The sequence below is a fragment of the Cavia porcellus genome, unplaced genomic scaffold (assembly GCF_034190915.1).
Source record: "Cavia porcellus strain 051 isolate PalLab524CR breed Dunkin Hartley unplaced genomic scaffold, mCavPor4.1 scaffold_7, whole genome shotgun sequence".
In the NCBI taxonomy this organism is placed as follows: domain Eukaryota; kingdom Metazoa; phylum Chordata; class Mammalia; order Rodentia; family Caviidae; genus Cavia; species Cavia porcellus.
The window spans coordinates 52,526,026-52,782,301 of record NW_026947490.1 but is presented as its reverse complement, the minus strand read 5'-3'; the positions used below and the strand labels follow the sequence as shown (position 1 = coordinate 52,782,301).

Here is a 256,276-nt window from a genome sequence, read left to right as displayed (position 1 = left end):
TACAGCTGAGTGGCACAGTGCCTGCCTGGCAAGGGTTGTAGGTATAGAACCCAAACAGTCACACATGGCAGTCTTGCTTCCCTTCTCCATACCACCAGAAACTAACCCAGATCCTGGCATACAATAAGCATACAGTAATAGGTGTTGTTGAATTGGCTTCCACACAACCAAAAAGAATTTTCTGAGGGCCAGTGGAGATAGCAATCACCTCATTCTCCATCAACAACTTGTCCCCTTAGAAAACCTCAAGTTTTAATCCAATTCAGATGCACTCATCAGTTATCACACAATTGTGGAGAAGCTAAAGTTGCTTTGTCCTTGAGAAAGGTGAGGAGTCTCTAAGCCTCAGACATTGTGTTGACAGCTTTATCACTGCAGAGACAAAATATCTGACACCCACAAGTTACAGAAGAGATTTGCTTGGCTCACAGTTTCAGAGGTTCCAGTCCATGGTCAGATGGACCCAAGATAGAAACATGGTGGTGAAAGGGATTGGTGGGGCAAAGCTGTTCAACTCAAGGCAGCTGGGAGGCAGAGAAGGTTCCCAGGACAGAGCAAGAGAAGAAAGGATTAGGGACTGATTATAGCCCCCAGGATTGAATATCCATGACCCACAGACACACCCAGAAGTGTGCTTTACTATCCCCTAGACATTGCTCAAGTCAATCAGGTTGACATTAAGAATAACCATTATGGACAGGAATCAGTAGGACAGAACTCTTTTATTTCTACTGTTTTTTCCTTTTCCTTTCTGTCAGCACTTGCTGTGACCCATATGGTTGGAGGACATAAGTAGAATTTCACTTTAACCTCCCTGACCTCTTGCCTCTGCCATTGTAAGTCACAGGACACATGCTGCTGCCTTAGGGAATCTCACTGTCTACCACTGCTGGAGAACCAGGGTCCCTTTGTAGTCTTTAATTTCTCCCTTATGGAGCCTTTGCTCTTAGTCACAGTAAATACAGGCCCTTTGGCTTCTGAACCATCATCAGGCTCTGTGTCTTCCAGAGCTATTGATGCAGTGCTTCCCTGAGCTGAAGCCTCTCTTCACAGGCTTTCAGTGACATCCAGGGCCCAAAGACTGCCTCCTTCTTGTTCTGGTCCCCCTCACACTCTTGGCTGTGCACTTGAGAGGATGTTCAGCCACAGGTGTAGCATGTTTCATTCCTCAGTCGTAACAGGCTGCCTGGTCCTTGTCTTTGAAGAGAGACCATTCCTCCCTCACATGTCCCCTGCTTAACTGCACCAGCTCTCAGGAGGATACTGAAGAGTGTCCTGAACATCACAGCAGTACACAGCCTAGTCCTACTTGTTACACAGGTCATAAAGCAGAAGGGTACAGCCTCATGGTCCACAGTGGTCTGGTAGAATGTGGACCTGTGGCTGCAGGGTGAAAATTCTGTGGATATCAGACTCTGACAGCTGAACCTGGACCTCACATCAGCCATGAGAGTCTTTCAGGCTGGTGAAGCTCCTCAACCTGTCTGGTTCTTATTTCTTTTTTTTTTTCTCCTTAAAATCAGATAATAATACTCATACAGATAAATTCAAAAGAGCCATAATCCCAAAGGTGAGAGCTTGTGTTTTGGCATAAGATGGTTTTGTGTTTGAATCTTTCTTGGTCATTTGTGATGGACATAAACCTTAAAGAGCCTCAGTTGCCTAATAATTTTACCTCCTGCATCAAGGATTCCCAGCAGGAATCCCGAGAGGGATTTCCAAGAATAAAGTTCTGAGAATGATGGCTGGAGCTGAATATAGGAAAAAATACATTATTTTATTCTGAAGAATGAGACTATAGTTCAAGTGTAATTTGGGATTTTGGAGATTACTAAGGTATCTTGTTCCATATCCTGGAATGGATCATTCAACAAACTGTACAAGGAATCAAGACATTCTGATTTCTAGTTTGGGTTTAACATTTATTTTCTAATATCTTCAGCAGTTCATAAACTGGGTCAAGAATGTCTCCCAAAGTTCTCATGTTCTCATAGGAGGGTCTTTTGAAAGGTGATTGAATCGCGGTGATGTAGCTGGCTTGCTATTAAGAAGCAGAGTATGGTTAAAGAGGTGAGTCACAGGGGCATGGTCTGGGTATGGTCTGTTTCTGTCTCCCTATCTCTGTCTCACTCTGTCTGTCTCTCTTTCTCTCTCTCTCTGTTTCCTAGCTACCTTGAAGAGACCAACTTTCCCTCTGCCTTTGCCATATAATTTCTGTCTTGGAGTCCACTGACCAATTACTATAACTGTGAACCAAAATAAACTTCTCCTTTAAGATATGGGTGTCAGGTATTTTGTTCCATTGATATAGAAAGTGACTGTGTCAGATATTGGTCATGAGAGTGATGTTGTTGCTGTGAATCTACCTGATCATGTGGTTTAGAAACCTTTTTGAGTGGCTCATGGGAGAAGTTGGAAAAGTTTGGTGATTCCAGCCCAAGAAGCCCTGGAATCCTGTAAACCAAGCTTGATGTAACATTCTGGGTGAAGCTCGGATGATCAGAAAATTTATAAAAGGTTTGGGAGATTCGAGTTGGGAATAATGACTTCATTGCCAGTTGAACTCAAGATCATATCAAACTCTGGAAGAAAGTTTGTCTATATTTTGCCTATGTCTTGAGACCCTGCAAGAGATTGAGATTAGGGTGGTTGACTAATCTATCTAGTGGAAATTTTAAGGCAGCCCAGTGTTGATACTGTAGCATGGTACTGCTGGCAGCATTTAGGCAAATTTACCACAAGCAGCAGAGAAAAAAGCAGAGCAGAAAATATGAAACACTTTTCCGCTGGCCAGAAAAATTAGAGCCTATAAAGTTGGGACTTACAAAGTTTTGTCCAAGTATGCTTAGTTGCTAAAAAGATTAGCACTACAAAGAAGTTAAATGTATCATGCAGTTAGAAAAATAGGAAAGATGCCTTGTAGGCATGTCAGGAATCCACAAGAGTCCATTTCTAAAGGGCTCAAGAGTATAAAGCTGTAAAACTTGCATTTGAGAAGAGGACCTTGGGGTACTGTGGTAAAGAAACACCATACAGGGAATTGATTTACTGGGATTTATTTCACAGTGCTCAACTATCCAGGCACTCAGAAGTTGGTGCAAACATAATCCAAGAGGTCCCTGCAATTGCTTGAGCTGACAGAATCATGCAGATGGCTATGGTTTTATAGGCATGCAGAATGCAAGATTTGTGGGGTCAGCGAGACTTCTACCTAGATTTCATAAGAAGGCCTAGGAGGCAAGGCAGTGTTCCCCTGAGAGAGCAGTGTGTGTAACTGTGACAGTGAAGTTAAAAGTCCAGTAGAGACCTCAGGATGTTTGAAAAACCAAGAATGTGAAACATCTGAGGAAAGTCACAGGCAGTAGGCATGAATGAAGTCACCCCAAGAGAGAACCCACAAGGTCTGTAATTGGCAATGGTGTAGGGCAAAGCTCACCAAGCCTTTTAGAATTCACATCTCACCATAACTCACCCTGGGTGCTGGACAGAAAGCCATAGGGTTTAATGTTTGCCTGCCTGGGTTTCAGTCTTGCTTTAGTGTGATTTCTTTCTATCCTCTATTCCTCTTTTTTTTTTTAAATTTAAACTGGGAAATATTAAACCAACAACTATGTGAACAATCAGTTCTCACAGTTGCTGTAAGAAAAAACAAACATCACATGCAATCAGTGAGGGACCGAAAATAGGGGTGACATCATTCCAGGACTGAGGACTTGTGTGTCCTCAGAAGAAACACACATCCTACTAGTAAGTCATCACATTTAAGAATGAAGTAACTTCATTTTATATTTGTGGGATATATATACTTCTTGTTTGGGCTTAATTACTTAAATAAGAAGGCATTTCTTTTGGCCAAACAATGCCATGTGATGGGACTGACACACTCAGTCTGAAAATTTGGCATCTCTTACAGACAGTTACTGCCTGCTTAGTGACACACTGGGCCTCTCCCTACAGTCCCTGCATTCTGTAGACACTTGGGACTCTCCAAGTTTCCTATCTGGCTGCAAAATTGCCCTGGCGCTCATCACTTACAGGAAAGCAGAGCATTGGGGAACATTCAAACATGCCTTCTGATTAGGATGGAGGGCCATACACGCATGGGGGAAAAAGACAGACAGAGAGACACAGAAAGACAGAGAGTGTGCATCTGGCCAAGTGGTGCCAAGCCCTCTTGAGATCTTCACCTGGTTCCCATAGTGTGTCCCCATAGCTCTGCACACTTCTGTGTGCACATAGTTGACACCCCCCCCCGCTGAGCTGCGGGGCCCTCAGGGAAGTTCTGTGCTCCTTGCACACACCTCTGTCCCACCCCTGAATGGTGTGGGAGGTTGCTGGGTGATCTGTCATTTAGCTCCACCACCACATTGATGCCTGTGTACACTTACTGTGCAGGACTCTGTGCCACATGCTTTACATACATGGTCTCGTATGATTCTCAGAAGCATCCTTGGCCTATCGTTATGTTTCCCAGAGAGAGGAGGAGCTAAGCAGCCAATGCTGTTGTTGAGACATTTCTGCCTGCCACAGACTGAAACTGAGTAAAGGGTAAGAGAACATTTTCTGAAGATGAGTAAATGAACTAAATCTCTCACTAAGCTAAACAATCACTATCAGTTCAATAACTGTCAGCAAGAAATTAACCAATCCAGGAGTCACCGCTGTAGCCATTCTCAAGAAAAACGGTTAATTTCTAAGGTCTTTCGATGCATATCAAACGGTTAACTGCCCCAGAAATGAAGGAGGGCAGGATGGGGAACTTGGCTGGTGTTCTGTCCAGTCCTATCTAGTTTTGTTTCTGACTAGAAACTATAATTTGCTTTTGTAGTGTGACACCATTTACAATAAAAATAAACACAGGCCAGCTGCTGCCCGGCACAGAAGTGAGAATTGAGTAGCCCTGTGTGACCTTTAGCCTGTTAGCCAATCTGTGCTTTGGTTCCCACATGTACAAAACAAGGATAAAATGTGCTATCTAGTATGATCTGACAGAATTAAAGGAATTCCCACCCGCAACTTGCTTAGCTCAGCTGCTGCTGCAGGGAGGTTTCAGTGAGCCAGCTATGGAGAAGCAAGCTGGCGACACTGATGCCAAGCTGTGAGGTCCTGCCAAGCCTGGCGCCTGGGTCATTAGCCACCGTCCACTACTTCTCCATGGTTCATAATTTGTGTATCGCTCACTCCTCAGTCTAACCCCATGGACACTTTTCATCCACTGCTTGGGGGCACGCAGTGAGGCCTGGAGAGGTGTTAGGGTGCGAAGCCCATGTGGCAGTGTCAAGCTGCAGGTGGTACAGCGACCAAGAGGGCTCCAAATTGGGATCCCTGTCATCACCCTCCCTGGCCCTAACACCTATAGTGGATGTCTCTGTCCAGGCCCTGCTATCAGGGCCTGCGGAATTCCACCCTCAGTTCTTGGAACACTCTGTCCCATATTTCCTCCTCCTGTATTCCAAAACCATCAATGGCTCCCTTTGCTTTCTAGGAGAAAGTCCAAATTCCTCAGCCTTGGATCTAAGACCTTGAAGAGTTGACTCTTGCTTATTTCCCAGCTTCTATTATGTTAGCATTCCTCAGACATGCTGATTGTGTGTACTGACACCAACCATGGCTGTTCCTTCTGCTTATCCTTCCCCCTGTTCTGACCTCTCCTTTTGTCCCAGGACAGATCACACTGTTGTTGCTTTACATTGATGGAGATTTCCCTTGGCCCTTCTGAGGTCTATGTGGACCAGGCCAGGCGTCAACTTTTTCTTTGTCCAAGGTAGGGCATGCTGAAAATATTACATAGGTAGGTTGAGAAGGAGAAAAATATTCTGACTTTTAAGGACACCCAACCTATGAAGACATGTGGTCATTTCTTTTCAAATTTGTATGGCTTCTAGTTCCCTTTGAGTGTGGTTATAAGGAGATTTGGGGTTTCTTCTAACTCAGGACCCTTTGAGTTGATGTACAGGGCCCCTGCTCATAGCTGGGGAGAAAATAATGGATCTCAGTACAGGGGAGCTCTGACCTAGAACAGAGTTTGGGATTATCCTGTGCTGCAGGACATCCAGAGTACCAATGATGTGCATTTTCTTGGGAGTCACAGTTCTTGCAGAGTGGAGGAGGGAGGAAGGTGATAGGGTAGATAAGGGGTCTGAGGTCAAACCCAGCCAGCACAGCCTGGGTTGCTGGCTGAGGATAAGGAAAGAGGTCTTGGAGAGCTGCTAACAGTCTGCCAGAGAAGCTGAGGTCAGCACTGGCTTATAAACCTTTAAGTAGATCCATAACAATTTCAGCAGCGGACTTTGCTTAGTAACAGAATAGCTAGATTAAATGGAATTTCTAGTCTTAGCTTGTTGAGGAATTTCCGCGCTGATTTCCTTAGTGGTTATGCGAGTTTATGTTCCCACCAACAACGCAGAAGGGTTCCTTTCCCTCAAAGCCTCACCAGCATTTGTTATTATTTTATTTCTTGTTGTAGGCATTCTTTCTGGAATGATAGAATCAAAGTGTTGTTTTAATTTGCATTTCTCTAATACCAGAGAGGTTGAACGTTTTTTCATATATTTATTGGTATTTATTGTTATTCTTTTGAGAAGTGTTCACTCATTTCTCTTGCTCACTTTTTGGTCCAGTCTTTTATTGTCTAATATTTTTTGAATTGTATATATATCCCCTATCCTAAGTGTTAGTCTTACGTCTGGAGAATTGCTGGCAAAATTTTCCCCATTCTGTAGGCTGTCTTTTCACTCTGCTGGTTGTTCTCTTTGCTGTGCAGAAGTCTTTAATTTGATATAATCCCATTTGCTATTTCTTGATACTATTTCTTATGCCATTAGGGTTCTGTTCAGAAAGTACTTGCCTATGTTTTCAAAAGTTTCACCTATTTTAGCTTAGCATATTAAGTGTTTACATTTTAATATTTAAATCCATTTGATTCATTCTGATTTTAGTTTATTATATAGTAAGATATATGGGTCTACATTCAATTTTCTGCATATGGATAGCCATTTCCCCAGTGCCATTTATTGAAGAGGCTGTCTTTCTTCCAATGAAGGTATTTGATCCCTTTGTCAAAGATAAAGTGGTTGAATGTATGTAGGGTTATTTCTGCTTCCTGTATTTCATTCCAATGACCTATATGTTTTTGTACCAGTACCATGCTGTTTTTAGCACTGTAGCTTTGTAATATAAACTCCAAATCTGGGATTGTGATGTTCCTTACTTTGCTTTTGTTATCCAAAAGTGCTTCAGCTATTTCTATTCTGGGTCTCTTCCAGTTCTACTTGAATTTTAGCATTGCTTTCATTATTTCTGTGAAGAATGCTTTTGTTATTTTGATTGAGATTGCATTAAATCTATATATGTTTTCTAAGTAAGGCTATTTTGACTATATTGGGTTTACCTATCCAGGAATAGGTGATATTTTCCCATTTTCTGATGTCCTCATCCATCTGCTTTTCCCAAGTACTGTACTTTTCATTTTAGAAGCCTTTCACTTCTTCAATTAGGTTAATGCCTAAGTCTTTCTTTTCTTTTCCTTCTTTGATCTTTTTTTGAGACAAGATGTCACTATGCAGCTCAGACTGGCCTTGAGCTCACTTCATAGCCCAGGCTGATTTCGAACTTGCAAAGATCCAGCCTCCCAAGTGCTGAGATTACAAGTGTGCATCACCACACCCTGCTGAATTTTTCTTGATGCTAATATGAATGTTATTGTTTTCCTAATTTCTTTCTCAGTGATGTACAGGAGTGCTATTGATTTTATTGTGGTGATTTTTATATCTTGTGACATTGTGGAATTTGGTTGTTAATTCTGGGAGTCTTTTGATGGAATTTTTTGAGTCTTCTATGTTAGAGGGTCATGTGGTCTGCAGTAATGATAATTTGACTTCTTCCTTCCCTCTACACATCCCCTTGATTCTTTCCCTTGCCTGATTGCTCTGGTTAATATTTTGAGGATTATGCTGGACAGGCTCACAGTTTTAGTCCATGGCTCACAATTTCTGTCCATGATAGGCTCGCTCCAAGAGGGGAACATCATGGAGGAAGGACAAGGCAGAGGGAAGCTGTTCAATCGTGGCAACTTGAAGCCACCGTGGCCACCTCAGCCGATGTCTGTGCATCATCTGTGCACCATCACCATGTTCCCTACAGTCTGCAGGAAGCCGGTGAGGCATTGCATAGCCTACAGTGGAGGGCAGGACTCAGGCTGGCCAGTAAGGTGGCCCAGCTCAACCTGCATCCTCCACATGGCATCACTATCTGTGTGGACCAATTTCCATTCCTCCCTTTTGGAAATGGGAATGTTTATCCTGTGCCATTGGCAGAATTTCCTTTCCTTTTTTTTTTTTTTTTTTAATTTTTATAGTAGCTCCCAGCTAAACTGTTTGCCTTGACTCTCAGAAGATACTTTTCCATTTGAACTTTTCAGCAATGCTGGAGCTCTTAGTAGTTTGGCAACTCTTAGAGATGAACCAAATGCATTTTGCATAAAGTGATGCACATGAGTCTTTTGGGGACCAGAGGTGGAATGTTATAGTTTGAATCAAAACTGACCTCGAAGGGCCTCATGTATTAACAGGTGGGTTTTTGGAAGGTGATTGAATCCTGAGGACACCACAGCTGACTTGCCAGTGGGAGGTGGGGTCTGGTTGGAAGAGGCAGAACACAGGGCATGACCTGAAGGGTTTATCTTCCTTCCCAGCTCCTCCCCTATCTCTCTGCTTCCTGGCTGCCATGACATGAGCAGATTTTCCTCTGCTCTATGCTTCTGCCATATCGTTTCTGCCTTGGAGCCATGGCAGTAACCATGAAACAAAATAAACCTTTCCTCTTTTGAGTAGCTGGTGTCAGTTATTTTGTCCCTGCAACGAGGAAAGTAACTAAGACATCAGTCAAATGGGAATAAACTATTGCAATTCCTCAATAGTGCTGGCAACGGCAAGGCTTCTTCTGATGGTGAGGATGATACATGTGCAGAGTATTCTGGAATTGTATAGCCTGTCTTTGGAACCAAGTCTGGGAGAAATTAGTTTGGGAGGAAGGTATGGTTATGAACAAGGGCTTGGAGTCAGAACTGCTGTCCTTGATAAAAACTATATCTGGTTGCTGAGTGACCCTGGGGTGCATGACTTAACCTCTTAAAACTCAGTTTCCTACTTTGAAAATTGGGAGTAACAATAGCACTTGTTCCCCAGAGCCAGTGGAGAGAAATGAGATGACCTACAAAAGCTAGGAACATGCAGTGCACTCACCAAATTAATGTTAGTACAGTATGTATTATTATGGTTCTAAATAGTTTTTTTAGGGTTCTGCTCTGAAAAGAAAGTTCTGGGTCCCCTGGAGAAGCCCCTTCCCCATGGTTAGATTTTCTTCCCACAGGAACTCTCACACACTAACCACATCTCTCCCAATTACAAACCACCAGAAAAACGTGCCTTCGTCAGATGGCTAGTGTGGAAGTTAGATGATATTGTCTCATGACAACACTTTGTACACTATTGCAGATGATTACAAAGATATTATTTGCACAGTGAACATTTCTTGACCTTGAACTCTCCTTTTCATATCATTCAGGAAAATCAATCAAATGATATTTGGTGAATTAATTAATTTTCGTACCGGGGATTGAACTCAGGGCAATCACACTGAGCTATAGCCCCAGTTCTTTTTTTATTTTGGGACAAGATCTTACTAAGCCCTTAAATTATATAGGCTAGGCTCAAATTTAAGATCCTTCTGCCTCAGCCTCCCAGAGTGCTGGGATAACAGGTATAAGCCAGTCTACCTGGCTATATTTGGTGGTAATTTTGTATTAGTTTCTCTCTCAAAAGTTGTCAGTGATTTCCTTTCGTCTATGAAGCAGTCTTACCAGGGAGCAAGTTTTCTAGACCTTACCCTTAACCTTCCTAGGGGATGTTTGAGCATATCTGAAAACATTTTTGATTTTCTTAATTAAGAGACTATTACTGGGAAAAGGCTAGGGGTACTACTCACCATCTACAGTGTAAAGGACAGGACCCACAACAAACAATGACCTGAACTCAAATATTGACAGTGCTAAGTTTAAGAAACTGCTCTAAAGCACCACTAATAATAAAAAAAATGCCTAGTGAGATTTTTCATACTCTTTTTTTGAAATTTTGACAAAAGTCCCAAAGTGAGGCCAGGAGGAGCTACAAGATGCAGCCACGTGGGACTTACTAACACAGGTGAAGTGGTGATGTGGCTTTTGCCCTTTAATTTTTCTTGAGCCTGTGATCACAGAACCTTGAAATTTCTCAGGAGGTTCCTCAGAGCAAGGAATGTTGGGAAACAGAGCTGAGGCTTTGCCAGGTTCCCCCCAACATTGATGGTGGGGCTAGTATCTGCACCCCAGCAGCAGGAACACACAGATTCACTCACCACCAATGGATGAGATGGAACCTGGGGGTTTTGGAGGGAGCTCGATGCTGCTTCCTGCAGGAGACTTCTCTGGGGTGAGGAGTCATCCATAGGCATTAGGAAAGCACAGAAAGAGCCACAGTGCATCCTCACTCCACTCTATACATGTCTGTCCTGCTGTGGCCTTTTCTGTGGGCCATGGGAATACCCAGGAAGGCAGAGCTACTCAGACTCTCTGGAAGGATGAACCCCAGGAGAGGCCCTCTTGAGATAAGGGATCCCCAGCAGCCAGAGGCTGTGGGGTGAACCACAGTGGGTAGAAACAGAGGGGTCGAGCCAAGACTGCACCAGGGCCAACATGAAGCCACGGAGAGCACAGGTCTTTCCCACACCTGGTGACTGCAGGGTGTGGTTACTTTTCCAGGGGCCTCCTGGTCATTGCCATGTACCTGTAGAAGTCACTGTAGAGCCCTTGCTGCCTGGAAGGTACTGACTGCTACACTGTCTAAGACTCTTCCTTCTCCTCCTCCAGGGCCCTGTTCTCTGACAGACAGAGGGAACAAAGACCCAAAAGGGAAAGGAGGGGAAAGAAGGTAGAGGAAGAATGCTAGAACTGGTATCTGGTTTTGGACTGGATTGGTCTTTTTTAATGACCACAATGAGTTCCTGTGAGCTTTACCTGAAGTACTGTCTAAGGCAAGCAGTGAGAGTCCCATAGAGCTGGCTTGAGGGCTGTGACAGAATCATAGTAGAGCCTGTTCCTGTTCGCATTGTTCAGACTTGGGATGTTTCTCATTACCAATTGCTCCAGGACAAATGGGGGACCCCGGAGTACCCTACCTTGACTTGCCTACTTTGGTCACCAGCTCTTTGGCCTGAGCAGCAGCCACTATTGCCTCTCTAACAGAGCCAAGCACTGTCTGAGCACTCAGCCCAAATATAATATGGTGACTGAACTTTGCCTCTGAGATAGTCTCAGGCTTTCAGCAGGGCAACTGTCTTAGTCACTTTCTCATTGCTGAGACACAATACCCGACACCCACAGCTTTAAGGAGGAAAGTTTATTTCTAGTTTATGCTTCAGAAGTTTCGGTCTCTGCACAACCATCAGCATAGAGTAAGAGTCTAGAGGGAGGAAAGCTGCTCGTATCACGGTGTCCAGGGAGCAGAGCTTGAAGGGAGGGATGGGGGTGGGGAGATACAGCCTTCCAGGGCATAGCTGGGTGACCTGTCTCCACCTGCTGAAGACAAGTCAGTTACAGCACTCATAATCCAATCCTTTCCAAACACGAGGCTTTGGGGGCCATTTTAGATCTAAACATTTAGATCTGACAGCAGCCTGGGGGTGTCAGCAGCTGGCTCTTTCTTAACATATCCCATGGCACGCTCACCTCTAGCCAGTTTAGCTACTTCTCCAAGGAGCTTTTAGCTATATCTTTGCTTAGATTTTCTCCTCTGCCTGGCATGATTCCTTCTCCAGCTGGATCTGACCAAATCCTTTCACCCTTTGAGGCCCACTCTCTATGAAGCTGTTCTGAGCTCTGCGCCTCTGGAGTTTTATCATGATTTTGTGCTTCCATTAGAACACAATGAGCGACAGGTTCTGCGTTAGCCACTAGTTATACACACTACCGATGGGACTCATAAAGTCCTTGAATGTAGAGATTAAGTCCAATTTAGCTGTATGTCTACCACAGCTCTGAGTAGAGCACCCAGCCTGAAGTTGGCATTCAACAAATCCGTAGCATAGCTGATCCCTCTGGTTTAAGTCCTCATTGATGGCAGTCCGCAGTGGCAGAAGTGTGGTCTCATGCAAGACAGGCTCTTACCCCAGAGCCAATGCAGAAAAGCAGACTATTAGCAGAAGATCTGAGGTTTCTCACGGCTGCCGGCTCACTCTCTGGGGGCATGGTGGGCAGTGCCAAGGAAGCTGAAGCATGCGCTTTATCTGCAGGAAATTGGTAGGAGGGGAGGAAAGCAGAAGAGCCCCACTAAGAAAAGATGTGTCTGCAGCACTTCAGTTCACAGATCATGTGAGAGTCTGCGAGCATAACCCGCCTTATAGCAGTGGGCAGGGCGCTGTTCTGATCTTCATTTTCTCCTTTTATGTTTTTGATTCACACACGATATTTACATGCAGGTGTGAGGTACCCATTTTAAAGATGAAAAAAGGAAGACTCCAGTCTTTCAAAGGCTGGTCCAGGACACACAGGGTGGTTGATATAAAGTGTTCAGATGTGGAGCAAATGTCATAGGAGCACAAGATTTTTGGCCTTTTGTGACCAAGAAAGATCTTTAAACTGAAGAGCTGGTATATACAGAGGAACAAATATAGAATAATAAGAAAGATACTTTTTATTAAATGGGCATTTAGCTCAGCAGCATAAGCACCTGCCTAACAAGCGCAAGGTCATGAGTTAGATCCCTGGTCCCCCCCCCCAAAGTTAATAAATGGGGGACTTGGCTAATCAACAGTTAAATCTCCTTCAGAAGTTTTCACAAGTGTATTTTCTTTGGATAGCTCTCTTTTAGATTTTGTCTTTGGAGCTGGTTTAGAGGCCACCTAAGAAAAACGATCTCATAATTCTGTATTAAAAATTCATTAAATAACAACAAGTACGACTCCCACATGACCCAGCTCCACATACCACCCGCGTCTATCTAGACTCTGCTACACACCAGGCCCTGAGGTGGTACTTTGACATTCCAAGCTTTACTACTTACATTATTTAATAGATTTTACGCAGATTGCTACTTGACAGTTTTCAAAAATCAGATCTCCCCTGTATGAGTGATAATTTGCTACCATCTCTATAAATCAAAGGGTGGGTTCAGGTTCTGCAGGATCCTCCCTAAATGGTCTCTTGGTTTCAAAATAAACCAATAACGCCTTCTCTCCGGGAGAAAGAGGGGGCCCCTGTTGTGGGATTCAGTCAGGGTGTTCCTGGAGGGGCTCCAGGGGAGCAGGGGGGAGGGGAAGAGGAGAGGGGAGAACTCAAACCTCCCTTTTGCCCCAGGCAGGCAGGGAAGGGCGAGCCCATCTGGGAAGTCCTCCGCAAGCACGCAGAGAGAGTTGGAGACCCAAACAGTTTTCTGGCCAAGAAACAGCAGCTTCTGCCCTCCTCCCTGGAAAACTCCATGGAAATGTCTCCCGTGACGGCGCTGGGGCACACAGCCATCCCTGACCACAGGCCACAGAACTGGCCCCGGCCAGGCTTCCCACGGGAGGCTGTGGGTTGCGCAGCCTAGGGCGAGGCTTGCAACCCGCCCTGTCTCAGACCAACGCCTGGGAGAAAGCGAGCCGGGCACGCGCGCCCTCTGCTGCCAGCGCAGGGAGTCACAGCCGCCTGCCCGGGAAGCGCTGCTGCCACCTGCCTGGGCTGCTCCTGAAGCAAGCATCGCTCAAGGACGTGTTTGGGACCCTCTGCAAATAGGAGGCTCAGGGGAATCGCCAGGGAGAAAGGACAGAGAATCTCACGGCGAAGGTTCATACACACGGGTGAGGTCGGGAGAGAGCGGCGTCCTCCTAACCTGCCAACGGTGTCTCCAGCTGCAGGGATTCTGTTCTAAGGAATGTTTTGTTCATGCAGAGGCCATGCATGAGCATGCATGAGCAGATTGTAGTGCAGTTGCATGCAAACTGAAGTCAGTGGCCGCGCAATTGGAAGCAGCAGAGCCGGTGGCAGGGCATCCGGGGAAAAGAGCAGAGAAGGGAGAGGCAGAAGTTCCGCTCCCACAGGGCCGGGTACAGGGCTCTGAGCAGGCCTTGGACCTAGCGGGGCTTCCCAGTGCTCTGGGAAAAAACCAGGAGTCTGAGGAAAGGATCTCTGCGGTTTCTCCTCACTCATGGACTCAATGGTGTCTTTTGGAGAATGGGTGAATTTCTACTCGATGGTCTCATGTGGACATAAGGAATCATTTCTTTTTTATTAAAAAAATTGAAAGAAGGAGATTAAGATAAAAGAGGACTTAATAACATAATAATACAGGTCTGAACAGAACAATTTAAGCAACATAGTGTTTCAACCCAAGATAACCTGACATAACAGTAGCTACCATAGTGTCTCTTTCTTTGAAATATCTGAGTATAACTTTGTATATTATAGCATCAAACACAACATGACAGTGTAAAACCATTCAAGAGAATGAAAGTATTACAGGGTATTTAGAACCAGCTAACAGAAAATGAACAATGGTTTCTATATTATCTCCTTGACTATAAAAAATTTTGTTTGTACTATCACATATAATAAGATCCAATAAGATACAGCATGATAAACCGATGGAGACAGAAGAACAAAAGCTTCATGGGACTTCAAAATAAGATGATATTATATCAGCACTAGCTATTATATTGTCTTGTTTTCTTCAAAATAACTGTTCATACCATCACAGACAATAAAATCAAACAACCCAGAATCGAACCATTCCAATTAATGAAAACATTATAAGGCTTCAAAGCAATATAGTGAGGAATCATGTTTACTGCATACTTTTATGTATTCTTACCATTTCTTACACTGGGGAAACTTTTTGGTATTTATACCTGTGAGTTTGATTTATTTTGCTTATGAGTATGGTCTCAAACTGCACCCATTTATTTACAAATATCTCAATGTGATTATTCTTTATAGCTGAGTAGTACTCCATTGTATAAAAATACCACAACTTTTTTTTAATCTATTCCTTAGGTGTTGGACACTTAGGTTGTTTCCAAGATCTGGCTATTACAAGCTATGCTGCTATAAACATGGGTGCACGTATATCACTGTGGTATGATGTTTTCAGTTTTTCTGGGAATATACCTAGAAGTGGAATAGCTGGAACAAATGGGACCTCCAATCCCAGCTTTTTGAGAAATCTCCAGACTGACCTCCACAATGGTTGCACCAGTCTACACTCCCACCAACAGTCCAGGAGAATTCCTTTTTCCCCACAGCCTCTCCAGCATTTGTTGTTAATGGTTTTCTTGATCCTGGCCATTCTTTCAGGAGTGAAATGGAATCTCAATGTGGTTTTAATTTGCATTTCTCTAATGACCAATGATGATGAATATTTTTTTCATGTATTTATTTGCCATTTGTATTTCTTCATCTGAGAAGTGTGTATTCATCTCAGGTGCCCTTAGATTAGATCTTTGAATTTCAGGGTCTGACTTTTTTAAAAACTTCATGTGTTTTAAGAAGTCCTTTGTCTGGGGGGCAGTTCACTAAGATTTTTTTCCCAGTTTGTGGGTTTTCTTTTCACTATGCTGGAGATTTCTTTTGACATGCAGAAACTTTTTAGTAAGAGGCAATCCCAGTTATTGATTCTGGAAAGTATTTCCCGTGCAATTTGAGTCCTGTTCATGAATTCTCTACCTACCCCTATGTCTTCAAGGTTTTTACCCAATTTGTCTTCCAATAGATTTAGTGTTTCTGTTTTAATATTCAGATCTTTGATCCATTTAGATTTTAATTTAGTACATGGTGATAGGCATGGGTCTAGTTTTAGTTTTCGGCATGTGGAGTACCAGGTTTTCCAACACCATTTATTAAAGATGCTGACGTTCTTCCAGTGAACGTGTTTGGCCCCTTTATCAAAAATAAGGTGGTTGAGTGTGTTTGTATTTGTGGTTGTATCTTCTAATCTATTCCATTGATCTTCGGCTCTGTTTTGATTCCAGTACCATGTTGATTTTACTACAGTTGCTTTGTAGTATAACTTCAAGTCAGGGATTGTGATGCCTCCTGCCTTGCCTTTGCTGCTTAGAACAGTCTTTGCTATTCTAGGTCTCTTCTGGTTCCAGATGAATTTGAGCAGTGATTTCTCTAGATCCATAAGGTATGTTGGTGGTATTTTTATTGGGATTACATTGAATTTGTATAGCAGTTTTGGGAGAATGGCCATTTTCACAATATTTATTCTTCCTATCCATGAGTAAGGGATGTCTTTCCACTTTCTGAGATCCTCTTCAATTTCTTTTTTCAGTGTATTATAATTTTCCCTATATAGGTCTTTCACTTCTTTCATGAGAGTAATTCCTAAATATTTCCTTTTTTTTGGTTGCTAGTGTGAAGGGTGTGGCTTCTCTTATTTCTCTCTCTGTGATCTTGTTGTTAGTGTATAGAAATGCTATTGATTTTTGAGTATGATTTTGTATCCAGATACATTGCTGATTTGATTAATTATATCTAGGAGTCTTTCAATGGAGATTTGGGGGTCTTCTATGTAAAGTATCATGTCATCCACAAATAATGATAATTTAACTTGTTCGTAAGGCATCATTTCTAGCTCTGAGCATTGGTTTCAGTGAAAACCATGGTTCTATTTCTTAGAAATCCTAGAATCCAAAGGATAAAACACACAGATGAAGAATTATTAAATTATTAATTGAACACTTGCTGTGGGCTTAGTGGTCTTATGCCTGATGCTTATAATGACAGTGCCTGCCTCCAAGGGACCAGAACCGAGTTTCTCCCTCTTAGTTGGTAGCAATAGACCACTTAGTGTAAATTCCCCCTTCTTTAACTTCATTTTTTTTCCTTTTTACCTGATGTTCTGATTCAAATTTCCCCTAAGGGTACCCGCTTTTTTTCCCAATAGGCCTTTGAAAAATCTACATATGTTTACTTTTAGGTATGATGCCTGTGAGAATTGCACTGTATGATTTGTGTGCTTTTTAAATGTGTATTACTTTGCTGTCAATCCCATTTAATTCATCTTTATTTTTCTCAGTTCTAAGCTTTGAAATGCATGGGCGATGCACTATGTAACTCCAGCCAGTTCTTTTTCTTGTTGTTGCTGTGCATTATTTCAACGAACACATAGATGGCCTAAAATTCTTTGCATTGCTAAGCATTCTTACATGTCTTCTTGTATTCCTGTTTGGGAATTTGCACCCAGGAGTAGGACTTGCCTAATTCTAATATTCACATATTCAATTACACTAATAATTCCATGATGCCCTCACAATATTTGAATACCTATACATAAACATATACATGCATGTATTAATATATATTATATATATAAATTACCACCAATGTGGAGTTCTGTTTCCATACATCCTTCTTAGCATTCAATATAGTTCAAATATCTAATTTTGCCAGTGTACTGCAATTAAAGTGATATCTTTTCCTTATTTGCTTTTCTGTTATTACTAGAAAACTTGAGCTGTCCTCTTGTGTCCTTATTAGCCATTCAGCCTTCTTAATTCTGCTTGGGTAATTATCTCAAAATAATTAAAGTTAAGCCTGAACTAGAATGGAGTACTGTTCTATCATTTGGGCAAGTATCCAGTAGATACTGCAGTGCACTGAATGTTTTTTTCTGCCCTCAGAATTCATATGTTGTATTCCAAACCCTTGAAGTGATGGTTTAGGAAGTAATTAGGGCCTGGAGAGGGCTCTTTCCTCATGGACAGGATTTGTGTCCATATGGAAGAGACTCCAAAGAGATCCCTCAGCTCTCTGGTTCATGAGCACACAGTGAGTTGGTAGTCAGTGAATTCAGAAACAGGTCCTCGTCAGACACCAAACCTGCTAGGACTTTGATCTTGGACTTTCTGATCTTCAAAACTGAGAAATTTCTGTCTGTTTATGAGCTACCTAGGCCATAGTACTCTGTTACAGAAGCCTTGAGTACATCTGTATGAATATTGTCTTAGTGATTGGCAGGAGTTCCTTGAATACTTTATATATTATACCTTTGAAAGCCCTAGACATTACAAGGAGTTAACACCATCTATTAACTTGAGCAGAACCTTTAATTTTGATGTGGTCAAATCCATCCATTTCTCACTTTGTGGTTTGCAATTTTGGAGTCTTACAGGAGAAACCATCTTTGTCCCAACATCCCAGAGTCATTTGCTCATTAACCTAACCGTAGACCCCAAGAGCTGAGTGGGGATGAAAGCATTTGCTTCATGAGAGATGGACTGGCTGAGATCAGGGCTGGCCTGCTCCCCTCTTCCCTGCTGTGGTGCAAATGTCCAGGACCTTTGTGCTGGGCTAACTTGGTCCTCACACACTTACCTAAGTGAGCTGCTGGCGTCTGTGGCCTGAGAGGTCTGGAAGTGCTCGGTTCACTGATCTGCAACCCACGCAGGCCCAGCAGTAGGTCTGGCCTCTACTCACCCACCATCCCTTGGCCAAGTGAGTGACAACTCTGTCTAGTCTCACTGGTCACTCTCTGCCACAGGAAGAACAAGTGACTGAGTGGAGAGAAAGGCACAGGGACTTTCAGTTTCCGTAGAGAAGCCCCTCTTAGGGCTGAAATGGGAACACAAGATTAGAGGAGAGAAGTGGAGCAGTTTTCATTGTATAATCTTTTTTCCAATTTTGAAGGCAATGAAATACAACAGAACAAGACAGAACAAAGCCAACCGAGATGGTGCAGAACTTCACAGAGGATTACCAGGATAACAGTAATAGGTACCACAGTATATCTCATTATCTTCACAAGAGTTGTCCTTTCAATCAGGTATAGCAAAATCAAACCAGATTCAGAACATTATAGAACTTAACAAAATAGTACATTGAATAGACCAATACCATTAATCAGAACAAAGCAAAACAGTGATAACATTATTTGCCTTCAGAGAGATGGTAGAAGGAAATCTCTCTTATTTGCCAAATTGCTATGGTCAGCCTCCCAAGAGGTGCTCAGACCTCTGGCTCCCATTTGCTAACAGGGGCGGGAGGCAGATGGGATGTTTGATTCTCAGCCCGCATGCAGGTAGGCTCATGGCTGCTTACCAGGGAGGTGAGCTGGTTGCTTGTTTTCCCAGTACCCCAAGTTCCAACATGGAATCTATTTTGGGAGACGCTGGGTGGCTGTCCCCTTGGGGCGGCCGCCACTTGCCCAAGCCATGGCTGCTTACCAGGGAGGTGAGCTGGATGCTTGGCTTCACAGTGCCCTAAGTTCCAACATGGCACGGATCTCCCATTGTATAATCTTAGACCTTCTTATTACAGTTGACAAGAAAGAGGCTCAGAGATGTTGAGTCACTTGCCCAAGGTCATATAGCAAATAATGAAACAAGAATTCAAAACAAGTGTTCAAAGCTTTCCAGAATGCGTCTGACTCTAGAGACCAAACTCATAATCATCAGCTTTTGTTTTTTTTGCCTTGTCACTGAAAACTGAAGTACAGACTGTGACCCACTGTTTACGGTCTCCTGGAATGTTGGTGCTTCAGTGACCACTTCTTATTCCTGCCCATTCTAGACCCAGAGAATCAAGGGACTGGTCCAAAGCTACCACCAGAGGAGAGGCAGAGGATAATGTGTCTTCCAAGCGTTCCATGAAGAGTTCCTGCTTCATTGCTGGAACAATTCACTAGCTGTCAGCTTGTGTTCCAAAAGTAGCTATTGTAAGTAGTAGAGAGTGCTTCAAGTTGCTTCAAGTGATTTTACATAACTGACAGCCTGAAGACAGGGCCTGCACCAGAAGCAGCAGGGCCTGGCACTCAGTGATTTCAGGATTCCTGCCATGTTTCCAGGCTGCTTTTCTCTCTGTCAGAGATGTTCCTGGCAAGTGTGACCAAAGATGACCACCCAGAGCTCTGCGCAGATACCCTTCCAGGCCAGAGATCCCAGCCAGCAGAGTCAAGAACTCCTCCCTGCCCGTATTCCAGCCGCAACCCCAGAACAGATATTCACAAGCTCAGAGTGTTGGAACCGGGTCCTGGATACACCTAGAGGGACAGCAGTACCTGAATCACGAGGACAGAGAATAGGGAAGGATGGTTTCCTAGAACAATGATGTACGTGGCTACCAAGACCAATAAGGATAGATCTTAGAAGGCAAACACTAACACATCAACACAATTAACCAATTAAACATATAGCCACTTATGGATATTTCTCTATGCTGCCAGGTGGGCAACACCACACACACACACACACACACACACAGCTGCCAGATACTGTGCCAAGCATCTTGCATATAACCTCTTTTATCCCCAAGATGCTTCTGTAAAGTGGGTACGGCTGTGATGCCCACTCTAATAGCAAAGCAAGTCAAAGCACAGGGAAGTTATTTAGCTTAATTAGTTATCTAAATGTTTGCCACTACGGCTAGTCATGGGCAAAACCCAAACTCAAATTCAGGAATGCCTTAATTTAAATCATATACTCTTTAACTACTGCCATCTATTACAAATAAAGCAGCTAATCGCAGGAAAAGAGGACAACATTTGTCCTGCAGATGGTCTGTGATAAGACCCACTCTGCCCAGCACACCTTATAGGACAGAAAACACAAATCTACGCTATCATTGTTTCTGATGTCTTGCCTGAAACTCTGGATTTCTGCTCTTTTCACAGACATTTCCTCCCTTGAGTAAAGCTGACCACCCACATGAGGGAGCCAACATGATAAAGGGACAATTACTTTGGGATTGTCCACAGCCAGAGATACGTATTATTTGTTTGTTACCCAAAGAAGGATATTCTCCCCCACGCTGCCTGATTCCAAACTGGTGAAACCACTTTTGTTCAAACTTTCCAAGCAATTTCTTCCCTGGGGTGGAAACAGACCATGGAATGATTTGGAGCAAAAGGACAATTTTTGAACAATTATAAGTGAGTGAAAACAGGAGGTTATAATGGAAGTTGTCTTTCAACCCTTAACTTGAGCATTTTGTAACCAAGAATTCTGTCTCTCAGGTTTTGGTGGTGGGAGCGTAATGCTGAGCAGTTGTCTGGAACTACTTCTAGATGTTTAATAATTAGAAACAGCTCCGCTGAGTCAGGAGCCCATCGGCCGGATTGCAGGGCACCACTTTGCAGAAGAGAAAAGGGGAAAAATTCTGGGAAAATGTAAAAGTAAAAACTGTGCAAAATGTCTGATACGTTTTTAACGTGACTTGAGTTTCTCCTTTCAAAATGGCATTGTCACATGTCTAATGTTAATAATTCTTACATGAAGAATGAACTGGGAGAAAAGCTGAAAAATTTTTCCAGTAATGATGAGGCGCTGAATCTCCTATTTGGGGAGGGGGAGGCGCATGCGGTCAATGGACGGAGACAGTGTGGTTTAGCAGTGAGTCAGGTGACACGACTAGGAAGTTAATTTGTCTGCAGAAATGCATTTTGAAATTTGGTCCAGGATGAAGCCCGTCATGTTCCAATTTCCTCGAAGAGATTTAAAAGCTGGAAAACACCCAGCTATTGTCTGGGACTTAGACACAGTCTTCCTGGAGACAGATAAATGCTTTTTGGGTGTCCCTTTCTACTTGGTGATTTCCCAGGGCTTTTGTCTTTGCATCTCACCATGGGTGGGATAGCGTGGGACATACGGAGAGTCCATGCCTATGTATACACACACACACACACACACACACACACACACACACACACACAAGTGGAGTCAGCGAGGCACAGAAACTGCTGCAGGATGGAGCAGAAGAGAGAACAGAGCTGCAATTGGTAGAGACAGGAAAATTTTTCTACTTATCCCCGAGGGTCACTGTCATTGCAGTAGCAGACGTCAGAGCTATCTCTTTCTTCCTGAGTCTGTTCAGGACAGATGAAGCCAGGTGGCAGGTGACACAAAGACTCCTGGACCACTTCTCTTCACTTTTAGAGTGATTCTGGAAGTGAGTGTGGCCGGGACCTGGCACACTGACTGGTGTGTGAGTTTCCTCAGTCATCGTCTGTTGAGGAACTAAAACTTCTTTCCGACCAAGCCCTGGAATACAGTCTGAGGCTGTCCCAAAGTCGTTTGTACAGCGTCTGAGTCCTAACAGGCTATCTGCTACTGCAGCAAGAATGGAATGATGGATTGATGGAGCTAGGAGCAAAAACATGTTTACATTTTGAACTCTCAGTGCCCTGGGGAAGTGCCACCTGACCCTCTGTGTGGCTGGCAGTGTCCTCTTCCCACTTCTTTTTTGCAAGTAAGGAGAGCAGAAAAACACACACCCAGTGAAAGAGGAAGCCAGAGGAACAGCTGCTGACTTTGGCCCTGGCCCTGATGCTTGGCGTTAGGTGGGACTTTTGAGAAATTCAAGGGACTCAACAGTGGTCAAACATCTACAACATGTACGCGAACAGACGTTGACTCTACATGAAATTCTAAGCTGAGTATCAGGGCAATGAATGCATGGCTCTGTTTCTGCAAAACAAATAGCTGCGCAGGGGCCGTATGCAGAACATAGAAATGCACAGGAGAAAGATACAAAAGACGTGCAATATGAGGGATGATTATTTCTGGGGACAGTGGAATTAGACATGGTGCTAAGGTGGGCTCCTACTTTTTATCTTCTTTTTACATTATGTATTCGTGTACTACTTCCTTGTAACAGCTATCATATATATATATATATATATATATATATAGTATTACATAACATATATAGGTAGATATATTATCTAACTAGCTATATAATTATGTATTACTGAACAGAGACATATTCTGAAAAATGCACACTTAGGCAATTCTGTTGTGTGAAGATGATAGATTGTACTCACACAAGCCTGGATGGCATAGGCTACTGCGTACCTAAGCTATGTGCCATATGTGTATAAATAGCAGCCATTCATACATATGTGGTAGCCTGTTGCTCCCTGGGTGCTGATGAATAAAACAATAAAACAAAAACAGGAGACTAAATCAAGCACAAGAGAAAAAGATGCAGTCCAGAGACATAGTAAACTTGAGATACACAAGACCACTGCCAGCATAGTATGCAGATTGACTTATAGCAAATTTTTAAAGTAAGTATATGAAGTACAGACTAGGGCTGGAGATATAGCTCAGTGGCAAAGCGCCTTCCTGGCAAGCATAATGTCATGAGTTTAATCCCCAGTACCTAAAAAAAAAATCTAGATAAAGTACAGACTAAAATAATAATAAATGGTACAGTATAGTAAATGTGTAAACAGGTAATACAGTCATTTATCATCATTATCAAGTAATACATCCTGCACATAATTGTATGTGGGATCCTTTTTTCTTTCTTCTTTGTTTCTGTTTTAGAGACATGATCTCACCATGTGGTCCAGGCTGGCCTTGAACACACTACACAGCCCAGAGTGACCTCAGGTTTGTGATCTTCCTGCTTCAGCATCCTCGAGTGCTGGGATCCACCGGACCAGGCCTATATGCACTGCTTTTATATGTTTGGATGTGAAGTATGTCTTTTATGTCAACATCGCCATGAACACATGAGTGGTGGGGTGCACTACATTACCTGGCTGGGATGTCACGGAGTGATGGGAGTTGTACAGCCCTATTGTAATCTCGGGGGACACCCATCTTGTATATGTGGCCCACTGCAGACTCAAGGCCCCTCTGTGGCTCATTACTGTGTAGCTATGTACTTAGTCTCAGTTTCCTCGTGGGAACCAGGATTGTCTGGAGGATATTAAGTGCTGGGCATCTTCTTTGTTTACCTTTTTATCCCCAAAACCAAGATTGTCTGGCCCAGAGTAAATGCTCAATAACTATTTGTCGATTAAATGAATGAATTATTTATAAAATAAAAACTGGAAAATGTATGTGCTCCAAAATGAGGGCTTAAGTTTCTGGAACAGAGCCTGGATCCTGCTAAGTGCTTAACGTCTGAAGTTAAATGAAGTATTTTAAGGCAGAAGGCTCCATGCCTACTCTTAGAAATTATACAGTCTACATGTCCATGCTTACAGCTGCATTACAAAGCACCTTATGGGAAGTGTTAAAAAGAAGCATAAGCCCATAGTTATGGGGCTTAGAAAAGGGAGCTCCCCATCCCGCTAGAGGCAGTCAGGACAGGCTTAACGGAGAGTGGGACCGAGTAGGACTTTGTTTGCTTGTTGGTTTGTTTTGTCAATTAATCTTTTAGTTTTTAATATACACATCAGTATTTTACAGAAAAAAGAACTCCTTAATGTTAAATTGTAATTAACTAGGTTTGATTTTTTCAATGTTGAAACCTAAATTTTTATACAATTATGATCAGTAAACAGAATTTATATCCTAATTAACATTCTGATTCTAAATATTTTTATATACGGTTTTACACAGTTAAAGGCTATATGACAGTTTACCATAGAAATAGCATCACTCTAAGATTTATCCATTTCTTAATGATGGGCTTTCAAAAACAAAACTTGCTTAAGTAGCTTTTCTTTAAATATTTCCCCAGGTATACCCAAAGTGACTTAGTATGTCAAAATATCAGGCATAGAGCTCACTAGTCTTCATTTGGGGGGGGGGCACTAGGGATTGAACTCACAAACTTATACCCTTACCAGGCAAGCACTTGAACCACTGAGCTGAATCCCCAGCCCCCTCATTTTTTTTAATGACTATGAATATACAATACTTTTGGTATAAAGACACATGCACACTTAAAATTTTTACTCAGTACAGTAGTGTGAACTAGGTCAAAGTTGTTGACTTTTAATAATAGTTTACTTGACTATCATTCCAACACCGAGTAGGACTTTAAAGGATAATGTACCAGTTTCTTGAGCTGCAGTACACAGATCACACAACAGTCAGTGGTATATATTTTTAATTTTATTTATATAATTTTATTTAAAGAAAGACTAAACAAAACAGAAAATAGGTAGAAATAATACATACATTCAGAGAAAAAAATAAACAGTAAGAAATCACTAGTTGATGTTTACATATTGTCGTTTTACAAATAGTTGTTCAAGATACAAAAATGGAACATGTAAAGTGGGAATTCAAACAGTGAGATTGCAAACAGTTCTGTTCAACTATCCAACAAAAACTTAGAAATATGGTTATCAATCCTATACACGTAAACATACATGCAGTTATCTATATCTTCAATATGTTGAGATTGAACAAACCCAAGCAGGCTAACATCACTCTGAACAAAGAATAATACTATTGCTGGGTTTCACATAATGACACTCCTGGATCAGCACTGGGTATTTTAGTGTCTCTTTTTCTTCAAAGTATCTGTTCATTTCATCTTGTGTCACAAGATCAGTTCTCATAAACTGTTTATAGATTCTACACATGCATGAGTCTTAACATGTATTTCTATCCTTTCTATATTAGAGGGAGAAACAAAACAAAGCAAGACAAAACAAAAAATATTCCTAGAAACACATGAAATGAAAAAAACATATAAAACCATTGTACAAAGAGTTCTACCATGGTTCCTGTGTGGTCTCTTGTTATCTCCAATAGAATTGGCTGTATCATCAGACATAGTATAAGTGAATATATCAGTACATAACAGTATTAATAAAAACACAACTTTGTATATAGTGTAGAATTTCAAAAACTGGCAGTTATCAAACCAGAATGTGTATTGTAGAGTCTTGTCATCTTCAGTGTAGTTGCCTATACTCTCAGACTTGATACTATCAATCATATCAGTTTTGAATAAAATCTTCTCTGCTTCATTTCTGTTATGCTCTTTTTTTCTGCCACCAGTTGTCTGCTTATCTTCTTCATTCTGTTTTCTTCTCCATTCATTGAGGCCTCTCTGCCACTGTTCCTGGAATCCTGGTACTTTTCTCTCTCTCTAGAATGCCCTTCAGTATTCTCTATAGAGCTGGATTGGTGGTTGTGAATTTCCCAAGTTCCTCTTTGTCTTGGAAACATCTTGCTTCTCCATTAATTTCTAGAGACGGTTTATCAGGGTATATCAGTCTGAGATGGAGGTTATTTTCTTTCAGGGCTTGGAGTATTCCATTCCAGTTTCTTCTTGACTTGATGGTTTATGTTGAGAAGTCTGCCATTATTCTGATGGGCCTTCCTTTATATCTGTTTCTTGTCTCTAGCAGCTTTTAATATTCTGTTCTTATATTGAATTTCTGGGATCTTGATTATTACATGCCTGGGTGTAGCTCTGTTTTGGTTGTAGGTGACTGGAGTTCTGTATGCCTCATATATCAGAATATCATTTCCTTTTCCTATGTTTGGGAAGTTTTCCTTAATTATTTCTGTGAATAACCTTTGTAGTTTCTTTGTTTGTACCCTTGCTTCTTCATTCACATTCTTTATTCTCAACTTGTAGGTCCTCTTGTCATCTTCTAGCCTTTGTATTGTTACTGCTTGTTTCCTTGTTATTTTTAAAAAGTTTTCCCTTTCATAATCCTACACTGCAAAACTGTGCTCCAGTTTGAATAATCTATCCTTAGTTTCTTTCAAGCTGATTTGCCATCTTTCCATAGATTTTTTAATTTCCTGGTAATCTCTTTGATTCTGCTTCATGTATTCTATATTTTTTTATATTCTTTATCAAATGATTCTCTCCTTTGTTTGGGTCCTCCCTTCTTCCATCTGTGTCTGCTTGAGGGGTGCTTAGTATCTCTTTTATTAATCTTCTTATATCTTGCTTTACTTGGCTAAATAATTCACTTTTGAACTTGTCTATGAGGTCCCAAAGATATCTCTGTATGTCCACTGGTACCATGTCTGATATCGCATGCTTGCTGTTCTCATTCTCCTTTGTATTTACCTGTCCTGGGTCAATGTTCTCAGGGTTGGGGCCTGGGGACTTTTTGTTGCTGCTTCCTCTTCCCATCTTTTTGCTTCTTCCAGGAGGCTCCAGTTTCTTTCTTTGCTGGTTACAGTTCTTCTGAAACATGCTGGCTAGATGACTCTTCCCACTGCCGTGTGCTAGTGAGTTGCAGACAGGGACAGCAGATACTGGCCCCACCCCTCTGGGTCAGTCAAACTTCTGAGGCTTCACTGGGTTAGTGTGGTTAGTGTGTACCATCGCTGTAGGGACTTGATTTCAGATAATCTATTGGGTCTCAGCCAGGTCGCGTGACCCAGGCCTAGCTCACTCCACCAATCCTGTTCAGGAAGGGAACAATGGACTGAAGTCACTGCTGCCCCTTGTACTTGCCAGTCCTGCCTGGCCTCAGAATGTCATCTGCGGGAGTCCCCCTATTTATGGAATGGCTCCATTCCTGTCGTTCACCACAGGTCGATGCAGGCACCTTGCCAACTCAGCTCTCTGTTTGGCTCGCCAACCCCCAAACTTAATGTGACTGCACTCCAGTGAGTCGAAGCAGTGGGACCTTGGATGCTCGGCAAGTCGCAGCAGGACCTCAGCAGGTTGCGGTGAGACCTGGGCAAGTCGCAGCGGGACCTCAGATGGCTCAGCAAGTCACCCACTGCGGCAGGAACACTGAACTTTTAGCTGTTCCAATAATAGCACTAGGACTGTATGTTTGGATGGTTTTTCTCATCTTAGTTTCTTCTTGGGACGAGACAACTCATCTCCCTCTGTTTGGGCTCCCTACTCTGTATTGTGCTGAATTCTAAGTTGACTATCTCAGGGAGCCTCTGAAGCTGGCTGTTATCTATCTGCCATCTTTGCTCCAGTCTTCAGTGAGTGGTATCTTATAACAACAGCAGTACGTTCTTTCAAAGTTCTGGAGGCCAGAAGTCCCAAGGCATTGACAAGGCTGTGCTGTCCATCACAAAGGCCAGTGCAGAATCCATCCCTTGCCTTTTATAGCTTCCAGAGCCTGCTAGCAATCCTTGGTGGGTCTAAGCTGGTGACAGCACCACTCCCCGTCTCTGCTTCCATTTTCAAGTCACTCTCTCCTCTGTGTGTCTGTCTCCTCTCCCTGCACCACACTCTCCTGAGAACATATGTGATGGTGATTAGGGCCTTCCAGGATGATCCAGCATAAGCTCTTGTTCTCAAGACCCTTAGTTCAGTCACATCTTTTGCCGGGGTGGGGAGTAATATCCATAGGTTCTGGTGATTAGGATATAAATATATCATTAGGGGTTTTTTCCCTGCTGAAAAGGATTTTGAGATGTGGTGAAGAGTAGTCTGCTAGGTGGAGGGAACAGTGTATATGGGGCTCTGGGGCAGGGAAATCCATAAAAGTGAATGAAGAGATAAAGCATAGTGTGATCACTACTTGTGATATGTCCACTTGACTCAAGTAAGAACTTCCTAACAGATTAATATAGTTCTGAGTGTGTAGTTGACAAGCAGACAAGAAAAATAAAAGGGAAAGACCCACCCCACCTGTGGAAGCAACAACCAGGCCTATAGCTTGGACAGACACAAGAAGTCTTCCAATGTTTTTTGGAGGTGCCCCAATCACCAGCATTGCTTTTGGACACTGGACTCCAGTTTCTTCAGCCTTCCAGCACAATCACTAGCCTTCCGATATGAATTCTCACTGGTCACTCTATAGCGAGCCTTCAGGCCTGTGTTTAACTGTTTACAGCACCCTCCCTCTCTCCAGGGCACAGGTGATCATTTTGATTTCTTCTGCTTCTGATTCTACAAGACTACCTAATAAAACCCTTTATATATATATATATATATATATATAATATATATATATATATATATATATATATTTGACACTGTTCCTCTAGAGAACTCTAATACAAATTGTATACACATATCATGAATTATTACTCAGCAATAAAAAATAGGGCTGTGATACATAATACAACATAGAAAAATTTTGAAAATATTGTAAGTAAAGAAAACCAGAGACAAAAATATTATTCTATGTGAATGAAATATGTATAGTATAAAATACATGAAGTCAGATTAGAGGTTGCCATGATGGGGTGAGGAGTGAAGTTACTGCTCAGTGATTATAGAGTTTGGGATGCTAAAATTTTTTAGATGATTGAAAGGTGAGTGTGTTGGGAAATGATCAAAATATGGTAAAACATGTGCAAATGAAATCCATTAATCTGTATGCTAATAAACAAGTACTAATAAACAGGTGTCAAATAAAAACAAGGCAAAAGAGTTTTGGACATGTGTAGTGGTGATTGTCGTGCAATACTGTGAACAAATCAATGTTGCTGAATTGTATTTGGTTATAATAGCAGATTTATGTGTTGTAATGAGTATGCGTGTGTGTATCGCTAGATAAAAAGCTAGGGAGCTAGATAGGCTAGATAGACAGATAGAATTACCAAAACAAAACAGAAAGAAAGAACAGAGGGGAATAGGGTCTGTGGTAGAATGGGAGGTGGGCACAAGTGCCAAGCTGTGGAAACTGGATAATGAGGTCCCTTGAGCCCTCCTGAGGGTTGACACAGCTTTCCCCTGCTGCAGGGAATGTCAGCTGCTGTGTATCAGAACTGTGTTCCTGTCTACGGCCATACCACCCTGAACGCGCCCGATCTCGTCTGCCAGCCTGGGCTATATGAACTGTGTTCCTCCTTGGGTATTGCTTTAGGGAGTTCTTTGCCCAAGTTTGCACCCAGTTCCTGGGGAATAGACTGTAGAAGGAAGGACCTGGAAGCAGGATGATGGCAGAGAGAGGGAGGAGAGAGAATAAACAGGTTAGAGACAGACTTGGTGGGAGGAGACAGTCATCTGGGTAGGGGCTGTGGGGAGCCTTTGAAGTTGATGGTGGTGGTTTTGACCCATGTGAGACCTGAAGGGAAGGGCAAGATTTGGATTGGGAGGACAGTGAGTTTGAGAGGACCTCCTGGTCCAGGCACAGAGCCAGGTTGGTGTGAAGAGAGACCACTGTAGTGCTCACTTATGATGCAAACGAAGTCTTCTAGACAAGTAGTCAGTGCAGGGAGCAAGAGTGCATCCAGGGCAGCCCACAGGGGAAGACAAGAAGGAGTGTTAGATGCTGTGGGGGAGAAACAGGAAGTGTGTGTGTTTATGTATAACTAAGCCAATGTGCAATAAATATGTGTCTGTAATGGGAAGTATTCAGTCAGTTATTGACTGTAACCCAAAATACTCTAGCTTCCTACAGAAACAACACCCAAAATGACAATTTACAATTATACTTTCTAGATAGGATCATTTTGGTAAAACTACTTTTGGAAATGCTATTTTATTATTCAGAGATACACAAAGACTATAAAGCTTTTCTCATCCTTGCAGAGCCAGGAAATGACTGTGACTGCTTTTTCCAAGTGAGGTGCCTTCTCCTCTAGACCACAAAGGGCTTTGACATATATTCTATTTTCACTTTTTCTGATGCTATCACAGTGCTCACGGCTGAGTTTTGTACCAGACTGCAGGAACATTTTACCTTTGATTCTTCGTTAAAACTATTTTCTTTTTCCTCACATCCACCCAAGTTTCTTCAGTATGTGGTCCTTAGCCTCCTTCTCCTAAGAGTGTGAGGAGTAATGGTTTCAGTCATTATAAGTTTGTTCAATTACTTGTTTGGGGATGTTGGAAAGAGGTTGAAAGTATGGTGACAAAGGCTGACTTTGGTTCTGTCACAGCACATGATAGCACCATTCTGGAATACAGAGTTCATCAGTGCTTCTCAAGTCACCCTGGAAGGCCACGGCCAAGACATAGGGGTAGCTGTGGGGCCTGGACAGTATGCAAAGCCTGCACTCCTGGCATTATAAATGTGGAGCACACAGGGGTTGCATGAAGCCACCTTGCCATCAAAGGGAGCAAGGCAGCCAATGTACATGCTGAGTATATTCAGGCCACTCTTCCGCTGCCTCTCTGGATGCTCCTTGTACTGTTCAGGATGCATGGAGCCCAGTGAGGGCTTTCCATGATTCTATTGAGCTGATGAGGAAGGCTTTGATTACTTTAATTAGGTGGCTAATTTGTGGCGTATTTCCATTAGATTCCTAAAATCAGATTGTACTCATCAACCAAGCAGCCCCATGCCTGCCCTCTGCTGTAAATCTGGCACTAGGGTCAGGCAAGGCCTCAGCAGCCTACCCATAGCACATCCTTGAAAGGCCACCCTGAGCTCTGCTAGGAGGCCACTGGGAAACAGCCTTTCTGCCACTTTCCTGGCATTGCTGCAGCTCTGACTTGCAACCCAGGTCACGGTCAATGCTACTGATGCCAAGATGACAGACCCAAAGAACAGGGAGGTCCTGGAGCAAAGGTCCATGGAGGGACAAATCTGACAAAACATTGGAGTTAGGCTGATCCAGGAGGGTGGGCCAGGAAAGCATATCCTGGTGGGTGGTAATCAAGAGGGTCAGCAGTGTCCAAGGCAGGCACATGAGGATCCTCTTCCTGATGCAACTTCTCTGACCTAAAATCATTCCTCCCATACTGGCTCTGGGAAAGCTCATGAGTCTTCCCAGCCCCTCTAGCTCCTTCTTGCCAGGGAAGGAGGCCTTATTCACATTATCGGGTGAGATGCGGGCATGGATCCCTGGGAATCCTCTCCCCCGGGAGCCTCTGCCTTGGAGTGATATCTACAGAGGCCTCAGGTGCATTCTTCCAGAGGGCTGAGCTGGACTCTGCAAATGGCTGAGACACCCTTGACAAGAGCAGACCATGGGTGTGCACCCCAGCTGCTGAAATAAAGGAAGGGGTGTCCTAGAATGACACCAAAATCAACCTGTGCACCGGTTCACTTTCAAGACCAGCTGAATCAGATTTCTGAGGGTAGGTAGACATTTGTCTTTTTTAGAGCTCCCAGGTGGTACTAACGTACAGGCAGCCTTGAAATCCAGAATGCTTATTCCACATCTGGGAGGTGGCCCAGAAAGGTGACTCACTAAGGCTTTTTGGGCCAGGCCTGGACGCCAAGTCTTCTGGGAGCTGGTCCAACATTACACTACCCTTGATGACTGTCAGGCTTCCCTGAACAGGGCCATGTCCCCCACCCAGCACCCCTGTGCCCTTCTTGACCTCGATCAGCCCCACATGCCTTACTCTTCCACGTTAGCTGGCTGAGCCAGCGCTCTAGCCTACTTTTTAAGGGGAAAAGATGTTTATCTCTGAGTCCCTTATTAAATCATAAGACTCATAATGTCACTGACAACAAATCAAACTGTAAGCCATAGTTCCCAAACAAGGACTATGAATCCCACAGGGTCAGGAAAAACATAAAAGTTGCACCTCTTCCAGAGTAGAATACAGCATAGCACAGTGGAGAGAGAACTGATTTTGGAATAAGGTAACTGAGCTTTGGAAACAGTTTTTGCCTCTGAGTTTTGACTGCTGGTCTCAATGAGTTTTTACCTTCATTTGTAAAATGAGGCTCCTAGGATTGCTACCAACAGTGACCATATGAATTAATGAAGGGGAAAGCACCTGCTTTATTATTAATAAGTGCAACGTTCTGTGTATGCGATAGTCAGAATGGGCTGGGATTGCTGCTACAAGAAGCAATCCCAAATCACTTATTTCTCCAACACACTGCACGCTCCATTGGGGCAGGAAGAGGAGACTGTGTTGATGGTAGACTCTCTGAGGCTCAAGCTTGACCACCGTGTCAGTATCAGGCTTCAAATTCATAGTGACAGGGAATGAGAATATGAAGAATCACAAATCAGCTCTAAAATGCTCTACTCCAGAAATAACATACACCATTTCATTCACACTCCTTCAGTCAAAGCAGGTCACAAGGACACACATATATCTGAGGACCTTTTGTGGTCCACTGAGAAGTGAGCTGGACTTAGTGGTGCACACCTAAATCCCTGCACTCTGGGATACTGAGGCAGGAGAATGGCATATTCAAGGCCAGCCTGTGTGATTTAGCAATTTAATGAGACTCAGTCACAAAATAAAAAACAAATAGGGTTAGGGATGTAGATCAGTGCAAAGGCTGTGGTTTCAATGCCCAGTACCACAGAAATAATAAGATGAGGAGAAGAGAAGCAGAAATCTTCATGAATATTGGTAATATCCACACTTAGGCAAGAGCTTATTATTCTTCAAGCAACAGAAAGAGACACCATCCCATTAAGACTAGGACCTAGGTTCTCAATTTTTACATCATATCCAACAATGGAGAGTTGTCTACTATATGGACTGTTTTCCCTTATGAATCATTTGACTCTCCTGGATAAACACTAAAAAAAAGTTTTCAATGCATCACAAAAATGTCTCAGCCAAGATGGTGAAATTCCATTGTCAAGCCCCCTAGTGCAAGGCCTGCTCCTTCTTCCAGAGGTCTGACCTCCTGCAATATTTCTAAGTGGCTTACGCTTGTCAGCAATAGTACTTCCTCTGTAAACAATGGAATTTGAGCTATGACTTACAGAAGATAAATCACTCTTCAGCACATGCTTTTGACTTGGGGGCACACGCTCATATTCTGGGTCTCCGTGCAGCCACTTGCCAAGAGTCCCTCTTTCAGGCAACCTCTTCTGGAAGCATCTGCACCCTGGCTTTTGTGGGTGGGACCCACTCCAGGAGCAGCTTCACTGAAACTCTGACTTACTCTAATAAAATCAAAGAGCTCAGTGCGGAGAGGGGAGAAATTGAGAAACTGTAAGTTTCCTAGTTTATGTGCATTCTTCCTTTTGAATAAAAACATGCCTGGATGTCCTTTTAGTGACTGATGACATATACACATACAATATTCGGCTTCCACTCCAAGTCAGGTTTTGTTGTAGGCTTTAGGATGGGCATTGAGTAAAATAAGTCCTGTTCTTCTGGATTTTACATGCTGCAGTAGGAAAACAAAGAAACACAGGGGCACGAATCCTACCATGGGCAGAGTATAAGGGAAGGGATAAAGCTTGGGTTGGGATGGGGATTGTTGTTTTAGGCAGTGTCCAGGAAAGACTTTCCCAAGGAGGAGTCCACTAATCAGAGACATTAATGAGGAACAGAAGTCAGAAGATAAGTGTGTACATTGTGAGTGTACATTTGTGTGTGTGTAGGCAGGGCAAGTTAAAGGCCCATCGTGCTTTGCACAGGTCACTTGGCATGTAGTACCTGGAGTGCTGGGTACGTACTTGAGGTGCTAACTTCAGCATTTCCTACAGGCTGGGATAGCGGCAAGCATAAGCACTGTTTTCTGAAATCCTATTTCACCTCACCTTCCGGCTGAGGCAGGAAGTAGTTTGGCTTCTGGAGCAGCAAGAAGGTAACTATGACTGATGCTTTGGGACCAACCAGAGGTGAGGGGGAAGACGGAGACAAAGCCACATCAAGCCTGGCGGAGGTGGCCATTATAGGGGTAGAGTTCCAGAGGAACCCAACTTAGCAATTCCTCAAAGCTCACTTTGACTCCGTCATCCACACTGCCACTGTGCTGTGCGAAGGGACACAGCTACGAGTGGAGATGCTGGTTTGCACAGGTCTGGGGTTTGCATGGGGGTCAGAGCATCACTTGTAGCTGGCCTGGGAAGAAGATAGTTCTGGCTTCCAACTGTACTCATTTTTACCCTTACTTTCTCATTCATTCTTCTAAATCTGAGGGTTTGTTTCTTTTTTCAGTGGTGCTGGCAACTGAATACAGGACCTCGTACATGCTAGACAAGTGATCTCCCACTGAGCTACACCCCAGCCCAGTAACTGCAAGTGGTCTTGAATTCACTCCTAGGAAGTATCCAAAGCTCTGAGTCTAAGAGTCTGAGGGACTGGAAAAAGAGATCTCCCTTTAGGAATGGGCTGCAGGACACTTTGGTAAGTGGAGGGCTCTGAGAGCCATGCAGAAAAAGGCCAACTGAGATGCCCAGCTCACCCATGTCCACCACCTGCTCCCTGGGTTCCATCACGCTGGTAATTGTTTTTCTTGGCACTCAGGGGGATCAGGTCAAGTGAGATTCTTTTCTTTCAAATATTCTACTGACATCAAAGTGGAAAGGCTGTAAGGTAAAAAGAAATAAGTCGGGGAGGATCCCGCATGTTTTCACAACTGCTTTCATGTCTAGGATGCACAGGAATGCCGGGGTGGGCACAGACTGTTATCTCCCCTGGTTCACGGAAGGGCACCGGGTGGGAGTGTGGTGTCCAACTGCAGGAACGATCTCAGGGCAGCGGGCTGCAGCAAAGCAAGAGTCAGGGCAAGATTTTTCAAGTCGAGATAGTGTGGTGGATAACACATGCTTAGATGGAGTCATAAAACATGCAAGCTGGTGGGAGGCGGCCTGGGGGGAGAAGAGGAAGAAGGGGAGGCAGGAATGAGCCTCCAAGGTTTGCTGTGTGACCCTGGGAAGGCTGTGCTCCCCCCTCCCCAGGTTCAGATTTTCCCACCTACCCAATGGCATCTGTAAGGATGGCTTTTCTGTGTCTGAGATCTTCCTGGATTCTTCTGACTTGGGGACAATTACTCTATTACCCGACGGGAATTGGTTTAGGAACCAAAAGCAACTTCATTTTCATAACTCGGCTTTGGCCCTTGAACCTCAGACATTTACAGTCTGATGTAGAAATGGGTGTGAGCATACAACAGAGGTCCCAAAAGTCTCAGATAACACAATGTGACAACACCGGAAGTGTTCAAAAAAGGGTCACACAGGGAGAGACTCCTTAGAGGAAGTCACAGACTACCCATTTGGGAAGACTCCCTAGAGGAGGAACTTCTAAGAGGGGGAGTTCACCAGCGTGCATGGAAAGACCAGTGAACAGGCAGATTCCAGCAAGTATGTCAAAGATGCCACCTCCCCTGTTTTATCATGTGAGCCTGTAGACATTAGACTTTTAGAAACTCCTACCTGACACCTCATTTAGTTTTTCTTTTTTTTTTCTTCAGTCCTGGAGATTAAATCTCAAGGCTTCACACTGAGCTCTCTCCCCAGTTCTTTTTAAATTTTAAGGTAAGTTCTCCTTAAGTCTCCAAGTTGCCCAGGCTGTGCGCAAACTTGTAGTTCACCTGCCTCAGCTCCCCAGGGTCCTGGGCTTACAGGCATGCACCACCATACTGGGCTGACAGCTCATTCTTTTAAATGAAACTTACACCTTCTATGTGGTACAACTTGGCAGGGTGCTTTAGAAAACTTCTAAATGGCCCAAACGCTCCATAGGAAAGTCCCTCTCAAGATGTATTCTAAGGAAAAAGTCAGGGCTAACATTTACTATTCATTAAGCTCTACCTAGTAGACATCACCAAACAATTTATGTGTTATTTTATTTGGGCACAGACTGTTATCTCGCTTGGTTCACAATAACCCTAGAAGGAAGATATCATCATTATCTTATCTATGCGATTGAGAAAGTTTTTGTAAATTTGCTTTAAATTATATTCAGCAAATGGTACAGCCAGTATTCGAAAGTCTCTTCTCATCCTGTGCAGGTAACGTCCTCTCTAGGGAGATGTATCGTGATTTCTGTGTAAGGCTTGATTAACCCAATAATGGTTCATGCAAGTTGAGATTATGAAGACAAGAGCTTTCATGGATAACATATTATGCTACATAAAGAGAATTATATTGTTTAGAATATGAGCCCAAATTAATGAAAAAATACAATAGCATTTGGGTGCTAATATAAAAAAATGTTGATTTTGCCATATGTTCATATTAGGACTGTGGATACTTTTCTTATCAATGCTTTCTGTGGTTTTAAATTTTCTTCAGAGACATGACATCACAGCTGGGCGTGGAGGTGCACATCTGGGAACCCTGCACTCTGGGAGACTCAGGTAGGAGGATGGAAAGTTCAAGGCCCGTTAGGGCAATTTAGTGTCTTTGTCTCAAGATAAAATAAACAAAAAGACTCGGGATACAGTATCATGGGAAGGCCTTGGATTCAATCCTTAGTACTACCCAAAAAAAGTATTGCTTTTTTTAATCAGGAAAAAGTAAAAAATACCATAAATAGTTTGCATCTTAATCATGGAAATTAATAACAAGACAGATGTTTGGAAACTAACAGAAGTACATAGCTATCTTAGTTCTACTACCTAGCTGCCTGGAGAGGATGAATTTAGTATCTTTCAGTATTTCACCTGTTAGTGATCTGATTATTTATTTTACCTAGTTGTGCTCAGGTTTAAATGTGAACTGTGCTGCTTCAGTGGCAAGAAAGGAACAAGAAACTCACTTCTTGTTTAACTGTCTTCCAGGCAGGACAAGCTGTTCTTCTTTGGAATTGTGTATGCAGTCCAATAGCTCAGGGCCTGGGGCATTATAGATGCTCAATAAATACTCGTTGAATGACTAAGTGATGGGGCCAACGAGGCAGGCTATAAAATTGTGCATCATCTGACTAGAAGGTTTGTGCAGAAGGATGTTGTACAAAAGGCCACTGAGGCCAGGCAGGCAAGATGGGGGGCCACGGGGAGGACCTTGAGCTCATGGTTGAACATTGAGATTTGACATATGAGGCCACGGGGACTTACCCGGGGCTTGCAAGCGGGGATGTTAGAAGATCAAAAGCCTGGAACGGAAACGCGTTTCTGGCAGCTGCGCAGGGGCGCGGCGGGCCTAGGAGGGGAAGGGCTGGAGGCAGGGAGACAGGGGGGCTGCCCTGGAGAGTTTTAGCCCAAGCTTGGAGCAGTAATCCCGGCCTGGGGAGGCTGGGCTTGGATCCGGGCCGCGATTGCGCCCTGAGAAAGAAGAAGAAAAAAAAAAAAAAAAAGAGAGAGAGAGCGACTCGGGGAGCAGCTTCCAGGGAGAGGAAGTCTAAGGAGGGAGCGAGTCAGACGGGGGTGGGAGCCGGGAGCCCCGAGGCTGGGAGCCAGCGGCGGGGTGAGCGCAGCGCCAATGGAAGCGCGCCCCGCCCGGATTGCCGTCTCTTTTGGCTTCTCGGTTGCCTGGGTGTACAGAGGAACAAATTTGTGGTGTGGCCGGGTTCCAGGGCAGTCGTCTGTCATCCCCGAGGAGCGCTCGCCGAGCGCTGCGCGCACACCGGCCTGCCCTCTCCGAGCGCGCGCGCTGGCCGCGCTCCAGGGGCTGCCAGGGCCACTTGCAGGATTCTCGCTTGAACTCTGCTCTGGTCCTTGCCCTCTCCTCCGGGTTGCTTTTATTAAAAAAGCAGCAACAAACAGTTCCCAGCTGCCTGCCTTCTTGGGCCGTCCCTCTCTGTGGTTTGGCAGACCAAGCGCTCGCGGTCCCCAGGAAGATCATCTAACGCCTGGTCCCGATGGGGTAGAGGGGCCGGTGCGCGCCACCCTGCGCGCAGAGCCTCTTCAGGCCTTGCTGGACTCAGCCGAGCCTCAGTTTCCTTATCTGTAAAATGTGTGCGACTCCCCCCACACACACACACACACTGAAGCTCAAACTCCAGCTCAAACACAGGAGCACTTCCTCTAAACCAGTAAGCATTGTCTTTCAAAGTCATTAAACAAGTACTTGCCCTTAATATTATTAATTACTAGGGTTAGTATGAACAAGCACCATCTTTACAGATAACTGGAGAGAGGCAACTGGCAGTTTTCTTATCCATTCTTGCAGTGCTGCACTGGCTCATCCTGAGAACTGGTTTTGAATATTCCCTTCTCTTACGCAACGCTTTTAAGACGATCTTTTCCATTTATTTGTGTTGTAGTATGGGCCAACAAGAATTAATTATTTTATGCCTTGAAAAGTCATAACATACACAGCACAGTACAGAATAAAGACCCCACAGAAGTTAGACATAGTTTCTGAATAGGCTTGTATAGCTCAATTTAGACAAGACAGATGACACAGGGGACCCTTCCAAGGTTTCAAGGATACCTCAGTTGCTTTCTCTGAGGGCCCCACTCTAAGCTGCCTGGGGCCTGCGGGGGAGCACATGGGGTCAGGTGATACCTAGAGACTCTGTTTTGTACCTACCCCATATCTTGTCCCCTGCAATCTTCCACTGCACTGCCTTGAAATCTCTGCTTCCCTTTACCATCCCTTCCCCCTGCTGCAGAACACCAGGGGCTGAGCTAAACCACCTTGCAGCCCCCTGGGCAGAGCCATGCAGGAGGCAGAATTACAGAGTGACCTTTAGATTACTGAACAGCCAACTGAGCATGGCAGGGCAGGATACTGTGGAGCTGGGCAGGGTGGGGGTGGGGGGAGGACATCATGGAGGTCAGCAAGGTTTGGGGAGGTGAGAGGAGAGGGTCCTATGCCTCCATGGTTGGTTTTCCCACCTTCTCCCCATGGCATGGAGGCAAAGCCTTGCAAACATTAGTTCAAACAAAGATGAGGTTTTTGCTAGTGCAGCTGACTCAAGGCAGCAACTTCTAATTGTCATCAGGTTTATCTTGTGATGGATTTGGGTGTTTCATTTTTCAAAGTGAGTCACTTGTGAGAATTTATGAGACTTGCTTTTTTATTTCCCTTCAGTCGTGCTGTTGAAAGTCACCCATGACCGCCCTAAAGGAAGTCTGAGAAGTTCAGCTCATGCTGGTGGCTCATGGGATCAGCTTCAAGGATCAGTCCTTAGTAGTTCATGGGACTGGGAAACCCAGGAGTTTAACTCTCAGCTTTTGGGAAGCCAAAGCTGCATTGTCTGGAGTTTTCACCTCTCTCAGAGTGAGGAAAAATAGGAATTTATAAAATGTCCCAGGAGGAGCTTGGCACAAGGACAAGGCAGGCCTGAGGTCTGTATGGCTGACCCCACAAGTGACTGACAGCCAGCCAGGAAAGGACAAAAGGGTCCTGATCCTCTCTCGAAGGCATCCAGGTCTCAGACAGACGGGCTGAGTTATGGATCCTCAGGGTGTGTCAACCACTTTGATGGATATATCTATCAACTTTTAAATAACATAAATCTAGAATAAACTATTAAAAAATTTAAAAACATCAGGACACAAGGAATCAGTTCCTTTAGAACTCTATATATTTCTTTTTATTAAAGATTTTTCTGATAATTATATGTATATATACATATGTATATATGTGAAAAATTTGTGTTCACAGAAAAGTAAGTGGAAGGGAGCAAATTTAGGCAAGTCCTGCTAGGGAAGGTCTATCCCTTGTTAACTGTGTGATCTACATCTTACGCAGCTGCTAGAAGAAGAAAAAAATCTCATGAATTTGACCTTACCATGGTTTTGCCTTTCGGAAGTTGGACTAAGTATCCACAGGGAAGTCAGCAGACCCCAGGAAAGTGAATAGATTTTCTCTCTGGTCTCCTCTAGGCTCTCTGCAAAGAAAAAGCAGGGTTAAGGACAAAGGTCATCTGTCACAAGAAATGCAATGACATTCCAGGTTCCTAGGGGACTGGCATTTACAAAAGGCACACATGCTTGTAGGAGACATTGGCTCCACACTCAGGTACGTATGGGCGTCAGGAAGTTGCCAAGGCTTTACATAGCTTTGATTACACTGAGCTTCTCCGGGGGAATATGAGGCAGAGGAAGCCAGATTGGAGAGGGGGTGCCCTCCAACTTCCTGGGAAGCTGCCAGGCCAGCTGGGTCGTTCCTGCGGAGGTCTGACCTCCAATATCAAGTGTGAGAGCTTCAGCCTCTGCGTCTGCCTGGGGTTGAAGTGCTGCAGAGACCTGGGGCATATGTGAGAGGACTAGTTATGTGGGGAACTAGTTATTTAGGGGTGCACTGTCAGTTAGAGGAGCAACTGAGACCAATTTATGACTGGGTCTTTACGGAGAGCTGCCTGACAAGTTACTGAATAAACTTGGGTAGAAAAAATCAGGTTTAAGGGCAAATTTTCAGTGTGTCATGGTGGGCCAGATCTAAGGGCTAAGAGGGGCCCTTCCAGGGGTGGACTAGGGCAGTTCCTAGGAGTCACACCCTTTCTGCTCTGGTCTCCTCTAGGCTCCTCTAGGCTACTGTAGGAAGAACCACAGCAACTGGGAGAGGTCACCTGTCTTGCTTAGGCCCCGGCTGCCACTGCTGTGCCCGGAGAAGTGGAGAAAATCACTTTGTGTGTGATTCCTGCTTGCAGACTGCAAAGGATTGTAGATGGCTCAGATCTGAAAGACACACACACAGACACACACAGACACACACAGACACACACAGACACACACAGACACACACACACACACACACTGATGCATTCAGAATTGGGGACAGATGGAAATGTTCCAATTTGAAATCCACTTTCCCCACTGGGAACATAAGAAGAAATACAAGTGAACGGTGAGAACAAAGCTCTGGAAAGATTGCTCTAAGGATGTGAGAATGAGTAACACCCAAGGCATTTGGAAGGTGTTCTCTGGCTAAAATGAATGCGCCTGTTATAACAACTCAAAAACTTAGAGCAGCTCCTGAAATAACTCAGGTTTCAACACACCTAGGCTAGAAATTCTAGGCAGGTGTTACTCTGGAAAACTGATGTGTGAAAATTCAAACAAATGAAGTTTCCAATTGTGATCCCTCTGGAGGGTTGAAAGGGCCAAGCTGACTCTCTGAGATGTCCCCAGCTACACAGGATTAGAAGTTGCTACAGCACGAACTCCTGCATTGAGCTTTCTGTATTTGATTTCTCTTTCCTGTTGGCCACCTCTGTTCTCTATTGTCAGTTCTTTTGATTGACAGCATATTTCTCATCTCCAGTGCCATCAACTATTCCACGGCCATAACTGCCGATCGTTTTGCTTCCTGTTCTCTGTTGTCCTCCCTTCATTGCTATATACTCTGGGCCTCAGTGTCTGCATCTGTAAAATGAAAATACCTGACGTGGTGGTTGTGTCATTCTGGGAGTAGCTTTTGTGAAGCAGTTGGAGTAGGGCCTCCCATGTAGTTGGTACTCAATAAATACGAGTTGATAACGTTGTTGCTGTAATTACCACGATCATATTTGTTCTTTCTTGTCCTGGAAGTCCCATTTGTGTAAGCATCAACAGTCAATAAGAGTGGCTATTTTTTTTTTTTTTCTGGTTAGCAAAATAACTGGATCTCAGCAAATTTCCTGCTTTTGGCAATGTTTTTGCTATTTTCATTGCTGCTGATGCCTGAAGGACTCTTTGATTACTTCTGGGTTTGTGGCTTTCCTTGGCAGTTGCATTGAATTAAATTGAATTGTGATATTGAGTGTCTGGGTGCTGCATAAAAAGAGGAGCCCTGGCAGCAGATTCCATTAGAAATGTTACTAGTCTGGACTTCCCAGTCATTCACTTTTGCCCTCTGTCCTGTTATCCCGGTGACATATTTTGTATGTGTTAGCGACATGTTGCATATGTGTTTTTGTCTGTTTGTATGTGCTGTCCGTCTTTGTTTACATGGTAACGGTGGATAGGCAGACCTCGCCCACAGTCCACTTCTGTGGCCATTGCTGTGCATGATTTTGTTCCTTGTTCTCTGTTGTTCCCTGTTCCTGACTACATGCTCTGCTTCCCAGTGTCCTTGGGACCTGTGAAAGGGAAGGACTGATGGCTCATGCTTTCTGCCACTTGTCTCTGTACCAGGTTACTCCACACAGTGAGCAGAGAGATCCCTTGTACGGTGAGATTGAAACTGCTCCTTTCAGAAGGCTTCATTTGTTTATCACTCATCAAGTGTGAATTTATCGATGAGGCATCCTAGGCATCATGGAAAGAGTGACAAGCATAACAATCCCCTCTCTTCTGGCCCTTGTCTTCTAGAAGGGGAAACACAAACCCAAATCTTAAACAGGCAAGTAACACATCTGGTAGTGACTGATAACTACACAGCATACGCAGCAGACACTAAGGAAGGATGCACAGAGAAGGGCATCAGCGTAGCTAGGGAGGTCCAGAGCACCTTCTCAGATGTGTTAGACAGTTTTCTCATCCCTGGAATAAAATATTCTGTGCCCACAACTTAAAGGAGGAGAGTTTTCAATTGGCTCATAGTTTCAGGAGACTCAGTTCATGGTTAGTGGTTCCAAGGCAGGAACGTTATGGTGGTAAAGTGTGGTGGAAAAAAGCTGCTTAGTTCATGGTAGCCAGCAAGCAGGACAGGGAAACACTGCCAGATAGGAATGAGTCAGAGACGACACAGTCTCCAAGGTCCTGAGTTCATACACCCCAGATACTCTCAAACTGTGTGTTAATAACCTAGGCCTTTTTAAATCTAGTTGTATTGACAATCACAATTCATGGTCATATCTGATGGGACATAAATGAACAGGACCAAAGAAGTAACAGCACAAAGTATTAAGACCTCCAGGGGAAGACAAGAACAAGTTGGAAAAAAGCAAGTGCAAAGGCCCTGCAGTGATGTCATGCTCAAAAGCATGTTGAGGGAAGGAAGATATCCAAACTTTTAAGAAGGAGGTAGTTTGGGGACTTGAGATATTTAGCAGGCTTGGATAAGGTAATTTGGAGTGGATATTTTTGAGAAACAAATATTCTAGATGACCACGAATCCCATATTTATGTTTTGAGACTGCTACCTTTGAAACACTCTGGGACTGACAAGGAAGTTATGTCTTGTTTGTTAAACCTATGGATGTAGAGTGGTTGGTTGGTGTTTACTGTGGAGCAGGAATCTGAGCTGTGCCTCAACTCACTGCTGGGGTGAGGATGGGGAAGAAGGAGGAGGAGGAGCAGAACGAGGAGGAGGACGCTGAGGAAGAAGACAGGCAAGGGCTGGAGTTGGACCTTTAGGCCATGCACCTGTCACCCTGAAGATAGGATGGGGAAGGCGTTTGTCTTACAGCCACACTAGGTCAGCTAATCATGGAATAAGAGGGTGGGACTAGGGGACCCCCAGAGTAAATCCTGTCTCTTCGCCGTGTTGTGCCCCCACCTCGCCTGGTCTCTGCCCCGGGCCCCCCACGGTGTGTGTGATGCCGGCCTGATTGAACAGGGTGCTGGAGAACTAGTTTATCCCTCAACAGTTAAAAGGAACTAAATGAAAGGAAGCATTTGAATTTCTACTGTTTGCTAGGAAATGCAGTGAATGCGAGTCAGCCAAGGGTGGGTGGTGCTTCCCGGGCTCGCACTCAGAGCCACGGCCCATGGCCATGCGGAGACCCGGAAGGCTGAGGGCAGCTGCAGACCGGGCCTGCAGGGGTTCACTGACACTTTCTGTGACCTATCCCCTCGAGTTGGTCCTCTTCTCCAGGCCTTTAACGCCAGGGAGCCTGAAGGTTGTCAAAGAATCCCTCCAGCAAATATAGTCGCTTCAGGAGTTGCCTGGCAGCTGGGGAGCCAGTCTGGGTTAAGAAGGTAGTTTTAAAAAAGCAAGGGGTCCCACAGGCCAAGAGTTGCAGAAAGAGCTGGATGGAAAAATCAGGAATAAATAAGAGATAGAAAAAGATGCTACGGTTCATTTTTGTCCTCAGTGTGAGCTGAGGACAAAAAGACGTGGGCAAAGCCCCCTCCACGTTCAAAGCTGCATCTCAAACTCCTGGAGGTGGGGGGTGGGGGTGGGGGGGTGGGGGCGGGGGAAAGAGGACGCTCATGCCCTTGCGTCCGTTTGCCAGCAGGGTGCGCCCGAGTTCACAGCAATGTCCGCGTGTCGCTGCAAGCCTAGTCAGGGGCATTCTGGAAAAGGAGGAGTACAAGCTTTCTTGAAAGGAGTTCCAGCAAAATAGTTTGGGACGGTGCCTCCCGAGGAGGAAAGCGGGGAAGGTCGTGACTCCGAATACCGGACCAGCATGATTTGCCATCTCGGTGGCACCTGGAGCCGGAGCTTTGGCTGTGCCAGAGCTGCAGGGCTGCAAAAGGTCCCGCTTTGTTCTAAGCACAAAGCTTCCTCCTCTCCTCCTCCCCCAGCCTCTCTGCCCTCTCTTCCCTCCTCTTCACCTGGCTCTGCCTGTCAGGTGGAGCTGTCAGGAGATAAGGCCCGGACCTGCCTGCCTTGGCAGTCTGGTGTTATCTTTCTCTGTCCAGTTACGGTACTGCCTAGAAGGAATCATGTTGGAGAACGAGGTCTGCAGACCACAAGCGATTTCAAAAAAATGTCTGAGAGCCTGACTGTGTCCCAACAGGAGACAAGCCCTGGTGTAGGTCTGGACCGACGTGTTGGTGTGTCTGGTGAGAGGGGGCAGGAGTCCCATGCTAGAGGGGGCGGTGGCCACCTGACTCGGCATTCTTCACCACTCCAAACACATGCAATCTTGAAGCTGGATAAGGTCAGAGGTCCGGGTGAAAGGGTCAAGAGTAGGAGGCCTGAAGTGATCAGGGGTCTCTTGGTCAGCCCCAAGCCTGGTTCCTCTCAGTGGGGATGTACAGTGGGGTGGGTAAGGTGAATACTTCAGATGAGCTGTGCAGGATCTGGGATCTAATAATCTATTGGTCAGAATTAGGAAACAAGCCTTCCCTGGAGAATTTAATACCGAGAGGTTAGTGAATCATAACACCATGAAATAGGCTGCTGAAAAGGCAGAAGAAAGCATTAGTGCTATGGTTTGGTCTGGACTGTCCCCCAGAGATGGATGTGTCTGATCCCTGATCCTTAGCTTGGTACTGTTGGGAGGTGGGGAACTTTTGAGCGGTGAGGCTTAGCACTAAGTCTTTGGATGATTGTAGTTATGACCTGGAAGGGGATTGGGGGACACCAGTTCCTTTCTCTTTTGGTCTTTCCTGGCCATGAGGTGAATAGTTTTGTTTACCATCGCTTTTATCATCATGTGCTGCCCCCAACTCCCACACTCAGAGGCTGGAAGACACAGGGCCCATTGATCATGGGCTGAAGCCTACAACATCAGCCTTTCTCTGTGAGCTATCTCAGATGCGTATTGCAGTAACGTGGAGCTAATGTAATTAGCTTCTCATCAGTGTAGCCACTGCAGAAGGCCCTAGCGCTACAGGGCTGGGAAGCAAAGCTAGGAAGTTGGAATGATGACGATTAGAAGGTGAGGACCCAGGAGCCAGGTTTCTGGGGATGGGACAGCCAGCCAGCAAGATGTCTTCGAGGGTGCAGTTTAGATACTTCTGCCAGTGCACACGGCTGGGTTAGGGAGCAGTGCTGGGTGTTGCTCAGAGCATCGTGTAGACAGAAAGAGGCCCAAGAGGCAAATGTCCAGGAAGAAGGAAATCCCTTCCTCCTCCACGCTAGCCTAGCAGAGCCCATCGTGGAGCCAGCTGGCAAAGCAGAACTGGGGTTTGTGGAATCCCAGCCGAGCATCCTCAGGCAGAGGGTGGAACCTTAAAAACTGCACTGTGTGTTTGACTGGAACAGCAGAAGGGGCTTCAGGAGACAGAAAGAAATGAGAGGGACTCGACCAGTTTCCTTTCCTCCTTCCTGCCTGCTTCTGTTCTCTCTTTTTCTCTCTGTCTCTCTGTCTCTGTCTCTGTCTCTCTCTCTCTCTCTCTCTCTCTCTCTCTCTCTCTCTCTCTCTCTCAGGATAACAGATTTATCTGGATGTGGAGGTGCATGCCTGTAATTCCAGCACTCTGGGAGTCTGAGGCAGAAACACTGCAAGTTTGAAAACAAACTGGATAATTTAGTGATTTAGCAAGACCCTGTCTCAAAATAAAGAAATAATAAAGGGGCTAGAGATGTAGCTCAGTGCTGAAACCCTGGGTTCAATCTCAAGGGCAACAGAACAAAGATCAGGTGATCAATAAGCAAGATGTCGGGCTGGCTGCTCTGGACCAATGGCTTATGTAGATTAGGTGGGGTAAGACACTCTCATTCTTCACCATTAAACTGGAGACGCCTGCAGAAGCAGCCAAGCTCATGGGTTCCAAAACTTGGGAAGGCCACTGCAAACAGGAGAGCGGCTGCCCTCTGGTGGACACCTGTGGCCCTGCAGGAGGTGCTGTTCGGTCCTCTTCACCTGCCTAACCTGAGCTTCAGGAAGGGCCAGCTGAGGAAGGGCTGTCTGATCCTCTAAGGCAGATGAAGTTGTTCCCTGCCTTGGCTTATGGACCAAAAATGCCTCGAACCTTTCTTCAAAAGGAATAATAATATCATCACTGAAATTCCATTCGGCCAGTTACAGCCTGTTTCTTTGTCTCAGAGTATTCTTTAGATCAGGGGTGGGAATTTTTTTTCCTGTAAAGTCGATTTTAGGCTTTGACTGTATAATTCTACCTGCTTCTTTTGCAACTGCAGACAGTAACAAGATGAAAGCATGATTGTCTGCCAATACAAATCTATTGTGGGTGCCGAAGTTTAAATTTCACATAATTTTTGCACATAAAAAAGTATTCTTTTTTTGATGTTTAAAAATCATTTTTGAACATGGGAACCATTCTTAGCTTTGGTGCATGGCCTTAGGAGATGGAGCCCGGGTTCAGACTTGTGTAGTCCTTAGGTTGTGTCAGAGCTAGAGACTCACAGGAAGCCATGCAAATATCTACTCCATCGATCCCAAAGGGGGCTCAGCTGATTCCCTACTTTTTGGCTTGACAGGGTTTCTGTGAGAGAAGCTCTGTTTCTCAAGGTTACCCTTTTCCTCATGGCACAGAGAACCTTGCTATCACTTACATTTGTGTTGCTGGGTGCAAAAAAAGTGTCCAGAAATGAGAACCTCATCAATAGTTTGAGGAGGAACCCAATACACTATCCTTCATTAATAAGAAGAATCACTACCAGGGAGAAGGAACCATAAGGAGGGATTGTGGGGGATGGATGCAATCAAGGTTTGTTATGTGCACGTATGAAGATGCCATTATGAAACCATATATAGAGAACCACTGCTGGGTATCTTGAAAAACATGCCCCTTGATGCATTAAAAATACGGTTTTTATGTATTTTCTCAGGACCTTAATCATTTTTCAGAGCAAGCTGCACCTATCTGATTTCGATCAAATGCCTAGCTTTATCTGTTTCATGGATAAACTAAACTGGAGATTTCAATGGAGAGAGTGTTGATGTGAAGAACTGTAAAAGTTTAGATGGACTTACTTAGGGTAGCGCTATCTTTTGGATAACAAAGGGGAAAGTAAAAGACCAGTATTTGTGTTTTCTTGCATGTGCATAAAGCAAGTGGAAGGGTTCCCAACAGCCTCATACCCGGGATATCCTGAACTGGGGAGAGCTGGAGGGAGGTTTGTTGTAACCTTTTTATTTCGGAGTTTAAACTCCATTGCTGTCTGCCTTTCCCTTCCTCCTCTCCAATCTGATGCCAGGACCTGATTCTGGAGGTTTTGAGGGCGAAGCTGCCTAAGATGCAGATTTTCATGTTGTCAGGGAAGGAGGCAGGGACCTAAAGGAAAATCAGAGAGAGCCTGTGATAAATGCTAAGCAGCCTGTGAAGGGAATACAGAGCAAGTACAGGGATCTATCTGTCTGAGAGCAGAAGAGATAGGTTTTTAACAGGACTAAGGGGGGGGGGGAAGGAAATTCTCAGTTGAGGACATGATCTATATCCCTATATAGGTAAGCTGGGAATGTCACTGCTGGGGTACAGTGCTGAGTGCCTGGGACTGAGTGGGAGGGGAGGAGAGGCGAAGGGGAGTAGGATTGGAATTGATGTGTGCTAAGAAATTTGGACCTGCCTTGGCACATGGAGATCTACCAGAGGGCTCAGCCAGCGTGTCAGTGCAGGCTGAGCACCTCTTCTGTGGAGGGAGAGGTGGGACAAGCTGCTCATTGGGGGTCTGTCTGTGGCTGGTTTTTCATGAGTAAGTCAGGGTCCCTTTGTGCAATCACCGTGCAATGGCGGCTCAGCTAGGCCCATGCCAAGACCTGTCTCTGCTCCCTGATGCCCCAAGGAGGTGAGGGCTGTCATCTGCCCATTACTCAGGAAAGCTGATACAGCCTGGGTGAAACCATCGCTGATGCCTGGGAGTGAGTCAGAGGTGAAACCAGAGCCCACTACCCAGTGGGAAGAAAGATGAGACACTGAAGAAACTCCCCCACCCTGCCCAGATGTTCCCTGAGACTCTGGCTGAACTCTGGGCCACGCCCATCCCCGTTCCTGGCAGGCCTGGCAGGTCAGCCAGTTTGCACTGCCCAAGGCTTCAGCCACAGTGAGCACAGAGCCAGGAGGGGGTGGCTGAACCTGGCCAGGGCTTGGGCTGCCCAGCGTGGGCAAGAACCTGCAGCCAGTGCCTGGGTGCTGCAGGGAAGATCCAGGCAAAGGTTTGGTTGCTGCAGCTTGGCTGCTCTCCACAGGGCTGAGAAACTTGCAGCTGACTCTCAGGGTGGGTCCCACTCTCCTTGCAGATGAGATCAATGGATGTGCAAACATTTGGAACCAGGCTTCGCTGTGATTCCCACTCTGCTGCTCTTCCTCCCGCACTTTCTACTTCCGCCAGCATCCCAGTGCCCCGCACTTCCTACTTCCGCCAGTATCCCAGTGCCCCGCACTTCCTACTTCCGCCAGCATCCCAGTGTCCCCACACTTGTTTGCCATTCCCCCTCTTCTCGCCTTGTCACTGAACCCAGGAACTCAATTTCCAGCCCCTTTTATTTCCTTTTCTCTGGGGCCCTGGATTTGTCACTTATACTAGAGTAGCAAAGCCTACCTGTTCTCTCTTCTTTCTTCTTCTTATACCATCTTACACTGCGCTTCTGATTCTTTTGCCCTTCCAGTGCGGAACCTCCAAAGGCTTTCCATCGCCCACAGAGCATGGAGCAAGCCCTGAAGTCTGGTGTGCAAACCTCCTGGCTTGACAGCCTGCATTTTCCCTCACCTTTGCCACTTCTGCACAGTGCTTTCCCACTTTGAACTTCGCGACTCAAAAGAGCTGGGGGTAAATTATTGATGGGATAAGAAAGGAGGAACTACAACTATATTTTAGATGCAGCAAGGAATCTTTCACGATGTTATTAATATTCATGCTGCAAATACATATTTTTTACAGGAAAGTTCACCAGCTGATCTAGAGGCACAGTGATCTAGAGCTATGAGGACCAGGATACCTTTTCTTTTCTGTTTGCTCAAACAAATTCACAGTCCCATCTGTAATTCTGGTGCAAATATATCTATAGACTGAATATTGCTTTTCTTGCCCTGCCTCCTGGGAAGCTCAGAGGCAAATTGGGCTCACTCACAGTGTTTGTTTAATCATTCAAATGCTCATGTACAACAAGTGTCACGGTCTCAGAGCTGTGTTGGACAGAAGCTCATCACTCTGGTTCCTGTCCTCAGAGACATAGTTTGTGAGTCTTAGAATATCTGCATTTTCTGTTTTCCTTATTCTTGATTTCATCATTCCATCCCACTACTTTCCTTTGCATATCATTAGTTTGATGTTTATTAAAACTCTGCAGAAGTGAGATCGAGCCAATGTATCAAAGTGCAACTGTCCCAACACTGAGGATGAGAGAGCAGATCTGATCTGCATTACTGAGTCATACATGTGGTTCTTTTAGGCTGTCTCCTAAAGCCCGCTAGGTGACTATATAGAACTGAGACCCAGTTTGATGCAATCATAACAGTTTTGTGGGGCTAACTAATATTTTTTTCACTCTATGAGCACCAAATGACACTTATTATCCTTTGGTAATTCCAGTGTTAGCTCCACTTTATTGTTTTGAAAGGGATTTGCTTTTCTGTTCTCTGTAGGTCATTTTAATTAGAAAAAAGTTTTGATATTGATAGTATTTGCATATCATTTTAGATCCTGTTATGAAATAAGTTGAGTGATCTCATATAAATCAATTACCGATTGGGCAGATGGGGCATCCCCATCAGAAGAGTATAAGAGGGTAACCATTTGGGTGTGGGGGTGTCCACAGCATGCTCCTGATCACCACAATGGTTTAATGTTCTTGGTGAGTGGAGACGGTGTGGAGGTCCCTTCCTTCCTTCCTGAAAATAGCTGCTTGTGGGAAGCTGGAGTCTTGATATTGGCTTGATGTCTGTGACTTCTGTACCATGGAGCTCTTGGGTGTTGCCTATCTCCAAGGTTTCTGTGTCCAACAGCTTCTGCTCACTATAAACGAGATCTAAGATTATTAACTTGCACAAGCAAAAGATTTATTTTGGCTCATGGTTCTAAAGGTTCAGTCCATAATCAGTTAGCCTGCTGATTTCAGGTTTGTGATGGGCCAGTGAGTCGTGGTGGGAGTAAGTAGCTGAGCAAAGCCTTACTTCCTGGTAGAGGAATGAAGGAGAGGAAGAGGCAAGGGCTAGGGGTCCTGCTGTCACCTTGTAGAGCATGTCTCTAGTGACCTGAAAACCTCCCATGAATCTCTATCCAAGATTCTCCCATCTCACAATAGCAGCACAAGAGCCTTTATTGCAAACCTTTAGTGCACAGGCCTTTGAGGACCCTTCCAGGTGTAAACTAAAAAGCTCCTGTACCCCATCACTGCACACTCGAGTGCGGCAGAAGCTACTCTCTGGTGGGCCTTGTGTCTGGGAACCTCTGTCCATGTTCACAGCACAGTGACTGAGGAGAGGTGGGCGTGGAAATTTAGCTCTGCAGCTAGCAGAGCCAGATCTCCCATTTTGGGGTGTGCGGTTCACTCTTCGTGCCCCACCCTCTCCCGCCAGTTTCCCAGGTGTCTGGCATGGGATGCAGAGTAGTACACGTAGAGGTCAAAGACAGGAGATGCTGGAGCCCAGGAGGAAAAGATTCATCCAGGAAGCCTGCAATACAGGGTCTTACAATGGATCACATGAGATTTTCTTTTGAATAGCATCTTTGGTTGTGTGTGGAACCAAAAGCCCGACTCCAAATGAAGCTCCCTTGGTACCAGTGACCGTTTTGAATTCAGTTGAGTTTAATTTAAGTTACAATCTCTGGGTGCCTGCACTAAAATGGTGGGCACCAAAGCCACAGCATTAAATAAAACATGGCCCTAGAGGAGCTCATCCAGCCCAATGATAAAACTCATTAGACTCCTACCATGTCCCTTCCACCGTGCACAAAGGTACCAGTCATCTCCTTGGTTATCCAATGGGGAAGCTGAGGCTTGGAAAGACTAAGGAAATTGCTTCAGGCCATCATGAGTGACAGAGTTAAGGATCCATTTAAGATCAGCTGGACTCCAGGGCCCATCTCTAATTGTAACCATCTCTACCCCAGAGCACAACCTACCGAGGCACAGGGACAACTGTCATCATGAGACGTAGAGTTGCTCTCTGAATGCTAGTTCTTGTTTGTGCATGAGAACAGGGTAGAGCAAGGTTCCTTCAAAGTCGACATCCACTTGTTCATGGGAAGGTTAGAGGGAGACAGAGAAGGCATTTGAACATGAAGGTGAGCAGGCAGATCACTAGAAGGTTCATGTCTGTCACCTCTGTGAACAGTCATAGTTTCTCTTTTCCTCTCCTTGTGCCGTAAGGAATTTAAAACATGGAGAGATTAACTGCAGTAAGAAGGAATCTCAGATGGGGTTTGAACTCAGGCCTTTCTCTGTTTCCAAAGCCCACTCACTCTCTTCCAAGTGTACCCAGACATGCCATGGCATAGACCAGAACTTCCAGGCACATTCTGTTTAGGCACAAAAGCTCCTGGGGCCTCTGCACTGATGCTGAGTAATGAGGAGTCACAGGTGGCTCTGACATGGGTGCTTTTCTTAAGGAGCGCACAGACCAACAGAGAGGTTTTAGTATGCAGATAGATACTACCAGGTCCAAGGAGCTGGTGCTTTAAATGGTACCATAGTGAGTCGGGATGAATCTCCTTTTTGCCTGGTGCTGTCCTGGCTGCAGTGGAAGGAGAACATTGCTTATATTTAGGGGGCAACCCGCATGCATTTGCACTCTGACTTCTCTCCTGTTCCAGTGGCTAGTTCAGGACAGACCCCTTCACCCCAGAAAGTGCTAAGACACCTGGTTGTCCAGCTCTGTTCAGAGATCTAAATGTCAGCACAAGACTGGGGGTTACACAGCAAAAGAATGCAGAGGTCAGGGGAGCTTGTTCAAGTGTGTCCTCCGCCTCCCCAGCCTCAGGCCGCCGGCTCAGCGTGCTGTGTCTGAGCAGTAATGCCTCTGCTTCTTTTCCTCTTGCTGGAAATGCACTTTGACATTTTTTAACAAATAACACAATTTTCCCTTTGTGTTTCCCTTAATAAAACACAGAAATGAGAGCAAGAAAAGGAAAGTAAAAAAACATGTTCCTGTCATCTCCACTCTGTAGCAGGACATCCAGCGCCCCCTCCCTGTCCTCTTCCCCCCCACCAAGCATGGCTCTCCGACGCCTTCATCTTTACTCTTCTCTCCAAATCTTGCCCTCCAAGATCCATGAGTCTGGTATGTTTGCTCCTTATTCTCTGCCATAGAAGGGCTAGCTCCACACCTGGTCTATACCTCTCAGCCTTGTGCTGTTTGGCTGAGGACAGATGTTGCAGAAGGACCAGGAGGGATTCAGAGAAGCCTCCAATGAAGCACCCCAAGGTTACAAGGGCTGGAACCCAGCTTGTTTTTCTCACGTGAGAGCAGTTTTCAGATCAGCCTGGCAAGGGACCCATGCTTCTCTCATAAAGCAAAGCAGTAGGCTAAGATTTGTTTCCTGGACCTCTTGGGATCTGTTTTAAGGTGTCAGGTCCTTGATGTCCAAACCACTGCCTATCTCTTAGCCAGGATAACTGCACATTTCCATGCTTAGGTCCCAACACCAGTTGTATAAATGTAATGTGACAGACACACAACCCACAGCAGGCCACACAGGAGTGGACTGAGGAGGGTTTCATAACTCCTATCCTCTGTGGCTCAACACCAGCTGTTCAAAATGCTGACACACAGAAAGCCACATTAATGGGGGTTGCATTTCCCCCAAACTGAGGCCCTGAATGCACCACCTCTGACTGCAGACACACACAGAGCCAGGGGTGATATTCAGAGCAAAGCAGGTCAGACGGTAAGAGCTGCTCTGGAAGCTGGAACTGACTCTGGAAGATGGGCCCCAGGGCTGGGTGACTAGAACATGGCAGCTCCAGGGAAATGGATTTGACTCATTACCAGACAATTGCAGTCTCGAGCCTAAAGTTCATTTCCTACTCTAAAACTAATTTCTGGAGTTCTTTCTGAAGTCTTTTTACTTCCCTCCCACAAATGCCGAGAAGAAATTTCTCTCAAAGAGGGAGAAGATGGTATTCTGGTAATGGGGCATGGATTTCTTCGAAAGGGCTCCTGGCCAGAGGCTGTGTGGCATCTTTATCCATCAAGTAGATAAAACAAGCCAGGCATGGTGGCACATATTCCTGTAGTTCTAGCACTGTGGGAGGCTGAGGCAGGAGAATATCAAATTACAGCCTAATGGGGTAATTTAACAAGATTCTGTGTCAAAATAAAACATTGTCTAGGTGTGGTACTATGCTCCTGTAATCTCAGGACCATGAAGCTGAGGCAGGAGGATTGCAAATTGAAACCCAGCCTGCTGAAACTTAGTAACCCTGTCTCAAAAATTTTAAATATATATGTATATATATATTTTAAAGACTTGGAGATTCAATCCCCAGTACTGTACTGACAAAAAAAAAAAAGTAAAATAACTGCATTTGCATTAAAAATGGAAAGGCAGGCGGCATGTGCACCAGTCATGTATCAACCCTCCTTGTGTCAGCAAGGTGAATTCATACTGAGTAGGAATGAGGCTCATGATTCCCAGTGCTCTGGGAAAGGTGAAATACATCACAATGGAGGAAATGCTTAATAAAGGGATTGGCTCTTTCCTAATCTAGACATGTCAGCCTCGAAGGGATTACATAACATGCTCCAGAGTTTCCTGTGCTACACCACTCTGTGGGGGGCCAAAACCAGGTCCACCTCACAGATCTTAAGCTGGGAGGACCTTGCAGGCTGTGTGGAATGGAGCTTCCATTCCAGAGAGGCCAGGTTAATGTCAGAGACAAAAAGTGGTGGCCAGGACTCAGTGGCAGAGCAGGGAATGGGACTGAGGCCCTTTGATTCCTCTGCAGTGCTTCCTGTTATAGGGAGGAGTCCACTCATTCCTTGTCCAGCATATGACACTTTCTAATCATGTTTGTGTGTCTGAGTCTGTTTTAAGAACAGCAGGGTTATAATGTGGATGAGACACAATCCTGTCCCAAGTGCCTAACCCAGGGGGAAAAAATATTCTGCCCACAAACTTGTATAATCTTATACTCATCAGGCTTCAAGAACCATTGGAAAGACGTGGGTCTTATAGCCAATGCAAATCTATTCCCTTTCAGGATATTTGAAAAAAAAAAGTCAGTTCTTATCACTCATTAAACATATGTCACAAATTCAAGATCTTTAGTGAAATCAAAACTCTCATTGAGCATTCAAAAAAATTTCTTATGGTGATATTGGCTCTACCAATACTTGTAAGAATTACTTACAATTTATATCTAGTTTTTCACACCCTGCCGTCCTTGTAGTAGCAGAAAGGACAAAGGTCAGGTGGTAGGAGACCTGCCATTGGCCATCTGGGCCACATCAGAACACCTCCAGGATGCTAAGCCTCAAAGATTCATCTGAAACAATGGATAAAACTATTTGTTCTGCCTACCTCCCAGGTTTGTTGTAAAGATCAAGCCAGATCGTGTCTATGGAAGTGCCTTGAAAAGTATGAAAGCAGCATTCAAATATAAGGTATTACACTCTTTGCCCTTTTCCTTTGTTTCTGTGAAGTCATATGCAGTGTTTGGTTTGTGCTGTTGAGGAAAGAACACTTAATGGGAAGTGTGGGGCGGGGTGGGAGGTGGGGAATCGGTGCTCCTAAGCACCTGGGAGCCAATGTCTGCCAGGACTTTTTCTTTAGCGCTGGGAAGTGGCACTGCTCTTAGAGAAGGTCACAGAAAGCCCTGGTTCTGTGTTCTCTCCTCTGCTCGGGTTCACCTGGCCAAAGTGCCTGTCATTCAAACTCAGCTCAGGTTAGGAACTGAGGGTGTCCGTCCCAGAGGATTCCATGATGTTGGACCTTCCTGTGGTATTCTGGTGATGGGGCATGGATTTCACAGGTGCTGTGCATGATCTCCTTCATCTGTAATATCGCAATACTGGAATAGTCTTCAACTCCTAGGGCCCCTGTCAAGACTGAATAAGTTGACTATGTCAGCAAGCCTGATACAAAATGAACGTTGGACACACCTTAGCCAGTGCTATGGTTTGTTTATTGAACCTCTTGGGGGCAGGTACTTCCAGGAATAAAGAAAGGATAACAAGACCTTTTTCTGGCCCCTTGAGAGGCAGAAGTGTTGTTTTCTTTTGTTAAAGTTAAGAGTTGAGGGAACTGCCTCCCCCCATTTGTTCCCTAAGAATGTCCTTTCAGCTGACTTCCTGCCATCCCAAATTCGCTTTCTGGGATCAGATCCCACCCAGGCCCTCCCAGGAGCAGGATTCAAGGTTTGGCTGCGGGTCTCAGGGTGTCTGCACACAGCAAATGGGGTTTCAGCCCTAAGGAAGTTGGTAACTTGCAAGAGCCCCTGGGGGAAGGAGGAAGGTCTGAGGAGCCCGGTGTTCACAGTCTGTCGGCTCACAGAGCTAGGCACTTCCGTGCTGGTGAGGACAGGACTGCCGGGTAGACCTCACTCCCTGAACTGGCTGCAGAGCCACAGGTAACCAGCCCGGGCGCGCGCGCTGTCAGTTGGACGCGAAGGCCCAGTTGCAGCTCCGCAAGGTAACAGTTCCACGTGGAGGCAAGGAAACTTTGCGCGCCCTGGAGGAGGTCCCAGCAGCAGAGGGGCGCACCCCGCTGTGGCCACGAGGTGGGCCGCGCAGCCAAGCCGGGAAACCCAGCACCACGGCCCCGCCACGGGACGAACTCCCAGCTCCCCCGCCCTGCGCACCCCACCCCTTCCCTCCACCGCGCGCGCAGCGCCACGGCGGCTGTCAGAAGCCGCGGGATCCGCCCCAGAGAAGCACGGCCAACTTGCACCCAGGACCCGGGCCTCCGCCTTTCTTCCTAGCCTCGGGGAAGCATCCGGCCTTCCCTGGCCTCTGAACAGCGACGCGGGCTGGCGGGACGTCCCGAGAAGGCCGGCTGCTCGTGGCCACGTCCCGGCCCGGCCCGGGCGCGCCGAGGAGCGGAGCCAGAGGCAAGCGTTCGCTCCCGCTCTCTCCCGGGCGCGCCGGGGAGGGGGGCAGCTGCTCGGGCTGCAGCCTAGGGGGCGTAGCCGGCCTCGGCCGAAGCTTTCCGAGGCGCCCCGCAACTTCACTGCGCTCCAGACCCGGGGAGTGAGCTCGCCCATCAGGTAAGGAAGGCATCGGGCTCTCCGGCTACCGCTCGGGCGGGCGTGTTTGTGAAAGTTAATTTGAAATGCATCCAAGAGTGAGTCGGGCCAGCCGCGGCTCCTCCCCGAGGCGACTCCTTTGCTCCTGCAGACATTCCCGGCCCTGGCCGACCGGCGGGAGGACCTCCCCGCGCGCCCCGCACGCCCACTCCCGTGCGCCCCGCTGCAGAGCTCAGCGCCAGGAGTACGGAAGCAGGCGGGACCTCTCCGAGTTCCTCCCTCTGCCAGTCTGCGACCCCAGGCAGGTGAGGGCCGAAAGCGGGGGACCGGGGCGTGGGCTGTAGCCGTGGTCTTTCCGCGCGTCTGGGCCCGGTCGAGTGACAGAGAGCACCTCTTCTTTTTATCTCCATCATTCTCTAGTAGCTGAGTTCCTAGTAGCAGAGAAGTCCCTAGGGCCCACATTTGTATAAGCTGGGGCGGAGTCGGTCTCGGGATGGGAAACCTGGAGGCAAGGGTGGGGGTGGAGGGGCAGGAGAAGAAGAAACACAGTTGGGGGGCGGAGGCCTAAGTACATAACGCGTTGACTTCAAGTGAAATCAGATCAGTCGGAGCAGTTCGCTGTGACCGTCTCTCTCCTCCCACCCCGCATTTCTTTTGGCTGGACTCTACCCTCCTGGCTCATTCTGGTCGCCCTGGACACTCCCTCCGTCCCAGGCGCACAGCAGCTTTTTGATTCCCAGGGGCACCAACCAGACGCATCTTTTCCTCTCCTCTACAGGTCTTCTGGGCCCGGCCCGAACATGCTGGACGGCCTGAAGATGGAGGAGAACTTCCAGAGCGCGATCGAGACTTCGGCCTCCTTCTCCTCGCTGCTGGGTGAGTATGAGGGCCGTGCGCTATGGGCGCACCCGCTGTCGCCATGCCAGAGCTCTGGATCCCAACTTCTTGATCAGCGACGGGGGTACTAGAGCCCCTCTTCACGCACACAGTGGAACCCACTCCGTCTGTCCGAGTCTGCATCTGTCAGTCCTTTTGAGCTGTCCCCACTCAATAACACCAACAGGTCTCCGAGGGGCTCACGCGCGGGGCTTCGAATTCCCCAAAGCCACGAGGGGCGGGAGAGTTTGTTCGCAGGCGTTTGAATGGCAAGTGATTAAAATTACCCAGGGCTGGAGTTTTTTTTAATCACGGAGCTGATCGACGGCTGATAAATGCCTCTGGTTTCTCGGGGGCCTGGGGCAAGCGGACGGGCAGAGGCCAGGAGCACCCAAGTTCGAGGCGGCTTCTTGCCTTGCCAACAACTCCAGCCTCAGTTGTCTTGGGCATGGCCGAGAGGCTTTTCCGGGCCGGTGGGCAGCGAGGCGCGGGGATTAGCCCTCGCGGCAGGGCCCTCGTCTCGGCTTTAATTAACTGAAGTTGGATCTCAGGTCCGCGGGTTCCCCCGCCCCACCCCCAGCCCTTTCGCAGCTACAGCAAAGCAGCAGTGAGTCCTGGACTCAAAAGGGCGACACGCGCGTCGTCCCTCCGGAGCGCAGGCCGGGATTCTTGCTATCCGTGTCTCTTATGCCTCTCGGGCCTTTTCAAGTTTGGAGAAAGGATAATTTACTTACTTATGTATTTATTATCAATTTTTTTTAACCAAGAAGGATTTTTCCTTCTGTCGTTTAAACCTTTTTCCTCACCCCTCTGTCGACACCGCTAAAGCGAGATGCAGGCGGAAAACGAGGTATTTCGGCTGGTGAGACCATACCCAGAAAGAAATTCCACCCCGCTCGCAAACACTAACCTGGAAACTAAATCACGCACCGTGCACTCTCCTCTTTTAGCCTCCCTTCTGGGGAAATGGGCCCTTCGTCCAGTATCCAAAGAGGGCACTGGCCCCGCGATACCCAGCGCGCCCTGAGTTTTGCCTGGTGCCTTCCACAAGGCTTGCAACAGCTACCAATGCCGGGGTCGCGACCCAGGGCTACTGAGACCAGGCAGAAAGAAAAGATAATTTAAAAACTGAAACTCATCTGGTCTTTCCCCCTAGAATCTGTCCCCTTTCCCCAAAGCGACCGACACCTCTTACAAGCCGGGGCCCAGTTCCCAAGGGGGCGGGGGACAAAAAACAAACAAACAAAAACCATAAGCACAGCAGGAAAATGCCGGAAGGTCGGACCTTTAGGATACCTGGAGCTGGTGTCCTGGCAGGACAGGGCTTCTTCAGGTATTTGTAAAAAACGTCCCAACCAGAGCGGCGCGGGCGTTGTCTCCCAGGGGAAAATAAAGCACTCCCTCGCTGCAGACTAAAGGAATAAAATGGGCCAACGTGGGGGCTTTAGTTCGGAGATTCCCCGGAAGCGTTGGGTGGGGCTGGGGGGGTTTCACTTCACCAAGGCTGCTGGAAGCTCCTGACCTGCGCCATCCCGGCGCGGACCCTTCTTAGCGTCTCCGCGCTCCCCGCCCATTTTTCCTGTCGTCTATTTTGACATTTCTTAATTATGAAAAACCCATGTACAATCTGCATGCCAGTCAAGACTCAGCAGTTTGGGGTTCATTGGTTTGAACAATACGGGGTTTGTCCGAGACAAGCCGGTAATTTTTTTTTTTTCTGTACCCATGGGATGTTTTAGGAAGACATGAGAATTTTGCTTTCCTTTAAAAACAAACCAAAATCACCACCACAACAAAAAAGAATACCATGACGTTTGAACAAAAGAAAAAGCAAACAACTTGTTTTTGCTTACTCTGCTTCAAAAATAGTTAATAGATTAAAGCCGTAGTGAGTGATTTAATAATCACAACGTGGTAAATCTGGATGCACAAATTTATTCTGGATGCACTTCACAGGACGCGCACATTCTTGCGCGCGCCTAAGTGGGTGTGCTCGGAAATTAAAGGCTGCTTATTGATTGTCACACATCCCCTAGAATTTAAATCTTTCCACATATTCCGTTTTTTAGAAAACGCCACTTGGTTTGGCTTTTCCAGGTTTGGCTTGGCGGGTGCTGGGGACTTTCCGGGTTGGAGGGCAGGGGTGCGGAGCGGTCGCGAGCCGTCCGGCTGCGTCTGGCTGGGCGTGTGGGGGCCGAGCCGCTCACCCGCGAACGTCTGTTGCGGCTGCAGGCAGAGCGGTGAGTCCCAAGTCTGTCTGCGAGGGCTGTCAGCGGGTCATCTCGGACAGGTTTCTGCTGCGGCTCAACGACAGCTTCTGGCACGAGCAGTGCGTGCAGTGCGCCTCCTGCAAAGAGCCCCTGGAGACCACCTGCTTCTACCGGGACAAGAAGCTTTACTGCAAGTACGACTATGAGAAGTAAGTGCCGCGTCACCGCGGGGCACCCAGCGGGCTGGGAACTCGGGCCTCCCTCGTCCTCATCCTCTTCTGGAAGGTGGAAGAGGCACCCAGTCGCACGCCCAGACTCGTAGATCCCCCTTCACCGTCCTGTGCACCCCGTGGGGCCGCAGGGAACTGCGCCAGCGCGCACTATCTCAGCTGGAGGAGCCCGGCAGAACCGCGAGTGATGGCTCGGTTTCTGGTCTGTTCGCATAGATTTTAGTCGTCCTGACTCACCATTGCCAGAGGCCACTATCTGCGAGCCTCTGACCCCTTAAGCCACACCCGCCCCTTCTCCTTACTGGGTTGCCCCTTGCCTGTCGGCTGCGGTTACGGAATCACTGGTCCCACTGCATCTTTCCCAGGTGTCTGCACCGCCCTTGCACTAATGCTGGGCGCTGAGGCTGAAGCGCTCCCACGATCTCCAGGGTTTCTGCCCCTTGTGCTCGTTTTCGGCTTGCATTTGTTCCTCCCGCGTCTCTCTAGTCTTCGAGAGGAAGAGTCCTTAGGTCAGAAGTAGGGGCTGACCTGACGCCCATTCCTCCCTGATACTTCTCCCAAGTTCCTGTCCAACCATGCTTTCCACCACGCAGCGTGTCCAGTTTCCTCCTGTCCTCAAGAACGTTCTGGCGTGTTTTGAGGAGAACTGGGAGGCAGGTATTTAAGAAAGTGGGATACAAGGAAGCTAGAGCTCCATAATGTCTGAGAGAGGGAGCTCGAAGAATTTCCTTCTTCTCCCCCGGCATGGAGAAGCTAGCTTAGCGGAGGAAAAAGAGGGAACCACTTGTTCTTGCAAAAATTGATCATACATAGAGACATCTGCTTCGCAGGCCTTTGGAGGATTTGGAGGAAAGAAAAGTGGCTGAAACGGGGGTCTCTGGCTTTGTACATTCGGTCTGGAATCCGTTGGTTGTATGGGTGCGCGCGTGCGCGCGCAGGAGAATGCAGCATTTGTCACTCGTGAGTGAAAGGGACAGCACTTTATGAGGATAATCAAAGGAGGGTTAGCGTGCATGAGAAACAGTTCCCCTAATGTTATTAAGAACACACAATGAAAGGGGATGTACTGGAGAGGGCTCTGTAAGGAAAAGCATTGGGAAAGCGCAGAAAAATCTTCCTTCCCTTCTCCTTTGGACAGTGAGGCTTACTAAAAATCGACCAAGTGATTAGACCCAGTCACTACACAAAAAATGCTGCTACTCACTTGACTTTTGTTACAAAACTCTTGAATTTTATCCTCATGTGGAAGGAACACTGGGCATTTTTTGTTGCTGTTTTGAAAAAATAATAACTTTACATTTATACATATATATTCAATTTTGGATGAGCTGGATAATGAAGAAATATCCTGAAACAAAACCTCTTCATGACCACAGAGTGATCATTATGGTCACTATTTTTGAAAGAAGGGATGCCTGTCTCTGTTCTTGGTTGTTTAGGGCCACACTGTCTGAGTGAAAAGTGTGATTTCTTAGGTGATTAAGCAGATGTTGCCCGTACAGCTTCAAGGATCATCTTCTGATAAAGGTTGATTGCTCGCTTTTTGTCTCTTTTGCCTTTCATCTAAAGGTTTCAGTATTTTACGGACCCTCTCTTTATCTTTCTGCTTATAGACTCCTGAAATGTCTACATCTTTCAAGAAGTATTGGAGCTTAGGGAAGGATTTGGGTTGTGAATTTCTATTCTGTTTGTTAAAAAAAATTACGAATCAAAGAAGGCTTAAGGGTCAACACAGCTGTCTGGCCAGCCAAATCTTCTCTAAGGAAGTCAGGCTGTGTCAAGAGGGGAAGAAACAGTTGTTGTAAAGTACTTAACACAACAATGTCCCTCCCATGGCAGCCCTCTAGGTTTGGAGCGTTTGGTTTGGGCTTATTAGCCCAGGAGGGTCAGTTCTACCCTCACAGGGCTATTTCTGCAGAGAGAAAATTACTGGGATCAACTTGCCAGCTGTTGGCCTGAACCAAGAAGATTTTATAGAGGGGTGTGAGCTATGTTGTTCAGAGAGGTGTTGGTGGTACAATGGCGCTTTTTAATTTTGATTTTAAAATGTTTACTGAAATGTGAATGTCCAAAATTGACCTGCTTTTGCTCTTTAGCTCCTGGCACACTGTCGTTAGTAATCTGTGATCAGCTTATCAATTGCTTTTTACATTCAATTATTCCTTTCCTAAATTCTTTTTTTTACAACAATCCCCTATCCCAAACCCATTCTGCTTCCAACAAAACAGATTTTTAATCTACTTTATAGCCCTAGTGGTATTAGTCTGCATGGTTATTGGCTGTAGGAGAGAATGAAGAGATGATTTTTTTAAAATTAGGGTTAGGGCAAATTCCTTTATTCAAAAGCTTTCATCAAGCTACTACTGTATGTAAGGCACTAGGCTAGATTAGGAAAGAATAGTCAGAAAAAAAATCTCATAGTTTACCATCAGGAGGCCTGTAAGCTCAGTACTTTTTCCACGTATGTCTTGCTAACCATCAATGTTTCTTGAAAACCTCCTCCTCTTAAATTGTAGGCGTGGGTGTTGACCAGAATCCACTGGAAATGACCACATATTTATCTTCTGGAGGGATGTAACTCAATTTTAGAGATAGTCATGAAACAATTGCAGAGAGCATTTTTTTCCCCCTTCAATACATTAGTAAAAATAGGTTTGCCTTTTTGGATGGGTCTCTTAACATGTAGAAGCCAGAAAAGGTAAATGGAAAGGAAAATAGATGGGAGTTAAGTGACTGGACAATAATGATTATGGAATGCTTAATAAAAGGTGGAATAGCTGGGCAGCATTCTTGTCTAAAATTCATGAGATTTAACTGCTATTTCTGCACATTCAAAAGAAAAAATGTGTAACTGATGTGTCATGATATTAACAAAGTGGGTTTATTGCATTCTCACTTGTGTGTGCATTTCTGGCTGTGGAGCAATTTCCCATTTGAGTTATTAGCTGGATAACCATGGTGTCAGGCAGCCACTTAGAAAATAAAATTCCACGCTATCAACTAGCTGTAACACCTTCAGGACATCAGACACTTACATTTTTCTAATTAAAAAAAATTGAACTGACAGTGGCAGCTTGGACACACACAGCTCTTCAGTTGAAACTTTTGTGTGTCTTACTGTTTGTCTCACATATTTTGACACACTTAGGGATATCTTATCTTCTGATCTCAAAACAAATAAACATTTAAGGCCAATGCTTAGAATATTGATTTATGAACATCCAGAAATTCAGAAGTGGTGGACAACTTTTAGTGCTTATGATATAACAGAAGAAAAATAAACTCACCGGGTAGGTAAATTTAGGGCATGGATGGAGCTGTAGTCCATGACGTAACACATGCAGATGCTGTGGGTGTGGGTGTTTAGAAACTGGGTTTAATTACCTTCAGTGTTGCTGAAAGTTAGCAGACAGCCTGAATGTTTTCAAGCCCAGAAGACTTCTCTTTATGTGACTGTTGCTCCCTACTTAACGGGGTCCTCTGTGATCTGGGTAGTTTGGAGTTTTCTATGAATTTGGCCCAAGCAAATGCTGTAGTTGGACTTGAGTCTGAGACAGAGGAAACCACCGAATAACGGGGAATGTGGTAATACAATAGATAGCTAAAACTTCTGGAAGGGATCCCATATTTAAATCGAGTTTAAATTATTGTTTCATGTGTCTAGCAGCTTGGTGGGCCAGGCAGGGCCCTCTTCCCTCACATATGAAGTTTATCTTTATCCCTGGATTGTTCTGGGCATCTTAGGGGCAGCGTGGGACCATATTACTGTCATCAGGGCTGTTCTCACAACATCATAACTCCTCGTATGTCGGTGGATCTTGGGCCTTGGGTCATCTTTCCTCATAGGCCAGTGGATGTTTTCTTCCCTTTCATTTGGAGGAGACCAGTTTTCCAAAGAATTGGTCTGAAATAGAAGGAAGTGGGTATCACCCTTAGAGCTATCTTTGTGTCTTTCTTTGGACTCGTTGATTCGCAGCTCTGAGGCAAAAGCGATTTAGGTAATGTGCTCTATTAGGATCAGTAATGAACCAATTCTGCATTTTATCAAGGTCGTGTAGGAGGTGTGTGTGTATGTGTGTGTGTAAGGAGTCAGTTCAGTTTTATTGCTGTAACATTACTTGGAGATCAAAATTGGGCACGCAGTTACTCATAAAAGGAGCCCACAGATGAAATTAACAGAGGCGATTGTTAGAATTTTGCTCTACTTTATCTTTTGTTGGCCCTACTCCTGGCACAATAAAACTTAAGAAATACTAAAATCCAAATGCAGCAAGGTAATAAATTTATGTCTGCACTAAATTGCAGGGGCTTAGTTGAGAATGAGTGCAGTGCTCGGGCTGTGGCTGTTTAGGCAGGCAGACTTATCTTTTTTTTGGTTTGTTTTTCAAGTTTTAATTTTAGAGGTTGATTGGAAGCATTCACTGCTCAGAGGTGTTTTCTCTTTTTGTATGTTGGTCTCTGGGTAAGTCTTTTGCAGAACCTAAATCTTAAAAAATATGAAATAAAATTAGATAACAGAAATAGGTAACAATAGTAATCTGGGAATTAAAATGTGAGATATGAACTTCGCTTGTTAGAGAAGGCTTATGGGGTTCTTTTGATCCTTACATAAATGGAATATGTTACAGAGTTATTCATTTTTGCATAGTTCAGAATACTGGGACTTTTGTTATCTACCTGGCTAGAATGTAACTTGGGATATTTCTATTTCACTGCCAAGAACTATTTTGATATTTCATTATTTGTCTTTTTAGTTTCATTTTTACTTATATAGTTTGTATTCATCAAAAGACTAATTTCAGGGAGGTTTTTTTATTGTTGCTTTTTAAATTCTGAAATTTTGGTGATTATGAGTAAATACTGCTTCTCTACTGATCTGATTACTAAATCATCAGTGACGTATTTTTATAGCCAAAAAAATTATTTGGGCTGTAGTATTTAGAAGTGAGAAGACAGACCACACTTTAAAAGAGTCCTTATATTACTTACAATAAAGCTTCTTGGAGTAAATGTATATTGCAAAATGTGATCATTGGAGTTTATAAACTCAAAATAACCAATATTGAGTCGTGTCAACTTGGTTATTGAGTACAGTTGTACAGTGACAGAAAATGGATTATAGGAGCAAAAAGAGTTTCATCTCATCCACAGGAGAAGGATTTAAAAATAATTTCTGCCCTAACTATGAATCTTAGTTCCATTCCAATATTTCCTTCCTTCTTTCTTTCTTAAACTCGTGTGGACATGGAGTTTTAAAAAATTTTCTCTCACTTCTTCAGAGAGGGGTGATTAGAGGAGTCACTCTGGGGTGACATGAGGAGGGTTGGGGGACTGTGTGGGAAGGGCAGTGTCTCTCCAGCACTTTGCCCAGAAGCAGAAAGGTCCCCACACCACAGGAGAGGCTCAGGAGGACTGAGACCCATCCTCAACATGCTTGAGACCACCTCAGGAGCACGCTGTGCATTTTTTCCAGAGTATCTTATGGACAGTAGAACAGAACTGTTGCTAGTCGCCTTTCCAAACTTGGCTGGGGAAGTTGGTAATCTTAGGAACAAACTATAGCAGAGGTTCTGAAACAAATATCAGAGAGCACATAGAAAAGACACCCTTTGCTCCCTTGTGCCTTTTAGGACGGCCTGTTTTCTAGGATAGAGAAAGTGCTCCTCAGGATTTATGTTTTCCCTTAGTCTCTTTGCCGAGCATGCTATGGGGCATTTTCATCGACTTACCACAATTAGTATTAGTTATGTTGTCATTGACCAGTGTTGACTGCGGCTTTGTGTCTCTTTGTCATATCTTAAGTGAAACCTAGCTCACCATCTTGATGAAATAAAACAAACGTCTTCTAAATGTCAAATTGTTATTTTAGTAAAGCACCATGATTTGCTTGTATATTTTTAACTAAGATGAAATTAATAAAATCGCCACGGCCCTGGCATTAATTAGCAGGAGGATTAGAGCTATAGTGGCTAAAAAGGAGGCGTAAACACTGTAATCTAGCTACATGTTTGTTTTCACACTACTGAAAACAAATAAAATGAGACTTAGGCTAGGGATTAAGTTTCTCTTGGCACTAGCAGATGCAACTGGAATGCAGCAGAAACACTGAAGTATGAGAGAAGGTGGTGTGTAAAGAATAAAACAAAACCTATATCTGTTTCTTACCCTGTGGATGTATTTGGTCCTGTCACAAATAATTCATTTGTGTAGTTAAAAAAGGATTTTGAAAAACTACTTCTATATTTTCTTTCCTTCAATGGAGAAGAAGGCTACTGAGCCATCCACAAGGCTAGTCGTCTTGCTAGAATCTAATGTTAACTCCTGTGGTTCCCATTTATGACACTGTAATATCACGACAACTGAAAATACGAACTAGACCATGCTTTTCGTAGTCCGTACTGAAGTCATGTGAAAGAATCTGGTCCCTTCCAGCTTTTCAAGATTCCAGTTTGCAGATCCTATTTTTGGATAGCAGCAAATATGTCTGGCTTTCTGACTCAATAGGCCTCTGTGTTGTTATATTTGTGCTTTATCATTACTGTCAGATAACAGGTGAACCCTCAGAGCTATCTGGCCACTGTGGACTGGACTGTCCTCTCTGATCTTCCCAAGAAAGTCTGTCCATGTAAAAAATGCCATGTGCACTCAGCCTTGCTGGAAATGGGCCACATGCTGTATTTAGACCTCACATCCGGCCATGTCCCCTTCTGCCTCACCCTCTCTCACTATGCCCTGTGGAACTCTGTTAACTTGACCTTGTAAGCATGAAATGTTACTTCAACTCCATCTCATCTGTGGCCTTGCCTTTCCCCCTCAGCTGTCCTTTTGGACTATTTGGCCTCTCAGTTTTCTCACTTGGGGGAAACTAGTAAACTTTTAGATGTACAAAATAGCAGTCCTGACCCATGATATTCCAGTTACAGAGCGAGGTTCACCTAAATGATTGGTGAAGGTGTTATTCTCAGGTTTGCATGGTTCTGTGATCTTTACATTTTTTGGGTGACTGTTTCAAGGTCCCTGCAGACCTTTCTGGGTATGCTGGCACCTTAATGGCTCCTGGCTTATGTCCTGCCACTACAAAGTGGTAGGTTTGGGTGGGTCTTGTTGTTGGAGCTCTCAACAATAAATAAGGAGAAAAAGCCATTTCTGAGAAGCCTGGTTAGTGTTCTGATAGGGTGTAAATATACCATTCACTTTCACTCCTGTGTTGCTTCTCTGGATGTGGCATTTCCTCACTCTACGAGGACCCATCCTACGTCACTTGAGCACCTGATTCTGCTGCTACCTAAGAAGGCTTCCTGTCCTCTTTCAGTCTTTCAGTCTGCTTCCTGTCCTCATTTTGTCCCCGTTCCTTCAGTTTCAGCTGCCCTTCCTACACTCACAATTGGGTTGCCTCCTCTCTATCAAGCTTCAGGAGCTTTTAAAAGGATTTTTCAAAACAAAACAAAACAAAACAAAACACCCCCTCCTGAACTCCAGATTAGCTTCTTAAGCTCATTAAAGTTCCTTTAAATACCAAAATGTTGGACTCCTGGGGACTATTCCCCCAAACCATATTTTCATTCTTAACATTGTTGTCATTCACTGTGCAGCAGATTAAGGCCAGCTCCCTCTGGGCCTAGAAACAGTCCCCTCTCTCTCTGCAGGAGGGTCAGAATATGTCTTTGTTTGAGCACCAGGACAGCCTGAGCCTAGGTGGGAGTTGATGCCAGTTTGGCCTGGGGCCACCAGCTTCAGGGAGGAGACGAAGTTGATGTTTCTCCCCAGGAGGAGGCCCAGAGAAAGGAGCTGGTGGTTGTATGGGTATTTTGCAGTGGTCATTAGGTCCTATCCTAGTCACTGGAGAGAACTAGGAATGGACAAGTACTCTGATGCTCGGATTAAAGAGCTGTCCTTGTCCTAGAGAATCAGGATGGCTTTGGGAGCCCCTGAAACAGGACTCACATCAACTGTAGCGCCCCGTTTCATTGTATCCTGTGAGCATTCCTGGTCCATCGGAGTTTAGAGGTGGATTTTTGTAGTCACACCTGCCTTTGGCCTGCTTCTCCTTCATTTGTTCCAGCCAGCTTTCCAGAGCCTCCTTAATAGCCTCCCACCTCCTCTCTGCCTTTCAGGCTTCCTTCCCTGAAGTTGGCTCTAGGGGAGAGTTTTCTGGTTTTGACACTGGAACAAATCCTTTTTAACATAACCATCTAGAGTTTCCTCCCCTGCTGCTGGCTTCCCCTTCCCCTTTCTCCTCTTGCCCCTTCTCACATTGTGACGGGGATTCCTTTTGTGCATGTGTCCCCTGGTAGTGACAGCCACCATCTTCCCAGGACACATGCACAGCTCTTCAATGCCCTGAGGTACACTGAAGATTTGGAGGGGAAGAATATTCTTGGAGATTCTGTTTTGCCGCTTTTGGGCTGGAATTTGCTTGCTTCCTGCTAGGACTTTTTGTTTTTTTCTCGCTAGGACTCTGTGCACCCCAAATCCCTAAATTAAACTACCACACTATGGGATTTTCTAGCCCCAATTTTAGGATCTTAGTTCAGCTTTGCCTTCTTGCTTGTCTTGTGCTATAAACCCATCTTGTGACCTTTTATATTTCAAATTACTCTGTGCAGGCTGGAGCCTACTCTTAGCTAGCTGTCAACTAGACGATGTGATAACATAATTTGCATGTGATAATGTGCTATTTTTACTATTGGAAGAGTGTTCAGTCTAGAGAAGGGGTGTATTTTGGTAAAATTTTACAACCTGGAATGGACCAACAGTCAAGATGATTTTGGGCTGAATGCAAATAACATTTTATTTCCTGTTTCAGTGTCAGGCAGGCCATGATTATGGTGCATCATCTTCTGGGTTTTGTTTTCTTTGTGCTTTATTATTAGTTAGGACCTTCCATTTCAAAAGTCTACATCTATAGATGGAAGGGGTTGCATAGCTGAGCATGAATAGCTTGGGTACCATACCACTCTCTCCATTATTAAAAAAATAGTTCATATCACATGTGTCATTGTCAAAAGATGTTCAAACCACAATTTCCTCATCAGTATACAAGAGCAGAATATTAATGATCTCATAGGGTTATTGGATGAATTCAAGATGATGAACCCAAAAATTCTTTCAAAAAAATATGGAGTGCTTTATGGGATTAAACGCTATTGTTATTTTATGTACCTGAAATCTTGAATGTGTTCTTAGGAACTGTGTGCAGCAACTTGACATCATGTGTCAAGAGCGCAGACTCCGGCTGGTGGGTTTGGGATCAAATTCTTATGTGTAGCCCATCTACTGTATTCCTTTGGGTAAGGGTTTCACCAGCTTTGGGCCTGTTCCCTTTCTCTAAAATGTGAATGATAATAATGGTTTCAACCTCCTTGGGTCATTTTGGGTTCATCTTTGCAAAGCTTGCAGACCAATGCTTGGCTTATAGGAAATGTTATAGGAAGAGTTTTTTGTTAAGATATTTATTCTTTTCAATTTTCAAGGAAACTTCATGTATATTAGATAGAGATGAATTGTCACAACAGTTTTTGGAAGTTACCTGGTGAGACGTTTTACATTTATAGTTAAGGAAACTGAGGCATGGGGAGTTTAATAACTTGCCCAGTGTCATGTTATGGGTTAAGAGAGAAGCTGGGATTCTGTTCCCAACTGCTGACCACTGGTCCAGTGACCCTTCCACTAAGCCACACAGTCGGCTGCCTAAATTCTGGTGTTCATACCCCAGTGAGATCACAAGTCTCAGTTTGACCTGTTGAACCAGCTCTTAGAAAACAAGTCCCTACCTGCCAGATTCTTGAGCTTTCAGGTAACCTCCTAATGGGCAGCTGTTTATAGCATTCTGTGGTTTTTAAGGGAAGTTTTTAGGATTTGGGAATTGCCCAAGTGTTTGTGTGTGAAAGCTGAGGTGCATGCTTATCACTCATGTTTTTCAAACTTCTTACAAGTGCATCCCATCCTCTCCTCTCCTAAGGCATGTTGTCTGCATCGGTCTCTGTTGTTCATCTTACATAATCATTCTTCCCCAATAGAAGAAGGACAGATAGGCAGACAGCATCCTGTTTCCTTCTGTCCACCTCCTGGGGTTTCCTCTTAGTAACTGTTTTTCTGAGAGCCTGTCTGAACATTTGGCAAAAGAACTGTTAATATTAGGTCCAGAGCCTTCCAGGCATGGCTTCCGCTGGGACCAACAAGCAGCTGTCCATCTCCTCCTTCGATAACCTCTTTCCAAGTTTTATTCTCGAGTGGGTTGTGTTTCAAACAAGTCTAGGTCTCAGCTAGGAAAGATCTTGCTATGTCCACGTGAGGCTGATTTCCAGAACTGTTGACATCCCTCTTGTTTGTGGGTTGACGTTGGCCTGGCTGGATTGAAAAGCTAGTGTTCTTATATTGCATTATTTCTGCCACCTCAGAAGCTATTTGTTCTCTTATAATTGGTTCCAGTCAATTTTAGAGAGATAAAATGAACGTCTGAATTTAATCTTGGTAAACGAGAATTTAATGAAACTAAAGATTTCAGGCAAAACACTAGCAATGTACTTTTCCTAGTTTTATGTGGATTTCTCAAATTTAAGATAAAATGACTCATAAACAATTGTCTCATTAATTAAGTCATCTAGTCACTTAATTATTAATTAGACTATTAGATTCATATATGTGTCAGGTATTTAGAAATGAATGAAAGAAAACACTGACACATTAATGATCTAGCAGAGATTATTCTGTGATATAAACTAAACAGATGCCTTAAAAAAGCATAAACTTGTTTTAAGAGCACTATGGTCAGAGAGCAGAAAATCAGTTTATCTGATCCCTTGGTTCTATATTACTATGTGCTATTCATCATCTCCATAGTTCTTGTCACAATTTGAAATATCTCTACATAGGCATTTATAGATAAAGTTTTCTTCTTTGTGTTACTAGATTATAGGCCCTGTGAGGGAAGGCACTCTCAGGTGTGGTTTTGATTTTAGCACCTTATGTTCAGTGTCTTGCATAGTGCTTAAAAGATAAGAGGCATTTGACAAAGCATGGATTAGTTAACCAGCAAGTTTCTGGGAATTGTTGAAGAAGTGACATATTAACTAGCTCTTGGAGAATGCATGGGATTGTAGAAAAGGGGAGAAGATAGAGAATTCTAAGTAGAGAATGAAGCATGCCTAAATGGAAGGAGTCCTGAAAAGGAAGCCTGTTGGTCCCTGTGGTCACTAAGCTGTGCAAATGGAGGTGGCCAGTGTGTCTGGTGCATTAGGTGTAGAACTATCTGTGGACAGGGAAATAGTGCCAAATAGTGAGGAGCACATGTACCAAGTGAAGGACTGTCCACGTCATCCTGTGGTTAGCAGGCACCCAGTAGTGATTTCTCAGCAGCGGGATGGAGTGGCCATTATTTTCCAGAAAAGTGATTCTGGTGTCCAAGCTGGGGTACTAGTAGGAACCTGCGTAGAGGCTGGGTGAACCAGTTGGACAGTTGTTGCTATAAATCGTAAGAGAGAATATGGATGTGAATAAAGGTGGAGGCATTGGGAGTAGACAGAATAAACATGATCTAGAAGACATTCCTGATGCAGGATGAAGTGAACTTCATGGTTATTAACTGAGGAAAGAGATGATAGAGGGGAAAGGTCTGATGATGAGCCAGAAAGAATGAGGTGACCATTTCACCTGATGCGGGGAACTGAGGGAGTAGAACAGGAGTTTGTGACAGACAGAGCTGGGTAATGATAACAACTGTGAACTTGCTAAGTTACTGGTGAGATGTTCTGGTGGAGATGACCAGTGCGGAGCTGTGAAACCAGCCTAGACACAAATATTTGGAACACATTATCATATAAGTATAGGAAGAGGAGAATTCCTAAGGGGATACCATGTAGATTAAGCAGATGGAGATTTGGGAAGTCCTAGCTGTCAGGGAGACATTGGGGAATCTGCAATAGACTGGCAGAAGTGGGAAGCAGCACGAAGGGAGTCAGGTAGTGGAAAATGGGACCATGATGGGGAATGACCAATGATGGAGAACTAGGACTGTCTCTTTGCCCTTGAAATTGGCAGTTAGCTATTACAAAGACAAGTTTTCCTGGAGTCATGGGATGGAGGACAGACCAGCATTTTGTAGATTGCATAGTAAAAAGTTCAGTAGGTATAAGGAGTGAGGCCAACACTTAAGATAATAGAGAAAGGTGGATGGGAGAACAAAAGATAGTACTTAGGGAAGAGACGGAACAAAGGGAAGATGTTTAAGTATAGGGTAGTATGAGTCTATCTAATGGTTGTCTTAGTCTTTTTTGTATCACTTTTTCTCATTAGACATAATTCCTGACACTCATGACTTAAAGGAAGAGAGATGTATTTTGGCTCACAGTTGCACAGTCAGCTGGCATCAAGGCAGAACAGTATGGCAGAGAAGCATAGTGAGCAAAAGCTGCTCGTGTGATGGTAGCCAGAAAGCAGGGAGCTGAACACAGTCTGAGAAGTGGGCTAAGCCCTTCTAGATTACATCTCTAGTGCCTCACCTCTTTTGACCAGACCCACCTCCCAGTAGCAAGTCAGCTATATGGCCCCCTTGATTCATTCATCTTTTAAAATTCCCACTGAACAGTACATGAGACTTTGGGGCACACTCTTGATCCAAATCATAATGATGGCTAAGGTGAATTTATTTGGGGAAGAGAGAGACTGAAGATCTACCAGAGACACAGACATCCTTCTGATAGGGGAGATTCCTGGAAAAGGGTCATGGACACATCAGGGCACGGGTTCTGCTCCTGTTGTGTTCTTTCTCAACCATTCAACCCCTCTATTCTTTTGTGTATTTCCCTGTACCTTAGCTGGAACCAGTCATTACTGGACAGAACTGGCAGAGGTGGATTTGCTTTCCTTCAGATCATCTTCTAAGGTTGCCAGAGACATTTTCCACAGATGTCCATGGACGTGGGGATAGCGGAGTGAGGAACAGCCCATTGCCTCCTTTTCCAACAGAAGTCTTAGTGTAGACCTCACTGGTCTCCTTCTTGTTTCTGCTCATAATCCATGTAGAGCTTATTTGGCCACAGTGTGGTCCAGCAGGTACTACCTTGCTCCCAGTTATGAAGGAAAAGTCTTACAGGCTAGTTGTGCTTGGCAAAGAAACATCCAATGCTTCTCAGTTGAAGAGCTCTTGCTTTCTGTGATCCTTAGGAGAACTCTCACCCAAAGGGAGTTCAGGGTGTGGACAACATTCTCCTTGTTGCACACACCTTGGTACCTTGTTCAGTTTTGCACTGTTGTCTACTTGGAGTCTTAGTTTGTTTCAATAACACCTGAGACTGGGAACTTTTTATAAAGAAAGATTTTTTTAGCTTACAGAGTTTTGGAAGCTGGAAGATGGAGATCAAGTGGCCCCATCTGTGCAAGCTCTGTGGAAGTCCTCATGGTGGTTGATATCGCAATGGTGGGACATATGCAGAAGAGGTCACATAGTGGGACAAGAAGCTAGAAAGAGTCCTCCTAAGGGCAGCGCCCCCAGGGCCTTAATTATTTCCACTAGGTGTTGCCTCCTAAAGGTTCCACCATTTCTCAGCATCATTACACTGAAGATCAGGCTTCTAGCACATAATCCTTTGGGGGATACCCCAAAACCATAGCAATTGGTTCCTGTGCTCACTCCCTAAGATTGGAGGCAAAAGTGACCAAGTTGAAAACATTACGTTTTCAGAATCCTTGACATTTAATCCTGTTTTTTCATCTTTGCTTTGGCTAGGTGGGCTGGAGCAAATCACTTAATCTCTTTGAGATGATCCCATTTACCACAGTGCTTTTACCTTGAGCTCTCAGAGGTGTGGGATCTGGTCCTGAAATCTCTACTGTGGGAAGTGGTGGAATTTTTTCGTTTTGATAGGTTCTGGGAGCATGATACACAATTGGGTGGGAATCCTTCTTCAGATCTAGGGCTGTCAAATCATGACCCCAATAAAGTGAAGGAGTGCAGGTCATAAGGGCTAGGTCTCTTAGCTGAGGAGAGAATTACACTGAACTTCACATTGCCCAGGAAGCTGAGTATGCTTCAATGGTTGTGCCTCTATGGCCAGTAAATTCAGTGGAAAATATATTAGTGATGGGTTATTTGATATCAGAGACATCCAGCTGATTCGTGGAATGAATTTTTCTACTTGTCAACTGGTTGTTAGGGCTTACTTTAGACTGAGCTCAGTAGTGCTAGAAGGGAGACTTAGGCAGAGAACTGTAATACAAATTGCAATGCTTAATGATGTATTATTTTTCAATTTCCCTGTTGACAGTTAAAGAGCAAGGGCCAAATGGAATGCACTCTTTTAAATGGCGGCATGGACACAGTGGGATTGTTGGAAAGCCATTAGTAGCCAAACCTAGTTAATATCAGCTCAGGTAAATGCCCTTCATCACTGGTCTGTTTCCCCAACTCAATTATTAAAGGATTAAAGGACTTTCCCAATGAGCTCCCTTAAAAATTTAATGATGTGCAGCATTGCAGAAGTCGTACTATTATGGTGAAGTGATTTTAGCTTTGCCTTGACATTGCTAGTTAATCAGGGAGGAAAGAAAGTTCCAAAGCTCACATTACCTGTAATACAGGAAGACTCACCATCAATAAAGTCACATACTGGGAATCCAGGGAGCTCATGTTCCTGACTTTACTAGATTGTGCTAATTTCTGGGGACAAGATGGAGAGAGAGAGAGAGTATGTCCTGCTTATGGTCTTCCAGTCAGTGTGGCATCCATTCCAATAGCACCTATTTATTCTTAGAAATGAATAGAGATTTTAGGAGAAGCTTATGAAAAGAAGTATGTACCGTCTTGGTTTGATGTTGTCATGGTGCCTAAAACAGCCGGTTAATCCTCATAGTCATTTGCAGCCTTCTTGACATGCAGCATGTGCTTGGAGCCATCCTTTGATTGCATGCATGAACATGCACGCACACACACACACACACACACACACACACACACACACAGCACCTGCTCTCTCCCGGTGTATGTGAACTTACTCATGTGTGGGATGAGTGGATAAAGTCTGCAGTACCACCTGGGACTAGGGAAGTACGCCGACTCCCTTCGTTTCTGTGAGGACCCAACCTGCATCTTTAGACTCACCAACACCAACGAACAAGTAACTGGGATGGTCAGTCACAAGCAAGCTTAAAACTCAAGGACGTGAGTACACAGAGTGCCTATGAAAGGCATGTCTGTGGTAGCAGTCCAGCAAAGGGTGAGGATTCCAGGGTACAGTGGCTGTCCCTTTCCAGACTGGTGGCATCTATCATATCATGGTTCTGTGGTAAGAGATGGTATACCTCACTGACTGCCTTGGTGTAAATCTTAGGTTTCAAGCATAATTTCTAGTTTTAAAACTCTCTTTGGTACAGGACAGCAATGGTGAACCTTTTAGAGACCAATGCCAAACTATAACCCAAGAGCCTCTGCCTGTGGAAGGGTGATTGCTGGAGGGAACAGGGGGCAGCAAGGTTTTTTCTTTTAAAATGTAGGGAAGGTTGTATTCTTATCAGCTGGCATTTGATTCCTTAAACACTTCCTCAGCAGCCAAAGAGGGAGGAGAAACTATGAGGACTCAAGTGAAAAGTCCAGCAGCGCTGATATTTGGGGCTTGTCTGGAAAAGAAATTTTTAAACTTGAGTTTTGCTTTATGATGGCCATTAATAATCTATAAAATTATTGAGAGAGAGACACATACACACACAGAGACAGAGACAGACGGAGAAACAGAGGAGAGAGAGAGACAGAGACAGAGAAAGAGAGAGAGGGAGGGAGAGATACAGAGACAGACAGAGATAGAGAGGGAGAGAGAGGCAGAGACAGAGACAGAGAGAGACAGAGAGGAGAGAGAGAGACAGAGAAAGAGGGAAAGAAGTAGAGACAGAGACAGACAGAGATAAAGAGGGGAGAGAAAGACAGGGGAGAGAGAGAGAGACAGAAACAGAGATAGAGACAGAGAGGGGAGAGAGAGACAGACAGACAGAGACAGACAGAGAAGGGAGACAGACAGACAGAGAGAGTTTCTAGGGCAGAGGGTTCATAGATTTTATCAGATCCTGGAGTTGCTTGTGATCTTCCAGTGATTAAGAGTTAGTGATCTGGATACAGGGAATATATTAAATATTAAGGACATTTTCCCCATGGAGATAATATTATATGAATGGAAGGTGAGAAGACACACAGACAGGCTCTCCTCTTCTCTAAGATATGGGTTCAAATCCCATCCCTGATAACGTCTGAGAACTGTCTTCTTTTTCTGTTCTAAAAGGTGGGATGGATTTCTTTCCATGTTGTAGAGATTGATTGTAGAGGGTCTGTGGTTATAAAACATCCACTAAAGATACTCAATAGATGGGAGCTAATTGTGCTAATAATTTACTCCCTGGTTTAGCAATGCCAGCCAATTGTGGAGTGTGCCCATATGAGTAATTTCTGTCTCCTCCCACTAGTTTGTTTCTTTCATTACCTTTAAATGCCAACATTACTTTTATAAGGACTCTCAGTGGATACACCTAATATTTTGAAAGGATATAGAAGCAGATACATTGCCTTGCAAGTAAAAACACACAATTGTATTCCAGAAAAGAAAAAAAAAAAAAAAACAGCAAAAAGTAAAGAGTAAGAAATGCATGATGTGAGAAACAGGAATTTTAAAACAGGTGAAATCTACTTAATGTTGTTGTATAAACTGACTGGTAAACTGCAACTGTGCATATCCAGTGTTTATCTGTTGCTTTAATCCAAAAATGAAAGATAATTAGCAACTTTTTAAAGTGGGATTTGTTTACCCTTCTTTGATAATTGTGATCCCTTGTTGGTAAGACAAGGCCTGAGTTCTGCAGACTTCATTACAGACATCAGGGAGAAATAATGCTCTTGAAGCACCCAGACACATATGAACTTTCTAGATTTTATCATTAATGGAATAGGGTTCGTGGTTGATGGAATGTTGGAATGTATAGTTAATGACCAGACTTACTAACTTGCTGATTATGCTTCACAAACAAAACCACTGAGGAGTCTTAACCTTCATCTGTTTGCTAAAATAACTAATTTAGAGACTGGACCTATGCACCAATTTTTAAATGTTACTATAACATTCATTAATTTCTGCATAGATTGTATGAATATTTATGCTTGCATAAGAGAGCTCAACTCTTTATATTTGTATTTCTGAAATCACCTGCAGTTTCTCTCAATGCTTCTAAGGCTCGCTTTGAAGGCACCTTTTGCAATTGTGAGCAATCAGCATTGAAAACCCAAAAGGGGGAAAGACTGTATTTTTAAGCAATTGATGTAAATCATTCCTAATTTACCGCCCATTTTCTGCCTTCCTATTTTAGAACCTAAACTAAGTTACATTTAGAAGATTTTCCTCCAACTTGGAACTTACAGTAAAACTTCTACTAATAAAAAGAGTGCTGTATCACTGACAAAGTAAAACAAAATTCATGACTGTGGGAAGAAATGCCTACCCAGGTATACCCCAGAATGGGAATTAGCTTTTTGGCCAGCCTAGGAGGGAGACTCTGGACCTCCTGGGGCTGTCGAATGTGCCTGTGCTCCTCAGCAGTCCAAGAGGGTAGCCCAGGGCTTCTGGGGGGAGACTTGGATCCCAAGCTGCAGCATAACTGAGACTTTCTGGGTACAAAGAAGAGCACACTTCTTTTCTGCTCCTCTCATGGCTAAGACTGGCACTTAACTTAAGTGCCACACACAGTATTTAGCTATCTGTGCAGTATGAAAAGGACTTAAGTACCATGCACAGTGCTTAGCTATCTCCATAATGAGTCATGTGACTAGGTCTGTTCAGTCTTGAAATAATGGTAGGGTGCTTGGTAGTCAGACCTGGGTTCGAATACCAGACTTCTTAATTAGTTACATGACCTGTGACGGGTTGTGTGATGTCTCTGTGCTTCAGTTCACATTTACCAAATAAACACAACCATAGAGTTAGGAAAATGTATTATCAAACTCATAGGAATGTTGTAAGTTTTTTTTTTTTTGAACCAGGGATCGAACTCATGACCTTGCACTCACCAGGTGGGTGCTTGTGCCACTGAGCTAAATCCCCAACCCTAATGTTGTGAGTTTCAAATAAGATAATGAATATAAATGACATAGAACAGTAAATGTTAACTCTCCTCCTTATTATTTTCATTATTATAGAGTTTAAGATAATTGTGATGGTAGTAATTGGAGTTTTCTTCATTGTTCATTTTTCTTGGGCTTTTTCAATTTAACTATGACTTGGTAAGTCAGCTTATTAGCAGTCCATTGTTTGTTTTGTCCTGTGGCTTATGTTTCAGTCTTGTAAATGATTCAGGTTCATTCATGCTGGATTTGGTTATGGTATCATTTTGTGCATCTGGGCTTTGTGTGAGTCTGTCGTTGATCAACTGTTACTTTACTCTTCCCTGTATTTTAGCTGATCATTGTGCTTAAATTTACTTACCTTGAATTTATTCACCTCTATAAGGGAGACACTAATGACTTTCTGTCATGGGTATCTGTCAAATGATACATTCTGTATAAAGGTCATTCTAAAACCATAAAAAGCCATACATTTATGTGGTCTTAGAAGTGTGGAGAAAAAACTTAGTGTAATTGCTTCCCTCAGGAACAAGACTATTGAGTCCAAAAACATCATCGCTCTTAGTAGGATTGGTGTTTTCATCATGTGTGTGCAAGTGTGCACATGGGTGTACATTTGAACAATAGTCCCTGGGTTCAAGAGCTATGAGATTTTTGTTGCAGGGTGAATGTATATAAAAATGAAATGAGCAGGGAAGAAATTACTATATTATTTAAAAGAAGAACTATATAGAATATCTAGCAAGTGCCATGGGAAATTTTAAATTTTTGAATTAAAATATTTTAAGGAAAATTTAAATTTTAAATTAAAATAAGTTTAAAAGGAAGAAATTAACTAGGCATGGTGGTGCACGCCTGTTATTGGACAAGGGGTCACATGTTCAAGCTCAGCTTGGGCAACTCTGCAACTTAGTGAGATCTTATCTCAAAAAAAAAAAAAAATCAAAAAAAGGACTGAAGATGTAGCTCAGTATGAAGTCCCTGGGTTCAGTGACCAGTTCTGAAAAAAGAGTTAAAAACAGCATAAGAGATTAATATACCTGGAATTTGAAGGAGCATCATCAAGAGAAAGGTGGACCTGAGCAGAGGCTTAACGAATCAGGATTAAATATAGAAAACAGGGGCGGGATGCAGTCCAGGCACTGAGGACAAGACTAGAGGGTCTAAGAAACAGACCCTTTATGATGTAAGCATCACCACCATTTCATTGGAGATGAGAGAAGTGAGTCTCAAGGAGGCTAAGTGACAGTCGTGTCTCCTGGTTTCTGAGTGGCGAGTGCAAAGTCGGGCCAGGCTTTCTAACGGCAAGGCAAGTGCTCTTTGAAAAAGAATCATGGTTGTGGTATCTGTGAGGCAAAGCCCCAGAGATGCTGTCTGCTCTAATCGCTAGGCTGTGTGGAAGGGTCATGCCGATCCCTTCCAGAAATGTTTTTAAAGTCAAGCAGTTCTGAGAGAGTAGTGTTTCTGATAGGTAGGTTTAAGTCATTCTTAAGAATAAGCGAAGTGATTTTTTCTTCTGGACATAATTACTCCCAGTACTTCATCTGATTTTTTGACAGAGCGAATGCTTGTTGAGAAATGAAACAAGCAATGATGGTTGTGTGTTTGGTAAATTATCCTTTTCACCTTTTCTCATGAGTTTAGGCACATATAAATTTGACCATTAATTACTGTATTCTGATATAAAATATTTAAATCCAAGATATATTCATGCATATACTCATATAATGTGAAATCATTGTATTTTAGAGATGGTTGGTACTTTGTAGATTTTGTATAGTATAGTAATTAAAATGGGAAGAGACTACTTACTTGTAATATTTAGTTTTTAAAGTTTATCTCCTATAGACAGTATGTAGCTGAATCTGACTTTTTAAATCTATTGCAAAAACCTCTATGTTTTAATTCAAGTGTCTGCTCCATTAACATTTAATGTAATTGTTGGTATAGCTGTATTTAAGTCTACCATTTTGCTATTTGTTTTCTATTTTGCATTCTGTTTGTTCTGTATTTCTCCTTTTGGGTTGTCTTTTGATTGATGGATTTTTGAAAAGAATTTCATTTTAAGTTAGTTATTATCTTTTTCACTATTTTTTTTTACTTAAGATTAACAAGACACAGAAAAGAAAAACAAAAAAGCAATACAGACAAACAACAATAAACCACGTACAATAACAGTATAGGTTTATAAAACAAGATGATAGGAATTTGACAATGGTTGTAATATTGCATATTATTATCTTCAAGAGGGTTGCTTAGATTAACAGATATAGACATACGAAATTGACCTAAACATATGAATATTAACTGTTCTTTTCCAATAACTAATACAATTAGTGGTATAGTCAGTTTAGCTATCATATATGTATATATATACACACACACAGAAATTTATGTCTTTTTCCTTTTCTTGTGCTGCTTTTCTTCTTTCCTTTATTTCAATTACTTTTCCTTTTTGAACAGTTTCTTACCCTTACACAGTATTCACTGTAGAGTTTGTAACATATATTATTTTTCAGTTTCTTATACTAGGCAGACAATATGGTATTTACACATGTGAATTTGATTTATTTCACTTATGAGTATGGTCTCAAGGCATGTTCATTTACTTATGAAAGTCTTAATGCAATCTTTCTTTATAGCTGAGTAGTACTCCATTGTATAAAAATATCACATCTTTTTTATCCATTCTTTGATTGATGGGTACTTGGGCTGTTTCCAAGATCTGTTTATTACAAATTGTGCTGCTATAACCATGGGTGCACATATATCACTGTGGGATGATGTTTTTAGTTCTTCTGGGAAAATGCCCAGAAGTGGGATAACTGGGTCAGAGAGAATCTCTAATCCTAGTTTTTTAAGGAACCTCCACACTGATTTCCACAGTGGTTGCTCCAGTATCTTTTTGACTATTCTTGTTACTGTTATTAAATTATTTTTAGTAGTTGTTCCCAGGATACAATATAAAATATATAATACAATATATAATCTACAATATATAATCTTACAATATATAATCTTACCCATAATATGAAAGACTTCAGAACTATATGCAACGAATTACTCTTTGCCTCAGTTCTTTTTGCTATTTTTTCCATATTTTCCTTGCTGTGTTCTTCAGAATGGATTGTTTGCACTGATGTATCTGTGAGTTCATCATCACTTTTGCTGTCTCTGGTGTACTGTGAAGTTAATATGGTAGATTTTTTATTCCTGATACTGTATTTTTTTTGTTCAAGAGTTGTGCTGCTTAATAAAGTAGCCACAAGCAACATTTGGCCATTTATATCTAAATTAATTAAAATTGAATAAAATGAAATGTCCAAATTCTTGATTGAGCCAGCACACTGCAAATACTCAGTGATCACATCTAACTATTGGCATTGAAATGCAGGAAAGGTACAAAAGCAAAAGTATAAAAGGAATTTCATTGCAGAATGTTTTATTGGGAATTAGGGGTGCACCTAGCAATCTGAGGCCCTGGGTTCAATCTTTAGCATTTCAAATAGCAGAAACAAAACAACCAAAAAATTGTATTGGATAGTGCCATTACAGAATTTATACTTGATTCTTTTTTATGGTTTGTATTTCTCTGATGGCATTTTCTGTTTTTTCCCTTCTATTAAATGTATTTTTTAAATGTCCTTGAGCAGGGTTATAATAGGTGCCTTAAAATCCTTGTCAGCTAATCCCAACAACTAGGTCATTTTGAAGTTGACCTCTGTTGATTGTCTTCTCTTGAGTATGGCTTATGTTAATGCTTTTAGGTTGTATCCTGGACACGGTACATTATAGATAACCTGAATTCTTATTCTGCGGCAGTGAGTGCTTGAATCTTTCTTTTAAAGATTTCCAGTAGTCAGTCAACTTGACTGACCTCAAACTGCATGCTCTCCCTCCCCTGGGGGGGCATAGCCAGACTCTCAGTTCTGTTCTTTGGCCCTTAATCAGGTTGCCTACAGTCCACTCAGCATGTGTGCCATTCAGGGTATCAGGAGATTTGGGCAAAGTTTATGTATGGAGTGTGGGGCTCCTCTCTGGGTCTTTCCAGGTTTCTTCTCTCACGTTGTGGCTGCTGTGTGATTATCCCACATTCTGCTCTCTGCTTCTTGTAGTCAGTAAGCCTAGATTTTTCCATCTAAATAGTCACAATGTATGACTAAAAGTCGTAAAGATGGAAAATCACCACGTTCCAGTCTCTCCTTCCACATGGTGACTGGCCTCAATATCTGCTTGTCTTTGGTCCAATATCTTCACACAGTTGTTTTCCATATTTTATCCAGAGTTTGTAGTCAATATGGTGGAAAATTGGTCTTTTGGGAGCTACCCAGCCATTGCCAGAAGAACTATGTTTTTGACTTTGGCTCAGCAACTTACTATGTGGCTGATGTCTTATACTTAGTTTCTTTGCCTATAAAATGGGAAAAATGCCTAGCTTATTAGGTTGTTGGGAGGATGAAACAAGTGCATTTATGTAAACAACTTAAAGCTGTTTCTGGCATAATGTAATTCCTCCATTTTAGCTGCTGTTAATGTTACCATAAGTTCAGTCTTCTCAATTTGCATATATGGAAGTTATCAGAATCCTGGTCCCAACTGGGCCACATAGTCACTCCATACATACATGCAAGAAACATGTCAGTGTTAGAGATAGGCCCACCAAAGACATTGTGGTTTTATGTATTATTAACCTACAAGTTATTTTATATTTCCATGGGTTTTAAATTTCGTTTTGAAGACAGACTGATAGATATTACTGTAACAATGGCCTTTTTTTTTTTTGGTCTTTTTCGTTTTTACCGGTACCGGGGATCGAACTCATGACTGCTTGCTTGCAAGGCAGGCACTTATGCCGCTGAGCTAATTCCCCAGCCCCAACAATTGCCTTTTTGTCAGGCTCCACCAAATCTTTGTTTTCATTCATCAGCCTCATTAAAGGCTTCTTTTAGAGGATGACTGTTAAAAACACTTGTCTTGTATATGGTCATTTCTTCCCTCAGCCACATTGTTCTGTTGTCTTTTCCATTTCCAGTTTAGTGAGGATTTGGGACTTGCTCCTTTTTAGTCTCTGTGGGAACTGGCCATCCCAGGCCCAGTCATGCTGTTGCTGGTTGCTGAAGGGCCTTTTGGGTTGCTGATGTGTATTAGGTGTAGAGAGACTCAGTCTTGGTTGGTGATTGCACTAGTCATAACAACTTGGTAAGGAAAGGAGCTTGCTCTAGCTTGCTGAAGGTTCTAGACCATGATACCAGCTTCTGCATAGCTCTGATGAGGACCTTGAGGTAGAGGGCGTCATCATGGCAGAAGCGTGTGGGAGAGTGAGGGATCATGTGCTAAGACAGGAAGCCAGTGGGATTCAGGAGTATGATTGGCTCTTTTTATTGTAGGAACTAAGACAGGTCCCAGGAGAACTACACTGAAGCCTTCCCAGGGCTGCACGCCCAGTGACCTAATTGCCTTCACTAAGCTCCATCTCTCAAAGATTCCACCATTTTGACCATTGGTTCCGCCATCTTGAAATCCTTCCACACTGGGAACTAAGCTTCTAGAACATGAACCCTTGGAGTAAAAATCATGTCCAGACTGTAGCAAAGCTCAAAACAATATTTCAGTTCTTTGCACAACTCTTCTGCATGGGAGACCCTGGTGATCCTCAAGGATGGGCTGGCTCTCTCCCACCATGAGGTAGTGTTCCTTGATGCAAATTGGTGCACTCATGAACATCTTTTTGTATTTTGAGGTTTATGCCCCAAAGAGAAAATAGCTTCTTTCCTGATAGTTGCTCCATGAGCCGGAAGCTATATTGTTACATGTGAAATAACATCTTGGAATAACATGGAGACCCAAAACATTGAAGGCATGGACCATGCATTTCCCTTTTGTTGTTCAGGAGGAAACCTAGAGCTCACTGGGGAATCAAGAGTTGCCTCCTATTTTACTCTATTGTTTCTTTATGAATATGACTTAAACTAGATGTGTGGTTGCTTTTTCCTTGCACCTCATTCACACTTGCTCTTTTGCCAGCAGGCCTCAGTGCTCCTGGGCACTGGTGCACAAGCTGCAAAGGCAGCTGCACTGGGGGAATCACCTGTCTCCATCTTTGCCAGGTCTCTGGTCCAGTACCAGGACAGACTTACCAGAAGATAGGAGCGCTACAAATGCATAATGGGACCTTGCTTCCCAGACCTGTGGGGCTTAATCCAGCCACATTGGGGACCTGCTTGTTAACTTTTCCTGCTGGGACACAGTCCTCATGCCCAGGGACAAAATGAGAAGCGCTGACATCTCTCTGTGTCTGGCCTCTGTCACAGCCTGACAGGTTGTTGATGTGACAGGAGCTGGATGAGCGAACACTCCATCTCCAGCACTGATCACAGAGCAGGCACCTGGCCTGTGAGCCACTGATCAGAATATAGAGGCTCCTGTGGGAAGCAATGAAAGAGACAGCTACTGTAGGGCACTGCTTGGTGTTTTGTGAGTTTTTCTTTTCCCCAGTGTGGGTCTTATGCTTTCCTCTTTTATTTTCATCACTCTTCCCTATTTCCCTAATCTCAAGCAAAGAGAAAGAATCAAGCATATAATCTCCTGGTTTCTATATGAGGTGGAAATATTTTTCCATTAATTCTTGTTGGAGGCTTGTAAGTAGAAGCTGAGGCAGGGGCAGCTTTGGCCTCCCCCTACCTCTGAGAATTCCCTGGTAAAGGGCTCTTGGTGAGAAGGATTTACAGCCGAGACAATGCAGCTTTCACAGTGTTTAATTACACTTGACTCCTGAAGCCTCCTGCTGACAGTAGTACCTTGTTGAAAAGGGACTGGATTTGGGCTGAGAGAAGGTGGGAGGTGCTCTCTTCCCAGCTGGGTGCTATGTCCAGATCCCAGTGGCTCCTGCAGTCCAGCCACAGTTTCTCTTCCAAGCGATGAGGCTGTTAAAAGGGAGCCTGTCAGTGTGGAAGCTGATTCCTGAACCTGTGTGTCCAGAGTGACAGAGAAGTGGTTGTCCTTTTCTGGTGGGCCCTGGGTTCAATTTCAGGACTCAGCAGCAACCTCACCCTGGCCTTGTGGTGGTTCTGCATACCCAGTGGACCAACAGTGTACTTCAGTGACTCTTTGTCAAGATCAGGATGACCAAAGCTTATTCTGGGGCAGTAGTTCCTTGTTTTGGGACTATGCTTGCTTCTGGACAATGTGCAAAAGTACAAAGAAAATATTAGCACATTTCTTCTGTTCTTGGAGTAGTACTTCTTTTTCTGCCGTGTGGTCTTTTCCCACAGTCCTCTCCTTACCTCTCTTTTGCCCAACTTCTCCCAACCAGTGAGCTCCTGCACTTTCAGTTTCAGCTGGCAGTCCTAGGAGAGTCACCTCTAGACCAAGCCTATCTCTAGCCTGGTCTCTAGATTCCTGTTTTTAGTTGTCTGTTGAGACATGAAGGTCATTGATTTGATGAGCTGTCATAGGTATAGCAGAGTTCCTCTACCTCAGCACTTGTCATTTGGACCTGGCTAATTCTTTGTCATGGGTGCTGCCTTGTGCAGTATAGGACTGTTAGTAGCATCCCTGGCCTCTAACCACTGGATGCCAGCAGCAACCTCAGTCAGGGCAATCAAACACCTCTCTAGACATTTCCAAGTCTCCCCTAGTTACCTAACTAGGTAAAGTGATACTAGGTAAAGTGACACTAATGCTGAAATAGGAACCTCATGAAAACTGAGTCTGGATGGAAGAGACCAGTTTGACTGTACGGTTTTGACACCAAGCATATTGACCAGAAATAGAATAAGGAGGGTGTTGGCAGGGCTGGGAAAGAAAGAGATGCAGCCATTTGTGTGAAGTTGTATAAATAATGGAGGTTCTGGGCTAGGACTCCTCTTAGCTAACTGACCCAGCCACTTAACTTTGTTGGGTCTTAGTTTCTCCATGTTAAAAGAAGTTAGCATAGATAGCATGCCAAACCACATGGCCCTGAGACTCCTCCTTTCTTGTTTAATCCCATTGATAAATCCAAAATATGACATCTCCACAAGTGGAGAAAGCAAGTGAGGCAGGAGCATATTTGTTAGGAGTCTGGATAACAGTTATGGCTAATAGTACCCCAATTTGCAGATATTCCTAGATGATCTTGAGAGGACCATATCCTTGCTTATGAGGTACAGAGACATACTGAGCTCCGGAAGCCATCCTATGGAAAGAGGATGCACTAACAGCTCAGGCATGACCAAAACCCAACGTCTTCCCTCCCATTTCATCTACCTGCTTCCCCTCCTCCCTCCCTCCAGCTCCTTTAATCATCATTTCCAGCCAGCCTCCTCCAGCCTATTGGAAAGATCTGGGAGGCTGGTGATGGATTTGACTGAACAGTGTGTAATATAAAAGGGCAGAGCTGAGCCTGAAGGGACCGGGGGCTGCATGAGCTCCAATATTGCTTCTTCCAACAGGGCAGTGCTGGGGAGCCCCCCCTGGGATTACTCACACAATATTGCTGCCACCGCTGGGGGTGGGGGAGGGCGCTGGGTAGGCATGGGGAGGGTTTCAGGGAAAGAGCAGATGAGGCCGGGAATAACAACAACAATAATAATGGCAATCTTTTAATAATAGTAAAAATAGCAATAATTGTGTTTTCCAGGTTTATTAACTGTGGGAAGTCTGGTTTATTAACTCTCTTGGCTTATTAACTTTGAGAAGTCTTTGCTGGTCATAGCATATGCCTGAGGCTCGCGGGTGTGTTTGAGTTCATAAGCCTCAGACTCTCAAAGAGAAAAAGGGACACAGGAGAGAGGGGAGGAGGGAGGCACAGTGATATTTGAAGTAATTAGGAGACTTTATTGAAATCAAATGCAGAGGCAAGAAATGGTAATTAACTGAGAGAAGAGGATGCACTGTTCTCTCATCCAAGGTCTATGGGGCTGTCACAGATAATCCTCATCCTGGGGGCACTGGATAGCTTGTGGGAAGTCCGTGCTAGAAAGGATATGCACATGGTTTAAGTATAGATCTAAACTGAACAATGCAGGAAGGGCAGCCTATCTCTCTGCATCTGGTTATCATTGCTACAAAATATAAAAGGGGGTGGGTAAAAATAAAGAGAATGTTTTAATTAGAAATTCCAGTTCTGTCCCTGAAGTTACTTACTAGTACAGATAATCCAGGACTAAATAAGGGAGAAAACTGATTATGCAGGACTGTGGCAGTCAGGTAGGGAAGTTCTGATGAGAATTATGGTAAGGAACAGGCGCTTGGGTGCAGTTGCATTAATTTTTGAGACCCATATCCTGGCACAGGGATTAGAGAACCTGGTGCAGTGATGTTCTTCTGGTTCCTTATGGGGGTTGCTGTAGAGTGGTCTTTAGAGAGTTTTAGAGATGAAGATGTGATGGTCATTTGGGCTAAGCAGTGTGTAGTGGCTCCACAAAGAGACATGTAGCTCACGTAAGGAAGACTTTGCAACATGCTTTCACCTTAGAAGAAATGAGTCCTTTATTATGACCCTGGTGTGGAAGGCATTTGAGAATACTTACATGCCACATTTGTGTACTACCCACTGTATTTTAGTACAAAGAAAAAACTGGTTTAACTAGATGATGCTAAAGTCGAATGAGCACTGGATTTCATGTCGGAAAGCCCAGAGTTTAATGAACCCTTTAAAGTTCATTTCTTCCTTTGTGAAAAAGAGGCAAATTATGTCTCTGAGAGGGTTGATCTTAGTATGGGATCATGAAATTTGGGTAGAAGTTTGTAGACTCTAAAGAGCTGCATGCCTTTGGGTTAAAAGCAGTTATTGCTATTATTAATTTTTATTGTTAGTTCATGACTCCGAGGCTCTACAGTTCTGTAGCCTTGAGCATCTCCCTCCCACATCTCCAGTTGTTCTGCATTTCCTCAGCTCTCTCTGAGCTAAATGGGAAAGAGCCGCTCTGTTAACATTGACACAGGGATTGCTGTATGCCCGGATGCATCCAATCAGTAATGTTACTTGCAGTTTCTTTTGTTGGTGCTTTGAGACTCATGCCAAAATGCACTGTGCACATGGAAAGGCACTTCTGTATCATGGGGATCTACGTCAAATTAGGAGACTGAGCCCCTCCCCAGGGCAAGCTGCTCTCGGGCTGGTGGAAGGATGCTTTGGCCAGATCTCTGGGCTGAGCTGTGTGATCTGAACTGTGATAGAGCTCAGATACTCCAGATGTCCCCAGGTACCTCCCATGGTGCCTAGTCTATGTTTATCACCTTCTGCAGGTGGACTCCTTGAGAAGGCAGGACCTGTAAGTAGTTTCCTCACTTATTCAGTACCCACCGCACGAAACCTATGGAAGGCCTGCTGTGTGCTAGCTACCGGTCTTAACATGCAATCATTCCCACCAATTTTATGTGGTCAAAGATAGACTAGAAAATGGTGTAGGTTAAATTTGCTCAATCTTTAGGAATATGATGATAACTACAAGCCTCTGTGTTTGTGTTTGTATTTGTGTGTGTACACACACATGTGGCGCTGTGTGTTGAATCCAGAGTTTCACACTAATCTACATCCTCAGACCTTTTTATTTTGAGACAAGATTTCACTAAGTAACTAGGTTGCCCAAACTGAACCTGAAGTTAGGATCCTCCTAACTCAGTCTTTCAGAGTGCTGGAATTCTAAGAGTATACTGCCACATCCAACCTATAACTATTAGCATTTCATAGGTAGGTGCTTCCATTCAGACTTCTGTGTGACAGCAAATACTTATATTCTGCAGTTGGGCCTTAGAGGGGGATAAAAGAAGTAAGACAAGGTGTTTTACACTTTGTAAATGCGAGAGTTGAGATCACAGATGTGAAAGTATTTGGAACAAAGGCACTGACATGTGACGTGTTGCTGTGGGGCCCAAAACCACAGGGATTGGCAGGAAGGAGCAGAGGAATCTACAGTGGGCAGAGGAGTAGATCAGGGAAGGTTTTCCGGAGCAGCTGAGCCGTGTGAGTAAAACGAGTGAGCTGACTATGAATACTGAGTTACAGTTACACAGGTAGTGAGACGCCAGGCACACACTGCGTTGTGAAAATCGTCAGGCTTAGGAGCCCTGGCGTAGATGATATTGCCCTTTTATGTGGGCTTCGTGCTTCACAGTGCATGAACATCTTCGTGTATTTTGTGCATTTTGTTATCAAAACTGCCCCTTAGGGTGGACTAGCAAGTATTTTTACAGTGGCACAAACTAGAATATGTATATTGAATTGAATTGTGATTGTTCGCTTTGACATTGCTTGGAGAAGTTGCCTTACCCAAGGTGAGAGAGCTATTAAACAGTGGCCTGGCCTGGGACTGGCACTGAGTTTCTTGATTCTGAGACAGTTGTTCCATAGTAGAGGAGGAGGGGGAGGTATTCCAGGTGAGGGGAAGAGCATTTGAAAAGATCAAGCTTGGAATTAATAAACTGTGTTTGGGTCTAAAGGATAGAGCAAGAGTGTATTTAATTGGGACAGGATTTAAAATCAGGAAACATAAGGGTAGAAACAAGAATTTTCAAAATCTAGATGCTTAAGAACCATGGTGGATTTTTTATTAATATAAAAGTAATGTAATCCATAATTCACCATTTGAAACATTTTAAAGTGTACAATTCAGTGGCTTTTGCATTGTTCTTTCCCACAATGACCAACACTATCCAATTCCAGAATCTTTCAGTCATACCCATTAAGGTGTGACTCTACCCTCAGCCTCTCCCCTCAGCCCTTTTACTCTGCTTTGTGTTTCTATGAATTTATCTACTCTGGATATGTTAAATAAATTGAATCATAAAGTCTTTGAAATTTGGGTTTTTACTTGGCCTCCTGTTTTCAAGGTTCCTCCATGCTATAGCATGTATCAGTGCTTTATTTCTTTTTTAAAGTCAAATAATATTGTGTGTGTACCATGTTGTTATTTATCAGTTGATGCAAATTTGCATTGTTCCCGTCTTATGGCTACAGTGAATAACACTGCTATGAACATTCATGTATGAATTTTGTCTTAGCATCAGTTTTCAGTTCTCTTGAGCGGGATTGCTTGTTCACATGATGATTCCTTGTTTAACTTTTGGAGGAACCATCAAACTCTTTTTCTGTAGCAGCTGCACACTTTTTCTTCCCACTAGTAATGTAAAAGGACTCCAGTTTGCTTACTGACCACCACTTATTTTCTTTTTTTTTTCCTTGGATTATTGCCAACATAGTGTGTGTGAAGTGGTATTTCATTGTGGGGTTTGATTTGCATTTCTCTAATGACTAATGATGTTGAACATCTTTTCATATGCTTATTAGCCATTTAGATGCTATCTATGAAGACATATCCATTCAAGCCCTTGACCATTTGTTAATTGTGTGTGTGTGTGTGTGTGTGTGTGTGTGTGTGTTTTGGTCCTTTTTTGTTGGTTGAATTACAGGTACTCTTTATAATTAGATTCTTGTCAGTTACATGATTTGCAAATATTTTCTTCCACTTTCTGCATTAACTTTATACTTTCCTGATAGTACTTTTGTATGAACAATACAACTTTTTTGTTTTGTGATGAAATAAATTTACCTATTTTTCTTTTCCTGAGTATTTGCTGTCACATCGAATGATCTATTATGGAGGGCATGAAGACTCTATTCCTATATTTTTTGTAAGGGTTGTATTGATTTCAGATTTTACAACTGGGCCTTTGATTCTTTTTGAGTGAGTTTTTGTGAAGGATGTGATTTTAAGGCATTGTGGTACTTGACCAGAGAAGTTGCCTGATGGCAATATTAGGTGCATTATTCTAGTAGTTATTTTTAGAGTGAAATAGAAAGACTGTGAGAAAAACAAATATGCCTTGTAGAGGAGAAAAGAATAAAATAGTTTACTTTTCATCAATTTTCTTGAGATGTAGTTTGTATACCATAAGATCTCTCTTTTGAAGTATGTAAGTTGAGTGGACTTTAGTATATCCAGTTTCTATTTGTCATTTTAGAACAACACTGTCACCTCTAAAAGAAATTCTGTACCTATTAGCCATCACTACCTGTCGACACAAAGCCTCATACACAGTCAGTATCTTTCTTTCTATCAGTCTTTCCAGTCCCCTAGGGAATATCCTCCAAGAGTCCCATTCTGAGACTGATAGTCAGGGAAGCAAATAAGGTAGAGAGCTGTATGGGAGGGTAATGGGGGAATGGATAGGATCAGAGTATGTTAAATGCTTGTATGAAAAGACCACATTGAAACCAAATGTTTTAGAAAGTTAATATGCACAAAGATACATACATTTAAGAAGATTTTCAAGTTGACCTTTGATTTTTGGAGGAAAAACAAGTTGCAGTACCAGTGCTTATCTTGGCTGACAGTGACACTGGGTTGTGTTGAAGACCTCAGATATCACCATGGTAACTCATCAGCTATGTGGGTTGTGGAGGTGATACACTGTGCCTGTATTGGTTATGATGTGTGGGCAGTCCTCCCTGTATTTGGTGTCATTTGAGATGAATAGTCCAAGTTTTGAGATATCTGTTACTGCCTTTTAACTTAAAAAAAATTGAAGGGAAGGTAGAGATTGGACTTTTGTAGGATCTATTACAGAAAAGTATAACCTTCCAAATGCTGGAATATATAGGGTTGAATATTACATAAATTTAATGGTTGGAGACACTAAATACTGAGGAATACTTGGAAAATATTAAAAATACAGTATCAAGAAAATGAAAATCATTTTTATGCTTATCCTTCACAGATTGTCCTCTTAGAATTTTGGTGTCTTTCTTTCCAGTCTTTTTTTCTCCTTTTTATTCATGTGTGTCTTCTTGCCAACCTGCCTTTTACCTATTCATATTGTATGCATAATCTTATAACACTGTGTTGTGAACCTGTATTATTAGTTTTGAAAGTATGATTTTAATAATTATGAAACTTAGTTCTAACAATTCATTTAACCATTTATGTTATTATAACCAACACTTAGGTGACCTTCAAGGTGTTTCATAAACTCTGTGTTTTGTGTGGGCAAGTTTTCACTTCCTTTGGATAAATACCAAGGAGTGTGGTAAGAATGTATTTAGTTTTGTAAGAAACCGCCAAACTGTCTTCCCAAGTGGCTCTACCATTTTGCAGACTTGCAATACAGATCTCATACATATTTAAAATAAATATTTTATTGTATCTTTGGTTATATCCTTAGATGGCTAGAGGGAAAAGATCATGGCATGAAACATATTAACATTTTAAAAATTTTTGCTAGCTGTTACTAATTTACTTGGCAGTGTCTTCCAGCTTGCACTCCAGCAGCAGTGTAGGAAGGTGCTATGCTTTTTACCTGAGCCTCACCCACCATTATTGTTCAGAACAGATTTAGATCCCAGGAAATTGGGCTGATGCTGCACAGATTACCCCTGCTCTTACACATGTGTGGCCTACCCAATTACTAACTCTTCCCACCAGAGGGGAACATACATTACAGCTCATGAAATCTACATTGTCACATTGTAATCACTCCAAATCCATATTGGACAGGAGGGTTCCTGTGGCTGTTGTGCACTCTGTGGCTTTAGACAAATATCTAATGACAGGGATCCATTGTTACAGTGTTACACGAGTATGTAGTTTCTTTCACAACTCCCAGAATCCTCTGTGTGCTACCTCTTCATCCTTCCCTTCCCTCCAACCCTTGGCAATCACTGGTCTTTCATGGTTTCCGTGTTTTTGCTTTTCCCAGAAGGTTGTTCAGGTGGAGGTGTACAGTATCAGAACTTCTCAGATTGACTTTGTTATTGAGTAATATACATTATGTTTCGTTCCTCCATGTGTTCTCATGCTTGATAGTTCATTTCTTTTATTGCTGAATAGTACTCATCAGCTACATATAGCACAGTTTATCCACTTGTCTACTGAAGGACATGTTGGTTGCTTCCAGGTTTAGACAGTTATGAATAAAGGTGCTAAAACATGCATGTAAGGATTTTTTGTGTGGACATAAGCTTTCAGTTCCTTTGGGTAGACACCAAGGAACACGATTACTTGATCATATGGGAAGAGTGTGTTTACTCTTAGCAGAAACTGACTTCTAAGTGGTGGTGCCATTTTACGTTCCCACCAGCAAAGAATGAATCTCTGCTGCTTCACATCCTCATCTGCATTTAGTGTTGTCAGTGTTTTATGGTTTGGCCAACCTATGAGGTGGGTGGTGGGCATTCCCATGTTGTTTTCTATCTACCATTTTATTTATAATTGCTTCTGGTTTGATAGTGTTAAATTCCATCTTTTTCATTGGATATACGTTTGAATAATTTTTCAAATATTTCCTGACCATTTGTACTTTTCTGATTTGTGTTTTTCCTTTTCTTTTTTCTTTATTTATTATTTTTTTTGTCTTGTTCCTTTTTATTGGTACCGGGAATCGAACTCACGACTGCCTGCTAGCAAGGCAGGTGCTTATGCCGCTGAGCTAAATCCCCAGCCCCTGTGTTTTTCCTTTTCTGATAGCATACTTTTTCATTTTCTTCCATCAGTGTATATGAATTAACCACTTACCACATTTACTGGTTATGTTTTTCTCAGATTTTCTACTGCTTTATAATGGTTATCATATATATTTATTTTTTCTACAATACTAGATTTTCTACAATACTTGTAGTATTCTACAATACTAGATTTCACTGTGGCATTTTCATGCATACATGTAGCATACTTTGAGTATATCCATCCAACTTATTAACAGCCTTTATATACCTAGACATTTGATTTTATAGTTAAGTGTTACTTTTCTTTTCTTTCATGACTTGTATGTCAGTTCGACAGTAAACAGATATTTTCTAATGCCATACTTCATTCGAGGAAGTGTGCCAAATATGTGAGAAATAAGAGTGAGAGACAGATGTGTTCCCTGTTTTCCTGGAACTTGGGCTTCCTGAGATGTTCTGTTTACTCTTATTTCCCAAATTTCATTTTTTTTATGTTTGACTCCTCCGTTCATCTAGAATTATGATTCTATACTGCCTAGTGAAGAAAGAATTTTACTTTTTTTCAATATACAATTTTCCTACCTTTCTGGATTAGTTCTCCATTTATTTCTAATTGTTCTCATATGCTGATATTCTTGGACTCCAGGGAAGTTTCCAGGCTGCTCAAACTGTTCACTGATGAGCCTGCCTGTTCCAGGTCTGCCAGGCCCATGCAGTTATAACTCTGACTGCTTTGTAATATATGTTATAATATCACAATAGAGTAAGACCTCATACCTCATACCGTTTTTTTAAATGAAGTTTTTTTTCTTTCTGCAATTCTTTCTTTATATTGTACTTTTCTTTTTTTCCATCTTGGTAAGTTAGAGGAAAAAATATGATTGGAATTTTGACTGGATTTATCTGATTGCCTTCTAAGAGAATCTTCTCTTCAGGAATATATCTTTCTACTCATTTAAATCTCCATGTATATCTCCCAGGGATGTTTCATCATAAAGAGCCCACATATTCGTTTTAAAGGTTAGTCTCTGATATTGTAAATTTTGTTGCCTTGTAAATGAAATCTCTTTCTCTCTACTATAAATTTTATTACTAGCAGCTTAAAAATCATTGTTTTACATATTGTGTTTCTATGTTTTACCGCAACTATTAATTTCAAGTCCTTCAAGGATTCCGTCGGTTTTATTCATTTGCCAAAAATGAGTGCTCTATATCAGTCTTATTTTAAGATGGAACTTCTAAAGTATTTAAATAGTAGAGGTTACAGAACACATTCTTATCTCTCTCCATTTTACAGGGAAAAATGTCTTTTGATGTTTTAAGTATGATGTTGGCTCTGGGGTTAAGGCTGACATTCTTTATCATGTTAAGGCATATCTGTGTTTCCTACTGAGGGGTTGATGGATGTTGGCGTATGTGTACGTGTAAGAAGGGGAGTGTGAGGGAGGAAAGAAGAGGCGAGGGCCTCCACTGAAATACTTTCAACTTCAAGTCACAGATAACCCAGTTAACCAAAGGTTAAACAAAGGAGAAGTTTGCACATTTTTTCACTGTGAGAAGTGTAGCGATGGGCAGAACCGGGTTGGTATGGGGTTCATAGATGTCATCAACAATCTAGGCTCCGTCTGAGGGTCTCCTCTCCACCTTAGCATATAGATCTTTCTCCTCTCAGCTATAGGAAGCCTGCAGCGCTGGCCTCTCTGTCACCTTCCAGGCAGAAAGAAGAGGGTAGGGCCAAGAGGTTAAAGGATAAATGACCCAAAGTTATACCAGCTCAGTGCTGTTTCCTTTAGAAAGCCCTCTTGAAAGGCACCGGGGACTTCCATTTCGATCTCACTGGTTCAATCTCGCAGCTCCCATGGGTGGGCATGGTGTGGAAGAAAGGAGTTGAGGATGTGGGCTGGGTGAAACCAACAGAGCATCTGCCTCAGCTTGCAGACACATGGCCTGAAACCTCACAGAAGAGAAGGATTATAATGTCCTTGCAATGCTCTAACCTGGAGCTGGCTGACTTTGTTTGAATTCTTTCTCCTCTTTGACCTGTGTCATCCTGAGCAAGCTGCTGTGCTCACAGGGTTATATCTGTCTTGTCTACCTGGCAGGGTGCTTGTGAAGTGTGAGGAAATGAAATCCTGAAGGTAACCCTATTTTTATTTCTTTTTTTTTTTTTTTTTTTTTGCATTGGGGTAATTTGCTCTTGGTTAATGAGTAAACTGCTCTTTCCTCCTGATTTTTATGGTGTTATTATTAAATTACTTTTGCCTGAACAGAACCACAAGGTGAACAGGATGTCAAAAAAGGTAGCATGGACAGCTGTTAGCGATAGGGATGATCCCTTTGAAAAGAAGAGAAAAAAGCCAGAAAGCCATCCCCACTTTTCACTGACCAGGGAAAGAGGAAGTGAGAACACATTTCAAAGTGGCTTAGCACTTCTCCCCAGTCTGTTTTTATTCCTTTTCTGCCTTTGATTCACTTCTCTGGGGGAAGACAAGTTCCTTGCTTCAAAGTTTTATTGGGAAAACACCCTGAATCATGTTGCTTTTGTGGCAACTATTAATTGCTTCCTGAATTTATACAGCATAAATAAAATAGGTTGCTAGGGAGTGAATTACCCAGTGGATAAATGGTGGGTCATTAATGTAGCCTTGACCTTGAACCCAGAGGATGACGTGCGATCCGAGAGAGCACTCGAGAAATTTACCAGAACCCATTTCAGCTGGAGGTGATGTGTTTTAAATCCCTCTGTAATGCAATGAAGGGAATCAAATTAGATAATAGTTTGCAGAAATCTTCTGGGCCTCGAGCCCCGTCAGAAGGATTTTATTCTCTTATATTGTCATGCTTCCTACTTGGGGACTGTATCTGTGTCATAGTATGCAGCATGGTACCCAGAATGGCTTTATTTTTTCCTCACATGGTGGAAGCTGGAGCTGGCACATCTGAAATGCCCCAGTGTGCAGGCATACTCTGGTTTTTAAATAATTGGGGTTTTTTTTTGTCTTTTTCCTTTTTATCGGTACCAGGGATCGAACTCACGACTGCCTGCTTGCAAGGCAGGTGCTTATGCCACTGAGCTAAATCCCCAGCCCCCTAAATAATTGTTTTGTATTAATCAGGAAACTCCAATTCCGTCTTACTTTGATGCTCGAGTTTGACAACGGGAGAGATAAATTCAGAGGGCAAACTGTTCTTCCTGCTGCTTCCTCTGTCACTTTCTCTCCGGAAAATATTCCGGTGTCATTGCCCATGTGCATCGTTAGGATAATCGGAGTGGTATTAGTTTTGTTTGTGGGTAGTTACATTGCTATAGGCTTAAAAAACTAGAACTAGAACTAAGGAGAGTTTCATATCTCTGTTCTCTTCACTCTGACTGGGTTCCCTAAATTCAGAGCATCCATCAGATAGATAAGCAGAGCTATTGATACAGGTAGCAGGCTCCCTGCGTCTGGTGCATGAGCTGGGTATTGTGGTGGAGGGTCGGTGCAGAAAGATAGAAACATAGAAAGCAGACATTGCCTTATTCTGAGTCATTTACATCAGCATTAAATGATACTCAGCCACAGCACGCGCTGCATTTTTGATCACGCTTCTTGAAGACACTCATAAAAGAGGACTTCCAGAATTGTATCAGAAAGCAGCAAGAATGCTGGGATAAGTAGGTTTGAAGTGAGGGTATCTGGAGGAAGATTAGTGGCAGTGTGTCTTGTACTGTAATAAGTTTTGAATACTTAAACATTCACCACATACCTCTTGTACAAAAGACAGAAAGTCACCAACTGCGCCATGTCATCAGAAAATGAACTGGGGAGGGGGGGAGATGTCCACGATTCTGGTACTGAACAGCTGAGACACTAAAGGGCCTCATCTGGACAGTACTTGTCTGCTTCCCTTGACAGTGTCAGGAATTCTACTCCAGAGAACAAGGCTTTTGGACCTCTAAGACTTCCATTTTTAGGACCTTTGGTTTAAAACCCCTGCTGTGGAGAGGGTGACATCTACTCTGAGCAGCTGGAATTAAGGTTGTAGAAGGAGGGGCAGAGATATTTGGTGGGTCATTTGTGAATGGACCTGTGGGCCTTCCCAGAGCCTCCTGAATGGGTTTGAAGTATTCGCTGCTGCCAAGGAGGGGCCAATGGATCTCAAGGTCACACCAGCAGAAGCTCTGTGCTATAGACTCACAAGGAGTCAGGGTGACAAGGATTTACTTTTACAGTGTTGGATTTAGAGCCAAGTACAACATGACTTGGATAATTTTCACTTTGCTGGCTCCTTAGCTACAAGTAATTTATTCTAACCTTCTTCCATAATGCCAATTACAGCTGTTAGCACATACTTCAAAGCCAGTATTCAAAGTACAAAGTTATGGTTAGGATTTCTGAAGTTCCTGTGCTGCTGTCCCAGGGGCTTTCAGCCAAGGTTGGAGTGGGTGGAGATGAAAGGCTTTCTCCTTCCCTTCTTTACTGGGGTAGGGAGGGGGGCCGGGTTGCTAAGGGCATTGGGTGGGGCCAGCCCAGAGAAGAGCACGTGGAAGCTGTGGGGTGGTCTGGGATGCCATCCCTTTTATGAACATGAGCTGTGACTTATGAGGCTGGCTTTCACTAGGCAGAGCAGAGTGAAAGGGAAAGATAAAGAAAGGGAGTGAAATTCATTGATAAAATCCATTTTGCTGGGCATGTCCAGAGACAGAAGTGGTATTTTAGCCCTTCCCTCCATCCTTCCGTCCTTCCTTCCATCTAGTTTCTCTCTCTCCATTCCCCATTGCTCTCTTCCTTTATTCTTTTCTTCGTTTCCCCTTCTGCTTCCACCTTCTGTCTTTTATTTTATTTTCCCATACTGGGTATTGAAACCAAAGCCTTTGTAATGAGCTTTATTCCCCAGACCATTTTTATTTTTGAGTCAGCATCTCTGTAAGTATCCAAGTTGTCCAGGCTGGGCTCTTACTTGTGGTCCTCCTGCATTAGCCCTCCAGAATATTGGGAGTACAGGTGTTGTCAATGTGCCTGAGTATGACTGTCTTTTCTTGTATATCCAACCCAATCAGCCACCTAAACCAGGGGTGAGAGCAGCAGAGAAAGGACCATGTAGCTGTGAGAGCACAGCGGTTAGGCACCAATCCATGGCTCTGGCCTGACACAAGGTGTGACTTCTTGTGTTACTGTGTCCCTACCTCTTGAAAACTAGATGCTGCCAACCGTTATCTGCTACCTGTGCTCTTAGTCCATTCATTCTAATAATTAAGAGGAAGGTCCCTGAGGGAAGTGCTGCTATAACCCTGGAGGGACCCTGCATCACGAATGTGAGCTCCAAAGTCAAGTGCTGAAGCCCACACTAAAACATTCTGGGAAAGCTGCATTCCTAGGAGCTAGTCCCAGGAACACTGCTGTGTTCTTTTTGTCACCTACACTCAGTGCTCATGTGTTGCCTGTCTCCCAGCCTCTGCAGGGCACTCCCCACACAAGTGCTGGAAGGCAGTTATTTCCCAAGGAGGTGGCAGCTTGTGGAGATGTTTGCTGCCCATTTGGGAGCTGGCTTGGTGGCCTCTTTCTATTTACTGCTAGCAACTCCTTTGCACAACTAGGGGATGAGGGTGGGCCCAATCACCCCTAGTTTAACCCCTTCAGTCTTGGGTTATCTCTGCTACCCAGCTTGGCTCTGATTTCTGAGGGCAGTCAAGGGGTGATAAGGTTGAATTTTATCTTCAAGGACTGAGGAGGAGAAGCTGTGAGGAGTCTCTCCTGAGGGCTTTTCCAGCTTGCTTAAGAATGGCTTGATATTTATATACAGTGGATTTCCACTCTGCTATGAAGAAGGATAAATTTGAGTCATTTGTAAGAAAATGGATGCACTCTGAGACTGTAATGTTAAGTGAAAGAAAGCAGATACAAAGCTGAAATATCATGGTTTCTCTTATATGAGAAACTCACAGTATGAATACATCAAAGAGTGAAATTAAAGATAGATCATAGGAAACAGAGCTAGACCTTTTGTAAATAGGAAGGGAACCTAGAGATGGAGAGGGAGCAAGTGGGGGAGAGAAAGGGATGAAAAAGAATTAAGGTGTTGTGTAGGTGCACCAGCTCCCGTGGTGAATGTAGTCATTATGTGCTGCAAACGTATTAATAGTAATAAAAATTAGAACAAAGGAAATAACATAGCTCGGAGGGATGTGCCTGTGAGACCAACTTGTGGGTCCTCCTCGGAGCTCATCTGTCCTTTGGTTCTCTGGTCTGGGCCATTAGAGGCGCAGATGGGGAGCTGAGAGGAAGGAGAATGAGTTCGAATATTTATTTCCCTGGCCCTTTCCTTGTGTGGTCTCTATGTGTTGGTTTTGTCCTTGAGCCAGAAGCCACAGCTGCTGTCCTGTTCTTCTGCCTGCACACCCTCTCTGGTTATGTGACATCTTTCCCTCAGGCCCAAGGCAAAAGCAGCTTCCTGAAATTTCCAGTCCTGAGGTGCCATATTTGTTTTTTCGCTGTTTTTCCTAAACTGTGCTCATGTTTTCAAAAAGTTTTTCTTTATTCCTCAACCCCAACAACAACCAAAACTACTACCAAAAAGAAAGAAAAAAGAGAAAGGTGTGTGTGTATGTATGACTAAGCTTCAGTTGTTAAAAAATAAAAGCTTCAGTTGGTCGTTCGTGTCTGACACTAGCTTCTGACACTATTTGTTCTAAATGAAAATATCAGAATGGGCTAGGGTAAGAGCAGAGGCTGTGAAGTTCTATTTTGCATGTGTGGACCTGGGTTTTGAAGCAGTAGACCATGAAACAAAGACTTAGGACTTCTCTGCTGTCCCATCTTCAAGTTGTCTTCTCTTCTCTTTTCTTTTCTTTCAGATTGAACCCAGGGCCTCTTGCATGCTAGGCAAATGCCTACATGTGAGCTACATCTCCAGCCTTTTTAATGCCACTTTTTGACATAGGGTCTCATTAAGTTCCAAAGGCCAGCCTTAAGTTTATGATTTTCCTGCCTCATCCTTACAAGTTGGTGTTGAAATACTCATTGGTTTTATATAACTATAAAATTATAATTCTTAGGGCTGGGGATTTAGCTCAGCAGTATAAGTGCTTGCCTGGCAAGCACAAGGTCATAAGTTCAATCCAGTTGTAATTCTTAATTTTTGCCTTGGTTCCTGGGTGCTACCTTTGCAACTTTTTGTTGTTTTTGCTGAGACAAACTGGCCTGCAGTTTCTATATTGTTTATAATTGGCTAATGCTAAGCATGATGAAACCCCTCTGTCCGTGATGGGGATATGAGGGCAGACAATGATATTCTTTCAGGGGACTTTTTTGTTTGCTTCCTGGTTTTCAACCTGTTTGTGTGAGATAGAGATATTGTTATTTATTTTCACATAGCAAACCAACCAAGAAATTAGTGGCTTGGAGCAACCCCAGCCATTTATCTTGCCAATGAACCTATGTATAAGTTTCTCTACATGGAGATTGCTTGGGCTTTCTAAGAGCATGCTGACTAGATTCTAAGTATTCAGGATCTAGCAGACAGGTCTGGGAAACTGGCTGAGTGTGAGTTCTCCTTTCATTTTCACTGTGACAGAGCCCATTCAGACACCTGGTGAGGGGACATACTCATAACTTTTAACAGGAAGAGAGTCCAAGGATTTATGACCAGATTACCTTTTATCTGCCACAATAAGCATTTCTGTTTTATATATGAATAATTAAAATAATAAGGCAAAAAACCTTCCTCAGAGCAGCAGAAAATATGATGTAGATAAGGGATTCAGTGGGAATCAGTGCTCATAAGCTCCTGATTTTCCAGACTACCCTGTCTAGTAGACCATACGTCTGCTTTGCTGATCTAATAAACAATAATAATTCATTTCTGTCTGGATGCCCCCAGTTTCCAACCTCCAAGTGCATCAGAATAGTAATAAGGGGGATATTATGGAGCTTTTAAAAATTTGCTGAAATAGAGTGTAGGCATTTAAAAACCAAGAGAAAACATCCATACCTATACACGCAGAAAGAATTCCCATCTGTCAGAGTTGGTTAGGAGATATAAGGATACCACAGTCTGTGGTAGCTTTCTACCATCCTAGAGGCATAGTGGGTGGCTCAGGACCACCTGCTGGAACAGTCATCTGAAGCTGTGAGTTAAGAGTGAAGACTTTTGAGGCGATCCCATACATGAGGACAGACACTTAACACACCAGTGCCATCGAGAAACTCTAGGAAGGTTTGTGTCTTGCAGTAAGAGTTGCTCTTATTCTTCTCCAAACAACTTTGTTCCAGGGGCCTGGAGAGTTCACTGTCCCAGCTCTGGGGCAGGAACATCCTTCTCTTTCTCCCTCCATGCAGGCACTGCGGATTAAAACTTGTCTCACCCAGGGTGTCAGCTCTTAAACTTTTATGATGGTCTGGGAAAGAGGTGAATGAGCTTGAAAGTTTGTAGTGGTGACCGTTAGAAATTCTCTTTTATCTTATGTGGCAGGGACCTGAGGCTGACAGCCAGCCTGTGCCTAGGTTTGGGAGTTTCATTACCTGAATCTGAGAGGCAGAGTCGTCTCATCATAGTGTCTTGTATCTGATGGCTTCAGACTCCAGTTGAAAAAGTTTTCCTTTTATTCTGTCACGTAAACTCACATGGAGGTGGGGATATGACCAAGGGTAACTGGCTCCAGAGTCTTTTGGCACATAGCAAATTACTTTTCATGTAATTATGAACCTCTGATAAAGTTTTATCATTGCAAGTCTTGGTGTCCATTATTTTGAAAAACTCATGAAAAGGTGTGGTTTGGTCTGATAACTCTGAACCCACTCAGCCAGCATTCCTGGGGCAAAGTAAGGAGCCCCAGGAGTAAGGGAAAAGGGAGAAATAAAGTGAATTGTTGATGAAATGTTTAGTTTTTGGGTGGCTTTTACATCTGTGGGTAAGATTCCAGGTATATCGTAAACTCCTTGAATGTCAGAGCTAAAAGAGGTATGAAAGTCAGAAATAGAAAAGATCCCCAGATTTGGGGAGCATTATGGCAAGTATTTCCGTCATGGCAGCTTCTGTATAAAAAGTTCTTTCACTGTCCTGTCAGTGATCACAGCTACCCAAGATGTTCTAAGGGACAAAATCAATTACAGCACACTTTTTCAAGGCCATGTCCACAGTGATCCCCTCTGTGTGGCAAGCTAAGCTCTCTGCATTCTTGGTTCTGCATCTGGCTTAATGATTTTCCTGTGGGCCTCAATGACACACACTTTACATACTCAAGGGGCTTGGGACACAAGTACCAAATCATATGGATAGCTCCCAAAATCATATGCATAGCTCCCAAATCATTTACTAAGTTAAAACAAGATGGGGAAGAGGAAAGGGAAATCAAGGTATATGCATGGGATACAGGGCCCTTCTGTTACTCACTCACTGTGCCCATGGAGACCATGCTGCACTCTTGCAACCTTTGTCTGGGGTTGTGATGATGACTCCTTTTTACTGACTGTTTCATCTTGGATATCCTGTGGGTGTTATTTGAGGTGGGATAGAATTTGCTAGAAACATGGAGGAAGAGGCAAAGGGGGTACTTCTAATACTTCACTCTGTTTATTTATTTTATAATCCAATGTCAAATTATCCCATCCAGTAAGAGAACCTGAAGGGAAAGTACAAAAAGATAAGAAGGTAGAAAGAGACCCATCTCTGCATCCAAGAGGAAGTATCATTGTCACCATAACTAATATAAATTCAAATTTATATTGTGTAGAGCAGCTGGGGGATGTGAAGTGTTCCTGTCTTTAAGCAACCAACAGGACATGATAGGGAGCAAGAATTCATGGAGGCCACAAGTCTTGTGAAACGAAGCAGCGGGAAGCTATGAGACCTGGATCCTAATTGTGACTGCCACTTTTCAGCAGTACAGCTTCAGGAAATGTTTTGTATTTCTGAAGGCTTTGTTCACTGGTAAAGTGGGGAGAATAATTGTGCGGTGAGATGGCTAGCTTTGAAGAGATGGGGTGGAAAGCATCTTGCTCATGTGTTTTTTTCTCATGGAGGCCATGTCTGGGACATGTGTTCTCTCTCAGACCTTATGGCTCAGTGGTTTTCATGAAGTTGCTGTCCTAAGACTTGACTTGCCAAGACCAGCTTACCAATGAGCCTCTAACTCTAGGCATAAGAAGGTGATGGTTTCCTTGGGTCATGGGGAACATGCATGGTTCACTTGATTGTCCAGTAATATCAGGTCCTGGTGGTTTTTGCATTCATGCCTAGAGAAGCTGTTGAGAACCAGGTTACCCCCAGAATTGCCATACAAGCTGGTCCTGCAATAAGAATTAGGTGGAGCTCATTTGGAGACAGTGGAGTGAAGGGGAAGGAACCATTTTACAGACCGTTGCTGCTGCTGTTGAATCACAGGCAGAAGGCTTGGGGGAAGTCATCCAGTCAACCTCTCTGGGTAGGAGGTAACAAATGAGCCTATAGTCATACCCCCGGCCCCCTCAACTCCTTGGTTTTGCCACTGGGGGGCTCTTTCTAGGCAAAGGTACCTTCCTTGCCAGGTTTTTGTTATTAAAGCTGATCCCATGTATCAGAAAGTGGAAGGCAAGCCTTGGAAATCAGCATCCTAGTGGGATTCCCAGCTCACTCTGTAGTAGTGTGCGCCAAGGGCTGGGGGTGGGGAGTGGCCTGCAACTCTTCGCTCAGCATCCAGGAGCTAGCCCTCGGCATCATTCACTCTGTCAGGGCATCTCGGTGGTGGTAATCACTTCCAAATGGTGGGGCGGTGGGGTGGGGAGGGGGCTCCCCTCCAATCACCCAAGGAATGTCTTGACTTGGGCAGAAAGGGAGGTTTTCCATAAGCATCTCCCCTTTCCATAGGGGACTGACAATAGAATATGAGACACCCCTGAGCCTCTCTCAGCATCATCTATAATAATATCCATGTCAACAAAACTGGGGAGTGGGAACAGCAACCCAGAGTGGTGTCAGGTCCTTCTGCTGTCTGACCAAGGAGGTACTTTAGCATGAGCGACGCACCCTCCAAATGACACGTGACCTCCTCAGAATCTTCTGAGGAATGAGGAGAGAGTGTGTACTCAGGCACAGGGTCTGTCTCTAAATTGATAGATAAGCACAGTTAAAGTTAATCCTTACACATGCGTGTGTGCTCATACATGCACACACACACACACACACACACACACACACACATGCAGGCTGTGGGACATGGTGCATGGGAATAAAAACTCACAAGTGTGAGGGACCAATCTCCCTTTGCTGCTTACTAGCTATGGAACTTAAATCCAATCATTTAATCTTTTGAGCCTCTACTGCTTTCCTGTAAGATAGGGATTATAATGTATATGCTGTGGAATTGTTATGAGCGCTGAATGATACAAACCTGAACTAAGTGTGAGACACCGAGTAGGTGTTGAGTAGAGTCATTAAGAAGTGCTGAATATGTGGGTGTGATCCTCTACCTGTAACTGGAAAGCTGAAGCAGGAGGATTACAAATTCAAGCCCAGCCTGGGTAATTTAGTGACCTAGCACAACCCTAAAGAAAAAACAAAGAAAAGTTAAGAGCAGGGCCTACAGCTCAGCACAAAGTCCTAGGTTCAATTCCTGTTACTGGAAAAAAAAAGTATTAATGCAGTTGTGTCTTTCTTGTCATTTAACTGTGGTGCCCTTGATTTCCTCAGCTCTTATGAGAGCCTTTGCCGAGTTACACACAGTGTACTTAATATTTATAGAGAGCTTTATTGAATTCACCCATCCAGTTCTTGTGGCTCTTATTGCTTCTATATGTAACTGAGGAACCTGAGTCTGTGAGCTGGGTGTCCTTGGTCATGGGAGTTTAGCGTAAGGTATCATGATCTCCCCTTGCAGAATGTCCTCCCTCTCCACCCTGGTATCTAGTCTCAGTGCTGATTCTGAAGTCCTGTGTGTGTGTGTGTGTGTGTGTGTGTGTGTGTGTGTGTGCAGTGTTGTGCTGTGGACAGGCCTCCTGATCATGCATGCATTAAATATGATAGTATCATTGTGTCTGTATTAGACTTGGAGTAATAATTTCCTTTGAAACTTTTGACTTTTGCCTCAAAACTATTCCTTCAATGTGTTTTTCTTTCCATCTTTTTTGCTCTCACCCTGGCAAGTAGGATCTAGAACCCTTTCTTTGGTCACTTGACGTCCCTGACATGGTTCTGTGACTCTTGAACCATAATAGAACCAAAGGCAGAGAGAGTAGTATTGGTAGTCATGGTTGGTGGACTTCACTGACTTTTGGTTAAAAGTTAAAACGAAAATATGTTGTTCCTTAGGATCAATTTCCATTTAGATCCTGAGCCCAAATGCCAGGTGGTCAGATGAGGATGGGGCTAACTTCCTGTCCCTCTCCACCTTCCACCTGTGGGCCAGCCTCCTGCAGGTGGGAGGGGTGTGCAGACTGCTGGAACCAGCCAATCTGGGTTAAGGTGGCCATCTAATTGCAAATTCAGATGGGTCTGTTGTAAGAGTGCTGAGGCCTGCAGTTACAGGTAGATCAGCTGACATCTCAAGAACAGGTATGTGCACATCACATGCTAGAATTGCTTCTGGGGACGACGTGGCCTTGGGGAAGGGTCCCGATGTTGTTTACTGGTCTGTAGCACAAACCTGTTTCTAGCAAATAACTCAGGTTGTACGATGGCCTTGCAGTTGTTTCAATCAGCTCATTCCCCACTATCTGGCATCCTGGGGGCAGGGGGGGGGATGTCAGCCAACTTTCCAGCAGATCTTTATAAGATTTAAGCCTTTTCAGTACTGGATTTGGTAAGGTTTGGATGGGCAGGTTATGAGGGGGGCCAGTGGACTTTCACAGCGTTCCCCTTTCACTTTCTTTTTCTCTGGCTCCCTGTTGTCTTTTCTCTCACTTTCTTCCCACTTCCAGAACTGTGCCCTGGCAATTCTTCCAGGGTTGGTCAGCAGAATGAATTTCCTGCCATTTGTTTCACTGTCATTTCTGGAACAGGAAGGGATTTTTGGCCTGCTTTGCCTACCTTGCCCGATTCCCTTGCATGAAGCCGCAGGGAGTTCTCATTACCCCTGTCCATATGCACAGACATAGCAGCTGCCTTCTTCTGAGGGGACATTGAGGGGGTTGCTGCCAGCAGTCAGGGCTGAGCCCCATCTCCTGCTGACCACTTCACTCTGTTGCTGTCCCGGCAGCCAGAGGAAAGGGATGAAGGTATTGTGGTATACACAGCTTCCTCCAAGGACTGGAATAGAAACCCTGCTGATGGTGGGAAGTCAGACAGAGGCAGCTGAATCTCTGGGAAGGATATGTGTTGGTGTTGGAGGCACCACCAGGCTGTGGATGAGATTCAGAGACCAAAATGTGTTGACTGCATTTGGAAAGGAGCCACTGTCACGCAATACAGATAAATGGAGAAAGAACAAGCTGGATAATCAGTTTCACTTTGACAAGTGTGTACTGGTTAGTGTTTGTTGCAGGAATGCTGCATAACAAAGCATCTTGAGTCTCAGAACCTTAAAAAACGAAGCATTTATTTTGTCATTCATAGGTCTCTGGGTTGGCAGAGGCAACTCAGTTTCAGGGTTACTTGGATATGGTTCCACATTTCAGCAGGGTTCAAGTCTACTTGACATTCTCTGTGAATCAGCAGCCACTTAGGCATGTTCTCATGCAAGATGACAGAAGCCAAACACCACACATATTTACTCACATTCTGTTGTTCAAACAGGTCACATGGTGAAGCCCAGTGTCAAAGGGAAGGGGAGGGAAGGGAGTGAACGTTTACTGTGTAATCATGTAAAGTGCTACACTTGGTCATACAGCTGCAAGTTTCATTAGCCCATACTCTGAAGATCGAATAAACAGGTGAAAGATGGAGTTTGAAAGAGTGAAAGATGTCTGATAAAGTGGGGTATGGGAGCCTAGCCAGGGCTGGGGGTAGGGCAGTCAGGCAGCAGCTGAACTGTGAGAAAGCTGGCTTGTACATCTGGGCAAGAGGGCAGGCCTGGTGTCCCTTGCATGGTTCTTGGATGCTCTGTCTTGGCCTATATCTTCTCATTTAGGCTCCAATTCTAGAGTCTTGATATCCCGGCTGTGGTTTTCAAAGGTCTGTGAGTGTGGGCTCTCTGCCTGCCAGTGAGATCACTGTAAAGAAAAAGTGAAGCCAGGCTCAAGGCAAATGCTAGCAGTGCTTGGGTCCCTGGTTTGTACCTTTGTGTTTCTTTGGAGCAACTGATACCCAGTTTGACTTGCCGCTGTGGAATTGTTAGCTGGCCAACCTCTACCAGGAGCTGTCGGCAGGACAGGCTGTAGGGACTTCCTGCTTCCCAGCATTTACACAGCCCCTGTGCTTTAAAAAAATTGGTATGTGTTTGCTATATGTGATATTTACATTTGTTTTGGGAATATTATATTATTATTATATAAGTTATAATTTACCTTGCTCATTTTCCATTCCCTTTCCTCTCTCTGTCCCATCCCCCTACTTCTTCCTGATTCCCTTTCTGTACTCCCAAAAGTCTGCATTCATAATACCCTTTAATTTCTTTATAATTGGATTTCTCATGTAAGAGAAACCATGTAATATTTAACTTTCTGTATCTGACTCATTTCACTTATGATCTTAAAATCCATCCATTTTCCTACAAATGATTCAGATCTATTCTTCTGTGTGGCTGAATAAAATTCCATTGTGTATAGATGCTACATTTTCTTTCTTCATTCGTCTGTTGACAGGTATTTAGGCAGTTTCCAGAGCTTAGCTATTCTGAATTGCGCCGATAAAACATAGATATGCAGATATTACTATAGAATGGTGTCTTAAACTCTTTCAACAGCTCCTGTTCTTATCTCAGCCCTGAATGGAGAGGTTTAAATGAGGTATTTGGCTTAATGAGTCCTTTCAGATTTAAGTATCAAGGTTTCCTTCTTGATGTTGTTTTTTTCTCATGTTAGTTTTCTAGAACATTCTGGGACAGATAATGTCTTATGGCAGAACTCCCCTCTCCCCATTTTTCTCTCTCCCTAGTCCCTTTCTTCTTTGTTTCCTTCCTTCTGTCCCTGCCTCCCTCCCTCCCTTCTACCACTGAGCTACATCCCCAGCACTTTTTATGTTATTTTTTTATTTTGAGACTGTCTTGTGATAAATTGTCTTGGCAGGACCTAAGCTTGCTAACCTTCTTCTGTAGCCTCTCTCAGTGCTGGGATTACAGGCATCTGGCATTATAAGTCATGAATTTCTAATGGAGGAGCCTTTTCTGTTGGACCGTGTCACTGCTGGATGACTGTGTCCATGAAGTGATTAGACCTCATTACAAAGTGCTGTCCACCTATATCACTTCTTTCTATAGACCAGCTTTACATTCCTCTTACTTTCATTCTTGTTTTTCCTTCCATGTATACCTACTGTGTACTGGCCATTTGGCACATGCACATATACACAAACACATGAAAGAAAGGGCACATTTTGGTTCTCAGAACATCTTCATTCTGAAGGGCCTGAGACACAAGGAAAAGGTCACCTAACATGAGATGGTAAGTGTAGTGATACAGTGACATACACATGGCAGCTGGAGCAGGACACAGGTGCACCCCAACTTGCTGGCAGGTGGGCAAGGGGAGGTGCATGGGTAGAGTCCAGAAGGTGGTGATGGTAGAGCAGAATGGCAGGAAGAGGGGAAGCTTTCCCAGCTGGTGGACAGTACATGGAAAAGCATCAGGTAAAGAGAAATGAGTGCAGGAGGGATAAAGAAGCAATTTATCATAACCAGATTATGGAGATGAAGACAGGGACTGGTGGGTGACAAGGTGAGAAAGGTCAGCTTGGTCCCGTCATGGAGATGCTTGGATCTCACGTAAGGATCTTGGATTTAGAGTCTTTGACAGACCTAAAACAGGGGAGGAACATGGTAGGATTTGCATTATATTTATGTAAGGGCATAAAGATACAATTATTTCTTAATTACCTGGGTTAAGGCAGGAGAAATAAGGCACAGATCAGCTAAATATAATTCCAAACCAATCTTGTGTGCCCTGATGACCAAGTTTAATAAAGGGTTGATCATAGGTGAAATGGTTCCCAAACAGGAAATGTATTGTTTCTGAAAATAATCAAAGAGAAAGTTGAACTAACTCTCATGACTACTGAGTCTGTCTTTCTGAAACTGGACCATAGTCTGGACAGACAAAACTTTTTTGCGGGGAGGAAGAGGCTAAAGCTTATACAACATTTGCAATGAGCCCTTTATATCCTATGTATCTCCTGACCTCATGAAGTGGGCTCTCTTATCATTCTTATTTTATGGATAAGGGAATTGAGGTGTGGAAAGGTTAAGTAAGGTTTCCCAGGGTGGCTCCCTAGCAAAGAGTGGAACCTTGCTTCACAATGACAGTTCTGACCCCCTCCAGAATTTGGCTTTAAAAATAGTGTGTAGTGCAGTGACCACATAAGACCTCTCCTTCTTTCAGGCCTGGTATCTGTGCATCTTGGGTGGAAAGTGTGATAGCCTCTGGTCTGGAACAATATCATCCATATACAGGCTGTAACACCCCTGCTAGGAGACAAACAAAGCTTTATGGTTTGTTGCTACTGCCTTAAAGTTTATCCCAGACTCCATCACTTGGACCAAGTTCAAAAGGTAATTCTTAGAACAGAGGCATCTTAAAATCCTGCAGGGGACTGAATATGTGGAAAGTGGCTTATTTCTTGGTCCTACCATGTCCATTTCCATCTACTACCTGCCTACTTCCCATCATGCTTTGCTTCCACCAGACCCAGAGGGCTGGTGGTCTGAGTGAAGAATGGCTGCCTGCAGTCATAGACAGTGTCTGGAGGAGCAAGTCCTGGGGTTGCTGAAGCCAAGTCCGTGACCAATATGGTCCCAGGAGGGCAGGCAGTTTGTGGTTTCTTGGCCACTCTTCCAGCTGAGGAATGTGTTTCCCCCTTCTCATCTGTCTTGCACTTTTGTAAGTCTTGACGAGGCTTCATGAACAACCCAAAGCACCAGGGTGGGTACAAGGTCAGCCAGCCACAGAGCATTCCCAGCTCCCAGCACATTTGGAAAATGTCAGTTGCCACTCATGAGCCATAAAGGAGTTGAGCACTTTTGTGGATAAGTGCAGCAGAATGTGGGCTATGAAAAGCTGTGGGTGCTGGGTGTGGGTCCCAGATTTACCTTCATCTTTGGGAGCATCTTGAAGTTCTCTACTTTGTGTTTTGATCTTGGCACAAAAGGAGCCTTCTCACTAGATCAACATTCCTGGTTTGGAACCAAGATGCATGAAAATTATATATTATCTTCCTTCTCAGAGCTTGAAAAGTCTTGAGAGTTTCATTATGGTTATTTATACTATAACTTCCCAAAGAAGATTTGAGGCAATTTATAATAAGAATACAATACAATACAATTAAATAATTGAAACAAGAATAAAAGAATAAGAGCGAAGGAGGTGGGATGTTGCAAGAAATGTTCCAAGAAACAGTGTAAAGGTTTCATTTCAATTGAGCACTGAGTTTAGAGCTTCCTAGAAGCCAGGGGGAAACCATGCTGATTTATAAGAGGGCTCAGTGTCTAGCTTCGTGCTCTGAGAGAGGGAAACTTTTCCCTAGTACTTTTCATTGAGGAGGAGGAAGAAGAAGAGGAGAAAGAGGAGGAGAAATTACAGTGATGGTTCTCCTAGGGTAATTTCCTAGGGTAATTGAGCTACTTAGTAGACAGAGATCTTGTAAAGATGACCTTGCCAAAAACTGTGATGCTGCTATGTCATTCATCTTCATGATGCCCAGCTGAAGTAAAAAATGAGTGATCGGGCACATGTTTTGGGGAACTGAAGAGGACACTGAGGACAAGAACATAGAAGGTCATTTTCAAGGACAGGAGGTGGGCAAGGAGGGTATATTTGCAGAGCTGTGACAGCAGCCCCACCAATAACATCTTGGAACATTTCCTTCTTTTATAACCCAGATGGAGGGAAGCTGGAAAGGAGGAATGGAGGCAGGGTGGGGGATGGATTTGTATTTTCTTCACCATTCCAGTATCTGTGTGACCTTGGGAAAGTCACTTAATTGTGCTTGAGCAAAATTCAGGCCTCGCAGTTTACTCCTGGGTAAGTAACAAGCTGATGATGTCTTGAAGGCCCCATTTGTACTCTAGCACTGTGTGATAAGATATTTTCCCCCTTAACAGAGAGCCATAAACTTAAGTGGAACCAAGTAAAGTACTGTAAGTAATCTTGGAAAGAAATGCTTCACCTTGAGAAAGTAAGCAGCTTTTCCAGGGATAAGTGACTTGGCAGTAATTGAAAACAAAGAAAAAAGAAAAAAAAAATGAAGCAGCAGTTGTGCCTGTGTGTTCTGGGGTCCTCTCTGTGTCTGCCATCCCATGGCTTTGGCTCTGATTTTGTTTTCTTTTTAAAGTACATCTTGGAACCTGGCTGTCATTTCTGACACCAAAAGAACACATTTAGCGAAGTGCTCTGACTGTTTTTAAAACGCCACATTCCCTCAGGCTGGAAGCTGCTGTCTGTGTGAACAGGGAGGGGGACACCTCTTAGAATCCATGTGGAGTAAGCAGGAGCTGTAGACTTGAAATGAAGAAGCACATTTTCTACCCCTTTACATCCTGTGTGTGTGTGTGTGTGTTTGTATGTGTGTGTGCGTGTGTGTGTGTGTGTGTATGTGTGTATTTTAAGTTACTTTAGTTCTTATAGAAATTTAGTGTGGTATAGGAAGCATGATTAAAAAATATAGTGCATGTTTGAATTAAAGCAAAAATTCTTATAGTAGAAGACACATTTCATGAATGCCCCGAGGATATTCCCTTCACTGGAAGACACTGATCCTGTGATCTTTGCTGCTTTTTGAAGCAGCTCTGGAAGTTGGTTTTGGAAATATCTTTAGTTGCACTGTTGTGCTGCCTTGAAGTCCTGAATTACTACTTTTCATGGCCATTTTCACTTTGGGAAAGAATGAGAAGTCACACGGGGCCAGAGCCCATGAATAAGGTGGACAAGGACACACCGTGATGCATTTATGACCCTGTCTTTCTGTGAGGTGGCACTCAGCAGTAGGATTCATTGTATTTGTGGTCACACTTGGTAAAGGCATGAAAGGGGACTCCCCAAAGTGCTTCAGAAAGTGACACGCATGATGGGATAGGTGTGTTTGAAGTGAAAGGGGCATTTCGAGGGAGTCAGTGACAATGTGTCTTTTACAGAAATAAGAACTTTTAAATTTACACACTTCCTGTACAGTTGAATCACTCCTTGTAGTATCATTGCTGGCAGAAAAGTGTGTTTGTAGGAAGGTGTTATTTTGGACTCAGACTCAATTTGGTGTGAGCCAAAATGCTTTGTAGGGTTGGGGAGCTGGTTGTTGAACCATACATGTGCCAGGTGGGATGACAGGCAGGTGGGTGTCACACCCAACAGAACCAGAGCAGCAGAAATTTCCTTTGTTAAAGGGGAAAGGATATTAAAATGGCCCATCAGGGATGGCACACAGGGATTCCACAGATGGCATGATGCAGCTACCCTGTGGCTTCTCACCAGGTTGGAACTGTGTTAAGCTGGTCCTGAGAGTTGGTGATTTTGAGTCAACATTGTGTATATTTGCACAGTGGGCAGGGAGGGGAATTTTATTAGGATTTCATGCAAAAGAAAACAGGCATGGGCTTTCTTTCATTAGAGATCAAACCTGCTGTACTCAGACTGCCCCTCAGGTTCTCTAGCCCTTTGGCACTGCAAGGCACTGTCCAGTTTTGCTCTTCAGGGTGCTGCATCCCTCTGCTGCGTACCTGGCTCCACAAGCATCTTGAGAATCCTGGATGGGGAGAAGCAGGTGGGGTGAGGTGGGGAGAGAGAGTTCTGGGCATTTCTACAATATTATGTGCAAGTGCTCTGCAAATAAAATGTAAATTAAAACAGAGCTCTAGCACTGAGCAAAGGTGATGCAAATTTGCTTTTAATTTCTTTTCTGTGCGGTTGCAAGCACTGTCAAGGTGTCTAGGGAGCTGTTACGGGGAGTGAAAAAATGAGAAGGCTTTGTGGTCAATTACGGAGCTGACCACTGGGTCTTCCCACTTGTTGTGTGTATAAAGTGCTGCTTTTGGAGAGCAGCAGATGAGAACTATTTGGACTCTGGTTTTTCTCTGCATTTAGGAATGGGCTGGGGGTGGGGCTTAGAAGAAAGGAAAAGAATGCTTACCCTGGATTAGCCAAGGTTTTGATGGAAGGAAAGATGAGTCAGACCCTTGACTCTTGCTCAGTCCATGTGAACATTAGCATGGAGAAAGCTCTTCCCAGCAGGCCCGGGGAAGGTGCAGTAGACAGGTCACACTAAAGATCTAAGTGCTGAGCACATTTGAATTGATGACAAGCTCTGGCAACTTGGTGGGAGCTTAGAGTAGGAGTGGTCAGGGTGCTGGCCTGGAGTCACCTGTTTGCATCTTACTTAGGCTTCGGCTGAGGTCCAAATCTTTCCATGACTGGCTCTTCCCACAAGGTTAGGAGGACTCGCCTGACCTGGTGTATTACAGAGGTTCTTTGGTGGCCAGTCCTAAAATGTTTGAACTGGCAACCTAATAGTCCTTCTGAGTCAAGGCTTAGTGTTTCTCTCCCTGGAGGAAAGGTCAGGGGGGAAAGAAAGGATTTGAAAGATGAAGTCAGGGGTCAGGAAGAGCCAGCTGCCATCTCTTAGAAGTTGCTAATAGTATAGTTCCTAAAAGAATACTTTTTTTCTTTTTTTTGAGTATGTTTCTTCGTTGCCTGTTATCAGCTATATATGCAGGATCTCCAAGATAGAAATATGTTTTAACATCCCGAAAGTAAATTATTAAATGGGGATTAACTTGGTGTTGACTTTTCTTCATGGTTGATTTGCAGTATAAACTGGGTTTAAGGCATCTTTTAGTAAACCTTCTGGATTTTAGTAGATCGCATTGGATGAGCCATTCATTAAAGATTTCATGCTGATGTTATTTGTTTAGGCTTTGATGCCCTTTTCTTGTTTTCCCTCCCCTTTTATTCAATAATGATATCTTTCAGGCAGAAAATACCTTCCGACCTATGGTATTAAGGGCTTTCCATGATAGAGTGCGTGGCCTCATGGCTGGTGTCTAGGCTGGAAATAAGAGAATTGTGGTCTCACCCTCACTATCTCCAAATAGCCACAGGAATGGGATTGGCTGAAGAGTGGAGTGGGTATTGCATTCTGTGTTTTCGCAGTGTTTTCTTGAGTCACTTGTTGTTTCAGTTCCATTATCAGGTGAATTTGCCTTTTCATTTTATTCTCAAATACCCAGAGAGAAGCAACGGCTGAAATTCACGCTGATGTATAAACATTCACTGCATCCTGGTCAAAGGACAGGGATTGAAGGGAGAGGAAAGATGGGGGCTGTTCTGGGGCTAAGATATAGCTGAAAGTCATTGGCTTTATTTAAGTCGTGAGTCTGAAACACACCAGTCTTAGAAATGCTATTTAGCATCTTTGAGTTTTATTTTTCTTCTTCTATAAAATGGGAAAACTAAAAATACCTCTTGGCCTTGTTTCTAGAATGAAATAAAATTACTGTTGTAAAGAACTCAGCATAAAATAGACACTCCATATTTGTTTTCTTCCTGCATGCTGTCACAGTGTAGGAGTTGGTCCTGTTTTAATTTGTTAATCTTATAAAATACGCACCTTTCTGGATTTGGTGCTCTCTCCTCTCATTATTACTGGATGCCCAATTTTATGACGGTAATTTGCCGAATTTACAATCGTTGGTTACTTTGGTTGTTTTCAGCAACTACAGTCCATTCTTTGGGGTTGGAAGGAGGGATTTTGGTTCAAGGGAAATTAGACCTTGTATGAACTCAACAAAAAAGTGTTGCCTTGATTAATTTTGGCACACTGGATGAGAAATGACCTCAGATGGCAGGGCAGCATTTCACGTGGGCCAGCTGCCAATATCCAGGATGGTTTACAACCTCATTCCTAGCCCTTGGGTCTTGTCTAATTGTATATTTGTGCACTTACACCTCCAAACTCTTATGTGGCTGAGTCTTGGTTTCAGCCATGTAGACATCTTGCTTCCTAGTGCAGTTGAGACCCTACTCAGTTGCTCCTGTGACCTTGCAGGTGGTTGTTGTAGCTTGAGCCTGCACTTCCTCCCTGACTTAGCCATGGCCTTTTAGCTGAAGGTCATACTGGAGCTCCCAGAGTCATTTCAGCCTGCAAGGGAGATATTCCTACTGGCAGTAAACCAGCTCTGACCTCCCAACTGACTATATAAGAAAACTAGTCCTGCCCAAGATGAGTATGTCTGTGTTTTTGAAAGACCACATGGGCTTTGAAAGCAAGCACTGCTTAAGCAGGTGCCTCTTGGGATCATTTTGCACTCCAGCTCTTATCTCAAGTTTAACTCTACTTTGAGAGTAACTTGCCTTGTTGCTATGCACCTGCTTTCCTGACTTGGAAAACAAGCATATCCAATGAGGTCAGTGTTTGACTTGCTTTGTCACAGTGTAGCCTTTGCATAGCTCATGCAGTGGGCTGGGTTTTGCTCTTTCCATCTTATTGATGAGGGAGCAGGGTATGAAATTGAATGAGTTGCCTGAGTGCCTACATCTGGGAAACACTGATGTTGATCTGGGGCTCAATTCTGTGACTCCATGTCTTGGAGGTGGCAGAGCAGAGGGAACCTTTTCCCTCGCTTAATGGGGTGTCCTGGAGACCGGTTTGGGATAGTGCCACTCGCCCAGCCTGATGCCTACGGTCTGCATCTGGAATGGAGAGACCCTGAGACCTTTGCCCAGTCGTCTTGCTTTTCAAAGTGTTCTGCTCCTGAAGTACAAACTGGGGAAATCCAAAGACTTAATCTCAGACCATTTTGATCTCATTGGAAATCCAGACATCAAGTGTTGCTTTTATCCTCATTTGCCTGCAGAGATGAAGGGTACAATATTCCCTCCTTTGGAGACTTAACTCATGCCAGACCCTACTCGTGTCAGTTACATTAGAATCCCTAGGGGTATAACTTAAACATCTTTTTTTTTTTTTTTTTTTTTTTTTTTTTTTTAAGACAGAGTCTTGCTTTCCTTGAACTCATGATGGAGCCCAGGCTGGCCTTTACTTCATGGCAATCTTCCTGTCTCAGCCTCCCCAGTGCTGGGATGATAGGCATAGACCACCATGCCAGATTAACATCTTTTTTTTTTTTTTAACTTCCTTGGAATATCGGTAGAGAAACTTTATTTTAGTTTCTGAAGCAAAGAGATTTCCAGCACTTGGGTGGACACAAAGGGAGAAATAGGAAGTGTCTGAGAAAACAGGGAGAGACAGGGAGTTGGACAAGTTCCCTCCTTTAAGACCCTTGTACTGGGGTGCATTTGGGAATCTAAAGGCATCCAAAGCACCGCTTCACAGTGTGATGCAGGAGGCAGACACAGCTGAACTCCGAACAGGATTTGCAAACCTCTGTATGAGGTGCCATCATAACATATGGTGAATGTTGACTAAAAAATCATTACAGTAAAAGACAAATTGCCATGAATCCCTCTCAAAATACTCCCCCTGGCTTTGAGCACACTTACCTCATGGCTCTTCTCACTTTCTGAAGCAGCTCTGGAAGTCGTCTTTTGTGAGAGTCTCTTTGAAGCATGATTTAAAAAAATGCTGATTGCTGCTGCCTCGTGCCATCCAATGGGAAGGCAGCTGGTAGAAATGTTACGGAATCTCTTTACCTTATTCACCGGATCTAGCACTGTGCAACTTGCGGTTCTTCCTCAAAGTCAAAATGACCATGAAAGTAAATGTTTTTAATCAATTTAGGGCTTCAAGGAGGTCACAACAGTAGAACTAAAGATACTCATAAAGAGGTCTTCCAAGAACTGCTTCAGAAAGTGGTAAGAATGACGAGATACGTGTGTTCAAGTGACAGAGAGTGTTTTGTTTTGGAGGATGATGACAGTGTAGACAGTGTTATAGTAACCAATTAAAAAACTTTAAATATTCACCACAGTTTTCAATTACACCTTCTACATATAAGGTACACCTAAAACATACAGGAGCTTTTTACAAATGTAGATTTTGTAACTTTTCATAATATGAACCTGCCCTCCTGCTACATCAAGCAAAATTGTAACCCGTAGTCTTCTTTATAACCTACACAATAATGGAAAGGAAGTGGATAGTCCTTGAGATAAAAACATAAAGAACACACTCCTTGCCAAACCAGCCAGTTGAGGAAGCTGTTTTTTAAAATGTCTACTCATTCACATGGGAAAGAGCATAGGTGAGAGGGTCAAGCAGCAGCAGCCTAGGCTGCATGGTCAGGTCATCAAGACCTGACTTGATAATCCTTGTGTGGGGCCAGATGCTGATCATTTATTACACTGGAACTATAGAGTATCTTAAGGAGTGTGGGGAAAAAGAAGTGAATTCTTTTTAATTTTTCTGGTAATGAAGATTGAAACCAGGACCTTCATACTGAATTATAGCTCCCAGCCCTTTCTTATTTTGAGACAAGGTCTCACTGGTGGCTAAGTGTATCACCGTGGTTGGCAGGAGGCAGTTAGCTCAGCATGAGGACAATGGTAGCAGCTTCATAGCTGAGATGATCTTCGGAGCTGGCTTTCTAAGTCAGCTTAGACTTAGTCAGCGACCCCACTGAGTCACACACACACAACTTCCTGTGTCCTTTGAGGTGGTAAACTCTAGCGTGTCCCGGGGGCCCTCTGCCTCGCTTGCCATTCCCCACCTGGCTCTTCAGGCGAGCATGTGCTCCTGTGTCTTGTGTCCACTCTTCCTCTGACCACCAAACTCTTTCTACTTTTCCTCCCTAGATTATCCAGACTACAGTTGGCCCCTTCTTCACAGAAAGACTGCTATAGCTGAGGCTTTTACTTAGAGCAACGTCTCCTATAAATACGGTGTGTTCGTTCACCTTGTCATTTGAAGACAGCAGGGCTTAAGGATGAATAGAATTTGGAGTGGGCGGGGGGCGGGGGTGAGAAACCCAGCAGCCTGGGTTTCCCGGTGACTGTCCAGGACAGCTAAAGTGTTTCACCAGTTCTCGAAGGATCCAGCTGTTTCTGGCAAACCTCTTCTGGTTAAAGGGACATTAAGAGTGAAAGAAGAATAAATGTGCCATATCTTTCCCCTGTTGTTCAGAATGGTGCCCTGGACTTGCCTGGTACACAGATTCTGGACTCATCTGTAAGATTTGCTCCTAGCAGCAAGATGAACTTTATGTTTAATCTCAGTTCTCCTGGATACCCCAGAAAGGGAGTTTCCCCCAGGCATTTGCAGAAATCTGACACTTAGTGGATCCTCTCCTCACCTGGCAGGGCGGGGACACTTTCCCCTTCTGTTTGCAGATTTGGTACCCAGGGTTTCACTTTTTCTTTTGTGAGGGTAAAGATGTTTCCACTTTTTCACACAGGTAATGGAACTCACTAATTGCATTGACTGTGCGCTTTGAATTTGGTTAGGTTGCTTTGGCGCAGATGCCCTTTTCCTTGGGAAGACTAGGAATTGTGGGGGAAAATTGAAACTTCAAGCTGGTTGAGGCAATGTAATAGGTTATTTCTATTCAAAAATAGCTGTATCTGATTATTAAATGGCACTTATTTATTATAGCAAATTTAGAACGTGAAAAATCATAAAGAAGAAACAGGAATCCCCTGTCATCCCATATTCAGAAATAATCACTAGTAATATCTTGATACCCAGCTGCCCACCACTTTTTCTCTTTTCCTTTTTTCGCCATATATTTTTATAGCAATTGTACTGTACAGGTAGCTTAGTGTACAATTTGTTCTGTGTTTAACAATGTGTTGTGAATACTTTCCCCTGTTATTGAAAGTTCTTTCATGGCTTCCAACATCTTTATTTTTAATATTTAATTGATTGTGTTTTGTAGTGCTGAGAATGAACACAGGGCTTTTTCATTGAGCTACATCCCCAGCCCTTTTTATTTTTTAATTTCAGACAAACTCTTATTCAGTAGCCCAGCCTGACCTTGAACTTGCTAGTCTCCTGGCTCAGTCTCTCTAACGTAAGTTTTAATGGCTGCATGAGATGAAATTGAATTGATGAGTTATGTTATCCAGGTGTTAGACATTAACACTCCTATTCTTTGGGGATTTACTTCTAAAGCTCGAAGATGGGCTTCAGGTTGACACCATGCATCCTCTGTTATTGCATGTAAATGTTCAGATGTGGTGGATTTTTATGGGGATAAGGACCAAAGCAGATATCTAAAGGTTTAGCTGCTGATGGGTCAAAACAGGTAAGAAATTGTCTTAATTTAAATTCCAAGGAGAGGAATTGCTGGGTTTAAACGATCTGGTCATTTTTCAGGTTTTGATAATATTGCCAGATTGTCCTCCTGGCATCTGCGGCAGTTTACATTATCACTGGCAGTAATTAAGGGTGCTGCCTTCCCTGCCTCCTGGCCGACTTGGTCCAACCATGTCCTACTCTGGACTTTTCATCTTTTAAAATTTATCAACAGTATTAAGCATTGCCATTGTTTTGAATTTCGGAAGCAGTTCTTGGAGCTGTATCACCTCACAACATGTTAGATAAATTCCAACCAAGAGTCACAGATGATTAGACAGTGTCCAGTTCTCTTGCTTCACTTTCTAGTTGAAGCGCCTGAACTCCAAAGAAATAAAGCAAAGCAGTCAAATGTGGCCAGCAGGTACAAATATGGAAAAAAGTAGGCCTGTACCTTTAACACTTCTCCTCATTTCTAAGCCGTGGACAGGTGTCTGCTGATTGTTTTCCCTTGCATTTGATGCTTCCTCCTTATGGTCACATCCATGAAGCCAGCACTTGTGTGCCTTATCCCATTGCATCACTTCTGGTGCCCAGGACAATGCAATGGACCAAATGCTGGCCCTTAGTCATTAGCTGCTCAGTTACTTCAGCACAGGGTTGGAGACTGGTGGTGATGCCTGGTGTTTGTGGGAAACTGATCATAACCATTTTCAATTTTTTCAGTAATTTTAAGTCTTTTCTAACTACTTTAATGTAAGCAGAGGAATGTACAAGTGTATAAATTAGCGGTATCTAACCAGAAGCTGTATATAAATTTAGCGGAGATATTAGGAGATAGAACTCCAGGATATAAGCACCCCATTACCTCTTTTTTGGTGATTCTCAAAATCAACGTGTATCAGAAACCACTTGTTTTCTTAAAACAGAGTGATGGTGGGCCCCACCAGTAAGTTTCTGATTCAGAAAGAGTTGGGAGAAAGCACTTACATTCCAGAATTTACATCACATTGTCAGGTGATGTTGATGGCTTAGGGGACATACTTTGAGAATCACAGCTATAATGTCTGTCCAACTCTGAGAGGATATGATTCTTAATCCTCCTTTGGAGTAGAGTAGGGTCTTGTGAGCTGTATTCTTAGCAATTAGCACACTGTCTCACCTACAGTAGAGTGAATGTCCCCCAAAGATACCAGCTTCTAATTCCTACAAGCTGAGGATGTTATCATATTTGGAAAAAAAGTCATTGCAGCAAGTGATTAAGTTAAGGGAGTTGAGGTGATACAATCTTAGGTTATCTGGGTGGTCCTTACATGCCATCACAAGATGCAGACAGAGGCACAGTGTGCAGACAAACACAGAGTGGAATGATGTGGCCACAAGCCAAGGAATGTTGGCTTTGGCAGGAACAGAAGAGATATGGTATGGGTTTTTCTTTGGAGCCTCTAGAGGGAGCATGGCCCTGCTGATTCTTTCATTTCAGCATCTTGAAATGGATTTTGCATTTGTGTCCTGAAGAACGGTGAGAGAGTATTTCTGTTGTTTTAAGCTGGAGTCTGTGGTTTGTTACAGTTGCCATAGAAATGAACGTGGTAGAGATGCAGTAGGCATCAGTGAAGTCAGTAGGAGAGCAGCTAAAGCAGCTATTGTGATCTACACTTAACTGATACATAAAGTGGGAGCTTCAAATATCTGGTCCCAATGTGTCAAATGTGCTGATTGATGGGGACTCAGGTCTGTGCCCCTCCATAGTTTTCTCTCCACTTACCCCTTGGTTTCCACCCCACACTGTACTTTAAAACAGTGAAACTGGAATCCTTGCTTCCTTGTTGTTTAAGAAGATCCTTGACCAGGTTGAAAGCTGTCTGACCAAGCAGCTTCTTAAAAACTGTCTGTTCCTCTGGGTAACTGAGTATACTGTCATGCACATGAAAAGACTTTGTTTACCAAGTATTGCTCTCAAATTTCACCTCCATGCGGGCAGGTGGACAGGGTGGGTGCCCGCCACCCTCATTTTCTCAATGCATAAGGAGTCCTAGCAAGACTTACGACTTGGAGCAGCCTGCCCTTGACCTAGCCCCAGCCCTCTGACTCCATATCCAGGGCTCCCTGTATCGCATCCATCAGCTGCTACCCTGGGTAATTATTTCTGAGAGTGGTTGTATACTAACATTGCATAGATTCATTGGCACACCTCAGATTTTAGATACTGGAAGAAAGATGAATATTTGGCACATTAAAATTTAGAACTGGTGATGGGAGAAAAGGTAGGTAAGACTTGAAGCTGGGGAGTCTTGGTAGCATGTCTTCAGAGGGAGAGTGTCACATTTAACCCCAACCAGTTCTGCATAGGCTTGGGTGACTGGTGTCCCCAGGATGTGTTAGAGTGCTGTTGTCAGCAAACAAAAGATTTTCCTTTTGGAGAGAACCAGATCTGTGGTGCCAGTTTGCTTGTATGAGTAGCAGGGCGAGACTTTCTCATTCTTCATCAATGATCAGAGAGAGAAGTTGAGCACACGTTTCAGTGACTAGGGTACCTGGATCCTAAGGTGGATCAACAGCACCTTTCCACTTCCCAACTCTGGACGGACAAAGGACCCTAACTTCCTAAATATGACTGCAAAAGATTTGATGAAGGTGCAAGGCAGGGAGAGCTGACTCTCTGATGTCTGCTGTGGGTGTTTTATAATACAATAACCCCCCCCAATCCCATAGCAGGGCCCCAAGTCTGTTTGCTCTGTGTGCTTGGAGCAGCTGCTAGCTGTAATGATTCGCTCTGCCAATTGGATATTACCTAGTGATTTTTATGGAGTTAAGTCTAAAGGAAATTTGAGGAGGAGATCACTTCCTCTATTTTAATTAGAGTTCTAAGGCTGTTTGCCTTAACTGCAACTGCAACTACACCTTTGCACATCTGTAGCACACTGGCGGGCGGAGTGGCAGTATGGCACTCTGAATTTTAAATACCTGAAAAGGGTTATTTGAAGAACTGGGTCAGATAGCCACTGCTGGCTGAGTGGCAGTGGTTTACACACACACACACACACACACACAAACTCACGCTGTGCTTCATACAGATGTTTGAACAGTCCCTGGGGAACACACATTTTCTGTTGTATTAAAGGAAAACACAGTCCTCAGCTGTAACCTAGGAGACACGGGATCCCACTAGAATTGGAATCTTTAACCGCATCTTGGTGGCTTGCAGGACCAGCCCAGGAGGAGTTTTCTAGTGCTGGCTTCATGGCTTCACATTGTCGTGTAGCTCCTGGTGGCCACTGCACAGAGGAGACAGCTGCCTGCTGTTGGCTCACACATAAATCCCTGGGGAGAAATAAGAGCTAAGTGGTTGTTACCCAAGGCTGATGGGTCTGACTCCCATGGCCAATCACGGCAATGTGCCTGGCTTTTCTAGACCACACTTTCTCAGTTGGAGACACCTTCCTCCCTATAATCTCTGGGCATGCTTTGGAATTGCAGGGAGCAAAGTGGACTCAGGTAGTGGGGCTGGTGAGGGGGAGGCTTCCTGCCTGGTTTCCCACTGCTTGTCAATTCTTCATCCAACTGGCCCTGCCCAGGGGAGCGGTTCATCCTAGTGACCCCCTAGGAAGGGCATAAATATTGTTATCTCCATTTAATAATGTGGTGCTGGAGCAAGGAGAACATGTTTGTTCTGGGGGAAATGACAGCGGTTTTGAGCCTAGTGACTTGGAGGTGATTTAAACCTCCTCATCTGGACTTGTTTAACACACTTCAATTTTATTATTCAGTTTTCATACAAGGAGTTAATGAATAACTCAATCTGGCTCTGCAGCCCTAGGGCCAAACAAGATACCCTGGCAGGCAGTCTCACCCTCAGGACAGGAGTACCTCAATTTATACAACAGTGACATTCCTGGGAGATGGTCTGTAAACCAGATTTTTGAAATAAAAGAGTTTAGAGGAATACAGGAGTCTGTTGTGTTATTGTTTTGTTTGTTGGTAAAGCCAAGATGCATTTTGGGACATGACTAATTCTGCCCCTAATGATGTTTTTAGGGATTTGTTGGGATAGAGATGCTTCATCCAGACTCTGTTTTAAGCCTGTAGATGGCTCAGAGGACAGGTATGGCCTTTGTAGGATGAGTTTCCTGAGAGTTGAGTGGAGCAATACTGCTGGATGTGAAAATGTTTGGAAAGGGAGCCCTGGGCACAGAGATCCACTCTTGCCCTTCCTAGCTGAGTAACTGGAAACTGGTATATTACAAGACGGTTGTCTTGCACCCTGTGGGCACAATTCCAACCAAGTCCTGCCGTTACCTCCCTTCAGCAACTTACTGTGAATCTTTGCCTCTTTATTTAAGGAAAGGTGAGTATTCCAAATTCCAGCTTCCATTCCAGGAGAGTGAAGGAGGTCAGTGCTGTGATTCCCTTAGAAAAAAGGGGGCTATCTCAGGTACGAAGAGGATTTCTAAAGTTGTGGGTCATAATCTGTCCCCAGAACTGTCTTTAGGATTTGATGAATGGATTTTGTGGAAGGAAGTCTAGCTGGCCCTAGCCTAGGCAGCCAGCTGGCCAGTCATTGGGGTAGAAGGTGATTCAGACAAGTATCACTTTGCTGTTTTCAAGTTCCTGGACCTCCTATTACCACGACAAACAAGAGAGGACCACCTTGAATGTGCTTTCCATTAACACAATTTTAATATTAATTCCCATTGTATTTATCTCCTGGATTTTAACATATTTAAGTGATAAGAACGGACAGAGAGATGCAAAATTTAAATTAAATTACTTTGAACTCTGTGACTTTCAAGAATCATTGGTTCCCTTCCAGCACTGAGTGTCCTTCCTGGTGTGATAGTGTCATTGAACTGTTCTCTAATTATTTACAGACATAGCCTCACAAATGCTTGGAACACCTCTGCAAGGTGTTTAAACATAGGGAAGGGACTTGTCTTAGCAATTTGAATCCTGGTGTCAAATGTGATCTGCATAGTCTCCAATAATTTCTTTCTGAATTTCAATTTTATCTTTCCATAAAATGTCTCAATATTGCAAAGTTCATGTGATAATAAAGTACGTGAAGGATTATGGAAAATGCTAAGCATTGTTCCTGGTACAGGGCGTGCATGTCCCATTCTACATTGGATATTTTTGCTTTATCTTTATGAATCAGAGGAAATTAAGTCACAGAGCATGAAAGTCATTTTCCCAAGGCCAAGTCAAATGTGAAAAGCTTAAATTCTAATTTTGGGACTTCTTACATTGTTGGGGATGCAGATTTGGGAGGTAGTTTAGGCCAGCAGAGGTGATCTATTTTTGTTTTTGTTTTTATTTTCTTGAGATAGGATCTCCCTATGCAGTTCAGACTGGCCTTGAACTCATTATGTAGCCCAGGCTGGCCTTGAACACACAGGAATCCTCCTACCTTGGCCTCTTGAGTATTGGAAGGTTTTCTTGGCTCTTCCTGGTGGAAATCTAGAGGAGGTTTCCAGGAGAGATTTCAGCAGTTCATCAGGGCCCTCTCCAAACAGACGCAGGGCTACCAGGAAGTGAAGAAGGAAATTGACATTTGCTGAGTGTCCACATAACAGGTGCTTCTGTGTAAGTTATCTCATCTGATACCAGAAGCCTCCCACGTAGGAGTTACTGTCTACTTTATGATGAGGAAATTAAAGTTGAGGGCTTATAAGTAGTTTGTCTATGCAGAGAATGATAGGTGTAGAGGTCAGCCCAGCTTTCTGGACTTCAGATAGAGGCTTTACGCCCTTCTGTTTCTCCTGGACATGACTACTCCAGGGTCTTGCCCCGCCTGAATTCAGCTTTTGAGTATGGATGTCTTAGACTGTATTCTTTACCGATGAACTATTGTTTTCTTAGTTAATCAGTCTATACTCTGACCAAGTCCAGGAAGAAGTGTCATATGATTGGCAAGGATAGGATATCTCACCACTCTCACCTTTCCTGTTTATATCCCTGCCATCAACTGAGCCATCCCAGGCTGACTGTCTATCCAGCATGCAGAGAAAGGCATTTGGAAAAGGTGCTTAAACACTTCTCTTAGTAACCTGTTGCTGTGTTTAACAGCCCATCCTGGCCGGGAATGTGTCCCTGTATTTAGACTAAGCCCTGTCCATTAGGCTGAGCTCTTCCATTTCCTCTGATCTTTAGTGGAACTGGCGATGAGCTGGCCCTTGTGGTTCTGTAGTAATCCTTCCTGTGGGAGCCCATACACATGTGTTTACCATGGAGATGCAAACCTTGTCTGGTCCTCTGTGTGTACCCTCAAGGGCCCTGAGACATAGAGCAGCTCTTGGACCAGCCAAGGCCATCAGCATCTCCAAGCTGTCCCTCATTTCTTTGCAGAATAGTCCTGAACATGTGGGTATTAGGGGAAAGGAGAAGAATGATACGATCATAGCATCCAGTGCTGAAAGGATGGTGCCACTTTGTGAGTGAAGCTGGTCCTCCAGGCACAGGCTGAGCTAGCATGGGTGGATAAGTGGGTCACAAAGAAGTATCTCCACCTAGGATGTGCTTCCAGGGGTGTGATGTGTTACAGAGGTGAGAATTATTTTATTTTCTTCACTGGATTATCCCAGACTGGATGCCATAATCCAGTGCCTGTTCCTTCTGCCTGTTCCAGGTTTGGTCCTTCCCTTCCCTCCCCTCCCCTTCCTTCCCCTTCTCTCTCTCTCTCTCTCTCTCTCTCTCTCTCTCTCTCTCTCTCTCTCTCTCTCTGGTGATACTGGGGATCAAACCAAGGCCTTACACTGAGTTATATCCCCAACACTTTAAAAAATCTGTTTTTATATAAGTCCCTAAGTTGGCCAGGTGGGGCTCTAACTCGTGATCCTTTTGCCTCAGTCTCCTAGAGTGTAGCAAAATATGTTTACTCTTCTCTTTCTTGTCCCCTTCTTTTTCCTCCTCCTTCTTATTCTTGTTTCTTTAGTCAGCTCTTGTACATGCTAGGCATGTTACATCCCCAGCCTCTGACTTACGATTGCTCAAGTTAGCCTGTGACTTATGATCCTCCTGCTTCAGCTTCCCCTCATTGCTGATATTACAGATGTGTGCAATTGTTCCTGACACATTTATTCTTTTTAAGAATAGCACTGTGGATGTGTGACTAAAGAATAAATGACATTGTTCCAAACACCAAGCACTTCCTTTCTCTCTGAGCCTGGTGAGGGGAACCCATTTCACAAATGAAAAAACTGAGGCTCTCTAGCTCTTCCAAAGGCAACAACAGCCCTGTGTATTTTCCTCTGGCTGTGTCTGGTGGCTCGTGGCTGTTTTAGGATGGGCAGAGCTCTGAAAGCCTCCTGCTATCTCTCCTCTGGGAAAGGACACCTGCGTCGAGGATGCTTTTCTTTGCACAAGGCTGCTTAGGCTGGTGCTTCTCCACCGAGGCTCCATAAATGAGAGGACTTCCGTGTTGGTGAACTTGCGTGTGCTCAGCAGACGTGCCTATAAATCTTGCTGAAAACAAATGCTTTAACTAGAGGAGGAAAGTTTAAAAGGCCCTGTGGGCATATTCTAATCACTGCTCACTAATATCTGCCAGCTCCGATTTAGAATGCGGCTGTTCCCATGGGAGGGGACCTGGGTAGGCACCATGTACAGCGCCGCTGGCTATAATTAACTCTGACCTCTACCGCCTGCCTGCTCACACGCTCTGAATATTAGCTTTGACTCCCAGAATGAGCCGTTGCTGTTTGTTGTTAGGATGTGGGCTTCAAAATGCTTCTTGAGCAACGCTTCTTCATCTCCTGTTTCAATCCCATACAGTCACCGTGCCAAGGTAATCAGATGGCACTGAGTGAAATCAGTAACCCAGTAGCCTCTTGCAGTCAGTGGAAGTGTACATGTCTCTGTAATGCTGATGATCCTTAGCGTTTCCACCCTTTACCATGCAAAATGCAAATGCACAAAGTGTTTCCTTATACTCATTTGTCGCCCCCTAGGACCCCATCTCATAGCCAGGGCTGATGTTACATTCCTCAAACCAATGGGAAGTGCAGGAGAACGTATGCTTATTTGGCAGCCCCTGTGTAATAAACGGCTGAGCCTCAGATTCAAATTTAGGTGTTTTTCATCTCAACATTGCTCCTTAAGTTTTGGTGTCTATGCCACAGATGTGGATTGTAAATAATGAAGAATGAGTAAAGAAAGTGAGTTTGTATCTTTTCTTTATTGCTTCCTGATTGAGATGATGGTTATTCAGCAATTTCTTTTTTCTGCCTCCTTTTGACACAAAGGTTTAAAAAGTGAAGGAACCATTGATTTGTGCCACAGTGCATATTGTGGGGAACAAGAATTAGGTCAGGCTCACTGAATGGGTTAAAAACTGTGTTCATGACTATGAGTGTGTGTTTTTATGGTTTAACAATTTTTTTATTTTAAAAAAAAATTTTTTTATTGTACTGGGGATTGCTGAGGTACATTGCTAGCCCTTTTAGGTTTGTTTTTTGTTGTTGTTGTTTGTTTGTTTGTTTGTTTTTGGAGACAGTGTCTCACTCCGTTGCTAAGCTGCCCAGCTGGGCTCAAACTTGGGGTTCTTTTGCCTCAGCCTTCCAAAGGGGTGGAATTACAGGTTGCAGATTTTACTGATTATAACAGAAGAGCCATGCATTTGAAAATCATTTTGCAAACCTGCCCTATGCCAGGCTCTGTTCTAATCACTCAGGTGTGGTTTCTCCCACACAGAGCTACATGGAGTTGAAAGAAACAACCTAGCAATTGACAAGCAGATAAGAAAGAGCAATGCAGGGCTGGCTCTGCAGGGTATGTGGCAAAGGGAACAGGTGGGTTCTTCAAGCTGAAGGATCAGGAAACCTATTTGAGCTAAGAGCTGAATGCCAGAAGCTATTCCTGTAAAGAAGAGGAGAGTAACGAGGAAGAAGAGGACTAGGAAGGGAAAGGGTGTTTTTCCAGGAAGGAAATACAGCCAGTGTAAAGCCCTGTATTGGAAACAAGGTTGCCATATTGAAGCACAGAAAGCAGTCAGTGTGCTGGGGCTTGGTGAGTAAGGAAACAGTCACCTGTCTTGGGGTTGGAGCTAGCAAGGAGCAAGTTGGAGTTTTTGTAAATTAGGAATTCTGGCTTCCATAATAAATCCACCGGGAACCCCTTAGAGGGCTTTCCACTGGGGTGTGATGTCGGATTTACCTCTTTGAAAGATCAGTGGCTGCTGAGTGTCTGTTTAGGAAGATGCAGGATGGAGACAGTAGTGGAGCCTGAGAAATGGGAAAACTGTGGATGATTTGGAGGCCATGCAGGACCGGTTGAGGACTTGGGGTAGAAGTGGAGAGTAGGTAAGAACTCAAGATGACTGCTAGACAGACAGAGATGCCATGGACTGGTTGGTTTGTGACAACTTGAAGAATGAATGGAAGGCATGTAAAGGGCAGTGGCTGCTGTGAAGATTGACATGTGTGTTATGGTGATGGCTCTGGGCATTTGGTCTTGAGTTTGGTGTTGCAGTGACTGGACACAAGGGTTGGGACTGTGCATGATTGGAGCACCATGAGACTGAATGGATTCTCTGGGCAGTGTTTAGAAGGGGCCATGCCTACCTTTCCCTGGAAGCAATGTAGGGACTGTAGTCTGGAGCTGGAATGCACCTGTGTGTGTCTTTCTGTCCACTTCCTTCGGGGCCTGGGCTTCTAGCTCAGGACAGTCATATCGCACCTGGGCCTGGTCATCACTGGAGTCCAAGTGAAAGGCTGATTTATCAGTGAAATCCATTGTAATATCCGAGGAAAAAATAAATACCCTTAAATCACATGGACCATCTAAAAGTCAGCAGAAGTGCCGACCAGTCCACAGGTAAGTTGCTGAATTTTCACTGTTGATCAGGCAATATACTAAGCAGTAGCTTCATTTTTAATGGACAGTGTATTGTGGCTACACACACACACACACACACACACACACACACACACACACACACACAACTCACATACACATGTGTACTCGGAGCTGAGAGCGGCATCCTTAGCAAACAACCGCTGTTTACACATAAATGCCCGCATTGATTTCCCATGGACAGTTGCAGCCATCACATATAAAGCCTGCTTTTTTTCTTGGTCGGCGGTCAGCCCAACATCTTTCTTTTCATGCCAGTACCCTCACTTCACTTCCAGCAGTCAGGGAATCTCTTTTGTCTCCTGAGGACACGGTGGACGCTTGTCAAGCTCCATGACATGTTATCTGGCCTCGGTGTTTGCAGTGTCACCATTTAAATCTACCAGAGCTGACTTGGTGAGCATGGAGATACAGGTCCACACAGACCTCAGCTCTGCTGGAGCCTGATCGGGCTTTGGGTTTCGGTGTACCTTCTCAGCTGACCTTTTCAGCTTAGACAAGGATTCAGAGTGACCACATGTGAGGATCTGCAGGGAGCCTGAGATTTTTCGGAGAGTTTAATATGTTGCATTTCTATGTCTTCTTTCTCAGAAGCTATAAAAATACTTTCTACTCCTTTTCCCATTCATTCCTGAGTGAGAGTTCAGTGAGGGGTAGAATTTATTTTTTCTCGTTTCAAGGGGGCGAAGGTCTCCAGCAGAAAACCCTGCCTGAAGTCGGTTAACCAGGGGTACTGGCGGGACTTGAGTCGCCATGACTAATTCTCCACGTTTAGGAGAGGAGTTTTCTGCTGTGGGAAAAGAGTTGATCTCATTATATTTTTAGATGGAGTATATGGAAGGACTGCCATCTAATCTTTAAGCCTTGAGATCTCCGTGCCCTCCAATAATGGTTATAAAGGTACCATCATGGCATAGGTCTTGGGGACTTTGGGTAAAACATCAGTACGATGCCATAGAAAGTTTACAAAGTTTTCCGATGGACCGTGATTCTGATTGTGTTGGGTCCTTGATGTAAAAGCCTGCCTCCACATCTCTTGCCATTTCTTCTAGCTCTAAAAATTCTACAACAGAAGAATCAGACCACACCAGAAAAGCGTGCCTTGCAGTTTATCAAGCTGCCTTTCTGGTAAGGTCCACACATGCTAATATGTGTGATAATCATGGTTTTAAGAGTAACAGTGGCAATGGTAAGGCAAACAAAACAAAACAGAACAAATAAGCCCCTCAAGTTGAACTTTCAAATGGCAATAAACACCCTAATGTGGCCTTGAATAAATCTGAAGCAAGTGTACAGAGGAATCTCCAACCTCCACACTGGCTTCTTCCTCTGGAAGAAGTCAGCCCTCACCCCCTTGAGAAGTGGCCACAGATGATGGCTTGCTAGGGTGAGGTGCTCTGGAGTTGGGGTTGTTTTTTAAGGGTGAGGCTCAAATTGAAAAGCACCACCATTTACCTTGGTTGCTAAGTCCCCCTGAGCCCGAGGTGAGGAATTCTGATTGGCAGAATCTGTAGGAATTCAGACAAGGGGAGCGGCACGGAAAAACGGGATCTTAGGATGGGGACCCTGGCTGCAAAGCAACTCAGTGCTTCAATAAGCTCGAATCTGCTGAGAATACATTTTACGAACATGCAGCTAAGTTGGCTGCTTTTGTTTGGGGGTTTGTTAAGCATTATCTAAAGAATGCCATGGTTCAGCCTGCTCGGTGTGAAGCCTAATTCTTCCCCTTTCTGGAGCCACGGCCTGGTGTGTTCAATTTTTCTCTCTCCATAGGGCTGCAGGCTCTCTGCTACTCCAGCCAAAAAAACACTCATATTTTAACAAGCTTAGTCCCAGTCTGGTTGCCAGGCAGTAAAACGAGCACTTGCCTGCCCCAGGGAGAGGAGGACCACGAGATGGAAAAGGGTCGCGTAAACCACTCTCTCCAGCCCTCCCCCAAAATCTCCTCCTGAAGATCTTTGGAGCAGTTGATATGTTTATTGGTGTCGAGAGATGCTGTCACAGAAGCCCAAACTGTGGCCATTTGTCAGAACTAATAATACAAATTATTTTTTATTCTTACAAACATACTACTAATAAAATAAGTTTGCCTCATGCTGTTTCTGCAGGGTGTCAGATAAGTATTCACGTGAGCATCCTTGTTCAAAAAGACAATATTGGACCCTTTAACTAAAGGGGAGACTGAGACACAAAAGGGCTGAGCTCCATGCACTGAGAGACAAGATGAGCCCAGAATCAACACCATCTTTTCTCTGAAAGAAAAAGTCTGAAAGTCTTTTTTCTGAAAGAAAACGTCTTCTCAGACTTTCTCTCAAGTCCTGTGTTAGAAAAGGCTGTAAAAGGGAACAAATATACAGCTTGGCCCTGATTAAATGTTTAACTGTGACTGTTATTATGAAGAGGAGACTGAGGTGGGCATTTGGCTTCTTCCAAGGCTCAGCTGGAACAGGAAACAAATCCAGGGCCAGGGCTTGCTGGCTGCAGTGGTTGTTTCTGGGGACCAGGCCACTTCCCACCCCCTGTCATCTCCACCCACTCATTTCATACAAATCACAGAGTGCCTGTCAGCAGAGAACAGATTTCAGCCTCCATTGGACATGACGGGTAAGTTTGTAACCTACTGTTAAAAGATGCCTAATTCTGTTCTAGAACTTGGAGACCAAGGGAAAAATGTGTTGAATGCCCACCAGCCATAGAGCTGGTTGTGGAAGTTTAACTTCTGGGCCCTCGCAAACAGAGGAGCAAAGCTTCTTCCACACCAGGTGGCTCCTGCCTGGTGTGACTCACTCAGCCCTCTGTCCCAGCTGCCATACTTCCTCCTGGTCCTCAGGGGCCTAGGCACCAGGTGCGGGGTTAATGCTCTAATGCTACTCTCTGGGCCCTTGGTGCGGCTGCCGGGCAGTAAGCCATCTGTCTCTGGTGAGAACCAGCCTTCCCTCCTGCCTGCTCCAGGAGCTGCTGTCCCTCGGCGGCCCACAGGCAGAAGCAGAGGGTGTGTGGAGTTCCACCAGCCCCACGGCCTCGGTCCAACTGCCGCTCTAACCAGGAGGTCCTACGAGAGCAGGTGCTGCGGGCTGGTGCTGGGGTACGGAGTGAGAGACATTTGCAAAGACTGCAGGTGAAGTGGGAGGATGGAGACAAGTGAAAGCAGAGAGGTGAGCCAATGCTGCCGCAGGCAGAGAAACAAATCCCATGGAAGCAAAAGCCCAGTGTTTGGTTCAGGACTTGGCACCGTGTGCCAGAACAAAGTGAGCAAATGTGAGAAAGAGGCATTCTGAAAGAAGGAAGGAAGCTGCCGGAGGAGAATGAGGGTCCTCCCACGTGCCAGGCACAGTTATAGCGCCTCAGTGGACAAAATGCAGAAGGCCAGGTCCATACTTTCCAAAGAGTGACAGTTCCTAAGGCTGAGGACCTCTCTGGGATCAGAATGAACTGGGCCAGGGAGGTAGTTTTCAGGGGCAGGGACTCTGGAGTCAGGTAGTCTGGATTTGGATTCCTGTTCCCCTGTTTATTAGCTCTGTGCTTGGGCAAGGTTTTAACCTTTGGTAGCTCTGTCTCCTTAAGTAGAGGTCAAAAACAGTTTGCATCTCCCAGGTAAGTGGTAAATGTGCTGATATGCATTAAACCCTTGGACAATGTAGTTGACGATAAATTGGCTATTGTAGTGATTCCCAGAAATTCATATAAACACTACACCCAAAGCCACATAATTTAAGAGGTTCACAACCCAACCACAGGGTCCCTGAATGCCCAGTCATAGGCTCCTGCTTCTATGGAATACTATTTTATTTCATTTATGTCATCAAGCACAATGTGTGGGGCTAGATGCTTACCTTAAAAGATACCAGCTCCCCCCCCCCCCGGCCTACAATCTAGGGAGCATTTTAGGGGCTGTGTGTGCTGTGGGACTCGAGGGTGGGTATGCTCAACAGGCATGGATGACTCCTGCCATGGCCTTGATGAGTGGTGCAGGAGATCCAGGAATCTGAAGCCTAGAGAAAGCTGGGGAAGCAAATGAGGATGTGGGTTTTACCCACACTCCCGTGCTTTGGGAGATTTGCATGGAGCAGGATCCATCTTGGATCCTGACCTACATTTTGTGATGCTGAGAGGGTGGGAGAAGAGGAAAGCCCCAAGGACTGGCATCCCCTTGACCCCAGAACAGTCTCTCAGACATCTACACAGCCCTGGAATGCCTCTTTCCTGGGGAACGATTTGGCAGAGATGCCTTCTCAAAGCTGGCATTCCTGATAGTAAGCCCTGGCAGGTGGGGGGCGGCACACAGATGCCAAGACAACTTCATCGAGTGGACATGCCACCCACAGAGCCTTCCTGATCCGCCTCCTGTCATCAACATCTTCCCTCTCTGGCTTGCCATGCCTCTGCAATGCCATCAACCCCAGCAAACATGCCAGGCCCCCCCACTGGTACCTCTCACCAGAGCCCATGCAGTCGCTGTCTCTGGGCACTTGGTTATGTACGTGTCTCCAGATCTGTTGCCCTACTGCAGCTGGCACATAGCTTGGGACGCTCATTTAGATTCTCTCTATAAGTAACTAAGCATGATTTGCACTTGGCTGTTTGCACATTTTAGAGCCCAGATCTTGGACTCTGTTGAGTCCCTCCTTTACTTTGCTATTTCTCTTTGCTTTTCAAAGCTCTGTTTCTTCTCCTCGAAGTTGGAGTTGTCAACAGTAACAATCATGGTATCCAGTTACATGCATGGAGTTCCTGTATACTTTATAAAGCATGTTCTCATGGATTATCTTATGAAGATTATCCTTAACTTAATAAGTGGCTACTTTTTTCCAACTCTTAAGAGTTGAGTTTATTTACACCAAGGCAGATTCCTATAAGTCACACTTTAAAAATTTCCTTTCTGCTTTTCTTTACAAATACTGTACAATGTGGCATAACATTGAGATGATTTTAGCCAATTCAGGACTAGGTGATCATCACAAGGTTTGGGTCCTGTTTTTATCCTGATTAGTGAGTAAGGTTGTGGCACCTTTGTGGTTCATCCTCATGTGATGAAGGAATGGAAATTGCTGTCAGTTATTGGGATCACAGTGCTGATCCTTCTTGGATCCCATAGCTGCGTGCTTGGGTGTGGGCCTTGCTCAAGGAAGGAAGGGCAAGGTAGAGGGCAGCAGCCTCTTGGACAGAGATGTCTGGTTGGGACCATTTTATGTTGAACGAGCTCTTAACTTTAAAGGTCTGTTTTAAACACCTCAGTAGATTCTTGGAATTAGGAAAAGAGGAGCTTGTTGAGGGACTCTTGGTTGATTGAATGACTGAAAGATTGGCAGAAAAAGGCAGAAAACTCTTCCAAAGTAGGCTATGACCTAGAAGTCTGGTTTTTGCAAAGAGAATCAGAAAAATGCATCTCGGACCATGGTGGGGATGACTCATTCAGAAGGAGTGTCTTTTAGCGTCTTCCCCCTTCCTGCATGCCCGTCTCTCAGGCCCCCTCCCAGCGCCCTCCATCTTCCTCCTCCAGCCTCTCTGGTGTGCACATCCTGAAACCTCAGCAGGGTTTCCAAAGGCAGTTGTGGTTGCCTCCTTGCTCAGCCCAAGTCTGCTTTCATTCTGAGTTGGCTGGTGTTCAAATTCACAGGAAGGAACACACACACACACACACACACACACACACACCATTACCACAAACGTCCCCAAACTAGAGGCTTGGGAGGATACTCTGCTGGCCGCTGCATTTTTTCATTTCTCCATTCTCTCTGGCTTCCCATCTCCTCCTTCCCTGTATGCACCCTTCCCCTCTCATGAGCATTTGCTTAGCTGCCCCAGTAGCTCTTTCTTCCCTGGAGAAGGATTACTTGGTGTTTGATTTCTGGATTTGTTATATAAAAGAAAGAAGGAGGATTTGCCGAAGAGCTGGACGTGATGGGGTGTGATGCGGAGTATGAAGCAGGGGACTCATCCTTTCTGAGTGTTTGGGAAGGAAGGCATTGTGAGGTGACTAGAAGTTACCTTAAAGGGGAAAAACCTCCGTCACCGCAGGCAGATTTAGTGTGACATCATTTGGCATTTTTATTGGGGTGTTTTTAACAAATGAGCAGGCACACTGGACACTCCAGCAAACCCAGACTGCTACTTATTGGGGGTCTGATTCACAGTTGCTAATGAGTAACTGTAATTTGTGTCTTAACCACGCAAGTCACAGAAGTGACTGCAGGGACCCAGGAGTAAATCCCAGGAGAGGTCCAGCTGGGGACTCAGAGCTACTTCGGGATTGAGGGCTGTAGCTCTGTGGTGGTAGTTTCAGATGTTGGTCTGGCTGTATGTTATAAATGGGAAGCCTAATTGATTGGAAACCATACAGTCCTTCCATCATTAACCTTGGAGTTTCTACAGATCCTGCATTTAAACTAAAAGCCAAAACAAAACCGCCCAAACCTCATCACAGTAAAATGAAGTCATGCTAGAACTCTCATCCCCCCAAATAGGTAAGAAAATGGAAATTGATTTCAACCATTGATTCATTTATTTAGGGCCTACTGTGTGTTAGCCAATGTGCTGATATTGTATTTAATCCTCTTAACTGCCTTATGAGTGTTGTTATCTCTATTTTTCAGAAGAGAAATTGAGGCTTAAAGAGGTTAAGTAAGTTACGGTTGCCTGTGACTGGGTTCCAGCCTGGTGTTTCACCTCTAGGGAAGTTTCATTTTTGCTTAAATCTGTGACCACCATGGCAACGATGCCATAAAGTTCCAAGGGACCCAGCAGCCCTGAGGCTGTGGCTGGAGACTGCATCCCACAGCTCTTTATGAGGGTGGTGGCCATCCATCAGTCCCGCTGCCACTTCTGATTTCTGCAGTAAAAACTCACCCCTGGAGTCCAGCACTGAGAAGGTAGATTAGCTAAGGGCAGTTTGGTCATTCCTCATTTCTTAGAAAGAATTGGCAATAAGCCTAGCTTCTCTGCCCACAACTCTAAGCCCTGTATTAGTTCAGTTTGATTTAATTCAACCTGACCAATGTTTATGAAGTATTTGCTTTATACTAGGTATGCTGCCATGTTCCAGAGACATGAGAATGGTAATTTTTATTTTATTTTTTTTAGTGACAGCAAAACAGTAAGGGTGACAAATAAAACCAATATTTATAAATACCATGGCATCACTAACATAGATGTGTAAAATATTTCCAGAACACAAAGATGAATGTTTTAATACATATGTATGCAAAAGGATTGGAGGTGGGACTCACAATTGAATCCAAAAAGTAGAGAAGAGAGAAAGTCATTGCAGGGACCCAGGCAGAGGCATACTGCCCAGGACTCAGGGAAGATGCATTGCAGGGAAGGCAGGAGGGACTGTGTGGCCATTTACCTCTGTGTACCCAGGTTCCTACGGTGAGCTGGAAGTAATTGTGTCTGATGCATAGGATTGTTATGAGGAATAAGTGATTTAATCTAGTCCTTTCAGGAGCATCTTGGATATGCGAGGGATTAGTGAGTATGACAATCACCAGTGCTTATCGTCTCTTATCCTGCTTGGTGCTCTTGGTGACCATGCATCCCTGCCAAGTGGACACTCCACTGTGTACTGTCATTTTAAACTCTTGCTTAAGTCTTATCACTTAGTTTTTTTTTTTTTTCACAGAAATGCTCTGAACCTTCTGCGAGATGTTAGGTTCCTCTAGGTAAGAGACAATATGTCTCTTGGTGACATGTATGGCATGATGAGGCTTAATACAGTGAGTGCTTCATGAGTATTTATGTGAGTAACAAAGTGCTGGAATATGTTTGTTAGCAGATAACAGTCATGTCAAGAGTCAAAGCAAGAGAACTGGGTAGGTTAATGAGTGCTGAGTGTGCAAGAGGCCAGATAGAAATGTGAAGTCAGCCTCTGTGGATGGGTAGCCAACCCTGGCTGGTTGACTGATCTTTCTTTGAGTTAGTTACTCATGTTGTTCAAGTCGACTGTTTGAATCAATAGAGTGAATGGACTTTGTATGGATGCAGACTTGCTTGCTCTTAGAAGGTGCCCACTGGGTGGCATTGCATTCTTCACGAAGCCCAGTGAGTGAGTTCTCTGTACGTTGCTCCTACTGCTCACCCATTGGGAAGGCCTGGGAATGAGCCACTAGGTGTTTCAGGTCAGTTAGTGACTGTGTTGGCTTCATGTGTCACTTCTCTTGGAGCTCTTTCAACCAATGATACCTTTGCACTCACCTAAACGGCACAAGGAGGACTGCTCAGGGATGTTCCTTCCTGAGCTGGGGCACAGAGTGCAGGGACTCCTCCTCACTCCTGTCTCCAGCTGGCCTGGTGCAAATCCAAACCACAGAATGCTTCTCTTGGGGTGGGTGGGAATGTGGGTGCAGTGCATAGGCTGGGCTGTGGAAAGGCCTATTTCCTCTTCAGGCTGCCAGGGATGTGCTTAATTAATGCCTCTCCAACCCAGGAATGTTCCCAGGAGATCTAAGTCCTGCCTTTTTTTCTGCTGTCCACATGGTTTGGGGACTTCCCTGGGCTGCATTCTAAGCTGAGGGCCTTGTCAACCACAGATTTACCCTCACCGGTCTCTTCTTAAACCACATCATCAATAACTATCAATTGCAGACCCCATGCAGACCTCTAGCAAGCTAGCCTGACTGCTCTGGTTCCCTTGGAGCCGCTGACTTTCCCTGGACCTCTTATTTCAGGCCTCACAGAACAGTGGAACACAGCCAGCTGAATCCCCAGTCCACCCTCATCCTTCACCCTCTCCTGCCATCATCTTTGGCTGCCCACTGGCCCATCCTCCCGACTTCCCCATAGCGGTCCCTCTGCTTGTGTTAGGGGAGGCCTTGCACCTGGACTGTGCACTTGATTGAGTCCAGCAGGAGTAGAGACAGACTGGAGGGCATAGGTGGGTAAGGAGCAATGAAGGAGTGCAATTTGGTTGCCACCCTCGTGTTGGCCCTGCTGGTTTCAATGAGTGAATGAGGGTGGTTGATGCTTCAGCCACCGGTGTAACCAGATCTCTGCGGGCTCTTGAAAAATGGAGCTCTCTTCAGCAACAACTGTTTGCAATTAACTTTAACATATGGTGGAATTTGTTTTTGTGTCCATAAAGCATGATAGGCAGTGAGGATCTGGCAGGGAATGCACCCTGCTTGTCACGCCCTGCGCCTAGCTGGTGGGAGGAATCTTTCCACTCTGGAGCACTGAGGCTCTTGGTGAGCTGAATGGTTGTGGATGACTCAGATGGGGCTCTGAGCCCTCCTGCTGGCCCGGCACAACCTCTTCCCATCAGATGCTTTTACCTGCCTAGCAGCAAGAGAGCAGAGATTTTAATAGCAGAGATTGGCTGCTTCTGGTTTTAGTGACTATTCCTCCTCAGTTTTGGCCATTGTCTAGCTCCTATGCTCTTGATAAAACTGCACCTTCTACTGAGGGTGCTGGACAGGATCATCTGCCTTGATGGACCATATCAGCAGGAATCACAGGTCAGAACTGGGACCAAATCCCCAGTGACCTGGCTGACAACAGAAGTAATGAACACAGAAGAGCTGTCCTTATGAAGGTCCAGAGTGTGGGACTCTGTGTGAAGTCCGGAAGCATGTGGATCTCTGCTGGTTTGGCAATACAGCCGAATCATCAGTCATCCCGCTTCCCTTCCAATTCTCACCTCCTAGCCCCAAGTGTGATTTCATCACCTGGCCTGTCCCCGGGGGGCTTCCTCTCCTCATACACAGGGCTCAAAATGGGAAGGGCAAGAGTTGCAGCTTTCTTCCTTGTTCACTGCTTACTCAAAGAGGAAAGTATGTCTAAATCCTCACCTGCAATCTTTCCCTTATATCCTTATAGCTGTAATGGGGCCATGCGCCTCCCACAAAGCTAGCCACTCACGAAGAGATAGGCCTGACTGGCTCAGATAAATCAGGATTCATCCGCGAGATGGGACCACATTGCTGCCGACGAAGTCAGAGTCCTGAGTAGGGTGGAAATGGTGGCTAGCGATGTCTGTTCTGGTGCTGCTTTCTTGTCAGGGATTGTGCTCAGGCGCTGAAAGCTGCAGAAGGGGAAAAGTCATGCCTGGAAAGTGTAAGGTGGTGGGATGTGAGATCACAGGATGCAGAGTTTTTCAGCCTCCCTTCACGTCTGACCCCTGCGCTGGCCCTCATGGCATTCTTTCAATACTTCTCTTTCCTCACGTTAACTCTCTGCTCAAAAAGGTGTCAAGACTCTGCATTTCCTGTATAATAAAGGTTAAAGTCAGCTTCTTGCTCAGAACAGTCTCACATCTGGCAGGAAGCGAGATTTCCTGTTTTATCTCCTGGCACTCCACTGTGTGAAGCAGGTATCAGTCCACCTGGCTTATCTCCTTGGAGAGCATTTCTTTGATTGTCCCAACAGGAAGTTTCTCCAGTATCCTTTGAGTTTCTGTAGCCCTGGTTATTTGGAGATCTGGATGGGTACAGGTGGTCTTGTAGGAGTTATGAGGCTTGAGCTGATTCTTGAGGGCTGGGGAGAGTTTAGATTGGTGGAGAGGACAGAGCAATGCCAGGTAGCTGTGGCAACTTGATACTGTCTATAAGCCTGCTTTTGAGTCTTGACGCTCCTAGTTCTTCTGCTTTGAGCATCTCAGCGCTCTTTCTCCAGGCGTGTGAATACTTGGCTTGGGGCTATCATGTTGAATAGCACCCATTGAGGACATGTCCTTCACTGCAGCAAAGTTTGTTGGACAGCAGTGATTTAGTGGGTCACCAGAGAGATGTTGCAGTAACTCCTCTGGTGCAGGGACAGTTCCTACAGATATGTTATTAGTTTACTGGACTCTGACCTGTAGGAAGATGGTTCTCAGCAGGACTCTCTGAATAGTACTGTCCTTAGCACTGGGGCAAATATCACCCTTGGAAAGCAATCTCCAAATAGAAGGTCTAGATTCATTCATTACCTCACTCCCTTTTGCCTCAGAGCCTGCAAGGAACTGAAGTGTGCTGGCAAGATGGAAGTAAGTCACAGAGCAGCAAATCTACCTCTGGGTAGCTCTGGGCCAGTCTTTGGGGTTTTCCCAAGGATGGGCTCATGAATCTAGACTCTTTTTGGTTGTTTTCTTTTTCATTTCTGGGGATTGAACTCTGGGCCTTCACACTTAGTGATAGTCACAGTCCTAATTTTAGATAGGGTCTTCCTAAGTTGCTCAGGCTGGGCTCCAATTTATAATCTGCCTGCCTCAGCCTCCCAGAGTGCTTGGATTACAAGTTCAATTCTAGACCCTTATACAGGCCACATGCTTGACTGCTGGGAGGTTTCTCTATATCCTTTTCCTTAGCTTTTGCTACATAGAAAGTATAACTCTACTCTTGGGATTCTCATGTAACCTTTCCTGAGGTCTCTGCAGTAACTCAAAATTTTTCATAATGTGAAGCACATCTGGATGCTAAAATCTGATTATCTAAGTAGCTATGAACTCTTTTGCCAACTGTCTTTCATTTTAGTTCCTCACTTGCTGCTGATAACTGGTGGTATGGGTGTCACTAATCCTATTTTACTGTTGAAGAGATTCAGACTTAGAGAGGTTAACTAACATGACTTCCGACAGACAGCTGACGTGGTAGAGTAGGAGCTCAAACCAGAACCTCTTGGTGCTCTTTCTATAATACCAGCATTGCCCCATGAGTAAATGTCTTATAAAAAGACATGTTAGCATACTTTCCCCTTAGTTGCTGTTTGCACACACTAGGTAGATGTGGGAATATGTGTTAGCAGTCCCACCAGGGTAGCATCATCTCTCAGCAGCATTCCCGAGGGCTCGGTACCTGTGGATTGTCCAGAGCACAGGCTTAGTTTACCCAGTCACTCTGCTCACTCCTGAGCCATCTGTTTCCTGATTCATGATTGTGAATTAACCTTAGTCCAAGATCAGTGTGAGTAGCATGTGGAGGAAACCTGGGGTGCAGCCACATTATCTGGTATATTACACAGTCAGGTAATAAATAGTACTTCGATTTGTGCGATATTTTGACACAAGTTTGTTTCCCTTTGTTACTAGACCAAAGAACCCAAAGTGGTTCAGACTCTGCTCCTGCCAAGCTGAGTTCCCAAGAATTTCACTCACTACAGAGGGCAGGTTTGATCTGCTCAAAGGAAGGCTGGCATTCTCTCTGTGTTCTCTCCCTGCCCTTTATGGGTTACTGGTATCTGTCACTTCATTGTTACTGTCCAACTCTCTTTTCCATCCTGAACATTTCTCTTAAACTGACTCATTTCTATGACATCAGCAAACATTCTAAAATTTCTCCAGTCCTTGGACCTTAGATTCTCTTCCTGTCTCACCTCACTTCTGTCTTTGGCCGAGCTGTGTACTTCTGCACATCCTCCCACCCCATGAGGTCCTTTCCCAGCCGAGACACCATGCTGGCCTCTCTGTTGCTGAGTCCAGGTCTCAGTCCTCTGTCCTCACTTTCCTTGATTGATTGGCAACAAGTGATGCCATGTGTTCATTTCTCCTGTTTCCCTAGTCTCGTAGTCTCTGTCACCTTTTACCTGGAATGGTTCAATAACCTCCTAACTGGCTTTCTTTCTTTCTCCTTGTCCTTTCCACAGATTTTTCAAAATGGCGATAGTAATGGGGGCATTAAAATTTAATACTATAATACTTAATACTTGTGAACAGGTACTCAGATAAGTACATACAAACATGTTCATTGCACTATTCACAGCAACAAAATGAGAGGAATAGCCCAAGTGTTCTTCAATGGGTTAACAAAATATGACATATCATACAATGGAATATTATTCATTCATAAAAAGCTTGGAATACTGATGCATGAGACTGAATGTATGCACCTAGATACATTCTAATGAGTGCAGAGAAGCCAGAAGACATTCTACTTAAAGGAACTAGATGTAAGCTGTGCCTGGTGGAGCACATTTGTAATGCCTGCACTCTAGAAGGCTGAGGCAGGAGGACTGCAAGTTCAAGCTCATCTTAGGGATCCTTGTCTCAAAATAAAGAAAAGACAGAAAAGCACTGTGCATGTGTCAGTGTTAAGGCCCTGAATTTAATTCTCAGTGCTGTAAGAAGAAAAAGAAAAAGCTACACACAAAAGGACATATATTACATGATTATAATTGTATGACATGTACATAACATGTGTAAATGGAATACAGATTGATGGCTGTTCATGTTAGATGACAACAGAAGCAAGGGGAAAAGGGCCTGGGCACAGAGTTTCATTTTGGAGTGATGGGAATATTTTTAAATTAGACACAGGCTGTAGTTAGACAACATTGTAAGCACACTAAACACTACTGAATTTTCCCCTTTGAAATAATGGTATGTGACTTTGACCTCACTCAATTAGAAAGAAAAAAATACTTTGTCTAACTTGTCATTCCTCTGCAAATTGCTGCCACCAGCTTTTGGAGGAAAAGCCAGAGTTCTCACTGCTCTCTACGAGGTCTTCACTGGCTGCCCAGTCTTTCCCTCAGGGCTTGTCTGACCTCACCTCTCTCCCCTGCTCCCCCTTCTGGTCCTCGCAGCCACACTGGACTTGGTGGCTTTCCCATGACACGCTGCTTGTGTCCAGGCTTGGTGATTTGTACCTGCTGCTGTGCTTTGCCCAGGGTGCTCCGCTGACAGAGGTGATGAGATGCAGTCCTCACCAGCTCCTGAGGTCTTTGCCCAGGTATCAGCTCTTCAAGTGGAACTCGGAAGTCTCCACTCCTGGCCCTTCCCATCTTCATTATCCCTTCCAAGACCACAGCACTCATCTGGCATTTTATTTGGTACCTGTTTGTTTTCAACCAGCCAAATAGAAATTGCAAAGGCAGCGATTTTTGCCTGGTTTGTTCACTCTTCCATTCCTAGAAGCCGATATATTGCCTTGATTATCACAGCCAGAATCTTTGGCACCCACTAATATTTGTTATAAGTTTGAATAAAACCCTTCCCTTAAGTGACCTGTACTTTGAGTTTCCCACTTTCTTCGTCAGTAATTCACTCAGTTACCAGGATGCTGGCGTCACTTTGCTAAAGATGCTACAAAAGTCCTAATTTCCCCCTTGATGTGTCATTCATTCACTAGTCATGCCTTCTAGATGGCAAAGACACATTATGGTATTTGTCCACCTTTTTCTCTTTCTGTACTGTAACTACCATCTGGGAAAGAATATTTTTCTTCATGGAGGTAAGGTACTTACCTCTCTGAAGGCCTCAGTTGTGGCAGATATTTCAGTGACGATAACCAGGGCCAGCTTTTTTCCAGTGCTCACGTTGGCAGAGTCGGGATGGAGGTGGGCACAGTGTGCATGGCTTGTTTTGCACAGTGATGGAGGCCAGGTCTGCAGGTCTTCAAGAAGCAGCTGCATGATGGCCCCTCTGCCTCTTTGCCAAAAGGGAGCAGGCTCTGCTTCTGTGCCTGGTTGTAGATAGTCTGCCAAACACTGAGGAAAGACAGCAGTTGTTCTTCCTGGCATCTGGCCTCTGCCTTTCACTTTGACTTAGAAAGCAGGCCTTCAACTTCCTATTGTACTTCAAATTGTAGCGAGAATCTGAAGGTCTTTGAGAAGCAGAGGAAGGGTAGACTCCTGGGGCTCCCTTTCCTTTCTCAGCTCCCTCTCTCTGGTCACATCTTTTAGACTTTAGGGGGTTCATAGACCTAAGCAGAGTATAGACATCCTTGAATGCTCCTGCTTTCTTCAAGACTTCCTGTGATTTGGGACACCCCAGTCAGTGATGGTGAACCTTTTAGAGTTTTCGGTTGTACTGCCCTAGATTGTCATTGTTTATTTCCATGGTTAGGAGAGGTTGTTATAAAAATTTTCTGCCAAACTTTTTGTTGATGGACATTCCTAAAACAACTGCTCCCCCATCTGTGTGTGTGTGTGTGTGTGTTACGTTTGCATACACATGAACAAGTGAGCATGCACAGATCTGTACTCCTGTCTGTAACCATAATTTGTCACTGTGTTTCATAGAGATTTTTGTGGCTCCTCATGTCTGTCCCTGTTCTCTGGTCCTCCAGGTGGAGCCAAGGTGACAGCAGAGTCATGCACAAGGCACCCAAGATGAAAATTATATTGCAGACTGGCACATGAGAATAGTGGTTTGGTGACAGTGGTGTACTGGCTGGCACTAGGCTGCTTGGTTTTCCCATTTTTGATCAGTCCCCATTTGCTTGTTTCAGCCTGAGTACTAAGCCTGGTGCTGTCCTGAACCATTGATCTCAGTCTGTAGATTGTTTTGAGGAGTAGAGAACAATTATTCACCTCTCCTTCCTGGCTAAAATATTTCAATATAGTTGATAACCTCACTAATTCAGCTCTACCTTTCCAGGCCTTGGCTCGCTAATGGTGATAGTATTCCATTGTGACACAGAGGCTTTCAATTTACAAAGGACTGTTCTACCATGTGGCTAGGGCTGAACCTTTAGAGCTGAACTAGAGAGTGAAATAATGGCAGACTTCATGGACCCTCCCGCTGAGGAAAGTTGAGAAAATTACTTAAAACTTCATCACATCTTTATTTTCTCATCTGTGAAATGGAAATGAGTTTTGGGCAGGTAATATGCTTTGGTTTAGTTCTTAGAATATCTCCTTGGCTACTGTGTGGAAAATCAACATAGCTGGTGACAAGAGGGGGCAGGTGGACCACTGAGGAGGCTGTTGGGGTAACCCAGGGGAGGTGTGGTGGAGGCATGGCCTGCAGTGGGAGCAGAGGGATAGCAAGGAAGGGCAGATGCTGTTCTGCTCTGAAGGTGGAGCAGAAATGGTTTGAGAACCATTTGGATACAAGATGTATGGGAGAGAGGAGTCAAGAGCGATCTGAGATGTTTGTCTTGAGCAATAGGAGAGACACGGGTGCCCGCTACTGACAGAACAGGAGACTGTGGTTGGAACAGGTTTAAGCCAAGGTAGATGATGGCGGGGTGTAGGGGTGGGGCAGAATCAGGTATTTTAGCTTTAGTTTTATTAAGTTTGAGATTATGAAGTATCACACAGTACCTATAAATGTGTGCAATTTTATTTCTTTAAATGTTTAAGATGTTGCAAATTCTGACTACCCTGATTGATCATTATATTCTATAGATATATCAAATAATTATTCTGTACCCTATAAAGAGGTACAATTAACAATAATTACAACAAAAGAAATCCAAGTGAAAATATTGGATAGCTGGATATACAAGTTAGATGTAGGAGAATGAGCTGGGGTAGAGTTAGGATTGTGAAAGTAATACAGAATATATGAGATACATAAAGTAATGATATTGGATAAGGTTACCAAGGAAATGAGTTTGGCTAGAGACCAGAAGTAAATATTTTAAGGTCATACAGATGAGGAGGAACTAGAAAAGATGAGCCAGAGAAAGTGATCAATTAGATAGGAGGAAAACCAAGAATAAGGGGGCCCTGGGGGATAAGGGTGGGTGATGTCACTTCCTGGTGATCGACTCAGCATGAGAAGTACTGAGCTACATGGAGGTCGTGGTGTCTATCATGGTACAGCTTTGCTACAGAGGCTGGGACAAGGGCTTGGTTGGTTGACCTTGAAAGAGAGGAACTGGAGGTAGCAAATAAAAGTAATTTCTCAAGAAAGTTTTTGTATAAAGGCTGTCAGATAAATGAGGAAGTCAGTAGTAAAGGAAACAGCTCAGGAGAAGCAGTATTACTTGTCTAAAATGGGACATATAAAAATATATGAAAAACATGCAAAGAGGAAGGATATATGATAATTTCTAAGTAGGCATAAAGTAATAAAAGCTAGTGCCCCTGTGGAAGAGTTGGCCCCAGATAAGCCTGCAGGACACACTAGACAGATATTGGAACGGGTAGCCAGCCAGGGTCCTGGCCATCGTCACTTTATTCTGACTGCAGTGGGATAATCAGAGACAGTTTTATTTTTCGGATTAAAAGGGAGTCAAGAAATAGGAAGTTTAAGGTGGTGGGACTGTTCAAGGAAGTTTTTAGACTCAGGCTTCTCTTTTTTTGCTCTGCATCCTTAACAGCTTGCTTTCAACTTCTTAGTGCCAATATGGCTGTGCTTCCTCTGGGCAGAGAACAGAGAATCGGTGAATATATGTGTCAACTGAGGATGTCTACTTCTATCACGAGAGGACAAGTTTCCCCAAATCTCCCTCTCCCTCCACCACACCCAGCATGATAGCTGCAAGAGAGGCTGGGCAGGTGGGGGTTTCTCCTGAAAGTAGAGTATAAATATAGATCATTGTGCATCAATGATTTTGAGAATCTAACTTTTACTTGTTTTTAAATTATAGCAGGATACATGTAAAATTTACTATTTGCATCATTATTAAGTGCACAACTCATGGAGTACATTCCCAGGCTACAATCATCCCCATTTACTCCAGTTTTTATGTTGCAAAACTAAGACAGCAGATGATAAAAACTGCACATTAACACTGTGTTCCCATCTTCTAGGCCCAGTGACAGCTATTCTACTTTTATGAATTTGACTTCTCTAGGTACCATATGTAAGTGAAATCATACAGTGTTTGCCTGTCAGGACTGGCTTATGTCATTCAGCACAGTAGCCTTGTCATACTGCAGCCTGAGTCAGAACTTTTTTCTTTTTTTTCTCTCCCCTCCCCTCCCCTCCCCTCCCCTTTTCTCCCCTCCTCTCTTCTCCTCCCCTCTCTCTTTATTTTTTTCAGTAATAGGAGTTTGAACTCAGGGCACTCTACCTCTGAACTACATCCCCAGCCATTTAAACAGTTTTAAAGGTTTTGAAACAGTGTCTTGCTAAGTTGACTATGTGGAACTAAGACTTGTGATCCTCCTGCTTCAGCCTCCTTGAGTGCAGGAATTTCAGGTGTGCATTACCACACCCAGTGTCATGTTTTAAGGTAGAATACTATCCCATTGCACATACATACCACATTTCCTTTATCTGTCTATGATGGACTTTGATCTGTGTTCATCTTTTTGGCTCTTATGACTAATGTTGCTCTGAACATGAATGTGCAATCATCTCTCTGAGTCCTTGCTGCCAGTTCTGTTGGGTATATGTCCAAAAGTCAATTGCAGGATTATATGATAGTTCTATGTTTGTTTTCTTGAGGACCCTTCATACAGTATTCCACATTCCCACTGACCATGCTCAGGGGTGCTAATTTCTTCACATCCTTTTGAACATTTGAGAGTTTTCATCTTCCTGATCATGGCCAGTTTTTATCAGGAAAGGAGAGAGCTAAAATGAATGGGTGTGGAGAGAATTGAAGAAGAAAAAGTTTTTAAAAATAGGAATAAAATTTAAAACATCAAAAACAAGGACTGTGTCACTCGTGCTGGGTCAGGCTTGGCTGAAACCCTTGTGGGGCTCCCAAGGCAGTGGAAGTGTAACTGGGAAGGAGCACACCACCCTCTCAGGGGAAGGAAGCTTACAGGAGGTGTAGGACTCTGAATTCTGTGTAGTAGTCACAGCTGGGGTAGTCACTGCTGGATTTCGGGTGGGAGATGGGGCACCCTGCTGTGGCATCAAGTTTATCACTGAAGGATGAGGATACAGGATCAGCAAACAGAATCTCACCCCTTTCTCCCTTTCTTCAGAGCTGAGATATTGTATGATGTTGCTTTGAGACTCTTGAACTTTTGAAGGCATTTTGCACGTTCAGATAACCCCAGAGATGGTCCCTCACACAAGAAAGGGAGGCTCCTCAGCAACTCCCTGCTGCTTCTATATCACAGTGAGAGATTTTTTTACTCCTTTGTCACTGGATATTTTTCTTATTTTATTTCTCCTAAGAGACTAGATCCTTTAGAATAGAAACCATGTGAGGAAAAGGGAGACAGTAGCTGCTATTGAGATTTTGCATATCATTATGTACTAGAGAGTGCTACAGATGACTTAGCAACGAACTCATGTATCTAGTTCCAAATGTAGTGCTGCTGGTATGGTTGGTATCAGCTGATTCCATGCGGAGTTACTGAGTTGTGACAGTTTGACTTTCTCCTTTGATGTACAGCACAGTAGTAATCATGAATGAAAAGTGATGTGACCAAATCAAATAGATTCATGGAGAGCTTATTGTTGCCCCCTGCTGGGATCTCAGAATCTTTCCCATCAAAAAATCATCAATAATACCCCTGTCCTTCCTATTACACACACACACACACACACACACACACACACACACACACACACACACGGCCCAGGAACACACATTCTTTGTAAAGATATACATTGTATTGGCCACATGCCATGTATTCGAGCCAAAAATTGTGGAACAATAGGAATCTCTGCCCAGAATATCAGCTAAAAATACCTCATTCCCTCTGTTCTGTTGTTTCCTGGGTATGTTTAAGAGCATCCCAGGAGGCTAATGAGAATAAAGGAAAGGAAAATGCATTTTTTCAAAGAAAACCAAAACTTTAGCTCCCTAAAGAGAAAACATATATTTTCCATGTGTCTGTTTTGTTTCTTGCTATTGTTGCGTGTCTTTAAGACAATACGGAAACTTTCTAAGTCGTGCCACCTTGACTTGTGTTATTGGAATCCACACACAGTTTTGTTCCCTGCACCCTGATTCATAGAGTGCTTTCTAGGTTTTGGCAAAGAAGGAGGATGGGAGGGAGAAGCAAGCCTCCAAGAAGGAAAGACTTACTGTCCTGCTCATCAAATAGTATTCACTCATTTAAGAACCTGAAGTGCTATATTTCTGTCCCTTTCTGGGTCTTGTGGTAGCCTCTTTGCTTCCTTATCACTGACTCAGCCTCTGATCCTTTCAGTAATCTTATCTGTCTTTGGAACCAATGCCTCTCTTCTTCCTGGGCCTTGGTTCCTTCCATTTGTAAGAGGAGGGAAGAGTTTGACTGATCTCTTGGGGGTCTGATAGCTGGGGGATAAAGGCAGGAACCTGTGTCTTGGGCAGATCCACACGGTGGTAGCAGCCTTGGTGAGAAGCAGTCACCCGACGACTCGAATGATATGGGGAAAGGGTCTGTTCTGAATATTTGCCAGATAACATCAGCATTAACTAAATAGCAACTGTTGACTTGTTGGCCAGTTATGGAGCTGCCGACTTCCTGAACATATGCTGAGAGGTAGGCAATGCATGTGGGTGTTGCTAAACAATGAATAGCTAATATCAATATTTGCCATGGGTTAGGAGAGACCATAGCCATAGTTGCCTCAATGAAGTGTACCCTCCATTTCCTCTCAAGGATTTGCCTTTCATGTTTGTTTGTCGGTCTCTTCTCTAATAGCATAAGGGATGCTTATTGAAGCATAATATGTTGTAATAATGAACAAAGCCTTGAGATCTATGAGAAGTTGTTTTTGGCTCAGTTGGCTGTCTTAAAATAAATGATCTTATACAAATATTTATATGGGCAGATATCTTAAATTGATTTCAATGAAGAGTTAATAACTTCTACTTATGGAGAGCAGCTAGTGTGTGTCATATGCTCCAAATGTGTTATCTCATTGAATCTCTGAAGTATCTCATAAGATGTTTATGATCTCATTTTATATATAAAGAAGCTGAACATTTAAGAATGTTTGTAACGTGCTTAAATTCTGAAAAGTAGAACTGGGATTTGAATCCAGGTTTTAGGGACTTCAAAGGCTTAACAAGAAAAGTTCTTAGGCTACCATTTCAAGGTAAACCGCTCACAGCCAGCAACTTTTGTGAAAGGTGAAGGGCTGTGCATGTTACTTTGCACTTCTTGGTGAGGCTGCCTCCCAGACACCGCAGTTAGCAGCTCTCTCCAGCTCCTTCATCCATTGTGCAGTCCTCCCCAGGCACCGCAGGGACACGAAGATTCCCATTGGCTCCGCCAGCTACTTATTGTTTTCCATTTTCTCACCACGGCAGAGGCTCTGAGACTGTCTCCTGTAGAAGATCCTGCCGCTTCTATTGTCCCTGCAGACTTTCCCACCGCCCCAGGACCATGAGCTCAGTGGTTTATTGTGGTGGTGTTGGCTCAGCCTCAAGGACAGAGACCTTGAGCCAGCTGACAAGGTTGTGTGTGTCACTTCTTCTAAGGCTACAAGCCATGCTTTTGGTTCCCGATACTTTTGAATAGTCTTCTCTCACCATCTCTCCTCCAGTTTAGCCACATGGTCTCCCAGACTCACAGCAGTAGATTTTCCAGCAGACAGTTTTGGCTTATGGCCAATCCCTGTCTCTGCCTGGATGACCTCAGTTACCAAGTCAACATGGCACCTAATCAGTGCTGCTATGCTGCCCCCTGCTGGAGAGGGTGGAAACTCAGCACAGATTCCTGCCTTCTTGTTAAGGAGCTTCCAAGACCCTCTCCTATTTCCTGAACCAAAGGTCGCATGCACCTCTGTGGTAGTCTACTATCCAAGACTAAAGATGGCTTTAACTTGTTATCTTGGTGGGCAAAACAGTATACCACAGTAGGCTCAAACTGGAATGAGAATCTCATGTATCTTTATTTCAGTGTTCAATCTTCTAGTTATTTGTGCTGTGGAGGCTTTGAGAAGATTCTTTTAAGGTCTTCAGGGCTCTGGCTCAGGGCAAATGAAGATATTGGTCTTTGCAAGCATACCACTGGGTCAGGAGCTGTCTGGAGTATCATCATGGGGCTCCCTTTTTCTTCCTGCTCAATGCTTATAGCTATTGAAGCCTTGATGCCGTAGCCCTGAGTTTGCCCAAGGCCACTGTAATTTGTTCCGGCCCGTGTGTGGGAAGCGTGTCATCATGCTGGGTCAGGGAAGGTGGGAGTTTCAGGGTATGTAGTGTCTGGTGTGTCCAGTAGATGATGGGCCGGGTGATGGGGACATCAGTTCATGGGTGAAAAGTCAGGTACATTGATACTGAGAAGAAAGCAAAGTCTCCATTCCTGTCCTGGTTTTTCCACTTTGATACACAGACAGGAAAGCATTTCAGGAGACTGTGCCAGAGCTGTTAGTTGAGTACATGAATCAGTGTTACCCAGAGAAACAGAACGAATAGAATAAATTTACATATTTGATAGAGGATTTTTAGTAGAGTTGTCTCATGTAACATGAAGGCTGGGCAGTTCGGTGACATGCTCTCTTTGAGCGGGACAGCCAGGACAGCTGACAGTGTAACTCTTAATGTGAGGCTGGAGGCCTGAGGTCCTGGAGGCCACAGGTGTTAGTTCCAGAGTCTGCAGGCTGAGGAGCTGATTGGGCGGTGTTCACCTGCATTGGATGAGGGTCCTTCTTTTTTCTCTTACCACTGATAGACAGTCTCATCCAGAAACACCCTCCAGACATATCCAGGAAATTTGCATTGCCAGCTGTATGGCTATCCCTCAGCCCAGTGAAGGTGATACCTAAACTTAACTATCACAGGTGAATCCTGTTGAGGTGCTGTGTGACAATCCTCAGCGGAGCCCACACAGCAGGCAGGATCTCAGGCCTGGCAGGTGCTCTGGGTTCTCTGATGCTGTCAGACCTGCCTCCAACACTGCACCAAAAGGTTGCCTCTAACATGCCTGCGTCACCAACTCCAATCCTTTTTTTTCTTGTGTTGCCTTCCCCTAATCATTCTCTTACCCTTTGTCATTATAAGCTATCATCTTTAAAAAAAAAAACCCTGATTCATCTTTCATATTTCATAGTCTTTTTTTCTCTACATCATCATCATCATCATTACCATTGCAATAATTATCATTTTATTGAGGATTTATCATGTACCAAGAACTATGCTAGGCAGCCTTAATTCATTAGTTCTGTTAATTCTTATAGGGATGCTATGAGGTAGAGTCTTTTATCCCCATTTTATAGATGAGCAAACTAAGGCTGTCATAACCCAATCAAGATCTCAGAGGCAGTGAGTGGTGGCTTAGAAACTTGGACTTGAGTTAATCTACCACATGGCCCCCTGCATTCCTGTTAGTTTCTATGACTCAGTCTCTCTCTGTGGATGGGCTGCCTCAGTTTTTTCTCAGCAGACATCTGTACACCTCTCTGTATACAGTAAGCCCCTGACTTACAATATTTGAGTTGTGAACTCTCAAAGGTGTACTATGTAAGATTCCCTTTGTTGGCTTATGAATAAATCTGACTTACAATCAACTCCCTAGAATAGAACTTGTTCGTGAGCTTGTACTTTATGTGCTTTGAAAACAGTGACCTACCAGGTCAACTAGCATTTGAATTTCCAGCAATAATCATCTCCTTTGCCAGTCTTTTGGGAGTCAGAGTAGACTCTTGCATGACAGTGTTGGGTCATGGAGGGTCTTCCCACACTCTGTTTCTGCCCTAATTGCTAGCTAGAAGAGACCTCTTCCTGGAATTCTTTCTATGGGGTTCTTGAAATTAAAGAGAGCAACTTTCTTTTAAACTTCTGTCTTTCACATACCTATGAGGTATGATCAAAATATACAGTAAAGGTTCAATTTTTAAAAAAGATATATGGCCACTAATATCCCTTAATATACTTCTGCTTGCTTTCAACATACTGGTTCCATCATTCTTGCCACTTTCTGAATCAGTTCTGGAGGTCCTCTTTCATGAGTGTTTTTAGGAGGTGTGGTCAAAACAGGTGAATGCTGCTGCCACGTCCTCCCCAGTGGAAAGGCAGGCAGGCTGGGAAAAACATTGCAATGTCATCATCCACTTTATTCACCAGATCTGGTACCCTGTGACTTCCGGCTCTTCCCTAAAATGAAGATAAATGGTTTGAATCAGTTCAGGACATTGAGGCAGCCATGACAGCACAACCAAAGACACTTACAAAAGAAGACTTCTGGAGCTGCTCCAAAAAGTGGCAAGAATGATACGTGGGGAATGTTTTGATGGGGATTAATGGCTACGTGTCTTTTACAATGATAGATTTAAAGATTTATGCTGGTCCATGCCTATCATTCCAGCACTGGGGAGGCTGAAACAGGAGGATTGCTACAAGTTTAAGGTCAGTCTGGAGTATATAGTGAGTCCAAGGCTAGTGTGAATTACACAGCAAGACCCTGTCCCCCAAATTTTTATTTTTAATTACTAATGGTATATTTTAATCATACTATGTGTGTGTGGGCAGTGGAGTCTCAGGACCCCTATAAAAGGATCCACTGGTCCCGCCCATGAACAGAGATTGTCAGCTCAGTACTTGATCTTTCCACTTGTCTATCCCATAAGGACAGTGCTGAAGAGGAAGTGGGGAAGAGATGGAAAGGGATCCAGAGTCCCTGTCCTGGGGAAGGGCAGCACCCTGAGCCATGCTGAGCTGACGTGTGCTGAGACTTTGTTTGAGTTCATCAAACAGGTCTCTTTACATTTAGTGAAATATGGAAGAAAACACATACTACCATTCTCCACAAATTCTCATCCTCTACAAGCATCTTTTCCTTTGTAGTCATACAACGTGGGGACAATGAGGATGCCAATGTTCATAACGGCGGAGGGATTTTCCTAGGGTCACACAGCAAGCACCGCCATCTGGGTGCCACCTACTGCCTTAGCACACTACCACCTCACTGCTGCTGGCGGGGCAGTGCAGGCTGCCCTGTTGCTGTTGAGGTCTTGTGCTTCTTTATTGACTGCCTTAGAATTGTTCCCTAGTAGTTTCTCAGGATCAAGCCTTTATAGTTACCTTTTTATTTTTTGCAGTCTATGGGTTGAACCCAGGGCTTCACACATGTTAAGCAAGTGCTGTGTCATTCAGCTATGCCCCTAGCCTCTAAAAAGATTTTATTTTGAAGTAAAGACTCACTGTGTTGCCCAGGCTGGTCTTGGGCTTGTAATCCGCCTGTCTCAGCCTCCCCTGGTAGCTCGCACCACAGGTGTATGCAGCTGTGCTCAGCTTTATCTATTTTTTGAGATAGTCTTGTCTTCTTACAGGATTTCCCAAGCCTGTAATAAAAGCACAGAGTGTAAGGATGAGCATGAGTTAAGAAATTATGCAGTAGACTTTGTGGAAATGGGAAGGAGATCTGGAGCTAGAGGAGATAGGAGCGGGAAGGGAGAGAGAAGTAAAGGTAACTAAGATTTCATATGTATATGTACCAGTTCTCTAGGATGAATGTAATTCTATGTATCACAAACATATACTGATAAAAGATTTCCAGTGTAGAGGATTTCAAAGATGCCTTAGGAGCAAAACGCTGTCTTCCAAAAGGCATTTAAAAAATCTGTGTATCTATATATGTGCATACATAAAATATATGCATATATAATATATAAAATTATATAGTCTATATAATTATTATATAAACTATACATATAATTAGTTGTGTCTATGATGTATGTGTGAGAGTCTGCCTTTCTATCTGTGTGTACCATTTCTCTTAACCTTAACTGTTTTACATATATCTATGCGTGAATGATACTGAGCTGAACTTGAGAAGATTTTGTTTGGAGAATTACCCTACAAGGCCACACCCTTCTGCAGCACTGGAGATTTGACTGAGGTGTGAGCAGCATGGGCTTCTCTGGTTGAAAGGCATGAGGTGCGGAAACCAAAAGGAATGGAGACTTGGTCCTCTTTGTCCTCTAAGTTCCTGGCCTGAGCCTGGCTGCAGGCAGTGCTTTTTATTAAGAAACAGGAGATCAGAAACAGGAGGCTCCTGGGTAGGTGGTGGTCTTTCTGAGGGCCCTTGGTAAAAACAGCCTTTGCGTAAATGTCTTCCTGCTCCAGTCTTTGGGTTGCTTTCCTGGACGACTTCTTAGCTTTTTCCTTTTTGGTTTCCCCCGGAGCCCCTCATGCAGGCAGGGTGGTGAGGTCTGCTTTGCTGGATGATGTCAGCCCAGGTGGGGAGAATGTGAGGCCATGGCTTGGTCTAAGCAGCATGCTCGGCCTGGCACCTGGAGTCTGGTGTCCCCTGGGTCCATCCCCTGGGACAGCTCTCTGCTCTGGAAATGAAGTTGTGCCCTGTCAAAGCCAAGAGTGGTCACCTTGCTGAGGAGGAAGGGTTCTTTTAGCATGGAGCTTGGGAAACCCTTGAGATGAGAAACACATTTGGGGCAAAAAAGAGAAAGTCCATGTCATAAAAACAGAGGCAGCGCCAACAAAATGCCTGACAGTTGGGCTGTGCCATGTAAGTCATGCAGTCGCTTACAAGCTAAGTGCATGGGTCTCTTCTTTGTGCCTTTTCTCAGCTCCTTACATCTCCTGAGTATATCCAACCGAGATCACTCATTTAGAGCCTGCTGGCTCCCGGAGAATGAGTCCTCTAAGGACAAGAGTGGCCTGTTCCTGAAGGACAATGTCTCCAGGGCCTTCCTGAGATTGGCAATCAGTAGAGGAAAGATAGTGCTGAAGGATTAGTCTCTGAAACAGGTAGTGTACCCAGTGATTTTCGAAGGGGAAGATGTGACTTCAGTTTTACAGGTGAGGGAATGAGATGCGAAGAGGAGTTAAGGGGTCATTCAAGGAGCTCTGGGAGACAGGAGAATTTCTGATGTTGAGAACACTTAGGAACCTGATGATTTGGGAAGCCTTGCCCAGCTTCCCAGGGCTCTGCCGGCTGCCAGGCTCTGAACCCAGAGGAGGTCTCATTAGCATTCAGAGGGGGAAGTAACCATGGGGGACACATTCAGAGCGTTAGGAGAAGACAGGCTGTGTTTTAATTATGACCTGGACTTTTGAACAAATCCTTTTCTCTGCTTGTCTGAGCCTTAGAGAAAACAACTTGTGGGAGGTGTGCAGTCGGCAGCTGGGTCCACAGTGGTACCAGTACAGCTGTGTACACATCTGGCACCCAGGTGGTGGGCTGCATGTGCATTTTCTCCTTGAATTGCTCTGAGTTTAGACAGGGTTACAGAGGAGAGGGTGACCTGGTTTGGCCCCAGATTGGGAGAGCAGATAGAGAGGATGGAGAGGGGCAGGATTGTCCCTCCTTGAGCCTCTGATCCCCAGGGATCATGGCCACTTCAGGATCTGAGGCCAAACAACTTCTGCCACTTCCTCCAGCCACTCCTGAGTCAACATGGTAGGCTTTCATTGTAGATTCACTCCAAACCTCCCTTTCCAATCTGGGGAAATTTTTGGAGTAGGGAATGAAATGAAAAGGGGAAGAGAAAGAGGAGATTAAGGGGGTAGAAGTCAGACAAGCACAGATGCTACCACCTGCTGCTGCAGATTCTCAAGTGCTTGTTGACTTCCTGGGAGTTTGCCTTGAGTCTGTTTAACAGTCCATTTCTGGGGAAGGGGAGGAGAAGCAGGGCTGGGGACAAAGGGCCTTTGACTGGCTCCTGGAAAAGTGGTCATTCGTTTGCTCAGGTTGTCAAACAGTGACTGGGAACTTGGGGTCCGGAGATGAGCTGGGTTGTGTATGGTGTTCAGCAAGGGAGAAGGGAGTAGAGAGTAGAGACAAATATTTTGGGCACTGGTGTGAGGTTTCAAGGTGGACTGAAAAACTCCACTGGGCAGCTGCAGGAAGGGAGAGAACAAAAGGGCTTTAGCACCTGGAGTTTTGGTTTAGGGTTCTAGCATACTTTGTTAGTGGAGAAAGAGCCATACCAGCTCTTTGGACTATTCTCAACTTTAGCCCCCTTTCTGAGGGTGAGAGGCAGGTCTCCCAACATAGGTGTTTCTGGTGTGCTCCCCATGGCCAAGGGCAGGAAAGATGGGTGTCGCGGCTCAAGGCTTGTTTTAAAAGTAAGACAGTGCATGAACTTCCTATCCTGCAGCTTGACCCCAGTCCCAGGAGACTGTTTCCGAGGGCCTCGCGCAGGTGACCTTATTCCCTTCTCCAAGCATTGGCTTCCATTGCTCAAAATGTTTGAATGACTTCCCTTTTTCTTGTGCCAATCTGAGTGTCATGCTTCCTTGAGAATTTCTCCTTTGCTTTCTTCTTATTCCACCCCAATAACTCTTCCCTTCTTCCAGGAAACTTCCAAGATAATCATGCTGCGTGCAAATATTGGCTTAAAGCCATAAACTGGTTCAATTTTTATGGTTGGGAAATCATTGAATATTATAATTTCTTATACATGCCATAGCTTTATGTCATTTTATTTTGTATTCATGAGACAGTGCTTTGTATCCTTCTTACATTTTACTTCCTAAAGACAGACCCCTAAGGCTAGATATTATTTAGCTATCCATTTATTTATTTTTTGGTTTACTCTTTCTTCCAATAGATGCCTGAGCTCCATGGGTGGAGGTTTGTCTTGCATCTGCCTAAGCCTACAGTAATGCCTGCCACACAACAGACATTGTGTATGCACTTGTCTGAGTAGTGAGTGCTGTTGGGGTACTGTTTTCTTTTCCTCCCTTCCCTATTAAAACACATAGTTTAAGGTATGCTGCAGGGTGCATGGCAGATACTTATGAGAAAATGAAAGAATGAAAAAGCAGAAGAAGAAATGACTGAGTGAATGTGTGAATAAGCTTTTGAGATGTGACGGGCATGAAGCATGGGCATGGGCCTCTCTGAAGGAAAATACTTTCCAACTGTTCATCTTTCCTGAATTCCTCCTGAGGTGGATGGAGCTTATTAGCAGAGCAAGCTGGTATCAGCTCCCGTAGATACTTTGAGTCAGCTCCTGTCTGTCTTTGTGAAGAAGGGAGTGGTGTGGACTTTTCTGTGCTCACTCTGGACATTCTGTCCCTCCTTGCCATTCTCTCTGACACCATCTGGTCTTTCCAATCTATCACCTCGTATGTGGGGACAAACAGAATGTTTTCAGTAGAGTCTCTGTTTCCCCATTGTGCCACTACTTTAGAAACCAAAACAACTATTTTGGTAGTGATAAAATGAATGCTATGAATGAATGCCAGAGACATTTTTAGGATACATTACTTTAGCACTGATGCTGCATGCAGTTTGGTATCATCAGAGAAGAAAACAAAGACTTAAAAAAAAACCTTCAGGTCTCCCTTAGGCCATTCTGGATTGTTGTTGATCTGGAGTGACCAGGCGAATGTGAATTGCCTGAGTGTCAAGTATATTCCAGTCCAAGCTTCCTTGAACCAGGTCTTTGAAATCCTTTTACTGCTGACCCCAGGGGAGACCTGGGTACAAGCCAGACCTTCCTCACAGTGTCTGTCCTCCCTCTCTCTCTCTCTCTTTCTTCTGCTGCCAGGCTGTTTGCTGTCAAATGTGGGGGCTGCTTTGAGGCCATCGCACCCAATGAGTTTGTTATGCGGGCCCAGAAGAGCGTGTACCACCTGAGCTGCTTCTGCTGTTGTGTCTGTGAGCGGCAGCTTCAGAAGGGTGACGAGTTTGTCCTGAAGGAGGGGCAGCTGCTCTGCAAAGGGGACTATGAGAAGGAGCGGGAGCTGCTTAGCCTGGTGAGCCCAGCAGCCTCAGACTCAGGTGAGTGTCCTGCAGTGGGCAGGGGCAGCAGGGGGATGATAGCACAGAGTGAGCTGGCCATCTATATTGCCTCCTTCCTAGAGAACCAGCTGTCTGGGCAATCTATCTCCGTGGCAAGGTAGTTCTGTGTATTTCAGTAACTTTCTTTCTAACCTCTGAGTTATCTTCTATCAATCAGCTTATTGCCATGATGATGCTGTGTAACAAATTTCCCCTAAATTCAATGGCATAAACCATAAACACTTATCACACATAGATTGTCTCCAGGTTAAGTGGAATGACTGCTCCAGGCTGAAGTTCTTCAAGTTAGCTAGGATCTGCTGAACTCAGGCTTAGACAAGTTCAATTCTGCTCTGTGTGATTTATTCTGTGGTCCAGGTTTGAAGAGCAGCACCTACTGAGCACGCTGTCTTGGGGGTGCTCAAAGTGCAAGAAGGCATGTGCAACCACACAAGCACCTTTCAAGCCTCTGCTCTCATTCTGTCTGCTTGTATCCCAGCAGCCAAAGCAGATTACAAGGTCAAACTTGAAGTCATGTGATGGAGAAACATATTGTGTGCAGCACAAAGTCTTGCTGGGATCACATACGTTACTATGCGTAATGTGCAGTATGTGATAGTATTAAAGGGAATGATGAATTGGAAGCAAGCTTTTAGTGACAATCACTCAACTTTTCTCAGTCTTTATTTCCTCATCTGTCAAGTGAGCCAGCTAGACTTTAAGGCTTGATGAGTCACATAAGGTAAGGAACCACCATATATATACTTCCTCTTCCTTACATACCCGTTCCCCACCTACACTGCCTACAGGGGAGCAGAGAGAGAGAGAGAGAGGGAGAGCGAGAGAGAATATAAAAAGTTGAATGGTTTTATAGAGCAGGTGTCATAGGACCAGAGAATTGAAACTGAAAATTTTCAGGTGAAATTGAAACTGTCTGTATTATGCACAAATGACTTTTCAGGATGTTTGTCCTCTTGGGGTAGTGTTCTCTTCCTTTAAGAACCTGTGAGGGGCTGGAGATTTAGCTCAGCGGCATAAACGCCTGCCTTGCAAGCAGGCAGTCGTGAGTTCGATCCCCGGTACCGATAAAAAAAACAAACAAACAAAAAAACAAAACAACAACAACAACAACAACAACAAAACAAGAACCTGTGAGTTTTAGCTGGTTATGATGATGCAGACTGTAATCCCAGCACTCTGGGAGGCTGAGTCCTGAGGATTGTAAATTGAAACCCAGCCTGTTCCACTCAACAATTTAGCAAGACCCTGTCTTAAAATGAAACTGTAAAAGACTGGGAGGTAGCTCAAAGGAAATGTCCTTGGTTCAAGTCTCAGTACCGGGGGGGGGGGGGAGAAGAACCCATGAGGTGATACAATACGTTAGTTCTTGCCATTCCAAGAGCAAGAGGGCAAGAGGCTTTGGTGCCACGGTGATCAGAATATCAGTGTGACCTTAGATTTGCACACCTGGAGGGACCTACATTATTCCCCCTCATGTGAAAATAAGCACAGTGGTCTCTGTGTTCTTCAGATGCAACTGTCTGGGGGCTTGATCCCTGTACTATCCACCTGATCATGCTTTTAAGGTTTATGAGATTTTATTTGAACTCAGACTGAGGCATTGCATTGTTGCTGCCACTTTCCTCGAATGACGAAAACCAGAAGCTGGATCTAAGCAAGCATCATAGTAGTATTATGATATTCAGAGCAAAGGCAGAGCAGCAGGTCTTGTCTGACCACATTGTCAGCAATATTTCAGCAGTTCAGTTCTGAGCGTCTCCTTTTTTGATATGGATGAATCACAGCTCTAGAGGCCATTCACTTTTGTATCATTCGGTAATCATATCTTGAGTGACTTTGTTATATGACGATTGCTTAAAGGTGGGGTGATCTCAAAACCATGTCTCATGGAGGAATTGTAGACGAATAGCCTAAAAAATTAAAGATTAAATGAAGGCAACATTGTAGCCTTCAAATGGTCCAATGAGCCCAATTTTCCTTTTTGATTTTAGAGAAACAATGAGAGTTTATTCATTAAATTATTTAATGAAATCATTTACTGTTTGCATTAAACAGATACAAGGAAGCAATTCTCAACTAGGCACAGGGAATATCAGCAGGCATATTGGAATATCACTCTAATGATTGAATCCAACAGAGGATAAATTACCAAGAAACATACCTTCCAAACATGTTGATATTGATGAGGGATGAGGGAAGGTGGTCCAAGGAGAACCCTATCTCTAGAAATGTATATTTGTCTTTGGAGTTTTCAAGTGATATTGTCAACCATTGATTTTATAATTGTTGCCTATCATAAAATGTTTTGTGTATCCAAGCTTGTCTCACTAATGAGGGGATAGACTTTTAGAAAACACAGCTGTAGCTTTCAATTCCTTTCTTTCTTTAACAAGATTTAGCATGATACAGGAGAGGATTAAGTGATCAGTAAATATCTCATGTGTTGAGTGAAATCTTCAAAAGAGACATCCACCCATATAAGGGCTTCGTAGGAAGCAGTTTTAGAATTTGTTCTGGAACAAATACAATTCTTCCTCTAGGTTTTGTCTTGAATGCCTTACATATTGTGGCTGCTTGATAAATATTTGTTGAGTGAATGACTGCCTGTCTTGTCATTTTTAACATTTTTATCAATAACTTGGATGAAGATACAATTCACAGATGACTCAAACCTGGCAGGGAATGCTGGTGTGACAGCTGATACTCTCAACATTCAGAATGATTTTGACAGGCTAACAGAAGAGCACAAAGTTGGTGAGATGAACTCTTCTCCTCTGGTCCTAAAATACCATTAAAATTGTATAAAATGTAGACTATTTTGATAGAATTCTATGTGAAATTATACTTGATGATAAAGCCAATAGGAGCTAAAAAGACTTAAGATGCATAAGTAGAATGATATTGTCCCTAACATAATTATAGTTTTTTTGCATTGGTCAGAGCACACTTAGAATATAGGCACTAATTTCAAATGATGTCTTTTAGGAGATCAGTGACTAGGAAGAGTTTTGTAGAGAGTAATTAACTAGCTTGTTAAATAAATGATAAATAGCTGGAGAAATGTTATATTTAACTTTGTAAAAGTAAATCTAATGAGAGTCATCCCCAAGGTGGCAGACCTGGTACTGAGTGTGAAATGACAGATTTAGGTTCATTATATAGTGGAACCATGTCTGACATTGATGTCCGCTGAGCTGGCTTTATGGGAAGGGAACTTGTCTGTCCTTCAACATTTTAGTTACGGTTGGTGGAAAATTCCATTAATGACCACTAGACCTTCTGCAGTGTAGGATACTAAAATCTCCAATTTTATGGTGCCAGCTGATCTAGGCATGTGACAGGCTCACAGCTACACAGGACACTAAAGTCAGGATGTCTTCAGCTGGTGGATGATCTTTATCCATGGGGCCCGTCTCTTCTGTCCTGGTTTTTGTCTTGCCAGTGGCCTTGAAGTAGCCTCCCAAGCAAATGATAGGATCTGTAGCCAGAGACAGACAATTTTCTTTGTTTTATTGAGAATTTTGATTGCCCAGGGTCTCTAGAAGAGATATCATGACATTCAGACCTGAGATTTCTTTCACCAGAGAGCTGAAGATTCTCACAGTGGATAAGTGATTGCAAAGTGACCCACTTCAGACTTCAGCAGATGTTCTCCAGCCTCTGCTTGAGCATCTCAGTCATTGGGGATTCCAAGGAGACAAAAGAGGACAAAGCTATGCACTTTTTCTTCTCTCTACCTTCTACTGAATGCTGACTCCAAATGTGGTGGATTTTCCACATATGCCAAGCAATTCTCCATCAGACATCAAATGGGCCATTAACTCAGTTCTATCCTGACCTGTCTACCTAGAGATAATGTCAGATCACACAGGTTGAGGGCTCACATGTCACAAGACTGCCCCTCCCATGTGTAGATGCCAGCCTCAAATTAAAGGTTGTCACCTACATTCCTGGTCAGCTGGCTATAAATTGTGGGTTTCACGCTCTCCTACTCAGGTCAATTAATTTGTTAGATCAGTTCACAGAACTCAGAAAAATGTTTTACTTATGTTACCCACTTATTACAAAGATATTTTGAAGGATATAGATGAACAACCCAATGAAGAAATGCACAGGGCAGGGTATGTGGGGAGTATCTGTGCCCACTCTAGGATTTCACCTCCTGGAAGCCTTCCTGTGTTCAGCTGTCTGGAATCTACCTAACCTTGTCCTTCTGGATGCTTCTTTACAGTGATTATGTCATTGGCCATTAGCACTTGACTCAACCTTTATCCCTTCTCCCTTCCCAAGGCTTCCCACTTGTATCCTGCACTGGGCTTTCCAGTGAGCAGTGCTGGTCTTCAGCTGGATAGTGGCCCCCTGCCACCAATCCTCTCTTTAGAGTACAAAAGATACTGTTATCCTTCCGGAGACTCAAACATTTTAGGAGCTACTTGTCAGGAAACGGGACAAAGGCCACCTCTATTTTTAATAATATCACAGGAGTGCTTGACTCCACATTCTGCAGTCTTGATCCATGTGTCACCTTTGACCTTGGCCTCAGCTTCTCTATTTTCAGAATCTCAAAAAGTAAGCCACAGTCTGCTCCCCTCCATGTGGCAGCCCTTCATGCTGAAGATAGAGCTCCTCCCTGATACCTGTGAGATTCTTTAAAGTCTTGCTTTCTAGTTTTGCCTATTCTTCCAGCGAGCCCTTATAAGAGGCTTATTGCTCTATTTGTGAGAATACTGCCAATAAAATGTATCACTGAGAAGAGCCTACACTCTTCCTTATGACATCTGACTAGTACAGTGTCATTGCTGCTGCTTTCTATGGTTGTTATGAATCCATGATTTCATTAGCTTTTTTGAAGTTGGAGTGAGGCCAGGACCTGGTGGTTATGGACAGTCATGGCTCCTGGCTGTCCATGCTGCTTTTTATCTACCCTTCTTGTCTTCGTGTTTTCTCTTAAAATTAGAAGTCACCTGACATTGTCTTGTACAGCAATTTTTAAAATCTGTCTTTAAATAGTAAGTTTCTGTTTTGAAACAAGATAATAGTGAATCAACATTGGCTATTACCTTCAGAAGGAGATCCCCTATAGTTGCCATACTGCATATTATTATCCTCTAAATAGATGCTTAGACTACTGGCTTTAGGCCTGCAAAGTCAATCAGACAATACAGGCATTATGCTGTTTTTTTTACGTCAGTGGCTATCATCTCAGCCTGTGTTTCTCCAAATCAGCTGATTGCCTATGGCAGTTGGGGGGCATGGGAAGTGGTTCAGCACTTCTTTACTCTCAGCCAATGCACTGATTGGCTCACAGAAAGGAGTTGGCCTAGCCCAGAACTGCCATTGGCTTAAAGCAAGATGTTGACTTCTTGTTTCTTTTCCTGGGATGCGTGGCCACCCCTGGCTCACAGGAAGGGGTAGGCCTGGCCCACCCAGAAACATTTCATTCAATCTACCTTGTTCTCCAATAAATTAGACTAGAGAGGCAGTGATTATCTCAAGGGTCTGGAAAATTCTTGCCTTGGGGGATTTTTCTTGTTAGTTCACAGTCTTGAATTTAACAATGCAAGATATAAAAAGTCGATAGGAGGTATGAGGAAGTGACATTCTCCATATCATAGCCAAAGTCTTGGGCCTTAAAGTCAGGCAGGTCTGAGTGGGAGTCCTCATAAACACTACAAACTTGGGCAAGTTATACCTCATCTCCAGGACTCAGTTTCCTAATCAGTAAAAAGGTGCCATCATTCCTCCTGTATAGGCTGCTATGTAAATAAAAAGATCCAGTGCCAATCAAGTTGGGTTGGTGCCCAGTCAATGGCAGTCACCATTACTGTGTCCTGGTGCAGGGGCTAGTGTGCTTCTGAGTAGCTCATAGCTCAGAAGTTTATTTCACTAAGAACCCACCATTTTATAAGCTTCTCTCGTTTCTCTTTCAGATGCCTCTCAATAGCTGACTTGAGCCATCTTAGGGTGGGTGCAAACAGGGACTTTGTTATTTTGAGTGGCGAGGGTACACCAAGTAGACATGGGCTCACTCATACATGGCCCTGCACATCTCAGAGGCACTCCAGTTTCTGATCATTTTAGCCAGCATTACATCTTGCAAACTTAATGCTGAAGACCAGGAAGAAACAGTCTTGCGCTCATTTCTGGGACTTAACTGGAATTCCAAGCAAGAATGGGAAAGGTTTATCAAACTTTTCTGCTATTCTTTTATGGATTAGGAAACTGAGTCTTACAATGATTATGATTAGAGATATTATGAGAGCCCGTGTGCCACCTTATGGCATTTCCTGGCATGTTACCTTGGGGTGGAGCTCTGTGAGTCTTGGTCTGATATACTAGTATGTCTTGTATCATTGTCCAGCAAGGACATTGCACTTGACAGCTACTTGTTTGTGAATACATTGTTCATCTGAGGCCAAAATCATTTTTTCTATCCTTCAATAGGCCTGTTATTGCTGATGTACACAGTATAACCTATGTGTGTCTCCTAGGCAGCCACCTTACCAACCCTCCAATTCCAGCATGTATTTCTTATAGGCACCTTATACTATGTTGCTCTATGTGCCAAAATCTGACTTTTAGTTGCAAAAATCTGAAAAATAAAATTCAAGGAGATAGTGAATCTTACAACTGAGAAAAACATCTCAAAACTGACATCATAATGCCAGTAGAATAGGATCCAACCTTGTGATACAACAACACTGAGAGATGGAAGGGATATAGCTTGGCGATAAATCTTACCATTATTTCCTTCCTTCCTTCCTTCCTTCCTTCCTTCCTTCCTTCCTTCCTTCCTTCCTTCCTTCCTTCTTTCCTTCCTTCCTTTTTTTTAGTACCAGAAATCAAACTCAGGACTCCATGCTTTCCAGGTAGACCCTGTGCCACTGAGCTAAATTTCTGGACCCACTGTTTTCTTTAATAAGCAAAGTTCACTTAAAAACCTTTGGGTGGGTATTTCAAGTGCTTTGATAAACATATTGGTGAAGAAATGTATTTAAGCCACATTACATGTTTTATCTAATGTTGGACAGGCTCTCCTCTATAGCAGAAGTTTTCAGAAAACTTTAACGGCAGCTTGATAGAAATTACATTTTTTTTTTGTCATGACCTAATATACATAGTCACCTGTGTGTGTATAAAATAAAGTCTGATACTTACATGACTCATTGGTTGCCCTACCTGATGACATCTATTTATTTTTAATTCTAATCTTAACCTATACTAATTTCATAAGATACTGGTGGGTTATAGTTTAAAATTTGAGAAATATTGCTTCAAATTTTAACCATTTACAAACCTATCCCTAGGTTTTGGAATTAGTATATACTTCTGAATTTTTGGGCCAGTAATATATTTTAATTATACAGACTATGTCAGTTAGAGAGTAAAACAAAAGATATCATGTCTGTTCCAGAAGACTTGGTTACACAGCAAACATGTGATAGGTGTTTTCTCTCTTTACTGTTGTTATTATTATCAAGAAGATCAGAAGAACACACATATTTATATCGTTACTAGCACAAAAGTCTGCAGGGACACTTTCTGATTTATTAATCTGGCATCCCGGGTTGTAGGCATGAGACAGTTATAATTGCTGAACCTTTCAGGTTGTTTTAAAAAACAACAGTTTTGTCTCTTGTTAGTATCACAGCTATAAAATTCACTCCCAGAATTATTTGTTTCCCTCTGTTGGAAGCTCAGCCCCTGCCCCCTTTTACTGAACTTTTGTCTTCTCGTGTATTTGTTTTGTCTTTGTAGTATGGAGGGAGAAATAGAGACACAAGACACTCGAGTCAGGGATAAGCTGGAATAAGAACTTAATTCTACCAATTACTGAGTCAGGACACTCGATACTGAAACAGAGGGGCTTAGCCCTGGCTATAATTGTGTGAGTTGGGTAGAGTTTATTTTCAGTGCTTAAAAAGTTACAGTCTACAGATTTAGACAATATATTATCTCCTTTCCATTGATGGCAATGTAATTTTGGACCTGTGTTCATACTTACTAATTATATTTAATAGGAACAATTAAAATGATAATTTAAAATTAGGTCAGTTGCTTAGTAGTGTGTTTCCCTGCAACAGTGTGCTGCCTTTGGAAGTTCATTTCTTACTCATAACCTCTGTAAGAAAAAGTTGACCAGGTGGGCAGTCTCCACTGTGATTTTTGTGTAAGGATGATGAGAATGGTGTTCACAGTGATTAGAATCTTGCTCTTGTCAGAGCATTGCTTTAAGCTCTATACATGCATTAACACGTTCGATTTTCCCTTCGAGCTGATGAAGCAAAGCAATGTTGTCGACTATTCACATTCTACAGGTAAAGAGGAACATGGGAAAATGAGCAGTGTGTGGAAGGCACTGCAGCTCCTAATTGCAAGAGTCAGAATTTAAATCATAGCAGTCTAGCTCCCAAAGGGGATCCCAAGTGTGGTATCTTGTCACTGAATTGCTAGAAATGCATCTGAATATCAGGGTAGACCTCACATTTTGTTCCCACTGTGTCTCTATCTGCCCATCTTTACACTGGACCTTCTTGGGGTGTGACAGCACGCCTTTGAAGAATGACTGGCAATGCAGCCTGGAAGGTAGTCAGCTTATGAATTAGATCTTTCCTTGCCTGCCCTAAATGGCCACAGACTCACTTACTATATTGTAGTAAGAGCCAAGACAGTCGTTCTGAGAAGATGCCTTCCCCACTCCATATTTAGCCAAATCCATCATTTTTTAAGATTTCTACCAAACAACGTCAAAATGGATATGAAAATGCTTCAGATCAACCACTGAGCAAGTGGAAGAATCACTTCTAATACTTCCCTGTGTCTTGGTATCTGTGACCAAGGGAAAAACCTCAAAGTCCTGTTTAGTAGGAACTGATGGCAAACCAGGTTGTGAGTTCTTTGGAATGCTCTGTTTGGTACTTTGTGCTATAAAAAGCATATGGGTCACAGGGTAATTTAAGGACCATCTGTGTTCTTAGTGGTCGAAGTCCAGGTTTGGGTATTTAGGCTTCCTGGTGATTGTGACTGGGGATGTGTGGACCCAGTGGCATCAGTGGATCCAGATGGCATAAAAGGTAAGATGTTCAAATATTCCTTCTTAGGAATCTCAGAGGGCAATGCCTGAACCTGCTCAGAATTTTTTCCAGCCAGGAATTTGCTAGACCCTCACTTTGGGCTAGGACTGGGTATAGAGTGTGAAGACATGGAGGTATATGTTGTGTGACTGTTAAACACATATTTTTTGGGCACAGATTGTGTAACAGGCCTGTTGCAGATCTCAAAGCTTATATACATGGAACCAAATAAATAAAATAAGATTGTGGATTACCCTTCAAAGCAGTCTCTTAAGATTCTTATTGTACTTATATGTTTCACAAATGTTGACTACCTTAGGAATTTAGTCAATCTGGAACCCAAGTGGGCTTTTATAAGTCCTCTAAGTGGTTTTTAGGTGTGGCTAGTGGTTTAGAACCAGTGCCCCAGGAGGTCATGGGGTTCAGTGGTTGGTGGGGTTGGGGTTTTATTCCTAGTTTAATTCCCAGTTGAAGAGGTTTGGTGCTGAGCTAGGATGGTTTCAAAGCCGAGACAGAAGGCAGTGTTCTCCCTAAAGTGAGCAGATGTAGTGGGCTGTGAGGTGTAATCAACACAAATCCAAGGTGCACGGTTATCAAAATTATTGTTTATGAGAAATCTGAATTTAACTGTGTGTCCCATACTTTACAGGACAGCTTTAGGTATAATAAGAATCTGACTAGGGATGAAGGAAAGGTAAACCTAAAGAGGTGGTGACTGAGGCTGGAGCCTGCCGGACGGTATGCCTAATGTTTGATGGACAGACCGACTGATGACAGGGAGGGAGAAGTGAATTCTGTCCCAGGATACCTGTGCTGCCCTGTCTCTTGTACAACCGAGGTTTGGCCCCAACCAAGCCCTAGGCGGTTTCCCTCTCCTGGGTTTAAAGAGGGAATCTCCTGTTACCTTGGCAACTCCCTCCTGCTGGTTTCTTACAACAGTTTGAATTACACCCCCACCAGGCAGTGGCCAGCCCGCTTTTTCTTCTTGCTCCCCCCCCCCCCCCCGCCAGCCCTTAGGATGGTGGGGTGTCGGTTGGGGTCCAGGACTCATGCACTAGAGCTCATGAACCTCGCTTTCCCCGCGTGCATTCGGCCTGCTCTTCAAAGACCATTCAGAAATGGAAGAGGCCACGGTGTCCACGCAGACACAGACACAGACGCGCGCGCGCACACACACACATACACACACACACACATACACACACGCGCACACACACACGCACACACCGACGGCAGTTTTATGAGAAAATGCAGATAAAGGGCCCGCGGTAGGGCCATATGTTCCCCATAATCTCCAAAGCCGTCACTTCAATTAGAGCCTCCCCTGAGTTCGGATGCCCGAGCCTGGGTAAACAAGCCACTGTGAAAGAAGACCTCGGTTTCCAATTAAAAGTGTACTAACATTTCTCCTTCCCTTAATTCCCGCCGAGCAAAGCCCCGCGCGGGCGGAGGCGCGGCCGCAGGGTCGCCGCGAGGTCGCCGTCGCCCGGCCCCACCAGCGCGCGTTCCCAGGTGACGTCAGGCGGCCCGGGATTAGGGCCACCCTGCGCTCCCGCCGCGCCGCACAGTTAATTAAAAGTAATGCCACGGTAAATCCGCCAGCTCTCGGGCCAGCCTGAGAGAGGGGCTTTCCAAAACAGGTGCTGCGGATTTGTGTGTGTGTGTGTGTGTGTGTGTGTGTGTGTGTGTGCGCGCGCGCGCGCGCGTCCCTGTGTTGTGTGCGGGTGTGCTTCAGATTCCATATAATAGGGAGGGCTATACAGAATTTTTCAGAATCGGACATTATCATAGTTTCCCTGGCTCTCAACAATGCTCTTCCCTCTAGTCCTCCAGCCACTTCCCTGGCTCAGAAAGAGACAGAGGCGCAGACGCACGTGCCATCTGACCCCTGCCTTCCTTTGGGTTCCCAGGGCCCTGAGTCCTGGTTTGGATTCAATGCCCTCGTCTCCTGTGTACTATACCCCAAGTATCATTTTTCTGCACAGCTACTGCCCGCTGTTCTTTCTCTCTTTTGTGCCCCAACCTTGACAACCCTTGGGGTATAAATAAATGGGGGCCAGATGTGAGGTTATTTAAATATCAGGGAAGCAATTTAACACCTCCTGGCATTCTGTAGGAGCTCTTTGGAGTGCTGAATCTCAACATCATGGACGCTCCAGCCTCGGAGTCTCAGTGAAAAAACTTGGTTTCTGCGTATGTTTTCTGCTGGGTAGACCTGGTGGAAAGCTGCCTGGTTTCAGATGGGAAAATGATTGATAGGTTAACTTTCTGGCCTACTCTCTTCACTATGAAAGAATCAAAGAATTGAAGCTATTATCTGAAAAATTCCAGAAACATCAATAAGCAGAAAATCCTCACTAGATCATTCAAATGCAAATGGTTCCCATCCTTTCATGAAACATCTACCCAAGTAATTACTTCAGTTTTTAGTTTGGCCTTGGAGGTGAAGACTTCAGAGAATTAGTCTCACTAAGTCCACCACTGTTTGTTTATCCCTTACTCTCTGATTGATGCTAACTAAATTAAATTGAGGCCAGTTCAGCAAACATTTTGAGAGCTTGTGTGTCAGACAGTGGGATAGATATTAGTGATTGCAAGAGGAAGGGAAACCATCAGGTTCTCAGGTCCCTTAGTGATTTAGAAACTCCTGCAACAAAAAAATTATCATAAAATACACTTGACTGTATATCCACAACAGGGATACATCATGCCATGGGAGTCTAATAATAGGAGCCATAATTCCCCTTGGGATGCATATATGTATACTAAGGAGCAGAAGACACAGGGAGCAGATAAAAATGTTTCACAGTGGATATGGGATTTGGGAGAATTTGTTCATTGGCGTATTCATTCATTACATACTAAACCCCTACTATGTGCCAGACATCATTCTAAGAACTGGGATACAGTGGTGGACATAGTAGGCCAAAGTGTTCATCATCTAGCATTTTAAATTCCCCAACTTCCATGACTATTAAATGTAGGAAGAGAGGGGGGCTGGGGATTTAGCTCAGCAGCATAAGCGCCTGCCTTGCAAGCACGTGGTCGTGAGTTCAATCCCTGGTGAGGGTTTTTAAAAAATGTAGGAAGAGAGGTTAAGTTGAGGATGATTTGAGGTTTCTAAATTATATTAATAATGATGTCACAAAGACACAAACATCAGTCATAAAAGAGAGATGTAGGTAATGAATCCAGGTGGAATGTGCTGAGTTAGGTTGCTGTGAACCAGGTGGGCATGGAGTCTGTTAGGCTTCTGAGCACATGGATTTAGGGTTCAAGGTAGAGGTCAGATGTGGATTTGGGAATCACAGAAAATCACAGAGGTTTTAAAAGCAAGTGGTTTTTTTTTGTTGTTGTTGTTTTTAAACCAGTGTCTCCACTGATGCTATTGTCTGAGTCTGCGTGACTGCAGGAAACAGCACTGAAGAGCAATAGCAACAAATACCAATAGAGCGGCGGTTTACCAAGTATCAACAGGGCGCTTCTTAGAAATCAAATTTATATTACTCATTCTAGACTCACTGTGTTAGACACTCTGGATTGCAGCCAGAAATCTGTGATTCTGCAGCCTGGAAAGTTTGAGAAGCATAGAATTAGAGCAACCTACCATACACCAGCCATCAAGACTGCAGTCCAAGTATGGGCAGTGGGCACTGGCACTTCTTAGTGACTACTGCCAACAGAAAACTCATCTTGCTACATCTCTTCCTCAGGCAGCTGTGGCTCCACTAAGTCTCTCCCTCCTTCCCTCTCATTCTCTCTCATTCCCTTCCCTCTCTATCCTTCTCGGCTTCCTTCCCTCCTTCCCAGATTCTGTCCTTACTACGGCCATCTCCAGGGTCACTCATTCAGGCCACACTTGAATCCTTCCTCTGTGACCAGTTGTTTGCCTGCTAGTGAACATGAAGTATGTAAAAGTTTCCCTGCAGTCCAGATAGACTTTGACACATGACACCATCAGTGAATACAAATTATGAATGGACTGGCAACAATTTGATGTGTGTTTAAATAACTTAGGAGTTGATGAAGATGGGAGTAGTCGGTGATTTAGATAAAATATCATTCTAAAGCAAAGGCTTTGGGATTATAGTTACCTGGATTTAATTTCCTGCTCTTCCACCTGGTGATCTTGGGTAGGCAGTTTGAGCCTCCCTTTCCTCATCTGTGAAGTGGGTTCTGTGGGCCTTGTGCAGTATGTGATGGTATATATGAGATACCAGTTCCTGGTGCCAAGTAAGTGCTTGGTGAAAGGGATTCATTATTGTACTTGTGTGCTAGGCACTGCTGCTGGTCCTTGTAACATCCAACTCATACAGTGGCAAAGGAAAGAGAGGGGAAATCCTAGAAGTGGCAGCACTCCAAGACCTTCCTGACTCACTAAAAATGCCCTTTTCCTGTGGTTGAGAAGCCACACGCTAGGCTGTTTGACAGTGACACAAGAAGCCACAGCTGGCATTACCTAATCTAACAGCTAAGGTGTGACCAGAGGGATTTGGGGGTGTTGAAGGAGGGACAGAGGACACCAGACAGTCTCTGCAAAATGGAACATGCCAAAGAGGGTATGACACTGCTTCTAGCACTTTCTCCAGGAACTGTTTTGGGTCTCTGTGTACAGATCACGTATTTTGAATTATATTTATTTTCTTAAACAACCAACTATATGCTGAGAAGTCCTTGTTTTTGAAGAAATATGTACCTCCCTAAAAGCAAACCAGGCAGTGATGCTCAGATCCTTTTTCCATGAAGAAGCATGGAAAGTATTCTGCCTCCAGCATTCCTCTCTCTTTTGGTGTCTCACGGCTCTTCAGATCCTGTAAGCCTAATTCATATTACATGGAAGGAAGAGCCACTGAGAACCGATCTACCCCTGAAGAGACAGGTAGAACGAGGCATGCACTGGCATTTTCTGTTTTTTCCAAAGTTGAAGAAACAAAGAGAAAATCTTTCCCTTTCTTTGTGGAACCCTAGGTCTCTGAGCCTCACCATGGGATCTCCCAGCTGCAGAGGCTTGTGATGGGACTGCATATCTCCAAAGTGGCGAGGCTCCCCTGAGTCTCTCCACACGCTCATCTGGGGACCTTTGCTACCCTAGCACTGGGCTGTGCGTGTCTCTGGCCTTCCCAACTCCATGGTCTTGGTTTCACAGAACTCATTTCCCAGCTCCAAGATCATTTTCTTCTTCCCTGAATGTACTCAAAGATCTATGGAGCAGCAGAAAAAAGATACTTCCTTTTCTTGTCTGAGAGAGCCTTCCTGAGAATGCTTCATCAAGTGCATGAGACATACTTTAAATCAGTGTGATGCCCTTGAAGCGTTTGTGTAGTTTGTGTAGGCAAAGTTTCAGAAACCACAGATTTGTAATATAACAGTCAACTTTAGTTTTGTCAACTTGATTGACTTAAGGATCTTCCCAGAGATTAGTGGGCCACATTTTTTGGTTGTGTCTGGGTGGGTCATGGAGGCATGACCTTGGAGATATGGGGGTCTTTAGTCACTCACTTCTTCCTCTCTGACACTGTTCAATGCCCTGCTTCCCAGCTGCTCTGAACCAAGCAGCTTCCCTCATGAGGTTCCTGCCTGTGAGCCAGCTATTTATGAACTGAATTCCCTGAAACTGTAAGCCAAATTAAGCTTTCCTTCCTTTAAAATGTGGATGTTGGGTATTGTGTCCCAGCCATGGCACATCTAATAATACAGTAGTCATTAAGATTCCAGAAAGTTAGAAGAAGCTTGTCACAGAGTATCTCATAAACTTTAGAGTTTAAAAATTTTGGAAGAGGTAAAAGTATCTATGATATCATTTAAAATATGTCAGAAAGGATTATTAAAATATAGTAATAATTAACTTTGCACTAAATGAGGCTGATGGGAACCCAACTGTTAAGTAGAACATTTTACCTGAAAGCCCCCTATTGTATAAACAAAAAATTAACCAGAAAATAAATTAATATCAAATATTTATTTTAAACAACAATCTCAAGGAAGCACTTTCCATAGGAAATACCCACTTAGCCCAGCTTCCTATGTTTTTACCATGTGCAGCTGTGTATACTAATTGCTTATGTTTAAGGGAATGCTGAAAGTTCAAGATGAAAGCTCAAGCACTATATTTTTAAAAGCCCAGACTATTTATATAGTGAATAAAGAAACTAGAATAATTTCCTTTAAAAATCTTTTTTCCCATAAATGTTGATGCTTTTGTCACAAAGCCCTTTGGATTGCATGCAGTTACTGAGAAAAGCCCATCCCCTGATAGGTGTCTACCAGCTGCTCTGCAAAAGCCTGAGTCTGAGCTGCCAAAGGCTTTCTCTCCTCCTACTTCCTGTGGCAGACCATGGTGAGGAGCTAAGGCACTGGAACCCAGGCCAGAAACTCTGAGCCAAAATGTGGAGCTACTGTGCATGCCAAGAGTCTTGAACAAGTTCCTTTGCCTACCTGGGGTTCTTTTTCCTCACCTAAGGAAATACAAATGAATGTGAAGCAGGTTTAGATGGGCTCCAGGTTTCTTTGTTTTCTGATGTTGGCCTGTTTCCTAGCATGTTCCACTCAGGGACAGCTAAGAGCAAGTTACAACTCTCCATGCATCACAGGATTTGTGAGCAAGGTGACAGGGCAGTGGAAAATCTGTTGGTTCCACTTTCTTGGTTCATGTGGGGGAATTATTGCCTTATATGTGGGGCTGTTCCTTCCACTAGCAAAAACACAACTTGGAAAGTTTGTGGGAGAATATTAAGACTCAGGTTGCTAGGCACCCAAAGGAGAGATTTGTTTAAGTATTGCCTAAGTGATAGCTCCTACAGCTACCCACATTAAGTCATCATAATAAACTAGAAATGAAATCACTGTAGGCACAAGAGTATGAGCTCAGAGATTTTTGTTCACTGTCACAAACACCTTCATAGAAGATTCTTCATTCAGGTTGCTATAGCAAAGTACTGTGGACTATGAGGCTTATAAACAGAAATTACTTTCCATAGTACTAGAGACTGGAAGTCCAAGATCAGGGTGCCAGTGTAATATTGTTCATGGCTCTCTAAAGTTTCACACTACTGACTTCTCATGTAGCCTCACACAATGGGAAAAAGAGCATAAGAATTCTTTGAGGTCCTTTTATAAAGGAATTAATCTCATTCTTGACAGCTCTACTCTAATGATGTCATTACCTTCCAAAAGACCGATGCCCAGTATCATTACACTGAAGCTTAGGATTTTAATGCAGGAATTTTAGGAGGACACATTCAGTGCACAATAGTCTGAGTCAGCATTTCTTGACAGGAAGACCATTGACATTTTTTTTTTGGTGGCCCCCTATCCACTAACAACTAGAAGAACCTTCCTAGATTTGCAGTTGGCTCCAGGGTGCAGAACATTTTTGACTAAAACACACTGGTTAATTCTGTTGTCATAACTGGAAGGCAGATTTGTTAATCTTTCTACTTTCATTTACAAACATAGACAAGTGAGTTGAAAGGACTGTAAGACCTCAGCTATGAGTTTCCCCATTTCACAGTTGAGGGAATTGAGATTAAGCATCTTTCCCAGGCTCACATTGTGGAAACACTTGTAGCACCAGGCTTCCATCCACCACAGGGCTTTGTGCACCTTCCTTTGATGCCACATAACATGGTGAAGAAGATGTTTGGGACCAAGTGGGTCAATTATGACTACTCACAGAGCCTATCTATAACTGCTATTAGTGGATGCCCTCCCCAAGATTTTGAGCCTTGGGTTATCTTACAATGATCAGTAATCCAAATGGCTTATTTATTTTAAGGGGACAGTTACCCAAAGCAGGAATGATGACACATTTCATATTCTAAGACACTTTTCTTCAGGTTACATTTTGACGTATACAAAACTGGGATGTGACACAGTTGGTGTCACAACAAAGCATATCAAAGTTTAATTGATCACAATTTCTTTATTTCTTGGTGGTCTTTGACATGACATATTTTAAAATTTAAGGCAACTTACATAGGGAGAAGTGTGACAGCCCATTTCCAGGACAGGTGGCAGAGGTCACTTGCATTTTAGCTCTCTCTAGAGGTGATGCAGACTACGACAAAGCATGTGTTTGTTGCTGTTTGAACTGTATGTGACACAGCAGCACAGATGCTGGACAAATGGGAGAGAAGTTTTACCATCAAAAATGATAAGTTGTTTACTTGCCCTGTCCAGTCTCTGGAATAAGCTTCCTTTCAAATTCTCGCTGGCCTCCAGTTTTTGTCTTGGGCCCCTAGGATCTGGCCATGGTGCTGACTGCTTATAGAATTCTAATGCCAACTTTCGAGGCGTTTTGGCTGTAAAATCTAAATCCTAGGGTAAATATTCACCATGCTTCATTATGCAGTTGCTTCTCATGCATAATCCCTAAAATATTAGTCCAAGAAAGATAAAAAGGGGATAAGAAGATGATTTAACTTGGTTTCCAGGATGGCTAATGAAACAGAGTGACTAGATGTACTTAGCAGGCAAATGAAGGAACAGTTGCTAAACTTGTGAAATCACTTGCCACTCTTAAGATTACTGAATTGGCCAGAGATGAAGCTGAAAGGGAGAAACAATCATCAACATTTAAATCAGAGAGAGTTTAATTCACAGAATTGATTATGCTTCCGATGAGATTATTGAGATGCAAACAGATCAGGATGATGAGACAGTCTACAAATTAGTACGGAAGGGAAGCTGCTCCACTTCTCAGTTAAGGAACAGAGAGAGGAGGTGATCCAGCTTCTGGGCGCATGAGGCACAGGCTGAAGCTTCTGCAGCCTGTCAGGGCTGACACTGTGAAGGAAGATGCAGGACACACCACCCAAGGTAGAGGCAGGTCAAGGTAACCTCTCAGTCTCTCCCTTTCTCTGACTTTCTTGTAAATATTTCTCATCAATTAAAGCTAGGTAGTGTCTTGTAAGAGACAATCCTTGGCAGATACACAAGGGACAAAGGGAAGAGAAGAAATAAATCAAATGTTAAAGAATAGTGTTTAACTTATGAAACCTATAAAACAGACAAGGAGCAACTTCCAGAATAGTGGGAAGAAAACTTAAAACTCAGTATTTGTTCACTGAGGCTTTCTTGGGCCTCCCAGAGTGAATGGGACAGCAAGAAAGTATAGATGACAGCCTTGAACTAGGTAAGGAACAGCGGATTGGATTCTATTGCTACCTCTTCCAGTTTCTAGCTTAGAACTTAGATTAAACTTAGCTGTCATGGACCCTGTCATGGCCTCTGCTCTGTGCGCGTAGCTCCAACCTCATCATCCAGCCTTTTCTTATTGACTGGGATGCGGATGTAGTAGCTGAGCACAAGGAGCCTGGACCACTGCCTCCTCCTCTGCCTGAACTCACCGCTTGGCTTGCTCTTGCTTATCTCCTTCAAATGTCACTTGCTCTGCAGCATCTCAACCTCTGAGGCTGCAGACATTCTTCACCACTTATTTCTCCCACACAGTCATCTTGTTTTCAGTACCTATTTACCACTGTTTAAATTTGACTAAGATTCTGTAAGGATTTGGTTCATTATTTATAATGCATGTCTTCTCCAAGGAAAGGTAAATTCTGCTGGAATAACAGCATGTATCAGTTTACTCTGAACTGCGCTATACTTTCAGAGCCTATAACAGCAATGGTATCAACATTATGTGAGGTCAGTAAATATTTGCTGTGGATGCGGCTCGGAGCTTTCCATTAAAAGATACTGCAATTATCTTTTTATCTGTCTCCCGACCTGTGACTCAATTTTCACTGCCTCTTTCCTTTTCTTACTTTTAAAAAATGTTGACCAAAAGCTCTTTAACATTTTGCATTATAAGAAGACCTTCTTGCATAGTATATTTGATATCACTTCATCTATTCTGTAGTTACAACTAAGAATATTAGTGTTTGGAGTTTCTTAAATTCTTGCTGTGTGCCCACTATGGGAATCTGAGATTTGCAGAAATTAAATAATTTGTTCTCAGAAGAATCAGCATTTAACCTGCATCTGTTTGACTCTATAGCCACCAGCCTGTCCTAACAGCTTCACTTTTTTGGCTCTGACACCTTTCTGGTCAGCCACCCCTTACCTCCTTCACTGCCCAAGTCCGTCTCTACTTAGTTGTGCTAAAGTATTCTTATTTCCTTTTATTTTAGATTTATTTTTATTGATCTTACATTACACTTTGTACACCTCTGGTGGAAGCCTTTTTTGATCTTCTGTGGCCACGTTAGATGCTCCACCATTTTATTCCCCAGAACCTTGGGCTTTACCAAAACACTTTTTATCCTGTTTTGAAAATACTTGTTGACTTCTCATTCCTTTCACTGGACTGTAAATTCTTCAAGGCAAGGATTCTGTCTTCTTCATTGGAATGTGTGTTAAGCCTGTTGCAAAACAAATGTTTTTAGATGCATACATAAAGGATAGAAGTATTGGAGATCTTCTATGTAGTGAAAAATATTTATTCATGCTTGATGGTAACAAAGAACTTCATTGTGAAATAAAATTTAGATCAATGGAAGTTTGGTTTCTGCACCATTTCTCAGGTGCACACCCATTGTACAGAGTATGGCATATGCTATAGAATAAGCTGCATTAACTTAGAATCCGATGGCAGGGCTAAGCTGCAGCTGCCATGATAGCCCAGCCGTGGTCTGCATTTCCCTGAATCTCAGGTGTACCCACAAAGTCAAGTTTTTTCTCCTGGGCCAAGCTTCTCAGTAAATTCTTGCTCCACCTCTCACTGGCATCAGTGGAGAGGAAACAGCTGACCCTGAGGGAAGCTTCATTTAAAGTCTTGATCCAGGAGACTAACCTGAGTGGGTACATTTGATGACATTCCTGCTTTGTGAGAGATGCATAGCTTGGAAGTCTTCTAGGTCCCACAAACTGAAGGGCTGCTCGCCTCTTTGTTCCAGTCCTGGAGGAGGAGATAATGCAGTGAGGTGGAAGAGAGCGATTGAGGCATAAGGGGAATGGATGCAGAGGCCTGTGTTCTCTTAGCAGCGTGCACATCTCTGGCCTGGAAGTTAACAGCCATTGCCTTGACCAACAGGAGGGAGAAGTGGCCCTGTGCTTGCTGGTGTACCAGGGCCAGTCCTGTTTATGTCTGTGTTGAACCTAGGTCACCATATGTGTCCCCAGGTTTCTCTCCAGCCATACTATTATATGTAAAGGGGAACACAGGGTTTTAAACATAGTTCTCTCTCTCTCTCTCTCTCTCTCTCTCTCTCTCTCTCTCTCCCCTCTCCCCCTACTGTAGGGGCTGAACTGTAGGTATTCTCGCAGAGCTACATTCCCAGTGTCTTTATCTTTTATTTTGAGAGAGGGTCTCCCTAAGTTTCCAGGGCTAGGCTTCAACTTGTGATCCTTCTGCCTAAGTTTACAGTATTACAAGCACATACTACCCATGCCTGGCTGGTTTGATCCTTCTCTAATTGTGAAACTGGCAGGAATCATTGAAGACTTGGTCAAATATTTGAAAAGGGGTAAAACTCTATGTTGACAAGTACAAAGGCGCTAAGATCATTCCCATCTCTTTAGAAGCTCTCACCCAGAGTCTGCATGTGTTGGTTACTTTCCTTGTCCCGGAGACAAATGACCCAACACCCACCATTTAAATGAGAAGTTTGTTTTTCTCAAGTTTTCATTCAGTAGGTGACTCCAGGACAGGGAGGTCATGCTGAAAAGGTCTAGGTCAGTGCTGGTGAACCTATGGCACATGCATTATTTGTTCTCTTTTAAGACAAAAGATGTTAATGTATGAGTGTTTTTTTCTTCTAAACTAAAACCTCAATATTCAGGTTCAATCGCAGCATTGTCACTTTGTGAAATGGGTGGGTTTGGATTGCAGTTTGGACACTTGTCTCTAAAAGGTTTGCCATCACTTGTCTGGGTGGAGGAAAGCTGTGGAAGTCAGGCAGGAGGCAGAGAGAAAAGGAAGGAGGTATGCATTTCCCGGTCCCGCCCCCTGCAACCCTGCTTTCCCAACCAGACCCATATCCTCGTATAGGAAGTCAGCCATCAGCCCTCACGACTCACTTACCTTCCCAAAGCCCCACTTATGATTACATAAGGTTAGTGAGGCATTCTTGATCTGGACCCTGATGCCCCAATATGCCTGCAGGAATTGGGTGGCGGAAATGGGAGAGGATGATTCTGGATCAGCCATTCTCAAAGTGTGGTTTCCAGGCCAGTAGCATCCATATCTCCTGGGAAATGGTTAGAACTGAAAAGCAGACCCCATCCTAGACTTACTGATGAGAAACTGGGGTTAGAGGGCAGCAACGTGTGTTTCACCCAGCCCTGCAGGTGCTTCTGAAACACATTCATGACAGAGGTTCTGGTTTTAGGTTTAGAATAGAGTGTTTTTCCACTAAGCTCTAATTCAACAGTAAACTTGCCAAAGTATATTTATATATAAGAACAGAATTGGGAAGGAGAGGGTTTACTGGTAGAATCTCAAGTTTCACTGAAGACCCGGGTTGTGTGATGATCCTGACAGCAGTGATTTCATCAAATCAGCATTATATGGCAACCACAAATTTCACTTAAGGGTAATAACCATGAATATTTTCCAAGTAGTTGCCATGATGTTCAATTTATATTAATTCAGGGAAGACCCTCACTGCAAAAAAAAAAAATTAATGCTCTCATCACCTTGTATTTCATTCTCACCTATGAAGAATGATCGCTACAGGAGTGTGTTGAAATCTCTCAGTTATGAAAGTAGCCCAGCTGGCCAGGGCTGAGGGTCTCCTGCCCACTTCTTCCTGCCCTTCTCTAAAGCTGTCCTTGTATATTAATATTCCAGTCCAACAAGCTGGATCACAAATCACACCATGGTACCTGTTATACAGCACTTCCTTCTCCACTCATTTCTATTTTCTTTCCTTTAGTCTTCCTCTTTCCTCTCTCTGTCACTAATTATTTTGAATTTTTCTTTTTCATGTCTTTCCCTCCACACCTCCTTATTGAAACATACATGGGTGGGTACTAATGAACCAGTGAACAGTCAGTGGATTCAGTATCAACATGAAAGTGAAGTTTATATTGGATCTCAACTGAAATATACCTCATCTGAGCTTGGCCATGGAGGTAGCTAATAATTCCCTATTCTTTTTAGATGGCCATCTGTGATTTGTGGGATGTATTGCAGTCTGAAGGCACAGAGCAAGTTTGACACTGACCTCTATCCACCTTTCCAAACAAGCAGAGGGCTGATCAGTACCAGGGTATCTCACCAAGGCCTCAAGCAGTCTGGTTGGTCGTGGTTGTTGGGCTTCCTCTTCCTGTGATTAAGTCTGCAGTAAGCTTGGCCAGCTCACCCCAACTGCCAGCCACCTCAAAAATTATCTCTGTCTTTTATTTTTTTAAAGTTGGAGACATAATTAACCCTCTGTCTTCTAAGGCTACCTAGAAACATTTTAATACTTTCAGATAATTTATCCTCCTGAAGACCAACAATTAATAGAGTAAAATTGTACTACTCCAAAGAGAGATGGTATTTAATCTACTTAAGTTACTAAACTGGAGCAAACATATTCAGATCTTATTACTATAAACCTAATATAATGTCGTGCCCTGTGCCTAATGAGCAATCAGGTAACTGGACTAATAAGCTTTTATTTGGACCAACCTTGGAGCCCTAAGCATCCAGATCAACACATTATGAGCTTCATAGCTGACCAAACCAAAACACAGTAAGCTATGGTTCACACTTAATATATTTATGTTTAATTTGAGTACAGTGATGTTGATGTAGAGGACTCTTCTGATATTCTGATCGCCAGTTTTTCTATGCAAAGGCATGTTCAGCATTTACTCTACTTGGATTGTACATAATTACATTTTTGTTGGTTTGGAAAGAGAAAGATGGAAAAATTAAGAGAGGGAAAGATGTACTCTGTGTGTGTGTGTGTGTGTGTGTGTGTGTGTGTGTGTGTGTGTGTGTCTGTGTGTTTAGAGCCAGGGTTGGTGTTAGCGTAAGACCTCTTCAAATGTGAAAAGGTCTGAAACTTAGGGAAATTAGTAAGGCCACCGTTCAGTACCAATGCTGTCCTGTTTTCCTGTATACCTGCTAAGCACAAGGTCTCCCTTCACCACACCAGCCTGCTGAGAAAGGTAAACAAGAAGCATCCAGGCTGGGGCAATGCCAACCCTCCTTGAGTAGGGACACAGCTCCCTGGGGACTGGCCTGGATGCCAGCCCAGGATGCCCTGGCTCTGACCCACCTGGCCCCTTCCCTGCCTGGTGCAGACCCCTCCCCCCCCGTGCGGTGGGCACTCCTGAACAAAGATGTCTTTCTTGGAACACTACCTGTGGCTTCACCCAGGAGCACAGCCTGGCTTTTATCTGCTCTGTACTTGAAGTGCTTGATGCTCTGTGATTGTAAAATCTCCCAGAGCTTGCCCTCTTAGGGATGCCAGGGAGTGCCCTGCAGGCATCCCGGGGAGAGCCAGAATGGCAGGGCTCGGAGCAGGGCAGAGGGTGATGGGGATTTCAATAAATTCTGTCCCTTTTGAACTCTAAAGAATGGCTTTTCCAGCAGGAGCTCAGGGTGACTGTTCTGTCCCCAGGAAGCCTTCCCTTCAGTGGAACCTTTTCTTTCCTCACTCTTTAATAACAGCAACACCACCGGCTCACAGTCACATAGCACCTGACATCCACAAATGTGGGTACGTTGAAGAATCATGTTGCAGTAACCTAGGAAATTCAGGCAAGCAGGAAGAAGCAACAGTGCTCCAGATGTGCACTCTGCACCTTCCCTTCCTGAGACTCAGTTTACTCACCTGTTATGGGTGGTGGGGGAAGGGTGCTTTTCCTTCCTCATAGAATTGTAATAGAAACAATAAAGTAGGTTATCATAAACAAGTTTTTATATGAGGCAAATAATCCATTAGGAAAGCAGAAATAATTTTCAAATCATTTTGTAGATGAAGGAATTGAGTCTCAAAATGTGAAGAAGTATTGCTGTGTTTTTTTATTTTTATTTTTTGAATTTTGTATTTTGGTGGTAGCACTGGAAATCTCTACTCCTGAGCTGCATCCCCAGCCCTATTTTTAAAAAATTGCTTTGCGGACAGAGTCTTGCTCAATTGCTCACATCAGATTCAGACTTCAGATTCTCCTGCCTCAGCTTCCCTCGGTGCTAGGAATATATGGGTGCACTGCTATGGCCCGCTTTAAAATGTGAGAAGTTTTAAACAAGGGTAAACAGTCAAGGAGAAAAATCGGGATTAGAACTCAGCCTCCTTTTTTTTACTGTCAGAGGTGCTTTCCTCCATGCCACTGCTTTTCTGACTCACAGAATAAATTTTCACTGCTGGTGGGAGACAAAGTACTCTAATTCTGCACTCCTAGCCCAGGGCATGCACACATGGTTGTCATTTGCTGATGCCTGCTTTGCTGTTTAAAAGCTCAGTTCCTTCCTCCCTACAGGGGCATCTCTGGGCATGGGATTGGAACTAGACAAGATTTTCAGGAAACCTAGTCCTGCCACTCAATACCTGTTTGTGTGGTGACTGGTTCCTGAACCTCGCTGAGGCTGTGCTGGCTCCTTAGCTGAGAGGAGTCAGATTATGATAAGACCCTTTCTGCTGAGCTGCAATGCTGAGATGATGTCCGTACTCTGAATCAGGATGTAGGCATTTTCTCATTTTTCTCAGAGTCTTTGTCTAGGGTCAGGACCGCAGAGATACCCTTATCCCAGTTACACAGAGAATGCCTGGGCTGATGTTGTTACCCACACGGGAGCACAGCAACTCAGAAACCAAGGCTGTGCTTTTCCTGTTCCCATGCCCTGTGCCCTGGGATTATGCTTCCTCAAGCAGGTCCAACCACAGATGCCCCTCCCTCAATACTCCAGCCTCAGTTTCTGGTGACGTCTCCCCCTCTGCACCCCAGGGGATCTCTCTCCCCTGAACCCCTCCACCCCAGTTGTGTACTATATGCCTTAGGACTAGGGCCCCCTACTCCTCTCCACATCTTTGCCACCCTCTCTCTGGCCTGGCAGGCTGAGCGCTCCCTTTAGAGCACCCCTTTCTCCCCATGTGCTTCCCCATTCCACTTCCTCTTTCCCTGTGAGCCACCTTCATTTCCTGGCTTCTCTGGCTCACTGATACTCCTTTTTTCTAAATGCTCCTGTTTTTAGTTTCAGTTTAGCATGCCTGCACACTGTTACTTGTCTCCTGCACTTCCACCTCTCCCAACCTGGCTGCCTGTTCTTTAGGAGCCAGGGGTTACTGTCTTCCTCGTTGTTTATCACACCACGCTGCACAGAACAGGACTAAGTGTGCAAGGAGAGCTTTTGAGATTGGTGTGGTGCCTCCACACTTGTGAACAATCTGTTCTCTTGGGATCGCCCTCCCCTCCCTGTTCTCTACCTGGCAACCTCTCTTCCTCTTTAGGGCCAATTATTTCGGGCCCCAGTGAGGCCTGTGCCACTGGCCATCCCAGTCCCCTCCTCTCACTCCTTATGTTGGTGTCAAGTGTCTCTTTTTCACAATAGCAGTAGAGGCTGATTCTTCCTCACCTCTGTGTCTGGTTTTTGTGTATTGCCTCACACATGAGCCTTCAATAAATGCTCATTAAGTGCATGATTAAATGAACAAGTTCCCCATCCCATCTCTTCTGAAACTGGTTTCTGGTCTGCACTGAGACCTAGAAAATCTCTGTATAAGGCAGTTTCAAAACAGTAGCTGCAGGAACTTGGCTTTTCTGAAGCCACCACCTCCTGCATTTTACCTGCTGCAGTGAACTCAGCTCATACCGAGGACTGCTCTCAGGAGGAACAGGATTCCAGCCTGAAGCACAGGGCAATGACAGAAATAGCTTCCTTTATATCCTGTCTTCATAAATTCCTCCTTTCTTTCTTTCTCTCTCTCCTCCTTACAACAAATCCCAGGCCCTTCCTCTCCTCCCCCAGCCTGAAAGACATTTATGAGGCTGGTCCCTGGGGGAGCACGAGAGGCCCATTCCTACCTCTCCTTTCCTAGCAGGAGGGTCTCTTATCCCCTCCCTCACCTACACCTCCTGGGCCAAACTCAGATATCTCCTCCCCTGTTTATGGGCTGCTGGGAATTTTCCAACAACCTGAAATGAATCTACAGGGCCTCACAGGTAGTGCAGCTCTGTCTTCCAGCCATAAAGCATGGCTGGGGCTTTCATCTGCTATTGCTTATGTCATAAACGAGTGGGTGGAACTGCAACAGCCCTGAACTCTTCCAGGTTTTTTTTTTTTTCCTCTTTACAAGAAAGGGGAAAGAAAGACACTGAGAAACATGCTCGAACTGTGTGCCAAGCCAGTTCAGTTCACTCTGGTAGGCTGTGTGTGGAGACTTAATCTCTGGGCTTCCCCACTAGGAGTCAGATTTATGCTGTGCTTGTGTCTAAAAGGCCTCCAGGGATGCTGACATTTGTTGTCAGGGAGCAGCCAGTGGTGTTCCTTTCATCTCCACTGAGGGGTGTCAGCTTAAATGATGAGGGATCTCTCTGCCTGCATCTGGGTGTGGGAGGCTCTGGCATGGACAAACCGAAAGAGGCCGCCGTTCCCTCCAACGCACTTCTCTGCTGTTTGAAAGTTTTTCTTTATCTTCTGCTTTCCAGTATTCCTGCTGGCTCTGGATGAAATCTCCTGGCTCTTTTCGAATTTTCTTCTGTTGGACAAATTGATAAGTGTGTATTGAATATGTTCATGGGGCAGATGAATCCCAAGGGTGTGGAAGGTCTGCTTTGCCAACAGGGAAGGAGGCGGGATCCTCAGTAAATATCCAAGAACAGTTTGGAAATTTCCCAAGATAGTCAGGGGAAGGCATTGAGCCCCCTGCCCACCTTACACATAGTATCAGGAGCTGGGGATGGTCAGCTTCTGTTGGCAGCTGGGGTGTGATATCTGTTCATACTTTGCGAGAGTCCAAAATCCCCCTCCATCTCTCAGTCTTCAGCATTCTGTCCCTGACACCCACCGGGACACCTGAACATCCACACTGGTGACTGTTCGGGTACAAGCATTTCCTGCTCAGTCCACATAAGTTACTGACTGGAAAGAACACACCGGACCATGCTACCTACCATTGACTCCACAGGGCGGCTCAGCACAGATGAGCAGTGCTCCCTGCTTCAGAGCCAGAGCCCAAAACATTGGGACAAAGAATGAGCAAGGTTTGATGGAGAACAGGAGTCAGGAGGGGTCCAGGGCAGGGCTCAGCCTGGTGGCTGTGTGTAAAAGGCAGTCTACTGGTACCCAGGCGTGCCTGTCCACGTTGCTCATGGCTCCCTTGTGCTGCAGGTGCTACCATGGCTGAGCTGTGTAGGTTTGACAGAGACCATAAGGTCTGCAAAGGCTGTAAGATTCGCTCTCTGGAATGGTACAGTAGAGTTTGGAGACTTCTATTCTAGAACACAGAGTGCTTCTTGAAAGGAAAATGGAGGACCTGAAGAGCGAGCAGAAATGAGACACTGAATGGTGGAAGGAAGAGGAGTCAAGAGGAGGAAAATACACCACACAAATAATAAAACCTCTCCAGTGACAAACCACAGCTGCTCCTTCTTCTTTTCCTCCTTGTTGTTCCCTACCCATTCTGTTTCTCCGCCTGGACACAACCATGTTTTCCTCTCTGCCTTCTTACAGGACTGTCGGCATCCTCCACAGCCAGGCACTGAGAGGGAGCCTCCCTGAAGCCTGCTTCTCCATTCCCCCGCTGTTAGCAGCTCTTTGGAAATGTGCTCTTGCCCTAGGTCGGGCTATGACAGTGCAGCTGTAGGAGAACAGGGAAGTCCTCCCTCCCTCCCTCTGAATAGACTTCAGAAGTTGCACTTTGCTTCTGGAACCAGCTCCAGCTCCCTCTCCCTCTTTTATTCTGTGCCTTGTCACAAGCACCTACCTGTTTGCATTGCACAAAACCAGATCTTTCTGTTGGCGAGGATCAGTGAACACTACCAGTGTAAAATCTCAGATCAAACCTCCTATTAATAAGAGGTTGTTGCTAAGAACATGTGTCTGAGTCCAAGAATATACCCTTTATATTGCAATAATAATAATAATTATTACTACTTAATGAGCACCTATCACATTCTAGACAGGGATAAAACCTTCACCTAGAGCATCTCATTTGATTCCAACACATGGTTACTTTCTCTTTGAGAAAACTGAATCTTTGGAATGTGTTCAAAGTCACACATGATCAGCAGAGCTGGAATTGAAAGCAGAGATCTAAGACCCATGCTTGTGGACATCTTGTCACATTGCTAATGTCTATGTACTATTTAAAATTTTCAAATGGTTGTTTAAATTTTTAAATAATTGTTATTGTTTAAAATATTATGTTTTCAGATAACATTACTCAAGTTACTGATACCCATTTACTTCAGTCTATATGAGGAATGATTATAAAAGAATCAGAATGACTTTAAGACATTTGAAAGTATCATTTTACTGACCAAACTAGTGTAAAGCTGGTTTCCAAAGATAGTACAGTATCATTTTTAAATGTGCCCTGTCCTCAGAATTTCTCAGTCCTTCTCAGGGTTGACCAATTTAAGTTATCCTGACTTGGAAGAGATCAGGTGACCCTTGGAGTGGGAAATCAGCCCTCTTCCCTCAGAAATGTTCCTGAAAGATCACTAATGCTCTAGGAGCAGCCTCTTCATCCCATCAGGGAGGTTAATTTGCTGCATCAAACACTCAAGCTGGGGAGTCTCCAAGCAGCCAGATGAGGGGCCCTTCAGGGGTGAATTTGTGTGGGCTGAGGATTTCTTTCTTCTACCTTTTATCCTCTTGGGATGTCTTATTTCCCTCAGGCTTTAGTTTTTCTGGGTTTGTTTTCTCCTTGGTATTATGCAAATCTCCTAGGAAGACCTTTACACCCTTCACCCAGGTGTGACTGGTCCCAGTGCCCCTCAGTCCAGGATGGGATGAGCCTACGATGAGCCTCAGAGCCTACGATGCCAGGAGCCTCATGTGAGGACTCTGGCAGTGATGCAGATGAAATTTTCAGGGTCTTTTGTGTGTACTCTTGAGAGGGATGAGATAGAGGGAAAAGATAACTTTTTCCACAACATCTATTATACCACATGTGTATTTTGTACTGTTTCCCTGTCTGGGTGTCATTGTCATAATGTATAGATGCAGAAGGTGGCTGGGGACATATTGTAACTGACATAGGGCCCTACATAGAGCCAGGAGAGGGAGCAGCTGCCTGTATCAGTCTCTTTCCAGTTCAAGGTTTTCAGGAGAGTGTTTCCTGTCTGTCCAAGTTATTTGTCTCAATTTCCATAGAAAGAAGAAGCTACTGCTCTTTTGGGTGGAATAAATCTTCTGGCCGTGGTAGAGCCAAAAAATTAGCAATCAGCTGATGTGGAACCAAAGCTGCATTGCAAAGGGGCACCCTGAGCAGAGGTGGCAGGAGTAGGAAAGGAGGCAGGCAGCACACATGTGTGTGGGCTGGGCTTTCCTGATGTGGACAGAAGGCCCGGGGCAAAGGAAGCCCTTTGGGCCAAGGTTTTCACTGGCAGGGAGGAAGACATGGAGTTTCGGTGAGGTGAGAGATGGGGGGAATTCTTGGGATAATGAGGATACAGCTGCCTTTGGCTTTTTGTGCCCCACATAGAAAAAGTCTGTGTCCCAGGGGTGTTTCCAGACCCAGGAGATAGTCAGGGGTAAAATGTGACTTTCCCTGAAGGTTTTATTCCATTTACAATTTCCCCATGTTTCTCTCTGCTTATGGAGTTGAAGGAGTGCTTGGGTTTTATAGCTATTTTAGCAGGGAGTTATGTATTTTATAGACAAGCACTATTGATGAGTTGTTGGTATTTTCTGGTCATTCTTCAGTGAGCTGTGCCCATAGGTAAAGTTTGATGCTGGTCATTAATGGTATTTTATATGGTCCTATTTCCTACCTTCTGGTAGTGGCTAGAATTTTAGACACAGTGTCTAGAGAGTTATGCATAAATCCTTCAGGTCTTGTCCCAAAAATGATGTCTAGAAAATCATATGAATAGCCCACATTTACTGAGCCCTTCTTATGTGCCAAGCTACACTTGAAGGATCTTACTGATTATAGCTCATGTGACCCTCGCAGCAATCCCAATGCAGTGGATTCTCTTATATCACAATCTGCAGATGAAGTAATTGGGTTATAAAGGATGAGTTAACAAGGTTATATATAAGGTGTGATTGAAAAATGCAGTGAATGTTTAAATTTTTAAAAGCTTATTACAGTAAAAGACACATTGCCATAGATTCTCCTCAAAATACTCCCCCTTATTCTAATCATTGTCCTATCATTCTTGCTACTATGTAAAGCAGTTCTTCTTAGTGAGTGTTTGCAGTTGTGCTGTTGTGGCCACTTCTTAGAACTGAATTGATCCAAAACATTTACTTTTCATGGTAGTTTTCACTTTAGGGAAGAGCTGGAAGCTGCATGGTGGTAGATTTGGTGACGAAGGTAGAGTAAGTCACACTATAATGTGCCTTTCGCTTTGATGGCACTCAGCAGCTGCATTCACCATAGTTTTGATCACAACTTATAAAGCCACTAAAGGAAGAGGGCTTCCAGAACTGCTTCAGAAAGTGGCAAAAACCATGAGATAAGTGTGTCCACAGCAAGGAGGAGAATTCTGAGGGGGAAGAGTGGCACTATGTCTTTATTGTAATAAACTTAAAAAAATAATTTACCTGTTTGCCATATATTTGGATCACCTTTGGTAGCTGGTGAAAATGGAGCCAGGGCATCACAGTGAGGCACAAAAGGCCTTTCTGTTTCCTGTGATTTTCTTAGCCTCTTTCTGGAAGCTTGCACATCAGTAGCACTCGGGTCGTTGCACTCACACATGGAGGCATCTGGGAGCACAGCACCCGAGTGTCTTGTTACGAAACAGCATACAGCTCTAGAACATGCCTTCTGGGGTACATGACATGGTTTTCTCCTTTTCTAGGCAAGAGTGATGATGAAGAAAGTCTTTGCAAGTCATCCCAGGGAGCAGGGAAAGGAACCCCTGAGGATGGCAAGGACCATAAGCGTCCCAAGCGTCCCAGAACCATCTTGACGACCCAGCAGAGGAGAGCATTCAAGGCCTCATTTGAAGTGTCCTCCAAGCCCTGCAGAAAGGTCAGCAGGGGAGAGGGGAGAAAGTGGAACAGGGCCCACTCTTCTGGGATGGCAGAGGCTTCTAGGAGTCTGAGAGGTTGGGAAAGCAGATGAGACAGAGCTTGTGCAGGTGGAAATCCCTGATGGAGTCTCCAGGAACTTCCAAGGTATGGCCAGGGAAGGAACAGAATCTTTTCCCCATGGCTTCATGTGTGGTTATCTCCTCCAAAGAGCTCTGGCTTATACCTCTCATTTTCTGGAGAGCAATGGGAATAATAGTAGTGATAATAATAATAATAATAATAATAAGTATTAGTTGTGATATAGACCAAGGTGCTGCAATGACGAATATAAAAATATGGCGACTTGCAAGATGTACTGATTTTGGCGGTGATGGTGAGGACTTGGCTTTTTGTTTTTTTGACATACTAACTGGGGATTCACTCATACTGTAGTTTGTCTCTCTTTGTGTTGGATGTTGTTCCACTCTCTGGATATTCCATGTTTTTTTCCCAATTGTCCATCGATAGGGGTTTGGGTTGTATCCAACTTGGGCTGTTAAAAAGAGGGCTACTTTGAACATCTGTAGAAAAACGGCAGTGGCCTAATGAGATGGGAGTTTATTTTTCTTTCATGTAACCATCCAACAGAGAGCAAGCCAAAAGCGATAGGCCAGCTCTGTTATTCATCATGTGAGTCCAAGGGGGGGTCACCAGTTGTTTCCATTTTTCCAGCTGCTGGGTGGGGTGGGGGAGAGGAAGAGGAAGGCAGCTACCTTTCTGAGGACATACCCAGGGTTTGCTCACACCAATTCTACCCACATAAGTACACTGGCCAGAATTGACTCCAGCAGTCATGTTTCCTGCAAGAAAAGCAAGAGAATGAATCTAGCTGGTCGCCTTGTGCCTTGTTAAAATTTAAATATTCAGGTATTGGCAGGAGAGAGAAGATGGATCCTGGGGACAGTTTGTAGTCCCTGCCACAAATGACTGTGTCCTTTCACTGAGCACTCATGATTTATTGCACTGCCTTCTATATACCATATACTATCATTTACACGTTAAAAGAAACAAACGCATTCTATTTTTAAATTTATAAAATAAATAGTTTTTAAAAATTAGCACTGTATTTTTCCTGGGACCCTATCTGTATTAGTCAACTTTCCCTGAGATGAAGAAACAACCCAAAATCCTAGTGGTTCCTAATAAAAATGTATTTCCTGGTTTCTGTGCTGGCCATGGGTTGGGGCCTTGCTGGGCTCAGGTTTAGGCCCATGCCTCCAGTAACTCATTTGAGGGTCCTGGCTGAGGAGCAGCAGATCCAACCCATTTCTTGGTTGGTCTCATGAGGATGGGATAAAGCAAGAGGCCACGTCAGAGCAGGAAGCCCAGGGATATCCATGTATGGATATCACACTGATCACATCCACTTGGGTCCCACTGTCCTAAAAAAGTCATGGGGCTTAGACCAACATGGGTGTGATGCTGAAGCACCCCCTAGCCCTACCCGCGTACATACAGAACAGGGTGGGGATGTTTTAGATAATTGCTGAACAATGTATGACAAAAGTCACAGCTTTGACTTTTTAAGACTTAGCTGTAGAGTTCTCCTTTCCTTCCTCTTGCCACTCTCTCCATTCCCAGATGGTACTTATAGAGAGTGAAGGGTAAAATCCGAATTGTCCTGCTAACCCTTCTCTTCTGTGCACTCCTACCCTCTCGATGGCCTTGTGCCAGGTACCTGTCCCCAGGCAGTTTACAGCCACCTGCTTAGAGGTGAAGCACACTATAATGCCAGGAAGAGCACTGGTGACATCCAGGAGGCAGGGGAGCTGCAGGAAGGGAAAGGTCACTGTGTCTGCAGACTCTGCAGGGCTTTGTGGAGCAGGTGGCTTCTGAGCTGGGCCTCTGAGCATGGATAAGGTGTCAGCAGGTGCAAGGGGGCCTGTGCATACCCTGTTGTAGGTGGCTTAGCAGGAGGATGTGCCTTAAAATCTGGCCTAATCATCACACTTCAAAGTTTCAGCCCAAAAGGGGCGAGAAAAGAACTCGAGGCCTGCAGTAGCTCTGCTGAAGTGCATATTCAGTAGCCTCTTTCAGTCCCTTCTCTGGGATCCATCGGGAAGGGTCACAGTCTCTCAGGCCCACTCTGTGCTTGCCTCTCACTGTCCCGCCGGCCCCTCACCATGTGCCTGGATGGCTGGCAGATGTTTCAGCTCATCTCTTTATTACCTGGATCCCTACTGTCTTCAGTTCCGTGAAGCCCCAGTGCAGGTGCCACATCAGAACTGTCCACCTGGCTCTGCCAGCTTCCAGATGGCTCTCTGGAAAGGGCTTACTCAGGACAACACCAAATATAGATAATTGTAAAACACCCAAAGTCACCTAGAGCTGGAGGGACAAAACCAAAAATCTAGGTGAATTTGGACAAGAGAAGAAAGCAATAGAGAACCATTTTGCAAAATGATCCTTAACCCCCACTCTCCTTAGGTAGGCTAATGAGTACATATGGTCTTTCAATAAAGCATAGTAGTCTTCAATAATATCTAAGACCCACTTGAAGACCTGGTTTCAGAATAAAGAAAACCAGAAATAGTTTGAGGAATTATACATTTAGATGAATGGGTGTCACTTTTTTTGTTACTTTCTGAAGGTCCCCTCTTGACCTGAAGGGAGACCTGTTCTTGTGTTTGAGTTTATGATGATGAGTCTCTAGCTAGCCCTAACCCGCAGGCCTGTTAGATACTGGACCGAACAGCAGGAAGTGAATGGAAGGTGAGCATCATCTATATTTACAACCATTCCCCCTGGGTCACATGGCCACATGACTTCTACATTCTGTCAGCTCATCAGATTCTCTCAGCAGTGTGAGCCCTGCTGTAAAAGGCACATGTAAAGGAGCTAGGTTGTGTGTGCCTTTGAATCACCCCCAAACCATGCCCCGTCCTGGCCTATGGAAAAACATGTCTTCCACGAAACTGGTCCTTGGTACAAAAAAAGTTTCCAGACAACTGTTGTGCATAGGATGTTCTGCCTCCTACCCCGGGCACTAGTGTTTCTCCTCTGATAATGTTTGCTTTCTTCAAGGTGAGGGAGACTCTGGCTGCAGAGACTGGGCTGAGTGTCCGTGTGGTTCAGGTGTGGTTCCAGAACCAGAGAGCTAAGGTAATCCTGCTGCTGCTTCTTTTGAGTTTCTGGGTTGCTTGTTTTCTGAACAGTAACAGTAGGATTTTAGACTTGCTGCCAGGATTTTTAACCTGAACGCATTAGACAGAGAAGCCCTCTTGATGAAAAAAATCCCGTCATCCACAATTATTTCAGCCACAGAAGCCCTGTGGCAATTGCTTTAGTGCAATGACTTTTATTTTTCTACTGGCCCTGCACAGGAATTTGGCCAGCTATCTACATAAATAAATGTCTTTATATAAAGACATAAATAAAGATCTTTAATTTACATTTGTTTTTAACTTGTATATATTTAATCTGGATACGAAAGTTATTTGAAAGTTTCAAAGAGAAGCCCCAAAGGCACACATATGACCGGTCTGAGATGACGTGTTGGCATGGTGGACAAAAGTCCTCACCCCGGGACTGCCCCTTATGGGCATAGCCCCACACCATCATACCGTCCTCCAAATCCCACCAGCGCCTGTGTTTCCCCAGCACTGTCTTTGTTTTGAACTTGGCTCATTTATCTTCCTACTTCTAAATACACACATGCCCTGGCCTGTTCCTCTACTATCTCGGCCTTCAGTGGGTGACTGTGGTGTCCTTATTTGATCATGATTGGTTAAGGTAGCATTTTCCCTAACCAAATTCTTCAGAACAGGGCTTTTGATGTATTGTTCCATTAGGAAGAGACTCTCTGGGCTGGCAGGTCTGAGAGGCCCTAAATACTATGTTGTCATAAAGCAGAGGAACACATTTAAATTTGGGAAAAATGTTGCAATAAAGAAAAACATTTAAATCTGGTTTTTCTTGCTCTCTCTCTTCCCTCTCCTTTCCTCATCCCTTCTCTTTCCCCACTCTGTATCTCTCACACACACAAAGTCTAAAAGCATATATGTTAACATTTCATGGAACCCTAATATCCCACTGAACACAATTGGAGAAACATTGGGTTAAAATGTGCTTTCCCGCCTAGAGACACGAAATCCTCCTCGGGAGGTGTAACAAACACAAGCCCAGCAGACGGGAGGGAGGGAGAAGTCTCTTGGCCCATCTTATACTTTGTCAGCAGCCCTGAATCCACATCTATCTTGGCTGGGACATCCACATTTATGTGTACAATTATTACCTCGCGTGAAGCTGTCCAAGTGTAAGCAGCAAGTTGTATTTGCTGAGAGGTAATCCCTGTTTCTGAGCAGACAAAATTCATCACTGCCAGCGGTGTTTCCACTGCAAAGTATAAGAGGCCTCAGTTGTGATGAGGTGCTGCTCCTCGGTGGAGAAAAAGCTTGGGAAACACTTCCCGAGTTTACAAATCACTCTCTCACTAGGGGGGAAGGCTTCACTCTCCTGCCCCCACCCTGTGGAGGGTGTGAGCCTTTGCTTCCTTGACTCCTAACCCTGTGGTCCTCCTCCCCTGTCAGATGAAGAAGCTGGCCAGGAGGCAGCAGCAACAGCAGCAAGACCAGCAGAACACACAGAGGCTCAGTTCTGGTAAGCTGGTGGCTCAGTGCCTGGAGGGACCATCTGTTCTCAGATACCAGTGTGAGAGATAAGACCTTTCCGTGGGGCCTGAGCCAGGAGAAACTTGCAAGTGTTGAGGGCGTGTGAGCCACAGTCTAGGCCAGCTGACTGGAGGTGGCTCAGCGTTATCCAAGCTCCCTACCCTGATCTCATCTGGACCAGGAACACAAAAGAGTCAAGGCATGTCCTGTGCCTTATCTTGCCCTGTCCTCCTTCCAGGATAATCAGTTTAACAGAATATACCACTGATGTAAAATCCTTGTGTTACCTGTTCAACACTGTGGCAAAATATCTGATATAATCAATGGAAAGAAGGAAAGGTATATTTTGGCTCATGGTTTCAGAGGTTTCAGTCAGTGATCACTTGACCCTGTTATCTTTTGGGTCTGTGGTGGGCAGAATGTTATGGTCAAAGTATGTGGAAGGAAAATGCTAATGCTTGGTGGACAGGAAGCAAAAAGAGTGAAGAAGGGGCTGAAATTTCCTTTTCATGGGGACATGCCCACTGGTCCACATTATTCCCATGAGGCCCCAGCTCCTGAAGATGGCAACACCTCCCAATCGCACATAGGCTGGTGACCAAGATTTTAGTAATGTGTCTTCCGAGGACATTTGAGATCCTGATCATAGCACCTCTTTCCAAAATAATGCAAATAAGGATAACAGAATATTCATCAACTCCTTTCCTGAAGTTTTGTTGTTCACAAAGTATTCTCACACCTATCGGCTAGAACTCACAGCTACCACTACCTGAAGTGAGCAGAAAAGTTATTATTATTCTCATTTCACAGATGACCAAATAAAGACTTTCAAGTCAGGACAGGGTCCTAGGTCAGTAAGGAAAGGAGCTGGGATTAGAACTCATCTTTCTGATTCTGTGTTCCGCTAAAATATGCTGCCTAACTTATCCCTACTAATTTTTTTAAAAAATAGGGGTCATGGTGAGAAGACTGGGGAGACAATGAAGAGGGAGAGGTTGTGGGACTCTTCAAGGGGGCGCAAAGGACAAAAAATTATCAAAATCACTGTGTTAGAACAATGTCTTTCCTAAGGAAATGTGCTCTCTCACACAAACTCAGTCATCATGAGAATTCCTTGTAGAGTCTCTACTTTGGAGTGGGACTTCTTACATTTTTAATGTGTACATAGATCACCTTTAGTGTTGAAGTAGTTCCAGCTCACAAGAAGGGCCTAGGGTGCAAGATTCTGAGTTTTTTTAATCAAGCTTCTACATGGTCTGTGGACACCCTTGTGAAAGCTGCACAGTGAGAAGTTGGTTCTCAGGGTCCTCTGCAGAGTCCCTTATCCTTATGCTTGACACCTGACCTAGGCTCAGTCTGGATCTGGACTCCTGTAGCAAGAGTTCCTTTGATTTCTTATCCTCTAAACAATGGTATTTTAACAAGGGAGATACTAAAAGAGAGAACTGATACATGGGATGGATGCTGGGGAGGAAGGATAAACAGTGGGCTGGTCAGGAGACTTAAATTCTGCTTTCTGCTCTGCCCACAATGCTGTTTGATTTTTTCCATATCTTTCATGCCTCAGTCTGTGCATTCTTAGGATGGGCGAGTATCTGCTAGCTCTATATCATTAGGATGCTGTAATGTTCAAAGAGAGTCACAGATATGTGTGAGACCCATGTAAATTGATCCCATATAGGCCAACAAGTTCAAAGAGAGAACACACAGAGTTTTAGTGCTTAGGGTTTTGTTTAAAGAATTATCAGGAAAGCTCTTAGTGTAGACTAAAGAATGCAAATGATGAGAGAAAGAGAGACTGTGGGAGTTAATAGAACCATGTTCATAACAAGAATGTGGAGACAGGAACCCATAACGTTTCTCATAAGCTACACAAGTGCAACAAGGAGTGGTTCTTCTTGTCAGCCCTGGGCAGGGAGAGGGTGATCAGCTGGTCCAGGATCATGATTCCCATTTGACTAATGGGCTCATAGTGGTTATTGCTGCAAGGATTTTTAGATTCATTCACTCCATAAGCTGCCAAACTTAAGTAGAGTAACCAATCTCTTCAGTTCAATGATGGAGTTCAGAGATGCTCTCAAATCTCAATTGCTCAGCTTCCACTCTATCCCTGACCTCTGAGGTGATGGTGCCTTCCTAAGGCCCAGCCTGGGAACCACTGTTGTCACTGTACCCCCTTCTGTTTTGTAAATGAAGCAAGTAGGGCCCAGGAAAATAAGATGATCTAGCTGCAGTCACACAGCTTACTCAGTCACCAGCTGCCACATGGTCACCATGCATCTCACCGCAGAAGCTGTTTGTGCCTTTTTGTAATCACCAATACTGAATAGGTCCGCACCAAAGCATGACTTCCAAGGCTGGGTCATAAAAGGCATGATGTATGCTGCTTTGAGCACTCTTAGATCACTGCTCTGTCATGCCATAAGGAGCAGCCTGGAGGAGCGGTAACAGTGGGGACCTGGGAGTGACGAATGTGACATCTGTGTGGAGTGCTGGGCTGCAAATTGACGATTACCTGCCTTCTTCTTTTCCCACAGCTCAGACAAATGGTGGTGGGAGTGCTGCCATGGAAGGGATCATGAACCCTTACACAGCTCTACCCACCCCACAGCAGCTCTTGGCCATCGAGCAGAGTGTCTACACCTCCGATCCCTTCCGGCAGGGTCTCACCCCACCCCAGATGCCTGGAGATCACATGCACCCTTATGGTAAGAGAGACCCACGCCCCAAGGGGCCCTCTCTATCTTTTCTGTGCAGGGTTCTTCTTCCTTCCCAGTCACATCTATGCATTTCCCAGATGTTCACAGTGGTTCCCTTGCAGAATGAGTGTTCCACAAAATACAGCTGGAGTCATTTAACCAGGAGAAAGATGCACATGCAGGTTCATCAGTGATGTTTCTATTGATTCTTATTTTCAAGGCTTCTTAGCTGAGCTTCCCATAAGAGTCCAGATTTCTACTTAGATCAACATTTAGCTAGTGAGGCTTTGAGACAGAGTAGAGTGAGCTTTGGAGTGGAAGGTGGAAGTTCAACTTCAGATTTTGTTCTGTTTTGTTTTTTTCAAATTCTTACATTTTCAGAATCTCAGGGGTCTTGTTACAGAAAAGATCCCTGTAATGAACCCTACAGTGGAATGAGTAATTAAAGCCCATGACAAGTTTTACAAACTCCAGTTTGAAGCTGTCCTACTTATTGCTGGTGGGACACATGGCCCCTTCGGGGTTTGGTTGCAGGGGTTCGTCTACTGCTCCCTAAGTTGCGTCATGGGCTCCTCCACTGTGGTGCACACTAGCTGAGGACAGGCACCAAATTTTCATTTCCTGTGTGGCACAAAGGGAGACAAAAGGGACTCAGTAAAAGGGATGGTTGAAAATTTTAAGAAAATTTACTACAACAAAAGACATATTTCATGCGTTCCCCTTGAAATACTCTATCAAGTTCAAAATACAGTACTCTGAATGCACTTATGCCACCGTTCCTGCACCTTCTGAAACAGTTCTAGGACCCCTACTCTGTCTCTCTAACCTCTGGTATTGGCTTTCTCCCACCCCTTCCTCACCATCCAACACTGGTTTAAGATGTGCTCAGTTGAACTCTGTGTCACATCCCAGGTTATATTGTGCTGACTTATTCCCATGTGGACATGAGTCCCCTAGACAGACTATATCTTATGACTCTCCTCATTTTGTGTTTAGTTCCCTTCATGCCCACTCATTCCCTGGCACCCAGTAGAAAGTGTCCCCTGAGGCCACCCATGTTGAATCCAGCTGCACTTCCTAGTACTGAACTGAGTAACTCCTTCCAGACTCTCATGTCAGTGTTTCATCTCCATTTCAGGTGCTGAGCCCCTTTTCCATGACCTGGATAGTGACGACACTTCCCTCAGTAACCTGGGTGACTGTTTCCTAGCAACCTCAGAAGCCGGGCCCCTGCAGTCCAGAGTGGGAAACCCCATTGATCACCTGTACTCCATGCAGAATTCTTACTTCACCTCTTGAGTCTTCCCTTCACCTCTGTGGCTAGGCTCCCATATGGAACAACCATGTTGTATGAGGGGTCACTGGCTTTAGGATGGGGAGGCCAGGGAAGAGGTGGGTGGGGAGGGAGTTGTGTTGGGAATGCTGTTGTATAATGATTTGGTGTAGTTTGGCATTTCCAAAGACTGAATACATTATGGATTGCATAGTTTAATGTTTCTAATAAGAGTCTTAGCATTAGATATGAAGATGTGTTTATCATTGAGGACAGGGACTTTTAATATAGACATTTTCATGCAAACTAGATACCTAAGGACTCCCAACAACTTCCCACCATTTTGGGGAAGCTCCTGTCAAGAGGTGCATATGTTTCTCCATCTACACACCCATAGACAGACAGACAGAAAGACAGACAGATAGGTAGATGTGTGTGTATAACCTTTCCTACTTTATCATCAAAGTTTATTCCTAATTATAACAGACACCAACTGTACAGCAAAAGTAACTTTATTTTCAGTGTGAACTATATTTAAGGAAATGCTTGATGCACTTAAGTTATAAAATGAGATAATTTACTTTTATAAACTTTATTTTTAGTTTGAAGAGACTTGTCAGCAGGGCAGAGAGGGCTGCTCCATCTGGCCCTGTAGCTGTGAGTGCTTGAGTTCGTTCTGTTTTCAGAGTGTCATTGAGGTCTGGAAAGCAACTCAGTGTGGCTGGTGGTGTTTCATTGGATTCTTCCTCTCTCTGCTGTTGGATTGGTGAGCTTGAGTGGAGAGGATTGGAGAGCAATCCTTGAATGTGTGCTCACAAAATACAAAGCCTAGACTTTTGGGCTTTCTTTCTAATTCTGACACAAGGTTTTGGGGCAGCTTTAGGAGGGTCGGTTCTGCACTTGAGCCACAGCCTCTGCAAGAGTGGGACAAGGCTGACAGCATGTACCTACCTCCCTGGGAGCCACTGAAGCTTCACCCCGGATGCATGAGCAAGGCTAAGACTAAGATCTGATATTGGTTTGAAATATAAGCAGACCCCCCAGACAGGGAAGGAGGACACTTGGCACTGCAGGGCAGGCAGACTCCTATGACTGGTGCCCAAAGGCACCTCTGCATACTGAAGTCATCTGCATAGTTGATGCTGGCAGTGACAGCAGCTCAGTGGGATGCTAGAGTCCTTCGTGGGAAAGAGGCTCAGGCTAAGGGATGGAGGAGAGGAGGGTGGTGTACTAGAGCAGGAATGACAGAGTATGATTGCAGACCTGCTTTTTTATTCAAAGACCAGATGGCAGGTGTGGTCATCCTGAAATATTTACTGTCTGTCTTATCTAACACTTCACGGAAGGATGTCAGTAGCCCCTGTTGTAGAGGGCTGGTCTCTAGACAGCCTCTTGGGACTTACAGAGGTGGAATGACTAGGTAGAACACCAGACTCTTCCTTCTGACTTCTTTCACTGGCCCTGAACACAGAAGACCCAGCAGCCGTCGTACACAGGGGCAGGTCCACACCCTGGTCCCCAAACATGGTGCTAGGATGGGATCTTTCTGTGTGAGAAGCCTCTTGGGAAACTAGTGCCAGTCAGGAATCAGAGGGAAGGTTAGGACCCATCCAAGAGGGGCTGTGACAGGCTTGGCCTCACTCCTAGGAACATCATCAGGGTCTTGAATTCAGCCACATTTCCCCTTCGCTCTCTGCATGGCCAGAGAGAACATGACCCCTTATGGTAGCATCTATGTTGTGTGATTTTTGTGCTCTTGTTTATATTTATGCAAACCACCAAGAAACCCAAATAAGTCTAAAGAGTGAAAATTATGCAGATGTTGAGTGGCTCAGCAGGTTTCTGTGGTGTAGATCAGTTGGAGAATGTAGCAGACATTATATGAGTGAAAGCCAATAGAGATCCTTTATTCCGCTCCCTAATGACATACCGAGATGAAATTAAAAACCTCTTACAAAAGAGCTGTTGTTTATTCTGGGTTGGGAGGGTGAACAGAGAACCAGGGGAACTTGGGAGTTTGGTCTACAGGGCCCTGGGGATAAGCTTCTGGTAAAGCTTCAAGTGAATGCAAAGAATGAATACAACAAAACATAAGGAGAAGACGGTCTTCAACCTCCAGCCAAGATGGATCAAGACCCCAGTCTTTGCAGGACACCCAAGAAGAAGGTGCTGGAAACATTGCATCATCACCATAAAGTTCCTTTGTACAGAATTTGGGTTAATGTTTGCTTGGAAATCAAGATGAAGTAATGGGTCAGGAGGAAGTTTTCCCAAGCAGAGTTTAGGGTCAATGCTTCTCCAGGATGAGAGAGCAGAGCAGCAGTCTGACTTCCTTGTAGAGGTCTCAGTAATTCCAAATGGGATAGATGACTGGGCATTGATTATGACTATAGAGGAATGAAGTAGTGAAATGGTATGGAAAGAAGACCAGAGGGCATATTCAAAGGATAGCCTCATTGTTTGTGACTGTTTTGTCACTGTCTGCAATTGTTCAGACCCCATTACTCCCACCTTGGGTTCACTCATCCCATGCTGTGCCTTTTGCTGATGGCTTACAAGGAAATATGTGAGTTACAGTGCCCCTGAAGGAGGGTTTGTATCTCATATTGGCCTCTTGAGGCTGGCCATAGGCTGGCCTAGCTCCAGCTTCCAAAGGGAGCCCAGGAATGTGAACTTTAGTCCTGTGGTTGTTCAGTTGACAGGACTTCATCCTTTGCAGTCAGAGCATCCGGCCTTCTCAAGCACTCTGCACAGCTGGCTCGAGTGCCTGTCTGGGAGAACTGGGCTAACACTACCTGCTGCAATGAACAGGTGCCTAATTCTATAAGAGATCAAGCACAATGTAAATTTAGGTTCTAATCTCATAAAAGATTCAGGAGGGACTTTGGGTTGGAGGATGACTCCCTTCCATGTATACTGAAGGCTTGGCTCATAGCACCCAAGCCTTCACTGGATGTCACCTCTATTTGTCCCCTTCCAGCTCTGAGAAGACACATCTAGATGTAAATCCCAGCTTCTCCTCTTTCATGCAGTGTGGCTGTGGGCCATCTGCTTCACTTGCTGAGCTGATACCCTGTGTGACGTATGGAGATCACACTTGTCACTTCCTCAGAGGGGTTATGACACAGGGCACATGAGACACACAAAGCACTTAGTCCTGCACTGGGCACTGCTAAAGGACAGATGTGTTTCCCTGATCGGCCTGTGGGCCTACTCTCAGGGTTTGGTCATTGAAGAATGGCTTATGGAGGACTCTGACCACGGGTGACAGAAATGGAGAAGACACTGGTTTTCCTGGCCTGAAGTGCCTCCTCCTAGGTCTCACCCCAGGATTGTTAAATCTCTATGTGGGCCTCACCCAACCTGAGCTATATATGTGGGAAAATGTCTTGTACTGTGTTTTCCTGGCATGCAGATACAATTCCAGTTATGAAGACACTTTATCAACTGTGTCTTACAAGAACAGTGGTCAGGTCATAGGTGATTCTCCAGCCATCTTCTTACACCTGCTGTTTGAAACTTGTAGGGGGGTGGGTTACAATTTATGAAGGTTGGAGAACCTGGAGACAAAGGCTAAGTATTTACTGTCTGGGAGAGAAAGGAGTTGACCTAGCACAGGTCAAAAATGGGAAGAAGATGGAATTACCTTGCCATTTCCAACCAAGACCAAATAAAATTTTAACCATACTGCAAGTAAAATCAGTGTTGATGTTTCCCTCTCTTTTTCTGTTTCTTTGAAATCAACTCAAACTGTGTCTTGGTTACTTTTAACTTGTCACTGAAACAAAATACCTGATGCCCAAAGTTGGGAAAGGAAATTTGTAAGTTACAGTTTTTGGAGGTTTCAGTCCATACTCAGTTGACTCAAAGGCAGGGTGGCATGGTGGGACTGCAAATGGCAGCTGCAAACAGCAAGGTGGAAACCACCAAGAGAGAGTGACACATCTTCTTCCTGCCATTACCTTGTATGCTGGCTCCACCCCTAGGTGGCTGCAGCACTGACACCATCAATCCATGCGCTAGACAATGAACCAATCACAAATGCACAATGCAAATGCTTGAGGCCTGGGGGCCACGACATAAATCATGACAAACTGGATGAAAACTGCCCACACCAGTTAGTAGGTAATAGTAACTACAAGGGAATGATATGACCACAACAAAACTGCACCACCAAAAGTCCTAATGGAATCAGAACTGAATTAATACATTGCTTTCCTGAGTCCCTTTGTTTACCATGGTATAACATGCTAGATGTCAAGAAGGGAAAGCTATCATCAGGGCTTAAAAGAGGCCTTGAGGGTTTTTTTAAATGCTCAAAATGTAGTCTGTCTACATGTGATGTAGAGATTATGCAGTCTCAAAGTCTGGATCATGTATGAAGTTCCCTAGATATGTAACTGTAAGCAAGTCTCTCCATTTTCCTGCACCTGCAAATGGAGCCAAGGACACTTGGCCTTTGCACAAATCATCATGAACACCAAAGAAATAAGTAGGAAAGAACTTTGCAGATTTGGATGTTATGCAAATTGAAGGGCTTCGCAGCATACTCTTAGTAAGAGCCCCTAAGGAAACTGTTCCCAGGGGAAAGTGCTCCTATTGGCAGATGCCCATGGTGACAGAGGGATACCCTAGAATAGAGAACGGAGGACTGGTTTCTTCTCCTTGAAGCTGTGGGTTGCTGTTGTCATGGCTTTCTGAGTCTTCTGTACCTCGTCAAAGAGTCTCAGGTGTTCTAGCTCCAGTGAATGGAGTATCAGGTAATTTTAACCTCCCTCCTGCTGCCCCCACACTTAGGAAGGGAAGACTACCACTAACCTGTCACCACTGGTAGCAAGGACCTCCCCAGATGGTGGTGGAGCTGACTAATTTATCTGGTCCTTGAAGCACCTTATTGAATCATTTATTCCTTCATTTATTTAGCATTTATTAAGCACCTGGAATACACTAGGTTCTGGGGTAGGTGAGAACTATAGAGAGGTGAGCAGAAAGAGACATTGATCCTCACATCTTATGAGGGAAATAGCCATTAATTAAAAACTTCATGAAACTTGACTTTCCACTGTATTAAAAGCCACAAAGGACACTTGGCTTTGTATAAAGTTTTCTTCTAACCTCCATGATCAGAAATAGTCTCATAAGTTGATGTTCTCCAAAGGAGTTCACATATCAGGTCTAAAGAAGTAGCTTACAGTTACAATCTTACAATGCAAAGTGTCTTTGTCATCAAAGCAAAGGCCCATTGTGACTTAATCAGCACATGTCTATGAAACACTGTAGTGGGTGTTTGATGTATTCATTCTGATAACATCTCCCTGAGTTTTCTTGAGGACTTGGCCTTCCTCTACTGGGTGCAGTCTTTGTAGGACTATAAATGAAGGTGGCCCTGGGGCTGCTGGGCCATCTAATTGAAGCTCGGCCAATCACTCTCCAGACTTTGATGGTATGGTCCAGAGCTGGGAACTTGTTTAGAGCTAGTTTGTTTCCAGAGGTGCAGCTGATGGATGGCCAAATACTCCTGCTGCCTGGATCCTGAAGCTGCCCTGCACCCCATGTTTCCAGGAGTGGGCTCCAGATGCCCTTGACTGTGTGAGCAACCTGCCCTTCTAGTCCAGAAACACCTTTAGCCAGAGTTGTTGGTTGCTTTGACTTGAAGTAAAAAAACTTAACAGAAGATATACAGCTACAATTTTAGCATTATACAAAATGTGTGTGTGTGTTTGTGTGTTGCATGTGTGTGCATCTTGTTCCTTATTACAGCCCGCTGGATTCACTTAGGCAAGTACATCCTCATCTGAGATGAGAAACTTGAAGCTCAGAGAAGATAAGGTCTTGCCCCAGGGTACAGACTAGTTAAGGTCAGAGCTGGGTTTCTTTCTGATTCATTTCTCGTGGCTCTTGGTTTTATGTTTGTTTCTCCAACTCTAACATCTAAGTGACAGGCACAACAGGAGTCATAGGACTACACATACACCTAGGTGTATGAGAGGTATAAGAGAGGAGTCTTGGTATCTGTTGGGCACACAGGAACTTACATTCTCATTGAAGGTAAAAGGCATTCATGTGGATGTAACATATATGTCTATACATGCCAATGGTCAGATTGCTGTATAGGTAATGTGTGCTATCGGAGTCTGGAAAGGAGGTTGCTCGGATGTTGAAAGAGAAAAAGGGTTTTCTCTCAAAAGGTGGGGCTTGCACTCAGCCTTTAAGGGTTGGTAGAATTTAGATAGACTGAGAGAAGGGAAAGCATTCTAAGTAAAAGGACTAGTGTGGGCCAGTGGTGAGAAAGAGCTCTGGCTGGGCTGGTGGAATTTAAGAAACTGAAGAAGGCTGATGATCAGTATGTTGGTGTCAAGAGTGTTTTTGTCACTAACTCAGATGCCAAATTCCAAGGTGTGACTAACCTGTTATCCTCTACAATAATACCCTAAATTCTTAGATGGTGCAGTCCTACTTGCAGTAAGGCCTACATTTTTCAGTCTCCATTGCAGCTATGTTTTGACCAGTGAGATACACAGAAGAGTCATATGACATGTTTTAACTACCTTCCTTAAGAGACAACTGGCACCTGTCCTTTTCCTCTTCTTCTGTGTCACTCCATTCTTCACGGATGGGATGCAGATCTGATGGCTAGAGACAGAGCAACAATATGAGACCATGAGATGAACTTGTGAATGGAGGCTACACGTAGGGAAACAAGGTAGAAGGAACCTGGATTCCCAAGGACCCCTGAGAGCTCAGCTGTTGCTGTGGCCCTGGACTAAGTCTTGACTTCTATAAATATGAGAAATAAACTCTTTTTCTTTAACTTTCTGGTTTTTGGTGTGTGTGTATGTGTGTGCTTCTTTGACTCACAGCCAAATCTAATCCTAACTGACACACAAGGCCCAAGGCAGTTAGGGAGGAATAGAACACCTGTTTGCTAAGATAAAGCAAGAAAGCCCAGACTTCATTCTCCGGCAATGGGCACCCACCAAGGCAAGGTGGCTAGAAGAGGGGTGATTGCCTTTGACTCTGGAGTGCTGAGACAATCTGGAAAGTATAGATTTGGAGCTAGGTCCTCTGTCCCTTAAAGAAAGAGAGGCCATTTCTCTACAGACGTCTCTAAATTCCCCTATGCATGTCTGGGCAACTACAGTAAACGTGGGATTTCATCAGATAGCTTAGGAGGAGGATGAATGGGCAGTCCTGTACACTATTTCCTACCCATCTCACCCGTTCTAGCCACCAGTACAGCTGTACAAATCAAATTCCATACACACATTGATTTTACATGTGTACACATCAGCATACACATAAGTGGGCAGAAAAGCACATGTACTTACAAGGGGTTCAGCCAAAAGTCACACTCCCATGGCAGGCCAGTTATCTACCCTGGATCCCAGGTCTAAGATACAATGTGGACAAAGCCTGAGAATGATGTGTGTGTGTGTGTGTGTGTGTGTGTGTGTGTGTGTGTGTGAGGGATCTAGGAGAGATGAGAATTATAAGAGTCCAGGACTTGGCTTAAGTCCTATAATATGAAGAACGTTTCTTGCAAATATCTGCTATGAGTCTGAATTATTACTCTGAAGACTTAAAGAAGCCTTAGTAAAGGACCAGATGAGTGGTTTTAGGGGAGGTTGAAGGCATGTGGGAAAGCAGGTAGCATTGGAATCATCACAAATGCTGCATGGTAGCAGTAACCAGCTACCTGCTGATTTTAGAGAGAAGCTCGTATTCCTTTGCTCTCAAGTTCCTGTGAGGACTATGAGAGAAATCTCCTCCCAACTGTTCTTCTGGATACTAATTCACTTTTCTTCCTGGAAAGAAGACACAGTATTTGACATTTGTGAAGGAGTCAGGTGTGCTTGGCTTGGCCCTGCTGCATCTGTGTGTCATTGATGTCTCTGTGGCCTGGACTCAGCACATAGGTATTTTAAGTTCATTCTTATAAAAAGGCAACAGACAAACAGAGTCAAGGATGGGGGAGAGGGTGGGGACTCCATTCAAGAGGGTTGCACTAGGGTTGCCTACAGATTTAAGTTTCACCCTTTAGATTTACCAGTTGGATTTTTAAAATCTCAGTGTGACCATTCCCTTGTACTATTTGTCACTTAGTTACCAGGTCAGGAAGCAAAGACAGTGATGCTATGTTTCCTGAAATTCAACAATCGAATGCTCTTTAGGTGTAACCCAAAAAGTTCAGCAACCTTGAGTTGTTTATTCATTCACCCTCTGATGCTGAAGCCAAACTTTGTAAGACTGTCTCTCTAGATCAGGGTACTACTATGGATTCCAGTTGGAAACTCAGCAACTCACCTTCTTGAGGAATCTATCCCTGTTTTGTATAGCAACATGGTATCTAGTTCAGTCCTTTTCCCATGAGACTGTGTTTTTCTCTCCAGCCCCACATTCACTTTATTGTCTGGGTCCGGGTCAGGGTCTAGGTGACAAAGGAGTTAGAGGAAGTGCCTCATGTGGCATTGGTCCTCTGCCATCACTCTGGGGCACCCGTCATCATTGCCAGTGCCAATGACATCTTTATATATAGTTTTCACAACCTATTGACAACTTATGCACTTTTCACCTTGATGCAATTTCTCTTACATGTTTGATTGCCTTACCTGGAAGCTATTATAGCTGCCCATCCTTTCTCCTTCTCCTAATCAGGCCAAGATCCGAGAAAAGCTTTTTATTTTATTTATTTTTGATCAAAACATTGTTTGTATCTTAAATTCTTTTTTATTTTGTACCAGGGATCGAATTCAAGACCTTGTGCTTGCCAGGCAGGCACTTGTGCCACTGAGCAGACCCCTAGTCTCCTATATCTTAAATTCTTAATCTTTTGTCTTTGATCAATTCTTTGATAAAATAATATCTCAGAAGTATGTGCTTCCCTGCCATACCAAGTTGTGGAAAAGAATCAGTCATAGAGAGTATAATTTTATCTGGTAAGCAAAGATTTGCAAGCAGATCCTATTAGGATAAGGCTTGGCTTGCAACAAAGATATACGCAGAACTCCAAAGAAGCTCAGTGGAGATGGAGGGTTAGAAATGAAATCAGGAGATGGTGACACATAATAGGCTGAAGAGATGAGGAGAATGCAATAACACAGGTGTGGAAAGACAATTCAGAGAGTGGAAGAAATTATAACATGAGTGGCAAAGCATACTGTTTACAGGAGGCAGAGTCATTGTAGCTAAAACATTTGGAGGGCTGAGAAATTACGGTTGAGAAATGGCAGGCAGAAAGTTGAAATTGGCACCCATATTTGTTAGTTAGGCTCCCTCTTCCCAAGCTAGGTTTTACCAACAAGGCATAAAACTTTATTCAAACCTACTTACCTGTTCTGTGCATCTTCTAGAAAAAGGTCTAATCATAAGGCAGTAAAGCTCTTATCTTTATAACACTGGAAGGATGATATGCAGATTAGGCATACTATTAAATATTTATTGCATCGTTATGTAACAACATATATAAAACTATTTACTAAATCACCAGTGACCTCTCCTTTCTCCAAGAGGGCTTAGATGAGGTTTCAAGATCAAAGATGACCCCTCCCTTTACCCAGAAAGCTCTGATGGGCCAAAGAGATCTTGGGTGACTCCTCCCTCCATCTAGAGCTCCTAGGCAGGATGGCAAGATTGCCAGTGACACAGTAGGGCCCTGACTGGGGAGCATATGGTGGGACTGTTGGCCTGGAAAAATCAAAGATAGCAGTAACAATATAAGCCAATAGTTGGTAATTAATGTGAACCAGCAAAGTGCTTAGGCACAAAGACACTCAGAATCACCCCCCCCCCCCGCTTTTTTTTTCTCCAAAGGACTGGCAAGAACTCCAGCCATAGAAGAATAATCCCATCTCTCAAATTCAGAGGCCAAAACCAGACTCATAGCCAGCACAAATCCACCTGCAAAGTTGGCTAGAGTACATCTTTCTGGGATCTGACTTGAACCTAGCAGAGAACTGTAGGTACTAAAGGAATTTCACTGCTTTCACCTTTCTCTGTCTGACTGGTTTTCTTCTTTGTATCCAGTTGGTTTGGGTTTTTTGTTGTTATTTTCCCTGTTCTATTTTGTCCTGTTTTGCTTTTCTTTCTATGTGTTTGTTTATTTGTTCATTTTTTTTTCTTTGCATGTGGTTATTTTTGCTTTCTGGGGATTTTTTTCTTTTCCTCTTTTTTCTTTCACAACTTAGATTGCTAACTTTTATTTTAGGTTATTTCTACTTGTCCTCTTCCTCCATTTTATCAATTAACTATCTTGATTTTATGATATTTTCATATAAGTAAACATTGTCTCTTATTCTCTTAAGGTTCACATCAGTACCCCTAGGCTTTCTCTTCCAACCCTTCACTCTTATCTCCTACAATTATCCAAAAAATAGGTGATCACCTTTACACTCCTTGCTTATACTGTATTTAATCTCATTCATCTTTCCATACAATACCCTTTCCCTCTTAACACTCCCTACCCAAACAGGGTAAAATCACTCCACTAAGAGGAAATCACCACATATAAGTTCCTGGTATATATTGGATTCTGTTATATAACTAGAATTTGCTCCTATGGTTAAAAGTATCAGGTTAATAGTTATCACAGTTTGTCAGTAGCCTGGCTGTGCTAAAGTCTAATGTTATTGTTAACTGTACTACTTTAACTGGGATGTCATACTTATTATAATCAGTTTTTCTCCCCTGTATGACAATGCTGTGATTATAATGAGTCATAACCATCACTATAGTCCAGCACCAAATGAATGGACACTGAGTCAAATAGACAGCAAGGTCACACTCTTAATATATAGAGAAGGTAGGTTCTTGAGATAGACATAAAGACCAAGAGCCACCTATATCAAAAAAATGTCCTGAGGAACAGACATTTCCTAGAGAAACTTTGATACCAAGGATGAAGCTTCTCTAATATAAGAAATCTACAAGCATCAACACAGAAAACAAAATAAAATAAAAAATAGGAAAAAATGATAAGACAAAGAATTAGAATGCAACCCGAAATGCCTAGCCCACACAGGACAAGTCCAGAGCTCAAAGAGATAGAAGAAATGGGAAGCTGAAACTTTCTGAAATGATAGCAGCATAAGTGAAAAGACAAATGGAAGAGGTTATAAGAAAAAAATCTCTAAGGTGCAAATAAAGAAATAGTGATCAAAATGAACAACATTAAAGTAGACACAGATAAGAAATAGAGGAGCTCAGAAAAATGAAAATCATGAATGTCCAACATAAAAAAGAAATGGAATCAGTGAAACAGATCCAAACAAAAATCGAGGAGATTAAAACTTCATTGAAAGTATACACAACAGATTGAATGAAAGCAAGGATAGCATATCTGATCTAGAAGACAGGATTGGGACTAGTGACCAGAAAAAGACAGATACCTTAAAGATGGCAAGAGATCATGAAAAATAAATCCAACAGCTACAAAATGAAGCAGAGAAGAACAACATAAGATTGACTGGAGTCAGTGAAAAAACTAGACAACACAAAAGCTATTAAAAAATCTCTTCAGAGAAATAATGGTAGAAAACTTCCCAAACATGGATAAAGAATTCGACATACAGATTAATGAATCACATACAACCCCAAATACCCATGACCAAAATAAATCTACACCAAGGCCTATAATAATCAAGAGTTCAGAAATTCAGCATAAGAACAAAATATTAAAACCAGCTAGAGAGAAAAAACAAACCACCTATACAAGAAATCCCATGAGAGTCACAGCAGACTTAACACAAACTGTCAAATTAAGGACAGTTTGAAGGGAAGTGTTTTAAGCCCTAAAATCAAGCAATCTTCAACCCAGATTGATATATCCCGCAAAACTATCCTTCAAAATCAATGGAGAAATAAGGTACATGGCAAAGAACAACTGAAGAAATGCATGACCACCAAACCAGCTATTCAGAATGCTCCGAAGGATGTATTGGAAGGATAAAATGAAGACCACAACTACAAGAACAACAATAGAAAGAAGTCACCAGACTGGGTAAGCAATTAAACAGAGGAGAAAGACAGGGAAGGAACAACAGAAAAATAACATAAAAAAACAGTAAACCAATACATATCAGTTATAAAATAACACAAAAAATATAAATCAATACATAACAGTTATAAGCATCAATGTAAATGGTCTCAATTCACCTGTAAAAAGCAACAGACTGACAGAATGGGTCAAGAAAGAAGATCCAACAATGTACTGAGTTCAAGAAACACATTTAACCCAAAAATAAATTCATAGACTAAAAGTCAAAGGGTGGACAATACTCCATGTCAAAAGAACCCAGGAGTAGATATTCTACTTTCAGACAATGTAAACTTTAAGCCAAAACTGATCAAAAGAGATAAAGAACATCACTACATACTTGTTAAGGGAAAACTCCAAGAGGAAGAGATAACAGTTATAAATATATATGCACCAAATACCGGTGCACCAAACAATACAAAACAAATGTTAACAGATATGAAAAAATAAAATAGGCACAAACACAGCCGTAGTGGGGGGCCTTAACTCTCCATTATCACAAACAGATAGATCAACTAGACAAAAAATCAACAAAGAAATATCAGAATAAAACCAAGCCTGTGAAACAAACGGACTTGATAGATGTCCACATATAGTTTCACCCCAAACTAATCAGAATACATATTCTTCTCAGCTTTACATGGATTGTTCTCCAAAATACACCATATATTAGCTGACAAAACATGTTTAAGTAAATGTAGATGAACTGAAATCATCCCATCATATTATCTGACCATAGCACAATGAAGCTGGAAATCAAAGACAAAGGGAGTCATAAAAATTACATGAACACATGGAAATTAAAGACAAAATTAAGCAGCGTTTACAATTAAGTGATAACACCTTTCTGTGACCAATGAGTCACACAGGAAATTCAAGACAAAATTAAACAGTATCTACAATTAAATGATAATGCCAGTACAACATACCAGAACTTATGGGATGCAATGAAAGCAGTTCTGCAAAGTAAATGTATAGTGATGAACTCTCACATCAGGAAAATACAACAAGCTCAAATGAACAACTTAATGTTGAACCTCAAACTTCTAGAAAAAGAAAAAGAAATCAATCTCGAATCACACACGGGAGGAAATTGTAAAGATAAGAGCAGAAATTAATGTAATTTAGACTAAAACACAATACAAAGAATCAATGAATCAAAAAGGTGGCTTTTTGAAAGAATAAATGAAATTAAGAAACCATTAGCCAACCCCATAAAAAGGAAAGAAAAAACAAATTCAGGCTGTTAGGAATGAAAGAGGGAAGTCACAATGGATCCTGCAGAAATCCAGAGTATCAATATCTACTTCAAAAACCTGTACTCTAATAAGATAGAGGACACAGAACAAATGGACAGATTCCTAGACACAATCAAACTGCCAAAACTAAATCAGGAAGATATAAAAAAATCTAAGTAACCCAATATCAGCCAGTGAAGTTGAAACTGTAATTAGAAACCTACCAACAAAGGAAGGCACAGGTCCTGACAGATTCACTGTTGAATTCTACAAGAAACTTAGAGAAGAACTAATGTCACAAATTCTGAAAATGTATAAGAAAATTGAAAGGGGAGCAACATTTTCAAAATCATTCCTAGAAGCAAGTATCATCCTGATACCAAAAACCAGAGAATTCAACCAAGAAAGAAAGTTACAGGCCAATCTTCCTAATGGACATAGATGCAAAAATCCTCAATAAGATACTGGCAAACAGAATGCAGCAAATCATTGAGAACACTATATACACCATGGCCAAGTAGAATTCCTCCCAGGGATGGTTCAACATATTCAAATTTAATAAATATAACAACACCATTTTAACTGAACCAAAGACAAAAATCTCTTGATCATCTTAATAGATGCAGAAAAAGAATTTGACAAAGTCAACACCCATTCATGATAAAAACTCTGCAGAAAATTGAAATAGATAGCCTTTACCTCAATATGACAAAATCCATCTGAGACAAACCAACAGCTAACATCATACTAAATGTTCAAAAATTGAAAGGTTTCCCTCTAAAACCAAGAGCAAGACAAGGATGTCCACTATCACCACTCCTACTCCATATAGTGCTGGAAACATTAGCCAGAGCAATGAAACAAGAGAAAGAAATACAAGGAATAAGGATAGCAAAGGATAAAGTTAAATTAGCATTATTTGTAGATGATATGATATTTTACATAGAAGATCCCAAAAACTCCATCAAAAAATTTCTAGATTTAAAAACCAAATTCATCAGTGTAGCTGGATACAAATTCAACACTAACAAATCAATAGCATTTCTGTACACAAGCAACACATTCACAGAAAAGAAATTGAGGAAACCACAACCTTTATAACTTTCCAAAAAATGAAATACATAGGAATCATTTTAACAAAGTAAATATAAGAGCTATACATTAAAAATTACAATACTCTGGGGCTGGGGATTTAGCTCAGTGGCATAAACACTTGCCATGTAAGTTTGCAGTCGTGAGTTCGATCCCTGGTACCGATAAAAACAAAAAAGACCAAAAAAAAATTACAGCACTCTGAAAAAAGAGATCAAAATGGACATTAGAAAGTAGAAAGATATCCCTTGCTCATGAGTAGGAAGAACCAGCCTAGTGAAATTGGCCATACTCCCAAAATTGTTATACAGATTTAGGGCAATCCCAATCAAAATATCATCAGCATACTTCACAGAACTAGAGAAAATACTCCTAAGATCCATTTGAAAACAAGAGACCTGGAATAGTAAAAGCAGTTTTAGGCAACAAAGGCAAGTCAAGGTTATCACAATCTCTGACTTGAAATCAGCATGGTATTAGCAAAAAACAAAAAACAAAAAACCAGACCTGAGGATCAATGAAACAGAACAAAAGGTGCAGACCCAACTCCAAATACACTCAGCCACCTTATCTTTGATAAAGGGGCCAAACATGTCCACTGGAAGAAAGATAGCTTCTTTAATAAATGGTGCTGGGAAAACTGACTTTCTGCATGCTAAAGCCTAAAACTACACCCATGTCTATTGCCGTGAACTAAACTAAAGTCAAAATGAATCAAGTCTCTAAATATTAAAACAGAAACACTAAATCTTCTAGAAGAAAAAACAGCTAGAAATCCTGAAGACATGGTGTAGGCAGAGAGCAAAACCCAGACTACAAAGAATCAATAAATTGGATCTCATTTTACTAAAAAGCTTTTGAACAACAAAAGAAATCACCAATTGAATGAAAAGAGAACCCACAGATTGGAAAAATTTATACCCAGTTGTTTCTCAGACAAAGGACTTATATCTAGAACATATAAAGAAATGGAAAATATCAGCCTGCCCCAATTTGAAAATGACCATATAAGATGAATACACACTTCTCAGATGAAGAAATACACATAGCAAATAAATATATGTGAAAATGTTCACCATCACTGGTCATCCAAGAAATGCAGATTAAAACAACACTGAGATTTCATCTCACCCCAGAAAGAATGGCTATCACCAAGCAGTTAACTGAAAACAAATGCTTGAGAGGCTGTGGGGTAAAAGGAGCCCTTTTCCACCTCTAGAGGGAGTGTAGACTGGTGCAACCACTGTGGAAATCAGTGTGGAGGTTCCTCACTAAACTTCAATTAAAGGTCCCATTTCATCCACCGTCTGAGTACCTTTGTGGAAGAATTAAAAACACAGTGATATATGTGCACCCATGTTTATAGCAGCACAATTTGTAATAGCTAATTCTTAGAAACAACCCACATGCCCATCAACTGAGGAATGGATAAAAATGCTGTGTTTTTTATACAATGGAATACTACTCAGATGTAAAGAAAGTTGAACTTGAGACTTTTATAGGTAAACAGGCACAACTTGAGACCATACTCTTAAGTGAAATAAAGCAGACCCACATGTGTATGCACTGTGTCATCTCTGTAGTAGCGAGATAAGGTGAGTGAGAAAATAAGATCCAGAATGTACAATAGATATTGTGAATTGGGAAGGAGCTTTTCAAAGAAAAGAGGAACTGTGCTGGGAGAAAGGGGAAAGCAAGGAAAGGAAAAGGAAAACAAACAAACAAATATATATATATATATATATATATATATATGATAGTTAAGATCATTGTACAGCTAATTTCTTTTAGTTCATTGAAAAGAAAGGTTTATGCTAATATTGTTTGGATATCTCATGCCTATATTTTGCACTCTGAGTAACTACTATGAATATAACAATATGTGATGTATTAATTATTGTAATTCTGTTTTATTTATTTTTCTTTGAAAAAAACTAATGAACTATACAAGAAAAAAAATATCACAAAATAGGGTCCATGGTATGGTAAAGACCCAAGGAAAATAAATCCTAAGTCAGGACTCTCTCGTCAGCAAACCTCAACCACACCCCAACAGTCAGATGTTTGAAATAACCTACACTATGGGTTCAGTGTTTTGCTTTTCATTCAGACATTGACAAGCAACATTGACATTTAGATAGAAATGACTTTGGCTATTTCTGTTCTCCTTACACCAAGATAGGGAAGTTAGCATGAGAAGATCACAAGCTTTGAAGTCAGACATATTCGAGTTATAATTCTACCCCTTCGTGCCACACATTCTTTCCATCCTGAGATCTCTACTTACTTATTAGTAAATGAAGATACAGATGCCTGTTGCCAGATTGGTCTGAAAATAGAAATGCAAAATCAGTAGCTGCCTGGAATGTACCAGCAATGATTGTAGTTGCTCTATTTGCAAAGCAGTGACTGCCTGACTAGGACAATGGGAATGAGGAGGAAATGTACTAATTCTAGGTAGTGTCATTTGTCAAAAGTCACTGGATTTGATCACTGATCAGACAAAGAAAAAGAGAGGGAGGAGTCTGAGAAACAGAATACGGAGGGGCTTTAAGTATAAGGAACACCGTATAAATCCTGTCATATCTTTCTGCTTTGTCTAGAAAGGTCATCTTTGATAAATACAAACCCACAATATGGAAATGGACTTTGACCAGGCTTTGTAAGACATCAGGCACATGTAGGGAATTCAGGCTGGTCAAGTCAGCTCCTCAGAGGAAGTTTCCTGGGGAGGCTACTAGAATCCACAGGTGGTTGACAATTCATTTTCCTGGACAGCACAGATCTAGACATTCAGGTTAGCAGAGGCCCTGGCTCAGGTCATCCCTCTGCCCCAGCTGCCCATTCACTTGATTAGAAATTTCTGCATGTGTTCCATGTGAAACTCTCTACAAAATACAGCTGGGAGCAGAAGGTCACCGGCAGCCAGGCCTCTTCTGCTGACATCATGTGGTGCTTCCAGCGTGCCTGCCAGAAGAGCTGACCAGAATGCTGGAGCAGTGGGAAGCTGGGGCAGCCTTAAGGAGGGAGAGACCTGCACAGGCAGGGAGGAATGTAAGTCTCTTCAGGTTCAGGAGGGTGAAGGAGAAAGGAAGGACTGGATTTGACCTTTTTGTAGGGATCAGAACACTCCATCAACAATCGCTCTTTGTCCTCCGATCTTGCCTGACAACCAGCCTGAGGTTTGCGGGAGACTGCCTTGCAGGTGGGGAGCGCCATCTGATTTTATCAGAACAGGGAAAGGGGTTGGCCGTGAGTGAGTGACCTTCTGTACATTATTGCAACTAGGCCAGAGGGGTGGCCCGAGCCAGGCCCTCTGCCAACCTGAATGTCAGAAGCTGAACGGAGGCTGACTCTAGTCTGTCTGGTAAAAACGACATTTAAACTATGTTTAAAAGAAAGGTTAAAAAAAATAAGTTATTCTGGCTAATATATTTTATGGAGCTAGCTATGCCAAATCATATTTTCCAACATGTTTCACTAGTTATATTTCAAGGTCCACCAGCCAACCGTGCACAGTGGTTACCAAATCACATAATATACTTTTAGGCAGTTTGGAACAAAAAGAGAATTTCAAACACTGGATCAGTGGATCAGAAGTCATAGTATTAGCTTGAAATTTGTAAATAAGAGACTCTATTACAATTTAAATTTATCAGCATTTGCTTGTCTTTTACTAAGTCATCAGACCTTAGAGTTCTATAACTGTCATTTTCCTGCATCCTCTCCTCATCTATTCTTTCTGTTTCTTTTTACCCTGATGCCTGCCCGGAAGGAGGTGTTTAAAGAAGGAGAAAACAATGGCTCAGTCAAGTACAGGCATCATCATTGAAGAGGAGTCATGGCAAATTGTTGTTGAATCCGGGTAAATGGTACCACCAGCAGATAAAATATTTCCTACTTTTCATTACTTAGACTGACTATATTTTTTTGTGTCACTAGATACTTACTTGATTTGGAGCTTATGTCCAAGGATTTGAGCTAAATCTGAATGCAGTTCCATATGAATGGACCCTTGGTGCCCTTGACCATCTGGGCAAATGAGGGGCCACTGATCAACCTGGCACTTCAAGTAGGTTTTTAAATCCATGCTTATTTGCCAACATCATTCACTGTTCTTTTTGAAAAGTATCATTTATTGAGCTAAACAGATCTTACCAAAGTCAACACATTTCATCATTAAAAAAATTTTTTAAATTGTATTAATATCATTAGTGTTCACATCAGAGCAGTCTCTGAATAGTGAAATGCTGTCAAGGCCAGAAGCAAATACAAAATTTCCAACAGTTTCCCAAAATCCTAATTTTTTTGAATACATGAGTTTTATCACTGGCAACAAAAGTTTTTTCCCTCAAAAGGACAAGCTCACTCTGTTCCTTTTTGATATGTCTACTAAATACATATGCCTGCTTCACAGTTTGTCAGTCACTTTTTAAAGTGAAAAACATGTTCCATGAGAACAACAACAACCTGACCCATTACTCAAGTGTTTCAAAGATCATCATCTTACTTCACCACTTTGTGCCTTCGGTCCGTATCATTGCCGTGAATTTTAAAAAGTGTACTCATAGGCAGAGATTTAAAACAAATAGGTTTTACTTCTTACTATATTCTTAAGTGAAAAATAGGTTTGTGTGTGTGTGTGTGTGTGTGTGTGTGTGTCTATAGGTCTGTGGCACCAGGGATTGAACCCAGGCCCTTCCCACTGAGCTACATCCCCAGCCTGTCTGTGTGTCTGTCTATCTATCTATCTATCTATCTATCTATCTATCTATCTATCTGTGTTTATTTATTTGATTATCTATTTATTTATACTTTCAGATCTGATGTCACTAAGACAGTAGGTTGCCTAGGCTGGTCTCAAACTTTTAATCCTTTTGCTTCAGCCTCCCAGAGTACCAGGATTACAGGCATGTGCCACCACACACAGATGCATTTAAAAAAAAAAAAAAAAGGAGAGAGAAGAATACAAGAAGTCCCCTCAGGCCTAGTGTTGCTACTTTGACTCACACTCAAGGTTCCAGGGGGTTTTTGCTAACCATCACTTTCAAGAAAACTAAACAGAACAAAGACAGGCTCAGATATGCTTTAACCAGGTCCTTCCAGCAGCAGTGGGCTGTCTGGAGGAGCAATTGGACAGGTAGTGACAGGAGAAGGGTGAATGGCTGTTGGAACTCCCAAGAGGAACAGTGAACACCAACAACTGGCAGACATTCACAGTGGCCTGCTGTGGGATTGCGCTTGGCCAGGCTGAACTTGCCAGCCCGGGGTGGTGGTCCCATATGCTGCTCTGCTGAGGGGCACACAGGTCAACTCAAGGCCTGTTCCATTCTTCCCGGGTTGCACACTTTTACAGCACCAGAGACGAGCGAGTGCAGTGGCCAGAGGACCTTGCTTTGAAGCCCCACTCTTGCATCCATCACAGCAGTTGACCTCTCCCACTGTCCACTGCAGAGCAGGGAAAGCTGCTCTTTCTCCACGTGGCCCTGATATCAGTGGGAACTTCTGGAAAGTAAATTTGGTAACAGCCCTACTATTTCCCTACTTCCCCTTATGCTGTGTTCCAGTCCCCAGACTTTTGCTTCCTCCAGCCTGTCACACTTCTCCCCTGCATCTAGCTTTTGCACAAGCTACTTGTTTTACACTCAACCCCATGCGCGCACGCACACACACACACACACACACACACACACAGGACTGATTAACCAGTCCTTTTTTTCTCAGATTAGACACTGCTTCCTGCAGGAAGTCTGCTGCCCTCTCCTCCTGCGTCTGGACCTCTGCCCTTTTTAGGGGGCCTTTCAGAGTCCTCGCTGTGTCCTGGGCTATGGGAGGTGAGGCTGTGTCCCCTTGTCCAGGTTTCTGTGCCAAGATCCCAGGCAGTGCCAAGCACTCCCAAGCGCTGGTATCTGTCAGCACGAGTGGGTGTGGCCTGGCTCTGCTGGCACTGCCTGGCTCATGGCTTCCTAATAGCTCAGGACCTGCACCCTGCAACCTGAGGTCAGAACCCACCACACAGCGGTTTGTTATTTATCCGTGGGCAGAAGTGCAGGGGCTAGGACAGTGGGATGGAGAGTCAGATCTCTGCCCCGTGTTCCTAAACCAAGCTCTGTGTGCAGTCCTTATTTGGCATGACCAGTTCCACTGTGCTGAACTCGGTGCCTTCCCAGAATGGGATGACCCTAGCGCCTACTCCTAAGGCAGTTGTGGAAGAACAGAAAACACTCATGCACAGTGATCTGAGAAAATGCGGCACATGTTATGTTACTCTTGTCACTTTCATCTCTTGCTGCTGACCCCCTTTGACCGTTCATTATGTCCAGTGTTGACCCCACCTCTAGAAAACCCACATCTAATATTCCTGGGGGCCTTGCACTATAAGTTTTGTTACTGGTCCCACTGAGCCTTGCAGTCTGAGTCCTGCGAATGAAATGGGTGCAAATCATTGGTTCCGATGTGGGCCAGGCTGCAGATGTGCTGGGACTGGCATCCTTGACAGTGACTCTGTCCAGGAGCTGGTGTCAAGCAGATCCCTGGGAGACCTGTGAGCTTCTCTGCAGGTGCAGGATGATGAAAGTTGCCCAAATTCTTTTCATACATGGCTTGAGCTATGCAACAGTACTTCTGTCCCTGCATCTTGGAGGCTGCCTGCCTGGAGGCCCAGCTAGGCACAGGCTGGATGACATTCCTAAACCTTCTTTCAGACTAGAGAGTTGGGAGAGGGGTGGTGGAGGGGGACTGAGTCAGCCGGGGGCACAGGTGGAGCCTTTCTCCTCAGGTGAAGAATGTGGCTGGATTCCCGAAGCCCCCAGGGCCCTCTCAATTTCTTGACCCAAGCAGCTCCTGACCTGGCTGTGCCCCCTGAGGTGAGCAGGTAATCCTCACCCCTTCACAGCCTTCATTCACACCCATTCAGCAGCCCAGGACCTGCGACTACTGCCCAGGGGCCAGGTGAAGCTTATTGTCAACACCCTTTCTATGCCCTTATCTCTGATTGCAAGCAAAAGACTTTTGCCATTCAGGTCTCTTTTTTTCCTCTAGGCAGCAGCCAGTAGGAGGGGGATGGGATTTTAGTCCCAAGGGCCTCTAGAGGCCATTGGTCCAGAAACTCTAAGACTTGGGACCAAAACGTCAATGAAACAACTAATACTTACATAAAGCTTTTAATAGGCAACCAACCACCTTCCAAGCATTGCTGTACTTTGTCCTCACCACCTGAAAAGGAGACAAGACTAATTCCAGTGCGAGCTCAAATGCCAAAAGTTAGGAAGCTCAGTGACTTGACTCTGTCTCAGCAGCATCCACTCCACAGAACACAGAGCAGAAATGTGAAGGCCGCAGGTATGCAAGCTGCTGGCTGGCTTCCTCCCTCTCTCCCTCCCTTCTCCCTTTCACTCTCCCTTCCTTCCCTCTTCCTTACTTCCTTCTAATTTTTAATGCGTATAGAAGGTCCCAATTTCAATGCTTCAAGATTTTTCAACTTTACAGTGGTGAAAGAACATTTTCAGGTAGACCCTGTACTTTGAAATTTGCCAGTGATGTGCAGTATGATCCTCTCGTGCTGCTGGGCAGCCCGGGGTGTAGCTCACAGTCAGTCACTGCATGCTGAGGACAGCCCACACCCCAGGGCATGGTGCTACTAAGCCTGGGGGCTTGGTGTACTGGAAGTAGCCAGTGTATTTTTGACTTACCATGTTTCAGCTTGCAGAGGACTTGTTGGGGCAAACCCCTCTCATGAGTTGGGGAACATCTATATGTGCTGAACACTCAGCATCACAGTTACTGAGGTCACCATGGGAAGGAAGAAACCATCCTTCTCATGGTGTTTGCTGTGCAGAAATTCTCCATTTTGAAGGGAATTGCCAGAGAGCTCCCTTGGGGGAATTTTAGTCCTTCCTGTATCTGCAACTTGAAACACTGAAATTTATCCACTTAGTCACCACAGGTCATGTTCTGACAGTTATAATTTTTACTTTAGAATAATTCTGCAGCCCAACTTAGTGGTGCATGCATATAATCTCAGTACTCAGGAGGCTGAGGCAGGAGGATCACTGTGAGTTTGAGGCCAGTCTGGACTACAAAGTGAGTTTGAGGCCGGTCTAAACTGCATGGTAAAACTCTGTCTCAAAAAGGCAAGAGGAAAATAAATAGATAAATAAAACAATTCTGTATAGACAGTGTAATTATGTATGTATTCCCTATTTTCTGCTAAGACTTTCACTTAACACTGACGCTCCGGAGATTCATCACACAAAGCTGTAACCCATCAATTCTCTGGTGGAAGAACAGTACAGTATAAAACTAGAACACAAGACTGTGATCCATTCTACTGGCAGACCTTTAGCTTGTTTCCAATTTGAGCCTCGCATAAAGCTGCACTGCCATGAATGTTTTCATGCATCTTTTAAAAAATTTTATTTAAAAAAAGAATAAACAAAACAGAAAAAGGGTAGAAATAATACATAATTTCAAAGAAAAAATAAACAGTAAGAAATCACTAGTTGGTGATTACATATTGTCCTGTTACAAAGTTGTTCAAGTTACAAAAGTGAAGTGTACAAAGTGGGGATTCAAACAGCGAGACTGCAAACAGTTCTGTTCAACTATCCAACAAAAGCTTAATAGTATGCTTAACAATCCTATACACATAAACATACATGCAGTTATCCATATCTTCATGTATGTTAAGATTAAACAAACTAAAGAAGGTTAAAATCACTCTGAACAAGGAATAATAGGATTGTTGGATTTCACATCATGACACTCTGTGATCAGCACTGGGCACTGTAGTGTCTCTTTTTCTTCAAAGTAGTTGTTCATTTCATCATGCTTTATAACATCAGTTCTCATAAACTCTTTATAGGTTCTGCGCATGCATGAGTCTCTACATGTATTTCTATCCTTTCTATATTAGAGGGAGAAACAAAACAAAGCAAGACAAAACAAAACATATTCCTATAAAAATATGAAACGAAAAAGTCATATAAAACCACAGTACAAGGTGTTCTATAGTGGTTACTGTGTTGTCTCTTGTTATCTTCAGTAGAATTGTCTATATCATCAGGCATAGTATAATTGAATATAGAAGTACATAACAATATTAATAAATACAAAACATTGTAGATAATGTAAAACTTCAAAAGCAGGTAACAATCAAACCAGAATGAGTATCATAGTGAATCTTGTCATCTTCAGTGTTAGTTGCGTATACTCTCAGACTTGATACTATCAATCATGACAGTTTTGAATAAAATCTGTTGATACCAAACAGCAATCTAACAAACAAATTCAACTAAGATCAGTCATGGTAAAACAGTATAAGTTATACAGGGCTTCAGATTAAGTTAATAGGAAATTAAGGATGATTACCATACTATATCCTGCTATTTTTGGGATAGCTGTCTGTGCCCTCAGGTCTAGTATAAGTAGACAAACTGGGACAGAATATAATCTATCTAAACAGTGTGAGTAATGTGGGTTTTAAATCGTGAAATACTACTAACAATATCCTCTGCCTTCTTTTTTTAGATTATTCCTCCCCTTTCACTCTCACAAAAGTGCACTGTGCATTTTTGGGTCCCACCAACTCCCTCAGTTTCTAGATTGGTAGGGAGCAATCCTGTTATTTACCTAAGTGGTTCCAAATCTTCTCCCTCCTGGACTTGATCTCAAGTTGTATTCCTTTACCTACAAAACCTGTCTTTCCAACCTATCTGCAGGTGCTGGTCGAGTTGCCCTTGTTACTCTCTGGTTCCCTGTCACATAGAGCATTGTTTTCTCAAATTTGACTTTTGGTCTGTAAACCCTTTTTCAGGTTAATTATATTTCCTATATAGAGCATCTCGGTGGACTCTGCCTCCTGATTTACTCTGTCTGTGTTTCTTTTTTTTTCTTTCTTTTTTTTTTTTTTTTTTTTTTTTTTAGTGTACCAAGGCCATCTATATTAGAGATTATAGTCAACCTTCTTTGCCTCATTTCTGTTGTGCTCTTTTTCTGCCCTAAGTTGTCTGCTTTTCTCCTTCATTCCTCTTTCTGCTCCTTTCATTGAGGCCTCTCTGCCATTGTTCCTGAAATCCTGGTACTTTTTTCTCTCTCTAGAATGTCCTTCAGTATTCTCTGTAGGTTGGATTGGTGGTTGTGAATTCCCCAACTTCCTCTTTGTCTTGGAAGCGTCTTGTTTCTTCACTGATTTCTAGAGACAGTTTTTTAGGGTACATCAATCTGGGCTGGAGGTTATTTTCTTTCAGGGCTTAGAATGCTTCGCTCCAAGCTCTTCTTGATTTGATGGTCTCCCGTGATTTTGATGGGCTTTCCTTTATAGGTGATCTGCTTCTTTTCTCTGACAGCTTTTAATATTGTGTTCTGATATTGAATTTCTGGGATCTTGATTATTATATGCCTGGGTGTAGCTCTGTTTTGGTTGTAGGTGTTTGGAGTTCTGTATGCCTCATACATTTGAATATCGTTTCCTTTTCACATGCTTGGGAAATTTTCCTTAATTATTTCTGTGAATAGTCTTTGTATTTCCTTTGTTTTTACTCCTGCTTCTTCATTCGCATTCTTTTTTCTTAAGTTATAGGTCCTCTTGTCATCTTCTAGTCTTTTTATTGTTACTGCCTGTTTCCTTGTTATTTTTAAGAGATCTTTTCTTTCATGATCACACATTGCAAACCTATCTTCAAGTTTTGATAGTCTATTCTTAGTTTCTTTCGAGCAGTTTTGCCAGCTTTCAATAGAGTTTTTTATTTCCTGGTAATCTTTTTGAACTTGTTTCATGTATTCTAGGTTTTCTTTATATTTTTCATCGAACATGTCTCTCCTTTTTTTGTGTTCCTCTATTCTTCCCTCTGTGATTTCTTGAGAAGTACTTAGCATTTCTTTTATTAATCTACTTATATCTTGCTTTATTTGATTAAATGTTTCACTTTTGAGGTTGTCTATGAGGTCCCAAAGATATCTCTTTATGTGCACTGATGCCATGTCTGATATTGCGTGTTTGTTGGCCTCAGTCTCTTTTGTATTTATCTCTCCTGGATCAATGTTCTCAAGACTGGGGACTAGGGGCTTTTTCTTGATTCTTTCTCTTGTCATGTTTTTGGTTTCTTCCAAACAGGTATATAGAGGAGGTCCCAACCCCTTTCCTTGTTGGTTATGATTCTTCTGAAGCACTCTGGCTAAGGTTTTCTGCTCTCTCCAGTTTGCTATTAGTCACTGAGCTGCAAGCAGGGGCGGCATATGCTGGCCCCTCCCCTCTGGGTCAGTCAACCTGTGGGGGCCTTCACTGCATTAGTGTGCACCATGTGTATGGAATTGGTTTGGGGCAACTTATTGGATCCCAGCCTGAGGAGTGACCCAGGGCATATCCCACCAATATGATCTGGGAAGAGAACAGTTGACTGAAGTCACTGCTGTTTCTTGTTCCTGCCTGTTCTGCCTGATTCCTGCATGTCATCTAGTTGTGTGCCCCTTTCCTGTGGGAGGGTCTTATTCCCAGCACTCACTAAAGGTGATGCAGATCCCTTGCCGGCTCCATTGGGTTCGCCGACCTCCAACTTCAGCATGGCCGTGGTGCCAGCAAGTCACAGCAGCAGGAGTTCAGGCAGTTTGGTCCAAGCTGTGGGAGTTTGGGTGGCTCATCAAGTCATGGCAGCATGAGTTTGGGCACTGTGGCGAGGGCACCATGCCTGTAATCTTAGCTACTCCAATGGTAGCCCCAGGACTACAGGTTTGATCAGTTCTTTTCCCTTTAGTTTCTTCCTGAGTCAACAGGCTCCATCTCCCTCTGTCCAGACTTCCCCATGATGTTTTATTCTGGCATCTGAGTTGTCTGTCTCAGGGAGCCTCTGTATTCTGCTGCTTATCTAGCCACCATCTTTAGCTTCTCCCAAGAAAAAGTTTTTTCTGTTTTCATGCATCCTGATGCATGTTTTATAAACTGTGGATGGTGATTCAGTGTTTAAACATAATAGGAAAAGTTTTATTCTTTCATATTTATATCTATAATCTATTTCAGTTTTACTTTTAGGAGGTTTTATTTAAATTTTTTAATCTGTTCTTTGGTTTTCAGCTTTTTATTCCTTAAGCCATATTATTCATTCTTTATTTTTTCATATGATAACTTGACATGTGTTTCAATCCTCGGTCCTGCTATCTGCTATTGGAGAACTTTCCTGTGGTGCATACTTCTGTGTTGATTTTATTTTTATTTATTTGGCTTAATAATTTTAAATAAAAGTTAATTCTCAGACATTTAATGTTGAACAATTGATCCCTGGAATAGAGACAGTTTTCTTCAGAGTGGATTTACATTTATTTTGTCAGGATGCTACAGTTTTAGATTCTAGGATTGAGGTGTTTTGAACATCCAGGTGGTAGGCGAACATGCCTGAGTTTAGGTGTACTGTGGGGATAATTCTCTATATCTCTGTTTAAAATCCAGAGTGTGATACAATTGGTTTTATTTCATGTTGAGAATGTGCCACTCTGGGATCCTGCCTCTGTACAGAAATCTGATATTTGGCTTCTTAACCTGAAATTTTTGCTCAATTCCTGGAAAAGGTATTCAGTGCTCTAGAAGCTAGTCCTTTGATCCTTAGTCCCAAAGGATATGCACTTAATTTAGTGGATAATGAATATGCACTGTGTGGCAGATTCCATGCTCAGCGCTGGCAGTGTACAAGGACAATCAAATTCTCATCTCAAAGTAGAATTGGGAAGTTGAGCACAAAGTTTCTCTACTGAATAAACTTAAATAAGTACTATAATATGCAAATAAAATATGCAAATAAATCTCTGTAATATGTCATGGAAGGGGAATTAATTTCAACTGGGAGGATGATGTTTCCATTGGGTTTTAAATGATATATTTCAACAAGCAAAGGTTAAAGAAGTACATTCTAGGCTGAAGGAGCAAACAGCTTGGGCAGCTGCAAGAAGAGCTACAGATCTGAGGAATGAGAATTGTTGTGGTCTGGGATGCAGTGGGAGAAACCAGAACTCTGGAGCCAGACTGGTGTGATTTGGCAGGGTGCAGCTCTTCTCTTGTGAGGTGGAAGTAACAACATTCATAGCATTTTTATGGGTATTTATTTAGCAAGTACTTCAAAAGTACACCTTCTACAGTGTAACACCTACATTTAAGAGAAGAGGAAACTAAGGCCAGAAATGTGGCTTATCTAAAGCCACACTATCAGGCACAAGATTTTTTCCACTATATTTTATTTTTAATGTTAATTTAAGACACACTCACACTGATTCCTTTTAACCAAAGGTTGCACCTCCTTTTATTGACCTGCCACACCCACACATTAACTGCTCAAACACCAGGCTGATAGATGCATAACTGGTTGATTGTTTGGCTCAGGTGACTAAATTACAGACATCTTATCTCAACTGCCTTCTCTTTTTACCAAGTGTATTAGCCACCTTTCTTGTTGCTGGAACAAAATATGCACTACTTAGCAGAAGAGAGATTCATTTTGGTTTAGTTCCTATGGTTTAGTTCACAGTCGGCTTCAAGGCAAAAGCAGCATGGTGGAGGAAACCTAGTCACTGCAGGGTGGCCTCAAAATGCTCTGGAGACCAGAGAGACAAGGAAGAACATGGGAACAAGAATATATCCTTCCAGATCACACTCTCAGAGATCTACCTTCTGATCAAGCCCCATCTCCTAACAGCAAATAATCCATTGGTAATCATTGTGATCCAAAAATCCAATCACCACCCAAAACCTAACCTCTGAATGCATGACACTTTTGGAGGACATATTAGATCTAAAGCATAACATTGGGGGTTTATTCTTTTCTACTGAGAGAATTTGGACTGGATTCTTTCAAGCACTATTAGTGGTAAGTGAAATAATGCTATTCTCTAGCAAAACCACACGGTATTCAAAAAGAAGGTTGGTTTTGCAGCACGATATGAAAGCTGCACAAACTACAGGAAGGACATGAGAGCAGATTGTCTCATTTTAGTAGGCAGAATGACAACTGATATTAGGAGGTGAGATCATGAACACTCTGTGTTAGTTTCCTCTTAGTGCTGAAACAAATAGCCACAAACTTCATGATTTAAAATAATACAGGTTTGTTCTCTTACAGTTCTGGAAGATAGAAGTCTAGAAGGAGTCTCATAGGGCTAACATTAGGTTGTCACCTATGATGCTTCCCCTTGGGGCTCTGGTGAGTATTTGTTTCTTATATACGTCTCCCTTCTGGAGCTCACCAGCCCCTTGCTTCTGATGTCACACCTCCTACTTCTGTAGTTAAATCTTTCTTTGTTCACTCTTAGATGGATTTTATAATCATAATTAGGTCCCATTAAGATAACCCAGTATAATCTATCCATTTCAAAGTTATTAATTTAATCAAAATTTCTTTTACCATATTCAGTAACATTCACAGGTTCTAGATATTAGGACATGGATGTCCTTGGGAGCCACTGCTCAGTCTTTCACCTCAGTGTGTTGGTTTTCTGCTGACCATGAGAGGATATCATAATCCTTTCTCTTATAAGATTCTCATATAGGATCTCATCCCATTACCTGAATGACCCTATGTCATTTTGTGGAAGAGATGACACTTAAAGAGAGGTGAGGTGATTTGTCCAGGATAGTGTAATGAAGTCTGGAATTTTGAAGCTAAGTCTCCAAGACCACTCCCTTGTGTATACTGTTTTAAGCAAATAGGATTACAGTCATAAACCCATTACCCAATTAGAGCCATGATAGGACAGGACCAGTGCGCAGATAAGTGCTCAAATGGCACTGATTCTCAGAATTGAGAAAAAGTAGCAGGTTCTAGGGGCTCATTTGGGAAGATTAATAAAAAGAGATTATAAGACGCTTAGTTCTCCTACTTTTACAAACAGGAGAGAGACTGATTTTTCTATGTAGATTTCAAGTGTGATCTCTTGCCTTTCCACACACACAGTCCTACCTGGTTGAAATGTAGTTGAAGAAGTAAAGTATAATTTTCATAGCAAGCTAACTTTCTAAGCACTTTTTCTCAAAGAAGAAACAAAAATTAATTTCCAAAAGTAAGCTAAGTGAGATTAGTGCTATTTAGGCATAAAATGCTGACTGATGGACTCTTCCTCAATTCTGTGTAGATTATGCCAATAAGTAATCATTGTAGAGCAGTTTTAGACAGCACAGTGATACAAATAATATATGGTTATTGGTTGGCACTTTCATCATGATCAAGACAAATAGTTGGTTAAAATGCCAAAGAGATGACTAGGAACATTTACACATAACTCACCAGATCAAATTAGTGTGTTTTTAGACTGGATTCATTGGTATTGATATGGCCTCAGATAACTCAATCAATAAACAAAAGAAGTCAAGCCAGTTGACATGAACTCAACAATAGAAAGCTCATCAAATATCTGAATATCAAACAATGAGCCTCTTTGACTTCCTTCCTCACTGGCAATCATTCATTAGGGGTCATGTCTACCCAACTCTGTTTACTAGTGTTTTACTACGTTCCCAATTCACCAAGCACTTGCACAGTCTTTCACTGTTTTATCTGAACATGACAAGGCATCAAGGTGCAAGGCAATGTGTTGGTTGGATTAAGGGTACAGAGTTCAGAGACTAAGTTCCAGCTCTCTCTTTAGGTTACCATGCAATGAAACCTTCAGGAAGTTTCTTTACATCACAGGACTCAGATTTTTTTATATGGGAAATGAGTAATAATAACAGTACTATATCCAACTTACTATTTGTGAATATTAAAGTGACAATTCATATAAAGCTTATCGAATATGGTAGAAAACATAAAAAGCACCCTGCAAGATAGTTATATGTGAGGCATGGTGCACATGGCTGTAATCCCAGAACTCAAGAGGTTGAGACAGAAGGATCACTGTGAGCTCAAGGCCAGCCTGGGCTACAAAGTAAGTTCAAGGCCAGCCTGAACTGCATATAGCAAAGAGCTGTGTCAAAAAGACAAAAAAAAAAAAAAAAAAAAAAAAAAAAAAAAGTAAAAGAGAGTGCTAGTTATTAAAATGCAAATGTATATGCTTTGGAAGTAATGAGAATAACAGGTTACCCACAGAACACAATCCAAAATATACAGGTAATTCTTAGATAATCTAAGGCCCATGATATCAGATGTTTCTAGTGCTTATTAATGGTAAATACCTCTTTCCAGTGGCATTAGTGCCTCACCTGTGAGTATATGGTTGCCTGTGTACTCAAAACAAGGTAGTTCTTGTACTGCTAAAACTGTAGGTACATCCAACTTAATTAAATCAATGAAGATTTGAGAGTGTATCCCTTCCAAGCTTTGGCAAGTGTTTCCATGTTATTATTATCTAAACATCAAACAGGGCTGGGTTAGGGACATGGGAAACCTGTGGCTAAAAATCCCAACTGCTGCATTGAGCTTTTCACTTGGAGAGTTGTCTAAGACTTGCTTATCAGCAAACTCTGCTCCTGGCAGGTACTTGGTCATTAAGACTCTTGTCTTCTTTAATGTCTGCGAAACTATTAATATCCAATTAGCATGTGTCTCATTGTCGGTTCCCCAGAAAACAGAACACTACACTGTATGTTCTGATGGAGAAGTAAGGTGATAGGGACCAGGACAGAGTCATGAGTGCAGTATGGCTTAGAAGGTAGAAACTGGCCACCAACGTAAGAGACTGACTTTTTGATTCCGCCAAACATTTTGAGAGCCTCCATGAAATTCACTTCAAGATTGTTCACTGGGATGTGAGGGGGAAGCATGAACACACTGGCTTCTGTCTGCAGTTGTCAGAGTTTGGCCCCTGGGGATTAACTTTGTACCCAGGGTCAGGTCCGTAGTTATCACAGAGAAGCCTGGGGGTCGGGGTGAGTGGCAAAGGTCTGTGATGAGGGACGGTCAGTCACGCCTACGTGAAGTTCATCATAGCAGGGAAGCCAAGGTAGGGCTATAGAAAGGCAAACGACAGAGAATATTAAAAACACACCAGGGGATGGGTTACAGCACCCGGTACCCAGTAAACCTAGCTGAAAAGCTAACTGTGTGCCTTTTAGCCAGATGTTTTGTCACTGAATAGCAGGCCTCTGAGAAATAGCAAGCAGCCAGATGTTGATAAATTTGCATATTTTTCCCACTAGTGGACATAAAACTAAAGCTAAACCAAACTCCTTGAGGCAGTTCCTGCCTCATTGTGCAGTTAAAGCATCTGTTACGTTAAGTAGCTGTACCCAGCCCAGTACCAGCTGATGTGAGTTTGGTTTCCAACTGAGTTCATATTAGCATTCTCCTTTTTTGATGGGCCCTGGATCACCACCTTCCCATTCCAGTATACTGTGCCCTGGGCCTCTGGGCCTCACTTGATGGACAGTTGTGAGTGGTCCCGTGCCCCTGTCCCATCTGGTATGTTGCTGGGCCCCATCCAAATCCCTCCCACGCAGAACTCACTCTGCTCTCATGACACGATGTGCTGCCAGCATCTCATGATGGAGAATGATGTGCCCAGCACGACCTTCTGCTCAGGTGCTCACATGTGTGACATTCCTCCCCACCTCTGTGCCTTCCTACATATGTGCTACCCTATTTCAAATGCCTTTCCAGTCTCTCATATTCCATGATCCAGTTACATACTTGTGGTTTTCAAGATGCTGCTCTGCACTGGTCCCATCAAACAGCAGATCTTGCTTTCCTCGGAATCGTAGCATCACTGGATCTATATCCAGCCTCCACTTACACTGTATCTGAAGAATCATTCATCACTTTGGGGTGCTGGTCAACTAGATCCCTCACATAAAAACAGTCAAGCAACAAACAAAAAAACCAATTTGCAGCATTTACCAATTTCCATGAGGTCAATATAATTTCAAGCTGCCAATAGTTAAACAACCGGTTTGCAAGATTCCCAAACATGTAACGTGGGCTCTCTGCAGAGAATATCAGTGACTTATTTCTCTGATAAATGTGATCACTACTATTATTTTAACCACTTGCTATAGTTGTACTTATTACTATGAGTATTTGATTGGTGGGCTTGATAAGAGCTTAGTCTCTTCTTCTTAAAATGAACTGATTAGGGACCTTGATTGAGTCTGAAAATCACTTCTGCCATACAACATAACATAATCACAGCAGTAACATCTCATCAGATTCCCAGGTCTCCCCCCGCCACATTCAGCAGAAGGACATTAAACACAATGTGAATCATCGGTAGTCACCCTAGAATTCTGCCTTCCATAGCAGGCTAATAATAGTATTTACCTCAAAGGGTTATGAATTATATGTGAAATTGCATTCAAACTAGTTTTTGATGCATAGTAAATGCTCAGTAAATGTTAGCCAAAGGCATTACTAAATGAGAGTTTCTTTTTTTCCAGAGAAGGTTCTTGGATTATTTATCTTGGCTCCAGAGTCAGGTACCACTGGGAACTCATGAGATGTTTGTTAAGTGAATGAATAAATCTCATACAAATATAAGTATATAGTATAATGTTCCTCCAGTGCAAGCAACTTTTGATATCATCTTGTCCAATGTCTGCATTTTAAGTGTAACAAAGTCAAGATCCTGTTAGTGACAGTAAAAGGTTATTGATCAAAAGCAAAACATGGATGAGATGACAAATCTCAGATTCTCTGTCTAATATGTTCACTGCATTCCCTGTGTACCACATATGTCAACCTTGAATTGTCTTCTCATGCATTTTATCTAGCAAGACCCTCAGCACTAAGGGCAAAGGGAACCATCCACATATTAGTGTATCTCCTTGTAGCACCTGGCTAGAACCTGGCAAACAAGGGTGAATGGACTGGGCGATACAAGTTGGGGATATTCTGAGAGTTATTTGAATACATAGTCAATTAGGGCATCAAAGACAAATTCTGCTTCTCTCCATTACTGTAAGATTCCTCATGTGATCATCCATAGGGAAGCAATGACTTTAGGATCAGACAGGCCTTTAGGCACATTTTAGTACAGGGTTTCCTGGGCCATATTTTTGCATACAATCAGCTCCAAGGATATTAATAAGAATTATTCTTAGAGAATATTGCTTATTTGCACCTCCCTGTTCTAGCCCAATACTCTTTCATGATTCATTACGTTCTATAACCCATAAATATTTGAATAGCTTCTTCTCCTATGGTATAGCTTTTCCACTAAGACAAAAGCTCCCTGTGAAAAGAGGTTGCTATTTGTTTTGTTCCTGCTGTTCGAGCTCCTGGAACACTGCCTGGTTCAATGTAGGTGCTCAGTAAATACTTCTTGAATCAGAGTATGAGATGGCCTTAGGTAAAATTGTACTGAGAGAAGTTATACTGAATTATTCCCTCCTGCATATTTCAGACTTTGCATTGTGAGATGTGGTATACTATAGCTTTTCCTATGAGTGAGCAACAACATACCAAAGAATGTTTTTATGCATTTTGGGGACGTACTGAGATTTTTATTTTCTCAGTGGTGAAACAGAGCCCCAAGGAGCACAAGCAGCTAACTGAGGGTCCTGGAGTTCCTGCTTTGGGCTGGAACCTCAAATCTGTTGACATTTAGACCACCACTCTTTCAACTACACTATGTCTGAGACATCATTAAATTCATTTCTCTGTCAGATAATGTTTTAAGAGGTTACCATAGTCCAAAAATCTTTTATCAGGAGGGAGCATGAAACTTGATAGAATGGTTCCCAACTCTAAAGGAAGCACAGAAGATAGCTAAATGGATATATAGATCAAATCTCAGTATTAAAACAATAATGCCATTAGCCACCCAGATTCCTTCCCTGGGATGGAATTTAATTATGATTACACACACCTAAAGTTGCATTTTTTCAGAAATTTAAAGAGAAAATACCAGGCATATAACCTTTATGATGAATTTTAAAATAAGAGAAAAATGTAATGAACACAACAAGGAGAAAGATCTCCGTCTCCTGTGTGTGTTTTTCTTACATACACAGGTGTACACTTATTTTATCTGTCTTCAGATTCTGGCACATTTGTGTATCCTTTTTTAATGGTGGTAACTCTTTGGAGGGACAGAGTGAGGGAAGGTGGAGGGCAGAATATGGAAGCATCACACTCCGGTTCTTCTGGTCCTCACTGAGATGCAGCAGAGGATCACCAGTTTGTTTCCTTGGGTCTTGATGACCTGTGGGGAAAAGCTCATTTCATTGCTATGAATGGTCAGTAGAGCTGCTGAATGTTTTTCCTGTCCTGTGTTGTAATAGCCTGGTTAGATCTAAGCTTAACCTGTAGGGAAGCAAACATCAAACTTCAGATCACATCAGAATCACCAGGAGTCCTGGACAGATGTTCAGATTCCAGGCTACATTCTTATAGATACCTGTAGCAGAGCCCCAGAACAGGATCCCAGAGTCTGACTATTGGTATGCAGATCTAGAGATTCTGATGCATCTCAACTGAACACCATGTTTTTGGAGAACCACTGTTCCCAAATTGCAGGATCTTCATTTAAGTTTGGCCAAAAATATAAAAGATCATGATTTAAAGACCAGGCCATCAGTGTGCAACCTGATTTTAATGTAATTGAGAACCGTTCTGGAGGTGGGGAGAAAAAAGTAAGATTGGCCCTTGAGAAGAGTGAACCACTTAAATTCACATACCCAAGCCATGGCCATGGACTCATGAGTGCTTTGAGAACCTGGTAGAGACAGAGAGGTGAGGATAAAGGATTTCATGTATTCCAAACCAACTGGTGGAACCACAACTTAATTTTGGGTTGGTATCATTTATTCTTCATTTTCCAAAGGGGGAAAATAAAGATAATGACATATTTAATGACACATAGCTACTTAGTAACAGAATGCAGAGTTGAAACCAGGTCTTGATTATCATATACCACACTTTGTATTCAGGAGTTACCATGAGCATACACAGGGATGTTCCTGCAGAGTTAGAGTTGATGCAGTAGGAAGAAAAACAAGAAACTGAAGGAAAAAAGAGGACTAATGAGGAAGACAAGTAGCAGGTATAGAGAACTAAAAGAAACATTCATGATGAAGTGGTACATAAGATCACTAATACTCAACACAGGTGTTGTTTGAGGCAATGGCAAAAACATTTAAAAAGATTGCAAAGGTGGTGATATGGGTTTTGGGGTTTCAAATTCTCTTCAGAGGACTCACAACTCCTCTGACCCAGATACAAATCCTGAGACTGAGATTGTGTTATATCAACTGACATAAAGTGTAAATGGCCAATACGGTTCAAAGCTCATGCCATTCCAAAGTTTGTGTTCTAATAGGGAGAATATATGAGCCAGAAGGATGCATATATAAAGGTAGAATTTCACACTACAATAGACAATTATGAGTGGATAAAGTAGCATCTCCATTACATCTTAAGGAAAAACACAACCTTATGATCTAAGATTCTTCATGCTCTGCTTTTGCCTGTTGCAGAGTAGAGGAAAACATCACCCAAACACAAGTTGGACACTTTTCCAGGGACAGGTTGAGTGTTGAGCTACATCCTAAACCTTAGAGATGTATTCTAAGGTTGAAAGCAAGCTGACCTCAGGCCATATCTTCTGATTAATGACCCATCTCTTTTCCCATTCTTTTTTATGTGCTCCCACAGTGGGCAGAGTCCCTCTTCCTGTTCAGGGTAGCCTCAGGGCTGGCCACTAAGTGAACACAACACCTCTTCCAGCCACCTGCAGCTCTTTTATGTGGTTGGTCATCCTGGCGTTCAGGATGTGTTATCAGGAAAGCATCCCTGACCTGTACAGGTTTTCCTCATTCAGTCCAACAACCTCTGCAAGCCCTTTGAGGTCTAGGGTCAATGCCTTCAACAAATGTGTCCATGCTCCTTGAAAGGTGCCCTCAGGGAGTGAGCCTTTCACCCTGCTGTCATCTGATAGGAGAAAGTTTGTTTGCTTCCCAGGTAACCCACTGCCTGAAGGAGGAATCCTTCAGAGGCGTCCACCCTTACACAGCCTCTTCCAGGTACTAAGGAACTCAGAGTTGGCTCTTTCTCCTATTTTCATGTATGCATTCTTTGGCAAATAGTTTATTCAACACTAGTGTTTTTCAATTACTATGCTAAGTACTATGAGACTTCAAGAGCCCACATGCTACTGGGAGAAAGAGAGTGTAGACAGGCAATTACACTGCAGTGTGTTACAGGCAGAGAAATGAAAGACAGGATGCTATGGAGAAACATGGCAGTGTGTGTGTGTGTGTGTGTGTGTGTGTGTGTGTGTGTGTGGCTTTATCTAGAAGAGGATGTCAGAGGCAATTTCCTGAAAAAAGTCTCAGCTAAGCAGCGTCCAGCAGGACTACAGCAGGTAGCTAAATAAAGGGAGAAAGTGTGGAGATGAGACTCTTCCTGATAGGGAAACCAGCATAGGTTAAGTCCAGGGTGTGGGTTGCATGATGGAGAATTCCCTAGAGGCTTAACAGGAAGAACGGATGGAGGGAAGGAAGGTGTGGGATAATAGAATAAAGAGACAAGGGCCTCACAAGCTTTGTTAAAAAGTTGATTATTATCTTGAAGGCAATGCAAGGTCAATTCAAGTGCTTACTTTATTCTTTACTCCTGTGTTATAACCAATGAGTAAATATGAAATATGACTCCTTCTCCAAACCCACCCTGGACAAGGGGACCATGTACAGGCTTCTGACAACCTCAATTACATCATTCTCCCAGGAACTCCAGGAAAAGATAAGGAATGCTCTATTTTCCCACCAATTTTATAGATTTTTTTCTTTGTACAAGATTTATTAAACATCTTTACGGAGCAGCCTCTGTTTCCAGATACTGCTGCTAAGGACACCCTGTGATGCTGTGGGGACCGGCTGGGGCGTAACATGCGGCTCTGGTTTTCTGACCTTCTGTTCCAAGATGGACGTTGTGGGCAGGATCTCATCTTTGGGCTCCACAGTGCTCACATGGTCAGGCAGAGGCTTCTTGGAGCCAGTCTTCCCACTTGGATCCCAGGGCAGCATGATCTTTAGTTTGACACCCAGCACAGCCTGTCTAAGCAGCACATGGTGCATGGCAGTGTCAATGTAGTAGCTGACAGGTCCCCACTGTGGACCATCAGGCCATCCACAAACTTCATGGACTTCACCCTCTGTCCTCGGAACTTCCCAGACACCATGACTTTACAGTCCTTGGCTCCACTTTCCATGAGGAAGCACAGCACACCATCGCAGGCCCTCCACACAGCAAGCCCTCCTAGGAGTTTGTAATGCAGAAACTGCCTGGGCAGTGACACAGAGACCTCTCATTGTCACCTTTTTGGTGTAAAGCTCTACACTGCGCTCAGGGAAGCCAAACCTCTTCTGAACTACAGCAGTCAATTCCCAGATCCATCAGCCCTTCTCACCAAGAACACTTTGTGTCCTGGTGGCTAAAATAATGATTTCAGTCCTGGTTGGTGTAACCTGGACTTCAACTGCAAAGCAGCCATCTTCAGTCAGCTCCTGAGTAAAACATCCATTCAGTTCAGCTTTGAAGATGCCATCAGCAGCAAACTTCCTCTTCTTAGAAATCTTGCTACCATGGGCCATCAAAAAGAGAGGCCAGTTTTATAGATTGTCAAGCCAAAATTCAGCAAGATTCATCAAAACTTGGCTTAGATTATGTGAGTAATGAGTGGTAAGGACAAGACGTAAGTGTGGAATAGTGATAAATAACAATGAAATAGGGAAATCAGCAAAGATTTACTAATTTTCCATGAAGCTAATGAAATTTAACATTTAAGGCTCCTAATTTAAGCCTCTGTCCTTCAAAGACCTTTATAGAGGCCCCAGCAAAGCGTTTAAGAGGTTTTTGTAGAGTTTGCACCAGCAATGTATTTAAAGGCCTCCAGTTCAGAGCTTCTCTTTCTGCATTCACTTCCTCTTCATCACATTTCCAGTGGGGTTGAATAGTGTTGGTAAGACCTGTGAGGGATTCTAAGATTTGGTTAAGGAATAGTTGAACTGGGATTACGCCTACCTTGGTACAATTAGTGTTTTCCACTAATTTCTGCCTAGTCCAACTGATAGAGCAATGGCCTCCAGAAACACTCCGACTGTTAAATTCCAGTTCACTGCTGAAACAGAGATGTGGATCAGAGGTTAGAACTTGATTGGGACCCAAAAGTATGCAGGGCATGAAAAAGGCAAAAGACCTGGAATATACAAAGGGAAAAGTTTCTTTGCAAACATTGAATTGTAAGTAGAGGAGCCTGACTCTTTCCTGTGACTAATCAAAGTGTTTCCCAGGTTAGGAAAATACTTAATGAAGGCGTTATAAATGCCCATACACACAGAGTCATATGCAGACTCTGTGTGTGTGTGTGTGTGTGTGTGTGTGTGTGTGTGTGTGTGTAAAGGAAACTACATGACACAGGATTCATCAGAGTTCCCAATTTCTGTGGACAGAGACACACCCATCTCTGTGGTACAAATATAAAGCAAATCTGTGTATTTACAACCCAACTTTCAATAGGAACAAACAAATTTTAACTTATGAAGCTAAAAGAAAGACCAAATTATCATTTTACTCCCTTTTGTAGAAAGTGATACCTCAATACATGCACAGTGCAAAACAGTATATAGCTGAAAATGTAGGGAAAATATTAAAATGGATGAGAAGTTAATTTATTAAAATGTTTTTTCTAGATTTTTTTCACATGAACACACACATACTGGATTATGATGTTTATTGTACTTGCCTTCTTTTATAATTTTATAATTATTTTTTCATTCTAAGTAAATATTCACTTTCTTATTAAGATTAAAATTACAACTTTGTGATTTTTTTCTTTTAAAAAAGCCCTTCTCCTCCAGATTTTCTAAATCAAATAAACTTGATCTCATGAAACTTGTATCTGCTCTGGTCAGGAGTTTTATACGGTCACCTGGTTGTGCAGGTTTGGTGGGATTGAAGGAGGACTGGTGCTTGGTTTCAGGAAAAGCAAAATTCCCTTTAAACGTCCTAGTTGGAGATGTATCAGCAACTTTTAGCCATAAGAAAATTTTGTAGAGTAAGAAGTGGACCCTACATAGCAAGAAAGATATCCAGACTGACATAAAGATCTGGCTCTGCCCCAGGACAAAGGGAGGGGGCCTTTCACAAGAAGTAATGTCAAGGAGGGACTTGGGGGGCTTTCCTCAGAAAGAATGGGGAGCAGTCTGCTCATTTGTCAGTGGAAGGTTCTGATCCACTTCACACAGGAAGGATGACCTACAACTCATCTGGAATTAAACCAAGCCCAGACCACACTTGGGCTTACCTTCTCTGACCCAAGGCCCAGTAACGCAATCCCGTCCTTTGCAGTCCATACCTCCTCCTTGCTCCCCACACGTAGTTTCTTCTCTAAGCAACTTTTGCTACACTCTTTGTGTCTTTTTTTTATTTAAAGAGAGGAAAAAGCAAAACAAAACAAAGCAGGAAAAGGGTACAAATAATACAGAATTTCAAGAAAAAAATAAACAGTAAGAAATCACTAGTTAATATGTTACATATTGTCATCTTAGAAACAGTTGTCCAAATTACAAAATTAAAGCATACGATATGGTGGATTACATTTATTGATTTACGTATGTTGAACCATCCCTGCATGCCTGGGATGAATCCCACTTGGTCATGGTGTATGATCTTCTTGATGATTTGCTGCATCCTATTTGCCAATATTTTATTGAGGATTGTTGCATCTGTGTTCATTAGGGATATTGGTCTGTAGTTCCCTTTTTCAGTTGGGTCCTTCTCAGGTTTTGGTACTAGAGTAATATTTAATTCTAGGAATGATTTAGGAAGGATTGCTTCCCTTTCAATTTCACTGAAGAGTTTGCCGTGCGGTTTAAAAACTTGCTGGTTCTAGATATTAGGTAGTAGATGGTTGTTTCCCTTGCTGTGCAGAAGTTTTTATCGTGCTAAGTGAAATAAATCAGGCACAGAAGGTTAAATATGGTATTTAAAATATAAATAACTTGAAAGCAAAACAAAAGAAAAATGGTAGGAAACAAGAAATTAGATTTTGTAGAGATGGGAGAGAGATCTGCAGAGTTGGAATCGAGAATAAAAATGAGAAGGATACAGCATGTATAAGTACCAATTTCCCTAGATGAGTGCAATTATTATGTGTCATAAACATGTGATTGGTGGTAGGAAGGAATCAGAAAGAAGCAAGGAGGGAGAGAGGAAGAGAAGGAATAGAAATTGCCTGGATTCATAGCTGTTCATGTCATAATACTAAAATATAGAAAACACCTGCAGTGAGTACAATAAAGAAAGCTAAACATATCATGTTTTTTGAAACAAATGACAATGGTTACAAAGCTTATGGATAATATAGAGACAATTAAGATATGTTCTTACTATATGATGAGGTAGAATGCAGCAGTATCTCCCTTAGAATTTGACTGTAAAATGATATAGAATGTAGAGTAAGATGTAAAAGAACTTACAAAAATAGTCATCAATGATCTTCATTCTCCTCCTTTTCACTGTTTCTTGCTGTTTCATTTCTTCAAGGATAGGAAAAGTTAAGATAGAAGGGTCAGTGATTTTCTAGGATGCCCTAGTACCCTCTCCCAGGGCACAGAGCATGACCGTCTCACCCAGCCTTGGCAAAGCAAGTCTGCCCCTGGTATTGGTAGGGGGACCATGTTCCTTAGAATGTGCCCTGCAGGACAGTAGGAAGGCCAGAGCTCATAAAGAAGTTCCATACACCTTGAGAAGAGATTCTGCATCCTGGATGTGCACATTACTCTGTCCTAGTCACTTCCTCAGTGCTGAGACACAATACCTAACACCCAGAAGTTGAAGGAGGAAGGGTTTATTTCATCTCAGTTTGTAGAGGCTCCTTAGTCAGCTGGCTCCTTTCAGGTCATGCCTAGTGGCCTACCTCTTCTGACCAGGCCACTTATCTTAATAGTAAGTGAGATAAAATCACATATAATCCAATCGCCTTCCAAAGGGCTTGTCTATGATTCCATCAGGGGAACATCTACATATAAGCCGTAGCATCCTGTGAAATTTTACTACTTGGTGGATTTTTTAGCTGGTCTCCTTTTCCTTTCCCAAAGGTACTGAAAGTTGATTACGGGAGTACTCTGGCTTTCTCCCTACCTAGCACAAGAGATGCTCAGATCACTGGACCCAAACAATACAATCAACCAAACAATACAAGTATTTAGTTGCTTTATGTACCTTAGTTGCTATCAACTCAACTTGTCCTCTGAACCAGCAGGTTGCTTATGGGCTGGGGTTGGGGGTGTTGATTCTCTGTGCCAGTAGACTCATGGGAGTTGCTATTTGACTTTTCTCTTCCTGGAAGCCATGCGGCTTACCAGAAAGGCTGGTTGGTTGGCTTCTTGTTGGATCCTCTGAGTCCCAGCATGGTAAATTCTCAGGAGGCATTGACTTTTCTCCTTAACCTTTTTATTCTATAGTCTTTGTTTTTTAATCCTAACAATATCTAATTTATTGGTTCATTAAAGGATATAATACTTTTAAAATCATCATAGATCTTACAATATATGCTCAATAATTATTTGATATTATTCGGTCTTATCTAAGTCAGCTTTCCTATCCCATAGTAGAAATTTAATGGGGTTTCTATGAGAATTAGACACTACAGTGTAGGTAAAGCCCACAGCATTTGCATGAATACAAATGGCAATAATAATGTTTCCTCTTCTCTGGTGCAATGCAATTTTTGCTACTTAGTGAAGATTTTAGCTGGCCTAAATATACTGAAATTTGATTAGGAGGAGTATGCTAGCTTTCTCCCTACCTAACACAAGCAGAAGATCGATCAGAGGATCGGTCACAAAGCATCTCTTGCCCGGTTAACTCCTTCATTGGCCTTTCTCTTCTTTCTAAACTAAATTGCTCACCCATAAGTCATTAATTCAGCAAATAATAATCATTCTAATAATGGTTGAGCTCTGTGTACCAGATGCTTTGTGTCATCATAACTGCTCTTGAGACAGGTAAATTTGTTGTTGTCACTTTATGGATAAAGACTTGGAGATTCACAGCTGTGACAACACATGCCCAAATCACAGCTGGCAGAAATGGAAAAGCCAACATTGATGTAAGGCAGCCTGATTTTCCAGGCTGAGCTTTTCACCACTTTGTCACCCTGCTTTATTTTCCTTGCAGCCAGCTGGGATTCCTGAGGGCATGGCTTAGAGTACTCAAAAGGGCTGTGGTACCAAACTTCTGGCTTTTAATACCCTTGTCAGTTAACTTGCTTATTTTGTCAAATTCTGTATGTTGTCAAGACTTAAAGATCCATACCAATCTGTGTAGTAGAGTGACTGAGGCCTATTTTAGTAATTCAGAGTATGTGACAGTGTGGGCAGGATTCTACTAAAGCTATTGTTGAGTGTGGACTATGTGCCAAGCTGATTGTATTAATGTCTGTAATCATCACATCAACTCTACTAGGTAGCTTCTGCTATCTGTATTTTATAGGTGAGAACACTGAGACTCAGCCAGGTCAAGAGATTTGCCCAAAGCCACATGGTTGGTTTGTCAAAGGGTTCAAATAAATACCCAAGGTTCCATGGTTCCATGGTTCCATTGTCTGCAGTGTCTCCTACAAAAGACACTTGGGACTTCTGTGATGACCAGCTCTCTTCTGGTCTCTATCAAGCTTCCAATCAAGTGTTATGGTTTGGCTGCAAGGTTAGCTCCTCCCCATGCATCATAGTATACTCAGTTCTAATGACCAAAGCCAAGCAGTGCCACATCGTCCTCTGTCCAATGTCAATTCCAGGGCCGACCTGTAACCTACAGAAGCCTACAGAGGATTTTGGAGCTGGAAGTTAGGAAAGAAAATGCTCTGATGACTGCAATGTTAATAAGGAATGAGCCTAAATATGATTTATTCCTCACAAAGGCCACTCTGTCCTCACTCGGCAGCCTGGGGGTCCTGTTTCAGCTCCTGGTCTGGCCACCCTGGCTCAGCTGCTGTCTTACCGCGTGGAGCTGGCCAGGTCTGTCTGATAACATCGCTTGGGCATAGTGGTGCTTTGTGTACTTTAAAGGCTCCAGTTACCTGAGGTAGGCAGGATACAGGCTCTGGTGCCGGAGGCCAGGAGGGAGGTAATGACTAAGTAAAAACAAGCATGAAAGGGGAGTGTTTTGGAAACCCCAAAGGAAGCTTTCTTCTCCTTTGTATCCTCAAGGTGCTTCCCAAGGAGGCTGCTTGATCACTGCCCTCAACTTCAGCAAGGAAAAGGAATTAGGGCAGGACTTTTCAACCATGCACCACCTTATTTGTGTGTGGTTTCTGCTCACACCTGGAGGAGTGCCAGCTAGCCAGTTCAGACACCTTTGCTTGCTGCCTGGAGTGGTCTCTGTGTGACAAATCACAGGTAAACTGTCTTCCAAACCAGGGTTGGGTTGCCTGCAACTTCTTCATCCGAAGCCACTAGCCGTGAATTTGTCTTGGAGCAAAAATTAGGTAGTTCTTCAAGCTTGCATTTCAGAGAGACTTAGCCTAGGAGGCTTTTTATCCATCTTTGTGTTCTAGAGACCCAGTTGGATAGGCTGGTCCTTAGTGGAATGAATAGATTCTCAGCCTTGTGCTGGATGCTGCAGTGACATAAAACTGTGAGAATCGAAGTCCACAGTATAGCCTATGGGTCATTAGCCCACACGTGCCCTGTGGGTGATCCTGCCTGTGACTCCTGGCCATACTTATTCTGAGTTTTCCATTCTTCTGTCACCCACAGTTTTCTGTAACACATCTACAACAGCATATGCCCTCCACATCCCTTCTCCAACCTAACCTTTGTGCTCCTTCGCTGTCCCTAGAAAACATGCAGGTGCCTATGCCCAGAGCACCGGGGGCCAGAAAAGCAGCAGCTAATATAATAAATGGTTCTACAGCTATGTATCAGTTTCCTGAGGCTGTTGGAAACTCAGGGATTTACAGCCACAGAAAAATGTCTTCTCTCTTAAGTCCAAAATTGAGATATTGGTAGGGGCTGGTGTGTCAGCAACCTCAGAGAAGGATCCTTTCTTGCCCTTTTCAGCTTCTGGTGCTCTGGGCATCCCTTTGCTGGTGGGTGCATCACTCCAACCTCTTCTTCCCTCTTTATGTAGCCTTCTTGGAGTGTGTCTGTTGCTTTTCTCACTTGCAAGAGGTGATCAAAATATACTACTGTGAATGTTTAAATTTTAAAAAATGCAATAAAAGACATATTGCCGTCAACTCTCTTCAAAATATTTCTCTTTGCATTGAACACACTTAGCCCATTTCTGAAGCAGTCTGGAAGTCCTCTTAAAGGTCAGAATGAAACTATGGCAGGCAAATGCACCTGCCCAGTGGCAAACAACAGAAAAGCAGGCTCCTAAAAATAGTGTGTCTTCAATCACCTTATTTGCTAGATCTAATGCCCTACAATAGTCAAAATGACTGTGAAAGGTAAACACTTTCAATCAACTCTGTATATAGAGGCAGCCATAATAGTGCAACTAAAGACATTCATGAGAGTGGACTTCCAGTACTGCTGTGGAACGCATTACGAACAATGGGATAAATGTATTTGAATTGGAGGAGTGATATCTTCAGGAAGACATTTGTCTGTTTACTGTAAAAAAATTTTTAAATAAACATTAACAGTACTTTTCAATCATACTTCATATAAGGTGGGGGCTAGTTTGTGGACGTATCTTTTGGGTACCTATGATTCAAATCAATACACGGTTTTTTTTCTTAAATCTTTTTTTTAATTTTTAAAAAGCAAAACAAAAAAAGAAATGATACAGAATTTCAAAAAAACAGTAAGAAGCTAACAGTAGTTAATATATTGCATATTGTTATCTTAGAAGTAGTTGTTTAAGTTACAAGATTTAGGCACAAAAATGATTGCCCCAATACATGTTTTTAAAAACAAATAGTACCACTGTATCATCAATAGCATTTTTAAAAAGTAGAGTTTAACCATTCAGGAGAAATTTGGGGCATCCTTATAGGCAGGCCTGAGAAATATTTTGGAGCAGGACTTTTTTCAAATTGATTTATTTCATTCTATCCACAAGGGTCTGCTTTACAAATGCCACTTAGAGAGACAAGCTTCAGGTATCCTGATGGAAGAGAACACGACCCCTGAGCCAAGATGAGAGCAACCAGTGGGGCATTTTCTTTTCTGATCCACCCTGGAAGAAGTGTAGTTATCTTCCATAGAGCAGCAAGAGGTCAGTGGTGGAGTTGTTCCCAGGGCTTTCTGCACAAGAAACTGACTAGAGCAAAGAAGGCCCATTTGAAACTGGGCCCTGGAAAACCCCAGCTCACACACAGGTGGCTGCATGCCGGCTGGGCCTGGATGGAGGGATGAGAAAGGGAGATAGCCATGTGCTTAATTTTCAGCCTTCGCATAACAGAGCTAGCCAGGCCTCCTCCTTGCTAGGTTCTTAGGAGGAACAGGCCTTTGAAAGACCCTTGTCTCTTTGAAAATGTGAAAGCAATGGAGTTCTACACTGAGAGAATGCTCTGCTCTTCCCACTTCTTGAAATGCTTTCCCCAAGTCCCCAAAAGGTTCAAGAGTGACTTTGCAGCAGGGTGGCTTTCTCTGACTATCCCACCATGGAACTCCATTCCCTATCTACACTTTATCCTCTGTTCTCCATCTGGATTATTCCCTAATATAATACTTACTTCCCCAGCCCCTGGTGGATTTTGGTAAATATTTTCAACTGAACAGTGAGATTGGAGAGGATTCATGAAACTTTCTATTTGACCCAGCCACCAGCCTTCAGGTAGGCAGAATTTTATTGTGATCCTTATTTTACAGTGCAGGCAGTGAGACCTTGGGTGGTAGTGGGTAGTGGAATGGCACAGTGTTGCTTGAAGTCACAGAATTTGGGGGACTAAGGAAACAAAGTTTGAATATTGTGATTTCTTGTTCAGGACCCTCCTTTTAACCATTAAACAAACAGTACCATCAGTTTCTCTGCAGTTCAGTTCACCTAATTGTCCATCTGGCTTTCTGGAGGGATGGGATAAGGAAGACAGTGGGGAGATGCATATGGGGTGTTTCTCAGACACAAATGGTGTCCAGTTAAATACCATTTCCAAATACCTTGAGTAGGGGTGTGGGGGGGGGGACGAGTACCTGAATGTATGTTAGGAGGTGACTGCAAAACCACAATCAAATTTCTCCTAGGAGACTAATAGTTTCATTGAACCCTCTCTGTCTGTCTTATCTTTGCAAACATCACATTTTTCCAAGCAACTTCATTCCCCAGCCTCTCAGGATGTTAAGATTTCATTTTTTCTCCCACTCCCCCTGATTAGCCTGGCCCTGTGTCCACTGAACCCAGCCTGAGAGATGACCTGGGGGAGGCAGCTATCATGCCTACTCTCTTACTTCATCATAGATGTGTTTTTGTCTTTTCTAATTCAAGAATCACTCTTTATATAAAATTGCTTCTTAGCTGAGCTTCAGAGACTCAATCAAGAGAGGGCTGTGGAAATGATTAAGCACTTGGATAAGTGCCTTGCAAGAAAGGGCTGGAGTGCTTTGCCTGGAAAACAGGATTGCAGAGACACAAGGAGACGTGGGTGAAGAGTCCTGGAAGTGGTGGGTAAGGCAGAAAAAATAGTAGCTCTCCTGACCAGTTTCACCACGCAACATTAGTGAACTTCCTAACTTTCCCTGCACCACAATTTCCTTATGTTTAAGCACTCTAAACTCTGTTACTCCTCTGTCTCTCTATGATTCCAGACATCTTCATTTCTCCTAAAAATTAAAGCAGGAAAGGAATGCTCCAATTTCTGCTTAGTCTTCTGTGCCGAAGCACACGGGTGGCAGGCAGAGAGTTTGCTCAGATATGCGTGGAATTGCAGTGCAGGCTCAGGAGGTGGGGCTCTCACTGTAGGTAGGCTCAGGTAGAAATCCTGAATTCATCTCTTCAGGTGAGAACCAAAAACCTAATGCTCCCCAGACTTCCTTGTCTGAAAAATAAGTATAATAGTGTCCTCCTTTTGCAAATGTTGGGAAAATTAAATGAGATAAGGAATAATAATTAGGTTTTATTGTATTAACTCAGATGCTGGACTAAATACTTCTCATAAATGTCTCATTTAACCTTATGACTTGCAGATTTTACAAGTGACGTGCCAATGCAAGGTCGGAATGCTGGTGTGCACTTCTGTCTGTGTCAAAACCCCAAATTTATAACCACTGTATTACAGCCTGGGTCCACCAACTGCCTTCCACTAGGAATTTTTCATAAACATACATTCGATTTCTTTTAATCTTTGTTCTCTTGGAAGAAGTTTTATAATTTTTCTATGAATGAGAAAAATAAAAATATTCCATTTTCTCATTACAGATATTTCATTTTTAGAATTTATCCCATAAAAGAAAAAAAGGCATTCCATTTTCTGATTACAAATATATGTTCGATCCCATGTAACAGAAAAAAAATATTAATATCTCAAGAAGTAAATCCTAAAGGCCAAAAGAAGAATGCCATTATTTAGAAGCTCAGCACCTAGAAAATGCCATTGTAAATATTTTGTTACATTTTCTTTTACACAACCACATAAATTCTGTTGTATATACACAATTTGCCCTGCCCCAAATCATTTTGTTTATATTATTTTGAAAATGGCTTTTTTCATAACAAGATGGCCAAAATGGCTAGTTTTGGAGGTCAGCTTGCCTGGACCAAGTGGTGTCTAGATACCTGCAGAAGGTTTTTCTGAGTGTGCCTGGGAGAATGTCCCCAGAGGACACTGGAGAGTGGGTCTGCCATCAAGTCAGGAAGATCTGCCCCGTTGTGGGCGGGTGTCATTCACCAGCTGGGGATTAAGAGAGAACAGGAAAGCAGAAGAAGCACGAATAGCTTCTCTCTGGCCCTTCCTTCTGGGATTGGGTGTGTGTCTGTTGTTATTATTCTTGGTCATCCAAGTTCTTTCCACCTTTGGACTCTGGGAGGCACCAGAAGCCCCACCCCCACCCCAGAGGTGCACAGTTAGCTTCCCTGGTTCTGAAGTTTTGGCCTCCTATGAAATATTCAGCCTCTGTGACCATGTGAGCTGGTCATCTAGTTCACACACACACACACACACACACACACACACACACACACACACTGCTGGTTCTACTTAAAGCTAATCAATACAACAACATATCATAGACAAATTCCAATGCCAATTTTTCACTTAATGAATCTTATTCAAGTCTACTATGTGACACTAATAAATCAGGGAACAAAGGTTGAACCAGGTATGGTGACATCTATTGGGAGGCTGAGGGAGAAGGATCACTTGACCTCACAAAATTGAGGCCAGTTTTGGCAAGGTCCTGTTTCAAAACCAAAAAACAAACCAATCCAAAGCAAAACAAAAACAAAGATCTCACTTCATGTACTGTTTACACCATGTATCAGACAATGAACATAATAAAAAGCAAATCACATAGTCCCTTATCAGGTGACATGTTCCATCAGAAAAGAGCAGGATCAGAAATGGGTTTCACGTTCAATCAGAGTGATCCAGACAGATCTGACTGAGAAGGCTTCTGAGTGAACTGTTGAAGGATCTGAGGAATCTGGCTCTGCTGTTGTCTGCGTATTGACGGCAGAGGAAACAGCCAGTGGTAGCAATGCAAAAAATGACACCATGACTGGTTACTAGATAGATTTGAAGGTAAAACCAATAGAAATTCCAGGACAGATCAGATGTAGGCAGTTGAGGAAAAAAGAGGAGTCATGGAAGGCTCCAGAGTTTTGGCTGGAGGAATCGGAAGAATCACTGAAATGTGGGAAGGTTGAGGGGACAATAGGTGTTTAGAAAGGTAAAGTGGTCAGGTTGGGGCGTATTGGATTTGAGATGTCTATTGGGCACCTAATTGGAGATGTTAAAGACCAGGTGGATTTGTGAGTCTGCAGAACAGGCAAGAGGCCTGGTGAGAGATCCCAATGTGGTATCTGTTCATAGTCACTGGTATTTAAGGCTATGGACCTGTGGGAGACCGCAGGAGGAGAGCACGTGAAGGCTGAGGCCTGGATCCCAGGGATACCAGCATTGAGAATGAGGAGAGGAGGGAGACTGGAAAGGAGGCGCTCACCGGCTGAGAAAAGTTCCAGGCTCTGTGAGTCATAAAAAGTATTTAAATGAAGGGAAAAGTATTTAAATCCCACTGTGTGGAACGCTGCTTCTAAACCATGTACTGTGAAAACTTACACACAAACACAATTCTAGCAAGTCTTAGAGGAGAAAGAGCTTCCAACAGCTCTCCACATTCTTACTGTATCCAAAGGGCTATCGCTTGGTACTGTCATTATTCATTCAGTGCTCAAATTGTCCCAGATGTGGCCATTGGAACTCCCTTCCAGCTGGCTCCTGTGTCCTTTGCGCTAGCCCATGTTGTTTTTGGAGCACTTATTTATTTTCCGATGGACGTTTCAAATTTTTCTCAAGTGTTCCACCAAATATCCTCGGACAGTCTGTTTTATATCTTAGGTCTCTTTTTAAGCTTGCTTTTATTTCAAAATACACACTACTTTCCTCTAATTTTTCCCATGCATGTTTTATTAATATCATGTACTTCACTCTGCCATAATGAAGATCTGTGCATTCTTTTCTCAAAACTGATGTTTATTGTTTGTTTCTGAACATCATGCATACTCAGAATATGTTAAGCTGTGTGAGAAAATAGAATTTAAAAATTATATAAAATCTTACTAGACTGAAATACCTCACTGTTAAGTTTATTTGTTTGTTTGTTTTTGAGGATGGTATTTGTGCTTGCCAGGAGGTGCTGTGCCACTGAGCTATGACCCTGGCCCCTCCACCATTAACTTTTGATGAAATACTCTTTTGGACATTTACTCTCTTTTGTATAACATATAATTATACCATGTGTGTATGCATTCATAACTTTGCCTAAATGAGATCATAACCATTCCAAACAGATGTTCTGCCTAGTTCCCTTATTTGGGAATATATAGTCTGCATTTTAATATACATTACTGCACAATATAGCCAACTTTGCCAGCAGGAAGATAGTGATAGTAGTTTACCAAAATAGGTGCTGTGTTTTCTCATTTATTTGTCAGATAAGGATATATTGAGCACGTACTTTTCTACCAAGCTCTCTGATGCTGCTCTTCAGTTTAGTATTGGGTGTGTTATTTGGGCACTCATTGCCATTCATTATGGTTTTCCTTTCCTTCCAGACGTATGGTAGGATCACAATTCCCCTTGTAGTTTGTATTTGGTCATAGGATTTGATTGGGTTAATAACGAATGCAAGAATGTATCACTTCCAGCCTAAAGCTTTGGGAGCAGTGCAAGACTTGCCACATTCTTTTCTTCCTCCGGGGATACTCTAGGAGTGTATATTGACATGGAACTCTCTTAGCCACACTCCCTGAGTGAATACAGGTGAACTGAGTCTTCTGCCAAGTCCCCTGAGAAAGTACACCTTTGTCACATTCCTGGTTACTGCAACATGCCCTCTCCTATCCTGACTGAGAGTGTTGGATTTGCTATGAGTTTACTTAATTGTGCTCCCTCATGAGAGACTTTCTTATTTCCTGTGGTGAATATTAGATAGATGATAAGTCATTGATATACCAGGCTGCCAAATGTATGCAAGTGAAATGGCATTACTCTAAATCCAAAACATGGTAGACAATAAGGCTGTGGTTTATCCACTATTTGCGAAGGTGGTATACAGAATACTCACATCAACATTGGCCAGAATGCTTATTTTATTTCTTTTTAAAATTTTTCTTTTAAGGGATATACTTTTGCTTTACTTTTTAATTAGTTCACCTTTGCAATAAATAATGAATAAAAATTATATTGATTGTGGGGAATTTGTACATGTATACAGCAATCTTAATTCTTTTTTCATAATTAAATTTATTGGTATAATTTAGATATGCATAATGATCACATTCATCTTGGGAATTTGTACCTATGCATGATATATTTTATTTTATAATGCAAATTTCTAGGTCTCATCAATACAATAGTATATAGAGCTGTGTGTACATTTCTAAAAGGAATATTCTGATAAATATCAAACTCATAGTGTGATAAGTGGATAAGATAAAAATTATTGACTAAGTACTTTTTGGACTGTAACAGGAAGCTCATCAATGGTGTTTTTACATATTAGAGATTATAGTAGACCCAGCACAGACAAAATAAATATCTTGCTCTCTAAAAGCTCATAGACTGCTGCTGTGGGAAACTTTTATTTAAATGACTTCAACCAATTGTTAGGATGGAAACCTCTAATAAGATGCAAGGTGAGACCAAAGCACAAGTGATCACTTCAAATACAAAAAAGGTATTGAGGTCATTTAAACTTATGTCAACAGGTGTATTTTTCTAGTTTTAAAAACAAGAGCTGGCTACAATGTCTGATGAGGAAGGAGTCTTGGGGTCACCTTTGAACAGAAAGTGCCTGGAGGGGCTGAGCTTGGCTCAGCAGGTGCATTTGGAAAGCGTGAAGAGGGTCCCACCCCAGACGGGGCCGTCTTGATTGTGTCTTTGCTTTCTGCATTATTTTCCCTCCTTCTTCCACTCCCCACTGTAGTCTGGCCACTGTGGGGGCGCGGGAAGGTGGCTGGTAAGCTGAAACACATGGGTGCTTTCACATCGTAGCAACACTTTGCACGGAAGTGATTGAAAATAATGAAAATAAGAAGCCCTTGAATAAGAAAATATACAAACAAGGACAAGGAGCACTCTAGATTTGAGAGTACTGTCTGTAATCTTCTGGATATGGCCCTTTGCTCTCAAGTTTATGTTTTTGTTAGCTGGGATTCTCCCTTAAAGGATCTCCCTTAAAGGAAATTCAGGTGACATTGACTACAGATACAGTACAGGAGAGGCTGAGGAAGTATTCACTGTTTTCCCTACGCCATTGTGTCTGCCTTTCTGGCACATGCTAACCCAACAGGCACAGCACACCACCTGGGAAGAGCAGAAGTAAACACTGAGTTCTGGTTTTTCTTAGTTTCTCTTGCATGAACCCGTCTGGAATAAAGAGAAGGCTAAGGTCCTAAGTCTACACCTGTGTGATTGAGGCAGGGGCGGAGGAGGGTTAGCCTGCAAGGGGGGAGGATTATGGGAAGTCATGAGGATAACACGCAAGAAGAAATAGGTGTTATGTAATATTGTCCAGCAGAGTGTTTAGTGAACAGTAGAAATTTGAAGAATTACAGGGTCCTTTTGTCTCAATGCTCAGATCAGAATGAGGACTGTTCTGTATAAGTTGCAGAAAAGATGACACCACTTCAACATAAGAATGAATTTTCTAGTAATTATAGTTTTTTAGATACGGCGTGCGCTGTCTTAGGAGAATGCACTCATTCGTGTGATTAACAATCATCACTGGAACACTATCTAGGTGTTAGATATACTAATAGTCCAGGATAAAAGAGAGCTATACATTAGCTCTCTTAAAATGCTCAGAAACCAGTAACAGAGACAAATATGGATGTAAAAAGATAAATTTCAGTGCTATATGCTATGAGGGAGAGAGAAAGAGTAAAATACTGACCCATCACAAATTACAGAGTAACTAATCTACCGAGGTGCATTGGGAGAGGCTTTACAGAGCAGATGACATTTGATCAGGGTCTTGAAGGATGAGTAGGAGTTTGCAATTCAATGGTATGGAGTTCTTTATCACTAGAAGGATTCAGAGGAGATGGAATGATCACTTGTGAAAGGTAGTGCAGAGAGATTTCTGGGAAGGTGAGGAACCGGTCACTTTGGTGACCTCTAAGTCTCTTTCAAACCCAAGATTCTATCATAGACCCACAGTAGTGGAACGTTATTGTACGAGCATATATGTTACCATCCATCAACACGTTATTCCCAATCCTCTGCCTCATGGGGCAGAGGAAGGCTGCTGTCAACCTGAAGGTTTTAGGTGGGATCAGAAAGGGGGATAATTTATCTTCTCTATGCCCAGAGGGTGAATATCTCTTTACATGTCTCAACTGAGGAAAAGCGAGGCTTTGGGGTAGAGGAGAAGTTCTGCTTGTCTGTGTCTGAGAGACAGCAGTGGAGTAGGGGGGGATCTTTTCCAGCAGGTGGGCTCTGTTCATTCCTGGCTGGACAGAACAGCTGAAGCTGCATCCTTTGTGATCGCTGGGACTGCCTGAGCCAACGCAGGCTCTCTGCCTCCTATTCAGGGTGGACTGTGCCCTTCTGCCAAGAAAGCAACAGAGACAAAAGAGCAAAGTCCCAAGGATAAGTGCCTGCAGCTTCTCCCAGTCCTCCCAGCTGAGTTTCTCGGCTAGAGAATACTCGAATTGTTCACATTCTTGACTCCGTGCAGGTGAGTGCAGGTGCACTCAGGTGAAGCCTGCGTCCTTTTTTTTTTCACCTGCAGGGCTGAGAGGCCCCACTGACAGGCGAGCAGACAGACCCCCTATTGTCACCCCATATGGGGTGGTATATCAAATGCTTCTTAAGAAGGGCTTGGGGCTTGAGGCTCTTGGTTCTCTTAAATACAGGCTTATGGGAAAAGGAATGAAGAAATGAAGAAAGCTTGAAAACGTACGCTATTCATCTGGAGCGAGAAAAGAGCATTCAGACAACTGAGTCCAAAGCCACTTCCTTGGTGACTTCTCACGGTCAGCCAAATGGAGAAGTAAATCTCTTTACGTTCAGCCTCCAAAACACAAACCTTGGCTTTCACACTCGTTAAACTCTGGAACTAGTTAGCACATCAAGTTTCTTCTGGGATGTCTGTCAAGAAGGATTAGCAGCCAGTTGATGGATGTGGGTTCAGACTGCAGTGAACTTGTAATATCCACTCGGCTCAGGAGAGCTGGCTCAGCGTCCCCTGCTGACCCCTACAGGCTCCTCTGAGTCAGTAGGAAATGCAACTCGATCTCTCTAATATGTGGTACGCACAGAATGCGCCTTTTCTGTAAGCCAGTAAAAATCCTAATAACAGTGATGGTAAAGAAAATATATGTGCCATTGTGTTTATCAAAAGAGGTACAGGAGGTTGGGAATGTGGCACAAGGAGAGGTCTGGGGTGGGAGCTTGATCCTTTACAAAGATTTATTTATTTTTTCACAGTTTCAATTGTTATAGTCATGATAACGTTTACTATTCAAAAGTTACAGGTCAATAAGAGTGAGGAAAATAGAAAATGAAATACAAACAGGAAATAATCGGATCGCTGTGCATTTCATATGAAAAACAATCACACTGAAGGAGGAAGCACAAGCAATGCAGGCAACTTTTGAACGCAATATTTTCACTATGCATTCTCAATCTAAAAATAAAAAGAACTATAGACCAATATTGAACTCTAGTTTGATTTTTTCTGTTGTTGTCGGCGAGCTCCTGTGTGGGGTATGATCAAAATGTACAGTAAATGTTTAAATGAAAAGTATTATTAGAGGAAAACACACATTGCTCCTCTAAATACTCCCCCAAATTTGGAATACACTGACCCCAAAATTCTTGTCACTGTGAGAAGCAGTTGTATATCCTCTTTTGTGAGTGAATTTGGTTGCATTGTCATGGCTACTTCAATGTCCTGACTCAGTTTAAAACACTGACCTTCCATGGTTATTTTGACCATGGTTATTTTGACCTTGAGCCAGAAGTTGCATGGTGCAGGATCCAGGATAGAAGGTGGGTGAGGACACAGTGTGATGTTTTGATTTTACAGAGATTGCTGTAAACTTTTTGCTTCAGTTCAGGACATTGAGGCAGCCACAACAGTACAACTAGACATGCTCACAAAATAGGCCTGCCAGAAGTGCTTCAGAATGTGGCAAGAATAACAAGATATGTGCATTCAAAGTAGGGGAGAGTATTTGGAGGAGAATTAATGGCAATGTGTCCTTTATTGTAATAAACTTTTTAAAAATTTTAAAATTTAAACCATCACTCTAGCTTTTTGACCACATCTTGTAGGAGTGTGTAGGATGAAACAAATTAATAAGTTATGCTGTGAGTAGGAAACAAGTCATGCTTCTTTCCCCATGCAACATGCTTTTCACAATTGTTTGCTCATTCAGTGCTCACAGTGGCCTTTTGAAATAAGCCAGGAAGGTGCTTTACAAGAAACCCAATGCCAGACATCTCAAGGATCCTTCTCAAGGTCATAGATCTACAGAGTAGTCTCATCAGGACTTGAACACTGTACCTTTGACTTTTAGCACCAAATTTTACCCCCTCTTCCCAACCCCCTCACTAAGATCAGGTCTTTAACCTCTGAAGCAGGTGTGCTCCTTTCCCACCAGGTGTTGAGGACTCTGATTAAAGCAGGATGGTGTTGAGATGCTGTGATCGCACCTCTGTCACTGAGCCCATCCCCTCTGCAGTACAGAGTTCTTCTAGCAAATCAACTGGTGCTGTTCTGGTTATCTTGTCTCAAGGAACGTGGTCAGACCAATACCAGTACCCAGATGTGACTAGATTCAGATTCCTTTCCCCTCACACATGTTGCACTGATCTAAATATTTATCCACCCCCTCCCTACTGATGTTGGAGTCTTACCTAACCTCAAGTGTGATGTTATTTGGAGGTGGGGGTCTTTGGAAAGTGGTGAGAACTTGAAGTCTCCACTCTGATAAACGGGATTAGTACCTTTAGAAAAGAAGTTCCAGCAAGCGTCCTTTCCCCTCTGCCATTCAAGTTGTATTAGCAAAACACCATTTGCAGAGCAGGAAATCAAACCTTAGCAGACAAAAAAAATCTGAAAAGGCAACTTGATCCTGTATTTCTCAGAATTGTGAAAATAAATTTGTTCTTTGTGAGCCACTCAACTTACAGTATTTTGGTAAAGCTGCTTGGATGAACCAAGTTATGTACCCACAAGTTTTTCCTACATTTATAGTAAAAGTTCTGCAGTTTGGGCTGTATCTTAGTTACTTTTCTCTTGGTGCTGGGATAAAATATTTAATCCTCAAAGTTAAAGAAGGAAAGGTTTATTTAGCTCACAGTTTATGAAGGTTTCAGTCCATAATAATCTGGCTCCAAGGCAGGGTGGCTGCACACACAGGGGCATCACTTCATGGTGGGAGAAGACAGCAAAACCAAGAGCAAAAATGGGGGACTGCAAGCCTGTTTTCTTCCTTTATATTATAGGCAGACTACTGCTCTAGGGTGGGTCCTTTATCCCCTAAGATGTAGGAGTGCTGAGTCACTTAGTTAAGCTTCTGTACTTCTCAAGTTGGCACATTGTATCTACTGTTACAGGCTACATTTCGTCTCAGGCAAGTGAGAGGTATTATGGGATGGTAGGTGATGAGGCAAAGGTCAAGTGATGCACAAGTCAACAGCACACTGTAGTAATTGGTCTGCAGTGCAGGTATTAGCAGTGCTGATACCACAGTTCCAATGCCTTTTCACTTCAAAGAGGCAAGATCAAGATCTCAGAAGATAGCCTTCTCTGCAGAGGAAATAGGTAGAGAATTGCCTGATACAGACGCTCTTAAAATGTATAACCGAAACTCCTCCTTTCTCTCCAAGCTCTTTGCAAGTCTCAGTTTTTCTTTGTGTCCCTGTGCTTTCCACGGTGCTTTTCCTGTTCTGAATCCTTAACCCTCTGGTTATCTGCCTCCTACGTTTGTCTTCAATAACATTTTGCACTATTTACAGCTGCTGTGGGCTGGCACATAGCCACGCACATTCCTTTACCTGAAAGCGGGGCTTCTGCTTTGCTGAAGATGTTCTCCAACTGGCTGTCACTTCCCAAGTCTGTTCTTGGTCTCCACTCTTCTCTGCTGATATCTAGAACGGCTCTTTGAGGAGCAGCCAGAATACAGCATGCATGCCTACCACCATGGTACCTGTGGTTTCACTGCTCCTTACTCTTCTCTTAGGGTATTAGAAACAATAATTTTTGTTTATTTCTTTGTTTTTCAAACCATTTTACTAGGTGAAGCACAGAGTTCAAATGGCTTTAGATAGAGGCAAGAGGTACTGTGTGGTTGTGTTCGCCCCAGGGTCTGCCAGCACGCTTCCCTCTTCGGTCTTTCCGCATACAAGCATCTGTCTCTTTCCTTCCTTCCTTCCTCCCTTCCTCCCTTCTTTCCTTCCTTCCTTCCTTCCTTCCTTCCTTCCTTCCTTCCTTCCTTCCTTCCTTTCTCTCTCTGACTCTCCCCGCCCCCTTTTTTTTTTCTTCTCTTCCCTTTTCCCTTCCCTCCACTTCTCTCCTCCCCGTGCCCACTGTGAGTCAAAATCAGGGCTCATACATATCAGGCAAGCACTGTACCACTGAGCAACATAACCAGACCATTTGTGTTGTTTTGAGCCAGGGTTTCATAGGTTGCCCAGGGTGGCCGTGAAGTTGCAATCCTGCCTCAGCCTTCCAAGTAGCTGGGATTACAAGCATACCATA

General features: G+C 43.4%; 1 protein-coding gene and 1 pseudogene across 1 annotated transcript; one reads left to right on the top strand and one right to left on the bottom strand.

Annotated features, from left to right (window-relative positions):
• Window positions 1–57,433: 57,433 nt before the first annotated feature.
• Window positions 57,434–200,589, top strand: Lmx1a (LIM homeobox transcription factor 1 alpha). Its single transcript, XM_023564630.2, has 8 exons — window positions 57,434–57,637; window positions 59,870–60,056; window positions 158,595–158,827; window positions 189,835–190,007; window positions 193,073–193,150; window positions 194,578–194,647; window positions 197,196–197,366; window positions 198,496–200,589. The coding sequence occupies exons 1-8, from the start codon at window positions 57,562–57,564 to the stop codon at window positions 198,654–198,656; spliced, it is 1,149 nt and encodes a 382-aa protein (XP_023420398.1). The 5' UTR covers window positions 57,434–57,561; the 3' UTR covers window positions 198,657–200,589.
• A 35,107-nt stretch (window positions 200,590–235,696) lies between these two features.
• On the bottom strand, window positions 235,697–236,488 carry LOC100731460 (small ribosomal subunit protein uS3-like; annotated as a pseudogene).
• Window positions 236,489–256,276: the final 19,788 nt, after the last annotated feature.

Bases quoted from the DNA above. Each gene is read 5' to 3' on its own strand.
- Lmx1a (XM_023564630.2), top strand. From the start codon at position 57,562: ATGCTGGACGGCCTGAAGATGGAGGAGAACTTCCAGAGCGCGATCGAG. The intron at 158,828-189,834 runs GTGAGTGTCCTG...CTCCTTTTCTAG, and splicing joins CCCAGCAGCCTCAGACTCAG to GCAAGAGTGATGATGAAGAA. The intron at 194,648-197,195 runs GTAAGCTGGTGG...CTTTTCCCACAG, and splicing joins CACACAGAGGCTCAGTTCTG to CTCAGACAAATGGTGGTGGG.